The sequence below is a fragment of the Monodelphis domestica genome, chromosome 2 (assembly GCF_027887165.1).
Source record: "Monodelphis domestica isolate mMonDom1 chromosome 2, mMonDom1.pri, whole genome shotgun sequence".
NCBI classification, from domain to species: Eukaryota; Metazoa; Chordata; class Mammalia; order Didelphimorphia; family Didelphidae; genus Monodelphis; species Monodelphis domestica.
The window spans coordinates 385,280,480-385,568,837 of record NC_077228.1 but is presented as its reverse complement, the minus strand read 5'-3'; the positions used below and the strand labels follow the sequence as shown (position 1 = coordinate 385,568,837).

Sequence of the window (288,358 nt, the reverse complement as noted above, 5' to 3'; positions counted from 1 at the left end):
TATGCATTCATTTGCAATAACATTGTTTCTTTCTGTTCAGTTATTGTGGTTGGCTGCCAGAGACTTTGTATAAAAATTATATAGAGGCTTTTTTCTTATAGCTGCTAGTCTTTCAAATGTATATTTCTCTTTTTGTCTGTGTTACTGGCTGTATTCCTTTGTGAAACTGTATTTGCCTCAGGGATGCTATCCTTTTATCATTACAACATATGCAAGGCTCTCTCTTCTGTATTCTAGTGGCAAGTACTCTCCTGTGCTTTCCTGTGTTTTCAGTAGGGACTGTTATTGCTTATCGATTATTTTCCTAGGGCTACTCAGTATTATGGATATGATGCAATTCATGGATCTCTATGATCAACCTTTATAGACATTGGGGTTGTCATTACGACTGTAGTTGGTCTGATCTATCTTGGTTCTGTAGGAGATTCTCTATTAAAATTCTTGACATATACCTCATCACCTGGTTTTATCTTATGCAACAAAAAATCTAGTGGTATTCTTTGCACAAACAAACCCAGTTTCCTTAGTTCTTCAATCCTATGTTGTATCTGTTTCAAATATTCATGAAGAACACATTCCCCTCTTAACATGGACCAGTAAGGTGGCTTTACTGTCCTACCATGCCAAAGAGTCTGGCCATATAGCATTTCAAATGGTGATATATGCAAGTCAGTCCTAGGCCTGGTTCTAATGTTGAACAAAGCAAGAGGCAAAACATCTGTCCATTTTAAGTGTGTTTCTGAACAGAGTTTACCTATTTGTGTTTTCAATTCTTTATTCATACGCTCGACCTGCCTGGAACTTTGGGGTCAATAAACTGAATGATAATTGCACTTAATCCCCAAGTTCTTGTAGATTTCTTGTAGAACCTGGGAAGTGAAGTGGGACCCTTTATCCAAATCTATGGTTTCAGGAATGCCATGTCTTGGTATAATCTCCTTTAATAAAAATCTCACTGCCGTTGCAGTATCACTTTTCTTGGACGGACATGCTTCAACTCATCTAGTCAGTCTATCCACAATCACCAATGCTTATTTGTATCCCTTGTCTTTAGGCATGTTGATACAATCAATTTGAATACATTGGAAAGGCATATAGCTAAGTGGTCTGCCTCCCAATGCTACACTCTTAAAATGTCCTTGATTATGTCTCCTGCATGTTTCACATGCCTGACAAGTTCTAATGGCATTTGTTGTAATTCCTGGTGCTGTCCAATACCTCTGTATGGTATCCAGAATCCCTTGCACTCCATAATGTACTTTTCCATGAATTACGGTGCATAGATGCTGATATAACTTTTTAGGGAGAATAGGTTTACTCCCTCGAGCAATCCAGATGTCTTTGATCAGTTTAGCGTCTAGCTGCTCTTTCCATGACTGTATTTCTTCTCTGTCGTAAGCTTTAGTGAGATTATGCCTTTCGATCAGAGAAAAATTCAGCACACAGTGGGGACCTAACCTTTATGTCTGCTCTGTCATTCCCTAGGGATATTCTGTCCTTTCCATGAGTGTTTGCCTTACAATGGATTATGGCCACCTCTTTAGGAAAGTCTATAGCACTTATGATACGATCTATCAGATTGCCATATGCAATTGGTTTCCCAGCTGAAGTTTTATATCCTCTGTTTTCTGTATGTATGATGACCAATGTACAGTGGAGAAAGCGTATTGTGAATCCAGAAAAAAATATTAGCTCTTTTCCCTCTAGCTAATTCTAGGGCTATGAGCAGAGCCTTGAGCTCAGCTCCCTAGGCACTGACATGACTTTGCAATGATGAATGCCAAAGCATTCTGTCATTGTCAAATACCACTGCCCCTGTGAATTTTCTCCCATCATGAACATAGAAGGACCCATCTGGGTATAACTCTATTTCTGGATTTATAAGAGGTGTATCTTTAAGGCATTCATATGGCCTATGCATGAGTTCCACTATCTGATCACAATCATGCAATACTTCTCCATCCCATGGCAAATCAGGAATCAGAGTTGCTGGGTTCAAGGGTACACATCTATGAATTGTGATGTTATCATTGCCTAACAAAATGACTTCATACTGGGATATTCTTACATCAGTGAATGAATGCAAATTCTGCAACTGTAACAGTTTTTCAATTTGGTGTGCAGAATACACATGCAATTTACATCCCAGTACTAGATCATAGGACTTCTTGACCATTAGAGCTGTAGTTACTATGCTCCTGAGGCAATGCACCATTCCTTATGCAACTGTGTCAAGGATAGAACTGTAAAATGCAATAGCCCTCAGATTCAACCCAAAATACTGTGCGATTCCTTTTGCTTCATGGATGTACAAGTGGAATTCTTTCTTATAATCAGGTATTCCCAAAGCTGGAGCTGATAGAATAGCTCCTTTCAACTGTGACAAAGCATGTAAATGATCTTTTCTCAATTGTAATGGTTCTTTAATGTCTTTCTTTGTTAAATCAGTTAAGCACTTGGAAATATGAGAATATCTCACTATGTACTGCCTCAAGAAACCAGCAACCCCCAGAAAAGCTTTAAGTTCTCTCTTAGTTCCAGGGATGCCTAGCTTCTGTATGTCTGCTATCCTTTTATTAGAGATTTTCCTGGTGCCCCTCTCCAGGACAAATCTTAAATATTCCACTGTTGGAAGGACCCATTGAATATTCTCTTTAGAAACTTTATGTCCCCTCTTGATAAAGTTCTGTCAATAATTTCTTTGAATCTTCCAAACATGTTTTAGGGTCCAGAGACGCTAGCAGCAAATCATCCATGTAGTGTATCAATCTGTTACGTTTGAAACTTATGGTAGCTAGATCTTTTTGCAACATGACAAAATATTGAAGCATATTTGCAACATCCTTGCACTAATCTAGTATAGCACAGCTGAGTTTGTCCCCATTGGAAAACAAAAATATTTTGAGAATCAGGGTGCAACGGTATAGTAAAGTAAGCATTGCTCAGGTCTAACACTGTGTACTACCTAGCTTCTGCAGGTATCTGAGTTATAATATCATTTGGAGATGGTGTTGCAGTGTGTCTTTTTCTTATAAAATTATTCACAGCCCTCAAATCTATCACAAATCTCCAGGCAGGAGTGCCATCTTCATTTAGCTTATTCTTTTTAATAGCTAAAATTAGGCTATTGTATTCAGATACCATAGGTCTCAATATACCTTGTTCAAGCAAACTATTTATGATAGGTGTTATCCCTTCTCTTGCTTCTCTACTCAATTTGTATTGCGGTATCTTAGTTGGTATTCCTTCCCTGACCTCAATCCTAACAGGAGTAATCCATTTAATCCGACCCACATCATTTTGATGTTTTGCAAACACCCCCTGTGGTATATCTGTTGGTATGTCATACATAGAAGTTACAACTCGAATCTTTTCAGGTTCATCTTCTAGTTGCTCTAAGTACAACAATGGATAGTGCTTCAGTGAATTCTTGGGTAGATGCAAATAAATTTCCCCAGATTTTTCCACATTTTAGTTTTGCCTGAATCTTGCACAAAAAATCATGTCCTAAAAGGTTGTCTGGGAATGATGGAATCAACAAGAAGGTATGATCTATGGTAAGAGGACCCAATTTAACCATAGTGCTTTTGAGCTCAGGGACCTGTTGAATTTTTCCCATTGTTCCAGCTACAGAAACCATACCCCCTATGTTGGTATCCCCTGGACATGTCTTTAGGACAGATTTTGAAGCACCAGTAGCTAAGAGAGCCTTGTAGTTTTTCTTTCCCACCTTAATCCATACATATGGTTCTGGCCTGTGTGTAGCTAAAGAGTTTATTGCCACCGAATTACTACTCATGTCTGTGCTACCCTCTGCCAGCTGTATATATAACCCAGTTAATTCTTCTTGATTTGATTCATTTCCTATGCTGTTTACACTTGAGATTGTATTCCCTACTAGATAGGAACATGAACCCAAATCACAGCTGTTGCTTTGGCCAGATACCCCTTTGTCCCTTAGAATGTTGGCTTCAAACCTGTCTTTTGAATTGTAAAAAATAGACTCGAATACAGGACTACAATCCCCACAAGCCTTTGCTCCACTTCCCCAAAATGCTTTGTAATCTCACGGGAATTCTGAGGTGGGCTGAGATCGAGGAAGGATTTAAGCTGGTGGCAAAGGTTTTTGGGTCTCTTTTCTCTTTTTTGGACTTCCGTTTTGGAGCAGAGGCGTCTCTTCCATGATGTGAGGTTATTTTGTCTAGGCCTCTAGCCTAGGCACATGTTTCTTACTTGTATATTCTTTAATCCTTAATCTTTGATAAACCTCTAAAAAATATAATACTCCTTGCAGAGAGAAACTAATTTCTACCTGCCTCAGTCTCCCCATATTCCTAAATTTTAACTGATACAGAATCCATAGTAGTTTTTCCAGTTGGTAAGAATTCCATTCCATACCCCTCTTCAAATAAATCTCTTTATTATCCTTCCTTCCTTCCTTCCTTCCTTCCTCCCTTCCTCCCTCTCTTCCTCCCTCCCTCCCTTCCTCTCCTTCCTTCCTCCCTCCCTTCCTTCCTTCCTTCCTTCCTTCCTTCCTTCCTTCCTTCCTTCCTTCCTTCCTTCCTTCCTTCCTCCCTCTCTTTCCTTCCTTCCTTCCTCCCTCCCTTTCCTTCCTTCCTTCCTTCCTTCCTTCCTTCCTTCCTTCCTTCCTTCCTTCCTTCCCTCCCTCCCTTTCCCACCTCCCTCCCTCCCTCCCTCCCTTCCTTCCTTCCTTCCTTCCTTCCTTCCTTCCTTCCTTCCTTCCTTCCTTCCTTCCTTCCTTCCCTCCCTCCCTTTCCCACCTCCCTCCCTCCCTCCCTCCCTTCCTTCCTTCCTTCCTTCCTTCCTTCCTTCCTTCCTTCCTTCCTTCCTTCCTTCCTTCCTTCATCCCTTCTTGCCTTCTTGCCTTCCTTCCTTCTTCCCCTCCTTCATTTTGTTCTTCCTTTTCCTCTGCCTCTTTCCCCTCCCTCCTTGTCCTTTTTCTCTTTTTTCTTCTTCCAGAGTTGATGCAAATATTGCTAAATACATAATCTGAGGACCTTGGTTCAAATCCTACCTCAGTTGTGGGCTGTGGCCTACTAACTATCTCTGTAGGCTTTAGTTTCTTTATCCATAAATTGAGAGAGCTAGACTAAAAGAACTCTAAGGTCCCTTCCTGCTTTAAGTTATGATTCTATACCAATTAAATGGTTTCTTTATTTGCTTTTTAGGGGCAAAGAACAGACTTAAAAATAATGGAAAGAGCACTGTACTTGAAATAAAGACATTCCTAACTCTGATACTTACTAGCTGGTTCCTTAAGAAATTGACTACATTTGCCTGATAAGTGGTCAATGGATTTGAATAAGCAATTTTCAAATGAAGAAAAACAACTTAATAACAGCCATATTAAAAATGCTTCATATCATTAATAATTATAGCACTGTAAATTGAAGCAGCTATGAATTTTTGCTTTATACCTGTCAGATTGGCTAAGATGATTAAAGAAAAAAAGTAAAATAGTCACTGTTAGAGGGGTAATGGGAGGACTGGAAAACCAATTCACTGTTCATAGATGTATGAATTGTTTCAACTATTTTGTAAAACAATTCAGAGGAATACACAAAAAATCACTAAACTGTAAAAACTTTTTGACTCAATAATAGTACTATTAGGCATATATGTTAAAAAGACCAAGGACAGAGGGAAAGGATTCATATGTACAAGAATATTTATAGCAGCAATTTTTTGTAGTCATGTTGAAATAGAAACCAAATAGATGCCCATCAATTGGGGAATGTCTGAAATTCTGTAGTATATGAATGTAATAGAACATTAGGGTACCATACAAAGAGATTAATAGGACAGGTTCAGACAACATGGGAAGATTTATAAGAACTACAGCAGAAAGAAATGAACAGAATCAGTAGAACAATTTATAGGATGGTAATAACCACAATATAAAGAAAAACAATGTTGAAAGACTTCAGGGTTCTAATCAAAGTATCAAACAATAGTGATTTCAAAAGACTAATGATGAAACATTCCTTCTGCTTCATGACAGAGAGGTAATAGATTATGCAGTCTCTGAGTTGGCCAATATGTTGATTTATTTTGCTAGATTACACACCCACACACATGCACACATGCACACACACACACAAACATAATTTGTTTCTACATTATGTTTCTGATAGAGGTAGTTGTAGGAGGTAGTGCAAAGGTATGCAATAGATATGCTAAAAAGAATATCATTAAAAATGTTTAATTCATAGAAGACAAGAAAAAAGCAAAGAAGGGTATACAAATAGGACATTTTTGGTACTATATTGCTAAAGTTTTACATACCCATTCATATATATAGATATTTATAAACATGTATATATGTGCAAAAATGAAAATGTAACATGATAATTTCTTTATCTCTAAAATGAGAATAACTATACTTTTATTACCTATATTCTATAATTCTGTGAAGAAAATGCTTTGGAAACCTTAACTTGCTATATACATGGGTATGTGTGTATATACATGTTTTATACATGTATATCTATGTACATAAGTATGTGCTATTATTTTAGATTAAGAACAGTGCACATTAAAAACAATTCAATAAATTTAACGATTATGAAAAATATATGCTTCTGTTCCCTACTAAGACTAGTTAAAGGAGAATGTTTCAGAAGATTAAAAATAGAGAAAAACAGACAGATGGATGAATCAAGAAATAGACATATAGGTATAAAGAGACAAATGGAGAGAAAGACTGAAAGAGCCGGGAACATAAAAAAATTATTCAATGAATTTAATCATTATGAAAAATAAATACTTTAGATCCCTACCAAGATGAGTTAAAGAAAGGGAGCAAAGGAGAATGGATACCGAGAGAAATAAAGAGAGATAGATGGATACAGAAATAGATACACAGGTATAAAAAGACAGGGAAAAATGAATATTTGGAAGACATTGAATCACAGAGGGGAAAAAAAAAACATAAGCTTGGAAAGAAATGTTTAAAAACCACAAAGATATATAGTCAAACACACACACACACACAGAAATAGATCCTTTACTTTCATAGTATAATATGTGTCACAGACCAGTTAGTGGTACAGCTGAGGCCAGTGCACCATAAGACAGCATTTGTCATTAATCGAATTTAAATAGGATCTTTCTGAAGACCATTTCATCTGGAGAAAGAGCCAAATGAGCATATTTAAAAAGAATCAAGGAATAAGAACATTAACCAGGGCCAAGAAACAGAGGAGTCAGTCATAACAGGAGTCAGAGTGAAGTTCTATTTCTGTCAGTTGTTTGATTTGCTTACTGGAAATTATGTGATCTCTGACCAGTTCCTAGGTTCAAGTGCTTCCCTTAGCCATTGCTTTTCCTGCTGATCCTCTATACCTATTCTAGGGGGATCTAGACAGTCCTATTTTGAGTTCTTTTATGATAGTGCCACAAAAGAACATTAAAGCCTTTTTTATGGCAGAAATCTCTTGTGTTGCTATCATTAAACAAGGCAAGTGATAAATTAGCCTTTGACATGAATCATTTAACTTTATTGCTGCAAAACTAGAACTGGGTAGTGTGGTATAATGAGAAGCACATTTGTTTTAGTTCAGGTTACCTAAGTTCAAATTTTGATTGTGTCATTTACTTCCTATGTGACCTTGAACATGACACTTAAACTCTAGTTCTCAGTTTCCTTTTGGAATTATGGGAAATGTGTTAAATGTGGAGTCTGAGAACCTGGATTAAAATCCTGATTTTGCCTTTTTCGTGCTGTATAACATGTAGGTGAATTATTTAACTTCCCTGGACCTCAGTTTCCTCATCTATAAAATGAAGAAGATAGACTAGATGATGTCTAAGTTTCCTTCTAGCCCTGAACCTTCTGATCTATCAAATGTGGAGGTTAACTACTTGATCCCTAGTATTCCTAGATCCTTTCAGAAAAACTAAATTGTGCTCTAGAAATCATAAAACTGATAAGGTCAAAGAGATGTTAGGGTGTGACTCAGGGAGAAAAGAGCCATGAATAAATGTTGGTGTCTGACCCAGGGAGAAAGAAGCCACAAATAATTTTCACAGAGATGCCTCTGTGTTCTGCTGAAGGCCACAGCAAAGCTGTTTAAGCAAACAGCAGGTGGAATATCTGGAAATAAACCTGGGATTGCTTGGGTTTGTAGAGGAGCCTGACAAATGTTTTGGGTAGTGCATTTACATAAACAATATTCTTTGGGAAAGAAATGCCTCCTAATTCTCTTCTCTATAAAAATCTTTCTCATATCTATAATAAACTGAGCTTATACAACAACCCCCCACCCCCACCTCCATCTGGCCCTACTTTTGTATTTCCCCCTCTGCACCAGCCTCCTACTTTCTCTCAGTGGCCAAACCCTGGCAAACAACATATAACTATAGGAAGTCATTAGAAAGGGGCATATCTGTAGCTATTTACAAATCCACAGGACCTGCCTTACTTTACTCTTCCTACCCAATTAGCAATTTTTGCATTTGGTGCAAGTGGTACACTCTGCCTGCCAAGGGGAAGAAATAGGATACCACTGATGAGTTGACTGTGGGGTTGGGTGGAATGAGAGTCAGGCTGAGGAAAAGCTTGCCTGAGCCATAGTTTTTGGAAGAGAGGAGGCTCCTAGAGACTTTTAGAATGAAGTATTCCTTTGTAATTGATTAACTCAATTAGTTGCCAAACAGAACTATTTTTGTGTTGCTGAAGGATTTCAGATATTGTCTGCCACTTCCAAATGCCTAGAGGACTGGGCTTGGAAACAAGAAGATTCAACTTCCTTTTTTTCCTTTTTAAAAAAATTTTATTATTATATTTGTACTTTATCTATTATTGCATCTAGCTACTGTGGAAGAGGCATGAAGGAAGAGAGAATTTCATGCATGCAAGACAAAGTAAAGGACCTCAGCTGTCAATCAAAAAAGAACATTCCAAATAGAATGTTGCCAGGAAAGACAGTTGGAGAGTCAAGCCAGGCTGAAGGGGGAAGAAGCTCTGAACTGGACTGCTGTTAGCTTCTGTCCTAGGCTGAAGGACCCTTGGGGGGGGGGGGGGAGAAACCAGGCTGAGAAGAAATTAACTTTTATTGGTGGCTTAGAGTGTGAAAAACTGATTGTATATTTGAGATTTGAGTTTGAAGGAAGAAGAAAGAAGATTAAACAGTTGTCTTCTCATCTCCCTGACAGATTTTTGTGTCACAGCTGTAACAGGACTGACATTTCCTAAAATCCTCATTATATATTAGGGAAAATCTTATCCCTCTCACCTCAATTTCCATCCTTGTCCTGTTTTTTTCCCAATAAACCTTCTTACTTGAGAAAGGAAGAGAAAGGAGTTTTTCTTCTCTAAACCTCACCATTCACCTATGAATTACTTAGAAGGGTGGCTGACTAACAGGGGGGAGGGGAAGGGAGGCAAGAGGGTGTGGGTGGAAAACTGGGAGGTGAAGGGTGGATGGTAGGAAATATCTTGATCTATTAGCCATCATTAGTGATCAATAAGCAATCCCAGAGTATCCCCTTTAGTAGAATCTCTCTATCTCTCAGAAGTATCTCTATCTCCATTACAACTAGGCACCCTCAGGTTTCCCCTAGTATCTCTCTAGTCAAGCCATAGTATCCCATTTATTATTACTAAAAAGATCTTCAGACTATCTCCTTTCTAATACACTACCCTTGAATAATGAAATACCAAGTAATTGTTTCAGTGATTGCAGAGTCAAAAAAAAAATTACTTCCCACTCCCTTTTTTTGTGACTCCATAAGTATAACTGAAGAGTCTAAGTCAGATGACTCCAGAAGCCATGCTTCCAAAAGTATGGCTATGTCATATTCGGAAGAGTACTGTCAGACCTCAACAGAAACCCCTTTACCTCTATGTTTTAGGCCTTATATGACTTCCATTATAATAGTGGGAATTCACCTTAATCTACCCAAATAGTTCTTGTTAAATATCAGAAATGAATGAGGAATGAGAAGCATCTAGAACACATTCTTTGTGTTATAGGTTTTCAGATAAATTCAGAGTAAATATTTGAAGTCAGGTCATGAGATATCACTCCATTAATGAAGGATTAATACTTATTGCCAACTATAGAGTAACACTTGAATTCTCAGAAATGAAGCAAGGTTTGTTGCACATACTCTTCCAAAAAAATCAATTAAACCCTGATATATATACATATATATATATATGCTATCCTAGGAGTCTGAACCATCCTGACAGAATGCAAGATCAAAGGCAGATTAATTTTTAAAGGAAATTTTTATAGTGACTGTTATTATCAGGTAACCTTTTTGGGAAGATGTTATCCTGGTTCCATTCATTTCAACAAATATTTATTAAGCATTGTTCTGTATTAAGAACGGTGTTAATTGCTGGGGAAATTTATTTTGATAGAGTTATGAGGGCACTTTTTCTTACCCAATGTAATCTTTGACCTTGATCTATAAACCCTCCACTGGGGTAGAAAGATACACCTAATATTCTGGGCATCTTCCTCTAGATCTCCCCTGATATTACATGGATATCAATGGAACAGAGACTGCCCATTAGTTATCTCTTGCTCTTTCTACATGTATCCTTTTTCTGGATACACTTTTTAAAATAATGTCCTTTTTGCTCTTTTTCTTTAGTATAATTCTTCATGGCTAATAGTCTGTTGCTTCCTTACATCCATAATGTACCTACCTCTCCATTAAAATTTGGGTGACTTGCAATTAAAATTCTTTAAAATTTGTGATATTCTGTGACTCACAGTCATATAGCCTATTGTAAAATAAAATAGCCTATATAAAATATTTATGTTAATACTCATGTCTTTCACTCTAATGCTAGAAGTTTACTTTGATCTTGCTCTATGGGTTCTAGCTTGCATGATACTTAAGAAACATGATGGTAATAGCTCAGATAAAGTTTTCTCAAACAAATTCTTTTTTGTGTAAGAATTTAAATTTAGGTTTTATGCTAAATATGAGAATTCTAAAGTAATATTGTGGTTGCTGATTTAAAAATATTACAGCTCAAGTCAAAATGACTTTTAGCAGCTTTATTTACAAAGAGGTGGAAAGAATGAAAGTGGAAAAATGTAGATAGAGACAGAAAGTACTGCCTAGCTACAAATACCCTAAATTTAATCCTAATGTCTTCAGACTGCAAATGCAAATCTCACCAGAATCCAAAGTCTTAATTAGGAAGCCAAAATCTAAGGAACCAGGAGACACTGAAGAATCCACGGAGAATCTACAGTGCACATGAGACTAAGACCACCAAGAATTTCACCAGAACTCACGCTGAAGGGAGTGTCCCACAGAAGGGCCAACAAGCAGAGAGGGTCTACTCACTAAAGAACCAAGGAAGGAATCACTCCACTCATCACCACAAGCCCAATAAATCAGAATCCAGGGAAAGAGTCTCCTCCTCTAGTCTGGCTCACCAAAACAGAGAGAGTGACTGAATCCTTGAACCGGCCTTTTAAAGCAGTTTTCTCAATGTTACTTCCTGTTGCTTCCCCACTTTACAGGAAACAATTACAGTCTTTCAATATGCCTAGCACTGCCCAGGGGGTCAAGGGGTGGGGGGCAATGATCTTTGGAGGTGTGAACTTACTCTAGTAAGTGACTTGTGAACTCTCTTACTTAGCGTCAATTAGGGGTACTATAAGTTCTTGATTTGCTTTGCTAAAAATAGACAAGGGGAGAGTTAATCCTATCTTCACAATTCCCCCAACCCCTGATTCTTTGGGAGACTAGTCTCCCCAATGAATTATTTAATATAGCTAGTTTATACCTCAAAAGATCTTCTAACTAAAGGTGTATACAATATTGCCCTTTCTAAAAGGAAACTACAATAGTTGGAGATAAGAGGAAAATAGAAGAGAGAGAGAGAGAACAAAACCAATGTTTGCTAGGAGTATTGACAATTTACATTCAGAACAAATGATTTGTTCAATCTCCTTCAATTCAATCTGTATCTTCTAATGTAGTGTAAGTTTCTTTATAGCACTTTCTCCAAACAGTTCACTTTCTTGATTCAAGGAGTTAGTGAACTTCTTTTCCTGAAATTTCTCTCAAAAAAATTTAAATCTTGAATTTTATGAAAATTATACATTTGTTATTCAATAGACAATTTTGAGAGATGTTTGGTTTGTTTGTTATTGTTTTTCAGTCCCACCTAACCCTTTATGACTCCCTTTGGGGTTTTCTTGGCAAAGATATTGAAGTGGTTTGCCATTTCCTTCTCTAGCTCATTTTATAGATGAAGAAACTAAGGCAAATAAGATTAAGTAACTGACCCAGGACCACACAGTTAGTGTCTGAGTCTAGATTTGAACTCAGGAGGAGGAGTCTTCTTGACTCCAGGACTGGTACTTTATTCCCTGAGCCACCTAAATGTTGTGGCTATTTTGTTATGACTTTAAGTATTATATATAGATAGATTTCAGAAAAATAAACCATGTATCAAAGTTCACAATTTTAAATTTTAAACCTCTTTCTCTTTTTTCTTGTTATATTGAAATGTTTGTGTTGTTGATTATTGTTAGAATGATAAAAAATGAAAATAATTTAACCTTATGCTTTTATTGGCTCACACATACCGGAGAGTATTTGTTAAGGAAATCCTTTTCCCTCCTTTCCCAGCTCTACAAAGTGAGCAATAGCAGTGAGGACTACACAACATACAAAACAATTCCTCTTCTTAAAATTCCCCAATATTTCAATGTTGAGACAGATGATGAAGCTCTGTAATAAAAGCAGCAACAGAATTGCCGGACTGATTATTCTTTCTGTGAAACCTGGAACAATGTTTGACTGCGGTGGTGTGAAGTATGCTATGAAGATTGGATTTAGCTATCTCCTGATTGTAACAATGAAGATATTTAGCTCTTCCTTTATTGTAAAGATAAAATTGTAATCTCCTGATTGTAACAATGAAAGTACTTAGTCCTTCCTTTATGGTGAAGCTAGAATTGTAATCCACAATCTATTTTTAGATTTTAATCTACAAAAAGGTGATTTTAAGTACATCTACTCATTTTAACCACAAAAAGGTGTTAAGTAACTAGAAAAGGCGAACTTACCAAAAAAATTGTTAAGTAACCCAAAAAGATATAATCTAACCAAAGAAGGTGAGAGAAAAAGAAGAAGAAAAAGTATCTGCTGTGATTCGTAGATGTGAAATTTAGGGGATGTGACACAAGAGGAAAAGATTCTTTAAAAAGAGGTCGAAAGGTCAGAAGAGGAGATATATTTAATTCGAGTTTCAAGTTGGATGAATGATCTCTGACTCAGAGTTGGACTTGGAGGAGAGACTGGAGACAGATACTTGAGGAGCGACCAGAAGACAGAGATCCAGACTTCTTTTCATTTAGATGGTTATCATTGGTGAGTGAAAGACTGACTTAGTGACCCCACCTTTTTGGAGGTGTGAAGGCTCCCGGAAAGGCCCATTGTCTTAAGACTCTCTTCCCCTGGTTGGGGCTTAGAAATTTCTAACTGGCTCAGAGGAAGCCAGAGTTTTTTCTCTCTCTCTTATTCCTTAATATCTTCCCTCTATTGTAAATAAACTACCATAAATTCATTTTACTTTAGTAATTCATTTGGGATTTAGAAATTTAAATCCTTGGAGACCACCTAATTAATATATTTCAGTCTCAACCACAATTAAAATTTAACAGTGCTTTCAAAACTTTCACAAATGCATAAAAAAAAGCAGAGTTTTAGATGAAAGAAGGATACTGAAGTATTTTATTATGGCATAAATTTGGATTCTACAGACTATCTGCAGCAATACTCCCAAGAAGACTGGAACTAGATTAAAATGAATTTGGGAAATATTTAACAAAATAAATATAAATAGAATATAAATCATGTTAATTTGTGTTTTTCTGACTCAGTGTGAAGCGTTTGAAGATTCTTATATATGATTTAGTGTTTCTTGTTTCTTTTTTATTTTAATCTGGAGGGCTCCACACTTCTTAGAGGCTTCTGCCTGCTTTGGGTTATACAAAGCAACTTAACTTTGAATCTCAGGTGAACTAATTCAAAATGTCATTTCATGCCAAATAAACCATTTTAGGCATGTGTCTTCACATTTCAGAATGGAAGTCATATCTAATTTCTTACCTGAAACAGTTAAGAATGGAATTAAGAGTGCTATAGCTGCCCAGTTATAACAAGATCTCATCTTTATCACAAGAATCACAGTTGTATAAACAATAGCAGTCAGGGAAGAGATGAATTGGCTTAAACAAACTTTGCTGATGCAACAAATACTCTAGAAATTTGTGTGGTGAACTAAGGAACTTAAAGGGAATTAAATCACTAACCAAAAAAAGTATCCTTTGACATATACAGAAAAGGATTATATTGTATGTACCAAACTCCTTGCATATATTATCCTTTGGTCTTTGTCCCAAAGGCCATTAAATGTAAGCAGAAAGACAAATTAAATCAGTAATTCTCAAAGTGTAATCTGAGGTTTGCCCGGCTAGCTCAGTCGGTAGAGCATGAGACTCTTAATCTCAGGGTTGTGGGTTTGTGCCCCACATTGGGCGCAATTTCTTTTGGGGTGTATGGGGTGCTCAGGGAGGAGTAATATCTTTAGTATGGAGGGCTTGTCGTGCCCTCCTAGGGCAGCTCTCCAGCCTCTGACCCTCACCTGACACCCAGCTCTCACTTGTGGCTCCCAGTAGCTGCTAGCATGCGGCAGCGGTCACACCCCAGGCAATGGCTTCAACAGGCCGGCTAAACCTTGTGAGGGTAGCCATCCGGTCGTTGTGGACCCCTGGTGAACCAGGGCTTTGCTCACCATGTGAAGACTGCTTCGGCTGAACAGATGGAAGAAACCAATAAGGTTCAGTGGCGAGGATGGCGACGCAGCAAAGCACTGTGGAGTGCTTAGGGCGTGTTGGAGCACAAAGGACGACACGGCCATCCAATGCAGCTGAGGAAGTCTCCAGGTGTAACGATTTTTCGTGCCAATGGGCCCAGGCTTCCAATGCCGAGAGAGTGGGACTGTCTCTGTGCAATGACTTTTCCACTTAAATCTTCATGCACAGGTGTCTTTGTGCACAAAAACACACAAAGACAATCGTCATCCTCGGTTACCGAGAGACGACGACGACTACTACTACTACTACTACTACTACTACTACTACTACTACTACTACTACTAGTAGTAGTAGTAGTAGTCTGAGGAATCCTTTTAGAGGTTCATGAGGCCAAAACTAATTTCATAATAGTATTAAGATGCTTTTATTTCTAATATAGTATATGTCAACAGGTATAACCCATGTAAACATCAACTTTTTTTAGCAGATTCCTGAATAATTTTTAAACATTTAAAGGAAGTCCTGAGACCAAAATGTTTGAGAACTGCTGAATTTGATTTACGAACCAAAGTTGCAACTCCTTTTGTAAAATGTAGGGATTGAGGGCAGGTAGATGGCTCAGTGGATAGAACATCAGATTTGGATACTAATTCCTAACTGTGTGATGGTGTGCAAACCACTCTTCTGCTTTGTAACAAATACCTAGTATTGATTCTAAGACAAGGTAAGGTCATTTTGGAATTGGGAACTATAATGTTTCTGGGGTTTGCTGCCATCTAATGACATACCAGTATTATAACATTGCTTAGGAAAGCAACCTGAGTTCTGTTTTCTTGTTTGATTAGCTCATTTTGTTAAAACAATATGTTAATGAAGATAAAGTCATGATTATGATCATCTATGGACCAGTTAGTTTCATTCCATTTTGTTGCCTTTCTAAGACTATAAATTGAAGAGTAGTTGCTGATCTGCATTAGGCACTCCAATAAATTCATGTTTGGATCATTAAAAATACATCTAGAAATAGACATAGATTTATAGATGAGGAAAGACAACAGAGCTAAGAAGAGGAGAGGGAAAGAAAATGTCCACAGGGCAAGATGGAAAGGTATATCTGAGATGCAAGAGCTGATTATTTCCAGTGCTAATTGTCTCCCCCTTTGGGGGAGAAGGGAAGGATGAATTGGAATAGGGAGAGAACTGAGGCAAGAAGGCCCATTAGAAGGTTTATAGCAACAGTACAATCAAAAGGTGATAATGGGGACAACTAGATGACTCAGTCGATTGAGAGGTAGGCTTAGAGATGGGAGGTCCTTGGTTCAAATCTGGCCTCAGACACTTCCAGCTGTGTGACCCTGGGCAAGTCACTTAACTCCCATCACCTAGCTCTTACTGCTCTTGTCTTAGAACCAATACACAGTACTGATTCTAAGACAGAAGGAAAAAGTTTTTTTTAAAAGAAGATAAAGGCTAGAGGGCATGGTATGGCCTAGTGAAATTTTCAGGATGAACTAGTAGATAGGGAGAAATTGAAGACTAGAGAGCAAGGATGATTAAAATAGCTATTTGTTGGAGAGGATGAAAGGGAATGAGATTAAAGATATAGTGAAAAGAACTGCCATGGGGGAAAATGGGACAGAGAATCGACAGGGAAGAGTAAAAGAATTTCCAAACTGAAGCAAGGGCCAAGGTGAGGTGAGCAAATATAAAGCTGAAGTGGACCCAGTTGTCTTGATTGCATGGCTTCCTCCAGATTGGGTTAGCAGAATGTGATAGAAGATCTCTTCTTCAAGGACCCCAACATTTGTTTAGATAGATAAAAACTTAAAGGAGGAAAGGTTGTCAAGTAAAGATGAAAGGGGGAGAGTCTAGAAATGGCAATAAGGATGCAGGGGTATACTAATATGCCCATCAGAACCAGTATGTCAGGGAGATATAAAAGTAAGTATAGCCAGTACTAGAGAGGATGGCCAGAGATACAGTGAACCCTGGGGTGTCTGTGAGTGACAAAAAACCGGAAGAAACAAGGAAAAGGAAGTGGTCTAAAGTGAGGAGAGTTTGTTGAGTTTAGAATGGGAATTCCAGAGGGCATAGTAGAAGAGGTGTAGAGAAAACAAGTGTTAAAGAAGTTCTGAAGTGAGAGTTGGAGATGGGGGAAGTATGCTCTTATTTACTGTCACTGTAATTAGAAGAGCAAGAGTTAGTAAGTCCACAGTGATGAATTCAGGCAAAGGAACAGTGGATGGTATCAGTCCTGGTAGTAATGAGAGATGAATAGGAAGTTCTCTGCCACTTCAAAGACACATTTGAAGTATTTATTAAGTGCTTACTCGGAGCACTTTGCTTAGCACTGGGAAAATACAAGCAAAAAGAAAGGCTCTGTTCTCAAGGAGCTTTGATTATAATGGGGAAAGAAAACACAGAAAATAAAGAATTGAAAAGGGAGATGGAGGGCAAAAATGTCTGTGATGGCATGATAGAAAAATAGCCTGGAAAATCAGGAGCTAAGATAGATAAATGAGCACTTCTTTAAATGAAGGTTTCTGCCCACCTCCTAACTCTCCAGGATACTTCTTTTAAACTTTTGTTTTGACAGCCTTCTCACACTAGAGATGTCTTCATTCTCATAATCTCTTCCTGTAATTAGTCAGTTCTTTGGAAATTCTGATGAAGTACCCAGCTCAAACATGCTTACTTCTTACCCAACATTCTAAACTAGTATTGCTCTATTATTTTTCTCTGCTTTGCAAGAAGATTCAGTGTTTTCTAGCATAGGTGCCTTAAAAAAAAAAAAACATAAGTTATCAATAAGCATATGAAAAAAGTGTTCTAAATCCCTCCTGATTACAGAAATGCAAATTAAAACAACTCTAAGGTACCCCCTTACACCTAGCAGACTGACCAATAGGGCAGCAAAGGAAAGTGATAAATGTTGGAGGGAATATGGCAAAATTGGAACACTAATACATTCCTGGTGGAGTTGTGAATTGGTCCAACCATTCTGGAGGGCAATTTGGAACTTTGCCCAAAGGGCTTTAAAAGAATGCCTGCCCTTTGATCCAGCCATACAACTGCTGGGTTTGTACCCCACAGAGATAATAAGGACTTGTAAAAATATTTACAGCCACGTTCTTTGTGGTGGCAAAAAAATGCAAAATGAGGAGGTGTCCATCAATTGGGGAATGGCTAAACAAATTGTGGTATATGATAGTGATGGAATATTATTGTGCTGAAAGGAATAATGAACTGGAGCAATTCCATGTGACCTGGAACAACCTCCAGGAATTGATACAGAGTGAAAGGAGCAGAACCAGGAGAACATTGTACACTGAGACTGATACATTGTGGCGCAATCAAATGTAATGGACTTCTCTACTAGCAGCAATGCAATAATCCAGGACAATTCAGAGGGATTTATGAGAAAGAACACTATCCACATCCAGAAGAAGAACTGTGAGAGTGGACACACAGAAGAAAAACATATAATCAATCACATAGTTTGATAGGGATATGATTGGGGTTTTAATGTTAAAAGATCACTCTATTGCAAATATGAATAACATGGAAATAGGTATAACCCAGTGGAACTGCTTGTCTGCTTTGGTAGGAGGGAGGAAAGGGAGAGGATCATGAATCATGTAACCATGGAAAAATATTCTAAATAAAACAAACAAAAAATTAAGTTAAATTTGTGTGGCTGTCAATGTTTTTTCCTTTATTCGATTCCTATTTTTTAGCTTGCCTTAATGAATTAGCTTGAAGATATTATAATTGCACACTCTGTCTCTGTCTCATCTCTGTCTTTCTAATTTGGTATTGATTTTGAGTTTGGGACTAACTAGTCAATAGTCTGACTACATAAGATAGTTGATTCACAAATAACTTTAATATAAATGGTCTTTTCCAATATGCTAAGATAACTTCATTTTTTTTATCATGTTATGTGTTGCTTGTTCCAATTATTCCAAGTATGCTCCAATTATTTTTTTAAGTTTATTTATTTAATTAATTAATTTAGAATATTTTTCCATGGTTACATGATTCATGTTTTTTCCCTCCCCTCCTCCCAACCTCCTCCTATAGTCAACAAGCAATTCCACTGAGTTTTACATGTGTTATTGATCAAGACCAATTTCCATATTATTAATATTTGCACTAGGGTGATTGTTTAGAGTCTACATCCCCAACCATATCCCCATCGAAACATGTGATCAAGCAGTTGTTGTTTTTCTGTGTTTCTACTCCCACAGTTCTTTCTCTGGATGTGGATAGTGTTCTTCTCATAAGTCCCTCAGGATTGTCCTGGATCATTGCATTGCTGCTAGTAGGAAAGTCCATTACATTTGATTATACCACAGTGTATCTGTCTCTGTGTACATTGTTCTCCTGGTTCTGCTTCTTTCACTCTGCATCAATTCCTGGAGGTTGTTCCAGTTCACATTCCAATGATCTTCTAAGGGAAAAAACATGAGGGCAAACTGCATGGCTCAGAAGAGAGATCATCTTTGTAGTCAGAAGACCTGGATTCAAGGTCTACCTTTAACACTTAGCACTTGTTTGATCCCATGGTCAGCCTACATAACCTCTCCAAGCCTTAGTTTTCTGATTTATAAAATGAAGAAGCTAGACAATAGTATCTTTGACCTCCGATATACATTCAAGAATTTTTGAGTTAATATGCAACTCCTTTGAATCTTTCATTTTATAATTCTGAACCATGGCTTAAATGGAACCATCGCTAAGCATGGTTAAGATAATATACATTTTATAAATCTAAATAATATTTTTCAACCACAGATTAATATAGCTCTCTATATATATATTAGCCCTTAACAATTGTTAAATTGAATTGAAATTTAGTTCCAAAGTAGTATGGCATAACAGTAAATGCATTCAATGTCTGCTGACAACAGATGGCAGCACTAGAACATAAGATTCTGCTTTTAGGATAACATCTGGAAACATATCAGACAAAAATTTTCATACAACCAGTGTACAAGTAATAAAGTACAGTTTATGTGCATATAGTAGATCTGTTTTAGCCTCTTAATCTCTGGATTTCAGCTATAAGAAGACCAAATAGGTCCTGCACAGTGCTCAGTTGAGAGACAAGATGATAGTACCCTGAACCAGTGAGCATAAAAATAGGTAAAACAAAACCAAGGAGTTGGATTATAATAAAAATGGTCTATTCTGCACCTAGTAGAATACTAGGCTCATTGAATTTGTAACTAAAAGACTTGGGTTTGACTCTTGACTCGACCTCTTAATAAATAGGTGATGTGCTCATTTGGGGCCTCAATTTCCTCTTCTATGAAGTAAAGGTAATACTTGCACTACCTCTATTCAAGGGCTACTGAGAAAAGTATAGGAAAGCATTTTTCCAACCTTAAAGAACTTTACAAATTTATTAGAACTATACTTAAAGAGATTAGTAATCTCACTGAGGTGAGTAATCTGTCCAATGAGGCAAATATCAAATGGTACATATTGTCCTATGTGACTTTTACTCATGTTCTCTCATAAATTTTTCATAGGTGATCTATCCAACATGCTAAGGATATTCCTCTAGATCTTCTGCTGAGTGGATACTAATAGATACTGTTACTAATACTAAAAGAGACTTCATCTGTTAGCCCTCAATTCTCACCATATAATTGGCCTATCTTTTTCTGTAGTCTTACAGTTCCCTTTATACATTTACCTTTTACATTCTCTTCACATGGTTCAGTAGTAACATTTGTTAAGTTTACCATAAACTTCTTCATTGTCTTTTTGATGACTAACAACCTTAGTTCTTTTTGTGAGACTTTGGCATTCTATAATTTATACTTATTCAACATAATTGGAAGAATATTGATGTTAAAAAAGGCAAATCTTTGGTTTTAGGAGTTTAGAGTTATTAAAGCTTGGAGATAGTAAAAACTGTGCAGTTTTTCAAAGATAATATAGCCTGTTCTCCTACTTTAACTGAGTCCAGTTTATTATCTATTAACAGCGAATGTCCAACATGGATTTATCAGATCAATGGGTTGTCTGTCTAATTGTGTATCAGTTTTTGGACAATAGGCATTTTCTATCCATTACCTCTCATTCACTTGTATAATGGCAAATACAAGAACTACTGCAGAATATCATCTGAAAAAGCTTTCCTGCGACTTCATATTTCTAACAAGTATGTCCTTGATAAAAACAGAGATTATTCTCATAAAGAGTTGGTAAAGATTTTTTCCTAAGCATATTTCTCTTGGATCTCTTTGAAAACCATCCCTATGTGTTTAAAAATTGCATTACCGCTAGCAGAGATCACCACTCTATATTCCTGACCTTCCATAAAGTCTTATTCCAATGGCTGTTTGTGGCCTAGAGAAACCATATAAGGTTTTAATAGAATACAAGTTCCTACTGCTTCTGCCATGATAGAGAGGTCCCATGCTTAGTCCTGAGAATAGATTATATCTGCTTTATAAGTAGGAGCCTAGCTTAAGAAGAAGGTTCTGACCACAAAGAAAATGTTACTTACCAATCTTGACATTCTTATAGAAATAATAACAGAAGAAAAAGAGAAAGCTGAAACTAAATGGAAGGGTAGTTTTTTAAAGAAGAAACTAAAGAGGGGCAGCTGGATGGCTCAGTGGATTGAGATCCAGGCCTAGAGATGGGAGGTCCTGGGTTCAAATTTGGCCTCAGACTTCCTAGCTGTGTGACCCTGTACAAGTCACTTAACTCTCATCACCTTGCAGTACTAATTCTAAGACAGAAGGTGAGGGTTTAAAAAGAGAGAAAGACAGAGGCCTAGAGAAAGACAAAGACAAAGAGACAGAAAGAAGCAAATTAAAGAAATAGAAGAGTTGACTTTAGCAATTGATCAGATGCAACAAGAAACATAATTTTGTGAGCCAATCAACAATTTTAAAAAGCTGTTATTAAGCTCCTCCTATGTTCTATGTTCAAAGAACTAGGCTAAGAGCAGGATATAAGAAGAAATGAAAAAGTTTCTTCTCAAGAAGCTTTTACATTCCACTGGAAAACTATAGCATGTACACAGAGAAATAAAGTCAAGATCATTTGAAGAGGGATGAACACTAATACCCAAGGAAGAAGAAGAAGCTTCCCATAGGAAGTAGCACTTAAGTTGAACTTGAAGGTAAAGTTTCTAAGAGGCAGAGATGAGAAAGAAGAATAGTTCAGGAAACTGAGGCAGAATACAAAGGCAAGAAGGCTGGAGACAGAGTGTTGATTTCTGAGAATAGCAAATTGGTCAGATCAAAATTTGAAGAAGAGGAGTAATGCAAATTAAATCTGGAAAAGTAAGTTGCAGTGCTCATGATAAGCATTTGCAAAAAAAAAAATGCATCATGAAACGTAATTGCAATTCATGCAACCATTATCTGTTGTCATAGAAAATGAGGTAATGAAATTAAATGAAGACATCAAGGGGGCAGCTAAGTGGCTCAGTGGATTGAGAGCCAGGCCCAGAGACAGGAAGTCCTAGGTTCAACTCTTGTCTCAGACACTTCCTAACTGTATCACCTTGGACAAATCACTTAACTCCCATTGCTTAGTCCTTACCACTCTTCTGCCTTGGAACCAATATACAGTATATATTCTAAGGTGGAAGGTAGGAGTTAAAAAAATAAATCAGTAAGTCTCTTTAAGTAAAATCATATTAAAAATGTTTAATGCTTGGGAACTTAATGAAAAATGTAGGCATATTGCTAGATAGTAAACAACCTGTTGGAAAACACAGCCTAAGAGGAAGAAATGAAAGGGACCAAATGAATAGATAATATAGATTTATATGTATATATCATGAATACTTCCTCAAGAAAAAAGTTGAGAGAAGTCAAATTTGGCAACCTAAAATAATTAAAGAATGAAATTGCAGTAAAGGGAAAATTTTGTTTACATAAATGAGTCATTTCTTATGCCTGTGTACAACCAACCATTACCTTGTTAGAACAAAGATTAAAATCACTACCAAATTAGAAGAAAAAATAATTGGAAATATATGGTTCATGAAATTGAGGCAATTCTAGCCTGCCTCATTCAAACAACAACAACAAAAAAACTATTCAGAAAAAATGAGAAATAGATAAGAGACATTGGTACAAAGTATCCCTATATCCTAAGGAAGTTTTAGCAACATAAATCAGTTGCCACAGTGAGGAGTACAAAAGAACCCAGAAAATACCTCCTTAGCTAGTAAACATCTGATTTTGTTCTGAAGAGATAAATGGCAAAAAAAAGAGCAACACTAGTTTAAAATATATATTTGTTCATAAAATGTTATGGATAGTAGCATAGAAGGTGATCATTGTTATTATTTATTCAAAAATCATTCATTAAGTGTCTACTATGTGCCAGATATTATATTTGATTCTGATGGTATAGACAAAAACAAGATAGTCTCTTTCCTCAAGGAGTTTACATTCTCTTGGTGGGAAAATATGCATACAGATAAATCAATACAAAATTTATACAAAGTGGAAATAGAGGAATTTTGTTGAGGGGCACTAACAACTAGGAAGATCATGAAAGGTTTCATACAAAGAACTATATCCATAGCTATTTGCTATTATTATTTTGGATGAAATCTGACCATTCCTCAGTCTCCTTTCCTGTATCTTCATCCAGGTCATGCCCACTAACCAAGGATATCCCATTGGACTCTGTCTTGAACTTTATTCTCTTCCTTCTCTATACCATTTCACCTGATGATCTCTAGTAATTCTCAGATCTAATTACCCAAGCCAAATGTCTCTGCTAACCTACAATTCCCCAAGTCTAACTACTTTTCATATATCTCAAACTGGATAGCCCATAAAAATCTCAAACTCAGCATGTTCATAACTAAACTCATTAACTTTCCTTCCAAACCCTCTCCCTTCCTAAACTTTCTATTACTATTGAGGGTACCACCACCCTTTTATTCCCCCAGAGTTTGTAATCATGCTTTCATCCTACACACTAGCTTTGCAGCAGCATCTGCTTGATCATTTCCCCTAGAGACAAGGTCAGTGCCACCTGTATGGGCAGAGCAATAAACTACAACTAGGGCTTCTGGCAACTGGAGAGCAGAAAGAACTTCATTAATAATTTCTGCATTAGCTATAGATTTTCCAGCTGGGGTTAAAAATCCTCTCTGGAGCCATAGTATCCCGACCGAGTGACAAATGCCAAAAGCATATCTAGAATCCATATAAATTGTTGCCCTTTTATACGTGGCAATTATACAGGCATGTTTCAGAACTATGAGTTCTTCCCCTTGAGTGCTAATATTAGAGGGAAGTGATGCTGACCACTCAGTGCCAAATTCGGTTACTACAGAAGCTCCAGTATAGCGTATGCCATCCCTCATAAAAGAGGAACCATCAGTAAATAAGATCAGATCTGAATTGTCTAAAGGAGTGTCCAAGAGATTATCTGGAAGCTTTTCTGCCATGGACACTAGTGTTTCACAACTGTGTAATGGTTCTCCTGAAGTTGGTAAATATAGAAGCAAGGTAGCAGTGTTAAGGGTTGTACAGTGTTTCAAGGTAATGTTTTCGCTATTTAACAAGGTTATTTCATACCTTGTAATTTGCTGATCAGAAAATGCCTGTGTTTTATGCCTTAGCAACAATGCTTCTACCTCATGTGGGCACATAATTGTTAATGGGCATCCTAATACTAGAGCAACAGTTTTTGTCACTAGTAAGACTGTAGCAGCTCTTCCTCTAAGACATGGTGGTGCTCCTGATGCTACTGGGTCCAGTTAGGCAGAATAATAAGCAATTGGGCACTGAGAAGGTCCCAAAGTCTGAGTTAAAACACCTGAAGCTACCCCTCTTTGCTCATGTACATAGAAAGTAAATGGCTTGTTGTAATCTGGGATACCTAGAGCAGGGGCAGACAGGATAGCCTGTTTTAGATCTTATAGGGCTGACAAGTGTTCTGGCTCTAATTTGAGGAGTTCAGGACCCAAATCCTTTGTTAGTGCTATAAGGGGTTTAGTAATTTCTCCATAGCATGGAATCCATTGTCTACAAAACCCTATTGCTCCTAAAATTGCTCTCAACTCTTTCTTAGTGGTAGGAGCACTTAAATTTTGAAAATTTTCAATTCATTTTAGAGAAATAGAACAGGAACCCATAGTCAGGATGAACCCCAAATATTCTACTTTAGGGAGACACCACTGAAACCTATCCTTCAAGATTTTATGCCCTCTTTTGTGCAATTCCAAAAGAAGGTGCTTACTATCTTCCTGACATGCTTCTGCATCTGTTGAAGCCAAGAGTAGATCATCTACGTATTTGATTAATTTGCTATTTTTAAATGTTATATTATCTGTGTCTTGGCTCAAAATTTGTGCAAATAAACTCAGGCTTCCCACATAACCTTGGGGCAGACGACTTCATGTATACTTATGAAAGTAAAGATATGCCTGGAGTTCTCATGTGTGGAAATGGAAAAGAAGGCTGAGCACAAGTCCACTACTGTAAAGTATGTAGCTGTGCTAGGAATAGAGGAAATAATAGTATTTATGCTGGAAACTATGGAGTGTCTCTTTATAATGTGATTGTTCACAGCCCTCAGATCCTGCACAAATCTATAGAGATGTTTGCCATCGGGCCCGCTTTTTGGTTTTGTAACTGGCAGGATGGGTGTGTTGTATTCAGATTTACAAGGGATTATTATTTCCTGTGCAATTACTGGGGTAATACCCTCTATTGCCTCTTTTGACAGGGGATACTGAGGAATGGAAGGAGGTGGGCTAGATTTAGTTTTAATCTGCACAGGAATAGCTGATTTAAATATGGCTACATCAGAAGAAGATGTGGCCCAAAGGAACTCTGGTATATCTGTAGGTATTACAAAGGTGGGATGCTCTTTCCCTTCCTGACTCTCTGAGAGAATTACAGGGAATAAATTTAAAGATTCCTTGGGTATTTCCAATGATAAGGAACCATCTGGGGAGCAAGTTATTGTGACTCTGAGTTTGCATAGAAGGTCCCTCCCCCAACAAATTTAAAGGGGAGTCAGGCATCAAAAGGAAGGAATGTTGTAACTTTAGGGGTCCTGCAGACACCATTGTAGGGGAAAGTTTTTTAACCCTTTGGGGTATTCCCGACACTTCCATTACATTCTCTGAGCCAACAGAATAACAATGTAAATCAGGTGTACTCTCTACAGACCTGGAAGCTCCAGTGTCTAAAAGACAATCATAATTGGTGTTACCCACCTTTAGGGAAACATGGGGTTCATTAGTATAGGGGGGAAGTGGATAGGGACAATGGGTAGTAGGACATCAGGGTCTGGAAAATCAAAGGTTGTATCCTCTGATTCCTGTGCTCCAAGCCCCCTTCCCTCCCCCCCATAGTATTTGGGAAGTTCCTTGGGCACCCCCCTGAGGGGCATTAGCGCCTCAAGTATTTTTTGGATGAGCACCACTTAAGTTATATTGTTGTGGAGTCATTTGGTTTGAGTTATCATTTTTGCAATATCTATTCCTATAGTTATCATTCCTAAAGTTGTGGTTTCCATAATCATTATTATAGTTATTTCCATAATTATCACTTCTGTAGTTTCTATTAAACTACAGATAATACCTTCTGAGTTCCTTGAGTAAAGTTCTACACTCTATAATTCTGTGGCCCTTCTTCTCACAGAATTGGCAGGTGATGGATTGATAATTAGATTCCTGGAGAGGGGCAAGTGCCATTGGTTGAGTATCATTCCCACTTTCCATTTTAGCCATCTTATCTTTTAAACATCTCAATTCTTTCTTTACTTCCTCCACGAGATCATTATTTTCTTCCTCCTTTTCTTTGTTTCCCTTTGAAATATATAGAGTTGTTTTCCAAAATTCTTCAAGATCCATCTCTAGTCATCTTGGGCAGTGTGTTCTAAAATAATCCCTAATCATTTTGCAAGAGTTATTGACAAAGTGCCTTCTAACTTGTCTTATGCAATTTTCTTTAGATAGATCAAAATCCCAAACTCAATTATTCTGTCCATGAAGCTGGAGGATGTCTCTTCCTCATTTTGCTTAATTCTTTCAAATTCTGTCCACTTATCTGTACTGTATGCACACTCTCTCATTGCTGTTAAGATGGCCTCTCTACAACAGTATAGTTGTAAATAATCCTCAGAGTTGTTATAGTCCCATTCGGGATCCTGAAATGAGCCCCCAAGTTTTGTTGACATGAGAAATTATTTTATTTTTCTCATGTTCAGTTAAAAAAGCCTGTAGCAAGTTTTCAACATCCTTGTAAGATGAATTATACTGAAAAAATATGTCTGTCATACTTTTTTGTTACTAGAAAGGGATATTGTTCATATGTGGGAATATTTTGTGTAAATTCATTTATTTCTTGGGGAGTAAACGGTATATTGTGCCTTAAAGTCACCACATCCCCGTTTCTTCCTATTTCAGGTACTTCTCTTAGAGGAAACAGGCCTCTAATTGAATTTTGTACCTGTGGGTCAGTTTGACTAAGACGAGTTTCTTTAGAAGGACAAGATTTCCTTTGGGCTAGAAGTGGCTTTTGTGAGGGAGAAGGAACATTAGAAACTGGGATTTCACGAGAAGGGTCTTGGGGATTAAGTTCAGCCAAGATTTGCAGACCATGAGAGAACCATTCTGTTAGCTGAGCTATAGGGAAGGTGTTTTCCATCTATTTCAGGGAAGGTTTCTAGCTATTTCGGGGAAGGAAATTTCCTAAGAGGTTCAGAAACAGGTCTGTCAGGATCAAACCAGAAATTTGGTGGGGTGGATATTTGCCAATTGGTCCTATAAGAAACATTTTAAATTGTCCAATTGGTGGCTTGCATGTTCTCCTGCATTTTAGCCTCAAATTTTTTATTTTCCTGTGTTTTATATTGCATGTTTTTTTATGTTTTCCTGTGTTTAATCTTCAGATTTTTGCATGATTTTCTATATTTTAGCTTCAGATTCTTGCATAATTTCTTGTATTTTAGCTTCAAATAATTTTTTTCATGTTAGCATCTCTAAACACAGTACTGAGGAGTAAAAAAAAATGACATTACCTAATAATTTAAAAAATTGGAGGTATGCTGAATTCTTCAATGTTCCTAATTCTTCAACTGCCATATAAATGTCGAAGAATGTAGTATTCATTTATATATATGTTTTGTAATTATTTTCCTAGCAGGCTTCACAAAACACATGGGGAGCAGGACAAGGCCAAAACTCTTTCTAGGTTTCCCTCACTCCTAATAGAGAGTAATCTGGGCAGTTATTCCTTGAGGGAAAGGGGATTCGCAGCTAAACCTCTTTCCCAGTTCTGCTGCTTTTGTTTTTTTGTTTTAAAGAAAAACAGCTGTTTTCTATCTAATTTAAGGAAAGAGGGGAAAAAATCCAAATTTACTTACCTCTACAGCTGATCAAAATAAGCTATTAAAAGCTGAACTTAGGGATAGTCACAGTAGAGGAAAAGTTTAGGAAAGTTAAGAAGATTGAGGGTATTTCATCACAACTGACACGATCAGCCAAAAACTATAAAGGATAATTTTAGTGTTGTGACCTAAACTTTATTATTGGTCGCCATGGGATATCCCAAATAAAATACCCAAGTCAGCTTTAAACTGTGGGAATCTGCCATTTATTGATAATTGTTATGGGACTGTGATTAATGTTTTTGTCTGATTCTAGGAAACAGGAACAAAAAGGAGCACAGACTTTACCTGAATACTGCAAAAAGAGCACACAGGTCAAAAAAAAAAGTAATAAACCAATCCAGGTAGGATTGATGCACTTCTAAGCTAATACAAAAGACTTGAACCTAGTGTGAGACTTGAGGGTGCAACGCTTGACATATGTTAAGATGTAGGCCTTCCTTGTATCCACAGTCTTTGTGAAAATATTTACAGATAAGTACCAAAGTTTAGCTATCATCCTGACTCCCTCTATCCCTGAAAATGAAGGTAAAATCAGACCAGGGAATGACACTTCCCTATCAAAATAAAATTCTAGTTCCTTTTCTTCTTATAGCATGGCAACTTCCTGTAGTTTTGGCTGCAAATGGGTAAGTGAAATATTATTGCATTCTGTCCTACAGACTTGTGGGATAGAAATTACTTTAAATTGGACCTGTACAAAGGCCTATTATGAATTTATTCTTGCTTACTCAACATTTTATATACATAGATTTTGGTATTTTTATTCCGATTTTGAATTTTTTTCTTTCTCCCAAAAGTTTAATTTTCTTCCATTTTTTCCTTATGTTTTTGGTTTTGTTTTTCTCTTCCTTTTAATATTCATAACTCAAACATTGCATCCTGAGCTGAACTGGATGTTTTTTTTTAACACCCACTTCAGGGGGGATTGTATTTTAATAAAAATCCAAGATTTTGAAATTTTTGTTCGAGAAAGATCAAGGAAGAAGCTTGCTAACTCCTAAATCCAGAGAATGAACTGTTGCAGAAAGATGCCAGAAAACCTACACTACATCAAGAAGATCAAGGATGAATTTTGAGTGTGGTTGATTGAACTGAAGTTTGATTGAACATTTATTTGAATGTATATTCCTATGCCAAAAGGGGACTGCCCCCTAATTGGTTTTTGTCAATGTGCTCAGCAAACATTGGTTTTGCTGTCTTTCTTCTATTTCCCTCATTATCTAACTATTGTAATTTCCCCTTAGAAAATGAATATTGTATACATCTTGTGAACGTTAAAAACTGTAATGCCAAAACTGTAAAGGTTTTGGCCAAAACTGTAAGGATAATTTTAGTGCCTTGACTTAAAATCTAAAATAAGTGGTCACCATGGGAAATTCCCAAATATGAAAAATTAACCAAGTCAGCTGGAATTTTATGGAGATTTTAATTAATAAAGAGAGAAGGAATTAAGGGAAGGGGAGAGAGAGAGAGAGAGAGAGAGAGAGAGAGAGAGAGAGAGAGAGAGAGAGAGAGAGAGAGAGAGAGAGAGAGAGAGAGAGAGAGAGAATTAATTTAAATTGCTCTGGCTCAAGCTGAGCCAAGCAATAGAAAAAGGCCTAGGCCAAAATGGCCTAGGCCTGAGCCTAAGGGAGAGCGAGTCAGTCTTTATCACTCACCACAAGATCGTCTCCAAGAAGCTGTCTGAGGGGGAATTCTCCAGGCTGAGTTCCAGCTCTCCACTGAACTCAATCTCCTGAACTGAGTTCAGAAATCTCACTCAATTCAACTGACCTCCTTTTAAAGAGAATTTTTCTCTTATGTCACCTCCCCTAAATTTTCACATCCACCAATCACATTAGATGCTTTTTCCCAGGACTGCCCATTCTTAGTTTTCACATTATTTGGTTTTCATCTTCTCTGGTTAGATTAAATCTCTTGAGTACTTCACAACTCTTTGTTAAGCTTGCCTTTTGTAAGTTTCCTGACCTTTTAGGTACTAATTTAACTTTACAGGTACTTAACACCTTTTTGTATTAGACATAAAAATAGACCTAGCTTAAGGTTCTAGCTTTACTATAAGGTATGAGTTGGGGACTTTCATTGTTCCATCAGGAGTTTACAACTTTATCTTCCCCTAAGGCATTGTCTGATTAGGGTGGAGTAATTTTAAAAGTTCCCAATACATTCTTAATTCTTAAGTATCTCCATTGTTACAATAGAGAATAGCTAGACCAAATCTTCTAAGGCACGGTCTGAGTTAATTTTAAGATTCACAATCTGTAGTTAGAAGTACTTTAGGACTACAAGATGATTATGTTAAATGATCAATGGGGAGACTAGTCTCCCAATGAGCATCAGGGAGGATCGTGAAGATTGGATTTAGCTATGTCCTGGTTGTAACAATGAAGATACTTAGTCTAACAAAATCAGGGATGTATTGGGAACTTTACATCGCTCCACCCTACTTTGTCTAACAAAAACAGGAATGTTTATAACCATACTTAAGGATTAAGGATTTAGGAGGATGGCCTTTGATAGAGAAAAATGACAAATCAGAAACAGCTCACAGATCCCTGGTCTGTCCTAAATCAAGCTTAAGCTACCATTGTATAGATGAGACACAGGAAAGTGATGTAAAATCGTCTATATATTTCACGTTACTTCCTCTCATTGCTCTCTTTCCCCAGAGATGTGGCTCTGGCTTACAGCGTGCTAAGCTTTCTGACATCTTGGCATGGTGGCAGCTATTTGTCTGGGTTTTGGTGGTGAGTTTGCCCTTGAGCTAATTCAGGTTCAGGCATCTTAGGTGATCCCTTCCTCCTTTACTCTCCAAACTTTATCTTCCTAGAAGCTTCTAATCTTCCTCCTGGCACAGGCCAGGCAGGAGAAATCCTATGCCTTTTCCCTCTCCCTTCTCCTTAATTTCTTTCCTCTATATTAATTAAAATTACCATAAATTTCCAGCTGACTTGGGTATATCATTTGGGATATCCCATGGCGACCAATAATTAATATAGTTTAAGTCACAACGCTAAAAGTATCCTTTTCAACACCTCATTCTCTCACTACCACCCCCATATTCAATTGTCAAGGTTCATCCATTTTACCTTCATGACATCTTTTGTTTATATCTCTTTCTCTCCTCTGACACTATTGGCATCATGGTACAGGTCCTTTTTAACCCCATGCTTAGAGTTCTGCAGAATATTCCTGGTTGGTCTCGTAATAGTCTCTCACCACTCAACTCTGCTGTCAGTTATCTACCTTTAGTGCAGGTCTGACCTTTTGCGCCCCCCCCCCCCCCAAACACTTAATATACTCCAGTGGCTCCCTGTCATTTCTAAGATCAAATAAAAATTCATGTTTGATATCCATAACCTGCCCTCCTCGCACCTTTCTGGTCTTCTTATACCTTATTACATATTTTTCTATTCATCAACACTGGGATCCTTGCTGTTCACCCAACAAGACACTCCATTATCTGATTGTTAGCACTGCCATTGGTTGTCCCCCATGCCTGGAATGCTCTCCCTATATACCTCTTTGTTCTGACTTTCTTCAAATCTCAGGTAAAATCTCACCTTCTTTGGGAAGCTCTTCTTGATGCCCCTTAATTCTATTGTCTGTTCTCTATTAATTGTAGCCTCCATGTTCATTTCACTTAAACTAGCTATAACTGCAGTTGTCTAGTTCTGATTTCTTCAGTGTAATGTTAAGGCATTGGTGGAAGGGAGGCAGTAGTCTAGAAGATGGCTGCCATGCCCACTGTCTAATTACTAATAACCATGTCCTCTAACCCTGCAGGGGCAATAGGCAGACGGTATTCTCTCACAGGAAAATGGCCTCTGCAGTCATATCGTTGCCATAGCATTCCCTCCCCTCTTTTCTCTCCTAATTGTTTTTATTTTGTTTGTCCTAGGCAAATATATTGTTAGTTATATCTCATACTCCTTAAAGTCTCCTTTATCATTTTGTAACAACTTCCCAATTTCAAAATTACTCTTTAACTTGAACTAACCTAAATAAAAATTTCCATGGGAGAAGTTTGAAGGAGAAAATTGCCACATGGTGTAATATGTCCATCATACACCTCAGCAGTCACTTCTCTACAGTTGCATCTTTAGGTTTAATAGTCAATACAATGCCAAATTAGAATAAGTCCTGTCTTAAAACTCATTGGTAAGTGGGTGGATTTGGTGGGAGGCAGAGAGCCCCAGATTTTGGTAGTTCATCTTTAGAACTCAGTAGGTCCAGTTCCCTTTAAGACTTCAAATCTTCTTTGAACTTTGAGTTCCTTCAGGGACTTCTGGATTTCAGCCTGGAGAAGGAAGATTAAATAGACCAACTCCACTTCAGGTTATTGAAGGAATAAGACTCTGGAAAGATATAAGTGGAACTGATAGTCTCCACAATTTCCTTGTCTTTAGCATGTTACAGTAGAGATTTCAGGGAATTATGCCTTGAGTGAAATTAAGGATACTCTTGGTTGAGATAAATCTCAGTGCCAATGGGAGAGCCCTTTATTTTGAACTGTTTGTTATATATTCTCCTCTATGCCTTCTTTGATTTGTTTTGCTATGATCTGGATAAGTGAATTCCTTTGCTATTTGCTAGGTATCTTCTTTGGGAAAGTGGTATTTGGTGGGAAAGGGGTCAAGACTTGAATACAGAGCTTGGAGTTATCTTTTCCTTCCAAATGACAAAGTAATCACAAGTTAGTTGAACCTAGATTAGTTGAACTCTAGATGAAGAATGTTTAAGGGGGTAGACAGGCATACTTCTAACTAGGATACCCTTTTTCTGTGCCTAGCAGAGTAGTGGTAGCCTCCACTCCTAATCTGCTTCCTCTACTGGCAGGAATTAATGTCTGGAGGAGTTATCTATTCTGCCTCCTTTGAGCCACACAACAGCTCTTTATAGATGTGGAACTCATGTTTCTGCTACAATAAATCTTTTTCTTTGATTTCTCTTCTCTGTTTCCACTCCACTCCCTAAACATACTAATATTGTTGGTTAATATTTATAAAAATTATTTTCTCCCAAAGTTAAGTGATTTCATGGGTAGGGAGAACTTCTTGGTGAGGAAATTTATTACCAATGTGGGTCAGCACTTCCTCTGCAACGTATATCCTTAGTTTCCTAGAACACTGAGAAGTTAAGGAATATGCAGTCACGTAGTCAGTACGAATCACTAGAGTGACCAAAAGATGCTTAGGATAGATACCTTGGTAGACAGCCAATATGCTAATAACCCAAAGCGAGACACGCCCACACGCTGGGGAGAGAATGGGGAGGGAAAAGACGTAATGTCGCGTCAGAAGAGCCAAAATGTGCCTACTGCGCACGTGCATGTGATACTTCATTGCTCTTGCCCCAGTAGCTCCTCCTGCCCCCGCAACTTTTGGATCTGACCGAAGGACAGATGGACGGAGGCTACTCTTCTATGCGACGTGGACACCCTTGCTCTTCCTCTGTGCCTTCCCACGTAGACAGTGACGCTACTCAATATTTCCAACTCTTCTATGAATTCTCACTCCACAACTTGCCAGTATCCAAGATGGCCACGAAGAGGATGGGTCCAGTCAGAAGCCTATCACAGACCAGGAGTTGACCTTTGCCCCTTCCCACTCCTCCCTCTCCAGCGCCGGTGGCGGATTGCCTCTGCGCGTGCGCAAAGGGGGCGGGGGTTGAGGGGGGGTACGACACGGACACACTGTATTGCTAGTTCCGTCTCCGTAGCAGCCTCTTCCTCTGCTTCATCCCTTTACCACCCTTAGAGCTGGGTCCACGTCGTTACCTGCGCGAGAGGACAGGGAGGCAGGACCGGCGGCAGCGCGTTCCCTGTGCGCTCGGTCCGGGCTGTTCCTTTCCCTCGGGCAGGTGGCTGGGGTCGGCGGGAGAGGCTAAGGGGAGGCCCTCGGCAGTGCCATGTCGGCGGGCGGCCCGTGCTCGGCGGGGCCCGGCGGGGTCTCCGGGGGTGCTTCATGCGCCTCAGGGGTGCCCCCCGGGGGGGTATCGATGTTCCGGTGGCTGGAAGTGCTGGAGAAGGAGTTTGACAAGGCCTTTGTGGACGTGGACCTGCTCTTGGGCGAAATCGACCCTGACCAAGCAGACATCACTTACGAGGGGCGCCAGAAGATGACCAGCCTGAGCTCCTGCTTCGCACAGCTCTGCCACAAAGCCCAGACTGTGTCCCAAATTAATCACAAACTCGAGGTAAGCTGGAGGGTGAAAGGGGGTGGCGGTGGGTCTACCCCGGGCTTCTTTATCAGTCCCTGGGGCTTTCAGGTGTGGAGGCGGCGACCTACCCACCTGGGGCCCTCGGGGCTTCACCTTGGCGAGGGAGAGAGGGAGGGGGAGGAGAGGGATGGGAGGCGACCTGAGGAAAGTGGTGTCCACCAAACACTCCCCCCTCCCTTCTTGTAACCATAACTACAGGTTGCCCACCTCCCCCTTTCCTCCGTGAAGAAGAAACCTTATTCGAAGAAGAGATCGCCACATCTCTTTTTTGGAGCCCAGAGACTTAGCATGTAGGTGATGTCTTAGCCCTGTTCACTGCCCCATCCCAACATTTAAAGTTCTTCTATCAGATTAATGGAAAACAGGTTTGCTTATTGTTGGAGATAGACACTTGTTTTTTTTTAGTGCTGATTATCCAAAAACACTAGTTTTTTCTTCAATACCTGAACCAATTGATGGAATTTGATCAGATCTATTAAGACAAATGAATTTGGAGACGGAATCGCTTTCTTTAATTAAAGATAGTACAATTATTTTCTTTTTAGATAGGTTTAGTTCTTAAGTCACACCTCAGTTGTTTGGAATGGCTTACGTCGCTGGGGCTTGTTTATGAACCATTGCATACCTTTCCTGATCCCCCTTAATTCTGCCTTCTAAGATTATCACCAGTTTATCCTGTATACAGGATGTCCCCACATTCCAATTGCACTTTTGAGCTTTAGTTGCTTTTCCAAGTCATAGTGCAGTTTTAAGTTACTAAACCTTTAATAGTTTAAACTTCACTAAAATTTTGGGATACCCTGTATATTTGGTTTGTTTATAGATGTTTGAATGTTGTTTCTTCCATTAAACTTTGTGAACTCCTTGAGAACAAGGCCTTTTTTTTTTGGTGCCATTTCAAGTATCTTTATCCCTTAACACAGCTCCTGGCACACAGTAGGTATGTAATAAATGGTTTGTCAACTTGGCCTAACAGGCCCTCATTCTCAAAAGCTAAATTCAGGGTAGGAAAAGAATGTTCATGCCTTCTTATGACTGTTTATCGGGGTAAAAATACAAAATAATTCAAATTAGAACATTGTTGCAGTAGCATAAAGTTAACAGATAAAATGTTAAGGGAACATTTCCTATATTGGGTTTTATAAGCAAAGAAATAGGGCTGTCTTTTTAAAGTAGTACAGTTGAGGGAAAAGAATTAATTAAAATTAGGACAAAGGGACAAGGTGAGAAAAACTGATCATAGCTTTCAGTTTTATGGTGATGTTACAGGTAAAAATAATTATGATATACTTATTAAGAAATTATTACTATTCATCCAGACATTTGTGTTCTCACTGGTTACATAATTTGGATGACTTCTTATTCTTATGTCTTAGCAATTGGTAAGTATTGAAAGAGAAATTGTAGAGTTAATCTTTGCTTGGCCTACTATTGCATACTAAAATTTTTAACTTGAAAAAAAGTTTTTCCTGACAGCTTATCCCTTCTCAAAAATTTGGTGGGAAGCTAGTGGTAAAAGTACCTCTTGCATTCTTGCAATTTGATGCTTTATTTACAATAACTCATTTTAGTATTTGCATTTGACTGTGTTATCTCATGTTGGGTGGTGCTAATGATTCTATATTATTAGAGAATGGAAATCTATCTTGAATTGAGACTTAGAGGATTTGGGGATTTTTTTACTCAGATGAAAGACATTATTGAGAATAAATAATATTTTTATATTAGAATAGTTTTAATTTCTTTTAAAAACTTGAGTAACAGAACACTGTTAAACAGCATATAAACTCAAAATGTCAAATTAAAAAGTTAATTTTATACAAGAGATCATTTTGTGAGTAGGAGGTGGTTTTCAATCATCTTCATCTTTATCCATTACAAATGAATGTTAAAAATAGTCATAAATTATGCAAAGTTGTTCTCTTTTCTCAAATTACATATTCTAGTGTCAGGTCCTGTATTTTCCAATGCAAATAAACTTGTAGCACTTTTTGCTTGAATCTTTTTTCACAATTGTTCTAGTACTACTAATATTGACAATAATTACTTTAGATGAAGTCCATAGTAAATGGAAGAAAAATAGGATTTTAACCATGGATTGGTTGGATTTATTTGAAAAAAGTTGGATTTAGTTTATTCCAACACTTCTTAAATATTACAGTTTTAGCAAATTCTGCAGTCTACATTTAATAGGAACTCTTAATTGTGCTTGCAGAGAAGAGGAAATAGCCACTACCAGCTTTACTTTTCTGAGTTTACCCCAAGGTAGCTATTAATTTCTACAGTCTCTAAATATTTAGAAAATATTAACCTCATATTTTGATGCATACTTTTTGTTCCTCACATGACATGGTTTTATGTGCATCACCATTCAGTTGGCTTCATCTGGCCATGATCCAGCTTATGAATATCTTCCTTAAAATGATATACCCAAGAATGAATACAGCATTCTAGATATGGTCTGACCTGTGCTAATTCGGTTGGGATTTATATTTATATTTGGCTATTTTATGTGGTCAACACTGTATGTCTATTCAGCAAAAGATTTCTATAGCTTTTGTGTGTGTGTGTGTGGGTGGTGGTATAGATAACCAGGTCATTCTGTTAGCAGTTATGATTAAAATTCTCTGGAGACTGTATATTAATTTATAATTGTTTATTAGTAATGGGGTGTGTATGTATGCAGAGAGAGAGAGAGAGAGAGAGAGAGAGAGAGAGAGAGAGAGAGAGAGAGAGAGAGAGAGAGAGAGAGAGAGAGAGAGATCACATGATCACCTGGCTACACCTAATTCATCTCTTCACACTGTCTTAGTCAGCCCTCGAGGCCAGCAAGAGTCTTCAGTCCCTGGGCACAGAAAGCCCCATATCTAGTGCCTCCATGCCCTTTTTTATAAAAAGCCAATTTTCACTATTTCTCCTAGAATTCTCTTGTTGGACAGACAACCTCAGTCCTGGTCTGAGCCCTGGCTTTCTGACACTCCACAATTTGCAAGGGGCCTTAAGCAAGCCCCTTGGGAGCAGTCAGGTAGCCACTAGGTGGCCAGTCAAAGGGTGGGATTGACACCAACCAAAAATGGGTTTTCAAACAGAATAAGGGGAGTACAAGTTATATTAAATTCACACGTAGCTCATATGGGACTTCTAAACAACTTAAAAGCCTTGGGTCTTTTTCATATGAATTGTTATTAACCAGGTAGGTCTTTTCCTGGGAGCAGGGGAATTGAAGGAGGGGAGGGTGGAATCTAAGTGTAGGAACTTTAAAACTTTCTTGTTTGCCATGACAATTTGATCCTCTTAATTTTAGCATATCATACAAGTCTATTGAATTCATTTTCAGTCCAGATTCTGAGTACTTCATAGCTTAGTGTCATTCATCATATCTTTTTGTCTTCATTCAAGATATTGAGAGGACTAAAGATGAGGACTAAACCCTGTGCTTTTTATACTATTAGAGATTTCTCTTCAATCTAATTCTCAAATAGATCTATGATCTCCTTGATTTGAAAGTTCTCTACAATGATGCAGATTGCAATCCTGACTATCTTGTTCACTTCTTGTCTGTACCATCCCTTTAATTTCACCATAGGGTGGTATAATGATTAGAAATGCAGAGGGGTATAATTCTAGGTAATAATTTGATATTTTATAATTATTGTATAATTAATTTATTAAGACAAATTAATTTAGATGATTCTTTTTGTAACCATAGTTCCCATGTATGGCTCCCTAAATACCATTTGGGAGTTCTCTCTGGTCTTCCCCATGACATCTAAGACATCCCTAATTGATGAATAACCAATGGGGAAGTAATCTATATGAACTCTCATCTCCTCCCCATCCCCTGGGGAATGTAGCAGTTATGTATCTGTTTTGTGCTCCCAACTACGTAGGAGAGAAATAAAATTTTGCCTGGTTAAAATCAACCTCTAGCATGATTCCCATTGAAAGGCTGAAGGGCTTGTTTGGGCTATGTGTGGGTATATCTAGTATAAACTGGTTCTCTTTACTGCATAAGACAGAATTCCTAATCTCTTCCATAATCTCACTTTCTTTTCTGTTTAGCTATAGAAGAGGTTCTTTGGATGTGTCATAAAGGAATAAGTATAGAGATTCTAATTCAAAACTCAGATGTAGAATTAATTTAGTATATATTAGAAATAAATCCTGTCAGCAGCCATACAATATGCTGAAAACCATTTCTGACATCAGTAGGATGTCTGTTGATGTTTCTCATTCTTGCTATAATACTAGTCCAGTTTCTTTGTTTTTGATCATATATTTCCCTGATAACACTGAAATTTATTATTTGCTATATGTTGCATTCTCAGAACTACCAGTCAGCCCGCAAACATTTCTTAAGTGCTTTCTACGTGTTTCAGAAAGTCCTGAGGACTGAGGTTTACAGAGAAAGGAAAAAGACATACCCTGCTCTCTAGAAGCTTACAGTCCAGTGGAGAAGAAAGCATAAAAAAGATTATATATAAAAAACTTTCTATCCAGCATAAATTGGATATAATCAGCAGCAGGTAGTTACTAGATTTGGTAATGGGGGAGGGGGTTATCATGAAAAGTGTCCTGTATAAAGTAGGATTTTAGCTGTGATTTAATGAAAGCTAGGAAAGCCAGGAAGCAGAGATGAGGAGAGAAAGCATTCCAGGCATATGAAAAAGCCCATGAAAATACCTGGAGTAGGGAGATGTATTATCTTGTTATAGGCATAGAAAGGAAGCTAGATGTCAGAAATGGTTTTCAACATCACTGGATTATGGAGTAGTTGGTAGTGGTGAAGAGAGAAGGGGTATAATGTATAAGAAGACTGGTAGGAGTAAGTAACAGCTTTGGAGGTTAAACAGACCTATTTTTTGATCCTTATTTTTTATCCTTAAGGTGAAAAGGAGCCTGAAGTTTATTAATGGGGGAAGGAGGAGAGTGACACAGACATACCTTGACATTAAGAGATATTAAATTGTTAACTGACTTTCACAACAGATTCTGAGTGAAACTCATTTTTAATTCTCCAGACTGCAGTAATTCATGACTAGCACAACATCAGTGGTAATATATTGATAGGAAAAAGATACACCTTTGTCAAGACTGGAAAAAATTTGGGATTATTAAAGTAGGTTTGCAGTTTCCCAGTGGTAATATAAACGTAGTATTATATTACATTTAAATAGTTGTTTCAGGTTGAAAAATACTTTATATAATTTGGGAATATCAGGGCCACTTTCATTTTCTATAGAGCCCTGGTTTAGACCTTAGTGCAGTAATGGCAAACCTTTTAGAACTTTTTAGGGACCCTGTACCATGCCCTGCCCCATGACTGTGCAATAACTCCCTCCCCTTCACCCCCTACAGGATGGGACTGGGCTACCAGCTGGCCAAGCCCAGGGCCTGCTCATTTCCACTGAAGAAAAAACTATTTTGAGAGAGGTCTTTGCATGCCATAGGTTCATCATCATGACCTTGGTGTATGTTAAAATTAAATCTCAATAATAAAAATATTACATTTTAAGGAATTAAATGATCATTAGAAATCAAGGAATAAGGAAGTTACAAAATAAAAACCATGTGCCCATGACTGTTTAGCCATTTCGAAATCCCCACTTACTACCATCATTGCTGATTCTACATTGGAGAGGAGAAGCCTCAACGACCACTCCCTTTATCCTCTCTCTACAGGAAGTACGTAATGACAGGAAGTCGGTGGGCTCTTGGGATATGTAGTTAGGGCAACAGATTTTCAGTTATACATTTCTCAGCTCCTGTGAGTGGAAAATGACTGATAAAGACATTTTAAAAGAGTAGAGGGATGGATGGTGTTATCTTTTAAGGAATCTTGAATAATGTTGATGTATAGATGAGAAAACACCTTGTTGGAATAAAACATTTAAGGTGTTATTTTGCTCTCCCAAATGCAATGCTTAAAAAAAATTTTTTTTAAATCAACAAATAACAGGAGTTGGATCTTGTATTTTTTACAGCTTTAAAAATATTGATTATAAGAATCTATCCAGTCTCTCATCAAAGATGACAACAATGCTTGTGTAATTCTCAAAAAAGTTATATAAAATATGGGAATTATAGATTGGTAATTATTGTTATTCTCTTTCACTTTTTAAAAAATTATTAAGGGCCAACATTTTCCCCATTCATCTTTGGTGTCATTTCCTCTTTCCAGTTTCTTGTGATTTAGTCCCATAGTACCCTCTTAATTGTTTATTTTTCTTTGTGCACTTGTTATAATTTAGTTGCTTTTTCTCTCTTTGTTTTCTTGAGTGTCATTTTTGTCTTCTATATGTACAGCTATGAAATCAAAGGCCAAATATGGTGACATTTCCATCTGTGATGGTGTTAAAAAAAAGTTTGTTATAAAAAAATTGGAGCTCTTTTTCTTGTGTTCTCATTTTCATTTTAAATTAATCTTGACATGAGTGCTTATTTAGATCTCATGAAGCATTCTTTAAACTGCTTTTATTCTTCTTACTGTTGTTGTTTCACAAAGTAATAGTACTCATAATCCATAATCCTTCAAAAGTTTAAAATATAAATTTGTATTTTAAAGAAGTATTGCTCTTCATTGCCATATCTCCATGTAGCAGCAGATAATTCAGTTTTTATTTACTAATGAAGGCTCTTTTGATTTCCTTGTTATGACATTTGATTTACATTATTTGAAATTACTGTAGTCTTTGTGTTTTATTCCATCCATATTCCACTTCTTATCAATAACTTATTAAAGTAGTCAAGATGGAGTTTTATCTGTTCATTCCTTTTTTTATTTTAATTTTTTAAAAGAAATTTTGTACTGATTTTGATTTTTGTAGATTAGCCCAAATATAAATAGACAGATGACTTAGGGATGAATCCCATCACATTTAGGATTCAATTCTTTTCTAAGTAAAATGATTTTTTTTTTGGTAATGTTGTTTGGTTCTTACTATGTCTGATGCCTTCTAATTATTTTCTAATAAAAATATTTCCAAATTTATTTAGTTTTCAAATCTTCAGCCATTCTCATTCTTTATTCCTTATTCATGTTTTTCATCATAGTTCTAGCTATTTTTTCCTGTTTATCTATGTTTTTAAGTCATTAAGTATTTTTAAAATGGATTTGGGGAAATCATTCCAATTCCTGCGATTTCTACACATCGTCATTATGTGCATAGAAGTTATGTGTGTGCTGTAATTATTTTCATGGTAGTAGACAAGTATTTACTGTGAGATAGAGAACAAAGACCAAATTGCTTTTGTTGCTCTTGGTGCATGATAGAACCTACAAACTCCTTTATTTGCCTTTCTTAGAACTGGTGAGCCATCCTCCCATTTAGATACAATTTTGTTTTCATTTTGGCTTCAGTTATATTGAAAATTTCAAGATGGATGAGAGTTAATTCCTCTGGTAGTTTATCATAGGTCCATTAGGCCAGAATTTCCCATTCAGGGTATCAAAGACAAATTTAAAATATATAGACTGTCAATAGTCTGAGTTATTTTTAAAATCTTCTGCTCCATCCTGGAGTTGAAGCATGGAAAGCTGGAACCACTCTGAGAATCTTCTCAAAGCAACTTTAAAATAATGCCTCAAAATGAATACCTGAACCAGCAAGGGAGGAGAGTGAAGTAGCTTTCCTGCAGAAAACAACTTGGAAGATAGGCAGAGAGGGTCTATTTACTGGCGTTAGAGAGGAGTATAGCCAGCAGCAAAGCCTCACTAAGTAGTTCCAACACAAGCTAACAGCAAACTGCCCACTTCCCACTTGCTCTAGGTTATGAACCTGTAAGCCAACTTTGAGACCCTGCAACTCTGCCTCATCCATCAGGAGAACACCCTACACCCATATATTGAAATTCCAAGCCCTAATATAATCCTTCAGTGAGGCCTCCCCAAGCCCAAGCATAAGGAAGTCCACAGTTCCTGGCCTATTCAAGCCTAAAGGAATGTCCAGAGCCCCTTCCCAAGCCTGTGGAGCTACCCACCTACTCACCCTGCCAAGTTCCATTGCAGGGTTAGTGTAAGTCCTGAGTGAGGCTCTAAGCCCCTATCCAACTCTTCATTGAAGACCTGAACCCCAGCAAGGCAGTCCTCTGTGAGCTAGTCTTAGGGGAGGACCTGAGTCCCAAAGCCCCAGGCTAGGCAGTCTGAAGTGCTACTGACTGGTGTGGGCCCAAAGTGAGGCTTAGAGTCCCTGCCCAAGCCTTAACTGAGGTCTGCAAGCCCCAAAGCAAGGCAGTTTGCAGTGGGCCTGGCCTGTGTAAGCCCAAAGTGAGGCCCAGAGCTCTTGCCCAGACTTAAGGGGAGGATATGAGCCAGAGCACATGGTATCTCATAGCGCTTTGAGCACTGCAAGCCATCAGTAATTCTTAGAGAAGACTGAAGCCCATAGGCCATTATTCCACCTTAGAAGAACTGAAACTTACAGTGCCCTCTATTCTTTTTTTTTTCTTTTGCTTTGCACAAACTTTATTTTTATTAAATTTTAAAATATTTTTCCATGGTTACATGATTCTTTTCTCTCCCTCCCCTCTTCCCTCTTCCCTCCTGGAGCTGACAAGCAATTGATACCTATTTCCATATTATTCAATTTTATAATAGAGTAATCTTTTAAGACCTAAACCCCAAATCATATACCCATATAAACAAATGATCAATCATATGTTTTTGTTCAGCGTTTTTACTCCCACGGTTATTTCTTTTAATGTGGACAGCATTCTTTCTCATAAGTCCCTTGGGATTGTCCTGGATCATTGCATTGCTGCTAGTAGCAAAGTCAATTACATTTGATCGTTCCATAGTATTTCAGTTTCTGTGTATTGTTCTCTTGGTTCTGCTCCTTTCACTCTGCATCAGTTCACAGAAGTCTTTCTAGTTCATATAGAAATCAAGCAGTTCATCATTCCTTATAGGACATTCCATCACCATCATATACCATAATTTGTTCAGCCATTCCCCAATTGAGTGCCCTCTATTCTTAAAACACATCCACCTTTAAGACAAAAGTAAAAGTCAAAGGCTGGGGAAATGAGCAAACAGCAAAAAAACAAATCCCAAACCACCTAAACATAGAAAATTAATATGGAGACGTAGAAGAACAAGGCATAGGCTCAGAACGGGACAATGAGAGCAAAGTAGTCACACCTAAAACTTCAGAGAAAAATGAGAATTAGTCTCAGGCTGTGGAAGAACTCAAAAAGTGAATTCAAAAATCAAATAAAAGAAGCAGAAGAAAAATGGGGAAGAGAAATACAAGCAATGAAAGAAGAAAATAACTTCTTAAAAAAGCTGAATTGGCCAAATGGGAAAAAAGCTATAAAACTCCAACGAGGAAGAGTTTTTTAAAAAGTAGAATTGGCCAAATGGAAAAAGAGGTACAAAAATTCAATGAAGAAAAGAGTTATTTTAAAAATAGAACTGACCAAATAGAAAAGGAGGTTCAAAAGCTCATGGAAGAAAAACATTTCTTAAAATTAAAATTGGACCAAGTAGAAGCTAATGACTTCATGAGGCATCAAGAAACAAAACAACAAAAACAAAATGAAAAAATAGAAAAAATATTAACTATTTCATTAAATCCACTGACGTGGAAAATAGATCCAAAAGAGAAAATCTTAAGAATTACTGGACTACCTGAAAGTCATGATAAAAAAAAAAAAACAGTCTAGACACCATTTTGCAAGAAATTATTGCTGAAAACTTCCCTGATATTCTTGAAGAGGAGGATGAAATAGAAATTGAAAGAAACTACTGATTACCTTCTGAAATGAATCCCCAAGTGACAACTCCTATGAATGTTACTGCCAAATTAAGAGCTCCTAGGTGAAGGAGAAAATACTTCATGCAGCCAGAAAGAAACAATTCAGATATCAGGGAGCTACAGTCAGGATTACATAGAACTTATCACTTTTTACCTTAAAGAATTTAAAAGCTTGGAATATGGTATTCCAGAAGGCAAAGGAATTTAGTTTACATGTAAGAATCACCTACTCATCAGAACTGAGGATATTCTTTCAGGGATGGGAAATGATCATTTAATAAAAGAAATTTCTCAACATTCCTGATGAAATGACCAGACCTAAAAAGAAAATTTGATGTCCAAATATAAGACTCAAGAGAAGCATAAAAAGGTAGTTAAGAAAGGCAATTTAAGGTATTCAATAAAGTTGAGATGTTTATATCCCTACATGGATAGATTTTATTTGTAACTCAAAATTTTTCTCATCAGAGCAGTTAGAAGGAATATACATGAAGAGAGGGTACTAGAGTAAATCAGTTAAATTGACATGATATGCAAAAAACATCAAGGAATGAAAAATGTCATTGAGAGAAAGGGAAAAAAGTAATGTGGATGAATTATATCACCTAAAGGGGTATGGGGGAAAAATGTGACAACACAGGAGAGGAGTGATAAAGGGCAATGCTTTTTAACCTTACTGTCATTGTAATTGACACAGAGGGAATAACAATACTCATTTGGGTATCTCATCTAGAAAAGTAGGAGAGGGGAATAATATAAGGTAGGGATGGGGAGGGGAGAGGAGTAATAGATGAGAGGGTGCTTAAAAGCCAAACACTTGTGAGGAGGGACAGAGTAAAAGGGGAGATAAAGAGCAGAATTAAGAGAAGAAAACAAAATGGAGGGAAATACGCAAATGGTAGGCATAACTGTGAATGTGAATTGGATGAACTCATAAAATTGATGCGGATAGTAGAGTGAATTAAAAAGCAAAATCCTACAATATGTTGTTTTCAAGAAACAATTGAAACAGGGAGACATACAAAGTAAAGATAAGGGGCTGGAGCAGAATTTGTTATGTATCAACTGAAGTAAAAGCAGTATTAATCATCTCAGAAAAATCTAAAGCAAAAAAAAAAGATCTAATTAAAAGAGATAAGGAAGGAAATTACATCTTGGTAAAAGTACCATAGACAATGAAATAATATCAATACTAAACACATGCACTAAATGGTATAGCCTCCAAATTTTTAAAGGTGAAACTAAATGAGCTTCAGGAGAAAATATTAAAAATATACTAGTGGGCACCATCAAGCTTCCTCTCTCAGAACTAGGTAAGTCTAACCAAAAAATATACAAGAAGTAAAGAAAATGAATGAAATTTTAGAAAGGTTAGATTTAATAGATTTCTGGAGGAAACTGAATGGGGATAAAAAGGAATATATCATCTTTTCAGTAGGTACCTACACAAAATTGACCTGGTGTAAAAATCTCACAATCAAATGCAGAGAAGCAGAAATAATAAATGCATCTTTTTAATATAAGAATTCAATAAAAAATTATAACCAGTAAGAGTCCATTGAAAGACAAAAAATTAATTACAAAATAATCTAATACTAAAAATGGGTTAGATCAAAGAGCAAATTTCAGAAACATCAGTAATTAAAAAGAATGACATGTGGAGACATATACCAGTATTTATGGGATATAGCCAAAGCAGTGCTTAGGGGGAAATTTATATCTTTAAAAGCTTAAATCAGTAAGATAGAGAAAAAGCAGATTTATAAATTAGGAATGCAACTTAAAAAACCCAACTAGAAAAAGAACAAATTTAAAATCCCCAATTAAAGACTAAATTGGAAATTCTAAAAATCAAAAGAGAAATTAAAATTAAAAGTAACAGCACTGCTGAAACTAAGAAATAAAACTAGGAATTGGTTTTATGGAAAAACAAGTAAAATAGAGTATTTGTTGATTTGATTTTAAAAAGAAAAGAAGAAAATCAACTTTTTTCTATCAAAAATGAAAAGAGTGAATTCACCAATGAAGAGGAAATTAAAGCCATCATTAGGAGCTGTTTTGCCCAATTATATGACAATAAATCTAACAAGCTAGGTGAAATGGATGTATGTTTACAAAATATAAATTGCCCAAATTAACAAAATAGGAAATAGAATACTTACATAATACCATCTCAGAAAAAGAACTCCCTAAGAAAAAATTCCCAGGTCCAGATTTAAAGAACAATTAATTTCAGTACTATATAAACTGTTTGGCAAAATAGACCAAAAAGGATTCCTGCCAAATTCTTTCTATGACACAAATATGGTGTTGATGCCTAAGCTAGGAAGAATGAAAACAAAATTATAGACCAGTTTCCTCAATGAATATTGATTCAAAAATCTTAAATAAAATATTAACCAAGAGACTACAGCAATATATGACAAAGATTATTCACTATGACCAGGTGGAATTTAGACCAGGAATGTAAGGCTGGTTTAATAACTGGGGAAACTATCAGCATAATTGACCGTATCATTTGTCAAACAAACAAATCACATGATTATCTCACTAGATAAAGAAAAAGTACTCACACCTATTTCTGTTAAAAACACTAGAAAGCATAGGAATAAGTGACCTTTCCTTAAAGTGATAAGTATATCTATATACATAGTAGTCTCTCGGTAACTGAGGATGATGATTGTCTTTGTGAGCTTTCATCTGTGATGTAGATGAATGTGCACAGAAACACTTGTGCATGAAGGAGATTTAAGTGGAAAAGTATCATCTGCAAGTATCCCAGTGTATTGATTTAGATTAAGATAATGGATGAAGCAAGAATGCTTATCACCACTATTTAATATTGTACTAGAAATGTTAGCTTTAGCAATAAGAGAAGAAAAAGAATTTGAAGGAATTAAAGAAACTAAACTCTCATGCTTTGCAGATGATATGATGCTATACTTAGAGAATCCTAGAGAATCAGCTAAACTAATTGAAATAACTTTAGCAAAGCTATAGGAGACAAAACTTACACAAATCATCAGCATTTCTCTATATAACCAACAAAGTCTAGCCTCAAGAGATAGAGAAATTCCACTTAAAATAACTAGGCAATATAAAATACTTGGGAATCTGTTTGCCAAGACAAACACAAGAATTATATGAACACAATTACAGAACACTTCACACAAAGTTTGATCTTAACAATTGGAATAATATGAATTGCTTATGGGGAGGCAGAGCTAGTGTAATAATGACAACTGTATCTGAATTAATTGATTCCGTGCCATACCAGTCAAACTACCAAAGTTATTTTATGGAACTAGAAAAAATAATGAAAATCATCTGGAATTAGAAAAGATCAAGAATGTCAAGGGACTTTTTAAAAAAATGTGAAGGCAGTTGGGCCTAGCAGTACCAATCTCAAATTGTACCACAAAGCAGTAATCATCAGAACAATTTGATACTTGCTCATAGAATGTTTCATCTGTGGAATACATTAAGATTAAATTGACTCATTGATCTAGTATTTGATAAACTGAAAGATTCCAGCTTTTGGGATAAAAACTCACTATTTGACAAAGATTGCTAGGAAAACTGGAAGACAATATGGGAGAAACTAGGTATAGACCAATATCTTATACCCTATTATACTAAGATAAGGTAAAAATGAATATATGATGAGGCTTTTCTGGATCTTTCATTATTACATGTAATTGTTAAAATATCTTAAAAAAATAGAAGCAAAAGAGGGCCACATGGGCCTGAGGTCATTTTGTTTTTAGCTTTCAAGGGTCGTCTGTGTAACAAAACATATCCTATATTTTAGGATCACTAGAAGGAAATTCTAATGAGAACTCTATTTCTTTTCTTTGGAGAGTGGCATTAGAACTAGGTTCAGATCATTTGTTTCCTTTTTTAATTCTTGACTATTAACTCTTGATTTCTGAACTTTCACCCATAAGGAATACTGGCTGAAAAATACTTCCCAAAACATACAATTCATTGATTCAAGTACTTTTCTCTATTATAGTTATCTAAATTATCCACACCTTAATAGTTGGTTTTATATGTTGCAGTGGTTAAATTCATAATGTAATAACCATTAAAAAAAATTCTGACCTTAACCAATAGCAAATATGAGCATTTCTACAAAGGGAAAAGAAGCTGTATGTGTATGAAGCTGTATATCCTTTTCTTTTGTATGTGTATGAAGCTGTATATCCTTTTCTTTTAAATTATATAAAATATGTAAGCATGTTATTTTTAATTGTAACTGATCTACTTGTCTATTCATCCTGACCATTTTCTTATATGAATTTTTTTAAAAAAATGTTTCATTGACCCTCTTTTCTTTTTACCATTTTAAGTAATCATATCACCAACCCTCCTCTTTTCCTCAAAATCTCTATTTCCTCACCCAAAAGATAATTAGAACTGTGAATCTTAAAACTACTCAGACTCTACTTCAGAAGATTTGATTAAGTTATTCCCCATTTTTAACAATGGAGGTACTTGATCAGGAATGTATTGAGAACTTTTAAAATTATTCCACCCTACTTAGACAGTGCCTTAGGGGAAGATAAAGTTATAAACTCTTGATTGAACAATGAAAAGTCCCTAACTTATACTTTTAGTAGAGCTAGAACCTTAAGCTAAGTCTATTTTTAGATCTCATACAAAAAGGTGCTAAGTACCTATAAAGGTTAAATTAATCACTAAAAGGTCAAGCAACTTACAAAAGGCAAGCATAACAAAAGAGGTGTGAAGTACTCAGAGGATTTTATATAACCAGAGAAGGTGAGAACACAAGAAGATGAGAACTAAGAATGGGCAGTCCTGGAAAAAAGTGTCTACTGTGATTGGTAGATGTGAAAATTTAGGGGAGGTGACATAAGAGAAAATTTCTTTAAAAGGAGAAGTCAGTTCGGGCAATTGAATTCAGTTTGGAGTTATAGTTGGAGTTCGGAGTTGAAGTAAGGACATTTTGAATGGAGTTTGCAATTGAACCCAGCTTGGAGACGATCTTGTGGTGAGTGATAAAGACTTACTCGTTCTCCCTTAAGCTCGGGCCTAGGTCATTTTGGCCTAGGCCCTTTTCTGCTACTTGGCTATTCTCTCTCTCCTTCCCTTAATTCCTTCATTTATATTAATTAAAATCTCCATAAAACCCAGCTGATTTGGGTATTTTCATATTTGGGAATTCTCCCATGGTGACCACTTATTTTTAGATTTTAAAGCAAGACATTAAAAACTATCCTTTACAGTTTGGCCAAAACCTTTACAGTAGTGTTTGGCATTTATAATTTTTAACATTCACAGTTTTGGCAACCACATTTTCATGGTTACAGAACCCTTGTATTATCAGATATGCCTACTCAATCAAGCAGAACAGATTTGCACATAGACCATATCTAAAAGTGTATGGCTCATTCACCACCTTGAATTCATCACCTTTTCTATCAGAAGGTTAGTTTTGGTTTGATCACCAATCTTAGTTTTCTCTGTTGGTCATTGCATGAACTTAAGAGTTCTTAATTCTAAGTTGTCTCTTTTCAATGTCATTTTATTATATAAATAATTCTCTGGATTCTCCTCACTTTATTCTCTACCAATTCATCAAGCTTTTCCAAACTCATAATTTTAATAATTTCCTATGGCACAATTATATTCCATTACTTTCACATACTCCAATTTGTTCACCTATTCATCAAAGATGGCTTGTGTTGTTAGTTTCCATTTCTTTGCCATTAAAAGAGCTACTGTAAATATTTTTGTAACTAGGGCTTTTATCCTTCTTTTATCTCTTCAGGGTATAGGTCTATTGCTACATCAAAAAGTAGGCATGTGACTTTTGGTGATTTCATTTAGCTGTCATCATTCTCAAGTTTAACTTTCAGAACTTCAAACATTCCTATGACTTTATTAGTAACTTCATTTTTCACTTTCTCCTTGGCATTCACAGCTGTATTTATTGCTATATAATTAGGCAAAATAGTTTTTAATGATTGTCTTAATTTCCTCTTCATGAGAGGTGAGGTCTCAATTTTCATCTTTGATACTGTTAATTTAGTTTTCTTCTTTACTTTTTGTATTAAATTAACCAGTACTTTATTTATTTTATTTGTTTTTTTCAAAATACCAGCTTCTAGATTTATTTACTTATTCAACAGTTCTTTCACTTTCAATTTTATTAATTTCTCTTTTAATTTTTAGGATTTCTAATTTAGTTTTTATCTGAGGATTTTTAATTTGTTCTCTTTCTAGTTTTTTGATTTGCATGTCCAATTTGTTGACTTCTGCCCTCCCTAATTTGTTAATATATGCACTCAAGGATATGAATTTCCCTCTGAGTACTGCTTTGGCTGCATCCCATAGATTTTGATATGATGTCTCATCATTGTCATTCTCTTCAATGAAATTATTGTTTCTGTGATTTGTTCTTTAACCAATTTTTTGAGAATCATATTATTTAATTGCCAATTAATTTTTGGTTTTCCTCTTTGGGTACCCTTGTTAATTATTATTTTTATTGCATTATGATCTGAAAAGGTTGCATTTATTATTTCTGCTTTTTTGCACTTGTTTGCCATGTTTTTATGTGCTGGTACATGGTCAATCTCTGTTAATTGTATAATTGAAAATGTTACCCTAAAAAAGAAACATATTTCCTAAGAGCCCACTGACTTCCTGTCCTTACATACTTCCTGTAGACAGGATATATTAGGCGGGGATGTTAAGGGTCCCGCTCTTTACTTAATGTCCCAAACTTGGTGGTGGTAAGGTGGGCCTTTGAAATGACTAATCAGCCATGGACACACGGTCTTCACTTTGTTTCTTCTTTATTCCTTGATTTCTAATGATCATTAATCTACTAAAATATGTTTTTATTATTGACATTAATTTAAATTTTACAGAATGTACTATGTGTTGCTGAGTTGTATTCCGATTTTCCCCTACTTATTTTTTCTCCATATGTCAACTCCCAATTTTTTTAAGATTTAATTCACATCTCTTATCTTTCTCTTATTTATTTTTTGGTTTGATTTATCTAGATCTGATAGAGGCAGGCTCAGGTCTCCCACTAGTATAGTTTTACTATTTATTTCCTCCTTAAGCTCTAATAATTTCTCCTTTAAAATTTTGGGTGCTATACCATTTGGTGTATACATGTTGAGTACTGATATTTCCTCATTGTTTATACTAGCTTTTATCAGGATGTAATTACCTTCCCTATCTCTTTTAATCAGATCTATATTTTACCTTGGCTTTGTCTGATATCAGGATTGCAACTCCTGCCTTCTTTTTCTCAGTTGATGTCCAACCAATAGATTTTACTCTAGCCTTTTACCATTACACTGTGTGTTTCTTATAGACAACATATGGTGGGATTTTGGTTTCTAATCCACTGCTATTTGCTTGTGTTTTATGGGTGAGTTCATCCCATTCACATTCAGAGTTATGATTACCTCCTGTGTATTCCTCATCAATTTGATTTCCTCTCTTAGTCCTGCCCTTCCTTCTTTTACTGTTTCCTTTTATACCAGTGTTTTGCTTCTTATCAGTCTCCCCAAGTATTACCTATTACCCCTCTTTTCCTCTCCTTTTTAAAATCCTATTCTTCCCCTCCCCCTCCCATGAACCTCTTTATGTGGTATAGATTATCCTATTTTTCTTATTCCTTGGAAGTTTCTCTTGGTGCCATCTTCTATACCCCCTCTTTTTTTGCATATCTTCTTAAACCACTTAATACCGCAAACTCTACCTGTGAATAATTCTTCTAACTACTATAATAGTGAATACAATTTTTGACAGTTACAAAGAACATTTTTTCATATAGGAATATAAACGACTTGACCCTATTGAAGCTCCTTAAAAAAAGGGAAAAAAAAACATTTCACCTTTTCATGTTTTTCTTAATTTTTGTATTTGAACATCAATTTTTCCATTTAGTTCTGGTCTTTTCTTTACAAATACTTGGAAATCTTCTATTTTGTTAAATGTCTATACTTTCCCCTGGAAGTAGATAGTCAATTTTGATGGTTAGGTGATCCTTGGCTGTAGACCCATTTCAGTTGCCTTTCTGAATATCATATTCCAAACCTTGTGGTCTTTTAGTGTGGAGGCTGTCAGATCTTGTGTAATCCTGATATACAGGAATCCTTGATATCTGAATTGTCTCTGATTTCTTGTAATATTTTCTCTATCTTGGAAGCTCTTGAATTTGGCAATTACATTCCTGGACATTGTCTTTTGAGTGTTTAATGTAGAGGGTGGTCTTTGGATTCTTTCATTGTCTATTTTGCCCTCTTAGTTTTTCTTGGATAATTTCTTATAGAATGATATCAAGGTTTCTGTTTGTTTCTAGGTTTTCAGGAAGACCTATGATTTGCAAGTTGTCTCTTCTATAGACCGATTTTCCCTGTCAATTATCTGTCTTCTCAGTGAGATATTTCATATTTCCTTCTATTTTGTCATTCTTTTGACTTTAATTTATTCATTCTTGCTCTTTTGTGAAATCATTAGCTTCTATTTGCCCAAATCTGGTCTTTAAGGACTGGTTTTCAGCTATGATCTTTTGATTTTCCTTTTCAGTTTAGTCTGTCCTTCTTTTCATGGCTTCCAGCTGTTTTATTCTGCTCTCCAATTTGCTTATCATTTAATTTTATTTCTGGGCTTCTTTTTCCAAGTGGAGGTTTCTGTCTTTTAAACTGTTATTTTCTTTTTAAACTATATCCCACTTTTGTTGCCAAGTTTCTTCTTTCTAATTTGGTTCATCATCTCAAATCTGAGCTCCTCAAGAGCTTGTGATGAATTTCTGTTTGCGGGGGAAAATTTGGATTTGTTTACTTGTTTGTTGCCTTCTGCTGTCTCCTGTAGTCTGGAGTATTTCTGCATAAAAATTATCTAGGGTCAAGGTTTTTTTCTTTTTCTTTTCTTTTTTTTTGGCAGTTGTGGATTGTAGTTCTTGGATTTTGGTGGTCATTGCTTTGTTCCTTCCCAGTAAGAAGTCTCGAGTGAGGAAGGTGGGCAATCTTTGTATTGAGCTCCAGAGGAATTTTTGACCTGAGGCTATTTTTCCAGTCTTTATGGCAGCATCTGCTGTGTGCAGCTCTGCCCTATCTCTGAGCCCAAGCTCCTTGTTCCTGAACCTCCTGGGATCTCAAGTCTCATTGCTCTTAAGGGTAAGTCTGTGATGGCCTCATCCAGCTCCTGAGAACATAGAGATTGCCTCACAGAAGTCTGAGTAAGGAGGGTAGGCAAGTCTTTTTATTGGGATCCAGAGAGGTTTTTGCCCTGAGGCTATTTTTTGAGTCTCCATGGTGGCATCCACTGTATTTCAGCCTTGCTCTATCTCTGTGCCCAAGCTCTGCATTCCTCAGTCTCTTCTGGTCCCAAGTCTTGCTGCCCTTAGGGATAAGTCTTTGGTGTCCTTAGCCAGTCCCCTGAAAACCTAGAGATTGCCCTGTGCTCGCTCCTACTCTGATGTAGGTGGAGTGGAGGAGAGGTGATGAGGTCGCACTTTGGTGGAAGTGTGGAAATGCCCAGACTCTGCCTGCCTTAAATGCTGTGCCCTACAGTGGAGCCCCTTCACTCATATGATTTTGGTTTTGTCCTTTTGAGGCACTTTATATCGGTCAGTAGAGAGGTGAAGGAAGAGCCTTGTTTGTACTCTTGGGCCATCTTAACCTGGAAGTCTCAAGACAGATAACTTAATAATGAATTTGTTATTAAAAACTTCATTGTAAATCAAGGTTTTCAGGACATTATCTTAGTCTGATTAATCTAATAGAAAATAAAACTTACTATTTAAAACCTACTATAATTGATATTTGACAATTTTTTTCAGAGACATGGTATAAAATTCCTCAGAGAATTTTCTTACCATTAGTCAGTCAGTCAGAAACTATTCACTAATCTTCTACCAAGTCTCCTATTGAGCAATGGAAATACAAAGAAAGGCAAAAGACAAGACTGCCCACAAGGAGCTCAAAAGGGAGAGGCATTATATGGATAATCATGTTCAAACAAGCTATATATAGAATAAGTAGGAAATAATTAACAGAGAGAAGGCCTTAGAATTAAAAGGGATATGGAAAGGCTTCTGGGAGAAGGGAGCACTTTAGTTTTGATATGAAGGAAAGCTAGAACTGGGAAATGAGGCATAGGAGACAGCCAGAGAAGTACTTGGAGCAAAGAAGTGGGGTGACTTATTAGAGGAACAGCCAAGATTCCAATGTTACTAACTTAAAGGTGATGTGGAGAAGCATCCAGTATAAGATGATTAGAAATGTAGAGGCGTGAGGGCTAGGATTTGAAGGGCTTTGAATACCAAACAGAGGATTTTGTCTTTGATATTGGAGATTATAGGGAGTCACTGGAATTTATTGAGTATGGGATGATTTGGTCAGATATTTATTTGAACAAAATCCCTTGACATTGTGCCCAGCACTTGGTGTGAGGGAGGGGCATGGCATGTGGTTTCAGGGGTGCATGACTTGACACTCTATATCTAAAGGGTTCGCCATCACTGATCTATAGTAAAGTTGAGTGTTCTTATGATATTTTTTCAGTCTTTTGCATTCGTGCTTGCCTTGGGTGAGTTCTCCCTAAAATAATTTTTTAGATAAATTTACATTTGGCATTTAGACAACATGGATAGCCCATTGGGGTGGTACTCCGCAGTAGAGATAATAGATTGGGTTTTCAGGGAGTTATTATTCTCATATAAAGACAAAACCTGTTAGCTAGGAGCTTCCTTGAAAGAAATACATTTGGTATTGTTTATTTCATTGGTAGTGATGGACCTCCCCCCTTTTTTGACATGGCTAATATGGGAATTTTTTTTTTTGGCTTCATTATGCATATTTGTTACAAAGATTTTCTTTTTCCTTTTCCAGGGGAAATTGGAGAGAAGAAATGAATTCTTATGAATTTAAAAAATATTTTTAAAATCACATGCATATTAAAAATTATTTTGTCAGCCCTCCTTTTTTAAATAAATGAGTTTTTCTATATAAAATGAAAGGCTTTCTATCTTGAAACTTTATAGGCCAACTCAGTTCAACATTTGTTTAGTCCACATTGTTTATGGCACTCTATTAAGTACTGTTGTACTTAAAGGTGATGGTGCCTTTAAACTTTTATAGTGGAATCTGAAATTTTTGGCTTGTAAAGGAGATGATTTCATTTGATTCAGGGCAGATTACATGTTTATAGGTTTAGAAGATTTTTTCCTTTCTGGTCCCCATACATACCTTAGATTTAACTTTTTCTGAGCATGAAATTAGAGTTTTGATAGCCTTAAGTTTACTCATGAGTAAAATTAGTTAGGTTTATGGCAAAATTCTCTTTTAATTAAATCATTGCTGTTTCATGACCTTTCTTCCTAGATCAGTTATGTCTTAATTCATTCATAAAGAGTTGCCAGTAAGTTAAATTCTACTCTTCAAGCTTAGATTAAATTTAATCTTTTGGGAAGATATGAGTTTGCCAGCTTTTTTTCATGATTATGAAATATATTCATACAATTTCAAAACAACACATTTTATGAGAGAAACATTAAAAACCTCCAAGTAGAGGAACATTTTTGAGGGCTTAATAGAAACATAACACCTGAATATCTTTGAATTTATTTCACTTCCATATTTTAATTGTATGTATAAAGAGTTAGACTCCCTTCAGGAACTGTAGTATGATAAAGACATAGAAACCAAAGACTGTAAAAGTGGAGCATCCACTAATAAGAAATCAATGTGAAGGGCTTTATAAAGAAATAAGGAAATGAAAGCTTTACTGGAGTAAAATTTAAGTTTATAATTCTGAAAAGGTAGCAGAAAAAAGAAATCTTAGGAAGTTACCATTAACTTTTTTTATGATACTTTTTATATTACTTTCAAAATAGATGCTAACTCATATGTGGTGTTTTATTTTGTTTTGTTTTTTCCCAGAACAAATCGTATTCCTAGGTGGTGCAGTAAATAGTGCTGGATTTGGAGTTAGGACCTGATTTCAAATTCAGCCTCAGATATTTACTTAGCTTTGTGAACCTGGACAAATCACTTGACTTGTCTGCCAGTTTAAATTGGGATGATATAATAGCACCTATCTCCCTAATGTTATTTTAAGGGTAGAGTGAAATATTTGTGAAGCACTTCTGTTAGGTTATCACTGGGATATCCTGAACCAGTACTTGGTTATTGAGAGGCAGCAATACTAAAAAATAGTTTGGTATTCACTAAGGTCATGAGTATATATAAGACATGTTTCATCCAGCTTGTTAGAAAGTCTCATTTGTTTTTAAAAGTCAAATTTTGACTAATAAAGGACTGGATTTTTCAGTTTTTTGCTTTATATGGATCTATTTCTTCTCTTTACCTGTTTAAAGTAACATTTCCTTGCTTGTTTCCTTTTCTTCTACCTTCTGGAGTTGTGAAATCGGTCTACTTTCTAATCATGTTCTATTCTAGGATTTTTGGAAGAGCTCTGATTTTCAATCATCCAAGGCTTTTTTGTCCCAGTAAGCATAGATTATTGAGACGTGATTAAATAATATTATTTAATCTTCATAATTTGATGGATATTTTCACCCTAGCAACAGCTGTTTTTAAATTAGGTAGTATATAAACTACATTTCTAGATATTTATATTGACCCTACAGAGAACAGAAGTAGTATAAAATTTTATTATATGGCAAATTGGCTTCCAGGAATATATAACTTTTATTTGTCATGAGTGTTTAACAAGGGAGGACTTTGTAAGCCACTGTTTTTGAATATTTCCCGTGGGTAAGTTTTTCTTATGTGGTTTCCAGTTTTAATCTATTTCTGTGTTTGCTCAGTGCCTTACTGGATATCTATAACCTGCTTAATTGTATAATTATTTAACATATGCCTATAAAGTTTATTATATAGAAACTTTTTATTTGAGAACTGTGGCTTTTAGAGCAATTTAGCACTAGTTCTGTTTAGTGGCAATATAACTATATATTTTTAGGGACTGTTTAGTGGCAGTGTAGATAGAATGCTGGGGCTAGAGTATCTTCCTGAATTCAAATTCAGCTTCAGTCACTAGCTGTGTGACCAAGGGTAAGTCACTTAATCATGTTTGCTTTAGTTTTCTCATCTTGTAAAATGAGCTACAAAAGGAAATAGCAAACCTGTAAGGATTAAAATTGGGGTTTTAACTCAATAAGTTATAAAACTGTTCATCATTTATAAAATATTAGCCCCTAAGTCAAAATGACTGTTAGCAGCTTTTATTTATAACAAGGTAGAAAAAGTGGAAGTGGGAAATGTAGAAAAGAGACAGCCTTAACAAGACTATCAGCCCTTCTCCAGTGAAGTCGAGCTCACCCCCCAGCAGGGGCTTCCCTAAGTCCCAGTCTCCACATAGATTTTGCAGTAATCCTCAGCCAGAAATCCCTTCAGCCAGAGTTTCACCAATGAAGAATGACTGCAAAGAAAAGAAAGTAGCTCCACTCACCCACACAGAATCCAGGAAAAGAGTCTCCTCTAAAGCCAAGGCAGGAATCTCCGGAAACAATCTCCCCCCAATGCCAGGAAAGGAATGGTAGAAGGTAATGCTCATCTCTTCTTTTATGCTCCTTTTCCACATAATTTCCTGTCTCTCTTCCTTCACGGAAACCAATTGTAGTCTTTCTTTTTTTTTTCCCATTTGAATAAGTTTATTTAGTCAATTTAGAACATTATTCCTTCGTTACAATAATTACATTATTTCCATCCCTCCCCTCCACCCACTCTTCCCCCACAGCCAGCGCGCAATTTCATTGGGTATTACTTGTGTCCTTGATCAGTACCTATTTCCATGTTGTTGTTTACACTAGGATATTCATTTAGTCTACATCCCCAACCATATCCCTTCGACCCATGTATTCAAGCAGTTGTTTTTCTTCAGTGTTTTTAACTCCCTCAGTGTTTCCTCTGGATGCGGATAGTGGTTTTTCTCATAGGTTTCTCATAAGCTCCTCCAAGTTATTCAGGGTCATTGCATTGCCACTAATGGAGAAGTCATTACATTTGATTATACCACGGTGTATCAGTCTCTGAGTACCATGTTTTCCTGGTTCTGCTCCTCTCACTCTGCATCAATTCCTGGAGGTTGTTCCAGTCCCCATGCAATTCCACACTTTACTAGTCCTTTGAGCACAATAGTATTCCATTACCAACATATACCACAATTTGTTCAGCCATTCCCCAATTGAAGGGCATCCCCTCATTTTCCAATTTTTTGCCACCACAAAGAGCGCAGCTATGAATATTTTTGTACATGTCTTTTTCCTTATTATCTCTTTGGGGTACAAACCCAGCAATGCTATGGCTGGGTCAAAGGGCAGACAGTCTTTTATCACCCTTTGGGCATAGTTCCAAATTGCCCTCCAGAATGGTTGGATCAATTCACAACTCCACCAGCAAGGCATTAATGTCCCAACTTTGCCACATCCCCTTCAGCATTCATTACTTTCCTTTGCTGTCATGTTAGCCAATCTGCTAGGTGTGAGGTGATACTCAGAGTTGTTTTGATTTGCATTTCTCTGATTATAAGAGATTTAGAACACATTTTCATGTGCTTATTAATACTTTTGATTTTTTTAACTGAAAATTGCCTATTCATGTCCCTTGCCCATTTTTCAATTGGAGAATGGCTTGATTTTTTGTACAACTGGTTTAGCTCCTTATAAATTTGAGTAATATGACCTTTGTAAGAGGTTTTTGTAATGAAGATTGTTTCCCAATCTGTTGCTTCCCTTCTAATTTTGGATGCATTAGTTTTGTTTGTACAAAAACTTTTTAATTTGATGTCGAAATTATTGATTTTACATTTTGTGGTTTTTTTCTAGCTTTTGCTTGGTTTTCAAGTCTTTCCTTTCCCAAAGATCTGACAAGTATACTATTCTCCAATTGTAGTCTTTCAATTTGCTTAGTCCTACCCAGGGCTGGGCAGTCCTTTTTGGAGGTGAGAGTTTTTGACTTGTGAACTCTCTTACTTAAGTGTTGAGTAGGGGTGCTTTGAGTTCTTGATTGAATTAAAGGTTGTTGATTGCTTTCATTAAAATAGACTAAGAGAGATAATTCTATTTTTACAATACCCCCTATAATTCTTTGGAAGACTAGTCTCCTCAATGAATCATTTAACATAACTCGCTTATACCTCTAAAGATCTTCTAGCTAAAGGTGCAAACAATATTGTACTTTCTAAAAGGTAACTACAATAGTTGGAGATAAGAGGAAAATAGAAGAGAGAAAACAAAACCAATGTTTGCTAGGTGCATTGACAAAAAGCCAATTGGGGGCAGTCTTCTTTGGCATAAGAATTTGGCATAAGAATTCAGAATAAATGTGTTCAACCCCCTTTAGTTCAATTAGTTATAGCCAAAGTTCATTCTGGATCTTTGATGCAGTGTGTGGTTTCTAAAGGCTTCCTTATGGCACTTTCTCCAAACAGTTCACTTTTTGTGATTCGAGGAGTTAGCGAGCTTCTTTTCCTGATATTTTCTTCAAAAAAATTTTAAACCTTGAATTTTATGAAAATTATACATCCCCCCTTGAGAAGGATATTGACCAACACCTGGATCAACCCAGGATATATGTCTGAGTTATGGTATATATGAATCAGTTGTCAAAAGAAAAACAAAAAAACAAACAAATAAAAGAAAAAAATTAAATGGGGGGGGGGTATTTCAAAATCTATGTACATAGGATTCTGAGTAAGCAAGAATAAGCCCTAATAGGTTCTTAAATTTAAGTGATTTATGTCCTACAAACCTGTAGAACAAATGCAGCAATTTAGTACTTACCCACTTGGCAGCTGGGACTACAGAAAATTGCAATACTATAAAGGGAGAAAAGAGACTATATTTTGAAGTAAAAGGGAAGTTTGATTCCCTGGCCTGATTTTACTTCACTCTCAGGGATAGGGGAATCAAAATGGCAGTCAAACTAAGGTACTTGTCAGAATGTGGCTCGGGGAAGACCTGCATCTGACGTATGTCAAACAGCTGCTACCTCGAACCTCAAACAAGTCCTCTGTATTAGCACAGATCTTATCAATTCCACAAGGATTATTAGTCTCCTTGACCTTGTGCCATTTGGCATTGTACAATGGCTCTTTTATGATCCCATCTTATGGAATCAGACACAATTATTAATCAAAGCCCCACAATATTTAACAATCAATAGCAGGTTTCCATAGACTAAATCAGGGGTCCCTAAACTTTTTACACAGGGGGTCAGTTCACTGTCCCTCAGACCATTGGAGGGCCGGACTATAAAAAAGACAACAACTATGAACAAATCCCTATGCACACTTCACGTATCTTATTTTAAAGTAAAAAAACAAAACGGGAACAAATACAATATTTAAAATAAAGAACAAGTAAATTTAAATCAACAAACTAACCAGTGTTTCAATAGGAACTCCGGGCCTGCTTTTGGCTAATGAAATGGTCACTGTCTGGTTCCATATTTGTCACTGCTAGCCGTAACAAGTGATGCAAGTGTGCATCAGTTAGTCTAGGTCTGGTTGGAGATTTCAGATGTTTAATTATGGAAAAAGTCTGTTCACAGACATAAGTGCTGCCAAAGATGGTTGCCATTTTGAGTGCATGATTCCTGAGATTAGGATATATGTCAGAGGGGAGAGATGCATAGAAGTTAGGTAAGCTGCTTGACTTGAATGCGTCTTTCAGAGTCACAATTCTGCAGTTCAGCCAGTTCCATTTGGTAAATTGTATCCACATTTTCGATGTCAATAGATAATGGGTTACAGAAAAGCTTTATGTCCTGTTCATGGAGATGGAGCTCTTTAAATCTGAATTGGAACTCCTTTTGCAACTTTTCCTGTGAATCCACACATGTTTCTTTTGGGAATGCAATTTACTACATAGCAACGCTTGTTAATGGATGAGGCAGTTTATGGCTATTGGATGAGAATGGTTACGTTTGTCCATCTCTTGGTTAATGTGAGCAATTACTCCTTTTTTAGACCCCACCATGCTAGAAGCACCATCAGTTGTCACACTGGCTAGTTTAGCCCAGTCCAGCTCCAAATCCTTGAGTTTGAGAAACCTTTTCATAGATATCCTCTCCTGTAGTTGATCCTTTGATGCTTTGCAGTGCAGCAAGTTCTTCCGTGACTTTGAAATTGTCATTCATTCCATGAATAAAAATTAGAAGTTGTGAAGAATCACGAATATCATTGCTCTTGTCGAGTGCCAAGGTAAAATAGGAAAGTTTTCTTGCAGAGTTCTGCAAATGGTAATGCAAATTGTCTCCAATTTCTTCAATCTTTTGTGTAATTGTAGATCCTGAAAGACTAACTGTACTGAATAAGTCTGCCTTTTCGAGATACATCTCTTTGGCAACAGAAAGAAAACGAACAAATTCTCCCTCCTCAGATGGTCTGCCAATGCATGCTATTAGCTTGGTAACTTGAAAACTTGCTCGCAGTGATGAAATATTTAGCTGCTTCTGCTTCACAAAAGTATTTTGCTGAGTTGTCAATGTATTTTTCAGTTTTATTATTTTATCTTTTCTCACATCTCTGACCAAACAATCATATTTATTTTTATGTTGAGTTTGGTAGTGTTGGCACATTGTATTCTTTGAACGCAGACACTATATTCTGGCATATCAAACACACAGCTCTTTCCTTGTACTACGTGAAAAAGTAATCATAATTCCACTGTACTTTGAATATCCTACACTCGGAGTCAAATTTTCGCTTTCTTGATGTCATTGTTTCCTAGGGATTACAAATTGCTATTAGTAAAATACCAGCCCTACAACAATAATATACCAACAATACTTTTGCTCACACAGTGGCATACAGATTGCACTGCCCATCAGTGCAGTCTGATCTGTATCCATCAATGCAGCCTTCTCAGTCCACATCATTTCAGCCTCACCAGTGGCCATATTGGTGGAACTCCACTTTTACCTCAGGCTCAAATTAGGGAGAAGGGGTTTTCCTTCAGATGAGACTCACACTCCATTGATCTGTTTTGCTTTGAACCTTTGTTTCCATTTTTCCATTTCCTGTTCATTATAAGAAAGGGATAAATTTGAACCATTACTATTTGCCAAAGTTAAAATTAATTCAGGCCTTTCAAAGGCAATGAGTTTTGCTGCAATATCTGCCCAGTTTTTCCCACTAGAGATAGGGTCTGTCCTATGTATATGGGCAGAGCAATGAACTATAGCTAGGGCTTGTGACAAGGAAATCACTTTAAAAGACTGATATATATTAATTTAAAGTCGCCAAGGAATTCAGCTATGTAATTCCTAAATGAAAACTCAAGTCAGCAGTCAACCTTTTATGGAGTTTAATTACAAACAGGAGGAAGAAAGGTATTAGATATAGAGAGGAGAGAGAGAGAGAGAAAGAAAGGGGAGAGAAGGGAATAGGGCTTAAATACCCCTTCTGTTTAGGCTGGGCCAAAAGGCCCAAGCCCTTAGATAGCTGAGGCAAAGAAAAGAGATCAGTCCCTATCACTCACGTGACCAAAATGGAGAAACAGTCTCAGGGGCCTCCACCTCCAGCTTCCTTCAGAGCAAACTTCTCAAAGCACCACCTCTCAGAGCAAAAACCTCTCCAACCAACCACCCCTCAGTCCTCAGACCCCTCTCTCTTTAAGGAAACCATCCAAGTTCCCTCCCCTCAGTTCTCACATCTACCAATCACTGTCCATGTCTTCCCTGTGCCAATGGTGGCTCTAGCTTAACCCAGGACCGCCCAGAGGTCTGTGGCTTTGCACATGGCTGTTGAAGGTCATATTCTCAAATAATTAAATCTTGATCCTTTGCTGCAGCCCTTCCTAAATCCTGTTAGGACTGAGTGGGGTGGAAATTGTATTTTCCAAGACCTGGTTCTGTCATTCCAAGTATCTCTATTGTATCAATTCTAAAATCAATCATGACTCAAAGAAATTCCTGTTCTATGCTTAAGCATAGGTCAAAGCCCTTTCCATTGTTCAGCAAAAGGTTTCTGTCCTAAAGTAATCTTAAGAAGGGAGGAGGAGGAACCTCCCATGCCAATGGGGTTCACATTCCAATAGAGTTCCCACTATCAATAGGAAATTTTTCAAGTATGAAATTTCCCAATAGTGAAATTTCCAACATTTATAAGTCTAAGAAATTTTAAGGTTTACAGGCTTCAGGTGGAGAGCAGATAGGATTTTATTAATGATTTCTGCATTTGCTATACATTTTCCAGCTGAAGTTAAAAAATTCCTTTGGATCCGTAGCATACCCACTGCATGACATATTCCAAATGCATATCTAGAATCTGTATAAATTGTTGCCCTCTGATCTTTGGCAATTATATGGGCATGTTTTAGAGCTATCAGTTCTTCACCTTGAGCACTTATTTTTGAGGGCAGTGAAGCTGATCACACAGTGGCAAATTCTGTGACTACAGCAGCTCCAGTGTAGTGTACACCATCCCTTATGAAAGAAGAGCCATCAGTGAATAAGACTAAGTCTGGGTAGTCCCAAGAAGTGTCCAGGAGATTATCTTGAAGCTTTTCAGCTATGAACACTAAAAATTCACAACTGTGTAATGGTTCTCCTGAGACTGGTAAATCAGGAAGCAAGGTTGCAGGATTAAGCACTGTGCAGAGTTTTAAGGTAATATTTTCATTACCTAACAAGGTTACTTCGTATCTTGTGAGTCTTTGATCAGAAAATGCCTGTGTTCTATGTCTTAGCAACAATGCTTCAACTTCATGTGGGCACATTATGATTAATGGTCATCCCAATATTAGATCAGTAGATTTAGTTACTAATAAAGGTTTGGCAGCTATAACTCTAAGACATGGTGGTGCTCCTGAAGCTGCTGGGTCCAGCTGGACCAAATACTAAGCAACTGGATGTTGAACAGGTCCTAAAGTTTGAATTAAAACACCTGAAGCTCCCCTTCTCTGTTCATGTACATATAAAGAAATAGGCTTTTTGCAGTCAGATGCCTAGAGCCGAGGCAGACAGGATAGTCTGTTTTAATTTTGAAAGAGCTGACAGGTATTCTGCCTCTATCAGTTCAGGGACTGATTTTTTTGTCAGAGCTCTAAAGGGTTTAGTGATTTCCCTACAGCAAGGGATCCACTGTCTACAAAATCCTATTGCTCCTAAAATTGCCCTCAACTGTTTCTTAGTGAGTGGGCACTCGATTTTTTTAATATCTTCAATGTGCTTAGGGGAAATGGAGCAGGTACCACAGTTAAAATGAACCTTAAATATTCCACTTTGGGGAGACACCACTGAATCTTTGTCTTTGAGACCTAGTAGCCTTATGTAGTTCTAAAAGATGTTTGCTATCTTCTTGGCATATTGTGGCATTTGGTGAGTTCAAGACAAATCATCCACAGATTGTGTCAAATTGCTATTTTGAAATTTAATATTTGCTAAATCCTGTTTTAAAATTTGTGAGAATAATGTAGAACTGTCCATGAACTTTTGTGGTAACTGGGACTATGTCTACTGAGGACCTTTCTGGGTGAAGGCAAATGTATTCCTGGAATTTTCATGAATTGGCATTGAGAATGCTGAGCAGAGTTCTACTACAGTAAAATATGTGGTTGCACTAGGAATAGAGGAGATAATTGTTGCTGGGCTTGGAACCACAGGATGTCTCTTAATGACATGATTATTTGTAGCCCTTAAATCCTGTACAAATCAATAGACAGGTTTTCCATCTGGGCCTAATTTTGGCTTTTTTACAGGTACAATGGGCGTATTATATTCAGATTTGCATGGAATTATTCCTTGATCAATTAGTGAATTTATTACTGGGGTAATTCTCTCAATTGCTTTTTTTAAAAACATTATTGTATTTGGTCATTTCCAAACATTATTCATTGGAGACAAAGATCATCAATTGCTTCTTTCAGTAGGGGATACTGAGGAATGGAAGGAGGTGGGCCACCTTTTGTTTTAATTTGTACAGAAACAGCTAATTTAAGTAAGTCTACAAACCGTTCCAGTATCTTTGCCAAGAAAATCCCAAATGTAGTTATGAAGAGTCAGATGTGACTGCACAAGAATTACATGTACTTAATGTAGGCTGTACTTAAGAACTTCATTCTTATAGCATTCTGTTTCTTTTGAAATCAGTTGTTATTTCTGATATACTGAGGCCTCTATGTATTAGAGGCTCCTTTACTAGTATAGTTAAGGTAAAGAGAAGGGCTGGAACAGTCACACTGGGAAATAAGGTTATAGGAGAGATTGAAATTCTCACTCCTCCTCCTCCCACTCACTTCCTGCTTCCTTCAGTTAATTTCAACAGTTATTCAGAGTTGGTAAGTTAATAGCAGCTTCCAGTAGACTAATTTCACTCTATAATACTGCAAATAAGAAAGAAAGATAGGGAATTAAGATAGGGTAGAGGGAATTTAGGATTTCCCTAATCTACTATAAAATTCAATATAAAGAAGTAAGGTTGAATTGGCTTTAAGGGGATATTGTTAATAGCTTGAAAAGATCTTCAGAACTGTGCCCAAATCTTTCAAGGTGAAACCAATAACCAGAAATTCAGAGTAAGTCTCTGCCAGCTCCTTCCTCAGAGTTCACCAAGGAAGAAGTGAGAAATCAGTTTCCCACTGCTAGTTTATTCAAATTGCCTTCTTCCTGGCCTCATTCTTCTTTGGAATCTTCTTGATGAACAGATCTTTAAGCTTCCATTCCTTGCATCTGCTTGCAAGTCTTTCTGTAGGAGTAATAAATTTCTTCACATCTAACATCAATTCATTCTTATTTCAGTTAAAGCAAGTATGGTAGTATTTAAAATTAAAAATACTCTTGCATCATTAATTTATCTGATTTTTATAATTGTGAAAAGAATTTCTATTTTGGCTAAAGTTATATGGAGTCCAAAGCAAATAAAAGAAAACTGGAAAACTTTTTGTTTGGCTAGTGAGGTTTTAAAATTTTTTTAGATAGTTGCATTTTGGTTTAATTCTTCACCTTGAATAATGGAATGAGCTTTGTAATAAAATATAAAATATCTAATAATTAATTTTTAATGCTTTGAAAATAGAAATAGCCTATATTGATTCAGAAAATGTAAACTTTTTTTTTCTCCTAGGAATTAGAATTGAATTAGAATCATATTATAGATGAAAAGGAATTTAGAGATCATCATCCAGTGTGATACAATGGAAAGAGCAGTGGCCTAGGAATTGGGATACATGGATTCAGTCCAAATTCTGCAACTAACTAGCTAGCTAGTGATTTGCTATTGGGTAAATCATTTAACTTTTATGGGCCTCAATTTTCTCATCTGTAAAAAAAAAAATGATTTTGTCCTGGGTTGGGGGAAAGAGTGCTTGAGATAGACTAATGGCAAAAAGAAAATCCATCTATCAAGGAATGTTCTTCACCCTGGTCCATGCACAGCAAGAGATCTTTACTCCCTACTCCTAGCTCCCTATATCAGAAAGGCCAAGGTCAAGATCAAGGACAAGGGGTGAGTCCTCAGGCTTCTGTTCCCTTTTCTTCCTTAGGGTCAGGTTGAAAACCTAAGGAAGGGCCCATTCACCATGATTTGTTTCCCATTATCCAGCAGAACCTGTATTCTCACTCTCCCTTTCATGACCCTAACTTCTCTCTACCTGTCAGATAGCCCAGTTCCAAACACTTATTTTTGACCAAAAGAGTATCCCAACCACTTGGCAGCCCTTCTGGACATTACTACCTTCTTTGATTCCTACTTTTAAACTAGAGATCTGGAGAAGGTGAACAGATACCTCTGTCTTTGCCCTCCAGCTCCAAGTGATAGGAAATAAGGGAGCTCAGGGTTGCTTCCCAGGGATAGGTGTGCTGAACCTATGAAACACCATAACTTGATGGAAGAAACACAAGGTGAGAGCAGTAGAGTTAGGAACCAAGTTTCCTTCAACTAGCCTAAGATTTAGGACCCAGAAAAAACTCTCAGTGATAGAAAAGCAGATCCATCCTGAGCCAAAGGAGATATCTACTACTAAGCTCAGCCTCCTTCAGCCCTTTAGGACCAGAAAGCCAATTGCCCAGGGGCCAAGATCAGGATATAAGCTTCCAGGCTTATATTGCCTTCCCCTAGGGACAGATGGTGAGCCCAGAGTGAAAGGGCCTTTAGAGGCCAAGTTCTATTGCCTTCAGAACCAAAAAAGACAAGAGGACCAAGGTTTAAGTTTAGGTATAGGCCCATAGTTTTTATTCCCTTTCTCTGGGGCATGTGAAGAACTTGGGGAGAGGCCCATGACCAGGCAGAACCCCCTACCTCCCCATCCTTTTGTTCCTTCCTCCAGAGGCAGGTGAATAGCCCTGAGAGATGTTGAAAGGCTCAGGCTTCCTTAGCTGCCTAAATGCTAGAGGGCTAGGACATAGGACTTGGGACCAGACCAAATTGTCAGTCTCTTGCATTGAGAAAGGAAATGGGATTGGAAAAATGGGGGATAAATGAGAGGTTTGTATGAGGTATGGAGGAGTTAAGGGGAGAGAGAGTATATTGCTTGGTGAGGCAAGGGAGGGAGATGCCCCCTGCTGAGAGGAAGCAGCAGGAGTCCGATAAGGCCTCTTTGTCTTGGACTGACTGAACTGAAGTTCAGCCCTCTATGACCAGAAAAGATAGTCCACTTATCTGACTGCAAATTCAAATAATATAAAGTTTAATAACTAGTCGGGATTGGAGTTTTTTCTCAGCTTCAGACCTGAGGCCAAGCCCCAGAGGCTGGTGGAGAGTTTGTCCCACTCCCATCTACTCTTGTTGTTCTAATTCAGAATCTTAGCAGTACACAGAAAGCAACAAGGTCTGACCTTCAGAGATGAATGGGCCTGAATCTTCGGGCTGAACCAAGAAGAGCATGCCACTCCAGACAGGCTGAACAAGCTCCTCTTTCCTCCAACACCAGCAGCAAGATCCACTCGGCAGGAAGGAAGTGCTAGTCACAAGACCCAACTGCCACTCCCAATTGGCCCCTTCCCCCACAAACTGTCAGTCTTGTTTCCTTTCCACAGGCAGAACCCCCTACCTCTCCATCCTTTTGTTCCTTCCTCCAGAGGCAGGTGAATAGCCCTGAGAGATGTTGAAAGGCTCAGGCTTCCTTAGCTGCCTAAATGCTAGAGGGCTAGGACATAGGACTTGGGACCAGACCAAATTGTCAGTCTCTTGCTCCCTTTCCCCAGGCAATTCAGGGTCAAAATGGTACGTCCTGAGCCAAAATCAAAGTCAGCTTTGAGGCCAAGGGTGATTCCCAAGTTCCTACTCCTTTCTCCTAGAGCTCTGATGGCAAACCTATGGCACACGTGTCAAAGATGGAACACAGAAATCTCTGTGGGCATGCACACCGTCACCCACTAAAGTTATTTACTAGAAAGGCAGGGACACTGGTGGAGCTGTTTGTTCCCTTCCTCCTCTCTTCCAATGACCCCTTTTTCCCCCCAGTGGAGTGCATAGGAAACTCCTTCCCTTTCTCCCACTCCTGCTTGGGGTGGGGGTGGGGGCACATTCAATCTCTTGGGGGGAGAGGGGCAGGGCATGGCAAGGCACAGTGTCTAAAAAGGTTCTGAAAGGTTCTCCATCACTATCCTAGGAAATGTGTGAACACCTCTAGGCACAGTCACTGAAAATACTGAGGAGCTAAGAGTAGGAATCTTCTCTGTTTTTCTTATTTCCCTCAGGAGAATATAACCTCAGTATTAAGCACATTCTAATTTTTGTATTTGTGTATGCAGACATTATTGGCACAAAGTATATATGTGCTGTTTTATTGATTACATAACATTAAAAAATATTGTTAGTCATAGCTCCTTTGCCACCAAAAAATAACAACAAAAATAAAATATTAATAACTGACAGTGGGTTATAGACAGTATTGTCTTTTAATGATTGGAAGAATGTTTGAACTAAGATAGATGTCAAATTTTCTCCCAATAGATTCTTAATTGTCTTCTATTGTCTTAAGTATATCTTTGAAATACAGGTGGCATTCTCATGTGATTGTTTAGAAGAGTGACTATTATGTTCTGTGTCAGTATAATATAGTTTGGATGGTACACAAATGATTTTTGTACAGTGTCACAATGAAGAGTACCATTCAGGTGCTCAGAAATGTACTTTATTAGAATGGTGAATGTCCTGTTATATTTTAAAGGCGCAGTTGGTGGATCTGAAATCTGAATTGACAGAGACCCAGGCTGAAAAAGTGGTATTAGAAAAAGAAGTTCACGATCAACTTTTACAACTGCATTCTGTTCAGCTTCAGCTGCATGCCAAAACTGGCCAGAGTGTCGACTCTGGTACCATTAAGGCAAAACTGGTAAGTAGCTGAAAGAAGGGTATTTATTTTAGAATAAGGTAGAAGACCATTTTTCTTGAAATCTACACATCAGTTTTTATGTAACACAATGGGATTATTCTTGTGAGTTTTATTATTGATGTTTACTCAAACTCCAACCCATACTTTTCTGAATTTATTGATAACTAAGGGTAAGAAGTTTGATAAAGATTTTAAAGAAAAAGAATGGTAAAGCCTCTGCTTTTTAACCTTTGAATACCTACCCATGTTTTAGTAGGGAATTTCTTCTGACCTGTTCTCTTTTGATCCTTATTTTCTCCTCTTAATAAGAATTTATTGGAAAGGCAACTAGATGGATAAGTGGATTGAGAGCCAAGCATGGAGATGGAGGTCCTGGATTCAAAGCTGGATTCCAATACTTCCTACCTCTGAGGCCCTGGGCAGGTCATTTAATGCCCATTGCCTAGCCTGTACTGTTCTTCTGCCTCAGAACCAGTACTTAATACAGATTCTAAGACAGTGGGTAAAGGTTTTTTTAAAAAAGAATTTATCTAGTGTATTGGTATAATTAAAGACTTTTAGAACCTTTCAGTTACCTTTAGAATACTTTGTAGTGTTTTATTAACTACAGTTCTGTGAGAAGCACAAGTATCATTACCCACATTTTACAGATGAGGAAACTGATGCCCAGGAAAAAAAATCACTTTAAATTTTACAAAGCACTTTACGTATTTGTAGACATTTGATCCCTGTAACATAGCTGGTAAAGTGTTTGAGATGGTACTTGAACCCAGATTCTGAGTCCAGGCCCATTATTTCTTCCATAATACCACCTGCCTTTCTACCCCTTATCTTATTGATAAGGAAGTTGAACTTGTCTGTAGTCAAATCATAATTAGCAGCAGAGCTAAAACTATAATTTAGATTTCTGTCATATTCTTTTTTCTGCTTTACCAATGAAGTGTAAAGCACACTCTACTGTCTCAGGACTCTTGACCAGTAAAATCACTAGCCTTGAGAGCATTATGACACTTCTGTGGCTTTCCCAAAAAACTGCCTATCAAAATGTCATCAAATAGTTTAAAAAGAGAACTAATTAGTTCCTATTCAAGAGGGAGGAAACAATTTCAGTTTCTTTGGCATGGATATTTTACTGATAGCCTTGAAGTTTCATTAACTTCATTCATTCAACATATATTTACTGATTACTTACTATGTGCAATTTTTTTTGTTAACATATATAAACCTTTACTTCTGCTTATATTATTATTATAGTTGAATAACAGTAGTAAGATGGCATTTTGATATAATTTGTTTTATCCTATGACAACAAAGTGCTTCAGACATTAACTTAACTAATTTTTGTAACAGATTTCTGAATATGAGAAAAATCCTTCAGATTAATATAAAAATTACAGATTTTTAATATAAAAACATTTACTGAAGGTTAAATTGTATGACAACTAGAATCATAGATTTATAGAGCTAGGATGGAACATAGAGATTATATTGCCTGCCTTCTTCATTTCACAAAATTCAAATGTAAAGTTCTGATAATTTGGGGTACTTGCTGGAAGTAATTAGGCAAATAACGTAAGAATTCATAACTGAATAAATCTAAGTTGAATATGCTGCTTTATTTTCTGTATTACTACACTCCTATCTGGGGAAAATCTAATATATTCATTATACTGGAATTTAATTGGAACAAGCATAGTGTGGCAGAATGAAGTCTAGTTTGTGCCAGGTAGCCAAGTGAAGGTTCAGTTCCTTATTCTACCATCTAATATCTCTGACCTCGGGCTATTTCCTCATCTTTAAAATGCTAGGGCTTGGATTATGCAATTTTTATTCTGACATTCTGTGAATCTAAAGAACTTGACTAAAATAATTTCCTTTCATGATGAGGAAGAACAAGCAGGGAAACCTTTACTCATAACAGAGATTCAGTGAATATTGTTGACCATAAGCAGGTCCAGGATAGAAAATATTTGAAAATAATGTTTGATTATTTACTTTGTTAGCCATGTCTGAGTTAGGAAGTTTCTCCTTAGATTGCATATTCTAATAATTTTTGTTTACTCCATCCTCATGTTAGAGTGTAAACACACTTGATCATGGAGTATTTGATTTTTTTCCCCCAGTAATGGGAGAATGGGAAGTTGAGGAAGGGAAGAAAAATTCAGAAAAAGCTATTGTAAATAGCCAAATTTATATTGCAGACTTATTTTTAGAGTTCTGTTTGTTGTAGAGGAGTTTGCCTAACAATCGTGATTTTTACCACTAAATTCATCTGTTTATTCACTTGTGTTTCTAATTATAAAACTTTCTTCTTATATCTTAAGTCTGTCCCCTCTGTGGAAGAACTGGTAAGTATAGCATCTTCCCCCTCTTATTTACTAGTATGTGTTCTATAGTGTGTGTATGTGTTTATACTAAATTAATGTACTTAGTGTTTTAAAATTTTACTGATGGTTATGTGTGAAAATTTTTGAAAGGTCAATGGGTGACTCTATAGTCTTTTATACAACACTTCTTCCTGGCTATTTTCTGACCCTTAGTAGAATCTGTCACTGTTTGTGATTTAGCCCCTGAGAGGTACCTAAACTTTGCTTTCTTCCAAAAGAACTACCTATTTTCCCATCTTGTGGGAGATGCTTTGTCAGGTTTCTCAAGGAGGCAAAGACAAATAAGTCCAGGTTTTTGCCCCTCATGGAGATTTGTTTGATAGGGTAGGGAAGTCTTGGATACAAATAATTATAATGCAATTTAAAATGTGATAAGTGCTTTAAATAATATAAAGTTCTCTTTGAGACTCTGGGTGAGAGGTTACTTAAAACTGAGGCCATTTCTAGCCAACTTTCTTTCCTTCAGTGTAACATTACTGAAATTTCTCTAAATCTAATCTTGAGCTCAAGAATACGCATGATTTTGCTTATATCATTGCATGTAAGTTGTAGCAACTTTTCAGAAGTCTTTGAAAAGGTTATTCTTTTAGAATGATGTTTTGAAACTTTCTTTTGCAAAAATGCAGGGGAAAGTAAGAACACAGAAATTGTTTTTTCAGTTGTCTTCTAGTCTTGTTGCTTTCTACTCCCTTATCACCTTTATCTGGCCAAATTCCTGAAATTTTCTTGGTTTAAAAAAATATTATACTACACTTAATTAGAATTTGCATGTAGATAATACCTTTGCATTATTATCTAATAATAGTATAACTTAGGTTGTATGACTTGTTCCTTATATAGAAAATATTTCTCTTAAGTGATATTCTTTCATGGGTTGATTTGTAGCATAAGATGTTTAAAAAATAAGTTTTCATTAATCTCTTTGCTTTTTATATTGCTTAAATTTCTATGTCTTTTTCTGCTTGATTTCTAGCCTCTCAGGGAGCCATCTTTTGTAATACTTTTTTTTTTTGAAAAAAGGAAAAATTGTCAGAACTGATAAATACCTCAAAAAATTTTGACTCTAAATGCAGTGTTCCACTCTCATGTCCTTTCTCCCTATTACTCCTTTGCAGAAGAATAGGGGTAGGCATAGAAATACAAGTTTTTTTTTTTTTTCAGATTGCTTAGTGTACTACATTCATTTCAACACTTGTAAAGATGTTAAAGTTCCTGCCTACAAGAGACATGCAGCCTGATGGTGGGGGTATAGGATATATATACAGGGGCAGCCAGATGGAGCAGTAAATAAAGCACCAGATCTGCAATTAGGAGGTTCTGGGTTCAGATCTGTCCACAGACACTTCCTAGCTATGTGACTTTGGACAAGTCACTTGCCCCAAGACTTTGCCCTTCTGTCTTAGAGTTGTTACTAAGATGGAAAGTAAAGATTAAAAAAGAGAGAGAGGTATACAAGTAAGTATGATAATACACTAAATTGTGATAAGAGCAAAGAAAAGCTAGACAAAATCTATAAAAAAAGTTGAAAAGGAAGATAATACTTTACCTTGAGAATTAAAAAGGATCAGGAAGGTTTGTTTTATGGGAGGATTCGTACCAGTGGGTCTTGAAGGAAGGATTAGATTTCAGCAGACAGGTTAAGGAATGGCTATTTTCAAGTGCTTAATAAGTTTATATGGGCTCTGACCTTAGCAGGTAAAATTAAAAAAAAAAACAATCAGGTTTTATCTCAGAATGTCAACATCAGGAATCATTATCATGGACTGTTCATTTAAGGAGCAACTAGGTGGCTTAGTAGATTGAGAGCTAACCCTAGAGATGGAAGGTCCTGGGTTCAAATTTGACCTCAGACACTTCCTAGCTGTATGATCCTGGGCAAGTCCCTTAACTTCTGTCTACCAACTGTAAAAAGAGGATAATAATAGCATCTACCTCTCAGGGTTGTTGTGAGAATCAAATGAGATAAGGTTTGTAAAGCAGTTATCGCTGTGTTGAGCACATAGTAGGTACATAAGAAATACTTGCTTGTTTCATTTTTTCCCCTGTGTCTGGGGTCCCCACCTCAACTCTAATCCCAGGTTATTCCTCCTTCCTTTCAATTTCCATTCTTTTAAAATTGTCAAGATATAACACAACCACTCCTCATTCTGTTCTGTCAGGCCAGAGGTCTTCTGTCTAATTAGATTCTCTCTGTGATTCCTGATGGTTAGTAGTGAGTAGAGCAGTAGAGTAGACACATGTATTATGTCTCCCAATAGAAAGTTACCAGTTTATCTTTTTATTAATCCTTTGTGGTTGTTCAGTTATGTTACCTTTTTATGTTTCTCTTAATGCCTGTACTTTAACTTTAAAATTTCTACACAGTTCTGGTCTTTTCATCAGGGATACTTGAAAAGCCCTTTTTCATTAACATTCCCCTCACAACCCATTTTGCTGAGTAAGTTATTCTTGGCTGTAAGTTTATACCTTTTGCCTTCTATAATATCTTATTCAGAACTCTGTACTCCTAATAGCTATTATGATCATTCCCATTTTACAGTTCAGGAAATATACTCAGAGTTTATGAATTACCCAGCTGTATTAAACATCTCAGGTGAGATTTGAATGTAGCTTTTACCTGACTGCAAATGCAATTTTCTGGCCACTATATGATGTTGCCTCTCTTCATGTCTTTGATTTTAACTAACACAAACTGAGTTTTATTGATATTGGATATTGGATAGATTCAACTTTTACATTAAACTATTTTCACTTTTTCTGTTTGTACTGCTAGTGATTTCATTTTTTTTACTAGATTTGCTAAAAGATAGGCAAAATTCAAGTCATCATGCTTTGTTATTTGCCGTTTTGGATATAGGCCTAGTGGTGATGGCAGATTATTTTTATGGGCTTAATCTATCTTTATAGTTACTGATCTTTATTAGATAATTATTTGTGAGATGACTAATGTACTAACCTTTTAGCCCCTAACTCTTTTCCTTTGAAGTTTATCTAAATTTAGTGTTGAAACAGATTCTACTATTTCATTTTTTCTTGTGTGGAATTTATTAATAACATGGTTATAATATAAAATTAAGCTTACTTGTTTCTACTGAGATAGTATTTTGCCATTTTTTTTTCTGAAAAATTTCCTAGTATTAGGAAAGCAGTTTCTTAAAAGTAGAGTCTTTCCCATGTTTTCACAGATCAAATGATTGTTAAAAGAAATGCTCAGTGAATAGAATTTTTGTATATTATTTTTTTTGTAAAAGGAATTACAACAGACCAACTGAACAAAAAGCAAGGCATACATAGCATTTTATTAGGCTGATGACATCAGGATCTAAGCATGTTCAAATCCTTAGGTTTTCTGTTTGAATTAATAACTTCTTTTGTCTTAAGAGAAGATGATTTGGTGATTTAGGGAGATGTAGTTAAATATGAAAGTTTGATCTATTTTGAAAAAAAATACTCATAGCATTGTAATTCATTTATTTTTACATATACTATGTATTAACTGTCCAATTTGTAATGACTAGAGAGCCAGCCTGAGTTAGGGAGACTTGAGTTCAGGCCCCTTTTCTCACACAGAGATTTTGTGATTCTGCTCTAGATAACACTATTAGACTCTAAGCTGCATAATAGATGTTGATCTTCATCAGTGAAGGGAATTTTCTTGCTTGGAATTCCCTGTACAGATAAAGTTACATTTAATAATTGCTTTAGATTGCTTTAGATGTTTTTGTCTTTGCTAAAGGTGGGATGCTATTCCTACGGATTCTTGCTAATATTGTCAGTAAATTATATTTTTAAAATTATGTTAGGAGAGAGAGCTTGAAGCAAATAAAAAAGAAAAAATGAAAGAAGCTCAACTTGAAGCAGAGGTGAAGCTATTAAGAAAGGAGAATGAAGCTCTTCGTAGACACATAGCAGTTCTCCAGGCAGAAGTTTATGGAGCGAGACTGGCGGCCAAGTACTTGGATAAAGAATTGGCAGGAAGGTGGGTAAAAGTGGATTTCTATACATTTTTAAGAGTGGATAGAGTTTTTATGTTTAAGAATATGACTGGATATTCAATGATATCTGTTCACATATTTGTTCCTTAGATCATTTCCTGTGATAAATGAGATTACAACAATAACCTTTACTCTGGAAACATTTTTGCAGTTGAGTAGAACTTACTTTCAAGAAATTAATATTGGTGACATATGTTCCATATATTAGAAAGGACTTAAAATTAATGTAGTTAGTCATTTTAGATAGACGATGCAATGAAATTGAGAGCTGGCCTTTAGAATCAGAAAGTCCTGGGTAAAGTCCTGTCTGACATATTGCTGGTTCTGTGATCCTGAGCAAGATGCTACTTGTAGTGCTCTAGGTATCTAAGACTATAAGTTATACAATAATTAGTGATCAGCATTGGTAGAGAGAATTTCTTCATCAGGAACTCCTTATTCTAAGGAAAGTTTATAAGGAGTACATAAATAGCAGTTTTTTCACTTGTTTAGACTCCTGAAGTAATCCTATAATTGGTCTCTTATTTTATATCACACTACCACCATCCCTGTGCCTACAGATCTTATTAATACTCACTCTGTTTGCCTATAATTTAAAGTTCAAATTCTTCTTCATCATGCAATTCAAGGTTATCTAAAGTTTCATTCCATTTTATGGAGCCAGCCTTTTCACCACCATTCTACAAGAAGTTCCTCCTGATATTGCCAATTATGCTTTCTTGCTTATCTACTGCATATAGTTCCTTTCATATTTGTGTTTTGTTCAGATTATTTCCCTTTCCTGGAGCTGTCACCAACTTCTGCCATCTAAATCTTACCCAGTCTTCAAAGCCTGTCTTAAGCTTCACTTCTTCCGTGACCTTGACAAATCCTGCCCATTTGGATTTCTTCTCTTAATACCACATCCTTATTTTTTTAACTAGGCACTTGCACTTGATTTTGTTGAAATTATTACTTAATTTATTAAATATTAAGTATTGTGTTATTCTCTCATTGTTTCAAATGAGTATTTGTCTTCCCAACAAGATTATAAGATGCATTAAGGCAAGGGTTGTGTTATATTTCTCTCGTGTTTCTTATAGCACTGTAGTATGGTGCTAGCCATATAGATAAACTGAATGATTTTTTTTTTCTTTTAAATAAAGAGTCCAACAGATCCAGTTACTAGGTCGAGATATGAAGGGACCTGCTCATGATAAACTTTGGAACCAACTAGAAGCTGAGATCCACCTGCATCGTCATAAAACAGTTATTAGAGCCTGCAGAGGACGTAATGACTTGAAACGATCAATGCAAGCACCGCCAGGACATGTATGTTTTTTAATCCTCCTACAACTAACCCGTTTTCTGTTGAAATCTATTGTTTAATGGGTCTATGTTAATTTCAGTCTCTTCAGGAAGAGCTCTTCATTAAATCCACAATAAAAGACTGCTGTATATTCATTTTATATGCAAAATCATTTTTAAATATCTTAATAGCTCCTAAAGGTTTCACCAGCCCTTGGAATACCTGCCACTTATAGTGGTACTTTAGAAAGTGGTGATCAATAGTAGCCTTAAGAATTATGGTACAAATACTGTGGGTCATATTTCAAAATTTTCCTTAAATCCCTAATTAGGTCTAACATAATCAAGAGAGTTGGTCTAATGGGTATATTTGTTACCACAATTTCTTATCCCTAAAGTCAGTCCATCTATATAATAAGTAAAATTAACTAAATAATGTTGTTTATATAAATTATCAGTTTCTGTGTACAGTATATAGACAAATATGGTTTGATTAACATGTTAAGATTAATTTGATTACCAAATTTAAAACACAGATTTGGGGATATTGACACTCTCTGATCTTGAATTAATGAAGATAGAGTCTGAGATGTACATAGAATAATATGCTTTCACCACTACAACTGTATTCCTTGGTTTTACTTCTCATTCAGCTAAATCCAAATCAAATCTGATTGCAACAGCTGCCCTTAAAGAAAAAAATCTTACTCTAATGAAATTACTACCATTTTGGCTCATGTGAGTATTTTGGCCCTAGGCCTGGTGTTCTAGCCATTGTGCCACCTAGATGCCCCTATGTGAGTATTTTGTATTTGCAAGAGGAATAGTTCCAAGACAATGAAATGATGTTTATATCTCCATAAAATCTATTTTTACCAAGAATTGATGAATACCTAGTATATTGCTGGTTACACCTATTGCTTCTGCGTCTTCCATTCTCAATAAGCCCTTCCCCCTGAACTCCTTCACACTTTTGGCATTAGAAGTGTATGTTTTTGGCATGTTTGGGAGGTAGTGGTGGGTTTGTATGTATAAGTAATAAGGGATGGTCTGCAAGGATAAAATTATACAATAGTTTTTTTATTAGTTCCATTAATCTTTTCCAAACTATAGGTGGCAAACCTGTACTGGGAAGTAAGATTCTTCAATTCATGTTGCAGGATGGCATGCAGGATAATCACCTTTCTTTGTATAGTCTATATTTTTTTCTCTTACTATTAAAATTGAGTGATGATAGAAAAGGTAGGGCAAGAAAGACAGTAGGAGTACATATATATTCCTGAGGGCACAGGAGTGTGAATATCCAGAGTGGAAAGCCTTGTGTTTCTTCTTTAGTTACTTAGCCTAGGTTGAAAATAATTTATGAGTCATTGAGCTGACAGTTAAAATTTAAAATGGATAGTTCAAAAAGTATATGAATCTTTACCATACTTCTAAGTAAAGTTATCCAATTTTATCTTCTAAGATTTTTTATTTACCCCATAGTTCATGACAACTATTATTTGACAACCTGTTGCCTTCCCCGAAATAAGGATTTCTAAATGAAGGTTATATGGTGGCCTTTAATGAGTTAACGTCTTTTAGTATAATTTTATTCAAAAGGCTTAATTTAATTTTAAAAGTTTTGTTTTAACTAGGATCAAGATTCCTTAAAGAAAAGTCAAGGTGTTGGTCCAATCAGAAAGGTTCTTCTTCTCAAAGAAGATCATGAAGGACTTGGCATTTCAATTACAGTAAGAAGTCATTCTCTTTCTAGTGCTTTTTCTAATTGCATTTAATATGTGTGAAGGGAACCCCCCTCCCAATATCACGTACTGGGCTCCTACCTATATATACTGTGTGTGCTATGTCATGTCAGAGTGTTCCAGCATGGGTCATGGGATAGTGACCTAGGCACATTGACCTGGAAAGGATCAGGTTATGGATCCAGGGTAAAGGGAAGAAATAAAAGAGGGAGTTCCAGGAATTGGCCTTTCTCTATTCACTTGGGCTCATGGTGAAAGAAAGGTGGCTTAGAGAGCCATGTGGAGAAGCCCTAATGTGGCTAGTTAGAAATAGGCTTTTCACTATATTTGTCTGCTTTCTCTTACTCAAGTAAATATTAATAAACTATGGAAATTAAGACCCAGAGTTTAATTTAGTTTTAACAAATGCAAGTAATTCTCCTTCAAAAAATAAAGTGATGAATTAGCCTTTTTTTTTTTTGCATTTTACAAAACCAAAATGATTAATTTTATTTACAGTCTTCTCCATATCCTTAGCAGAGTTATGGATCTGTTTTAAAATAAATACTAAAACATTTCAATTATCCTGAGGCACTGAAATGACTCATAATTATAGATCTATAGATATTAATCCTGAAAATTCATATTCCAGGGCAACCAGGTGGTGGTACAGTAGATAAAGAACTGGACCTAGACACAGGAAGATCTGAATTCAAATCCAGACTTAAGACATTTACCAGCTGTGTGACTCTGGGCAAGTCACTTAACTCAGTTTGCCTACGTTTCCTTATCTGTAAAATGATCTGGAAAAGGAGATAAGCCACTTCAGTGGCTTTGGCAAGAAAATTGCAAATGGCATCAAAAAGTGTCAGACATAATTAATTATTATACAATCATTTGGGCCTTGAAGTTTTTCCTCTTGGGTGTGAGTTCAAGACCAACAAAAACACAAAGGTAGAGAAGAAAAAAGTCCCTTTTGTAAAAGAAATGTTTCCTGTATGAGTTTCTGACAAAAGCCTTAAACACAAAGTCTGGGAAAGAGAGTATTTTAAAATTTCCATTCAAAATCCAATCCAGGCAGCCTATAAAGAAATTATCTTTAAGTTGCAAAACTCAGACACATTTATTAAGGAATTGTTGTGATGGAGAGGTTTCATTAAATTTATCAGATAACTTAAATAAAATACCATTTTGTTTTTCTGGAGTCATAGTTAATCTCTGAGCTGTACCATAGTTCTCATGAGTAAATGTACTTACCAAATTGAACAAGTTTACACATTTTCGTCAAATGATTAATTGACAACAACACAATTTAATGTTACTTAGATTTATAGTCCAAGCTATTATGTTGTAAAACAGTGAATTAGCCTTTTGAAGGTAACTTAAGTTTATCTTCTTTAAATGCCAAAAGTGATTTTTAAACATTTTAAACTATTTTTTGATGAAGGTTTAGGATTATCATAATTTTATTTATGATTGTAAATAAAAATGATACCAAGAAATGGAGGCGAAGCTCTTCATTGTTATACTAAATGGGCCTATTATTTTTGTGGGTTTTTTCTTTTTGTTTTTGTTTTAAGGTCCTTTTGTTATCTGTCATTGCTCTCTGCTTGTCTGATCAGCTTCTATTCTTTTACTTAATTTATATATGTCCTAGTTGAGAGGCCTGGGAATTGTCCCATCTCCTTTATAAGGACATGGACTTTGTGATAGCTTTGATGCTTAGAGGCTCTGAGACCTTAGTTCTGGATGGATAATTAAGATTACTATTCTTTAAATTTCATTTATGTTTGATGAAGAAACTATACATATTCATTTACCTCTGGGTTCTATATTTAGTTTAATAATGACATTGTAAATGTATACATTGATTTGGCTATTTTAGATATTAACTTGTCATCAATTCTTTTATAAAATTAGTAGAGAAGAGTTAGTGTCCTATACATTTGTAGTATAGATTTTTCAAGAGTAGAAATTTGCTTTTAAAATTGTAAAAGGTCTGTTGAGGAAAAACAAGACCAGTAACTTCAATAGAATAGAAAGGTTTTTTTTTAGTCTTTTTTTCCTGAGCAACTTGTAGGTAGTTGGTATAATAAATATTACAGTTTCTTGATAAAAGAATTTTATTTTTGATCTTTGATATTATATAGATTATTTTAATTTAGACTTTGTATATACATAATCATCCTTTACTAGAAAAGAACTTTTAAAGTTCCTTAGTTTTCATGAAAATCTTTTTGTGATTTTATTTGAATGTTAAGTGAACTTGATCATTTTGACTATGACTATAATTTGTTAATAAAATTATCCTGCTGGTAGGGTGGAAAGGAACATGGTGTTCCAATTCTTATCTCTGAAATCCATCCTGGACAACCTGCTGATCGTTGTGGAGGACTGCATGTTGGAGATGCTATTCTGGCAGTCAATGGAGTTAACCTGAGAGATGCTAAGCATAAAGAAGCTGTAACTATTCTTTCCCAGCAGGCAAGTTCACTTGTGTTTATATAGTTGTGACTATCAGTTAGATCTTTTATTATGTGAAAACTTGTAAGCCTGCAACCTTTTTACTTTACTTTAAGTCCTCTGAGGTATCAAGATATTGAGATTATTTCACTGTTGAAGTTGTGAGACTTTTTGAACTCTAGTCAGACACACATTAAAGAAAACTTTATGAAATAATGCAGTGGAATTATAATAATCAAGCATGTCTCCAAAGAAGTAATATGAGAATGAACCTACCTCTTTTCTTTGGAAAGGTGGGGGAAATAGAAATATGGAACACTGCACATAATAATGTACTTGATTTGCTATCTTGATTAGTTTTCCTGATGTATTTTTTTTTCTTATAAGTGGTGGTGCTCTCAGAGGGAGGGGAGAAGATACTAGGAAGTGTAAGTGATATAAAAACAAAAAGTGTCAATAAATTTTTTTAAAGGAAAATCTTTTCTTCTCAGACTTGTCTAGCAAGAGATCTAGATTAGGTTAGAAATTGATTCTGAAATATCTGAAGTATATTTTAAACATGAATAAAAACCACATAGAAATGTAAAACAATAAAGAAAACACAACTAAAAATAGATTTTTTTTTATTTCTAAAGACTTAACATTTGGTAGAGAGGCTTATTTTTGGATGCTGGTTGTCAGGTAATGATTTGGGTGGGAAAAGGGGAAAGCCAACAACTCAAAAAACTCATAAGCAGAAGGCATAGCCATAAATATAATCCATTAAGGTAAAATTACATATTAATATAGTTTGTAATCTCCTTAAGTCCAAGCACTTGTTTTACTTTTGTATTTGTATCCTCAATGCCTATCAGATTCATAGTAGTTATTTTAAAAATGACTTATTGAGTGACTTAAGGGATTTGGGAATGGGATTGGATGTTATTTATTATTTAGGCCAGTATCAGAAGAGTAACCTGGTTTTGGGAAGGCCACCCAGACCCAGTTCAGGCAGAGCCAAACCCTGAGATAAGACACACACAGAGCCCTATGTTATAAAATAACAGTTGTTTAATACAATAAGGACAGGTTAGAAGGGATTTGGTTATAACTTACTCTTATAACTATCTACACCTCCCCAGATCTACAAATCTCTTCACAGAGATTGCTTCAGAGTGTTTCCCTATTCTACTCTGATACTCTTATATAACTCCAAATTACTATACTCAGCTAGGTTAACACTAAGCCCCCCTTTTGATGATCTAAGAAAAGGGTCTGTGTGTAAGTCTGACAGGGCCCAATGATGGTCTCACGATCAGCTGTCAGTTGTCACAAGAGCAACACAGGAACTCGGCAGATGTCAAATAGCCAACAGAGTAACAGGATAATCCAAACAGCAGGTAGGATGTGAAGATCAGGCAGTCAAATGCCACAGGAAAAAAGCTAATCTCAGGTTCACCCAAAGAGAGAAAAGCCACAGTGTCCCCACGATCAATTGTCTCTCTCCAACAGCAGTTGCTCTACCCCAGAATTCCAAAACTCTGCATTCTGCTGCCCATTGCAAACACACACCTTACTTAACTTTTCCTATAACAAGGGTAAGAATATATATACTAGAAAGTATAAAGTGTCAGTACTAACACCTGAAATGCTTGTTGGGATCTGGATTTTTGGCTTGCTAAAATCTAGTTTGTCCATTTTTACCATCTGCAGGTGGCTAGTTTATATTTGCTTAGGGTCTGTTGCTGAAGGGCCTGATGTGGCAGGGGAATCGCTTCTAAAGTCATAAAAGCTCATAGCTATACTTCTAACTAGAGTGGGTCAACTTGTGAATGAATGCAGTCACAAGGGCACTTAGGCCTTAGTATGGACGAGGGGAATGCTTCAGCAACACTGAAGTACAAATTCAAGTAATGTGGCATAGCTGTGGACTGGGAATCATTATTACATGATTGATCAACTTAGTTTTTTCTAATCATTATCTCTTTGACCTCTTCTAAGTAAAAATGTGCTACTTCCAAGAGACTCTAATGCAGAGTCCACCCAAAGATTACAGAGGGGTTCTCTTCTATAAACGGCATGGCAAAATTTTCAGCTTTTCTCTGAAACTGTTGAGAATATGAAGGAGAAGAAGGATAAAGATGATAGTCATTTGTTTTTTGGTTTTTTATTCCTTTCTTATAACATTGAGAAGACCTGGGTATGTTTATAGACAGATAGGAATGGTCCAAAGGACAGGGAAAGATTAAAAAATAAATGACAGGAAGCCATTGACAATTGGCTTAGAGATAAGAGAGAATGGAATCAAGAACAAAGGTAGAAAGACTAGCTTTAGTCAAAGGTAGGAAAAAGCCCTGAGAAATAGAACTAGGGAAGAACTTATGGTTGGTACCAGATAAAACAATTATTTCTTCTAAATATAGAACAAATTAAGATTTACATGCTGATATAAAAAGAACAGAACACATTATACATTTCTTTTAAAAGGTCATCTAGTAAGACGACTTCTTTAATCATTAGGTCCTAGGCAGATTCTACCAGATTTATTGGAAGCTGCTTGTAGCCACATAGCTAAGGAAGAACTTGGCATTTTCTAAAATAACATACCATTAGTAAAAATTTTTTTTAAAAGTAGACAGACTCACAAGTATAAGTTATAATTATGATTAGAATAATCCTCAAATATAATATTGTCCATAAGTCATTGGAAGTTCTAAATCTAGTAAAATACTTCTTAAATTTTTGAAAGCTAGTAAATAGACAAAAAAGTTTATACTGATATTTAAAAGCTTATTCTAGTTATTCAGAGGAAGATCTATATCTTCAGATTCAATAGTACAAGTTTAAAATGAATACAAAATTATTTATTATAGTTTTTATGGTGAATTTCTGCCTGAGGTAAAATAAGTACCATGTTATTAAGTGTATTAATGGAAATTATAACTTGTCATAGATTAACTTTATTAGTACATTGATATAATTCTTTCCATCAGTTGAATTAAAATTAATTTTTTAAAAAAGTTTGAAATTTGTCTTTTTTCAAATGCAATGATCCTTTAGAATTTAGAAGTGCTTAACCGAGAGAAATATAACTTTCTTCTTTTCTTCCTCACCCTACCAATTTAGAGAGGAGAGATTGAGTTTGAAGTAGTTTATGTTGCTCCTGAGGTAGATTCTGATGATGAAAATGTGGAGTATGAGGATGAGAGTGGACACCGTTATCGTTTGTATCTTGATGAATTAGAGGGAAGTGGAAATCCTGTTGCTCATCGGAAAGGTGCAAGCGGGGACATAAAACTATTACAAGGTAAAGTAATGTGTTTAGATTCCTAAAGTAGATATTTGACTTTGTTTTTTAAAACCCTACTAATTAGTAGTTGTTTGATGACAAATATCTTTAGCAAACTACTGGAGAAGTCAAAGGAGTAGTGTTTCTTTACTTATTATTTTATCTTGAGAGGCAATGCTAAGTAACTGGATATTATTTTAATCCTTTCAGATTGAGTTATTTGTATAAGTTGTAATATTCCATGAGACATTATCTAAATTATGTGAAAGGGATGTTTATTCTAGTGCAATGATATGTCCATAGATCGCCATATTACATATCCATTCTTCAAAAGCTTACAAATAATAGGGTTACATTATGTTTGTTTGTGTAGAGATTATCCATATTGTAGTTAATCCAACCTCAAATTTTTATATTAGCTTAGTTCTCGTTGCTTTCTTCTAAAATTTCTATCAATTAAAATCACTTATTGCAATTGCAATGATGCAATTGCAAAGTAATTTTAATAGCAGTGGTAATCATTTAGCTAAAGTGACAGTAGAATGCATTCCAAAGTACAATAGAAATTAATTTTATTACCTGCTATTTTTTGAGTCATCTGTACTACTTGATTTCATTAATGCAAATATCCAGAAATTGCTGATAATCAAAATTTACACATTATGAGTAAACCTAGTGATAAATGACATCTTGTGCAAAATTAGAGTAGCCTCTTGTTAAGACTAACAAGCCCTATTAATAGTTTAGGGCATGTTTTCTCACCTAACTAATAATTATTATAGTAGGTTTTCCCTTAGAGAATGAAGTAAAGGTATTAAAATTATTCTTTATCCTATTAATATACATGTTTGTTTTATTATACCTCTCTTTTTTCAGGTTTTAATAAGAAACCAGTAATTGATGGACATGAAAATGGAGACCTGGGAACCTCGAGTGAAACTCCCCTCAATGACAGTGCATCCAAGTTAGCTGAGTCAGCAGAATCTTTGTCATAAATAGTTTATTAAATTGACTTTTCTGCAGGCAATATTGTTGCTCAGACTGTTATGGATTTTATATTCTAGGGGAGATTGTGAAAAGGACTATCTAAAAATAAAGGGAGGCTGTTGTTTATTGCCCAAATGAAAGGCAGTTACCTCAGGGCTTCATTGTGAGCAATTCTAAATGTTTAAAACTCTCCGTTTTCTGTGATAAACCATGATTAGCAATTGCATGTAAAGCAATTTTTATTTTCTTAAAATTGTAAGCACCAAAGCATGTTTTTCCCAAAGGGATATTACTAAGCTTTTAAGGTACAAAATGAAGCATAATTGTTTCATTTGGTTCCTTTTTTTCACTTAACAGAAGGACAGTGTTAACAGGAATCTAATAGGAAATAGCTTTTAATTACAAAAGAGTAAACTAAATTGTTTTAAGTGTATTCCAGAATGCTATATTGTGGTGTTTTAAATTGGAAAATTTTATTTTGTTAAGAGCAGAAAAGTGGGCTTAACTTCAAAACAAAAAAGTTCCACATTTGAATATTTCAAATTGAGGGAATGATTTAGTTTTCTATTTATTACAGATTTTGATTCCTGAATCATTTCTTAGTGATCATTTAGGTGTAATGAGTATGCCTTTCAGCTTTGCTTAATGCAGTTAAAAAGTAGTTTTAAGTAATCCTTTGTCAATCAATGCTGCACTAGAAATAATTTCTGAAGAGTTCTTGCACATTATACTTTTTTAAAAAATTCAAATAAGTGTAAAATATCTGTTCACAATTATGTTGATGCATGTGCATGGCATTGTTCATTCCCAAGCTTCCTTCCTGGTTTCCTGTGAGATTAGTTTTATACATTTTGAGTTGTTCATGCAGTTTGTCATGCCATGATAGTCCTGGTACTTAAAAGTTCAATATTGTTGTTAACATGAAAAACAATTGCCTTTGAAGATTAGTTTTAAAGTAACTGATAATTGATGTCTCAAGGCTCAGGGCACACATGAAGTATTAGGAAACTTGATACACTGATGTTTGGTTAGTTTTTTCTTTCTGTCCTTAAAGTATTTTTATGCAAATTTTATAAATGTGCTAGCTTCTCTCATCTCAGAGCAAAACCTGTTTTTACTGCTCTCATTTGCTATTGTGTAAACCACTTTACCCTAGTGGGAAGCATCAAAGCATTGTACTTAACAAGATGAGTTTTGCCAACATCATGGTTTTAAAGACCCTATGTAGATGGAGAAAAACCTAAACGGCCTTTAGGATATCAGTTTATTCAATGCCTAATGTTGAAATGGTTACATGTTGCAGGAAAAGGTTCCTAGCCTCTCCTAGGTGCATTATATATTTGTTTATAGAGAAATCTTTAAAATGTATATACTTTATTCATTGATTTTGCTATTTATAAATCTTGTTTATAACTATTGCTCAATGACAGTTTTTTTGGTTATTATTGTTTTATTTTGGGAGCAGTATCATTCACATCGCTTTGCTATTATATCTCCATGTTACATTTTTAACAGTAGTGCACTTCATATTGTATGCTGTTATTGATATTAAAATACCTTATAGCATAACATTGCCTTTAAGCAAAAGCTAGTATTTAATAGTAGAACCAAGTAAGCAAGCAAGGTGCATATCATTGTTTACTCTAACATCATTTTTGGTGGGAGGGTGGGGGAGCATTTGCTTTTTCACGCATGATATGAAATCTGCAGTTGGATTTCAGTGTATATTCATTTTTGTAATGCTTCACAGTGAGGTTTTCATTGTGGCAAATCTAAAAACTATTCCACTAGGGCATGGAGTCTATTTTTTCCCCTATTTTCCAAAAAGCCTGAGCGATGATGGTGACTATCACATTTTTCAGAGAATATCCTCCTTTTTATCTGTGTCTAAAACTTTATGGAACCTGTTGGGTCAGAAAGAACTAATTTTTAGATTTGTGAAGAGTTATTATAATCCCAAACCTGAGATATCTATGAAGATGATGTGATTTGGAGGATGTTGTGAAGGATTTTTGCAGTGGAAATTCTTTCTCCACAAGGTTGAATCTCATAAAATAAGCAAAGTTATTGAAAACACTACTCTTTACTTCTTTGTTGATATTCCATAGCCTGCTGCTGTGCTCTTTCAAGGACTTTTGAAGAAAGAATTATAGAAACAGGTAGATGCCTTTATGACTTGTCTCCCCTTCATCTCTATTCTACCTTGGTTTTGAAGCCCCAGATTAGAGCACTGTTGCTAAGATGTTACTGTGAACAAATCTGTGTCTCCTACCACAATGGGTGGCCTTACAGGTGCTTTGGTAAGTGTTGCAGTTCAAAATTCACCTGGGAGGTGTAGCACTTTGAGACTGAACTAGGAACTACAAATATGTTTTTCCAGTTTCTGTCTGTTTTTCTAATGATTATACCTCTTAGACACTGGTCCAAAGAGGAGTTAGATTTGAGACATTTCCAACATAAAGCAGTATTGATGTTTTCATTTTTATAGGAAAGAAACTACCATATGTCATTTAGACCATTTTATACATTTACTTCTAAGACAAAACCAGACTGGCACATGTGTGTATATGTGTGTGTGCGTGTGCATGTATGCACACTCACTGTGTGCATGTGTGTACATATATGTGTTGTGAAAAGGTCTAGATGAAGACCAAAGCATATATATACACATCTTATATCAGGACCATTTTCTGAAGATTCCTCATCTGCATTGACTTCAGAATTTAACAAAATAATTGACTTCAACTACACAGGATCATATTAAGGTGGATTTAAGAAAGATGAAAATTCCTTAGTAGTAGAAGTAACTGAACAGTTTTCTAAAAGACATGATTGAATTTCCTTGGTGGTGGTGCTTTTATCACAGTGGGGATTTTTGTGTCTGACTTCAGAAACTTAAAGATGTTTCCTATACATATGTATGTTAAACATTATTTCACAACATTATTTATTATGTAATTCGGTATCCTTCTATTCAGGGTTGGGCTCATCTGTAAAAGATGTAATATTTGCAACAACTGTATTATATCTAGTTAAGTTGAGTTGAATATTTTTTTATTAGCCTGTAAATAAAGATGGCATCTTTACATTAAAATGTCTTGCCTTATTTAACAAAAATAAATTTTTCATGCTTCTTTGTTTCATATTAAATATATTTACTTTTTCTGATCACTTCATTATTTGTTCTAATGTAGCACATCTATCATGAAGTTCCTATCAAGTTTGAATCATTTAATAGTTACATTTTATAGTCAGCATATCTTATCATGGCGGATGATATTAGGAATAAAGCATAGTTGAGAGCAAATCAAAGGAAATTCAAGTGAAATCAGGTTTCTATTCTAATAGGTGAAGAGTTCTTGGATAAATAGGCCTGTTTTATTTATTATTGGTATTATAAAACTGTCTGGTAGCTATTAGCAATGATCACTACTAGCTGAAGAGCATCCTAGGCTAACTAAAGAGAATGCATTTGGTTTTTTCCACCTAGTGATTCAGCTACTATTTCCCCAACATCTTCATAATGGAAAATATTTCCAGGTCTTTTAATTGTAAGCCTGTCTCATGTATACATGCAAAATGTATCATTTCATTTACTCTTTCTCTTTGTACTTTGATAGAAATGCTAATAAGTACTTGTATGTGAAATACACACATATATAGTGAGTATTCCTTTCAGTGATACAGATCACAGTTCATCTCTACTTGTCTGGCTTATTGAAATTGGAGAAAACTATGCAAAATGTTCCTTTTGAAGAAAGGACAAAAAGATTTAAATCTTTTTTCTCCTTTTTTAGATTATATGCTGAGAATGGTGTAGCTTTAGCAAATCCACAGAACTGGATTCTTATTTGCCCAGGTGCTATATAAAAGAGCAAAGTAAATCTGAACTCCCATGAGAAGTCAATTTAGGACTTTATTCCACACAATCAGCTAAGCATTCTAAAAGACTAGTTTTTTCTTGTCTAATAATAGTGGCACTCAGTTTCAAGAGTTTAGTTATAGTACAAAAAAGTCAAAGCAATGTAAAAAGTTGAACATAAGATGTTGAGAATATTCGTGTCTACAGTGTTGCCTACTGGTTTATACCACAAAAGCATTCCTTCATCGGGAGGGAGGTGCCCTATGGGTTTTGGCATTGCTGACAAAAAATACAAGCTCTGCCATGACATTCTAGAATTTGTAATTTGGTAAAATACCAGGAGGGGGCAGCATATTTCTTTAAAAATGTGTCAAGGGACTTGCCACTATCAGAATAAACAAAAGAATGATTATCAAAACTATTTGCTACTGAGTTTTTAAAATAGAGTAGTAGGTCAGTGAGCTATTCTAGTTTGGCTTGTAAAAAAAGTCCCCAAAACTACTAATGGAAGGAAACTTGGTTCAACAAGTAGTAGGAAAACCAGAAAGCAATTTGGCAGAAAATAGGTATAAACCAATATTTTATACCATATACCATAATAATGGCCAAATGGATAAGCAAATGAAAAATCCACATCGTTCACAATGGTTAGGGTTAGATCTATATGATATGGAATAGAAAATGTTCCAGAAGGAAATTATTTTAATTACATAAGATGCAGATATTTTTTATATAATTAGAATTCATTTAGGATAAGGAAAAAAGGACCAACAAAAAATCTGCATGAAAAAGCTCTGATAAGTTTGGCACCCAAAATCTACATGGAATTATGAACATGCATCACAATTGGTACGTGGTCAAAGAGTATGAACTAAATTTCTTAAGTGAAGAAATAGGCACACTAAGTTATATGAAAACATACTTAAATATGAATATTAATAATAAAATAATAAAAATAAATTAATAATTTAAAATACTTAAAATGAAAATTGGAAATACTAAAGTATAAACACCCCATCAAATTGATAGAGGGTAAAGGATGGAAATAGACAATGTTGAAGGAAGTGTGGAGAGAGAGTGTGCTAAATAACTGAATGGAACTTTGAACAGGTCAGACAGGTCTGGGAAACAATTTGGAATTGTGTGAAAAGTCACTAAACTGATCATTTCCTTTGGTCCTACAATTCTACTCATTCTATACCCTTTTCACTCTCCCTCTCCCCCATTCTCACCCTAAGGAAGTCCATGATAGGAAGTTCCTTTAATATTAGACCAAGTGGTACCTTCATTTCATCATTAATTTGTCCCACAGGGCAGATTGAGTACCCAATGAATTTTTCCTCTGAGGAAAAATGTAAGTTGAACCAATCCATTCCAGACATCCAGATTTTATATGGCACATGGAGTTGTGTTTTACTAAATAAACAATAATAGACATGAGTAAAAACAATAGATTAAATAGTCATTTAACTTTGTCTTTCTTGAGAGGAGTTCATGGCCTAAGGGAATGGTGGGGAGGAGAACTATGGTCTGGAAGAGTCTCTTCCATAATATCTGAGGGCAATTGCCTTTCTGGAGTTCTTTCTCTTTTCTGTTTCCTATCACCACTGAACCCTGCTTGAGATTCACCAAGTGTAAGCTTCATAAGAAACCTTATCCAATGAAGTTTGTTTTTGTCTTTCAAAATTCTTCTAACGTGGGAAATAGTCTGATCATTTAACATGTTTTCAATTCTGCCTGTTAAGGCTTTATTAAGGAGACATTTTTTGACAAAATTATGCACTTCCACCCATTTTGCACACATTTCCTTGATTAATGAAGTGGGAACATCCTCCTTTGCCTCCTCCTCAGCTGAAGAAATCTTCCCTGCCACTAGCTGTTGCTGCTTCTTTTGAAGTTCAGTCTTCTTCATGCTCCTGAACTAACATGTGATCCTTTGTTTCAGCTTAAAGTAAGCAAAGGTTTCCTGATATCATGATGCCAACAAGTTTAGCAAGCTGGGCCAGTGCCAAGCAAATGTCAAATACCATGACAATGTTTCTAATTAAAATGTATTGGATACCAAATCCAGTGAGTTCTGAAACAATTGAATACCAAAGTTTGACTGTATTTATAGCAACCTAAGGAGGAAGGACCTAAATTTAAGATGCTTCTGGAAACAAATGTGTCCATTTTTAGGGAATACTTTAAAAACTGGTGTACAGTGGTAATGGCATAATATTGCACTAACAGGAATGACAAATACCAAATATTTAGATAAACATGGAAGACTCAGGAGTTTGTTCTGAGTGAAGAATACTGAATCAAAAGGACAATATACATTATGACTGATGATGTAAACAAATACAACGAAACTGAAGTCAAAGGCAATGACCTTGGTGGTTCTAGGTAACACCTGTTAAAATACACTTTTTTTCTGTTAGGAAATGGTTGCGTAAAAGAATAGCAAGTTACAAGTGCTGCAGCAACACATTTAAGCTATTTAGTTTTGATTTATTTTTTTAATAGTGTGGGTTATTATTTATTGGAAAATGTTTTGTCATGATATATGTATGAATAAGAAAAATATGTTACTATTACCTGAAAGTTTTAAGGAAGAAACAATCTAATGTTGAGAGATGGGAGAGATTTTGTCCATTGGAGGATCTTTGTCCATTAAAATAAAAACAACTAGAAAGATGGTAAATTTCACAGCTGAGATTGCCCGGGATATGTGCCAGCAGAAACATTTGTATACTTTCTAGCGACTTAGGAAACAAGTAAAAATAATTTAAATTTTGAACTGTTGGAATGCTCTATCTTAGTTTATTTCAATAATGTGAGATAAGGTAGTCGTTTCTCAGCCAAACTCTTTGAAAACGTAACAGCTAGGTGGCTCAGTGGATAGCAAGCCAGACCCAGAGATGGAAGTCCTGGGCTCAAATTTGACCTCAGCCACTTCCTAGCTATGTGACTTTGGGTAGATCATTTAACCCCCATTGCCAAGTCCTTACCACTCTTCTGTCTTAGAACCAATGCACACTACTTATTCTAAGTTGGAAGGTAGATTTATATTTAAAGCTTCTATACTTGAGTGCCTTTTCCCCTTTCTTCTAAATCCTCTCCAGTCTGGCTTCTAGAGTTATCTCTAGTTACTGAATTCGCTCTTTCCAAAGTTACAATGATCTTTGAATTGTCAGTCCTTAATACACTCTTATCAGTTCTCATCATGGCTTTTCATATTGTTGACCCTCCTCTTCCTGGGTTTTTTCTCCTACTTTAATCTTCTATGTTGGACCATCATCTATGTAACACATTAAATCTCAAAGCTCTGTCTTGGACCCTCTTTTCACCTTACATTCACTTGGTGACATCAATTCTAATGGATTCAATCAGTTACCATCTCTGCTCATATTTGATGCTCTACAGATCCCGCTCCAATCTCCCATCACCCACTAGCTGCCTAATATTAAGGAGATATCCACTGGTTAAGTGATGGAGGGATACTAGATCCTAAAAAGAAAAAAGCCTCACTTCTAAAATGTACATACAACAGGTACATACAGGCCACCTTTCTTCCTGTGAGATGGACTATTTATTAACATTGCTGAAGGGCTTTAAAATATTTTTCTTCCTTCTGGGTAGGCTGCATAGTGCATAGAGTTTTGAAATAGGCTTAAACTGTAACCTGTTCTGCAATGCAATCCTTTGGGTAATGCCTCCCCCTTCCCCCCCCTCCTTATTTCACTGGTTGGAGTGCTTTTGCCTCTGCTCTGTAGCTTTATTTTTTCCTTTTAATTTTTTTTCTTTGTAGCAAGTTACTCTGAGTTTTATAAATCCATGAACATCAGTGTCAGCACGATGTTACTTTTGATTTTTGGTCAATTTGTTTTAAGCTGCTTGCCATCAATAAAATATTAATTAAAACACTTGCATTCATAATAAGAAAATAATATTGGAATCGAGGCTCACAACAATAGTATTCTAAGAGAGAGAAATAGCCAGCTGTTCTCTTGGGATATGACCTGCCAAAGGGAGTACACATGTGAGTTGAGAATACATCTCAATTCTCATTGCAATATGGTACAGATTTCAGACTGGAAAAGACTTTGAAGGTCATATAGTCTGACCATCATTTTTTTAGTCAAGGGATCTGAAGTTCAAAGAGTGTAAGTGTTCCAAAGAATTAAGTGACTTAACCAAGTTCCTACAAGAAGTGATTGGCAGCACCTGACTTGAACCTAAATCCTTTGTCTCCAAAGCCACAACTCCCACCTCTTCCCTTCTCCTACTCCCTAAAAATAAGTTCTTTGAGGACACAGGCAATTGCTTCTGTGTTTGTTCCCCAAGCACCAGACAATGACTATAATAATCTAAAGATGATATAAGTGGGAGATTGGGGTTTTTTACTCGACCCATTCAGGCAAGATGGTCTTCTCAGGGCCAGAGAGTGAAAACGGCTGTTCTCTCTCTGACTCAGGCCAGGAGGCAATCCCTGGACTCCACTTCTCAAGGTAACAGGTTTATTGTAGGTGCTGTTGAGAATGGGGAATGGTGTGTGGGTTGAGGATTTTTCCTAACCACTAATAAAGTTATTAATATCCCACCCTCTGACTCTTCACAGAGTCTCTTCGTCCCTCAGTAGAGCTGAGGCTATGCTTTCTTTCCCCTCTACCTTAATTCTCCCCTTCTATCTGATCTAATTTGGGCTAAGCCCACAATGGAAATGGTCTATAGAGTAGAAACAGATCTTGATGGAGTTGAGTATTAGGTGTGATCTTGATCTACCCAGGTGAGCCACTCCCCAAAGTAAACTTAAGCAGTTCAGATCAATCTTGTTAGAGATTCCTTCTTCAGCTTAGTAGCAGTTTGAATGAGTAAAAGCATCTTCAGGATCAACTGGGTTATTCACAGGAATAAGTAGAAAGGTTCACAGGAGTCAGAGCTGGAACTCCGAGATGTTTCTTCTTCCAGGGTCTTCTCCCTGATGGCAGTTATGTTCACAGGATTCTATCCCAGGATTCTCATGCATTTATTTGCTGGATCAAAGCTGTGCATACACTTTCATTACTTCTTCCAAAATCTCCCTTAACAATAGCTGCTTGAAAAAAATCACATTGGTCTTCGGAGAACAGTCTTTTGGCAGCTTGGTGCTTCAAGGCTTTCCAGCTGGGGATCCCATATTATTATTATCTGCACTAGGGTGATCATTTAGAGTCTACATCCCCAATCATATCCCCTCAACCCCTGTGATCAAGCAGTTGTTTTTCTTCTGTGTTTCTATTCCCACAGTTTTTCCTCTGATTGTGGATAGTGGTTTTTCTCATCGATCCCTCCAGGTTGTTCATGATCACTGCATTGACACTAATAAAGAAGTCTATTACCTTTGATTGTACCACAGTGTATCAGTCTCTGTGTACAATGTTCTCCTGGTTCTGCTCCTTTCGCTCTGCATTAATTTCTGGAGGTCGTTCCAGTCCCCATGGAATTCCTCCACTTTATTATTCCTCTGAGCACAATAGTATTCCATCACCAACATATACCACAATTTGCTCAGCTATTCCCCAATTGAGGGGCATCCCTCATTTTCCAGTTTTTTGCCACCACAAAAATGCATGAGCTGTGCATTATAAGCTACTTGAAGCAGCTTACGCTGGCTTAAACCAGTCTTCTTGTCAACCTTTGCTACCAAACAATATGAAACATTTTACTTCTGTGTTCTACCTGTCCCTGGAAGAGATTGCCCATTCTCTACCCTCAACTTCTATCCAAACCACTCTTTGTGGTTTTCAAGCATAAATTATCTTAATCCCTCTTGGGTTGTGGGGTCTCCAGTCTGGATATCCTCTGACCAGTGTGCCTATACTTTCCATTTTTAATAAATAATCTTTTTTACTAAAAAATAAAAAATTTATACATAAATAAAACTGGCTAGCAAAAGAGAAGGCAGACATTTGGCATGACTGTTTTTTCCACTTGTGTATCCACACCACAAAAAGAAACTTTCTCCTGCTGTTATAGTTTAAAATTGTTTGTAGTTTGTTAGATTTTTCTACTTACCTCTCCAGTGATCTTCACAATATTGTATTTTGAGTTGATATAATGAAGAAAACCCCGGATCTGTTGCTTCCACCATTAGCATAATGTTTATAAAAAAGAAAAAGTAAAATATGAACCCCATAATTCAGTAGTAGCAATTTTGTAAAGCCCATCTTTGCAAAACCTAACTCTAAGATATCCTAGCATAATAAATAGCCATGGGGGCATCTGGTGGCTCAGTGGATTAAGAGCCAGGCCTAGAAACAGGAGGTCCCAGGTTCAAATCTGACCTAAGACACTTCCTAACTGTGAGACCCTCGGTAAGTCACTTAACACCATTGTTTAGCCCTTACCGATCTTCTGCCTTTGAACCAATATGCAGTAGTGATTCTAAGATGGAAGGTAAGGGTTTAAGAACAACAAAAAATAATAATAAATGGCCAAACCATGAGATACCTAAAGAGAGAGTCATCATAATATAATAGATACAGAGTGTCAGTCTTTTAAGTTGGGAAGACTTGGGTTCAAATGTGACCTCTGAAGCACACTGGCAGCAACATTGGACAAGCCATTTAATCTCTCTATGGTCCCAGACAACTCTTAAAACTCATATGAGCTGGCCCTTCCCATGTGGAGGAAGTCCTCACTAGAGCTCTGCCAATAAGATTATAGGCCAGTCCTGCCCCCCCATAAATAAACAAAATAAAATACTACCCTCTATCAGATTTAAAGACAAATAATTTCACATCATCATTCTAAGAGTTGGAGAGGTTATTAGATATATAATCTAATCTCCTTTCTTCTAATCTATATGCCAGCTATTCACAAACATTTTAGCCTCAGCCCCCCTGGACCCTCTTAAAAATTATTATTTTTTTGGGAAAATTTTATTAGTGAATTTAGAACATTTTTCCTTGGTTACAAGAATCATATTCTTTCCCTCCCCTCCCCCCCACCCTTTCCCGTAGCTGATACGCAATTCCACTGGGTTTTATGCTAGGAGCTGTCAGGCCATGATGTTGTGACAAGGTCACTTGTGGAAGCCAGAAGGTCACAAAGTGACGCCCTAGCAGGATGGAATTGCCCACTCAGTCCCATCCGTATGACTTCTCTCATCAACATCCCTTAGTAATGGAATTGACATGATTGTTGCCTCTCCCTAGTCTCAAAAAAAGTAACATAAGAGCAAAATGCTTGTACACTATTTCCCCAAAATATCACCAAAAGATCAGACTCACAAATCTAAACCCAAAAGACCATCACAGGTTATATATAATTCCCAGCTTAGGTATATAATTCCCAGCAAAAGCTGTGCCCACAAGCTGTACCCAGAAAATCCCCTACTCCCCTGTACAGAAACTTATTCTCCTAAATCAGTACATAAATCATTCATAGGAAAGAACTGTACAAAATGCTTTGGTACACCATGCTTCATCAAGCCTCAGTGACTTGATTTTACCAACCAAAACCCTCCTTGAAAAACTCCCTAACAAACCCTGAAAAATGATCAGCTTAATGTTAAATCTGAATGGTGTTTTCAGTACCCCTTTGATCTCTCAATTTCACTGCTATGATTGTTAACCGTCTTTAGGATCTCTGATTGATTATCTATTTTTATTAAAGGTAATAAATGATTTTCTTTGATTGTAAGCTCAAAGCTCCTCACAGGTTAATGAAAAAATTAAGCCACCTGTGATGAAATCATTTATCTTGTGTAGAACCTTTGTGTATCCTGTCAGAATCAATAGTTAATACAAATGTAGAGAATGATCTCAGAATGTTAATCAATTTGTTAAAAGTTAATGTATCACTTATCCAATTATCTTTACTTGAACATGTAGGTTGAATAATATAACTGCGTGACAAGAAAATGGGTATAAAAATAAAGGCTAAACCTGGGCATGGTGAAGCAGCCATTCCATGCAGAGCCTAGCACCAAGCAGATACACACATACAGCTGCCCCCGTCTCTCATTTCCACCAAGTTGCTCCATCTGCCAAAGACCCCCTGGTGCCGTGGGTTCGGCTGGATCTGAGACTGTGGCAGATTTACATGTGTCCTTGATCAAAACCTATTTCCATGTTGTTGATGTTTGCACTAGCATGATCATTTAGAATCTACATCCTCAATCATATCCCCATTGACCTATGAGATCAAACAGTTGTTTTCTTCTGTATTTGTGCTCCTGCAGTTCTTCCTCTGAATGTGGATAGTGTTTTATCTCATAAATCCCTCAGAATTATTCTGGATAATTGCATTGCTACTAGTAGAGAAGTCCATTATGTTAATTGTACCACATTGTATCAGTGTCTGTATACAATGTTCTCCTGGTTCTGATCCTTTCACTCTGCATCAATTCCTGGAGGTTGTTCCAGATCACATGGAATTCCTCCAGTTCATTATTCCTTTGGGCACAATAGTATTCCATTACCAACATATACCACCATTTGTTCAGCCATTCCCCAATTGGAGGGCATTCCCTCATTTTCCAATTTTTTGCCACCATAAAGAGCACAGCTATAAATATTCTTGTGTAAGTCTTTTTCCTTATTATCTCTTTAGGGCACAAACCCAGCAGTTGTATGGCTGGATGAAAGGGGAAACAGTCTTTTAGCACCTTTTTGGCATAGTTCCAAATTGCCCTCAAGAATATTTGGATCAATTCAAAACTCCACCAGCAATGAATTAATGTCCCAATTTTGCCACATCTCCTCCAACATTCATTACTTTCCTTTGCTGTCATGTTATCCAATCTGCTAGATGTGAGGTGGTATCTCAGAGTTGTTTTGATTTGCAATTCTCTGATTATAAGAGATTTAGAACACTTTTTTATGTGCTTATTAATAGTTTTGATTTCTTTATCTGAAAATTACCTATTCATGTCCCTTGTCCATTTATCAATTGGGGACTGGCTTGATTTTTTTGTACAACCGATTTAGCTCTACAAATTTGAGTAATATGACCTTTGTAAGAGGTTTTTGCTATGGAGATTTTTTCCAATTTGTTACTACTCTTCTAATTGTGGTTGCATTGGTTTTGTTTGTACAAAGCCTTTTTAATTTAATGTAATCAAAACTATTTATTTTGCATTTTGTAATTTTTTCTAACTCTTGCTTGGTTTGGAAGAGAGAAATGCTGAAGTAAATGTAAGGACTGGATTTTCAAAGTTATTTCATGAAAAAAAGGAGATAGAATTCTGGCTGCCAATGGGGGATAGGAATGGATCATCCAGCTAAGAAAAGGAGTGGCACAGTTAGAGATTGCTGGCTTTTCCCTTTTTTAATTGAAGAGGGAAGGAGCAAAATCCTCACTGAGGCCACTTTGCCACAACTCCCTTGTTGAGCAGAAAAAGATCCAGACTAATCAACACTAAATCCAGTGTTGGATAGAGACTTTTTTCCCTTTGGGGAATGCAATAGCCTATCCTTCAGAAGACTCTTTGAAAGCTATATCTCTGTGCCAAGAAATACCATCATCTTGAACCTACTAAGTTTGTCTGGGATACTAATATTATAATATTATATATATATAATATATAATAATATATATTATAATAAAAATACTAAGATTGTCTGGGACTTAGTCCCTAGACTTGAGCCTGAAACCCCTGAAGAAATCTATAGAAGGAAGATAGGTCAGGGTCTTCCCGTTTCCTCTTTCCTAAATTATCATACCCAACCCCTTATCTAATAAATGGATATTTTCAACTTACTGAGAACTCAGGCATCTTAAATGTACTAAAGGGGGGGATCATAGATACAATCAACTAAAGAAGAAAGAGATTGAAGGAGATTATCTCTTACTCTTCAGCTCAGATCTAACTCCATTTTAAGACAACTCTATCTGGGGGTGGAGGGAGAAGTGGTATTCCTCTTTATCTGTTCTCTCTCAATTACCTGTCAAAACTTTGGTTCCTGATTCCTTCCAGTACATTGGTCTTAATATCTTTCCCAAAGATCTGACACATATTCTATTCTGTGTTCACCCAATTTATTTATAGTTTCCTTCTTTATATTCAATTCATTCACCCATTCTGAGTGCATCTTGGTGCAGGGTGTGAGATGTTGATCCAAACCCAATCTCTCCCATACTGTCCTCCAATCTTCCCAGCAGTTTTTATCAAATAGAGGATTTTTGTCCCCCCAGTTGGGATCTTTGGGTTTATCATACATAGACTGTCTTGCTGAGGTCACTTACCCCAAGTCTATTCCACTGATCCTCCTTTCTGTCCCTTAGTCAGTACCATAGTTTTTTTTTTTTTAAACCATTACCAGTACTGTGTGTTAGTTCCAAGGCAGAAGAGTAGTAAGGGCTAGGCAACGGGGGTTAAGTGACTTGCCCAGGGTCACATAGCTGGGAAGTGTCTGAGGCCAGATTTGAACCTAGGACCTCCCATCTCTAGGCCTGGCTCTCAATCCACTGAGCTACCCAGCTGCCCCCTCATATTGTTTTGATGACCACTGCTTTATAGTATAATTTGGGATCTGGTATTGCTAGGCCATCTTCCTTTACATTTTTTTTTCATGATTTCCCTGAATATCCTTGACCTTTTGTTCTTCCAAATGAACTTTGTTATGGTTTTTTCTAACTCAGTAAAAAAGTTTCTTGGTTTTCGATGGGTATAGCAATATATAAGTAAATAAGTTTGGGTAGCATTGCCATTTTTATTATGTTAGCTCATCCTATCCATGAGCAATTATTTTTTTCAGTTATTTAGATCTAGTTTTAATTGTGTGGAAAGTGTTTTATAGTTGTGTTCATATAGTTCCTGTGTTTGTCTTGGCAAATAGATTCCTAAGTATTTTACATTGCCTAAGGTGATTTTAAATGAAATTTCTCTTTCTAATTCTTGCTGTTGAGATGTGTTGGAAATATATAGAAATGCTGATGACTTATGTGGGTTTATTTTGTATCCTGAAACTTTGCTAAAGTTGTTGATTATTTCCACTAGCTTTTTAGTTGGTTCTCTAGGATTCTTTAAGTGGACCATCATATCATCTGCAAAGAGTGACAGCTATATCTCCTCATTGCCTATTTTAATACCTTCAATTTCTTTTTCTTCTCTAATCGCTACAGCTAGTGTTTCTAGTACAATGTTAAATAATAGACATGATAATGGGCATCCTTGTTTCACTCCTGATCTTATTGGGAAGGCTTCTAGTTTATCTCCATTGCAGATGATGCTTGCTGAAGGTTTTAAAAATATATTGTTTATTATTTTGAGGAAAGGTCCATTCCCATACCTTCTAGTGTTTTCAATAGGAATGAGTGTTGTATTTTGTCAAAGGCTTTTTCTGCATCTATTGAGATAATCATGTGATTTTTTGTTGGTTTGCTTGTTGATATGGTCAATTATGTGGATCATTTTCCTTATATTGAACCATCCTTGCATTCCTGGTATAAATCCCACCTGATCATAATGAATAACTCTTGTGAACACTTACTGGAGTCTTTTTGCTAGTATTCTATTTAAGAATTTTTTGCATCCATGTTCAATGGTTGCAAGGGGGTTGCAGTGAGAAACCATGCTGAAGGAGAGATTAGCTAAAGAGCAGCAGAGGAGGGGCAGAGAGAGAAGCCTGGAGTTCTAAAGGGGTTAGAACTCTGAAGCTCCAACTGTCAAGGGTCTTCTAGCCGGGGAGGTGAAGGAGGAAGGTGGTTTTCTTGGAAATTGAGAAACAGCCCATCCATTTGGGACCTATTCCTTCTGTGACCTAAAAATACCTCCACTAAGACTTCAAGGACAGCTACTTGAATTCTCAAGGGGGTTTTGGATTTGGACTCACTCTGGCTAGAGCCATCCAGATCTTTCCTTGAGATTTCTCTCTCTCCCTGACCTGTTCCTGGACTCCTGAATTAAGAGCTAGTTAGTAGAGGAATAGGGATCCACCAGCAGCTGGCTGGAAGAGGGTTCAAGGCACTCAGTCTTGAACCCCAAGAATTTGTGGGGGGAAGTCTGCCAGAGGGGACAAATTTTAGGGTTTCCTGCTCCCCCCACTTTCCTTGCTTGACACCATTACCTTTCCTTCCCTATGTGAACCCAAATAAATTGTTTATTACTTTTGAATTAGGTCTGGCTGGTTTCTGACCCTAGGAAAGGAGACAGAAGATTTAGGGAGAATCACCTCTCTCCACAAAGGGGAAAGTTAGCTCAGGATCCCAGTGATCCAAACTGCCTAACCCAAGGAACAACATCTCTCCTTGATAGTGGGGTGACCCCAAGTTTCTGAAGGGTAGTGATAGTGAGTATCCTTAAGGAGACCAGAGGCATAAGAATCCATCTTGCCTCTCAACAATAGCTGTGATGAAAGGGGAGGCAGTGGGTCATCTTACCAAAGCTAATCCCCTCTTATTTTTCTTTAGGGTCTTTTTAATCTATGCCCCGCCCCCCCATGCTCTCCCTCCCTTGTATTGCTTCCCTTCCCACCAGTCCATTTGTTACCCTTCTACTTCTCTATAGGGCACAAATCAATTATCTGACCCAATGGATCTGATTGTTCTTTCCTCTGAGTCAATTTCAATGCACATAAGAATTAAGTATTTCCTGTCTCCAACCTCTTTACCCTTCCAGTATATTGGTGTCCCCCTCCCATTCCTGCCATGCACTTCTTTATGACATGTAAGTTTACCCCATTTTGTTTCTTTTCTTGTTTCTCTTATTAACCTCTTTTTTACCTCTAGTTTTATATATGTATATATATTTGTGCATATATATGTATACACACACACACACACACATATATATCTTGGCATTTCATCCTATACAGTTTGTCACTGTTCTCTTTAAGTATAATTCTTCTAGTGACCCAGGTGATAATAACAATTTTTAAGAGTTACCAATATGCTCTTTTCTTAAGGGATCCAAATCATTTCAACTTATTGGGTCCCCTAAAAAAAGGCTTTACCCCTCTTTCTTAATTGCCTTTTGGTGATTCCCTTGAGTTCTGGGTTTGGGCATTAAATTTTCTGTTCAAGTCCAGTCTTTTCTTTATGAATGCTTGGAAGTCTTCTATTTTATTAAATGACCATATTTTCCCCTGCAAGAATATAGTCAGTTTTGCTGGGTAGTTGATTCTTGGTTGTAGCCCCTTGCTTTCCAGAATATCATATTCCATGCCTTTCAGTCCTTCAGTGTAGACATAGCCAGATGCCATTTTATCCTAACTGTGGTTCAATAGTATCTGAATGACTTCTTCTTAGCAGCTTATAATATTTTTTCCTTGGTCTGGTAGTTCTTGAATTTGGCTATAACATTCCTGGGTGTTGTCAGTTGGGGATTAAGTACAGAAGGTGATCTGTGGATTCTCTCAATCTTCACTTTTCTCTCTTGCTCTAGAATGTTGGTGTCGTTTTCTTGGATATTTTCCTGTAGAATGATGTCCAGGCTTTTTCTTTTGTCATGATCTTCCAGTAGTCCAATGATTCTTAAGTAGTCTCTCCTGGACCTGTTTTCTAGATCTTCCATTTTGTGGATGAGGCATTTCATATTTTCCTCAATTTTTTTTCATTCTTTTGATTTTTATAGTTTCCTGCTGCCTTGTGAAGCTGATTGCTTTTACTTGTTGGATTCTAGTTTATAAAGACTGAAATTCATCACTGGCTTTTTTGGTCATCCTTTTCCTTCTGGTCTGAATTTATTTGGAGATCATTTTTCGTCTCCTTTGCCTCATTTTCAAGTTGATTAATTTTGGCTTTCAAGACACTATTTTCTGTTTCCAGATGATTTATTTTGCTTTTTTAAGTTCTTTTCCCAGTTGTCTTCAGCCTCTCTTACTTGTTTTTTTTTTATTGTATTTTGAGTTCTTCCAAAGCCTGGTACAATTCGCTGGAGTTTCTGTGTTTTTGCTTAGTGTTCCTTGATCCTCCTTTGTTCCATTTGCTTTCTGTTCATCGACTGGATAGAAGCTGTTGATTGTAATTTCTTTTTTCTTTTTCTGTTGTTTGCTCATATTTTTCCCTTCTTTCCCCCCTGTAGTTGCCTGTAGTCCTGTTCCTCTCATTATGTGTTGGTTCTGTGGGTTTGGGCTGTTCTGTCCTGAAGGGGCTTCTCCACTCTTTTGCTGATTGATCAGGTTAGTCAGATCTTCCCCAGCTGAGAGCAGAAGCTGAAAAGGAGCTGGGCTTGCTGCCCTGTTGTCAAGGTTGTTGACTGTAGTTTGTTGCAGTCTTTGCCCTTGGGGCTTAGTCAGCAAGGCTCTCAGATCAGTCTGTGGGGGAGGGGTGTTGGAGCTTGATTTTCCCTTCCCTCTGAAGGCTTTTTATCTGTCCTATTGATGATATTGAGCCTAGGCAGCGTTGATCTGAGAAGCTGGCTGTGCCCTAAGGCCAAAACCTCCAGAAGGGGTGGGGGAAGATGGAGCATCTTGGCTGCAACTTGGTTGCCTGCTCTGTGCTTCTCCTCAAGCTGCCTCTACGCTGCCTGTTCAATGCCCTGAGCCTGCACAGCTGTGCCGGCAAGGTACTGCCTCTGGACTAGCTCCCTTACCCACTCAGAGATTCCACACACTGCTGGAGGCTCAGCACTTTGGTGGGGGAGGGGTCCTGGGACCTTCCTTCTTCCTTCCCCTTAAACCTGCATGTTCTAGAGTTCAGGCTTTTTTTGGGGGGTGTACCTTTTAAGTTGAATCCAGCAAGAGAGTTCCCTAGCTCTATTCCATTGTTAGATTTGTTTTTCAGTCACCTTGAAGCATTGTTTTTGATTTGGTGAGGAAGGGTTTGCTGAAGTCTGAACTGTTGCTATCTCTAAGCTGCCATCTTGACACTGCCCTACTTAAAAATTATTGAGGACCCCAAATCACTTTTGTTTAAGTGAGTTATCTCTATTGATATTTATAGTATTAGAAATTAAAACTAACTTTTAAAAATATTTATTAATTCATTAAAAACCAACAGTAAATTCATCACATGCTAACATAACATTTGTATGAAAAATAATTTTTTCAAAACAAAAATGTTAGTGAGAAGAGTGCCATTATTTCCACATATTTTTCAAATGGAATGTGTGGCTTAATAGAAAACAGCTGGCTTGTCATATCTGCTTCTTTATTGAAGATATTGCAATATGTTGTTTTGTGGCATTTGAAGAAAATCCAGCCTACCCCTCACAAACCCCCTCTGAATGGGTTTAACAACCCTCTTGCCCCTCACTGGCAGTCAGTGTACCACACTTTGGGAACTGCTAACTTATGCTATGACGCTTTATGAATTATCTCCTTACTAAATAGTTTATCTGAGAATGGGCAAAGGTATTTAGATTGAGGAAATGTTATATAACATATCTAGATTTCAGTAAAACATTTGACAATTTCTCATGAAATTCCTTTGGAAAAGATGGATGGATAAATTGGATGAGCTAATGTTTAGGTGAATTTGGAATAGTCTTGTGAAGTAGGTAGTCAAAGTACTACTCTCACTCTAAATGAACATCCTAGTGTAAACAACAAAATGGAAATAGGTTCTGATCAAGGACACAAGTAATACCCAATGAAATTACGCATTGGCTGCGGGGGGGGGGGGGGGGGGGGGGGAAGGGTGAGTGGAGGGGAGGGAGGGAAATAATGTGATTATTGTAACCAAGAAATAATGTTCTAAATTGACTAAATAAATTAATTCAAATGGAAAAACAAAACAAACAAAAAAAAAGTACTACTATCCTCATTTTATAGATGTGGTAACTGAAGTTTATAGGGATTAAGTGAGCTAAGGGTCACGTAGCTTCCAGGTATCAAAAAGTAAGATTTAAGTACAGGTCTAATGTTATTGGCACTATCTGCTATACTATATATTTTTTCTTTTTGGTAGCGATGGGGGAGCAAGAGAGGGAAGGGGAAGAGATGATCTCCTTATTGAAGTGGAAGAGAAAATGGATTTATTCTGCTTGGACCCAAAAAATAGATCTAAGACCCATAGGTATAAACCATAATGAGGTAGATTAGAGGGAAGACAACTCAATGTGAATCTGTCCAAAACCAGAAAGGGTTGTCTAGATGCCCGACACTCAAGGGTTCAGGAAAGGACTAGATGACCATATGCTAGGGAAGCTATAGAAGTTTATACTTTTAAGAAGGAAAAGGATTAGATGAGTATGGTATGGTATAAAAACAGCACTGAATTTAACTGGAGGATCTCCATTGGAATTTTGGTATAAGATAGTCTACAATCACATCAACAAAGATTTATTAAACTTCTGTGTTAGGAATTATGATCCATCCATAGACAGATATATAAAGAATGAAATTATCTCTTCTTACAAGGAATTTACATTCCAACAAGGGAAAACTTTTGGTATATCTATAAATCTATGTTGTTTTTATTGTTGTTTAGTTGTATCTAACTCTTCACAATTCCACTTGGATTTTCTTGAAAGGGTACTTGAGTGGATTGCCATTTTCTTTTCCCATGAATTGTTTTTGGGGGGGCGAGGTGGGGGGAAGAGAATCAGGCAATTAGAAGTTAAGTGACTTGCCCAAGGTTCCACAAATAGGAAGTGTCTGAGGCCAGATTTGAACTCAGGTCTTCCTGACTCCAGTCCTAGCACTCTTTGTTGTCTCCTAAAATAACTATATACATATATGAATAATAAATGAATAAATATAAGTGAATAAAATATAAATAACCAATGAATGAATAAAATATCACAAATGAATAAAATATAAGTAATAGTATTCAAATACCAAATAGTTTAGGACAGGGGGCAGCTTGGCGTCACAATGGATAAAGTGCTGGATTCATCTTCCTGAGTTCAATTCTGGCTATGGACACTTCCTGGGTGTATGACTCTGGATGAGGTACTTAACCCTCCTGTTGGCTCAATTTTTTCATGTATAAAATGCACTGGAAAAGGAAATGGCAAACCACTCTAGTAATTTCCCAAGAAAACCTCAAATGAGACCACAAAAAGTTGGGCATGACTGAGAGGACTGAATAAGTTTGGGAAAGAGGGTGCTAGATGTTGGGGGATCAAGGCTTCTCACAGAAGGTAGTGGGAGAGATTCTGTGAAGCAGAGGTGGGGAAAGAGTACAATCTACCCACAAGGGATGGTCAAAGACAGGCAGAGACAGGACATGGAAGTGGCTGGTATGGCTGGATCACAAAGGGTGGTAAGAGGGGGAGAAATATTAATGGCGGCTAGAAATATGGATTAGGGCCAGGAACGTGAGGTGCTTTAAAAGCTAAACATAGAAGTTTATGTTTTGTCCTAGAGGCAACAAGGAGCCATTGAAATCTATTGATGGGAAGTGATGTGGTCAGGAGTGTGATTAAGGAAAATGAAGTAATGAGGATGGACTGGAGTGGAAAGAAATTGGAGGTAAGGAGACCAATTAGGAGGATGCTGCTACAATAATCTAGGTGAGAAGTGATGAGGTCCTAAATTAAGTTGGTGGCTACATGAACAGAAATAAGTGGTACACTTGAAGGCCCAATGAACTTTGGTTTGGAGGTTTAATATTAAAATTAGTATACAGTACTACCACGTAAACAATAAAAAGGTCAACAACTTATCCCCATTGTATTGAGAAAATAAGCTGCCATGACATTTCAGCACCCCTCAGTGTTTTCTATACATTTCACAGAAATTATGAAAAACTGTACACAATTACAGTTACATCCAGAATTTAGGGACAGGGTTTTTTGGTCCACACTTTAAGCTAATATACCCAGGAAGGTCACAGATGGAGAAAGATCTACTTCCTCTCTTGCTTACAGTGTTCAAAAATAACTACATTGCACAGTGCTATTTCATAAAGCCTGCTTAGATAAAAACCACTTCAAATAACTTAAATGCTCAAGCCTGGCCTAATCTAGAATTAGGAACATGTGCCAGACAGAAAATGTGTTTTTTCAAAAAATGCCTCTTTTCCAACCATCTTAGTACAAATAACTATTGGACAGTGTCTGTTACTTTTTGCAGTGGAATAATTTGAAATCAAAACAAACTAAAATCTATTTTTTTTCAGAGTCCCATTAACATTGGTTCTGAGAGCTAGATGTGGTTATCTGACCCCAGAGCCAATGTTAAGCAGAGATCCAAAATCATACCAGTAATATAACCTGGAACTGTGTTACCTTCATCTTCTCTTGGTATGAAGAGTAGGATATTTTGTGTTTCATTTATATTAATTCACATTTCAGCCTCAAAGACATTTTGAAAAGAGTAGACACATCTGTGAAAGTTCTGTGGTATCTCCCAAAGTTCAAGTGAGGAGTAAGTGAGAAGTGATGAAATGATCAGCAGAAAGGAAACTGTTCTCTTAGGACCTGGATCAGTATGAAGTCTTCTGAAGTTCACCAAAATTGAAGCTACTCTTTTGAAATGACTAGGTAGTTCCCATCCTCATTGAAAATGGAAGCCAGGCAGTTGAAGGTTGCAAGAGAACAGGCCATACTTTTGACTTCTTTAAAAACCACAATAACACAAAATTGCTAAAAAAACAAAACCATCACCCTTGTTGGTGTGCTTTTAACACTTCAAGTAATCAAATATCTTTGAGGAGGAGAAAAATAGAATAAAAAATGCTTTTACTTTTCACTATCAAAAGAAAGGAAAGGAGCCAACAATAATAAGATTAAGTTTACACAGGCCTGCTGCTAAGACACTATCAGATAAAATATACCTTAAACATCCACAGAACTACCATAGAAGGATTTTTTAAAAACAATAGCTGCACGTTGCCACTTCACCTCTATGCAGATTGAAAATGTGATCAAGGAAATTTAAGTTATTTTAATTCATGTTAAATAAAATTCTATACAGATTGCACATATTACACCAAATAGTTTTAAGATCACAGTTACAGAAAGGGAAAATACCAGCTACTCATCTGACAACTTCTGCCAGTTCACAAAAACACCACACACCTCTAAGGTCAAGACCAATGTCAACTGCAATATCATGTAAACAGTGTAAAAAGGTTGTCTTTGAACTTCGCCAGCAAAATCCTATTAGGATCCATGCACACACACACCATGTATGTCTCTCCATTTTAAAATATAAATACATATATATGTACACACATGTGTAGTGTCTGTACATGTATAGACACATGCACACAGTGGGCATACGTGCACACATGTACAAATGTATTAATTAGAATCTTGAACTCTTGTATTATTAATGTATTAATTAGAATCTTGAACCCTTGGACTACATTTCCCATAATTCCCTTTTCCCACAGGAAAATTCCCAGGAGAATTCCCACAGGAAAAGGAATTGTGGGAAATGTAGTCCAAGGGTTCAAGATTCTAATTACTACACTAATAAGATAGGATCTATAACTACCTATATCAATATACCAATAGCTATCTCTAGGTATATGAGGATACATGGAGGGATGGCTATATCGATAAAGCTAAGGATGTAAAATGTCCGCAGCGATTGACACAGCCAAATCTTTATCCATATTGGCCATGATATCCTTCTTTATACATATAAATAGTTAAAGATATATCTCTAGCGATAGATATAGGTAAAAATAGATTTATACACACACATACACACATATCAAAACCTTTAGGAAGATCCTAACTTTTTCCAGTGACCGGATGCCAACAGAATGCTTAGTACCACAGCAAATTTCTTTCCCGTTGGGCTTATAAAAGGGCAGTCATTGCAGTCTGGTTTATCGGTTTGAGACAGTCTCTGGGGGCGGAATAGCCATCCTTCATGAAGGGATTCATCTGAGGCTTCTGGTAGTCGCTATCATGGTCTTCTGTGGCTAAGGAGCTTTGGCCTTTGGGTTTATCGTAGTCCCCCTCCCCCAGCGGAAGACCTTGAGGCGCCAGGTAGTCTTGGACATCCGCTCCAGCTGCGTTAGAGAAGCCTCCGCCTGAGGAAAGTGAATGTTTGTGTGCTGGGGCCGCTGCGGGCACGTGGTAGCCCCCTTCTGGGAAGGCTTTCTCTCTCATTAAGTGCCGTTCGATGATAGGAGTGGCATATTCAGGCTCCTGATTGGTCAAAGGCAGAGCGTATTCGTGGCGGCTGGTTGGGTGGGGACAGGCGTAGTGGTTTTCTGGCTCAGAGTTCTTCCCCGTCTCAGCCTCCGTGTCCATTGGTCGGAAAGTGGAACCTTTCCTCATGGCCGTCCCGGTTCCAATCATGAGAGGTTGATGATAATCTAAAAAATGAAATAGATGGTAAAACCCTATCAGACCAAGTTATTATCTACTCTATTTGTCTATAGAAGGTAACAACTCTGGTTTCTGGAGAGGTGTGGTTAGAGTTAATGAACACTTCTTTCTGTACCAATACCACCTCACCCTTCCATCTTTCCCCATCCCTTTCCTCCCCCCAAAACCTTCAACAATGAGGAAGCCTTTCAAATTCAGGTAAATACAGTGATACATGGGTGTCTTGGTTTCCGATTCTTCAACAAGTTCTCTTTATCTGGAATATTTGTCTTCAGACATAGAAGATCAACAAAAAATTAAATAATTATTAAATAACCAAAATACCTATGGGAAGTCCTTTTTCAAGTGGACACAGCAACTAACTTAGTTTAAGTCAAGTACTGTGCTAGGTATTGACGTAAGATAGTAATGGTGCCTCTTCTTAAGGAGATATGCATGGGAAAATACGAAAGTATAAGACAATATGGGAAATGAACCCATGAACCATTATATTGCTTTACCCTTTTCTTCCCCGTATATGACTATTTTTTACATTAGTCAGGCTCCAGATCTCCATTCTCCTATCTCTCCCTCACTTGACAGCTCCACTTGTACACGTCTTCACTGAACATATCCATGGATCTTAGCTTCGCCACTTGGCTTTAGAGATATAGTCATTCCCAACTACTAGAAGCTCCCAATAATCATCATGACCAATACTGGCAATCTTACCTCTTACTTTTACCCCTCCCCTAATTTCATCAATCAAGATTCTTACTTCTCTCAATGATTTACTCCTTAAGAAGTTATTCTTGACTGGTATAAATCAAGATAGAGTCCTCAGTGCCACCATTGCCATTGTAGCCAACTTTACCTCTGGCCACAAAGAACATTCAATAATTCTCCCTTCAGAGAATGAAATGAATCAAGAAAAGACATGAGGTGAAGGAGGAAAAGAGGCAACATCCACATGTGATAAAGAACTGCAAAAGCCTACCAGCTAATTAAAATTATGGTTGTTTTTTTTTTTTTACATAAAAATGCTAATACTTTGAAGATCTTAAGAAATGTAATTTTTACTACATGACTATTCCATATCCTTTTTAAGGTCACACATCTCCTTAAGGATAACCTTTACTCCATTTCTCCTGCATGATTCCTCATTTGTAATACAGTATAGCCTCTAACACCCTTTGGGTGATGTGTAATTCTAATTTCACATTTTAATTTTTAATAATTCTTTAGAGACTAGCATTCTTCTTTTGCAATGCAACCACATAGCATCATTGGAAGTATATTAACATTAAAATATGAATATTTTAAAATAAAAGCCTTTGTTCAATGCTTGTAATGACTTCACTGTTTTCCCTAAAATAATTTCTCAAATGCAATCCAGCTCACTCTCCTTCCACTATCCAATTCTGGGTCTATTTTATTATCTATCTTCAGTGTCTGTTCAACAAACAAAAGGCAGCATCTCTTGGTGGAAAAACACTGGATTTGGGGTCAGAGACCCTGGCTTCAAATTGGAGGTTTGCTACTTATGTAACTCTGGGGAACTAACATCCCCTGTGTAGACTTCAGTTTTATGTACATTGATTATACCATTTGAATATAAGCTCACTGAAAGCAAGGACTATTTTGCATTTTTTCCTCTGTTCTTAGATAGTGTCGTGCATAGCGGGGGATTAATAAATATTGACTGATTCATCCCCTTGGATCTTCCTGGATAGCTAGACTGGATTATTAGCATAAAAATAGATTTCTGCAGCAGTGAGCATCCAGGAATCATTGAAAACACTGTATAATTATGCAAGCGATTTCATCCTAAGTGGTTCAGGGCCCAGATTACTCCCTATATGCTTCACTTGTCCAGGATACAAACACAAACATATTTTTCTATGCATGGGTATTTATATAGTAGTTGTCTCTCAGTAACTGAGGATGACTATTGTCTTTGTGCGTTTTTGTGCACAAAGACACTTGTGCATGAAGATTTAAGTGGAAAAGTCGATGCACAGAGACAGTCCCACTCTCTCGGCGTTGGAAGCCTGGGTCCAGTGGCACGAAAAGTCATTACATCTGGAGACTTCCTCAGCTGCATTGGATGGCCGTGTTGTCCTTTGTGCTCCAACATGCCCTAAGCACTCCACAGTGCCTTGCTGTGTCGCCATCTCAGCCGTTGAACCTTCTTATTGGTTTCTTCCACCTGTTCCGCTGAATCAGTCTTCACATGCTGGGTGAGCAAAGCCCTGGTTCACCAGGGGTCAATGACCCGATGGCTACCCTCACAAGGCCTGTCGAAGCCGTTGCCTGGGGTGTGGCTGCTGCCACATGCTAGCAGCTACTGGGAGCCACAAGTGAGAACTGGGTGTCAGGTGAGGGTCAGAGGCTGGAGAGCTGCCCTAGAAGGGCACGACAAGCCCTCCATACCAGAGATACTACCCCTCCCTGAACACCCCATACACCCCGGGAATTTTTTTATATATATATATATATATATATATATTTATTTATATATATACACATAAATAAATGTATATTAGTATATTTGTGTATATACACACTATTTTGTATAATCAGTGATGGGCTCACTGCATGTCCAATATTTATCTTGACCAGTGAATTCTCATTTCAACACCTGATTTGACCATTCCTCCTGGGCTGTGGAGCACCATTGGTGAAAAAAAAAGTCACAAAACTGAGCTGCTTCAACCTACTACAAATTCATGGTACATAAACTCAGCCAGACCTTTTCTCTTGCTTGATAAGCCTTATAATCTACCTTTATCAATTCCTTATCTTTTTTCCTAACAGCAACTTCAGCAAACATTTTCTTCTTTCTTCTCATTTCCAGATCTACTCCCTACCATTTATGCAGACAACTGAGTCTCTTACTTCCCTGAGAACATTGAGGATGACCTAAATTTTCTTAGTTCCAATCAACCTTCTCCATGCCTTAAATTTTCTCACCATTGCTCTATGACTTTCTTTCTTCCCTGTGTTCAGAGAAAAAGAAAAACCTCTATTACTTCTGAAGACTGATTCAGGATCAAAGAATCTCAGCACTGTAGAAATATTACAGAAAAAGAGAATCAATAGTGAAAGTTTCTAGACGTTATTATCTCTGCCTTATCCATCACTCTACAAATCTCACTGTGGAGTCAGACAGGGCTTGCACAGGACTAAGAGATTTATTTTATTTTTATCCGTTTTAAAGGTTTCTCTGGATCAAAGTATTCATCAACGATCAGTGATGGGTTTCTTTGTTCTTAAAGTTCTAAGACAAAAGATGTAGGCTGGCACTAGGGGGAAGGGAATAAGCATTTATTAAGCACCAAATCTGTTCCAGCCACTCTATGGAGTACTTTAACAATAACTTATTTGACACCATCCCCATTTTTCAGTTGAGGAAACTGAGACAGAGATCAAGAGATTTACCCCTGGATATACACAGCTGCTAAGTTTTCCAAGGCTGGATTGATGAGGGTCTTCCTGACTCCAGGTCTAGAGTTTTATCTGTTTCCACCTAGGATGGCACTTGAAGTTCTTTCCTGAGTTTGATGAAACCAACTCCATTCTGATCTCTATTAATGTCTCAGGGAATCCAGGCTCACTTCTAAAGCATCATGAAGTGGAGGGCTACATCAAATATTATTTTAATGGGTGCCAATCCAATAATCTATAATATACACATGACTAAACCACTAGATTTAGAAAAGGGACATCCTCACAATATTAGATATATTTCACTTTTCTTCTTTCCAAATAGGAAAAAATAATGTTCCTTCCTCCTTGGCTTCATTACTCATAAATGCAACACTTTCAGTAAATCTCTAGAATGGGATACTCTAGTTGACTATTTTAAGAGTCTGCACAAAGTAGATACCTATTGATTTGGAGAATGGCTAAAAAAGAAGCTGGGATACACAAATATAGGCAAACATGGTAAGACATCAGAACTGATTCAGAGTGAAATGAGCAAATCAATTAATGGATATAAAGTATTTTGTAAACCTTAAAATGTTACAAACGACTAGCAATTATTATTATTTTTATTATTAAAGAGGAAAATATAGATTTTAAAATACTTTTAAATATTTTATTATATTTAAAATTTTTAAATATAATTTTCATTTTAAAATGAAATTTCAAATATTTTTAAATTAAAATATTTTCAAAATATTTTTCTATGGTTAAGTGATTCATGTTTTCTTCCTCTCTCCTCCCACCCTGTCCTAGAGCTGACAAACAATTCCACTGGGTTATACATATATTATCACTGAATACCTATTCATTTTTGTAATAGAGTAATCTTTTAAAATCAAAACCCCAAATCATATACCCATATAAACAAGTAATAAATCATATTTTCTTCTGAATTTCTTCTCCAACCAATCTTCTCTGGATGTGGATAGTGTTTTTTTCTCATAAGTCTTTGGGGATTGTCCTGGATCATTGGATTGCTTTTAGTAGCAAAGTATCACATTTGATCATCCCACAATGATTCAGTTACTGTGTATAATGTTCCTCTGGTTCTATTCATTTCACTCTGCATCAGTTCATGGAGATCTTTCTAGGTATTATGGAAATCAAACAGTTCATCATTCCTTATAGCACAAAAGTATTCCATCACCATCATACACCACAATTTGTTCAGCCATTCCCTAATCAACAACTCCTCATTTTCTAATTTTTTGCAACCACAAAAAGCACAGCTATAAATATTTTTGTACAACCAGTCCATCCCCATTTTTTCTCTTTGGGGACAAACCTAGTAGTGGTATTACTGAATCAAAGGGCATTGATTCTTTTAAAGCCCTTTGGCCATAAATCCAAATTGCCTTCCAGAATGGCTGGACCATTTCACAACTCCACCAGCAATGCATTAGTGCCCCAATTTTGCCACATCCCCTCCCAAATTTAGTATTTTTTCTTTACTGCCATATTGGCCAATCTTTTAGGCATGAGGTGGTACCTCAGAATTGTTTTGATTTGCATTTCTCTAATCAGGAGGGATTTAGAACACTTTTTCATATGATTGTTAATAGTTTTGATTTCTTCATCTGAAAACTGCCTATTCATATTCCTTGGTCATTTGTCAATTGGGGAATGGCTTGATTTCTTGTAAATTTGACTTAGTTCCTTATATATTTGAGAAATTAGACCTTTATCAGAGAATTTTGTTATAAAAATTTTTTACCAGTTTGTTGTTTCCTTTTTAATTTTGGTTGCATTGGTTTTGTTTGTACAAATCCTTTTAAATATAATAAAAATTATTCATTTTACATCTTATAATGTTCTCTATCTCTTGCTTGTTGTTAAATTCTTCCCTTCCCCATAGATCTGACAGATATACTATTCTATATTCGCCTAACTTATAATATCACTCTTTATATTTAAGTGATATACCCATTTTGAATTTATCTTAATATAAGGTGTGTGCTATTGAGCTAAACCTAATTTTTGCCACACTACTTTCCAATTTTCCCAATTTTGTCAAAAGCAATTATTATTATTAGTAAACAAAATCAGGAAAATAGTATATACAATGATGATAATATAAACGAATAAAACAATTAAAAAGTAACTGTAACCAAATGCTGTGAAATCATCATGATCTAGTTTGGACTCAAAGTAAAAATATGAAAAGGTACTGCCCCCAGCTTGTTTGCGAAGTGGGGAACACTGCTGATAATGTTAAATTTTTTGGATGTGTCATGAGTTTTGATGAACTACTCTTTATTCCCTTGTTTTTTATCCTTTGTAATAAGGGAAGGAGGACTATATTGGGAAACGTAGGTGGTGTGAAAAACAACAGACAGCAATGAAAGTTGATCTTTCAAAATGTGATTGTACATACCATGTCAAGACGACCAATTTTAAAGAGAAAAGAATACCCTCAAAAACTATCAACTATAGCAATTATACCATGACACTACTATGGAGAACATGATTACCTTTCCTTGATAATTCAGAATTACTGTGAAATCTGACAGTGGCTCCAGGTCAACATCATGCCTATTGGTTATTAGAACTGTTAGCAACTGGGTAGAATCAGTGCTGATCACATGGCACACACCACAGATTCTCAGTTCTTTAAATATCTTTCTGATAGGGGCTTGTTTACAGATTCTCTCAAACAGAGTGCAGAAAAAAAATCCTAGTAATGAGATTTCTAGTTCTTGTATTTGAAATAAATGGGAGCTCACTAAAGTCATGTTTTCCCAAGAGTCCTATTATTACCGGAACACATAAGACCTTTCAGGTCAAAGGAGATCATTTTCCTCAGAGAAATTGGACATTACCTGCCATGTCACTTGTGACAAGATCTAATTTCTGTGTCATCTTTTCATTTTCGTAACTGATAGTAAACTCTGATGACTGACGTCTGACAAAAGGCTGTTTAAGCAGCTTCCAACATCCTGGAATAAAGGTGTAGTGATTAAAGGGTAAAAAAAAAAGAAAAGGAAAAAACCCAGCAACAGTCCATATATACACAGCAAAACACTGCTAGAGGCGTTTTCAAAAGAAAAAAAATCCTAGCAAGGTTCAGAAAAGCTAGAAACTTGGTGGGCGAGAAAGAAATGCAACAAACATACATAAACATACACACAAACACAAATATACATACTAAAATGTATACACACATATATATCCTTGATATAAGGTTCTTGTTTTATTAGATGTAGAATAACCTTATTTTAGAAAAGTAATTTCAATTCTAGGGATTTTCAGGATGCTAAAGAACAGTAGCATATCAATAGTTGCTAGCAATATTTATGCAGGCTGCCCCATACGTGGCATGTACTCCCTCCTCACCTCTACCTTTTAGAAATCTTAGTTTTCTTCAAAGTTCAGTTCAAGCACCATCCTCTATATGACTGATGCTTTTCTTGATTTCCTGAGCTCTTAGTGCTTGCCCTGCAAAATTACCTTGCAATTTATTTACTTAATTTTAAAATGTAATTTTTAATTTTTTCCATGGTTACATGATTCTTATTGTCTCTCTTCCCTCTTCTTTCCCCTCTCCCAGAGATGACAAGCAATTTCACTGGATTATACATATATTATCATTCAAAACTGATTTCCATAGTATTCATTTTTGTAATAAAGTAATCTTTGAAACCAGAACTCCAAATCCTATGCCCATATAAACAAGTGATAAATCATATTTTTTCTTCTGGATTTCTACTCCTACAATTCTTTCTTTAGATGTGGATAGCATTCTTTCTCAAAAGTTGCTCAGAATTGTCCTGAATCACTGCATTGCTTTTAGTAGCAAAGTTGATTACATTTGATTGTCCCACAGTGTTTCAGTTACTGTGTATAATGTTCTCCTGGTTCTGCTTATTTCACTCTGCATCAGTTCATGGAGGTCTTTCCAGCTCTTAGAGAAATCTATCGATTCATCATTCCTTAGATATAGCACAATAGTATTCCATCACCATCACATACCACAATTTGTTCAGCCATTTCCCAATCGAGGGACATCCCCTCATTTTCCAATTTTTTTTTTGCCACAACAAAAAATGTAGCTATAAATATTTTTGTACAAACAGATCCTTTCTCATTTTTTATATCTCTTTGGGATACAAACCTAGTAGTGATGTTGATGGATCAACAGACCCTTGCATTTATTTTTTAAATATTCTCTTCTATTGCTTTTGGTTTTTAAATTATTTCTTATTTCTTAAATATTCTTATCTACTGAATATAAGCTCTTTGAGGGAAGGAATGATTTCATTTTTGTATCTTCAGTACCCAGTGCATATCTGTCTCACAGTAAGCACTTAGTAAATGCTTGCTGATTGTGATTAATATGGAAAAAGACTCTTATCTGTCTTCACTGATTCCCATATTAGTTCTGTTTCATGACATTCCTGTGGACCAAATCCTATCCAGTCTTCCGGTTAAGAAGCTCATTAGGCTGATTATGTGCACTTCTATGTTATTTCAAGGACTTTAGCTTTCAAGCTCCTTGGTAGGGGTAGTGGGGGAAGCTATGGGACCCCAAAGCTTCTTGGTGGGATATTGGGACAACTGGGTTAATTTTGTTTCATAGGTGGCCACTTTAAAATCTCTACTCAAGAATAGTAGCATATAAGTGACGGCCAAATACTGAAGGGGATAGTGATGGATTTAAAGTGGACCATGGAAATTTTGGTTAATCTGAACAGTGGACATAGAACACCTTCCTGTGATCCTATTGCCACCTTAAAGAAATTAAAAGGCCCTACATTAGAATTTGCTGTCTTAAGAAAACTTGGACAATTTCTTTTCAACTGGGAGGTACTGTCACTTCACAGAAAGTCAATAAAAATGATGATATTTTTAATCAACCTGTTTTCTGTGCTTCAGCTGACCCGTAAGGATTTCCTTTCATCTTCTTTCTAGAAAGATTAAAAAACAAGAAATAGAACTGAATATCCATGAAAGCATGTTTTTATCCCTATATTTAAACTACAATTGTTTCTAACTAGAAGAAAGTAATTTTACTTTTTATTTTGGAAACTGGCATCTGTAACTATTTTTCATCATCATTTATTTTATTGCATTACTTAGAAAAACTTGGCCCTAGAAATGCTTGGAGAAAAAAAGATGAGGCTAAAATGCAATTTTAAAAAGATTAAAATGTAAAATGACATCTCAAATTCAACTCTGTAGAGTAAAGGCTTTCATTATCGTCTATTATACACCAGTCTCAAATAATAGGCTCTCTAAAAGCATTAAACTAAATACATTGAAGCCAACACAATAGTTTTAAGCAAATAATAACAGTCTGGAGCTCTAAACTCCAGACATTTACAACCCATATCAACTTTAAATCAGAAAGTTACTCATCATTTTGTTTGCACTAACATGCAGAGAACATTCCCCCCATACCAGAAGCTAAAGCTTTTTAAACCATGGCAAGAAACTATAATAAGACATATATTAATTAATAAGAAATGTTTTTATTCTTAGTCCTGATCCAACTCATTATAACTCAGGAATGGAATCAGATGTTTTCAGCTGGAAGGGACTGTGCATAACATTTTTTTCTATGATAGGCAAAAAAACTATAATAGGCAAAAAAACATAAGTGGCTGAACTCAAATTTCCAGACCATTAGTCCATGTATATTTATTCTAACACACTGCTTCCAGGAAATGTCTATTGACCCAAAGACTTTAAAAAACCCCAACAACAACACCTGAAATCATCAAAGAGAAAGATTTAACACATTTCAAGATCTCTATATCAAAGGCACCAAACCCATATCTGACAAAAGATTACTCAGCAATCCCCCCCCCCAACTTGTATTCACAAATAGTGTAATTCTCAATACTGTTTTCTATTCAGTAGTGAAGCACCCTTTTGAGTTCTTGAATTTCTTGAATTTAATAGTTATTAATTAAATTATTAATTAAAATTAGTCACATACTTTTTCACAGCAGCAAAAATAACCATTCCAACCACGAGCAAGGACATAAAGAGCACCAACGGAATGATTATTGTCCTCTGTTTTATACCTAATAAAAAAATAAAGTATATTCTGATTCAGATGAACTGTGAACAGATTTCATTTATTTTGAAACTGAATGTGAAATGAATTTTGGTCCAATAAAAGTATAGAGAAAATTAGAATATAAGATATTGCAGACACTGACGCCTAGCTACTAATATCTGTAGGCTTCGTGTACTGAGGAGATGGATTCTTTGGTGTGGAAAGGAAAACACCAGAAACTCAGGATGAAACTTAGGAAAACAACCTCTAAAGTAAACATTAATGAAAATGAGCCTAGTTCCTGTGCTTCTCAGGAGTTAAAATCTCCTCTGAAAGGGTTGCTTGGTCCAAATTTAGTCCCCTGTATAGGTGGATCAGAATATAAGGAGGTGTTTGAAGTGGGTCCACCCACTCAGGATTTCTTTTAGCTACATAGACCAGTAGTCAGATGACCAAAGTTCACATTGGAATCTACAAAATAGGGCAGCTCCACTGGAAGTTCTAGGCATTCCCACTAAGGGACCCCAAGGTTGTACTGCCCTTTATTTTTATTTGTTCATTTGTTACTGATTTATTTGTTTGTTGGTTACATTAAAATTCTCAAATATTACCCATCCTGCCCTCCCTGCACCAGAGAAGGTATCATTTGACAAAAATAAGATATATGTACATATAAATTATGTCTCATGTTTCTATTTATCAATTCTTTCTCTGGAGGTAGACATTCATAAGTGGTTTTTCAAACATTATTTCTGTAGCTGTATAAAAGGTTATCTTGATTCTACTTATTTTGCCTTTCATTTTTTTATATTTTAAAAAATAATCTGCTCATCATTTCTTATGGTACAGTTGTATTTCATCCTAACTATGTGCCACAACTTGCTCAGCCATTCCCTACATGACTCATCCCCTCAGTTTCTAGTTCTTTACTAATCACAAAGAGAGCTGCTATCAGTATTTTAGAACAACACATAAGTTTGTTTTCCTTCTTCTATGATCACCTTGAGAAATAGACCCAGCAGTGGCATTCCTGGGCCTAAGAGGATATACAGTTTTATTACTCTCTGGACATAATTCCAAATTGCTCTCCAAATAGTTGGATCAGGTCATAGTTCCACCAAGAGTGTTTTTGTGTTCCCATTTTACCACCTCCAAGATCTGTCATTTTGTCCTTTTATCCTTTTAGCCAATCTGATAGATATGAGATGATAGCTCGGAATTGTTTTGATTTGCATTTCTCTAATCAGTAATAATTTAGAGAATTTTTTCATATGACTATTTTTGGCTTTGATTTCTTCATACAAAACCCGTCTTCTGACCATTATTTATCAACTGGAGAATAGCTCATACATACTGTTCTTTAGAATTTAGAGTATGCAAGGTTGGCAAGGGAGGAAGAAGTAGGAATACAAATTTCCTTACTTACTCCCTGCAAATGGAATGTGAGTTCCTGGAGAGTTTGAACTGTCATCTCTTTGCTTTTTTTTTTTTTTAATATCTTAGCAGCCAGAATAGTATCTCTTTGGCACATAATAAACAATAAATGAACCCTGCAGGCTGATAATACCAAATAATATGTGCCTTGATCTTTAGGGAATCTTTTGAACCACAATGAAAATATTATAATAGTGCTACAAGACATATCCACAAGGGAGCAAAAAGAATGGGCCCGCCATGGTTTTGGTACAGCACTTTTTGCTTGGTGGAACCAGAGTAGGTGATTTTAAGGAGCTGTGGATTCAAGACCCAAATTATTTTGCCCTTTCTAGAACCTAAGAAAACAAAGTAAGGGAGACTGTTCTTTACTCCTTACCCTCCTTGACTTTTAATCCTAGAGGGGAATCCTGAAAGGTACAACTAAAAGAAATTCTAGGAAAGTTACCTTGTATAAATTAGGTACTCAATAAATGTGCCTTTGTTAAATGAACAAAGAAAAGAAAAGAGGGATGGCTAGGGATGATGAAAGAATTTGCATTGAAGAAAGAACACGAAGGCTGTCCATTGGATTCACTCATATATATTAAAAAAAAGAGGGAGGGGGAAGATAATAAGAAATGAAAATCATCATCTTAACTCAGAGAAACACCTGTATTTAGAACATTCACATGACTAATAATTACTATTCCTTTTCATCTCTCCAATCAGTGGAGAAAAAATCTGTGTCCATTTTCAGAATGCACCAAAGCCCCCTGGAATGTTTTATTAGGAACTTGGAAGAGTGGGATTCACCATTAGCTACTGGAAGCCTTAAAAAAAGCCTTAATGGCACCTTATAAAGGAGACCATTTCAAAAGCAAGTTCCCTTTGGAATGCCAGGAAGGAAGTTATGCTGAATGCCCCAGGCCAATCCTTGGAAAGCTGTGTGCTGAGGTTCACTGTTGTATTTTGAATCCAAATCTCTTGTCTGAGTTAACATATATATTATATGTTTAAACAATTCCCAGAGTGGAGGAGGAAAATTCTGCAAGTATAGTTTCATTTTCAAAGGTCTCTTCCTTTTCATCAGGCAAAGTGAATGGGGAAGAGATTCCCTAAGCCTTTTGTAAATAGACTCAGAGCTACAGAAGAATTTTCAATAACGGACAGATTGTTATTAAATAAATATTGTAATCATCTGACTAGGACCACAGGGATTCCTGCGACCCTTAAAAGACCCCTACTTGGAATCAGTGTTCCAGAGTACAGATGGAGCCATACTATTTTGGGGGGATGACCGATGTAGAATGGGGAATTTGCTTTAAGCTCCATTATACAGGCTTGTAACAGTTTTTTTTTCTTCCCCCCTTTCTCAGTGGGGTTGGGGGAGGTAGAAAGGTGAAAGGCAGATTTTTTTTGAAAAACAAAATAAAACAAACTCTTTAATTTCATTTACTTACTTAAACTCTTACCTTCCATCTTAGAATCAATACTATGTATTAGTTCTAAGGCAGAGGAGCAGTAAGGGCTAGGTGATGGGAGATAAGGAATTTGTCCAGGGTCACACAGCTAGTAAGAGGCCATATTTGAACCCAGGACTCCCCATCTCTAGGTCTGACTCTTAATTCACTGATCTACCTAGCTGCCCCCTAATTTTAAATATTATATATATAATATATATAATATTGTAATGGGAAAAGGATAGAGATAAGGATAAGATTTAAGAGATGTGGAAGGCTGGATTTAGCCATTTTGAGAATATATATTATATGTATATATAATATATAAATATTTATTTTAGTATATAATGTCAACGTGGAATCTAGAAACCCCCAAACTTGTAGCCTAAAAAGATTTAAAAATAATGCTTGGAAATGATCAAATAAAATATTATAAAATTTAAAAAAAAAAAGATTTAAACTTGGGCTTTCACTTTGTTTCATGAGAGTTCCTCCCAGAGGGATCACCAGTCTCAGACTAACAATAGACCTTGAGTTAGTTCTGAGTGGAGATGGCTAATCCCATCAGATACCTCTTTTTGCCTTAGAAGCTTCTCCCATTGTATCACATCCCCCTTTTGAGGATCAAACTTGGGATCTTCAGTTTATGAGACTGACAGGTTACCTACTGCCCTATAACTCAAGGTCTATTGTTAGTCTGAGATCAGTGAAGTAGGACTTTTCCTCAGAGAGGAACTCTCATGTGACCAAGGTCAAACCTGGGGTTTCTACCTCTAAGCTAAATAAACTGGGGATCACTAAATCTTTCTAGGCCACAAGTTTGGGGACTTCTAGATTCCACGTTGACAATACTAAGTATTAAAAATTAAACAAAATTAAAAATCTTAATAAAATATATATAAAATATATTATAAATGTATAAAAAATACAAAGTAACTAATTTTTAAAAATTGTTGTTTTAAAAACTTTGATCGGTTAGATCATAATACTCAGCTTTTCTCTGTGGAATTATGGTAGATTAGAGAAATGAGTCTGCTCAGAAGATGTCAGTTTCTTGATTTAAACAAACAGCTGGAGAGACAATGTGGCTTAATGGAAAGCACAATGATCTTGGATTCAGAAGCCCTGAGTTTGAATCCTGGCTCTGGTAATTTTTTGAGCTCTTGAGGGTTCTAGATTAACCTAGAGGAACCATAGATCCTCTTTATCTAAAAATGAATTTAGTAGCAATTCAAGGACCTATTTCATAGGGTGACTGAAGAAAGTTCTTAAAAATTTTTTTAATGTTATATAAATACAATTTATTAATATCATCATTTTTCTCAGTTACCTCATCTGTAAAAAGGGGATGATAGTAGAGAATGACTATTTCACAGTGATGTTGTGAAAATCAAATGAGATAATAAATATAGAGCAATTGCAAACTAACACAATGCTAGCTTCTTATGAAAAGCAGCTGACACATTAAATGACTAGTACCTCTTTCTTCTTCGGACGAGGGGATGGGTTTTGTGAGAGTTTTATCTTCTTTCCCAACTGAGACACCCGTACTTGTACTTGGTTTGTGCCACACAAATGAATTATTACCTGCCAAAGAAGAATGGAGAATGTGGAAGGGAGAAGGTTTAAAAAAAAAGACAATCTACATCTAAAGTACAACAGACAGTGGTGCTCAAAGGAAACATCAGAAATCTGCACATTCATGAATTTCCGTGAGTCCTACCTTGTGTAATCTGACAACCAATCAGTTCCACTTTCAGAGCAATTCTCTGGTGCCAGGTCTTTGGAATAATCCTTATGTATCTGGCCACGATGGGAGGGATGAAATTGTTCCGTACAGGGTCTCTAAAGTTAGAGTTGCCTTGAAATATCTGGAAGAACAAATTTCTCTTTTTTAATCTGAGTGAATATATTGGTAAGTTAAGAGATAAAAAGCACCAACCTAGCTGGGGAATTTGTCCACATAAAAGTAAGATAACTGATGTTAATTAGAAACTCTTGTGATTGTTGACAAAGCCAGACATTTTCTAAGCCCAACCTAGATAAAAAAGGAAACAAACTTGAATTTCTGACTGGTACCTGTTTGGGCTAATAAACAGTCAAACACAGCTGAACAACAACAAATATCCTCACTGGTCTAACAAAGTAGCTCACAAAAGAAGTATTCCATAAATGGTTGCTGAATAAATGGGACTTTTGAAAGGCAGAAAATAGAGGTGGCATGATATAGACAGGAAGAACAGGTTCAATTCTTTCCTTTGGCACATACTAGCTCTGTGATCCTGTGTAAGTCATTTAACCTCTCAGTGACCCAAATAACTCCCTAAGATGGAAAATTACAAACTGCTGATCTGAGTTAGGAGAAGGAATTTCTACAATAGGAGTTCCCTATATGTAAGGATAAAAAAATTCATCTTAAAATTCAAACATTTCAGGCTCTGGAGAAGTTCTTAACTTGAGGTCTATGAAATAAAAAAAATATTTTCATAATTTTATTTCAATATAGTTTCCTTTGTAATCTTATTATTTTATTTTATTCACTTAAAAACACCATTCTGGAAAGGAGTCCATAAGCTTTATCATATTTCCAAAGCGATCCATGACACAAAAAAGGTTATATATCTCTGGTCTCTAGTGACTTTTATAGCTACTTTTCTCATTTATGTATGATCAACAAAGTATCTAATTTATTTTTCAATGTTGAAAAGCATCTTCTAAAATAAAAGGCTCATTCTATTTGAAAACTAGCTCTGGCTCAGAGATTTTGCTGCTAGGCAGATTCCCACAGATGCTAATAACAGGAGGAAAGGCTTCATATGCACAAAACTACTGCCAGGAGCAATTATTATAGTAGAAAAAACAGGAAATGAAGTAAATCCTTATTCATGGGGAATGGCTAGACAAATTGTGGCAAATGAATATAATGGAGCATTACTGTACTATAAGAAGTAATTAATGTGAGGAATACAGAGAATCACGAAAGAACTTATATGAACTCGTACAAAGTGAACTAAGCAGAACCAAGAAAACAAATACACAAAGACTACAAGGTAAACAAAAACCTAAACAAAATAACTGAGATGATATCGTGAAACCATAATGATCAAAGTTATTAAACTGTGAGTGCTTATTGATCCAAACAGTCTGTAGGTCTCTCCCTCTACGAGATTAAAGAAAAAGGAAAGAAAGGATCCATATATACAAAAACATATGCAGCAGCTCTCTTTATGGTGGCAAACAATTGGAAACTGAGAGGATGTCCCTCATTTGGAAATCTATAAATGTGATGGAATACTTTGTACTATAAGAATTAATGAAGAAGATGGTTTTTGGCAAAACATAGGAAGATTTGTACGAACTTATGAGTAAGTATAACCAAAAGAACAATTTATATAAGGATAGGAATATTGTAAAGACAAACAACTCTAAAAAACTTGAGAACTCTGATTAACACAATTACCAACTACAATTCCAGAGGACTCAGGATGAAACATGCTACCCATAGAGGTAATGGACTCAGGGAACAGATTGGCACATGACTTTGTTTTGTTTTGTTTTAGTCATGGCCAATGTGAGGATTTATTTTCTTTGACTATATGCGTTGGTAACAAGGTTTTATTTTTCTTGTTTATTGGGAATGAAGGGCAGGAGGGAGATAATACCAATTTGGAAATACAATAAAATTTAATTTAAAAAGTCATAATGAAAACACACAGCCCCAGGGAACAGATATGACAAAATACCTCTCCTGTTTTTGTTTTTTTTTTCCAGAGATAGTAGACTATGAGTGTGCCTAATTGCAAATAATGTCAGATTTTTTTGATGTGTTGCTAAAATGTGTTTGTGTGTATGTGTGTGGGGGCTTTTGGGCAGTCTTTTTTTTTTTTAATTCTGAGTTATAAGCAATGGTTCTCTGAGAGGAAAGGGGGGAGGGACCTGCAATGAAAAATACTAGCAATTTGAAAAATAAAAGATGGCAAGAAAAATGTATTATGAAAATGAGGAAGAGTTTCCCCAAGTCAGATTCTTCCCTTCAATTATTCTTCTTACCTTTTCTTCATTGTTCACAATTCCTTTGTAGGTCTTCCACTTGGAGTTGAGATTTTTGAAATTCATCACAAAAGACTTAACGTAAAAGTTGAAATTTGTTTGGGTAGATCCTGCAGTCCTAATCCCTTTTAACAAAATAGTTTCTTGTGGTTAAGTTTTGTTTTTAAACATTTTCTCCATATTTAGGTTTATATACCACCTTTTTTCCATAATAAATCATAGACTTCTAAATACAGGTTAACATGTTTTTGCCTAATTAACTTCATTTTACTGATCAGGGAAAAAAGTGGTTCCATAGCTAATGGAATTGTTTATTTAGAACTGTAGCCAATACTCTAATTCTTGGAAACACTTAATTACACTGTATTTTTATACAAAGTTTCACACAACAAAAAGCCCCACAACATTCTAATAGCCTAAAATGTATATTTTGAGGTATTGAAGAACTGCTGGTTATGGAAGCAACCCAATATATCTCCCTCATTCTCTCACACATTGAAATTTAGAAGAGTCATTTCATTTTAAAAATCTGTATAGTGCTTTGTCAGTCAGTAGTCTGCCAACAATCATTTGTTAAGTACCTACTATGTGCTAAGCACTGTGCTAAATGCTAGGAATTCAAAGAAAAGCAAAAGACAGTCCCTGCTTTTAAGAAGCTTACAGTGTAATGGGGGAAACAATATGCAAACAACTATATACAAACAAGACTCATACATATTATATTGGAGCTAATCAAGAGACAGAAGACACCAGCAGTAAGGAGGATTAGGAATTTTGTACTTCTTAGAGAAGGATATTATGTAAAGGAAAAGTATATTCTCAATGTAGGCTGTTATGAAATGGATTCATAAGTGTAGTACCTCTCTATAGCTACAAAATTAAGTGCTTAGATACCTGTTATTTTCTTTTTCTCTCCTAAATCTATTTCCAGCCACTCCTCAGATTTGTGGTTGGTGCCAGTATCTCCTGAAGCCCATGATGGCCCTTGGTCCTGGAGCCATGCCTGCCCAGGAGACCAATGAATTACTTCTCCATTTTCATTGACCCATTGCCAAGAGGAAGAAGCGGTGATTTGCTTGGAAGATTTCAAACTCAGGGATTTACTGCAACCTATAATAAAGGAATAATACAATTCAGGTACAGGTCTTGTCATGGACGGAGAAAAATAGCAAGGTGAGAATAAAATTCCCTATTGACCAAGAATGACTCAGTTGATTTTCTGGTTACTGAGGTGGCAAATGAATCAAGTGATTTACGGGAATAGAGAAGAATTAGGAATTCGTTTGCATGATCCAAATTTGTATTTAACACATGGATATAGGAGGGGTTTGAAGATCTTATACATTTTTATGTTTTTCAGCTTCCAAATACCCACTTGGAAATCTGTTCACTATAATCATTTTCAACTCAAGTTACATCTTCTTTCACACCTGTAGATTTCTTTTGTGTCCTCTTAACTTGACCCTGATCTCTAAATACAAGTCCTGGCTGTTAGCTAAGTAACCAAGACAGGGTCAAGATTCAGCAATTTTTTTAAAAATTGGGAATCATGCTCCTAGGAGCTGAAGAGCCTCAGACTGCCATGGCTAATGCCTTTAGGACTAGTAAATCATGCCAAGTCATGCAATTTGCCCAAGGTCACACAGCCAAGTATCTGAAGCAGAATTTAAACCTAGATCATGATTCCATGTCCAGCACTCTGTCCACAGTGCCATCTAGTTGCTTATAAAAATAAAATGGCAAAGTTGAGACCCTTTATCTATTTTTCCCCAGCTAAAGCCTGGTGGGATAAAAATTCCAGACCTTAGGATAGTTATCATTCTCATTTCACTCTTTACAGGGGGAAAAGGAGGGGGATAAGGAACAAAAACAGCTTTGGTGTGTAAACTCCATCCACTATATCACAGTGCTTCTCATGGGTTATTAATAAACCTTTTATCTTTTGTATTTGCTTCCCCCATTTTCTCTTCTAAGCATTGTAAATTAGTAAGTTATATAACCCCGTTCAACAGCTAACATTTCACAAAATACTTGATTTAAAAAGGTGGAGAAGGCATAGTATAGTAACTAAATGAGGAATGTATAGCCATTCAAAATCTCCAATTATTTCAAAATTCCAAAAGAGATTATTTAAATTTTTCTTACCATCAAAAGGAAATAGAAATCGCTTATCTGACAAAGAACCACTGGGGAGAAAAAAAAAGAAAGAGTTAGTATTAGATAGTTTTTCTGAGGAAACAATAAGCAGGTATACTTTGAATAATGTAGGCTACTCCCACTGCACACAGTTGTCAAAGGATATCTATACATCATGAAAAGTCATATACACAAGACACACCACACCCCAAGCTCTGAGAACTTTCACTGGTTATTTTCTATGCCTTGAATTCTCTTCCTTCTTATGTCTGTCTTCTGCCCACCAATGCTTCTTTCAAGTCTCAGTTAAAATCCTATCTCTTGCAAGAAGCCTGTCCAGATCTACCTCCATAATTTATCCTGTACTTAGTTTGTACCTAGTTATTTGCATGTTGTCTCTCTTATTAGAATGGGAATTTCTGAAGCAGGGACTGGTTTATTTTTGCCTTTCTATATATCCTTGGTGCTTAAACAGTACCTGGCACATAGTAGAAGCCGAATAAATGCTTGTTGCCTGACCAATGTGTTTTTAGAAAGCATCACTATTACTGAAAGTGAATTTTTTTCCCCTTTGATAGTGACCTCTAGGACTTCCATTCACTCTTAACTTTAAAATCTCATTAACAGAACAACAACAACAAAAAATCTCACTAGCCTTTACCAGCTCTAATGAATTTCCTTTGTTGTATAATCTTCCCCCCCCCCCCCCAGACTTAAAGGGTACTTTTAGCTCTAAGCCAAGGAAGTTTACTCTATAGAGTCATCCTATGTGCCACTGAATGTGGAGCCTTGGATCAGCCCTAACATCTAATTTCCCTTCCCTTGCTAGCTCCAGGGCTTAACTTGACTCTTGGTTCAACTTGCTCCTGGACTTCTTTCCCTCCTAACAGCCATTTTATTCTCTCAAAGGCTACTCTAAATTTTCTCCTTAAGGCAACAGTCTAAGTACTTAAAAACAAGCAAATCAAACCCAAACTTCCACAACTGTATTTCAATATAATTGAAACTTAAAATGAAACAAAACACTTTGATAATTTATATTTCAATACAAATTATCTTCTTTCATAATGCTAGGTATTTTATTTTATGCCTATAAAAAACTTATTTGGTGTTGTATGAAAGGAGAGAAGGTTAGCACTTCCCTTGATAATAATGGAAGAGGTCCTAGTAGCCTTTACAACACACATACAATTAAGGCAGTGCAACCTACTTTGTGGCATCTAACCTTGGGTTTGTTTGTTTTTTACTCACAAAACTGAACAATATGGACATATGTCTGCATGATAATACAAATATAACCCAGACCAAATCACCTACCAGCACCAGGAGAGGGAAGGAGAAGGAAGGGAGGAAGATAAGTTCAATCACTTAACTTAGGAAAACTTGTGTGGAAATTTGTTATTACATGCAATTGGTAGAAACAAATTAATTAATTAAAAAAAACATTATTTGGAGAAAGAGGCTATGAGTTTGACCGGACTATCAAAGGGGTCAATGACAAAAATGTTTAATAAACTCTGCTTTAAGGCATGATTTTTCTTCCTACTCTCAAATAGAATATAGTTTGCCTCCTGTTTGATCCTATTTCCTGTCTGTATGCCTTTGACATAGACTGTCCCCATGCCTTAGCTTACTTAACATGAATTTATCATCTTTTCCTACTCTAGTTTGTGTTTGTATTGTAGTTCTTAGCAGCTAGGTGGTACAGTAGAAAGAGTGCCAGATCTGGAATGAGAAAGTCTCATCATTTTGTTCCAATCTAGTCATAGACACTTACTAGCTGAGTCACCCTTGGGCAAGTCACTTAATCCTGTTTGCCTTAATTTCCTCATATGTAAAGGAACAGGAGAAAAAAATGCAAACTGCTCCAGTATCTCTGCCAAGAAAATCCCAATGGGGTCAGAGAGAATTGGACACAACTGAAACAACTGAACAACAATAATAACAAGTCTTTATATACATACTGTCTTCCCAAATGGACTGAATGATAAATATCATATATACATACATATATATTTACTTCTTTTTGATTCCTCCCCTAAATTTCCATTGCCTTGCCCACTGGGTCAATCAATATACAATCAATATACAAATATCTACTAACCACTTTCTTTATGCCAGGCCCCTGTGCTAAGTGGTAAAAACTCAAATATTTGTATTAATGAATGTTAGTGAGGAGAAATGTTATTTTACTGAACACTCAGAAGTTTTTTAAATTTATTATAGTTGAATAAGTGCTGTGTAGAATATTGTATTTTAAGTAGGTAATTTTTTAAAAGAGTAGATGACATTGCCTCTTCTTCCAAGGAAATAATCTAAGTTTCAGTTATTTATTTTAGAAAAGAGTTTCCTCAGGAAAAGCATGATAGTTGGCTTTAAGTATTATAAGTATTGATTTATAGAAGAGGAGTTTGGCTTGTTCTTTTTAGAGGAGAGAACTAAGATCAATAAAGTAGGAGCTACTAGAAGACAGATTTTCACTTAAGATAAAAAATAATCAAACAAACATTTTCTAACACTTTGAATAATCCAAGTCCAAAAGAATTGGCTATCCACGAGGCTGTAAATTTCCCATCAACTGATGACTACTTGTTAGTAATACTGTAGAAAAGATTCTTGATTCAGGTAGGTGGATGATCTCTAAGGTCCCTTCCACCTCAGATTCTAGTATTCTAAAGACAACAATTAATTTGACTGTGTTTCACTCTCGACTATTCATGACAATAGAGGATAAAGATGGGAAAGAACTCAAATCTCCAGATAATCTAAATAAATTTCATTTTGGTCAATAGTGTCAGCATGTCTCCTTAAATCTTTTAAAGCAGTCATCCTTATAGGTGTAAATTTCATCTTTTTTTTCCCAGTCAATCTCTGGAACAGGTTTTAAAAATTGTGAGAGGGCCAACTAGAAGAGGATATGAAGCAAGGCTTAAAAAATCCACACATTTCATAATTATCTCTTGAATGATGTGTTGCCTAATAAGAGGCATTTTCTTTACTGTGCCTTTGTTTGTTCTTGAAAGATTCATTTTATTAACCAATTATAACCAGTACAAACTGTCAACACTAACTCAGCCACCCTCAAACCTCAATTTGTAATACTAGAATCAATTATTCAAACAAGTATTCTTTAAGCATCTATATGATGGGCACTGTTACACATTAGGTATACAAATATAAAGAATTAAATAATGTCTACTCTCAATGAGCCCACATTCTAATGGAGCAGAAAGCAAGTACATATAAAAATATGTACACTACAAATACAAAGTGAAAAAATACATGGGTATCTGTCTGTATCTATCTATCTGTATATATGCATATGTATACATATATACATATACAAAAATAAATACATACACATATTTAGAAGAGAGAGGGAGACAAAGAGGCAGAGAAAGACTTGTGAGCTGTGCCTCTATATTCCCTGATTTGGTATTTGCTAATTCAGTTACCTGTAATTAAGCATGGAAAAAAAATTGGAAAATTTGGAAAATTCCAGAAAGTAAACAATTCACAAGTTTCAAACTTCCTGCCAAAAAAATACAGACTATATCATGGTGAAGCCCACCAGTGCAGTGCACAGCTTATGCCCCTTTGTCTCCATATCCACATCCCCAAGTGAAACTTTCCTCTAGGCTGCCTCTAGTGTTCTTGATGATTATCACAGTGACTCTGTTTAAGAAAGCCCTTATTTACAGTCATAATAGCCCCAAAGGGTAAGAGTGAAGAAGCCAGGTTGGGTAATACTTTAAAAACAAATAAAGGCATTTATATTTTATTTTAGAGGCAATTCTCTTCTGACTAGCTCTGGTCTAGGTTACAATAAAGAAGATGAGACTTGGCATCAAGCTGCACGGAATCTCTTTCCAACTATAATCTTGGGCAAGTCATTTCAATCTGTCTGTGCCTTCTTTTCCCACTCCAAAAGTGAGAAAGCCCTTTATTCTACTTTCGTCACAGACACATTCTGGGAGCTTCCGGAAATAATGACTAATAGTATTAGTACATGCAGCATTTCTGGGATTTGGGGTGAGATGTGAGAGGATCTGGGGAGAGAGCTGCCGTGGAAAAACCCCAACGAAACTCAGATTTGGGTACTTGTTATAGTTCTGCAACATAATTAGCTATTTGATCCTGGGCCAATCTCATTCCGCTCCTGGGTCTCTGCACCTAGCTGTAAAGTGGAGATAATAATTCTTGCACTATGCACCTCTCAGAGGGTGGCTATAAAGAGCAAATGAAATTTCTTATGGAAACTTTAAAAAACCACTTAGCACTATATGGGAGAGGCAGTGTGTCATAATGGATCAATGACTAGTCTTGGGGTTAGGGAGACCTGAATTCAAGTCTTGACTATTCGAGACATAGGCTTATAGATCTAGAGTTGGAAGGGACCTGACTTTGCAGATGAGGAAACTGAGGACAAGGATGGTTAAGTGAATTGTGTAAGGTCACACATATAGGTACATGGCAGAAGCAGAATCTGAATCCAGGTCCTGCTATTCCACATTCCACATGCTTTCTATTCTAGTATCCTGCTTCTCACACACTATCAGGATGCCAGTTAAAACATTCAAATAAGAATGGCTGCTTCTTTATAATGAAGAAAATGTGAGGGGGTTTCTGCAAAAGGCTGACATTTGGAATTGGTTCTATTACTAGGGTTTAAAAGAATTTACTTTTGTGTGGATTGTGATTACTGAGAGAAACCATAAGATAATGATGGCAATTTTGGGAAATCTATCAGAATAACATCAGATAAAACTTGTAGGTCTGCTGACTAGAAAAAATGAGTTTTCTCATATTTATCAGTTAGTGTTGATTGTTTATTAATAATAATAGCTAATGTTTCTATAGTGCTATCAAGTTTGAAAAGTGCTATAGAAGTTATATCATCTCCTATGATCCACATGACAACCCTGATATTTAAGTGCACTTGAAGGTATTCCTTCCATATCCTGACTTTCCCCACTGGGGTTTTGGATTGCATGAATTGCATAAGAAATTAAATGGGAATCTTTAGAGAGTTTTGTGGAAGCTGCAGATGACACATGAAGGATAGCAGATGACCAAAAAAATTTTAGAAATTCAGAAATGCATAAAATATATGTTCAGTATTATATACAATGATCCCATACCTATTGTGGGAGTTATGTTCCAGAGACCCCTGCAAAAGGTGAAAATCTACAAAGTAGTGGTGTTATATTTGTTATTTATATATACTTTAAGGCCTTATAAACCCTTCTCACACTCTTAATAATCTAGAGTCACTGAGCCAATCAGTGCCCAGGACACAGAACACAGAGCTGTGGTTGGTCGCCTTTCAATAAGTCAGCCAATAGTGTGATGAGATCAATGTAACTCCACGATATATAAGCACATATCTATTTTTTTAAAACCCACAGTACAGTGAAGCTGGGATAAGTGAACACTGATATGGCAAGAGATGACTGTAATATCAACATATTTATCTTTAATCCCATAAATATACACAGTATCTTTTACTGATTAAACACCCCAAAACAAGAAAAAAATTCTGTCTTCTTCTCTGGTACAAAGAGAGCCCAAAAAAATTTTATGCAGAGTTTCCAGATCTCAGGGGGGCCATGCCCCTAACCCCCACAATGTATTATTTCCATTTTACAGGAGAAGATACTAAAGATAAGGGAAGTTAAGTGATTTACCCAGAATTACACAACTAGTAAGAACCTGAGGTAGAATTCGAATTTGTGTTTTCCTGATTCCAAGTCCCAGGCTTTATGCTCTGTGCCACCCAGATGTCAACTAGTCATACTAAAAGTTATTTATAGTTATTCAGATTTGTCAAAATAGATTGTATTTCAAGAACGACCCAATGGTATGAAAATCTATTGGCAGGCATTCTCTTCTGGCACATGCTTGGTCTTCTAGGGCTGATAACATTCAAAAGAGAGCAATTTAAATAGAGTGTTAGTTTCTTTTATTCCCTCCTGACTTTGGTTAGATTACATATTTGGTTTTCCTTTTCAAAACAGTCAAGGGCATCATCTAAGTACATTTCCTGGGGAATTACTATGTTTTTAACTTGCAAGAATTTTATTTTATTTTAAATTTATTTATTTAATTAATTAATTTAGAATGTTTTTCCATGGTTACATATTTCATGTTCTTTTCCTCCCCTCTTCCCTCAGCCAACAAGCAATTCCACTGGGTTATACATGTATGATTGTTCAAAACCTATTTCCATATTATTACTATTTGCAAAAGTGTGATCTTTTAGTCAACATCCCTAATCATATCCCCATCGAACCATGTAATCAAGCGAATGTTTTCCTTCTGGGTTTCTACTCCCATAGTTCTTCCTCTGGATGTTGTGAATTTTAGTTTTACTCCACCCTACTTAGTCGTTAGAATTCTAGCAACCAGGAATGTATATACTCCTACTTAAGGAAGGTCTGTGACTTGTGTGTGCTAGCAAGTGATAAATCAGTAACAACTGACTGACCCCTGGGTTGTCCAATGCCAAGTTTAAGCCACCATTGGTACATGTAAGACACAGGAAGTGATGTAAAGAACTGCCTTTATATTTCGTGTCACTTCCTGTGAGAGGGACTTGGTCATGGAACCCGACCCTGGAGGAGCTCATGTGGGATACCTTAGACTGCTTTCCTTTTAGACAATCACATGGTGAGTTATAAGGTTGACTCCCATTTTCCTTGGCTTTTTCTGGAGGCAACAGTCTCTGAAAAGGCCCATCTCTTGGGACTCCCTTTTTTCCTTGGTTTTTCTGGAGAGACCCCTTGGCTGAGGCCTCTGAACTCCTGCCTGGTTCCAACCAGGCCAGAGAGATCTTTTCCCTTCCTCCCCCACCTCTCATTCTTAATTTCTTCCTTCTATTGTAAATAAACAACCATAAAGTTCCATTCTGACTTAAGTATTTCATTGGGATTTAGAATTTAAAATCTCTGGCAACCAACTGAAAAAAATATATACATATATAAATATAAATATATAAATACACACACACACACACACACACACACATACATATGTATTCAGTCTCAATCCTAAATTTACCCCTTACAATGTGGACAGCATTCTTGAGAATCACTCTTACAGTGTCCTCAGGTCCTTGCTCTTTTCTGTTTTCTCTAATAGTTCCCACAAATAACTAGTCCCTGTTACTTATCCTTATGAACTTCCTTCCTGTTCTGTATTCTGCCTTCTTCCTCCTATTTCAAGGGAATAGTACAACAAACTGTTCCTCAAACATATTATAAGACTTCAAGTACTCTTCAGTGTAAATGTTCTCTCTGTGTAGAACTGGGCCAAGAGGTCCTTTTATTAATCAGCAATGTCTGGGGCAAGAGATTTCATGGCAAAAAGAAATCAGGCAGTTAAACAAAGGCCAGTGTCAAGATTAATTGTGTAAGTTCTTCCTCTGAATTTTGGTTGAAGAGGTACTATAGGCTTACAATTCCACTGAGAATACTAAGAGTTTAGAAAATAATTGCCCACTGCTTCCTTCTGCAATGGTAGAAGGAAGGATTGGGGAACTGATTAAAAGCAATGATTTATAGCAGAGGGATAATAAAAAATCCTGGAAGGTTACATTTGTTTAATGTATCTGTAAACCTTCTTAAAATCCAAATAATTACACAGTGGGAGACTTACACTGTAGTTAATACATTGCACTGGTAGTATATTTTTTAAAAGTACAGAATATAGATGTCCACACACACACATTTTTTTAGACTTAGAGCCAGAAAGTCTATGCTCAAATTCCATCATCCTATCACCTAGCCACTAGATAATAATAAACAAATAATAGCTTGTATTTGTATGTCACATCATGATAGCAAAATATTTTAAGTGATAGCTCCATGTTTTACAGATGACAAAAGGAAATACTGGATTCAAAAAAACCTGATTAACTTGTCCAATGCCATACAGTGAATAAATAAAAAGGTCATAAATTGGCTTTAGTCCTTAGATCTCTTCTTAGGCCATTTCTTTTTTTCATTATGCTTCTTGGCTGAAGTAGTAGAAGAGGAAAGAAGCTGTGAAAAGTAGGAATGATTTAGAGAGGGCTGAGCCTAGAAAGCCAACTACCAGAAGCCAAGGCTTACTTGTATTTGTGTCTATCTCTAACCCATCCTGGGTCCCAACTTTTTCTCCCATGTTATCTATATTTTTTCACTTCTTTTTATCACAGTGTCTGAAATTCTTCCACTACAAGTTACTGAGTATGCATTGTATCGTGGAGTCATTTCAATAGTATCTGAGTCTTTGTTTCCCTATTTGGGATTTTTTGGCAAATATTCTGGGGTAGTTTTCATTTCCTTTTTCAGCTCATTTTATAAATAAACTGAGTCAAACAGGGTTAGGTGACTTGCCCAGGGTCACATAGCTAGTAAATGTCTGAGGTTGGATTTGAACTCATGAAGATGAGTCTTCTTGATTCCAAGCTCATTGCTCTATCCACTGTGCTACCTAACTACCTTCCAAATGAGTATGAATACTTTTTCTTAACCCCTATCTATTGTCTTAGTATTAATTATAAGGCAAAGAGCAGCAAGGGCTAGACAACTGGGATTAAGTAATTTGCCCAGGGTCTAGGAAGTGTTTGGGGCCAAATTTAAACCCAAACCTGGCACTCTGTCTACTGTGTTACCTACTTGCCCCTGAATGCTCTTTTTTAAAGTGTAAATACTTCTGAAAAAGTTATAGGATTGCTATTCACAAATATGAATCAGTTCAATCAACTGAAAAAGATTGGCTAGCCTAACACAAAGCCTCCAGGAATAATACAAATAACCTAATGTAAGAAAACAAGGTTTTCCTCTCTACTGGGCTGATGCACCATCTCTTGGATTCTCCTCTTCCTGAGTCTATTTTTATCTTTTTAAATCAAGGAAGTGAACTAACCAAGAATGAACTTGCTCCCAGCTGAACATGGGGTATCTACTGGAGGGACTTATTTCCCCTCATTTGCAGAGTTTCCATCCATGTTTTTTCCTGCATGAAGAATTCATGTCTGGGAATTTAAGTTCAATGACAGCATGTATAGCTATTCATCATCAGCACAGATAAAACAACTATTCCAGTAGATTTAGGAATGCAAGTTAAAAGAAAGAAAGTGAGGCTCTGGTTGTTGGCACCTATTTTTCTATTCCTATTTCTATTTGAATATTTGAATATTTCTATTCAAAATAAGGAAACATAAAATTAAAGGGCTGGAAAGAGCCTTTGCATAACTCTAGACTTTCTATTTTCTCCAGTGGCTTTCCTCACCAAGTCAAAAACCATACTAAATAATCTTAGAGAATCTCATAAAGCAATCACAGATCAGTCATCTGGAATAACAGGCAGCCTTCTCAAACTGTCTTTGTTTAGAAGCTGCTGTGGTACAGTGGAAAGAATGTTTGATTTGCAAGTTGGTGGTCCTGGCTTCGAATCCTGTCTCTACCACTCACTATTTGTGTGGCTTTGAGTAAGTCATTTAACTTTTCTAGTGCACTTCAGTTTCCTCATCTGTAAAATGAGGGGGTTGGATTTGATGACTAAAGTTCCCTTTTAATTCTAAACTTATAGGAATCTATAAGAAATAGAATCTCACACTGTTTAAAGGGTCCTTTATGCAAGCTTAGTCTAGGTGTGAAATTGACTTGCAGTAAAAAAATTTTCTCTCTTGTCATAAAATAATAACAACAATAATTATTATTATTATACCTAGCATTTATACAGCATTGAGGCTTATAAAGCTCTTTACACAGGTATTATCCCATTTTCTCAGAAAGGTTTTTTTTTTTCATGGAGAAAATATCTAAAAGATGTAAGTTATGCATTTCCATTATCTTTCCTTAAATCCAACAAAATAATGGATTTGTTTTGTTAGATGATATTTGTCACAAGAGAAAGCTTTTGTCAGGGGAAGGAAGGATATATGGGAGGGAGGAATAGCGGGAGAAATGATAGTAGTGGGAAAAAAAGAACAGCTTCCATGAAAGAGTAAGATGAATACATAGAAGAGAGCAGAAGGAAATATAGAAGGGGACAGAGAGAAATAGGACATTGTTGGAATTACTGAATTAAAATATAGTTTTTGTTTTTTTTTTAAATCAAGCCATCAGGGGCAGCTGGGTGGCTCAGTGGATTGAGAGCCGGGCCTAGAGATGGGAAGTCCTGGCTTCAAATCTGACCTCAGCTGTGTGACCCTGGGTAAGTCACTGCCCCCCCCCCCCCCATTGCCTTGCCCTTACTGCTCCTCTGCCTTGGAACACAGTATTAATTCTAAGACAGAAGGTAAGGGCTTAAAAAAAAATCAAGCCATAAGTAGAAAAATCAATAAGGTCATATACAACCTTTTTTTTTCTCTTCTTCATGTTTTTTCAGTTCAAAAGGATAAAAAAGAAAAAAAATTCTTAAGGAGACAGCATCTTTTCATATATAAAGAATATTCATATGCACAAATATAAAACAGGTAGCTTCCAAGTAAGCTGGATTTAATTGTTTTGTTTTTCAAGCAATGTTCTTTCTTTTGTTCATACTGGCATTAGCAGCCTCTGACAAATGTACACCATCACTCAGTCCAACTCGTGGGAATGAGAGACGCACGTGCATTGGTCTGTGTGGAGATCGTGATGACCGCCGCCTGGCCCTCGGGAACCACAGAGAGCCAAACAGACCCAGGAAGGTCGAGGGCACAGCTGACATTTAAAGGCTCGCTGCCCACCAGGAATAGCATTTGATGAGGATAATTTTACTACAAATCATAAAATGACACAAAGCCTTAATGTACCAAATCACCATAAACTGGTTCATGATCACATCTACATAGCTATCTCTCTAGGAAATGTTTCATTTCAGGGAAGATTGTCATGTTTAAGCACATCATTTAAGATCCGAAGAAATGGGAGGATATTAGGTTAATGTGCCCTCAATAGAGTTAATGTGAAAAGTCCATAATCATTTAGAAGCACCGAAGTTAACAAAAATCCTAGAAGCCAAATGAAAAGAAAGTTAAGATTTGAAAAGATGGGGGAAAGGGACAGCTTGATAGCTCAGTGGGTAGAAAGCCAAGCCTGGAATCACTGCTTTCAAGAAAGGTCTTGTTGGGCAGCTAGATGGCTCAGTGGACTGAGAGCCAGAGATGAGAGGTCCTAGGTTCAAATTCTAGCTGTGTGACCCAGGGCAAGTGACTTAAATTCTATCTGCCTTATTTTCCTCAACTGTAAAATGGGGATAATAAGAGTATTTTCCTCCCAAGGTTGTTGTGGTGACAAGTGAATTAATATTTGTGAAGTGCTTAGCAAATTCCTGGCATTTAAAAGAGTTTTGATAAATGCTTGTTCCCTTCCTCATATTCATAAAAAACCTAAAAGATTGTGTATGTACATCCAGTAGTTTTTAGCAGAGCTTAAAATTAAAAGGTGTATTTTAACAGACTTCCTGTCTCAATACCTTCTGCCTATTCTGGAATAATTAGTAATTTGCTGAATATGTAAAACCAGAAACAGAAGGAGGCTTCTCTCTCTCTCTCTCTCTCTCTCTCTCTCTCTCTCTCTCTCTCTCTCTCTCTCTCTCTCTCTGTCTGTCTCTATTTCTCTGTCTGTCTGTCTGTCTGTCTGTCTCTCACTAAAGTTCCTGAGCTTAGGAGGCTTCCTGAGCCCTGGGAAAGAAGGGGTGGCGCGATCACCTGTGCCACCTTCATTTAAGTGTCAGCACTCCCAATGAGCTATTTTACCAGCTACATTTCTCTTCTATAGAGAGATCATCAGAAGTCATTACAAGCACTTGCATATTTCCCCCCGAAATGATAAACAATAAGCATCCTGTTCCTTCTCGCTCGAAGGTGAGCTGGCTAATTATGTCTTCAAGGTCAACTTCTATTCTGAACAAAAGGCAGAGCTCTGCCACTTACTCCTTGGAGAAGACGCCATTGGCCAGGATTCCTTCATATCGGCTTATCCCTTTGGACTGAAACACACTGATCTGGCCCCCCAGTTCATCGGCGATCACTCCTGCATGAACTGCCGCTTTGCACAATAGGGAGGTCTGAAAAACAAGAGAAATACAACTAGGATTCACAGCAAAACATTCAGGAAGGAGGTTCAAAAGAAAGTACCAACTGGCTCACAAATGGAACTTTTATTTATTTGTTTATTTTTGGTTTGTTTATTTTACTTTTAGATTCTGACTCTAGATCTATTAGCATAAGTGGCTGGAGTCAATTCAAAGGTTGCTTACTGCTCCTCACCACCTAGAGTTTGACTTTTTTAATAAATGGGAGCTTTTATCAGCACAATAGACAGAGACCAAAAAAATTGAAGCTCACAGACAACCTGAATTCCAAGAAAGTCCTGTAGTAGAATGGAAAAAATCCGAGTGATCCTGGGGGTCATGAGAACTGGATTCAAGATCAAGTTTTGCAACTAATATAATGAATGGAGAATCTCTTTATTTCTGTGGGTCCTAGTTTATTATCTATAAGTGGAAGAGGCTAGATTAGTTTAACACTAAGGTTCCTCTCTGCTCTGATGTTCTATAATGTTAAAAGTGACATATCATTGTTTTTAATGGGGTACACATTCCACCTGTCTGAACAACAGAATGAAAGTACAGATGTTGATGCACCTGTGAATTATACAGCCATTCTGGGAGCAATTTGTAACTATTATAATAGTAATAATAATAGAATAGATATATAGATAATAGAATAATAATAAAATAGCAATAATAATAGAATAAAGGAATGAATGAATAAATAAAAGATAGAATTTATTAAGTGCTTACTATATGCAAAGAACTGAGGATACATATAGAAGACCAATTCTTGCTCTCAAGGAACTCACATTCTAGGGGAGTCTGGGGGAGACAACCCATATGGAAGCTTACAGTGGCAAATCAGATGGAAGCATTCTATTTTTCTTATGGTACAGTAGGAGAGCAGATGGGAATGCTTCTACTTAATGTTATTTCCATTGATAAAATGAACGATTTGAGAGCACCCAGGATTTTTGTGGCACGACTTTTCTTTTCTGGGTCTTTAGTGCCATGGTTGTAGCACCGACAGGTAGAATGTATACCCATTAAAAAGGAGCAGTTGCTATTGTAGCACCTACAGGAGCAGTTACTAGTTCTCATTTCCACAGATGGTTTCCAGGATGATCTGACTTGTCTGTCTCATATTGCCCCTGTCTCTGCCTCAGGATCCCTTGCTGCTTCAGCTAGGCTAGTTTGCCTGTCCTGTGTGTGGTAGTAGGTTGGCAGTTGGCTATATCTTCTGGTCATACAATATCATCTGATGAATTGCTATTACAAATTCTTTGACTCAATAATGCCACTACTTGGCCAATACCCCAGAGATCAAAGAATGATGAAAAGCACGTTTACATACAAACATATTTATAGCAACTCTTTATGTGTTGGCAAAGAACTAGAACCAAAGGGAATGCCTATCAATTGGAGAATGTATTATATAAATAATATGAATGTAATGGAATACTACTGTGTCATAAGAAAGAAATAGAGATTGAAAGGAAGCCAATCTATTGGGGAATGGCTAAACAAGTTGTAGCATATGATTGTGATGGAATACTACTGTGTCATAAGAAATGACAAATAGGTTAATTTTGAAAAAATATGGAAAGATTTTCATGAAATTATGACAAGTGAAATGAGTAAAACCAAGGGAACATATATGCATCAACAGAAATACTGTTTGAAGAATGTCTTGCATATTTCCACCTCCAGAGAAAGTACTGATAAATAGAAATAAGACAAAATTTTATATATACATATATCATTTTGTCAAATGATGCCTTTTCTAATGGGGGAAGGGAAGGAGGAAGTTAACTGAATGTTTCAATGTAACAAATAAATAAATACAATGTGAAAAAAGAAATAACAAAAGGGTCAGTTTTAGTGAAACCTGGGAAAACTTGTATGAACTGTGGTAGAGGCTGGAGAGAGAACCCAAAAACCTTTTAGATCCTGCTTCTTCTCCTCAGTGTGGCCAGAAACCCCCAACTGCCATTCCAGGGAACATTCCGCTGGAACCTTCTGTTGATTGACAGCTAGGTCTCCAGCCTTGGTTTACAAGTTCTCTCTCTCTCCAGCCTCTACCACAGAACTAATGCAAAGACAATACAATAGGGAGAACAATTTATACAACATCAGCAATGTAAAAAGAAATAACTTTGAAAGTCTTATAAGCTCTGAGCAGCACAATGTGCATCTCTGGGCAGAGTACAGAATGAGATACATTTTTTCAAAATGGCCAATGTGGAAATTCAATTTTGCTCAACTATGCATATTTGTTATAAGGGTTTTATTTTTCTTTTCTTGTTCTTCAATATGAGGGGATGGGTGAGAGAGGAAGAAAACTGGTTTTTTCTTAATGGAAAAAAATCAAATTTAACAACAAAAACAAGAAAGAATGAAATATTGGATCATATAGTCCAATGCTTCGTTTTATCAGGCTATCCCTTGAAACCAGCCCAGCTTCCCAAGATTGACTATGGGATTGACCTATACTGAACCCTGTACACAGTTCAGGCTTGAAGATAGCCTTTCATAGATGTGGTAATATTCTTGGCTACAGGATTTCTAGCTCAGAGCACTACTAATCTCAGTAGGAACTGGATATTAAGAAGCCTTTATTTAGCATTAGGGGATGAGACATGTTGCATTCTACTAATGCACAGTCCATGTTCTGGGCACCTATTTTCTAGAGATTGCTGAAACATCTAGCAGTAACTAATAAGAGACCCACCATCTTCCGGCTCAACTCAAATATTAGTATAAAGGACTGTGTTGTAGGAGTTTTGACTAGTAAGGTAATGTAATGAATTGCTAGCCCATTTCCTATTCTGCCCTTCCAGAAAACTTCTATCAACCCTCCAAAAACACTTTTCACCAAAAAAAAACAAAAAAAGGTACATTTTTTGATTCTCCACTGAGAGAGCATTTCAACCAAAAATGACATCATTTCAAAAACTTTTGGGGGGAGAAAAATACATTCCCACACACAACTTCTTCAGATTCTTTTGTAAGAGCAGTAGGTCATTATGGTCTTTTTCTAAGGTTGTTTTATTGGTTTGGAGTATTTTTACTTCTAATGAGTTAATAATACCATGAAATGAATACACAGACCATGCTCTTGAAGTCACTGTCCTATACCAGTAATTAGTGGATTTAATTCTAATTTAATCATTTTAGAGATCAAGCAATGCACTTGGTGCTTCTCAGGAGTGCCAGAGAATGTCTGAGTCAATTTCAAGTGGAACTAATGACATTATCTACAATAAACAAGTCTGAAACATAACAGCTACCTACAGAATACTGCCAAATGTCACAGATTAGTCATAAGACTTACAGGCACATAAAAAGGAAATAATTATCCATTTCCCAAGAACTGAAGAATCCCTTTAAAAAAACTACACTAAACCAAAAATCCTCTTGGGAAAAAAAAAAGCTTGTACTGCAATGTCATGACAAGATTGACATTACTATAAGATACTATAAATGAATGTATATAAAATACTTAGTATTTTATACTAGAACTAGTATGCACTAGAACACTAGAAAACACTAGAAAAATGTATTAGATAGTGTATAGACTTGGAGTCAGGAATATCTAAGCTTGAATTCTGCCTTACTAGTTATGTGACCTTGGGTTAATTTCAGGGCCTTTTCTAATAATTACAAATTCCTATAAACTATAAACTTATGGTTTTATTAATAGAACCTGAACACATTTAAAAAAGTTCTTGATTTCATCCCACTATTTCTATAGGCTATGTTGAGCCTATATGTTGACTATGGAAAAAAAAAGGTTCCAGGGTTATAAAATTGTAAATTGGGATGAGAAATGGTGGCATACCCATAAAGCTTTTATTAATGTACATTGTATTCCAAATGTTTTAGAAGAGGAATTCTTTGATGTGCTTTTATTTCTGGGAAAAATTCATAACAAGAGAGTTACTAAGGGATAAGAATTAGGGCAAAAGGGTGGGAAAGCAATGTATGAATGAAAAGGAAATGACTAGTTATTGGACAGAATAGTTATGCTCCATGAAGAAAATTTTATGACTATGTTCTGGGCTCTATGTGTCTGTGTGTGAATGAGTGTAGGCATAATATAAAATCTGGAACATAAATCACTTTAAGCTATGGGTTAAATAATCTATTACCTAGAATATAAAAGGGAAAATTAGTTACTATCTTGCTACTTTGTGTCAGAAAAGGTTCTCTTTGTCATTTCACTACTGGTATATCTGTAAGTTTTATAAACAAGAAAGAAATTGAGAAATCAAAAGCATCTTGTTTATGCTTGTGATCTCATTTGTATAGAAAGGAGAATTTTCATATTGGTATAAAGATGAATCAGCTCCAAATATAGGCAATACCTCTATAGCTAGATCTCTTTGAAAAGAAAAAAACACATAGGCAAACAATGAAAATAATTACTAATTTTAGGTTGCCCAGGTTTTTAATAAAACATATTTGGGGAAAAGAGTCTTAAAAATCAGATAGTCAGACATCAAAGGTTTACATGTGGTTTGAGTCTCTCTTGTGTTGAAATAAGATCAATCAATCATTTTTTCTTTCTAAATACCTTCTGACTATTGCCTTGATACTTACATCTCTGTATCCATCTACCACATTCCCAGAGATATCACCTACTATGTCTCTGCAGCCAGCTGGACAGAATTTGCTATATCAAAAGGAAAAAGAGCTGGTTAAGGTGAAGAGATTCAAATGTAGCTTGCTTTAACCAAACTTGATTTATGAAAACCTGAATTTACAAAAAAGAAAAATTAGGATGTGATTCTTTGAGAAAATATTCTCAGTTTCCTATACATATTAATCCTTGTCTTATTTAGCTGTTTTTTGTTGTGTTCAACTCTTCATAATAATGGTCTAGGAATTAGGAAATGTGAATTATAGTTCCAGTGTCTTGACAAGAGTTGTTTTTAGGCCTATCATTTCAAAGTGCTGGGTCTCCTTTTGCCTTCCATCTATAAAATGAAGACTTTTGACAAGATGAACTTCAATATCCTTTCCACCTTTAAAATTCTAAATTTTTTTGATACAAAATGAGGAACTGTTGTGTACCTTATATAACAGAAACTCTTGAAAAACAAAACACTGAAAGGAAATTTTGAGTTTTAAGAAACCATTTTATTTTTGCTAGTTTTTAAAGCCACAATTATTTGTGTTTACACAAATTTTTTTTTATGCAAAGTGTTTACAAAGAGTTAGGGTGGTTTTAAGTTTAAGCAGCCTAAAACTGCATTTTAACCCACACATAACCTAAAACAAATTGCTTGCCTTCTCAATGGGAGAGGAGATAAAGGAGGGAGAGAAGGAGAGAAAATTTGGAATTTAAAAAATGTTATAAAATTTTTACACGTAATTAGAAAACATAAAATATGATTTTTTAAAATAACCCTGCATTTTTTGACAATACATTGGATGGTGTATTGACAGACTTTGTAGTTTTCATATTCAGTGCATGGATTTCCCTTCAAAAGAAAAAAATTAGAAACAAACTCTAAAGAACTTGCAATATCAATCTGCTCTTTTCTATTCAGAACAAAGCTGACAACTTAAAGCTTTATGATAAGTGGGCTTTAATATAAACAAATGCTGAAATTAAATTTAAGATTTAACAGGTTAAAAATGCACTGAGTGCTGGTATTTACTTACTAGGTATGTTAAAACAATAGGCACCAGTCCAAAGAGATAACCAAAATAGTAGTTCCTCTGCTTGTTTCCTTTAGGCTTTCTCTGTGTTATCTATAGAATGATACTGGCCAAATAAACAAACTCCATCATCCTCCAACATTAACTCAATACTGTCCAAGTGTCAACTCAGGAATCAAAGATCAAGAAACAAACTTAACCTATGTGAATCAATTTATTAATCTTTCATACTGTCCTTAGTAAGGAAGAGCCATTTCATGTTCTCTTGTGGGTCTATGCCCACTTATGTTTTGGGAAAGTTCTTCTCTAGGAAAAAATATAAAAGGTTCCTGGAAGAAGTAAATTATGTCTGAAAATTAGGTTCAGATCAACATTCTGGCAGTACTTTGACCCCACTTACCTGCCTACCCTGACTTTCATAAGTTTCATTAGACACATTACACTTTTGCTAAAGCTTGGATCAGTTATCAAGTTATCAATTATTAGTACAATGTTCCGACTGGACTGTTCTCCCAAAAATAAATAATAAATAAATAAATAATAATAAAAATAAAATAATAAATAAATAAAATGAATGCTTACTGATGATCAGAGAATTTATTACCACCAGGTTTCTTTAAAAAAACACATCTAAACTGAATCATCAGGGTTATAAGAGTATTTATAAGCTTTGTATTAGTAACAATATATGCATGCTTACACAGGCTATTCTGCATAATGGGGAATCAGAAAGAAATATTGCTGTTCAATCATTTCAGTGACAACCCATTTGGACCCATTGGAGTCTTCTTGGCAAATATATTAGAATGGTTTACCATTTCCTTCTCTGGCTCATTTTACAGATGAGGAACTGAGGCAAAGAGGCTTAAGTGACTTTGCCAGGGTCATACAACTACTGAGTGCCCAAGGCTGAATTTGAAAATCAGAAGGATGAGTCTTCTTGATTCCTAGCTCATGGAGCCACCAAACTACCACAGAGAAATAGAAATAATAAAGTAGCTTTGTAAAAATCATCTTAAATCTTCTTCAGGTCAATAATAACTTCTAGACCAAAGGTTGTAGATCCTCAGTACTAGAGAGAGAGATTCTTTCCCCCTGCCCCAATTTGTGGGTGTTTTTTTTTTTTTGCCATGCAATTGCTATTCTAGAAAGACCATTACAACAGCCACCCAGAGTATGGCATCAAGAATAACCAGTTGACTCCCTGAGACACAACTGTGGCACATCTGAGACACCTATATTTACCTGTACTCAGTCTTTGAAAAATGGTTAGCACGATCCAGGCATGTTATTAAATCTGTCATAAGAAAAGAGGATTCGATTAGCCATCTGAACTGTGTGATTAGGACGTGCATGTCTTTATGTTTACAGTCTATAGAAAAGGACATTTCTTAAAATTTTCACATGCAAGCTACTACTCTGAATTTTTCTCCTTTAAAACAAAACATAGGTACCCCTCCCCAAAGAAGTATGCATCCACTTTTCCTTCCTCTCCCTTTGTCCTACTCTTTGTTAATAGCTTTCCAGCTTTGATCCCTGGGGAATATACAGGATCTAGATTAAAAAAAAAACAACAAAAAACAAAAACCTGACACGCACCGCATGTCTACAAGAGTCAGCTCTGTCTGAGCAATAGGGAAACCATTTAAGAAGCCAGCTGTGGTTCACGAAGGTTACCATAAATATCCCTTATTGGGGAATATAATGCTCTAGATTCAATATGACAGTATGTGGTAGCCATGAGTATTCTGTTTAGGACAACAATAAGATGTTAAATATAAATGAGGCACAAGAAAGAACTCAAAGAGAGGAGTTTCTATACTTTCCATTTCTGCATCTTAGTTTCCTTATCTAAAAAATAAGGGTATAGTTCAGAAGTTCTTAACCTGGGATTCATGATGAATTTTTTTAAAAAATTGATAACTGCATTTCATTATAATTGGCTTCATCTCAATCACTCTAGTGCAAATATTAATAATATGGAAATAGGTCTTGATCTATTTTACACATGTAAAACCCAGTGGAACTGTTTGTGGGCTATGAGAGAGGGGTGGGAGGAAGGGAGGGAAAGAACATGTAACTATGGAAAAATATTCTAAATCAATTAATTAAATAAAAATCTTCAAATAAAAAAATTTACTTCATCTGTTAATCTTACATATTCTATTTTATGCAAGGGGTCTATGGGTTTCATCAGAATGTCAAAGAGATTTATAACACAAAAGGTTAAGATTCCCTGGAAGAAATGGTCTCTAAGGTATCTTTCAGCTCTATACCGAACACCCTTTCTCATTTGTATTACTAGCCTCAGCAAATCAATGGCAATATTTTCAATACATGTAGAAACAATTCTGATCACTTTTCAGAATACGCCATTTTCCAGATCTATTCCACTATCAAGTTTCCAAGTATTTCTTTATCTCTGTGCCTTGAAATCATTGAGTGGGTCTGTAACTCTTTCTTTTCTAATTTAAGAACAATAACAAGGAAGCTTTCTTCTTTTTTTTCTTTCTCATGTACTAATTAATATCTTGGATTAAGTTCCCAGGTACAGTGATGTGTGATCAGATGAATGTTTAGAAAAACAGTGATGAGGGAGAAGCTTTACACTAACCAGTTAATCTTCCATACCTGGATGATCACTACTGGCATAAGACAACAAAAATCCACGCCCAGAAATGTGGGATGCACTCTCAAAGCGAACGGTCACTTCATTTGTGTCCAGGTAGAATTCTGTGGGAACAGTCATACTTCCACAATATGGACCTGAAAATAGAACAAATTTTTTGAGATCTCAAAATTTTCATGGATGTAAATAATGGGTAGGAAGTGAATTCTTCTTAAAAGGTCAAATATGTACAAAAATACCCTTATTAAAAATTCCAGTCTTCATCATAATGAAATCCTGTTTAACAATGGGACTGATGATTGCTGGTTGCCTATTTATTCAAATAAGTATTCATTGAGTGCCTGCCTTGAGAAAGGCTTGGATGCCCCTAAGGGAAAAAAATGATTTCTAGAATACATAAATGGGCTTATTGATTATATATTAGAACTAGAAAGGTCTTTTATCTGGCCCAATCCCTCATTTTGCAAGTGAAGAAATTAAAACTAGAATACAGAGGTGGCTAGGTAGTGCAGTTTACCTAGAGTCCCTAATACTGGAACTAGATTTAGGAAGATTTGAGTTCAAATTGAGTCTCAGACAAAGACTAGCTATGTGACTCTGAACCATCACTTCCTCTTCTTCAATTTTAAAATAAGGGTACATGCACTTGCCTCCAGGAGTTGTTGTGAGGATCAAACGAAAGAATATTTGTGAAATTATGTACCTGACACTTGGTAGGTACTTCATTTCCTTCCTTTTTTCTCTCCTACCCTCTCTTTCTTCTTCTCTCCCTCCCTTTCTTTCCCCATTATGGACCTAGGTGGAGAACAATTAGTATTTATTTCAGCTACATTAACTCAGTTTCTTAAATAATTCCATCTCAGAAAAAGAAATTGAACAAGCCATCAATAAACTCCTTAAAAAAATTCCCCAGGGTCAGATAGACTCACAAGTGAATTCTATCAAACATTTAAAGAACAATTGATCCCAATACTACATAAACTGTTTGGCAAAATAGGCAAAGAAGGAATCCTACCAAATTCTTTTTATTACACAAATATGGTGCTGATACCTAAGTCAGAAATTCCAAAAACAGAGAAAGAAAATTGTAGCCTAATTTCTTTAATAAATATCGATGCAAAAATTTTAAATAAAATACTAGCAAGGAGATTATAGCATTATATCACAAGGGTCATTCACTCTGACCAGATGGGATTAATACCAGGAATACAAGGCTATTTGGAAAGTTATCAGCATAATTGACCACATCAATAACCAACTAACAGAAATTACATGATTATCTCAATAGATACAGAGAAAGTGTTTGACAAAATACAACACCCATTACTAATTTAAAAAACAACAACAACTAGAAAGCATGGGAATAAATGGGCCTTTCCTTAAAATGATAACTAGTTATCTAAAACCATCAGCAAGTGTCATCTGCAATGGGGATAACTTAGAACTCTTCCCAATAAGATAGGTGTGAAACAAGGATGCCCACTATCACTTCTATTATTTAATACTGTACTAGAAACATTAGCAGTAGCAATTAGAGAAGAAAAAGAAGTTGAAGGCAACGAGGAAACTAAACTATCACTCTTTACAGATGATATGATGGTATACTTGGAAAATCCTAGAGAATAGACTAAAAAATTAGTTGAAGCAATTAATACCTTTATCAAAAGTTGCAGGTTACAAAATAAATTCACATAAATTATTAGATTTCTATATATTACTAACAAAGTCTAACAGCAAGAGATAGAAAGGGAAATTCCATTTAAAATAACTCTAGATAATAGAAAATACTTTGGAATCTACTTGCCAATATAAAAGAATCATTTTATTATTATTATTCAGTGCCATACCAATCAGCTACAAAAAATTATTTTATAAAATTAGAAAAAAATAATAGACCCTCTGGAAGAACAAAAGATCAAGAATACCAAGGGAATTAGTGAGAAAAAATTGTGAAGGAAAGTGGCCCAGTAATACCAGATCTCAGACTGTACTATAAAGTAATAATCATCAAACCAATCTGGTACCAGTTAAGAAATAGAATGGTAGATAAATGGAATAGATTAGATACACAATATACAGTAGTAAAAAACCTAAGCAATCTAGTGTCTGATAAACCCAAAGAGCCAAGATTTTGGAATAAGAACTCGCTATTTGACAAAAACTGCTAGGAAAACTATAAAACAGCATGGCATAAACTAGGTATAGCCCAATGTCTCACACCCTATACCTATGGCACCATAGGTTGGCAAAACTATGGCACATGTGCCGGAGCATGCCGGAGAAGACTACTCCCTTCCCCCTCTCATGCATTGTTACAGACATTTCTCTCATCACCTGCCCCTCTGCCCAGTAGCCCAATGGGAGCACTTCCTCCCTCCTCTGTCTAGGTAAGGCAGGGGGCTCACATGTGGTATGAGGGCTGCAATTTGGGCACTCAGTCTCTAAAAGATTCACCATCACTGCCCTATACCAAGTGTTATAAGTAAGAGAGCAGATGCGGTGGGTCTGCAGGGAGATGCAGATGCAGAGAAAATATTTAGACTGTGGGGGGAAAAGTGTGAGAAGTTAACTGGGGTTGGAGATGGGTCTTTCTCTGGTTTGACCAGGTGGGATAGACTGATTTCCCTTGGTGGCTGTTTCTACCTTGTCTTTCCCATCCTACCTGCTTACCTGTTGGCTTGTTGTCATCTATTGAGATTCCTGGTATGATCCTGAACCAATCTGGGCCATCTGTCTGTAAGATTTGGTCTGAGGTCCTTCTGGATCCAGGACCTCTCCCTGGGCCCTGTCCTGCCTAACTGCTAAACTCTACTATCTCTATTACTATCTAAAGGGTTGTTTATTGTTGTTGTTTTTGTTTTTTGTCTTTTTGGTTAGTGTAGGTTTATTTATATTAGGGTCTAGGCTCTTAGACAGATACGTAAAGATCAGTGTAGTTCAAATCTGTGGAGACTCCTGGTGACAGGACATTTAGATCTGGGGGGTGGGGTTTAGGTAGCTGACATTAGCTTTGTGAATTTTAAATTACTCCACCCTACTTAGTCTAACAAAATCAGGAATGTCTACACCCATACTTAAGGATTAAGTAACTAGGAGGATGGCCTTTGATAGACATGTGCTAGCAAATGACAAATCAGAAACAACTGACAAACCCCTAGGCTGTCCTAAGTCAAGCTTAAGCTACCATTGGTACATGTGAGTTGCAGGAAAGTGATGTAAAACCCTCTATATATTTCGTGTCACTTCCTCTCTCTGGACTTTTCCCCCAGAGAGGTGGCTCTGGCTGGCAGCGTGCTAAGCATTTTGGCATCTTGGTGTGGCTGAAGTTATTGTCCAGTTTGGCAGTGAGTTTTTCCTTGATACTATGCTGGGAGAAGCTGAGTAGCTAGTTCAGGTTCAGGCATCTTAGCTGAGCTCTCTTGGAGTGTAGGCTGATACTTTATCCTTTACTTTCCAAAACTATCCTCTTAGAGAAAGCCTCTAATCTTCCCCCTGGCACAGGCTAGGCAGGAGAAATCCTACACCTTTTCCCTCTCCCTTCTCCTTACTTTCTTTCCTCTATATTAATTAAAATCACCATAAATTTCCAGCTGACTTGGGTATTTTATTTGGGATATCCCCTGGCGACCAAAATTAACTTAGTTTAGGTCACAACCCTAAAATTATCCTTTACAGTCTAGAATTATCCAAATCCTCTTTTTATTTCCCTTGTTTAATAAATCCAACATCTATCCCTGTTATATAGTGGTCTGTGTTTGTTATCTTAGGACAGGCTCTGCCTGAACAGGGCCTGTTAGCCTGTCAAACCACAGTTGGCATTCCCAAAACAGTTATCCTTCTGATACTGACCTCTAATTAAACCTCTAATCCCATCCCCCAGACCACCTTCCATTACACAAGTTAAGGTTAAGGTGGGTAGATGATTCATAAAGGGTGATGTCATAAGTAAATTAGGGGAAGATAGAGTAGTTTACCTGTCAGATCTTTGGAGAAGGGAAGAATTTATGAATAACAAAAGATAGAGAACATTACAAGATGTAAAATGAATAATTTGGGTTATATTAAATTAAAAATGTTTTGTACAAATAAAAACAATGTAATCAAGATTATAAAAGGAAAAAATAAACTGAGAAAAAATATTTTACAAAAAAAATTTTTTTCTGATAAATGTCTCATTTCTCAAATATGTATACAGTCAACTTTATAAAAATACAAATCATTTCCCAATTGACAAATGGTTCAAAAGATATGAACAAGTAATTTGAAGATGAAGAAATCAAAGCTATCAATAGTCATATGAAAAAATATTTTAAATCACTCTTGATTAGAGAAATTTAAATTAAAACAACTCTAAGATACTCTCAGATTGGCCAATATGGCGGTAAAGGAAAGTGATAAATGTTAGAGAGGATGTGGGAAAATTGGAACATTAATTCATTCTTGGTAGAGTTGTGATCTGATCCAAACATTCTGGAGGGCAATCTGGAACTGTGCCCAAAGGGCCATAAAACTGTGCATAACCTTTGATCCTGTAATACTACTAGAACAGTATTCAAAGGATGGAAAAAGCTGTGTGTGGGGAGGCCCTACCTGTATAAAAATATTCATCGTAGCTCTTTCTGTGGTGTCTAAGAATTAGAAATTGAGGGGATGTCCCTCAATTGGGGAATGGCTAAACAAACTGTGGCATATAATGGTAACAGGATACTATTGTGCTATGACAAATGATGAATGAGTGAAATAAGAAGCAACAGGAGAACACTGTACACAGTAACAGCAATATTGGGGGGTGATCTACTGTGAAAGATTTAGCTCTTCCCCACAATACAATGATCTGGTACAATTCTGAAAGACATGACAAAGAATGCTCTCCACTTCTAGAAAAAGAACTGTTAGAAAAGGAATGTGGATCAAAGCATACTATTTTTCACTTTGGTTTATTTGTATTTTTATTTTAGGGTTGTGGTTTTATATGAGTATCCTCTTAACAATGACCAATATGGAAGTACATTTTACATGATAATACAAGGATAACCCAGATCAAATTGCTTACCATCTCTGTAAGTGGGGAGGGAAGGGAGTGAGGGAGACATTTCGAACTTATAATTTTGGAAAATATATGCTGAAAATAGTTACCATATTTAATTGGCAAAACAAAATATCTTTCAAAGACATTAATTTTATTTCATTAACTTCAACAAAGATGCCTTCTATGGCAAAGCATCGTGCTAGGTGGTGGGGAATTAAAAATGAAAAAAAAATTAAGTTCTATGTTCTCATTGAGTAAACATTCTACTAAATAAGCTGGATTTAGGTCACTGGTAAATAACTATAAGGGGATGTCCTATAAGCGTTTCAAGTCCGAGGCTTGGAAGGAAGGTAACACCTGCAAGTTTTATATTTCTGGAAGCCTTCTATATTGAAGAGTAGCCTTGAATTTGAAGAATCAGAATGACAGAGATTTTGAAGGACTTTCCAAAGATAATAGAAAAGACTTGGGCTAAACTATTATGCAGGCATTTAGAGGAGTTGTTATTTTGAATTTCCAGTGGCCTTGAAGAAGGATTTGTCACCCAAGTTTGCGGGTCTTGGTCAGAGAAAGTGGCAAGACAAGAATGAAATGTTTGAAGGAGATATTAGATAAGGGTAAAGATGTACCAGAGCCCAGACCAAGCCAAATGAGCAATTATGCCAATAAGAACAAAGTCTGTTCAACAGCTCCTTTTTTCCCCCCATATATCTCAAAGAGTACTTGGGAATATCTGGAAGTCTAAATCTTCACCCTTTTCTTCAGAAATTCTCAAACTGGCACTGAATAGAAACAGGTGATGGACTGCAAGACCCACCCCAGATTTGGTTTGATTGTTTTATCTGCATTTCTATGTTATAAGACACCACTAGAAAGTTCCATGGCCATTAGCACTGTCTTTGTCTGAGACCTTGTGTATGAGGCTGAAAGGAGACACGGTCCCATGAGAACAGAGTTCCTTATTTTATTCTAGAATGAGGGCCAAGACAACAGCCTACAATTTTGGTAATTGTTGAGATTATTACAAGGCATCCCTGCTAGACAGCCTTTGAACCTGGAAAGAAAGAATGAATGAGGAGATAAACAAGTGCTGGAGAGGGGTAGATTCGGGGGTTGGTTGGAGCATCCTCAGTGGTACATGAAAGACACTGACTCATACTCACATTCCCATAAAAGCTGCAGAGGTATAAGATGAAGCTTGGGGAGTGAGTCAAATTGCTGAGACAGTGAGGAGAGAGAAGAGAAGATGGAGCCTCCTCGCTTAAGAAAGCAATAAAGAATGTCAACAATGTCTCTTTTCAATCAATTTCTCAGGTAACAAAATGAGAGATGGAGCTTTTAAGACGTCCTCTTACCAACAATGCTGTATCCACAGCAATGTCAGTAAGTTGTCACCTTCTTTTCCATTCCACAAACATACTTACTTTTTTTAATGTCCTGGGCTCCATAGAATGTGGTGCGGGGGTATAAAAAGGGATGGCTAAGACACAGGGGACTGCTTTCATAGAGTTTAAAACTTAGCAGGAGGGGATGAGACAAATAAGCCAATCACCAGGTGGGGTGGTAGTTTGAGCAAATGTTTAAAAAGAGTCTTTCTGAACACTATCCACATTCAGAGGAAAAACGGTGGGAATAGAAACACAGAAGAAAAACAACTGCTTCATCACAGGGGTTGATGGGATATGATTGGGCATATAGACTCTAAACGATCACCTACTGCAAATATGGGAATAGGTCTTGATCAATGATACATGTAAAAGTCAGTGGAATTGCGTGTCAGCTATGGGGGGTGGAGGGGAGGGAAAGAACATGAATCTTGTAACCAAGGAAAAATATTCTAAATTAATTAAATAAAATTTTCTAAAACTTGGGAAAAAACAAAAACAAAAAGAGTCCTTCTGGGTGGGAGAAAAATGTATGTACAACATACTTTTTAATTCTAAGACAGAAGTTAAGTGTTCAAACACACACATGCACACACACACATACACAAGAATCACTTTGAGGACATAGCTAACTAAAACATGTCGTCAAGTTAAAACAAATCTAATCAACAATTAGATATGAAGCAGGAACAGAATGGATCTTAATTACATTTCCTTTGTACCTATTAACTTCACATACTGATGTAGAATTTGTTTAGTTTCAAGCTCACCTATCCAAATGTTCTCTTCCTGTCAGTTATGATTATTTTGCTGAAAGCAGATAAAATTAAAATGCTTTCTTGCTTTTCAGATTCATCTTTTAAGGACTGAATCTTTCCATATCTGTGTAATAAGACGTTTTAGTTTTTCCATTGTTTTAAGGTGTTGTGAAGGAAAGTGGATGGAAAAGACAGGAGGAAAAAAGAGAATGATCACATTCTGAGTACAGAGAATTTGTACTCTTCAAGATTGTTGCCTAAGACTTATCATGAGCATGGTAGGAAAATGGTGAGTATTAGCCCTATTTTCACACTAATGAATAGAAATAACATTGGGTCTTGGGTCTAAATACCACCTTTGATACTGTTTTAGATCACTGGCAAGTCATTAAAACCTCCTAGACCCAAGTTTCCTCCTTGGATAAGTGGGCATTGGTGTATCTATTACCTGGATTTAGCCTATATTCCGTGAAGTCCCTTCTATCATTAAATCTAAGATCTTAAATATTACAACAAGGAAGCTAGTCCTTGTTACATGAGTGAGCCAGTCAAGTCTTAAGCAGAAATCATAACTCGGGTGACTGGGTCTATTATTAATCCTAACTGAATTCTACAGAAACAGAAATGAAGGGCCAACCCATTTTTCTGCAAGCACAAAAATGTCACATGATCTTTCATTTAAATGTGACAATACAAGTATAATATTGCTTTTAAAAAAAGGAACATTTTTCTTCCTTCACTAATCTTTGTCAGGCTAAAACAGTTTCCATCTACAATATTATCTGAACAACCACCATTTATCTCAACATTGTAGCTCTTTTACAATGTTCACAGCTGAGAAACCACGTTTAGCAATGGCTTAATTTGGTTTTCAGTGAGAATGCATCTGGGCAATTGGCTGGATTGTGTGAAATAAAGTAAACAAAATATTATGACACCTTATAGAGTTTCCTTGAACAGAAAACAGTGCTAATCATCTTGCTAAATTAAGAGGTATGTGTGTTGTGTGTATGTAAATTGTTTGTATCATCTCCAAAAAACAGGGTTCCACAAGGGACACAATCTTTTTTTTTTTTTAATAAAACTTGAAAATACATTTGACCCTTACCCTGCAGGAATCCAGCTCTCTCTCTCTCTCTCTCTCTCTCTCTCTCTCTCTCTCTCTCTCATTACAAAAGTGTCACAACAACAATGAATGTAGAAGAAAGATCCTCTCCACCCACCCTTCTCTTAATTTCTCTCTGTCTGTCTGTCTGATAGGCACATATAGATGAGGCATATTTATTTGAAAAAGTTAATCACAGTCATAGGGATAGCAGACTGGAGATAGGGTGGGTCTCTGCTACATTGCCCCAGGGAAAATAGCTAAATCAGTGGCTGTCAACAGACCTGACATTTTCAAAGAGCCTCTAACTTGTAATAAGAAATATTTAATGATTATGCACTGAGTTAGAAGGGAAGTATGTAGGAGGAAACTGACAGGTCAAAAGAAGTAAAAACAAATTAAATGCACAGTCACAGAAAGACACTATTTGGGAGTTTTGAAGTTTATTATTATAATTTGGTTTTATTTTTTTCATACTCTGCACCTCCCATCCTTGAGCATTTTCGACTATGATTAAGCTCCTTATTATAATAAGTATTTATTTTTTCAGAAGAAATGCTTCCAAATAGTTTGCTGACTAGGTAAATGGCATATCTCCATATATATATCACATATATCATATATATCACATCTATATCTATAGATACTCCATAGGAACCACAGTTTTCTTCAAAACTCAGCTCAAGTCCCACCTTCTGCCAGAGCCCTTTCCTGGACCACCATCTGCCAATGCCTTTCCTACTGATATTTTCCTTCACCCACTCTGTCAGTCTTGTATGAACCTAGTTTACAATTTTTTTTTCCTAAATGAAACTAGGTGGTATAATCTATAAAGCTCTGGGTCTGGAGTGAAAAAGATTTGAAACTCAAATCCAACTTAGATACTTACTAGCTGTGTGAAGCCAAGCAAGTCACTTAATTGCTGTCTGCCTCAGTTTCCTTAATTGTAAAATGGAGATGATTATGGCATCCCCCAATGTTGCTTTGAGGATCAAATGAAATAATATTTGTAAAGTGTTTCCACTTAGTAGGGGGTACTTGGCAGGGACTGAATAAATATTTCTTCTTCTTCTTCTTCTTCTTCCCTTCCACTAGAATGTGAACTCTTAGAGGGAAGCCTTTTGGGCTTCTCTTTGCATTCTCAACAATCAATACTGTGCTTAGAAGATAGTAAGTGCTTAATAATACTTGTTAATATGACCTATTTCTGCATATTAACAGGTTCAAGGGGAATCTAGTGAAGTTAGATTTTATTTATATATATATATATACACATATGTACTCATACACATAAATATATGTAATGCTATTATTATTTGATTCTCTAGGATTCTCTAAGTATACCATCATGTCATCCACAGATCGATAGTTTAGTTTCCTCATTGCCTACTTTAACTCCTTCAATTTCTTTTTCTTCTCTTATTGCTAAAGCTAGCATTTATAATACAATATTAAATAATAGTGGTGATAATGGGCATCCTTGATTCACCCCTGATCTTATTGGGAAGGTTTCTAACTTACCCCATTGCAGATCATACTTGCTGATAGATATCACTTATTATTTTAAAGAAAGACCTTTTCACTCCTATGCTATCTTAAACATGTGTTAAAATTATTTATTTTATTTTAATTTAATATATTTCAATCTTATGTATCATTTAATTATTAATAAAAATGAACACATCCCCATGTTTTAATAGGAATAGGTGCTTTCATTCTATTATTAAATTATACATATTATATATAATAATTTACTATAATTATCAATAAAAATGAAAACATCCCCATGTTTTAATAGGAATGGATGCTTTCATACTATATACATTATATTCTATATTAATTTAATTATCAATAAAAATGAAAACATCTGTTTTAATAGGAAGATACTTTCATACTATTATTAAATTATACATAATGTAGAATACTTTTATATAATTATTAATAAAATGAAAACATTTCTTTGTTTTCATAGGAATAGGTGCTTTCATACTTTATTAAATTATACATTATATATAAAATCTATCTATATAAAATAACTGTAACTTGCAGTCACTTATTTTAAAAGGTTTTTTTTTTTCAGATAAGGGTTCAATGCAGATGGTCTCTGAGCCACCTTCTAGATCTGAGAATCTTTAAGTCTGTGAGCCATATGCTGGTATGAGCCATCTGCTGATCCCAGAGACATCAGAGGGAAATGCCCATGTGTACAGAACTGATGCCAAACAGGAAACTTCAGGATTAGACCATGAAGACTCTGGGCATGTCTGTACATTTCACAAGGCTAGACTTGTTGAATTTCTCCACTTACCACTTCAAGCCAGAATGACAGCTAGTCTAAGTCTTTTTTTCACAGGAGTGCATTCTTTTCAACTTAGTCAACAACCGCTTCACTCCTGTGGCTAATCGACAGTCAGAGAAGAGCACCCAGCACTCTGATTGCAGGCAGGTGAGGAGCTCTGGGTCACTGGAAGAGGCAGCAGAGAACTCCATTTGGGATATATTTCTAAGGGTCATTGCAACCTCAAGGGTAGGGTCTAGAAACACAGTGGCGTGAGGCAGTGAATGCTTGTACATGAGGGGGATAATAGGGTTCAAAACCCACCCTTTGTGTTTATTAGTCATTTGATCATGGGCAAGTCATACTTTATTTGTGCCTCGGTTTCTAATCTATCAAACTGGAACAAAAGCACTGATACAACCTATTTCACAGGGTTGCTCTAAGGATCAAATGAGGTGATATGGAAATAGACAAATAAATGTGTATATATATACATATATATATATATGTATGTATTTATGTCTGTATGTGTATATATAAATAGAGAGAGAGAAAGAGAGAGAGACAGAGAGAAGAGAATGACAGAGAGAGAGAAGAGAGAGAAAGAGAAAGAGAGACAGAAGAGAGAGGAGAATGAGAGAGAGACAGCGAAAGAGTGCTATTTGCAAAGCATAATAAATATGTGTAAGGGTGTGCATATAGGTATGTAGTGCTTTGCAAACAAGGGGTTACATAAATAATTTATAAATTATGGCCAAGTTTTCCATGAAGAAAGTAAAGGAAATTTCTGATCCTACTCAAGGAACTGCAGGAATGACTACAATCTAGTGGGCATCTAGGTGGCACAGTGGATAGAGTATCAGGTCTAGAATCACAAACTCCTTTTCCTGAATTTAAATCTGGCCTCAGATACTAGCTGTGTGACTTCAGAGAAGTCACTTAACCCCTTTTGCCTCAGTTTCCTCATCTGTAAAATGAGCTGTAGAAGGAAATGGCCAAGAACATCCTAAATGGAGTAACAAAGAATCGGACATCATTAAAAAACGATTGAACAAAACTGCAATCTAGAGGAAGTGAGCAAGCCTGTTTCCTGACCGTATGTCAGAAGACAAACCCACTTTATATCACACAAGTTCAAAATCCTTAAATTATATTGCATCTAAAAAAAGAGTCTGAGGTCAAAAGGCAACATGAGGGATGCCCTAGATCCAGCAGCAGCTGGGATATGGGGAGTGGGGAACAGCTTCCATGATTAGATAAAAGTTAGGTGGAAGATGATGTCTAGGAATTTCTGAGTGTCTTCCTCATGTCCTTCTGAGAGCATGCAATGCAGGGAACAAGACCCAGTGCTTAGCTTAATTCTATTCAAGGCAGTTTTCCATGTCTTTTCAGAGCTCATGGCCCCAACTTGGTAGGATAAAAGCTTTTCCAAGTCTTCATTAAACAGTGGTTATAGAAGCAGGTAGGTGGCTCAACGGTTAGACAACCAGGTCTGGAGTTGGGAAGATCTGAATTCAAAAATCTGACATCTGTCATGTTCCAGCTGTGTGACCCTGGGCAAGACACTGAACCCTAATTGCCTGCTCCTTGCCACTCTTTTGCCTTGGAGCCAATACTGTGGATCAATTCTAAGAGAGAAGTGCTTAGCATAGTGTCTGGCACACAGGAGGCATTTAATAAATGCTTGTTGGGTTAAAACCCTGTATCTGGGGGGCAGCTGGGTAGCTTAGTGGATTGAGAGCCAGGACTAGAGATAGGAGGTCCTGGGTTCAAATCTGGCCTCAGACACTTCCCAGCTGTGTGACCCTGGGCAAGTCACTTGACCCCCATTGCCTAGCCCTTACCACTCTTCTGCCTTGGAACCAATACACAGTATTGATTCCAAGACAAAAGGTAAGGGTTTAAAAAAACAAAACAAAAAAAAAACCTATATCTGAGGTTGAATCCACAGCCCCTGTTGCATAAGGAATGCCTCTCCTATCTTAGGGTCACAGAATCAGAACTGGACCGGACCGAAAAACTTGGTTCCTCCTAACTCCTTACTTTACAGATAAGGACTAAAGAAGCAGAGGGAGGATTCAAACTCAGGCTAACTCGTGGCTTGGAAGATGTCTTCCACCAAAAAACTCTCCCAATCTATTGTAGAAAGAACACAGGGGTCTCTAGCCAGAGGATCTGAGTTCCAATGCTGCCTCTGTCACCTACGACCAGTGTAACCTCAGGCAGATCAATCCACTCCTTGGGTATTGGGCTTTTCACGTGTAAAATCCAAGCTGGGTGGCCTGGGAGGACCCTTCTAGCTCGGACTCTGGGACCCTGATGATGCGGAGGGAGTTCATGGAGTCGAACAAAAAGCGTCGTGCTCTAGAAGGGAGCAGGACGTCCCTTCCCCACCTTATTTTCCTGACATCCATCATCCCCACTGTCAAGATCAGGAGCCTGTGAGTCACTATATGAGCCCGTGGAGCATGGGCTGGAGCTTCCCTTGTGGGCCGAGAAGGCGGCTCTGGAGAAGAAGGGGCCTGGAGCACTCCGTTGAGGAGAGAGCCAGCGCAGGCAGAACATGCGCCTTGTTCTCCTGAAAGCCCCCATCTCCAAAATGTCAGAGCTGGACACGGAGCTTCAGCCAGTCAGGCACCTGGTGTTTAAGGGGACTCTGTGCCAAGAGGATGAGGAAAAGATAAAAAGGCAAATGGCTCGCAGTCTAGAACTCCTTCGGAAGAGATGGGGATGTTTCACAAAAATCATTCATTTTTAGAAGCCTTTCTAGAAGTAGATGTTTCATTTATTTTGGATGCATGACCTGCTCAAGGGCTTCAAGAATATTGTGGGGGAAAGTTGGGGGGCTCAGTGGATGGAGAGCCAGACCTAGAGACAGGGGAGGTCCTGGGTTCAAATTTGGCCTCAGATACTTCCCAGATGAGTGACCCTGGGCAAGTCACTTAACCCCCATCGCCTAGCCCTTACCATGCTCTTCTGCTTTGGAACCAATATACTATATTGATTCTAAGAAAGAAGGTAAGGATTAAAAAAAAAAGAATACTGTGAACAGGGATTGGAAATACAACTTGGATTCCCACTCTTATACTCAATTCTCTATAGGAAAAAGAAGTAGAATTACTTAGCAAAAATCTGTGCATGTAAAAAACAATGGAATAAATAAAATTATGTGCATACATACACATATACATACATACTAACATAGATATATACTAATAATGATGACTATGTATTAGGTGTTGTACTAAGAACTTTTATAATAATAATAATAATAACAATAATAATAATTAGCATTTATATAGCATTTACTTTGTGCAAATATTTGGCTAAGCACTTTAACAATAATAATAGTAGTAGTAGTAGAAGTAGTAGTAGTTAACTATATAATGCTTATAATGTGCCAAATACTTGGTTAAGCACTTTAATAATAACACTAATTATAAGAGCTTACTTATATAGCACTTGCTATGTGCCAGGTACTATGCTAAGCACTTTAATAATAATAATAATAAATAACATTTATGATGTAGCACCCCAGTAGTAAGAGTATGCTCCAATTAAATCAGAGCCATCAGCTAGCTAGAGCCAGACTGGGAAGACCCAAGTCACCAAAGCCCATGACTTGGAGACAAGCCAACAGAACAGTTCACATGGCAGAACAATCCCTGGAGGTGGCAAGTCTCCTTAAGACTGATCAATCTTAACTATTAACCCCAACCCAATGATTACTATTGCTGTGGTTCAGCTGCCTTGAAAAATGTAACTTATAATGATGTGCAGCCTTGCATCCTGATATTAGATATAATTATTTCTGTATCAAATGTAAGTTGTCAAATGTTTTTGCCTTCTCTTCATACCAGGGAAGTCAGATTTTTTTTCTTTTTCTCTAATGAGGTGTTTACAGTATTGTATTGAAAAATTTGGTGTAAGTATTTGGTAATAGGCTATATGTAGGTCAATGTTTAGTAAAAATGAGTTTCTAAACTTTTTCTGTATTGTCAGCTAGCCTTTTTTGTCCTCTGTAGCATCTGCAAAACTCTCCCAAAATTTCCATTTAATTTCTTGTGCTGATCCTTGGTATATTGAAAATATAATGGGGAAAATTACAATGGGAAAGGGATACCTTTATTTCCTGCTTTTCCCATTCCTATTATTTAATTTGCAAAGTAAATCTCAAGAATTCCTCCACTTGGAATCTACGAGAAAAACCACTATCCACATCCAGAGGAAACACTGTGGGAATAAAAACACGGAAGAAAAACAACTGCTTGAATACATGGGTCGAAGGGATATGGTTGGGGATGTAGACTCTAAATGAACATCCTAGTGTAAACAACAACATGGAAATGGGTTCTGACCAAGGACACAAGTAATACCCAATGAAATTGCTCCTTGGCTGCTGGAAGGGTGGGTGGAGGGGAGGGAGGGAAATGATGTGATTACTGTAATCAAGGAATAATGTTCTAAATTGTCTAAATAAACTAATTCAAATGGGGGGAAAAAAAGAATTTCTCCACTCTCAAGCCACAGTCTGTGGTTAAATGAAACAATGTAGGTGGGGGGGGGGGGAGTACAGGAAATGCATGCAAAATGTTATTGTTTTGGTTTCAAAAATGTATGTAAATATGTATGTAAATAATTTAACAGAACATGAATTGATTTGTAGCAGTACAATTAGGATCCCACCACAAATTATTTTCTTTCTATCATTGTCCACCTTTCCTACTTGTTAACTTATAACAAAATGTTTAAAACTTTAAAGCAAACTTCTATCTTTAATTTATAACGGTCTCAAAACTCTTCTGGCCAAGATAGCCACCTGAAAGGAAGACAGGTCATCCAGCTTCTATGCATGTGCTACTTCAATTCCTGAAGTTTGCATCAGATCAAATAATGACCAACAAATTTAATGAGAAATTGGATTGTGATTTCCACTTCTGGACTGTTAAGGCATCAGCCAGCAGTCCATTGGCAAGAGAAAATAGTATTATTCTCTACCCTCCTCCCCACTCCCTACACCTTCCAGCAAAGCCAGCCAGCCTCAGTTCTGGGTAGCTTTTCAGTACAACCAGAGACCAGAAATGGAGAAAAAAGTGGAGCATGTGTAGCCTACAAGGCTTTGTGTCTAGAGGAAGTAAGAGCAGTAGACTCCACTGAGAAAGCCCTAAGATAGGGACCTAGGAAGCAGCAGCAGGTATCAACCAGCCTGGTACAATGCTTGGGCCAGATATCTGAGGCCAGAGGCTCTAACATCCTCAATACTCTATCCTGAGGCACTAGAGAGGACTCTTAAGATATGGTACTCTGCACCTTTATTTTTTTTTTAAACCCTTACCTTCCGTCTTGGAGTCAATGCTGTGTATTGGCTCCAAGACAGAAGAATGGTAAGGGCTAGGCAATGGGGGTCAAGTGACTTATCCAGGGTCACACAGCTGGGAAGTATCTGAGGCCAGATTTGAACCCAGGACCTCCCATCTCTAGGCCTGGCTCTCAATCCACTGAGCCACCCAGCTGGCCCCTTACTCTGAACCTTGAAGATCCAGGAGGCCCCAACTCTGGCAAGTGGAGGTCTGGGCAAGAAGCCAGGGCAAAACCAAAAGGAGCCACCAACCCCACCCAAGAGTATAACAGGGAGCAAAGCCTGGCTCTGGACCCAAGCCCAAATTCTGGAGCCAGAGCTGAAGAGATGAGGAAATCAAAGAAAATACCACCCAGAATTGCAGATCTAATTCCATAACAGCTGTGAGCAGAGACTCAAAGGAAAACAATAGATTCTCCACAAAGGTTATATAAACACCCACACCCACACATACCTATGTCTATGTATAGGTATTGTGTATGTATACCTTAGAACTATAAGGAACCTTAGAATAATCTCATCATTTTAGAAATCAGTTAACACTCCCAATGGTTAGAAGGGGCATATAGATACTTTTCTCTATACAACCAATATGTTCCTTAAAAGCAGCAGATAAGTAAAAATAGTTTTAAAATGCACCAGGGGAGTTTTTCTGTTTAAAGGGAATCTGGTTTTGATTCTGAAAATTTCAACTCCATTTTTAAAAAGACGAATATTTATTTGTAGTATAAATTTAGATTTTTCTGATTTGGCTGAAGTCAAAGATTTAAAATTTTAATTTAAATCATGTTTTATTGATGTACTTTCAAAAATCACCATCTCTTTTCAAAGACCCCACACCCCAATAGAACCCCCCGTTGTCACAAACCAGCACAGCCAAGAAAAAAAAAAATTGACATGTCTGATAAAGTATGTATCATTCTGCACCTACAGTCTATTGCTTCAAAGGCAGGAAGCACTTCACCATCATCCATCCCTTAAAGTAATAATGGTGCTGCTCAGTTCTGAAGTTTTTCAATATTGTTTTCTTTTATATCATTATGGTTTTTATGTAAACTGTTCTCTTGGTTCTGCTTATTATGGTCTCAGTTTATACAAGACTATACTTACTATGTATCAGTTCATACAAGTCTTCCTAAGGTTTTTTTAATTATCATACTTATATTCCATTATATTCCTGTACTATAGTTTGTTCAACCATTCCCCAGTCATCAGGAACCCCCTTTCAAATTTTTTGCTACTCCAGAAAGACCAGTTAGAAGCATGTTTTGTTTTTTAAACAGATGGGACTATTCCTTCCATCTTTGATTAAGGTCAACTTTTACATGATAATGACATTTATTTCACAAGGATAATGGGTATATTTTAGATGCTATACAGAGAAATTAAGATACCTGGGCTAGTTTTAGTTGTGTTGACAATAAACAGCGTAGAGACTATACTTTCCTTTTAACTTCTTAACTTCACTTGCTAAATGGGTTTATTAACAATGTAGCTCACAAGTGGTGGCAATTTTTTTGGAGGGTGGGAGTGGTTAGTGTCTTCAAAAACATCAGGACTTTCTTATGAGAACGATTTTGACAATCTCTAGTACATTGATTGATGTTTCTGGTGGACAGGGTTTAGAAATGTTCTATCACAACCTACATCATTTAAACCCACTTTGGAGAACTTTGTGCTTGGCCCAACACACACAGTTGAGTGACTGGGGATGTCCTTTGTCTTTGACTCTTTTAATAAGACAGAAATAGACATTTTGAAGCCAAAGTATGAAGTAGCCATTTATGAAATCTTGGGCTGTGTAGTATACATGTTCCTAGAAGCAGGAAAAGACCATTTAAATGCCCTGGGTTAAGTCTGAAAGTTGTACCTGCTTGCACGTTACAATCAATTAGAGGTTTTGAGTTGTCACTGCAAACCAGGCAATTCGAGTCAGAGTTAAACATTTACGAAAAACTTACTAAGGATACGTCAGACACGGTGCAAAACACTAGGGATACAATGAAAGGCATAAGGCATTTCTTGCCCACAAGGAGCTAATGTTCAAATGAGGAAGACAACATATAAAAGGGAGCTAAAAAGGGGATATTGTGAAATCTTGCAGACAGGATGGGAAATGATCAGAGGTGTGAGTAAGAATTGAATTCATCTTGCAGAATGGAGGTGACATTCAGGAGATCAGTCAGGTGAGAAATGATGAGGAGATGCCTTCCCTAAATAGAGATCTAGGACAAACTCCTCAATATCTAACACTCTCCAATCAGAGGGAGGGAGGGGTCTCATGGACAAGGGTTGTGAAAGAGGAGTGATGTTTAAAGTTGCTTTCATCTTGCTGAAAAATGAGTTTGTAGAGATCATCAAATCAAGATCAGCCAGGAGAAAAATGAAGAAATTGTACTCTTCACAAAATAAATACCTCTGGTGCCAGAACTACTCTAGCCAAAATTTTTTGGTGCCAGAATTTCCTGACATTCAAAATATAAGCATTTAAAAAAGTAATTTTCAAAAAAATACCTCATTGTTTTTCTTTATGTTGCTTTTAAGAGATAGTGAGGTGGATTACATAGCCACATTTTGTTCTTACTCTCTTGATTTGGAAAAGCATCATGAAGGAAGTAGTTTTGTAAATATTTTTTTTCAACTAGTAAAAGTATTTGGTTGAAAGAGATGAAAGACAGGAAAAAGACCAAATGTACAAGAATATTTATATCAGGTCTTTTTGTGGTGGCAAAGAGGTGGAAATGTTCATCAACTGATGAATGACTGAACAAATTGTAGTATGTGATTATGATGGAACACTATTGTGCTATAAGAAATGACAAGCAGGATAATTTTAGAAATACCTGGGAAAACTTAAATGAGAAGAACCAGAAAAACATTGTACATAGCAATGTTGTCTGATGATAAATTATGAATGACTTAGTTATTCTCAGCAATACAATGATTGAAGACAATTCCAAAAGCCTCATGATGAAAAATGCTATCCACCTCCAGGGAAAGAACTGAGGGGATAGGAACACAGATTGAAATATATATTTAAAACTTTTAAAATATTACTATTTTTTTGTTTGGTGTTTTCTTTTGCAATTTGGTTAATAGGAAAATGTTTTGCATGACCACTTTTTTTTTTTCAAATTTTAACTTCAAATTGCTTGTCTTCCTTTTTTCTTTTTACATGTTGCTAGAATTTTTAATAATAATTTTCTGATATTTTTGAGATCTATGTTCTCTCTTTTTCTCTCTTTCTTCTCCCCTCCCCAAGACAGTAGGTAATATGATATCAGTTAAATCTATGCTATCATGTAATACATATTTCTGTATTCATCATGTTGTGAGAGAAGATAGTAGGAAGTATCTGAGGTCATGCTTGAACCCAGGACCCCTGTCTTCAGTCTCATTCTCTATTCACTGAGCCATCTAACTACCCCTATATGAGTATTTCCAAGGTTTTTTTTATGATTACTTTATTCCTCATTTCTTTTGGCACAATAATATTCTATTACAATCACATACCACAGCTTGTTCAAAATTGCTTGTCTGCTGAGGGCAGTAGCAACAGTTCACAGAAGCTGGGAAAAGACATAGTTGCCTGAGGACAGTCCCTGGGAAGAAGAAAACTCCAATCACACTGCTAAAATCCTGAAGCAAATCTATCAGAATTTTAGTGGGTATTTCTGGGCTTTGGATGCCCTGGGAGCACTAGATAACTATCTGTTTGAACAGGCCACCATAGAGGCAATCAGGCTGTCCTTCTATAACCACAGGAGAGTGGTCACCGACAGAGAAATGCTTGAGGCACTGAAGCAGGTGCTTCCTGAAGGATGGACACAAATTTCTACTCTGAGAGCTAGCTGAAATTGGTATCACATCACTGTGGGTAGAGTTATTAATAAAGCATCTTTTTCAATGGGAAATAAAACATTTTTATTGAATATCTGTGTAATAGGTCGAGTCATTGGTAACAACAATCAGAAACCTACTGTGGGATTCACTACAGAAAGAGAAACAAAATTTTAACTATCTTGAAGGTAAACTACAGCTAAAGTTGTTGGCTCACTGGCCACATGCCATTATGGCAGCATAGAATACCCCAACATTTCTACAAGATACAGAAAAAACTCAAATATAGGAACACTCAAGCAGGCAGTAAAATATACACAAAAGGCAACAAGAGGAAGGAGTTGAGAGAGGGAAGAACTGAGGGAGAGAAATTAGAACTTGAATTTCAAAAAAATTTTCAAAATTTTGGTTTACATATAATTGAGAAAAAAATTGTAATATTTGGTGGAATTGGATCCGATGGTTATATCAGGCAGCATCTAAAATTGTATTATAAAACCATTTAGACAAATAATAAACCCAATGCTGTATTCACCATATATATAAGGACAGGAGGGTTTCAGATCTAGGATGCCTCTATTAAATATAAGTTTCTTAAGAGGAGATACTATTCTTCTTTTTGCTTATATTTTATATCCCCAGTGCTTATCCCTGTGCCTTTTCTATAATAGGCACTTAATAAATCCTTGCTGACCATCTAGCTACCTGTCTGATCTGATGATAGAAATTAACCTTTGGGTTTATCTGAACTAAATCTCATGCTCCCTTTTGGTTAGCAATCAATCAATCAAAAAATGTATCAAGCACTTTGTGTGCTAGGTAGCCCCTAAAAATATGAACTAGCAAACAAAAAAAAATTCCTTTTCTCAAAAGCTTTCAGTGGAAAAGAGAGCTTACCATAGTGAGTACAGAATAAAGGAAAGAAAAGCAGCATGGGAAAGAAGACAGATTAGGGAGTTCCAGACGATTTAAGGGAGAATCAGAAAACTGAGGGTGAGCTAATGGAGTGCTAATGGAAAAGATTATGAAGAGCAGTGAAGGGTTTTAAGGAGAGGGTGATAGATATGGAGTATAAAGCAAAAAAAAAAAAAGATAATTTAGCTAACAGCACTTTGGCTAACTGCAAAAGAAGAAAAATGAGGGCAACCTGAAGCAGGGATAAGAAAATGAGTGAGAATAAGGGTCAATTATGTTAAAGGAGTTAGAAAGTAAAACCTAAAGAGAATATTCTAGAGAGGCAGAGACTGCTGATAATTAGTTGCTGTAACGAGCTTTGAGTTAAAATTGAATGTAGACAAGGAGAAATTTGCTCAGCTGCATATATGTATCTCTCATTAGAAAATGGATATTTTGACAAGCATATGTCTCTATGCATATGGGCCATATGTCTTCAGTGTGTTCTTTTCAGCATGCTAAAATTATTACCATGTCTTTGAAAATATGCACTATAGAGCAAGGAAGTTGAATCTTTGCTCACTGCCTCATCAATGCCAACAAGGATTATAGGGAACTACAGGATGATATTTACTGTAGCAAACCTGTGGAATTCTCCTGATTTTCCTGATAATTGCAGTCAAGTATTTATACTCATTCTTTATTTGAAAAATCAAGAAGAAATGATGAGCAATTCCTTCCTCAAGGTGGACTACTATTTAGTTCTGTTCAAAATGTATTTATGTTTCTAATAGGGCCCTCATTCATCAAATACATAGAGAAATGAGTCAAATGTATAAGAATACAAGTCATTTCCCAATTGATAAGTGGTCAAAGGATATGGACTACTAATTAGTTCTCATTGGCTTCACGTGAGCATTGTGATTATTTTTAAACAATTTTTTATTGCCTTAGATATGACTAAACTTTTAAAAAACTATTATATTATTCACATAGGTTAGAGCCATAGGTAAAGGTCAGAAGTCAAAACACCAAAGAGCTTATATTATTACAAGAAGTGGTGGTACCATTCGTCAATACTCATTTAAGTACTTTACACCTTCAATATAAAAACACAGGAATGTACACAAAGAGAAATGAACTGGGAATCAATACTGACCAAGTCAGTAAACATCATGGTAGGAATGGGTTTCAAGTTGAAATATGCATCCTTGGTTTTATGATACTCTTTGAAATCCTGGTGAATTTGGTCAAAGTTAATTAAGAGCTTTGAAAGGCTACATCATATTACAAGGCTAAACGTTTTTTATTCCTCCAATGTTAACTTATTCATAAAGCTCTTCATCCATACTAGTCTTCACATATATCATTTGGATATAGAGTCCAAGGCAAAATTTGTTAAAATCATTTATAATAAATGGGCCTGACTCATCTACTTAAAATTCTGCTGCCCTATATTTCTTTCATCTTGATTTTTTTTTAAATCACATATAGAATAGGTTTCTATACCTTCAAATCCTTTTAAAGCTAATTTTAGATTTTTTTTAATGGGCTTATTTTACTTCAGTACTTCCTTCAAAAGGAATCCAGCATATAGCTAATAAATTCAATTTGAGAAGTTTCTTCATTGTCCTTTTGAATAAAATGATTCTATCACATTTGGAGCACATTGGTTTTTTATTGCCAGCTGCAAAAATTATCACATCTAAAAAAATCAAAATTAATTATAGCCATACCTCAGAAAGGTAACAAGGCAACACACAACTAGAGTATTTCTCCAGATATACATACATACATACATATATGTATGTATATATATATATATAAACCAATCATTTACTTTATGTAAGAATAAATATCATTGTTTTCATTTGGTTAAAATTTAGCTCTCCTCAAAAAATAGTCAACAGGGTTCAGTGACTTGCCTGGGGTCACACAGCTAGACATGTCTGAAGCCAAATTTGACCTCAGGAAGAAGAGTTTTCATGACTCCAGGTCTAGAACTCTATCTACTGCACCACTTAGTTGCTACCTCTCAAGTTTAATTCATTGGTAATTTGTTAGAAATACTCAAACCTACTTCAGCACTTAGCAAAGTGCTTGGCACATAGTAAGCACTTAATAAATGTTTGTTGGTTGATGTGTCTCTCTTTAACCATTTGGGAAATCTATACATTTAATTCTTTATGGACCATGGTATTACGTAACCCCTAGCCACTAATACCATTGGAAGAATACAGATGTAAAAAAAAATGGAATGTTGTGTTTTAGGGAGAAACTCAGGATCATTAATTTAGTACTGTACAATTTCCAAAAAGCAATTTAGCTCACTTTCCTCCTCCTACTTAATCCTAGGCTTGGGTCATTGCCTATCTAAGACATATACACTGATGAATGGGCTCTATGGATTATGTACCCATATATCCATCTGCATATCAGGGTCTGGACAACAGTCTTTAACTACTTGGTTTCCCAAGCAGACATTTAGACGTGATTATGGATTCTCCACAAAAGGCTGTACGATATTCAGAGACTTGAAGCAATGAGCACAATGACATCTGAAAACAGGAGCAGCTGAAGGACAATGCCTTCTATAGGAAATTCTTTTTCAATTCAATGTTTGAGCAGGACTTCCTCCATGATGGCGGCAAATAACTTCTGTAAGCATTTGATATTAATAAATCAGAGGGTAATTGAACAATATGCCTTCTGTTCTTAAATCTTTCAAGATATTTTAATATATGAATGGGAATTATTGGATGAGGGGCTTTACTGTAAAGAGCACTGGCTCTAGAGTCAAAGACCTTGGTGTTGCTCTGCTTGTCTGAACTTGGAGCAGCCACTGGTCATTTTTTCTCCATCCTTTTCCCCTTTCTCTACCCTCATATGTGTCTCTTTGTGTGGTCTCTTTATACTTCCCCAAGGAATTAATGTTTAAAAATTGCTGACTTGAAATGAAAAGAAAGTGATCTTTTAAAAAAAATTGGTTCAAATCCCTCCTCTTAATATTTACCAAAAATGTGACCTTCAACAAATTACTTATTCTTTCTGAGGTTGTCTCTTCATCTGCAAAATGAGGGGATTAGACTAACTGGCCTTTAAAGACCCTTCCAGCTCTATATCCTTTATATCTATATCCTTTCATTATTGTGCTCTTTCAAATGAAATACATTTTCATTGACAACAAACAGTAAATACAATGGGATCTTATATGTTCTCTACTTTTAATTCAATTACATAACTAGAAAGATGGGATCCATTGTAGAAAATTAATTACTGGGGCAGCTAGGTAGCACATTGGATTGAGTGCCAGGTTTGGAGACAGGAAGTCCTAGATTCAAATCTGTCCTTGAACACTTTTTTTAGATGTGTGATCCTAGGCAAGTCACTTAACCCCAGTGGCCTAACCTTACCTCTCTTCTACCAAAGAAATGATTCTAAGACAGAATGTAAGGGTTAAAAAATTATTTGCTAAAGTCTGGCTATTACCTCATTTCATAAAGCTTCATCCCCTAGACAGATGCAAGTATTATTCTCTAAGATTTTAGATTTTGGAGAGAAGGGAAAGAAAGCTTAAAAAGGTTATTGCTATTTCCTTAGTACCCTTTTCTGATTTGTTCCAAGTATTTTGTATGCTCTCCTCTTTCAAATATTAAAGATGATCCATCTGGCAATATTGTAAGAAATAGCAAATAATAAAATGGCAATAATCCATAGTGTCAGCATCATACTCTTCTCTGTTCTCAATAACATGAGAGAGCAAATTATAAGTTTTGACTGACTGCTGTGATGCCTGTGTGGGTGGTCAAATTTGTTGATAGTGCATTCTGTTGTTAAGAATGTGAATTACAAAAGTGCTTTCAGTGTGTGAGCCAAGAGTTATTTAAAAAAAAAACACACACACAATGCTGACATGGGGGTAAATGATATGGTGAAAAGTGTCTCTTTTCACTGATGAATCCTCTGCAGAGGTTAGTTGATAAAAGTTTATCACACACACACACACACACACACACACACAGAACTTGAGCAAACCCTACATGTCCAGTTCAGTTGATTTTTTAAAAAAATGTTAATGGTTTTAGAATATCAAAGTTATTTCAAGTAAAGAGTTGGGGACTGGTTTACAAAAATCAAACTGAATAGAGTGGTACTTCTAATTAATGAAAAAGGAATGTTGCAGCACTACTATGTGCTATCACAAATGGCATTACCCAAATAGAAATTCTGTGAAATGTGGCAATAGATATCTAAAAGATAAACTCTTTCTCTCCTCCCTTCAGATGAAATATGTTGCTCTTACAGGCTCAATTAGCTCTGAAACCTCCCTCAAGGCAATTCTCTACCCAGTAACACAGAACTGTACACTATTATAGCCTGGAGGGTGCTGACTCTGTTGCCAGGTGACAGTAAAGCAGCTAGGTAGCATAGTGTATAGAGCACTGGAGTCAGGAAGACCTGAGTTCAAATACAGTCTTAGGGGGCAGCTAAGGGGCAAGTTATTTAATCCCAATAGCCTAGCCCTTAATGCTCTTTTGCCTTGGAGCTGATCCTTAAGTACTGATTCTAAGATAGAAGGTAAGGGTTTAATAAAAAAAAAATCTATTCTCCGACATTCACTAGTTCTTTGACCTTGAAGAAATCATTGAACCTGTTTGCCTCAGTTTCTCCAAATGTAAAATAGAGATAAAAATAGCTCTTCCCTCCCAGGGTTGATGTGAAAATAAAATGAAATCATATTTGTAAAGTTCTTAGCACAGTGGCTAGCACACATAGATTTATAAAAATGCTATTATTGTTTATTGTTATTATTACTGTTTATAAGGCAACAGAGCCACATGAGCTCCAGGAATAAGGAGCCAGATTAAAGACCAGGACCCCCAAGAGCCATCTATACTTGCGACACAGTTGCTATTGTTTCCTCATGAGACACACCATATCTGAGAATTCAGTACTGATAAATCTAGAAGATCTCTCAACCCACTCATCACTTCCAGGATGACTGTCAAAAGCTTTGTCTCCAAAGGATTTGTGGATCAAGGTTTATTGCTATATAACACAGTCCAACAAGAGATAACTTGCCAAACAATTTAAATATTGGTGAAATTAATCTTTGATACAAAGATTTGCCTTTGGAGTAGACAAAAAAAAAAAAGAGTTCTGAAAAATGCTAGACATTTTCTTCTCTAAAGTACGAAAAAAAAAAGCTTATCTGGCTCTCAGCTCAAGCAAAAACCTACTTGAGAGAGGATTGATCATTTCCCCCATCTTTACTAATGACAAAGCTTTTGAAATGGAGAAAGATTAATAAATAATTTACTAGCTTTTATTGCTATAAGTGAATGATAGTTCTATTACATATTTACTAGAAGCATCCTAGTCTCCGAACCTCAGGAATTCAGAAATAATATCAGCCTCACCATAAGATGAATGTTTCTTTTGAAATCTAGCATATATGACACCTAATTACTCTGTTCCTTTCTCTTATTTACACACACTAGAATATTTTCCACCATCTCCACACAATTCAAAGCTCCCAGAGTTTCCTCAGAAACCTGTCTAGCAGTGAGTGACCTGACCATTCTCCTTACTCTCACCCCACCCACACTGCCTTGGGCAATATGATGGCAGCCAAGGAAGAGTAGACCTGCCACTTTGTCAGCAAGTGAAAATTAATTAATTACTCATGGCTGGAAAAGATAGGAGAGAGGCTTTCCCAAAGGAGACATGATCTGCCCCTGAAGCACCCTACCTTACATTTTCTGCTTCCATTTAAGCTCTGACATGCAAACAGTTCCCTAGAATAGGAGCCATTTTCCTAGCTAATGTTCTTCAAGCACTCCTTAGTAAGCTCATAAACATTTGATGGTGAGAGGTACTAAATAGCAAATTGGCCCAAGAAGCCTCAAGCATTCCCAGATTTCTGAGTTTTCCACTTAACACAAATGGGTGATTTGGTCCAAAAGAAAATAGCATCATCCTTATAAGTTTCCAACTACTTGAAGCTCTTTGTAGGAGTAATTAAGCAGCCTGTCATTAACAGAGACAGAAAATACCCTGGGATAAAAATCTCAAGGGATTTTTTTTCCCATGGTGTCTGTCTGGGAAAGTTTCAGTAAATGAATTTGCTCATCACTGGTCTGGACCTGTAGAGTGTGGGAGAACTCAACATGGGAGAATCAGCTTTCTTGGCTAAGAATGAGAAGAAGGCCAGTCAAGCTTTATTAGTAAACTTATAGCCCCCACATCTGAGAAAAAGATTGCTAACAGCTTCTCCATTAGAGTCAACAACAGTTTTATAGAGTTGAGCAAATTTTATTATATTATTTTATTATATATTTATATATAAATATTATTTATTATATTATATTATGTTTTAATGTAAAAAGGCATACATTTCGCTCAGTTTTATAAATGTAATGCAAAGTGCAATTTTACATTGACTATGTAGGTTAATGTAAAAAAAAAAGAGTCCCTTAGATATTTAAATTCAGTAAACATTTTAAGTGCTTTAGTACACCTCAGGACTCCTAGAAACCTGCCTACAGGATACAGACTAGGGTTTCAAACTTGATTCTAGTATTTCTCACAAATTTCTCAAGAAGCCTTTATTAGCATCCACAAGCCAGAGACTAGCAATATAAAGGCAAGAATAAAATAAGAAGATTTCTGAAGGTCCCCCCCATCAAGCATCTTTTATTATACTTAAAGGAAGGTAAGGAGTGGTGGGAGATAGAAAACATAGAAAAAATAAATACAAAATAGGTGCAAAGGCATTTCTAGGGGGAGGGTGTGTAAGCCTAATAAGAAGAGTAATTTATAATCAATAGAACAGGGACTTCAGAAGGCATAATAAAAGGGGATGTTGGAATGGGGTAGGGACACAGGAGGGATGGGTTGATGAGGATGGATATGAGGAATCGGGGAGTGGGAAGATTATAACTTGGGATCACAGGGATGCTGAATAGAAACAGAGGGTCATACTCTTCACAGTAAAAGTTGGAAGAGGGAAGAGAGGTAGGGACATGTAACTTTTGGGGTGATGTTCAAGGCAAGAGTCTGTGGAGTTCAGGGGCCTGGCTAATTATAGAGGGAGGAGGTTGATTTCTCTGTTTTATCATCCAAGAGTCATGTGTTACATAATGTCTGGTTCTCTTTAGCATCGCTTTCAGAATTTATCCACAAAGGTCAAGGGAATAAATTCTGACTAAATCTGAGGTTTATAAAAATGCAAATTTGGGAAGTTTCTATATTCACAGATATTTCAACAAAATTCTCTTATCCACAAGTAAATAAACATAAAACAAAGTAATTGAGAAACACATTAGGGTATTGCTTTATTGGATTTACCCTTCACCCTATGAGTTATGTTTCTAGCCTATATATTCATATAGCTTACTCAAAGGGCTCTTAATCTGGGGTTTGCAGAAGAATTTCAGAGGCTCCATGAACTTGGATGGAAAAAATATTTTAAATAATCTTTGATTTCCTTTATAATTTTATGTGTTCTATTTTATGCAACTAAAATCATTAAACTCCTTATAGGCAGGCAGGCCTTTTTTTTTTGTCTTTATGAATGAAAAATAGGTACTACGATCATTTAACCACATCTTGATGGACTACCAATATAGAAATTCTCCAACCTCCTGGTGGCCTAATAGTGGAAAGTAAAGAGAAATAAAATGTAGAGTAGGTAGGCAGCTTCATAGAGTAGGTAGCCTCATCCTCTATTGTAAGAAAAATATTTACAGGCATCCCTTCCACATTGTGACTTTCCCACCCTGCTTTTGATATATCATGGGTCAGCAAAAGAAACTAAATGGGAATTTCTGGGGGAGTTCTGCAGAAGCCACAGATGACATGTGAAGGCCAGCAGACAAATCAGAAAAAGTTTAGAAAGTCAAAAATGCTTAAAAAGACTTTACAGTGTTACATTAACTTTATATACATTAGTATTACATATGTTATATATGCATTGATATAGTATTACATTAACTAGAGCCTATGGTTGAATATTTAATCCAGATTTTACAATAAGGTACTGTAAGCACACCATAAAAGAAAAAAGAAAAAATGGAAACTTCTTTAGTATGAAGGAAGGGTCAAAAATGTTTATGCAGATTTTCCAGATGATAGGGGTGGAGAGCACCATGCCTTTAACCTCTCCCCAAAAGTGGAAGGGATACTTGTATTGTTTTTGGATAAGAGACATCTGTAATATTGTCTAAATGGTTTATCTCAACCCTGTAGTTTATCTAAAAGGACTTCCTTCGTAACTGAGAAAGTATTTGGTCACCTCCCCTTGACTCCTGCCCTTGAACTAAGAATGCCTTCTCATTCACATAACATACCTTGCCAGCTGTGTGGGAAACATTCCCAAAGAATCCCCCTTCTTTTTTGCTTGAATGATTTCCCCTTTCTCTACCCTCCCTTCTCCTGTGAAAGATGATACTTATCTCTCCTAAGTTGCTGCAAAATACTGCTGACTGGCTGTGTGGTCTAAGTGAGCCTGCAAAGTTATAAAACCTAAATGTGTACTCTAGGATGTGGAAGCTACTATCAACACTTTCCTTGACATGCTAACACATTTTTTAGCTTTTAATTTGCCCTCCTTTGTTTGATCCACTGTCAATGGACCTCTGCTGACAGGTATAACTCTCCCATGAGCTACCATTTCAGAACTAGTTGACATTTGTATCCCCACCATCAAAGATGGCGCCTGGCATTAAGTAGATGGGGAAGAAATACTTGTTGAATTGAATTGAATTACACTCTTGATAATATTCTCCCCTTGTTCTTTACCCACAACAGGGCAATACAGATTTAATATACATACCATGTTGAGCTGAGGAACTGACAAAGAGCAAGTAGTTGGATTCACAGGTCTGAGATTCAATATCCACATCTGCAAGTCTTAAAATCAGTCTTTTCCCCTGAGGAACTGTAATGGTCCTTTCACATATGGTATGATTGGGATAAGTCCCTGGATAATTCTTAGATGCCAATGTGCCACTGTCTTGGTAAGTCACCATGTGCCCACATCCATCACCTGTAAGAAAAGAAAGGGATTAGAAGAGTGGGGAAATTGAACAAATTTCTTGAAGTACAAAATGCTCTCTTATGAACTCCTCTGTTAAGAATTGATATGCTAAGCTACCATTTCTATTTATTTCTATTATTTATTTATTTGTTTATTCTTAAAAAAAAAAAAACAATCAAACAAACCCTTACCTTCCATTTTAGAATGAATTCTAAGTATTGGTTCCAAGTCAGAAGACCAGTAAGGACTAAACAATGGCGGTCAGATGGCTGCCCCAGGTCACACTGCTAGGAAGTGTCTGAGGCCAGATTTGAACCTAATACCTCCCATCTCTATGTCTGGATTTCGATCCACTGAGTCACCAAGCTGAACCTTTATTTATCCTTTATATTTGTTATGTGATTTCATTACATATATAATAGAATGGGCATTTCTATTTTCCTCATTGAAAAGATAAGCAGGATCATAAATGTTTAGCTTGCTTTTCTTTTTAAGTTTATAATAAGTATGACTGTAATTTTCAAAGCTGTTCAACTTGTCTGTGTTTCTTCCTGGCTTTTCTCTTGTTCTCTGCATTTTTTTTTAAAGATGCCTCGACAATTTTTTCTATTTTTTTAATAGCATTCTCTCCAAGTGGCATAGGTCACTTTAATTCGAGATAGAAGGTAACTGAAGTAAATACTTAGTTGGATCTCTGTTTCCTCAATTCAATGCTCTGTCCAAAACAGAGGAGGGTGGTATGATAGAGAACTGGCCTCATTGACTAAAAGAAGAGTTCAAGACTAGTTTCTGACATATTCTGGCTCTGAGATCCAAAGCAAGTTACTAAGTTTCTCAGGCCTTCAGGAAATTCTCATAATTTCAAATCAATCATCAATCTGCTTTGGTAGAAAGAACTTATAATGAGTTCCTGACATACAGTGAGTCAACACCAAGTCCTCTAACAGCAACTGATCATAATGGCTTTGCATTTGATTATGGAAATCCCTTGGTAAATGTAACATTTAATTACATTACTTTATTAGAAAGATAATGACTTGTAGAAGAGTTTGCTTTGATAGGTAGAAGGGCCATTTCTTGCTGTGAGCCAGGGGTAAAGAAGGAGACAGTAGGGAAAGGTATAATATCAGATGACGAAGAGGAAAAAAGAGGGACTCTCAGAGAATGGACTCAGTTTTTTGCAATGATATATGAAGTAAGGTTTTCAGCTGAGAAGACTGCGGAAAGGAGAATCGTGGGAACTCTGGGGCCCTGAAAACATTCAGAAAAGTTGCTGTGGTGAGCAGGCTAGTCATTCAGTTAAGGCAGCTTTATGAAAGGCTCACTTTGCTGCAGTGAGACCCCAGGTAAGATTATGCAGCATAAATTTGTAGTGGCTCCAGTAAACATGCTTTCCTATTTTTCTTCAGCTTGATTTAGTAGCATGTGAAAAGAAGTAAAAACAATGGATGTTTGGAGAAATCAAAGCCATAGAAGGACAAGGGAATTAAGAAGAGTATGAAGTTGAACTGGCTTACAAGTTCAGGGGTCAAGATAGAGAAGTGGCAATGAGAAGTGATGACCTAGGAAAGAATTGAGTAGAGGAGGGATTAGAGGTTAAGGAGATCATGAAAAATAAGGTTAGGAATTGCAATTCAGAGGGAAAGATGGAATGACCAAAGATTATGATTAGATAAAAGATTCTCAGAGTTGTTTGTTTGGGGATTTTTTCTAAAGCAAGATAATGATAATGACATGCTCAGAGGGCTTTAATACTGTTCTGTTGACCCAGCTTTACCACTACTAGGTCTCTTATTTTTTAAAAGGGGAAAGGACCTATTGGAATAAAAATATTGATAGTTGCTCTTCTTGTGGTGGCAAAGAATTGGAAATTGAGGAGATTTCCATCAACTGGGGAATGGCTGAGCAAGTCAGTATATGATGGTGATGGAATACTACTATGCTATAAGAAATGATGAAAAGCATGATTTCAGAAAAACCTGGAAAAATCTATATGAAACTAATGCAGTGAAGTGACCAGAACCAGGAAAACATTGTACACGGTAACGACAATATTATATGATCAACATTAATGAATGAGAACTATTCTTAGCAATGCAGTGATCCAAAAAAATCCTCAAGGACTCATGATGAAAAATACTCTCCATCTCCAAAGAAAGAATTGATGGATTCTGAATGTAGACTAATGAGACATATTATATTTCACTTTTTTTTTGCTTGTTAAAAGTTCTCTTTCACAAAATGACTAATATAGAAAACTATTTTACACAATTACACATGTAAAATCTATATCAGATTGCATGCCATCAGGGGGGAGAGTGAGAATTTGGTTCAAACTTTTAAAAAATAAATGATAAAAATTGCTTTTTGTTTATAATTGAGAAGGAAAAGTTGAGTTTTTTTTTTAAAGAAAGACAACAACAAAAGAAGGTGAAATGATCTTTAAAGGAATACAAGTTTACTTAAATTATACAAAGGCTTGGTAATAATATAAATCTCAAAGATTAGCTAAATGGTTTTCTTCTATTTTAATCCTCTTCTGCCTAACAAACAATATTTCTCTAAAATATAAAATATATTAGTCTTTCCTAAGAGGGAATATGGTACAGTGAAGAAAGACCAAATATTAGTTGTATAACCACAGGCAAATCACTAAACCTCCAAGGATTACATTTTCTTTATCTATAGAATGGGGATAATCTAGGATCATCTGCCTAACACTGAGTTATGAGAAAAGCATCGTATTATTATTTCCTGGACAAATCAATTAATACGTTATTATTGAGCTATGTGTTCAGGGCTGTGCTAGATTCTATGACAGATGCAAAAGTATTATAAGATATTTATTCCTTTTATAATCCAGTTAATTAGATAAGAGCATCATATGTGCAAGAGAAAAACAAAAACAGGTTCCCATTAATTTTTTCTAAAGAGATGTAAGTAGATGATCATGCTATATATAGGGTGTTCCCAAAGTCACACTGCAATTTTAAGCTATTAGACTTTAAACTAAGACTTTAGGGACATCCTATATAAGCCAAAAATTACAAAGATTGGGCCATAGAGGTATAAAATTATATTGTAATCAAATAAGACTCACATCAAAATTAATTGGACAGTGATTTAATGATGGGTAAGAAATGATTATACTTTCACACGGCCAAATCAAACATGAATGGAGTCATCTCCAGGAAGGAAGGGAAGAATAAAGAATATAACAGGAAGCTACTCTGAGGCTCTTCTCTTTGAAGACCTGAGGATCTCAAGAAACTGGACTTCCCAGTTTTACAGGTAAAGTATCTATCATCTATGTGCCCTGGGAACCTGGGACTGTAAACTGTAAACACTCCCTCTTCAATTGCATAGTTTCTGCTATGACAGTCTCCTCTTTCATCGTGAGATGCCTGAGCCAATGAGATTGATCTTTTTGGCTTTATACTTATACCCTCTGATTGGAGTTAGCTTCATGTCTGAATCTAAAGCTTAATTATAAAAAACTTTTTTTCCCCTCCAAAACACACACACACACACACACACACACACACACACACACACACACGCATGCACACACACTTTTCCTCTCTGGGTCTTCAGGTAGCAAAGGGGAAAATCTAATAACTAAATGGAATTATCACATTTCTCCCTTCTTCCCATTCCATGATTACTGCTCCACTCTTTCCCTGTTTAACAGAAAGATGAAGGAAATCTTACCCTGTCAGGCTTCTCAATAACCTGACAAATTTTCAAGTATCAAGCCAGTACATGCTATTTCCAAGGCAGAGCTAAAGGGGTTATCCAGCCTCCATTCAAGTCACAGGACTCCATTACTCACCAGTGTTGTCCTGGTTGCTAATACCTGGGGACTCCCAGAATACTGTTTGTGCGTACCCACTGCCAGAGAGTCAGGGAGGACCAGCTACCTGTGTGCCTCAGAAACCTCAGAGCACTTCCTCACTGCTGGCAGATGGGGCGGGGGACACACAAATAGTCCTTCTCAACACCTCCTCCCAGGGGGAAATCTGACATAATGACAGCACAGGCAGTTACAATCTAAGAGGAACTCCTGCCCCCAGAATCTCTCACAGAAAGTGAAATTCTACCAATTATAAATTCTTTTGCCCAGTAAGGAAGGAATCCTTTGGGGTAGGGGGATGAATGGGGATAGGTCTTAGTCTTTATTATTTATCTACACTAATTTAATTTGAAGCTTTCTGAAGGAAGAGGTACAGAGGCCAGACAGAGAAAAGGGAAAGCACACTCTGGAGTACTTCAGGGCAATTCAGGGAAGGGTATTCTTGGATGGGAGACTGATGTTAGGAATTTGGGAGGATAAAGGGAGATAGGAAGGGAGAGGAGAGAGCAGCAAAGACAAACTTCAGTTTTCCCTAAGCCTCTACATAAGAAGCCAAGAACAGATGCCTAAAATTCAACAGGTCTCTACTGTATCTAAGCCCCCTTGGTCCTGCCAGAGAGTCAAACCCAGGGTTTTAGCTTTCTGATGATGTGTACAGAAATTAGAGGCTTGTTTTCTTGGGAGAGGCTCTACTCTAAACTAGTTGTCCACAACAAAGAGAAGACATTCTGGGATAATTCTATGCTGTGAGTAGAGTATTGGAAAGCATATATGAGAATATATAATTAAGCATTGAACTGTGTGCTACAGGACCACAAGTGAAGTTGAGAGGGGAGTAATCACAGCAATCTTCATGGAAGTCAATGAGATGGGCTAGTCTTTGAAATAATAATAACAGCTGACATTTACATAATTGCTTTAGATGGGTAGAACTTAGAGAAGAAGGTTGTCTGGGTCAGGCAATTAATTAAACAACCAACCACTTGGCACCTAGTGCTCGTTGAGTTATGTCTGACTCTTCCTAACCCCATTTTCTTGGCAAAGATACTGGCATGGTTTGCCATTTCCTACTCCAGCTATTTTATAGATGAGGAAACTGAGGCAGAGTTAAGTGATTTTCCCAGGGTTATGCAGCTAGAAAGTGTCTGAAACCAGATTTGAATTCAGGAAGATGAGTCTTCCTGACTCCAGACTCTGTGCTCTATCACCAAGCCACCTAGCTGCCTCATGCTAAGTACTGAGTAATTTATATTCAATAGGAAGAGACAATACAAGAGGCAGATTATGTGTATGTTTTGTAGACAAAATAATGGGGGAGGAGAGGTACCAGCAGCTGAGCAGAAGGAATTAGTAAAGGCTTTGTATAGGAAGCCTCCTTCAGGTGAGCTCTGAAAGAAGCTAGTTTGCTAAATGGTGAAGCTGAGGAAAGGCATACATTCTAGTCAGGGAGATGAAGTGTTCTGTGTTGAGAAAAAGTAAGAAGGCCAGTTTGGCTGGCTGATAGTCATATATAATATGACTGTTAAGGTAGTTGGGAGCAAATTCCATCCTCGAGGTAATTGGGAGCCAGTGGAGTTTTCTGGGCAGGAGAGTAGAATGGGAAAATTTGTGTATCCATTTAGGAAAGTCACTTTAGCAAACTATGTGCCCAGGCAAGGATGCCAATTATGTAGCCCAGGTGAGAGGAGATGAGAGTCTAATCCAGCTGGGCTAGTAGCCCCAAGGGAGGGGGAGGGGGAGAGAGAGACAGAGACAGAGAGACAGACAGAGAGACAGAGAGAGACAGACAGCTAGAGAGAGACAGAGACAGAGACAGAGAGACAGAGAGAGACAGAGAGAGAAAGAGAGACAGAGAGACGGAGAGAGACAGACAGAGAGAGAAAGAAGGAAAGAGAATGAAATGAGCATCATACTGTGGTTGAAAACTGGGGAAATGGTGGTGCCCTGTACAGAAATATAGAATTTAGTGGTTGGTGGAGAATATATTAAGTTCAACTTTGAATATGTTAAGTCTGAGATGTCTATCTTTGGAAATGTACATTAGGAAGTTGGTAATATGGTAAGAGACCTCAGAAGAAAAACCTGATTTATGAATTTGGGAATCTTTAGAATAGACCCAAAGTAGCAGAGTTCAACAAATGAAAGAGGGAGTAAGGAAAGAAAGCCTTGGACAGAGCTTTGGAATAATAAACATGCATATTATGTGCACATCTTTCCTTAGAATACACCCACAGTTTAAGTGTAAAGATGATAAGAACACTATACATAGAATGACCGCTATATGTCTGTAAGATAGTGAAGGAGAGGATTGTGGGATTTTTCCTTTTTTTTGTCCAGATGTATGATTTTACTTGTATGTGGATCTGTAACTGGTCAGCAATTTATTGTTTTAGAGTCTCTTGTAGGGCTAGCTATGAGGTTAAGTGATTTATGTCTAGTCACACAGCTAGTATGTGTCAAAATTAAAACTTGAGGATAGGTTTTCCCAGTTTTAAAGCTGGTCCTCTCTCAGGAAACTGTCTTATGGCAGCATAAAAAAATGCATTGGGGGAAAGAGATGTTTTAAAAAAAGAAGAAAAAGATCCACATGCAAAAATTATTTATAGCAGCCATTTGTGGAGGCAAAGAACAACCCCCAATTAGTGAATGACTGAATAAATTTTGGGATACTGAAATACTACTGTTCCATAAAAAATGATTAGGGGACAGTTTCAGAGAAACTAGAAAGACTTATATGAATTGATATAAAGTGGGCTGAACTGGGAAAACAATTATATATATATACATATGTAATTATATATATGTGCACAACATATTATATAATGTTGTTATATGATAACAAAACATTCTGAAAGAAAGAAACTCTGATCGATGCATTGATTAACTACAGTTTCAAAGGACTCATGATAAAACTTGCTAGCCTCTCCCTGATTGAAAAGTGATGGAGTCAGAGTAAAGAGCGGGGCATATTTTTTGGGACATGGCGAATGTAGGAATTTGTTTTACTACACTATGCATATTTAGTTTTTTTTTCCTTTTGTTTTGCTTTTTTTCTATGGGGAGGAGAGGGTAAAGAAAGAGATGGGAAGAAGAGAAAATAGATTTCTGTTAAATTTTTTAAATTAAAAGTAAAACAAAGTGCATTGGGAAAGAATGAGACAAAAACTGTATGAGTAGGGGAGGGGAAGGTGATAGAAGACCTTGAAGAATAAGTGGAAGAATCTAGGTTTGATAAGAAAGAAAAAGTAACAAGTTTAGACTTAAAGTCCTGCATGAAATCCTGGTTCTTCTGTATTTCTGGGAACCTTAGGAAAGGAATGCAACCTTTCTAGGCTTTAGGTTCCTCATATGAAAAATAGGGGGGTTGGATGGATGACCTCTAATGTGCTTTTCAGGTCTCAAACTATGATGCCATGAACCTAAGGGGGGTCATCTGAGCATCAGGGACTAGTAGTAATATCTACAGGAAATAATATGGACTGCTGTATCAGCTTCTGTGAGAGCTGATCAAAGCAGAAAAACCCCAAAACATCTGGCCTGATCCCTTGTACTGCTGCCGCCTCATTCCTGGACTACTGAGATACTGAAACAGCTTTTTTTTTTTTAACCCTTAAGGACCTTCTGTCTTAGAATGGATACTATTGGTTCTAAAGTAGAAGAGTGGTATGGGTTAGGCATTTAGGTTTAAGTGACCTGCTCAGGGTCACACAGCTAGGAAGTGTCAGAGGCCAAATTTGAACCCAGGACCTACTATCTCCAGGCCTGGCTCTCCATTCTTTAAGCCCTTAGCTGTCCCTTGTTCCTCTCCTTTTAAAGTACTTCACAACCTGGTTCCAGACTTAGTCCTCTTCACGTATTTGGTGGTCCCACAAATTGGTCTTCCTGCATGATATCCCATTTCTCATCTTTATAACCTCCCCCATGCTTGGAATTCACTGCCTCTTAGAATACCTGGCTTCTTTCAACACTGAGCTCATGAGCCATCGCCTACATGGGACCGTTCCCCTTATCTATGGCACCTACTATTCCCTCTCTGAATTAATTTCCTTTAGAAGTTATTACATGTACATGTTTACACTGGCAGAATGTATGCACCATGAGGTCAGGGATTGTTTATTTTTTGTAATAATAACTAGTCTTTACAAAATGCATTAAGGTGTGAAAAGCCCTTGTAGAGGCATTATTTCATTTGTTCCTCACAACAATCTTGTAAGGTTGTGACCTCATCCCCATTTTATGGATGAAAAAGTGAGATGTGGAGAAAAGTGATTTAGGCAGGATCACATGGGTAATTTTCAAGATTTGATCTTAGATATGCTCCTTATACCAAGCTGCTGCTGCCTAGCCCATAAAAGGCTCCTTTGCTGATTAATAAAGCTGGTTTGTTGTTATTTTTTTAATAAGGAAGAAGAAAAGGTGAGCCAGGTGAACTGTCTGTGGTCATGTGGTTCTGGGTGTCTTCTTTTTTTTTTAAATGTGGTTTTCTCTGTGCCCCTCTGTGTTTTGTTGTGGTCTCTAGGAAATCATGTGTGCCCGGATTGTGATCTACCTGGTCTTAGGCAGAGAACACTAAAAAGCTTGGGTAGTAATGAATCTGGATCATAGGTGCAACCCCCTGATAATAGCTTTTGAACCTCTATTACTCTCTGGCTTGCTCGTCAGAGGACACAGGACTCCCAACAATTATTTTGTCAGTCCTATACAATATGAATTGCAACAGGGACCTTCTGGAATTGAGGAGATTAGCCAGAAGGCAGATAGAGGAGTGAAAGCCTTGAGCCTGGTCAAAATGAGAAAGGAAAGGAAAAATAGACTTTAAAGGAAAATCTCAACAAGGGGAAACTGAATTGGAAAGTCAAAAATAAAAGAGGCTTAGTAACTGCTAGATGTGGGAGAAGTAGACAAGAATGACACCAGATTCTCAAGCCTGAATGAGAACATGAACAATACAATAGAACAGTAACAGAAATAGGGAAGTCTGGAGGAGGAGCTGATTGGGGGAGGGGGCAAGATAATGAGTTCAATTTTAGACAAGTTGAATTTGAAGTGACAGCTAACCTTTATTTCCAGTCTCTCTTGCACCAGAAGTGAAATTATTCATTCTAGAAAGAAGGTCTCTCAGCACAAAAATAAACCCTTCACATGCTATGGGGCAGCATCGAGTAACCAAAAAGCTACTACTATTATTCACATTTATATAATGCTTTCTATAGAATTTTCACATAATCATCTAATTTATAAACCTTAACATTCCCATTTTACAGATAAGGAAGCTGACATGGATTAAATGTTCTTTTCACTATGCAATAATGCCACTTCTAAAAAATATTTTATTGATATACTTATTTTTTTTTAACATCACAACCATTTCTCAAACCCATCTCATTTGAATTCTCCTTTTAATCAAGAAAGTCAAGTAAAACTCGGCCCACAAAGCAATTAGGTCTGAAAGTCTATGCCACATTCCACACAGTTTTCCACTGAGATCTCCCAGTTTTCCACTGAGAGGGGTTAAGTGTTTGTGATCATGGGTCATTGCATCTGATCTAAAGCATTTACATTTATGTGGTAATTATGCAGCATGTTTTTCTGTTGGTTTGATTTCCTCATTCCGAAATCACTTCATCTAACTTTTTTCATATTATCACTGATACAATAATATTCAATTATGTCCATATACCACAATTTGTTTAACCATTCCCCAATCTAGGGGTACCAAATTATTTCCATGTTTTCACTACCAAAGAGCATATTGACTGCCTTCTTTTTACAGATAGAGAAACTGAGGCTCAGTGATTTTTTTTGCCCCCCCTACCACTACATATAACAAAAGCATATATAAATACAGTGTTCTCAACTATTAGGAAATTCACAGGAGTTTCAGTAATCAAAAGCTTCTTCTAAACTTCCTCACAAAGCCTCTCCAGTTCTGGAATCATGATTAAATCAATCCCATCATTGTTCCTGAATGATGTAAGTCATTGGCCCCATTCAACATCCAGGTAACTGCCCTTCTCCCAAATGCCCTTCCCAAGTCACTACTCCACTCTGAGTGTAGTCTCACCCATTAGAATATAAACTCATTGAGGAGTGAAACTGTATTTTGTTTGAGGTTATATTACAAATTACTGTGTTTAACCACACTTTTTGTTGTTTTGGCTTAGTTATTCAGTCTGCTCCCATTCTTTATGGCTCTTTTGGGGGGGGGGGGTTATTGGCAAAGGTACTGGAGTGGTTTGTCATTTCCTTCTCTAGCTCAATTACAGGTGGGGAAACTGAGGCAAATGGTTATGAGACAGCTATAGCAAATGTGAGCTTGGATTTGAACTTGAGAACATGAGTCTTCCTTATTCCAGTCCTGGCCTTCTAGTCATCTAGCTGCCTGCCTTGCTGCTACATAATAGGCACTTAATGTTTCTTTTGAACTTAATGTTTCTTTTTTCACTTTTTTCATTCATCCTTGTGCTTAGATGTATTTATAGGCAATATTTTGACCCACGCCCTTTCAAAATCCTTTCACATAATTTCATAACATTTATCTCTCTGCAATAAAGGGCAGTTGTTCTAAGTTCAAGCTCTCTCTAGTCTCTCTAGAAAGATGGGTATGAAGGGAGAACAACAGGAGTGTTGGACTATTATATTGTTTTAATGAGAATAAATTGCTCACTTTTCCAGCATCAAAGAACAAAAGGGGGAAAAAAGGCACCATGAGTATTTGTCTATTCTTTTCTACATGGTATTTTCTCAGTGAGTTTGGGTGGTTCATTTGCCAAGGCAGCAGACAGTTACAGTTTGTTTTATTTCTTCCAAACATTATAGCAGAGTGTCTTTCCCATTCCAGAACATACGACTTGGCCACCTACAGTGTCACATTTCTAGGTTAGGTTTGATTCCCCACCACCTTCATCTTTGGGCTTCCAAGTCTTGGTTTCATGTTAGTCTGATCTCAGCAGACTAGCTATTTTGCTAATTATTTCCTGAAAACAATTCAAAGAGATAAGGCTGAATTTTTGAGATTTTCCTTAGAAGACTTCAAAATCCTCACCAGAACATAAAAATTGTCCCAGTATTCCTTGTGATAGTAAAAAAAAAAATTTCTAGTATGAACCTTACAAAAGAGACTAAAAAAATAGTCAGAGCATTCCAGCATAATATTTCTTTCCTCATTTCATCCATCTACTACTAAAAACCTCCAAAAAGATCTGAGTTTGTGGGCCACTTAATACTGGTATAATCTTGGGCAAATTATTTTAGCACCCTGGGTCTCCAGGGGCTGAATTAGATAGTTTCTAAGCTTCCTTTTAGGTCCAAATCAGTCATCCTTGGAAGGTTATTCTTCTTTTCCTCTGGATTTAAAAGGATTAAAACCAAAGGATTAGAGTTTACCTTTCAACCTTTAATAACCTTTAGTCTCAGAGTGCTAAATTGACATTTATGGCTAGGCAATATTAATAAAATCCAAGATTAAATTCTCAATGATATTCAAGCCTCTATCTAATCTATTCTAATTCTGTCTACTAAGAAAGGAAAACATTAACTTCCTTAAAACACTATTTCCCTTTGATAAGAAATCATATTCCATTAACAGGAAGAGGGAGTGGAGCAAAATGAAGCCATACCTGACAGAAACACAAGTTTTGCAAGACTAGAGAGCATAATTCCTAAGTCAGCTGTACTAAAGAGAGCATTTCTAAGGGAAATGTTTTAACTTAGGGGTGTATTGGTGGAACGACTAATTTGTGGGAGGTGGTTGGGTTTTTTTTCTCTTACTGAATTAACTCTTAAATGGATTAGAGAGAAATGGTATTATGAAGATAAAATCATTCCCAGTAACATGATTTCAATGTTGATGTAATATTCAAGTTGGAACAAGTTTCCAAGATATTCATGCCATGGACCTGTGGGTGGAAGAAAACTTTTTCTCATGCCTGAGACCATGATGATCTTTTTAGCTCCAAAAGGGGAGATTGTGCTTTATTACAGGGCTCTTTGACTAGGAAAGAAGCCTGTGAAGTCTTGGGTGACATATTGTGACATAGATTATCTCAAGTTGGAGGACTTTGGTCTGAATCTCTGCTGCTTGGAAAGCAGGTGGGTGATATAATGGATGGAGCACTGGAACTAGAATCAGGAAGACCTAAATTCAAATCCAGCCTCAGACCTTTTTCAGCCTCAGGCTCCTCATCTGCAAAAAAAGGGGAAAATAGCTGAACTTACCTCCCAGGGTTGTTGTGAAGATAAAATGAGATAATATTTGTAAACCTTAAAGAATCATATAAATGGCAAATGTCAATTAACTTCCTGGGCAGTGAGGTAGTACAACAGACGGAGTACCCAGTTTGGAGTCAAGAAGACTCATCTTCCTAAGTTCAGATCAGGAATCAGACACTAGTTGAACAAATCATTTAACTTTATTTGCTTTAGTTTCCTCATCTGTAAAATAAGCTGGGGAAGGAAATGGCAAACCACTTCAGTATCTTTGCCAAGAAGACCCAAGTGAGATCACAGAGACTCAGGCATGCCTGAAAATGACTGAACAAGAACAATAAATTAACTTCCCTGGACCCAGTTCACCTCCTCTGAAAAAAAAAAGGGGGAGTTAAACTTGACCTCTGACATCCTTTCCAGGTCTGTGGTCCAGGATTCTATGATCAGTGAATTCTCAGTTCCCTTCCAGCTCTAAATCTATGATCCTATAACTCTGTCAAGATAAAAGCTCAATTCGATATAGACTTGAAACCAGGTATCAAGTACAGCAGATGTTTCTGAGAATTTGTTTAAGCCACATTCCTTATAGCTATGGTTGTTCTCAATAACATCAGTAATTTTACTAAGCTGTTATATATGAAGGGTATGGTACTTTAGCCTCAACAGGTGAAAAAGAGTATGAAATTAAATTCAAATCAAAAGATCATCAGTAGTATATTTGTAAGGTAAGATTAAGAATCCCTATACTAGATGGTCTGGAAAAATTCAGTGTCAGTGACTTTTATATGGCAATATTTACCTAGGACCCACAAAGATCTGGGTCAATCTAAAAACCATATACAAGGGGCATCTAGGTGGTATCACCAGATCTAGTGTCAAGAGGACCTAAGTTCAAATCTGGCCTCAGTCACTTCCTATGTGACCCCCTGGGCAATCACTCAATCCCAATTGCCTAGCCCATACTTCTCCTTAGAACCAATCCCTAGTATCAATTCTAAGACAAAAAGTAAAGGTTAAAAAAAAAAAGAACCATATACAAGAGAATCCCTGAAACATACTCTTGGGACCAAAGGTCTGATGAGAGGAGTTCTAAAAATAACATTGAAATGGTAGCCACTCTTATTAAACTAGTCCTAGGAAGGAAACCCCCCTCTTCCCCCTTTCCTACTATTGCACCATGCCCATGTTTTCATTGTTAATATCCTAAGATGAATTAATTAGCTTTAGTTGCATGAGAGATTTAAGAGTAATTTTGCAGACGAAAGATAGAACGGAAAAAACAAGAGCACAAAGTGATCAGCCCAAGACAATTGTTTGTCTCTGCTTAATAGATGCTCAGGATGAGGAAGTCAGAAGAGTGGTGGCTGACCTTTATCCATAATAATGTCAGGATGTTATTGCAATATTCAAGCTGCTCTTGCTAACAAGATGTGAATGCATATGGGAATCTTTTCTTGTCATTATAAAGTCATATTTTCTAAATTTATTTTCAGTATTTAAACACATATATTTTCAACTTTTGGATGAAATAAACTGTAACTAAAAAGGGTCACTTCTCTCCCTTAAGCCCAGAAAGTCACAGATATTACTATAAAGCCAAATAAAGAGAATTCAGCCATTCTTAATTAAGGACTCAAACATCCCCTCCTTTCTGATACTCTCTTGGCCTCTGGCTTCAGTGACACTGTGCTCCCATGAGACTCCTCCAGTCTCTCCAACTTGGGCTCCTCACTTGGCTCATTTTTCTCTTGCAACTTAAATGTTGCTGACCCCCAACATTCTGCCCTTGGCTTTCCTCTCTCCATGCTTTCTTCCTAATGTTAAGGGTATGGGAAGATCGCTGATGTGAAGGAAGGGATCAAGATGAGAATGCAGGATGAGATCAGGGAACTTCTCTGGCCAGAATATGGTGTGCAAGAGGAGGGGTGTACTACAAATAGGCTGAAAAGACAAGTTGGAACTAGATGGTGGGTGTGTTTATATGCAAGCTTAAAGAGTTTTAATTTTAAACAACCAGCAAAGAAGGAATCATTGAAGGTTTTTGAGCTGGGAAGTAACATCAGAAACATCTCCTTTCAAATTCCAATTTTCATATTCTTAGGAGGATAGGCAACATGGTAGATAGTCAGGAAGACCCAAGTTCAATTCCTGCATTAGATACTTACTAGCTTTGTGATCCTGAGCAAATTAATTAACCTCTCTTGACCTCAGTGTTCTCATCTGTTAATTGGGGATAATAGTAGTGCCTGAGTCATATAAAGTACTTTGCAAACCTTAAAATGAAAAACAAATCCTAGCTATTATTATCATTATTTTTCAATTATCTTCTGAATTCCTTTCCATCTCAACAATTTTTAAACTAAATTGCTTCTTCAGGATCACACATCCCTTTGAAAGGACCTCAGAAACCATCTAGTTCAACCCTGATTTAAAAAAGACTCCCTTTTACATTATGCCTAATATATGGTCATCTAAGCTTTTGCTTCAAGATCTCAAGTGAGGAAGTACCTTTTAACTTGATGAAAAACCCTATTCCATTTCAGGAGGGTTCTAATCATTAAGAAAATTTCCCTCATATCAGCCTCAATTTGCCTCTGAAATTTTCACCCGTTGCTATTAGTTCTGCCTTCTGAAGTCAAGCAGATTAAGTCTAATGCTTATTCCTTGTGACAGGCTTTTCCCTATGACACATTCTTCCCCCCCACACCCCCAGTTTTCTCTTCTCTAGAATATCCCCTGTTCCTTACCTATCTTCATAAAGTCTAAGCTTGAGGTCTTTTACCTTCCCAGTTTTCAACCTCTGGATGAAACCCTATACTCTCCCTCTGTTGTACTTGGAAAGTTCATTTAAAAAAACAAAACAAAACAAAAAACTCCAGTGTAAGCCCATACATTTATCCATGATCAAATGAGATACTTGTAAAGTAATTAGTACAGTTCCTGACAAAAAGTAAGTGCTTAATAATTTTCTTTCCTCCCATCCCTATTAAATATCATTTTTTAAAAATTTGGCTTAATATTCTAGGCTGTTAACTTTTAAAATCTAATCTCATATTTATTTGTAAACTATCCTTCTCAGCTTTTTTGCCATAAGCAAATCTGATAGGCATACCATCTATGTACTCTTTTTTTACTCTTTTGACTTCCACCTCTTTGATTGATACCTATTCATTTAGTTCATTTTTCCTCATGTGGTCTCCCTGACCTCCAGTAACCAAGTTTAACCTCACAATAAGCTACTTAAATGTTTCACAAGCCACTACCCTCCCCTCCCTTGTCTGTCCCTCCCATCTACCATTTACTGACCTATAAATTTTCATTCCTAGGTAACTCCCATTATCTGATTTCCCCAGGGCAGTTCAGTCACTGGAAAAAATCAAGGCATGATACTGATTTTAGGCCACTAAAATTTATGGCTCATAATATCATGGAAGCCTTAGCTTCAATGTAATATTTCACTGAGAGTAGTGAGGTTATCTGGCTTGAACTCCCTTAATCCTCCTCCATTTCTCAAACTTCTCAGTGATGCTCTCATCTTTTCTAGTCATAGGAGGGGTGGGTAAATCCCTCTATTATACCCTTGACACCATTCTCTCCTGCCTCCTGTAGGACTCTAGTCCAAGAATCATCTCCTCTCCCCTCAAGCATCTTTAGGTTAATCTTTCCCTGTCCAATGGCCATTTGGTCTACCCAAACAGAAAAGGCTTTTTCTTGACCCTTCTATCCCCAATCTTCTCTATTCTCCACTTTGATAATGAAAAAAGTGTTATAATTTTAAAAAATTCTCAATGCCTTTGCTTCCTGTGAACTCTTATCAATCTTTTGTACTTGGACTTATACACCAAACTACTTAACTGGAATTTTTTTTTTTATCAAAGCTCACCAGTGATCTCCTAATCTGTAAATCTGATGACCTCTTTTTAGATGACCATCTTCATTGATTTCTCTGAATATTTCTGACATTGTTAACCATACCCACTCCTTCTAGATCAAATAATCACTCAAATCAGCACTTACTTATTAAGCACATGCCAGGGGCTAAAAATACAAAATGTCCTGAAGGAGCTCACATTCTATTAAGAGAAACAACATTTATATTTGTATATCGTGTGTGTGTGTATGTATGAACATCATGTGTATATACAGATGTGTGTATATATCATGTGTGTGTGTATATATAGATGTATATATATATTTGTGTGTGTATACAATATATAGACAAGATAAATACAAGCAATGGTGCAGTTAGGTGGGGAGTAATGTGGGAATTAAGGAAAGACCTCCGTGGGAGACATAGTGTTCAAGGGGGAAAGAAAGAAAGAGATTTCTCCCTGGATTACAGAGATAATAAATTCCTGGTTATCTTCCTGTCTCTCCAAATAAACCCTTTGGAGCTCTTCAACCTGTTCTAAACCCCTAAATGTGACTGTGCCTCCCACAAAGGGTCTGTTCGTGACCTGGTACACTCTCTAAATTCCCTCTTTCCTAGGCAATCTCACTCACTTTTACAATTTCTTCTACTCTTTCTAAGGAGAGGGCTCCCAAATCCATATATCCAGTAATGACCCCTCTTTCCTGGGCTTTAGGATTCCTATATTTCCAACTGAATGTCTCACTATCACTTCAATTTCAGCATGTCCAAAACTGAACTCAATCTTTCCCTAAAAACTTGTTCTGCAGATGAAGTATGATTTATCACTTATTTATATGGGTTTAGGATTTGGGGTTTTGGTTTTAAAAGATTACTCTATTACAAAAATGAATAATATGGAAATAGGTAGCAAGTGATAATACATGTATAACCCAGTGCAATTGCTTGTCAGCTCCAGGAGTGGGGAGAGAAGAGGGGAGGAAGAGAAAATGAATCATGTAACCATAGAAAAATATTTAAAATTTAAAAAAATAAAAATAAAACGTGTTCTTCCTTATGACTTAATTATAACTTTTGTTGATCACATCACCAATCTTTCCCCCATGTATTTAATTTGGGGTTTAACTCTTTCTTCTCCTTCACCTCTTCATCAAATCAATTACAAGACCTGGTTTAACCTCTTCAAACTTTCTCACACTTGTCCCCTCCTCTCTTTCCCCAATTTTATCTCTCTTGTATAGGTCCTCATAACCACTTAGTGCAATAGTCTCTCTCTCCCTCTCCCCCCCCCCTCTCTCTCTCTCCCTCTCTCTCTCACTTTGTTTCTCTTTCTCTCTCTATAATAGTTTCTCTCTTTGGAAAAATCTTTACCTACCATCCTAGAATCGATACTGTGTATTGGTTCCAAGGCAGAAGAATGGTAAAGTCTTGGCAATAGGGGTTAAGTGACTTGCCCAGGGACATACAGGTAGGGAGTATCTGAGGTCAAATTTAAACCTATAACTTCCCATTTCTAGTGGTGACACTCAATCCACTGAGATACCTAGCTCTCCCCTTTATAATAGTCTCTTAATATTGCTTCCCAACTCCATTCTCTATCTCTGTCTATACAACTTTTATACCACTTCCTGAATAATATTTCTTATGCACATATCTGGTCATCTAACTCCTTGGCTCAAAAACTTTAGTATCTTTCTATTATCTACCAGATGATGAAGTCCAAACTATGTAGGAAGCAACAATCAAGGCCCTCCACAATTTAGCTTATTCCTTACTTACTCATACCACCCACTTTATGCCTACTATAATCCAGCTAAACTGGGCTATTCTCGTGTTTTTTCAATGTTAATACAGCACCTTGAATGTATCTAACCCTAAATTAAACATTATGTGTGTTTGGTATTACACACCGATAATAAGTAACAAAAGCATTTAATTCTGAACAGTCTGAAATTTTATGAGGACAGAAAAACTTCAAATAAAGAACAACAATTGTTTTAGACATGCTGAATTTGTGATCTGTCAGTTAGAGAATGTCTAAACAAATTGAGGCATGTGAATGTAATGAAAATAGGGAATATGAGAAATTCAGAGAAACATGTTAACAAAATAGAGCTAATACAGGCAAGCTCAAAAGAGCTTGCCAGATGAGAAGCTGAGAGGATGGAGATAAAATTCTTCTCCAGAGTGGACCAGAAACTAGTCCTCACTAAAACTACCACATGACATGTCCAAAACAACTCACTACTTTTCCCCACTAATTCAATCATCTTCTGAACCACATTATTATTGCTCAAGTTACCCAGTTTGATAACCTTGACATCCTTTTTAAATTCTCACTTTCAGTCACTTTATATACTAGTTGTCAAATCTTGTTTCTTCACTTGTAATCTCTCTCTTTTATGTCCCTTTCTTTCCATTCACACTTAGTTCAGATCTTATTCATCTCTCATCTGAAGAACTACAATAGTCAAGTCAAGTCAACAAGTATTTATTTATTAAAAAAAAGAAACACCTTACCAACTCTTAGGATAGATGCTAAGTATGGGTTCTATGGCAGAAGAAAAGTATGGGCTAGACGATTGGGGTTAAGCCTAGGGTCACGTAGGTAGGAAGTTTCTGAGGTTACATTTGAACCCAAAACCTCTTTTCTCCAGAACTATCAATAAGTATTAATTAAGCACTTATTGGACTCCACGATGCAAATCTCTCCCTTCTCAAATCCATGGTCCACATAGCTGCTAAAGTACTTTTCCTAAGCAGTCATGTCATCACCCTGATTAATAACCTGACTCATTGTGTTTCCTTAATCAAGAAATAAAATTGTCCATTTGACATTTAAGACTTTTTTATAATCTGGAGCCTTCTTATCTTTCAAGCCTTCTAATAGATACTCTCCTTCCCCTCTGTGCTACCATTGTCCTATTTGCTCTTCCTTCTACCTGATACTCTGTCTCCAGTCTCAGATCTGGACATCTTTTAGCAGGTGGTTCCCCATGTCTAGAATGCTCTATCTCCAACTCTTTACTTCCCTAGCTTTTTTCAAGACTCAGTTCAGATGGCATATTCTGCAGGAGGCATTTCCTGCCCTGCCTTCCCCAGTCACTCAAGACTTCCCATCTATGGTTCCCTCCCTTCTTGTATGTAACTACTGACACATGAACTCCTCCATTAGTATGTAAGCCCCTCAAGGACTGGGACTATTTTTGGTTTTGCCTTGCTTTGATTTCAATAGTTTCTGGCACATTGAAAGGTTATGTTATTGGTTGCCTGGTGCTCCATGGACCACCACCATGATGTATACCATATAAACATTTATTGGTATAAGCCATGGCAAAAACCAAACTTTATTTTATTTAATAGTAATAATAACAATAACAACAATAACAATAATAAATAACAGTGCAACTTTGCTAATAAACACAAAAGAACCAATATGGCTTGGCACATTTTCCCCAGAGACTGCCTTCTGCCCCTCAAACCTCTGAAGAAACATAGGCAGGTTATGGTAGGAGATGAGCCATCCACTTTATCTGATGACTGCAAGTAGTTAAAACCGTCGTAGGTCTACTCATTACCCATCTCCTCCATGGGATTATCTTCTAAACCAGTGTCTGTCCCTCCTCCAGGTAAAAGAATTTTTATTTAAGGATCTATGTAGGAGGGTGTGTATTAGCTAATGCAGAATTAGGAAGGCAGAACAAGGAGCAAAAAAAAAAAAAGACACGTAAACAGTTGTAAATGAAAATAGAACCAAAAGAGCAACTTTATATGAAATGCATTGACCAATACTGATTTCAGAAGATAAGTGAAATTCTTGAGGTTGTATATGTGCAGCTAAAGGAGGTAGGAGAAGGGAGAAAAGACTAGATTATGGAAACTGTATATGGTTGTTGCTATTTTAAATATTGTTGCTATTTTGGACAATTTAGATTTTTTTTTCTGATACTAGGAATAATTGAGGAAAGGCAGGGAATGTAAGTCAGTCAATAAACATTTATTAAGTATTTACTCTGTGCCAAACATAGTTTAAAGAAAAGTAAAACACAATCCCTACCCTTTAGAAGCTCACATTCTAATGGGGGAGGGAATATTCAAATAACTATGTAAGGGCAAAGTAGATAAAAGATTAAATCAGAAAAAAGGTGCTAGAAGTGGGGGACACTGGGAAAGGCCTCTTTCAAGAAGGTGAGAATTGAGCTGAGTCTTGAAAGAATTTAGGATGGAGAAGTGAGGAGAGAAAGCATTTCAGATATTGGAGAAAACACTGAAAAAGTCTGGTGCCAGAAGAGGGAAGGAGGATGAGGAACAAGAAGGCAGGTACTGTTAGATCATAAAAGTACATGTAGGGATGTAAAGTGTAAGAAGCCTGGAAATATAGGAAGGGGTAAGGTTGTAAAGGGCTTTAAATGTCCACAAAAGTATTTTTATATTGGAGATAACAGGGAGCAGCATATGCAGAGGTGACAAAGACCAAACTTTATCTTATTTAACAATATTTTATTTTTCTCCTAATATATATAAAAATAATTTTTAACATTCTTTTTTGTAAATTCTGAGTTCCAAATTTTTTCCATTCTTCTGACCCTCTTTCCCTGGGATAGTAAACAATCTGATATTGATTTTACATGTGCAATCATGTAAAAGTTTTTCTATGTTAGTCATTTTCTGGAAGAGATCTCAAATGAAAGAAAAAGAAGAAAAAAGAAAATGAAATATAGTATGTGTTAGTCTACCTTCAGATTCCATCAGCTTGGAAGGCATATGGCATTTTTTGTCATGAGTTTCTGGGACTGTCTTGGATCTTTGCATTATTGAGAATAATGAGCTGACCTGTACTTCAGGAAAATAATTCTTGGCAGGTGAGAGGAGAAGAGAATAAAGTAGAGAGAAAGTTGGGACAGGGAAACCAATAAGAAAACCATTTATTGTAGAAGTTGGGGCATGAGACAATAAGAGACAATACCAGGGTGTGGTGGCTTTATGAGTGCAGAAAAAGGGATGCATAGGAGAGATATTATAAAGATAGAAATGATTTGGCACAGAGAGCATATGTGAAGTATGACAGGAGTTGAGAATCAAATCAAAGTTATGAACCTGAATTGAATGGGAAGATAGTGGTGCTTTCAACTACAAGAGGGATGTATATAGAAGGGTGAAGCATTTGAGGGAAAAGATATTAATTCAGTTTTGGACGCGGTAGTTTGGAATACTCCAGAGCATCATTTGAGATGTCTAAGAAGCAACATATGACAAGAGACTGGCACTCAAGATAGACCATTAAGCCTACAGAGAGATAATAAATTAACCCCCGGGAGCCAGTAAGATTACCAAGTGAGACAGTTTAGAGAGAAAAGAGAAGGCGACCCAGGGCAGAGTTTTGGGGACAGTCATGGTTTGTAGACAAGATCTGGATGAACAGGAGATTCAGAAGGTGTCAGTTAGGTAAAATAACTAGGAGAGATCAATGTGTCAGAAAGACTTAGAAACGAGAGAGTATTCAGGAGAAGAGTGTGTCAAGGGCTACAGAGAACAAGAAAGGTTAGGGTTGAGAAAAGGGCATTGAATTTGACAATAAAGAAATTATTGGTGACTTTGGAGATAGCATTTTCTGAGATGGAGTAGATCAGGAGAAGCCATTAGAGTGATATGAAAGGAGGAAGAAGTAAGAGGAAGCTCTTGGGGAATGGTCTCCATTTTTTCAGAGATAATAAGTTGAGGCACAGGAGGAGTAGATGTCCTGGGACACTTGACAAAGGGATGAAAAGGTTTGAATTGGAGGACAAGTCAAAGTGGGAGATGTAAAAGGATTGTTTTGCGATCATTAGGGTCCACTTAAGAGTATATAATAATATTAATTTGTGATGGACACAGTCACTATAGCAGCTAGATGACACAATGGATAGAATGTTAGACCTGAAGTCATGAAAATCTGATTTCCAATCCAGCCTTAGTTACTTACTGCTAAATCGTATGACCACAAGCAAGGCATTAAACCTCTCCCTTACCTAAGTTTCTTGGTCTGTAAAAAGGGGGTAATAAGAGCATCTACATCCTCAGTTTGTGGGAGGATAAAATGAGATACATATTTGTAGGGTTTTGTGAACTTCAAAGGACAATCCAAAGGCTAATAATGATTGCGATCTTTACTATGATTATTACTCTTCAGTTTCATTCAGTGAAACAAAAGCAATGACTGGTGGTGATAGGACAAGAGGGAAAGTCAATCAGAAATAGAAGGTAGTTTTCAGCTGCATTGATTGACAAAAGGATTGAGATAGAAAAAGTAGTAGAGAGTGGTCACTTCAGGGGTGACAGCCTAGAAAAGAAATGAAAAATGGAAGGATAGGAAGTCACACTGACAAAGAACAAGGTATAAGGTTATAAGACAGAGGGAAAGAATAATAAAAGGTCATGAATAGATAAAGGGACTTCAGAGTTCTTGAACATAAAAATGGAAGATCTGTAGGTGTCTGCAAGATCTGGTGTATGGCAATCAGTGTGTGGCTGAGATGGTGAGAACTAGGTCATGGGAATTGGGAAGAATGAGGAACTTTGAAATTTAGATCTTTGAAGGAATAACAATATGTATATTGAAATCTCCTGACACAAGGGCAGGAGTTGGACAAGTGAGAAAGACTATTGAGCCAAACACTTCATTCATTAAGGGAGGAAGGAGAATATCCTGAGGAACATATAGATAGATAACAACCATCAGAATGTGGACTGGGGGATAAATTTGAATAGTGTTAAACTTAACTGAGGAGAGGTTGCTGAGCAATGATGGTAAAAGGGGAATCTAGAGAAGGAGCAATGGGGAACAAGAAGGTGGAATAATTGTTCTGTCATTTTTCAGTTTGGTCTAACTTTTTGTGACTCCCTAACCCCCATTCACAGTTTTCTTGGCAAAGATATTGGAGTGGTTTGCCATTTCCTTCTTCAGTTCCTTTTATAGATGACAAAACTGGGGTTAAGTGACTTGCCCAGGGTCACACAGCTAGTGTCTGAGGCTAGATTTGAATTCAGGAAGATGAGTTTTATGTTTCTTTTTCTTTTTTTTAAGATGATTTCTTTACTCTAGGTCCAATACTCTTTCCAGAGCTGTAAAGTTTGCAAAGAACTTTATATACTTGATCTTCACAACAATCCTGGGAGGTTGGTGCAATTATTATTCCCATTTTACAAATAAGGAAACCGAGGCACAGAAAGGCATATTCTGTCTCCATCCACCATCACTGATTGAGTCAAGGAACTAACTAAAAGTATTGAGTAAAACTAACAAGTACTGAAATGGTGGCTAAGGATTTGGTGTTATTAGAATAAGCCAGGTCTTGGTGAATACAAGCAAGGATGGAAAAAAAGTTTAAGATAAAAGCAAGTTTGTTGATAATAGAACAAGCATTCCAGAGAGTATCACAGAAAGGGTGAGTAGATCTAGAAGTAAGGAGTATATCAAAAAACAAAGTGAAGTTGAAAAAAAAAAGACCAATAAATCTTTTAATTTAAAGGAAAAGAAATTTAGTTTTTTTATAAGTAGTAACAATAGTTGGAAAAAACTGTTCATATTTGAATTTCTGATAAAGGCAATTCTCATCTATATAGCACTAAACATTTTTCATCACAAACACACTAAGAAATAATATTATCATTGTTATTTTATAGAAACTGAGGATCGCTTCTAAATGTTGGTGCCAGAACTCAAGCCTAGGTCTTCTGACTCCAAGATCAATATACCAAGATGCCTCTTAGGATAGCAACAGACTTCCAAAGCTACATATTAAAAATGCCATGTTCTCTTCACTTATCCCTAGATTTCCTTTCTAGAAATAAAAATAACTATGTATATGTCACTACTGAGATTACTATGCCTCAAAATTTACAGGTAATGGATTGAAACTTACTAGAGTGATAAATGCAAGTATCGTGTTTTCTATTATAAGTGTAATATAAATAATTTTTCTAAAATTATGTCAGAAGTAAAGAGACTCACATTAAAAAGAACTCTGTGATTTACCACCTCGGGGAGTTGTGGGGAGAGGAAAAGAGAGAGGAAGGGAAAGAATCTGAACTTCAAAACATCAGATAACATTTGTCAAAAATTACATCTCCATGTAATTGAAAAAAATAAAAAAGTTAAAAATAAAAAGAACCCTGTTTTGTAGGTATGACCTTTTTTATAAGGTTTCTTTGTTTTTTTTTTTAAGCAAACACCTGTATTTGCAACCTGCAGTTATACCACTTTCTGAGAAGGGTATAATGGATATGAAAAATCTAATATCTAACCCCAAATCATGTTGGGTTAACTTCACTCTAAGAGAACAAAGATTTAAAAAAGGACAAGCGTGGAACATGTGTTCATGCACTCATAAGAGAAAAAGGGAAAAGCAATCAGTGTTTACTGACCAGAAAATAGAAAGCCTGGGTAGGGAAAAAAAATGACATCTTGTCAAGCATCTAATGAGGCAAAAATGTTAGTGAGGTAGGAGACCAAAAATTAAATGCTATCAAACTAAATACTTGTCATACTATCCCTTTCTTCAGGGAGAAAGGAAAGTCAGAATATACTTTTCCCAAAAGATGTGTACTGCTTTCAGGTACTATACATCATCTATCAAAACAATGAAAGCAAGTTTCTAGTTGTTAACTACCATTTTAAAGGAAAATGTTAAAATTTCTTCGGCAGAGAATAGAGCTGTATGAATGACAAGGGAAAAGGATCATTACAAGTTGTGAAGAATTACAGCAATTATGCTCAGCAATAAGATGATCCAAGACAATTCCAAAAGGCACAAGATGAAAAATGCTATCTACCTCCAGAGAAAGAACTGATGGAGTCTGAATGCAGATCAAAGCATACTATTTTTCACTTTGTTTTCTTTGTGAGCTTTTTTTCTTTTTCTTTGATATGTGTCTCCTTCTACAACATGACTAATATGGAAATCTGTTTTGCAGGATCACACATGTATGGACTATATCAAATTGCTTACTGTCTCAGGGAATGAGGAGGGGAAGGGAGGGAGGAAGAGAATTTGGAACTCAAAATTTTAAAAAAGAATGTTAAAAATTGTTTTACACAAAAAATTATTGATCAAGAAAATGAATTACAACAATTTATTAAACCTCAATAGAAGCTGCATAATAATAAAATGGATCCAAAGCCAGAGCATGTGAGTATGACTTAGGCAAGTCATTTCACCTTCTAGGCGTCAACTAAGGTCTAAAATCCCTTCTATCTTTAGATTCAGTGAACTACATAAGCACTTTGCTCTTCACCAACACCAGCATGCATTCCGGAGGGCATGAAGATTGGCAGTAGGATACAGATGTTTGGCAGTCATCCAAAATTCTGAGATTCAGCATTAGGGAACTGACTACAACTGTATCTCCACCCCCAAAACACACACCTAACACATCCACATTACCTCCTTCCCTTCCTCACCTAAAAAGTCTCCAAGAATTTTCAGACTCTTCTGAGTTAGTGATAACTGAAGAAGTAGGGATATTTTTCTCCTCTCCTCCTTTAGGGTATAGAGATAGGTGGTTCTTTTCCACAGATGAATTTTTTGGGGGGACTAAGCAAAAAAAAAAAGCTTTCTAGAGAAAAAGAACCATTTTTAGTCATTCTGATCCTGGAAACAAGAAATTGCTCCCCATTCAAAAACAAATAAACAAAAAACAACAGTGTGGTGATAGAAAAAATAGAAGATTCTAATATTCCAGGGGTACTAGGATCTATTTATTCTTCCTTTAAGGCTGAAACTACACAAATCTAAAGCAGATTCCTTTTTGTGGGGAAGAAAGGAGAGCTCTGAGTTAAAATCACTCAACCACTTTAAAATAATGTGACTAAGACACAAGATAAGAGTTTCTGCGCTGATTTTCCTTGTGTGCACCAGTAGCTTTATGCTAACTGGACTTTATAAAATAGCCTTTTGGCTTGTTATTTGTAAGAAAAAGTCCATTTATTTATGAAAAAAGATTATGCTACCAAATAATAAAGGCAGCAATGATATAGTGGCTATCTAGGCTAATCAAGGTCAGAATGCCCTAGGTTTAAATCTCACCTCTGCTCCATACTGTGTATGTAACCGTGAACAAGTCGCTTAACTTCTCTAGGCTAAAGTAACTCTTGAAGTCAGGAATCCTTATTCCTTTGTGTGTCACGAACTCCTGTGGCAGTTTGAAGCCTATGGATCTCTTCTCAGAAAAAAAAAATTTTTTCTAATGCATAAAATAAAACACAGTGCATAGAATGACAAAAGAGGTCAAGTATCCCGACATACAGCTATCAAAATATTGTTTACAAAAAGTTCAAAGACTCCAGGTTAAGAACCCCTGCTCTATGTCTATAAATTACAGACCTTTATTGGTTAAAGCAGTGGTTTTCCAATTGTGGAGCTCTGGGGGATCCCAAAGCCCTTTCAAGATTGGATAGGAGGCTCTTTCAGTAAGTCAGGTTATAAATGATGAAGGTCTGGGACAACAGTGACAAAGCAGAGAAAATACTGGCTGTGGAGCCAGGAGACCCATTTTATATCACAAACTCAGAGCTACAAGACCTTGGGCATATCCCAACATCTATATGACTCAGGCCACTCCTTTGAATTCAGTATGTATTAGGTACAGATAGAAGAGGGAATTTCCACATCTGGTATTTTCCACGTGGATGAAATAAATCTTAGATCCTTCATGAATCATCCTTTTAAATCACAAAAGTTTATGACAGTCTTAAGTTATCTTCCCTTCACCTGTAAACCCTCTACCCTAGTTCAAGCCTCATCCTCTCTTACCTGGATTTCTGTCATAACCTACTTTAATAACCTCCACTCTGTTCTCTCCCCTTTCCAAGCCATACTTGGCAGAACTGACAAATTAATGTTATAGCTCTAACCATGCCTTCCATCATTAAAAGTCTTTAATACTTCTAGGATAAAATCCCAAACCTCCTCAACCTGAGTGGAGATTTGAGAGATATTGTAGAGACTGAGGAGAGATCTGAGAGATGCTTTGGAGGCTGAATTGCCCAGACTTAGTCACTGATTGCATAGAGAAGTTGAAGCAATAGTCAGGATCGAGTCCAACAACTTTGTGTTGTATCTCCACCTCCACCTTCCTCCCTATATCAATGAATGCCCATTTACGAAGTCCCTTATATACAAGGCACTATATATAATACTAAGTCCTGGGGATAACAAAAATGGAAACCCCAACTGTCCGTGCCCTCAAGAAGCTTACAGTATAATACAGGTAGGTGCCATTTACAGACATAAAGGTAACATAAGATAGAATGTGAAAGGGACAAAGGAGGGTATCATAAAAAGGAACATTGAAAACCTTTAGGATGGAGGGATCACTTTGGGTGAACCACTTTGAGGGGTGGTGAAGGAGTAGGGTTGAATTAGAGAAATTTCCAAGGAAGAGGTGATACCTGAGTAAGGTCTTAAAATGAGAAGAAAATTAAAAATTGCTTTGGGGGTCAGGGGAAAGGGAGGGTTAGAAGCAATCCTGTAGTCTGTCTTTCCAGAAAGAGGATACTTGTCTGGGGAAAAATTCCCAACTCAGTGAGAAACAAGTGAGAGAATTCAGAAGCAAAAGTAGGAAATAAAATCTTTCCTTATTACAAAATTTCCAAGTGATTCCTGGCAGCCTTTCTAATAAATCATTAAATTATCTTGCAGTATGCACTTATGACAGGATTCTATAAACAGCAAAAACCTGGAATTTCTGCTAACGTTTATTACAAACTTCAAAACAGCACCCAAACCAAAGGACGAAGGAGAAAGGAAACAAGCCTGTATGTGTTAATAGAGCACTGATCTAGAAGACTTTCAAGACGTGACAAAGTAACATGCTATGTGCAGTAAACATATAAAAAAATCTCATAATAATAGTTGACATTGGCATATAGCTGGAAAAGAGTTTTCTATTTATATTAGTTTTCTGATTTGTAGTTGTTTTCAGTTGTGCCCAACTCTTCCTGACCCCTTTTGGGGTTTTCTTGGCAAAGATACTGGAGTGATTTGACATTTCTTTCTCCAGCTCATTTTACAAATGAGGAAAGGGAGGCAAACAGTCTTAAGTGACTTGCCAAGGTCACATGTCCAGGATGTATTTGAAGGAAAATTTGAACTCGGGTCCCTCTCTGATTTCAGGTAGGACACTAGCCACTGTACCATCTAGCTCCCCCTATTGTTATCCCCATTTTACAGATAAGAGAACTGAGGGGTTAGTGTTGCCAAAGTTTACAGGACTAGTAAGTTTCAGAAGTGATTCTCCAAAGGAGTCTATTCTAATAGAATAATTTCATCCACTTAGCATTTGCCTAAGTCCGAGTCCCTTGATTTCTCAACTAAAATTGTCACGGACAATTGATTTAAAAGAGCCTTCGTAGTACTGCCAGTAAATGATTCTCAGAGCTTCCTAAGATCTTTTGTTCAAGTAAGATTGATGTAGTCCTGAAACAGATGGCAATAATCACATTTCAATATGTGTTTTCAAATCTAAATAATATATCATTTTTCTCCACCCGATTCTTTCAAACTACAAAACAGCGCTCTTCCAAAATATTCAGGTTAAGCAAATCCTAGACTTCCTCCTCCTTTTCCTCTTTCTTTCTTTCTTTTTTTTTAAACCAAAAAGGAACCCTTTTGCAGGATTGACTCTGGACAACTGCCCTAGAGGCCAAAAAGTTGACCATATTTCTACATAAGGGACTGTGGCCACAAATAAACATGCGACTTCTTCATTGACAAGCAACAACCCTCCACCCCCAAACAAACAACTATTTTTAACCACAACTAAGGCCTGAACATCTGGAAGATTACATCAACATGACTTTTCAACTTCAAAAAGGCAAATTGCTCCCACAGACTAAAATTCTTTAAAGGGGAGGGGAAAAAAGAAGATAGAAATCCATGTTCTTTTCTCTTCACTTAAATGCCCTAAATCTGACTAGCCAGAATTAAATCTTTTCTTTTAAAATGTTAATTTCTCTTTAAAAATTTTCCTTACAATTTTTTTCATTTTCCTAAAAACCAAAAGGCATTTTTAGCAGTCGTCTTTTATACACCATTTCTTTACTTTGCCTGGGAATGATTTCATGTATATGTCTTAATGTCTCAGATAAACAACAATGTCTCCAAGGCTGTATGGTACAGTGCAAAGAGAACTGAACCTCAGTTCAAAAACCCAGTTTTGCTCTATACTTCCTGTAAGCTTTGAGTAAATCACTTAACCTATCTAAGATTCGGTTTTCTCATGTGTAAAAATGGGGATTAGCCTTAAGGATTGCAGCTTTAGATATATGATCCTAAGGGCAGGAGGTTATTTCTTGACTCTTTTTATATTCTACTCTCCAGTGCTTACTCAGTAAACTAATAAATGGTGAAAGGAATGAGGCTTTTTAATGCAATTGGTGATTGATATTCCCACAGCTAATTTCAGAATACTGAGAACAATAAATTTCATATTATTTGGCTATTCTTCATAAACTTCATAAACTCTTAGAATTATTTGAAAAAATAAATTGTATTATCTCCACATAAATGAAACCCTCCCAAAATATCATAGTTTAATTTCTCTCCAAACAACTTAAAAAAAAACAGCAACTTTAATTTATTTAAGATTATAGATTTTCCTTTTCATCCCCAAGACTATTTATAGCATCCTGAGGTTAGCAGGTTATCAAGTATCTAAAGTAAGGAGATAAAAAAAAAAATCCTGTTTTGATAAGATCAAAGTTAAAGTCTTTTTTTTTTAACAAATATTCTTTGAACCATTTTTAGTTGTTTTGGGGTAACTCATTTCCTTCCTGAAATATTTAGTGTAAATATTATGTGTAGGAATAGAACAAATCATCTACATAGGGGGCACAGGTGACATCATGCCAGCTGTTCCATTGGCATGCACTTTTCTGACCACTGGGCTTCTATTTCAAAGACCCATAGAAAACAAATCTCATTCATGACCCATAGGTATTCATCATAGTGCTCTATACAGTCTACTATCCAGGCAATAAGATTGGGAATAAATTATAGTCATTGTATCTATATCAGAAAGTCAAAAGAAAGACTAGTCTGCCTTATGAAACTAAATTTTATTCTCTAAGTGACAAAAATTATGTTAGAACAGCTTGTGCCAATACTTGCTTTCAGTTAAGCAGATATGAGGGACCAACACTGAAACATGGTGTTGCCAAACTGCAATCCATGCATGATTTAAAATAATCCCACAGATCAGCCTTATGAGTATGTACACTAAATCCTATTATAACATTGCTCATTGTTACACAGCTTTGGATACAGGACAGATCAAATTATGTCCCTGAAATATGTCAACTATGTAAAATAAAAGTCTGTTTCTGCATCCCTATATCAGCTTTAAAAAGAAGTTTCGGAGTTCCAAAAATGGTCCTCACACTTATGTATTACTGAATATTCTCTTGGAAGAACAAAGCAAAGAAAATGAAATAAACATTCTTGTTTTTTTCTCGTGTAGAACAAACTGTTATTCATCCAAAACAGCTAGATGAATGCCTTTTTTCAAGGTTACTGCTGATTATCTCCTAAAAATGGAACATGAAGACATAACAAAAACAACTAGATCCACCACCTAACTTCCTAAGAAAGTAACACATTTCCAGGACTCAAAATTGGATAATTTGTTTAAGTTAGGTCTTTGAGAAGAAAACACTAAAATATTTCATTCTAACAATTAAGGAAGATGTATATGTGGGTACCATTCATAATCAAATGCTCTATTTTCTCCCTCAAAGCCTTATTTTTGTTCAATTTTGCAATAAAATTCAATTCACATGAAGTAGTATTATTGAGAAGCAGTCCAGGACAGTGTGTGTGTGTGTGTGTGTGTGTGTGTGTGTATGTGTGTGTGACCCCCAATCACTGGATTATCAAAGATATGGATTCAATTTCTAGGTCTTACTACTACTAGCTTTGTGCAAGCCAACAAATCAAAACGTGAATTGTTATTTAATTCATTATTATTATTATTATTGTAATCTTATTCATGCTCTCAAATCTATGATTTTTGATTTTAAGTGTCCTCATCCTTTATTAATGCCCATTACATTCTAAACTTACATATTACTTTATAGAAACTGAAATAGTAGCTATGAGAAATGTATCACATTCCATCAGTCATCTGTAATGACATATTCAATTTAAAGCCAAATTATAGGTATTTACATAGTCACACTGCTAACTTCCTCCCAGAAAGCTGTTGTTCAAAGAAAATGTCTAGTTAATGAACTGGATGGACATAGATCTTCAGATTCATTTAGAAGCATGGGTAAGAGCCTTAAATGCACTAGCATAGTAAGTACCTCGAGTTTTGGTTCACCCATCTATTGTACTTAAAAAGTGGTCCTTAAGGTATGCTTCATGACTTGAAAAGAAAAGGAAAAAACTGGTTTAAATAATTGGTATTTGAGTAACTACTATATATGTGTATTATGGTGCTCAAAGTTCAACATTTAAAAAGGCAATTCATTCTTGGTTTTTTGTTTTGTTTTGTTCTGTTTTTTTTTTTGGGGGGGGGTGATTTCAATGAAGTAGGAAAGTCCAATAAGGAGAACCTTCAAGCCAATACAGACCAGTGATTTAATTAGCACTTACCAAGCATTTACTTAGTGGCAGCACTGTGATAAACTATGAGTTTACAAAGAAAGGTAAAGCAACAAGAAACAGAGCCCAGTCTGGGTCCTCAGAAAGCTTATATTCAAATTCGAGGACTAACACATAACCTACAAGTTATATAAAGACAGGAATGAAAATAATCACCTAAAAGGGGGAATCAATATATTAATGGGTGAGGGGGGTGGGACTAAAAAGGCCTCCTACATAAGGTGGGATCTGGACTAAACCTTGGAGGGAGCCAAGGAAACTAAAAGAAGGAGATAAGATCTTGGGCAGAGTGTTATAGACATGGGTGATGGCGAGCATTAAGGCACTGAAGTGGGAGTTGGAGAATTATGTGTGAGGAACAGCAAGTAGGTCCATGTGGCTGTTAGAAGATAGAAGGCAGTAATTTGAAAGGAAGGATGTAGTCGAGTTATTAACAGCTTTAAATGCCAGAGAATATTATATTTGATCCTGGAGATGAGAGGGAGCCACTGAAACTTCCTAGGAAGGTAATGGGGATGAGAGGAAAAAGGAGGGGTGACATGGTCATACCTACACTTCAGAAAATACCTTACTGAAAAATCACTACAGATCATTTAATGTTCAATACAGTATACAATATTATCCTATAATATTATATACGGTCTTAGAGAGTTGCCAGAGAGTACTCAGAGAGGCTAGGTAACTTGTTCAGGAGCATTTGTTGCCAGAGGTGAGACTTCTACCTAGGTCTTCCTGACTGAATTCAATTCTTAGTCCATTGAGCCATGATGCCTCTCAAGCTAAAATATTCATTTTCACAATGAATTGCTAATAATTCCTAATTAGTACCATGAATTAATGCTTATAATCTTGCCAACAACTGTCACAAGGCACTGTGAAAACTGCCATATTTTGGTTTATTTTTAGTTTTCTTTCTGTTTTATATAAGATGGTACAGAAGGGCTCACTGATCAGGGTTTTTTTCTTTTTTTTTCCCCAAAAGAGTCATTACTATTAGATAATAGCAACATTATTTGTCAAGTGGAGGATATGGAAGAAGGAAAGAAAACCGAGGCAGAAGAGGACAGTGGGCACAAAAAGCATCCCTTGGGGTCAGACTGCCTCAATGCATTCTTTCTCTCCTTTTCTTCATTCAGATTAGAGCTAATTAAGAAAGATTAACAAATCAGTTACACATGTCTCATAGGATTGTTTACTACTTTAATCTGGTGGAGTCTCAGCCTCAAGGATAAACTAGGTATGGATTAACTAGGTCAAACCACACATGGCACTGGCCAGATCAGGCAAAAAGAACAGACTAAAAGAGGAGGATGGGCTGAGGGCAATTATTGAATCAATCACTCAAATGCTCAAGATAAAGTAAGTCGACAGGATTGGGAACCAAAGGGGTAGATAAGAACAATAGTGTTTATCACTCGAATTCAGTGATTCCTAACCTTGTTTTTATCATGGGCTCCTCTAGTAGTCTAGTGGGGAAAAAAAAACCCCAACATTCGGGCAATAAGCACTTATTAAATGCCTACTGTGTTCCAAGCATTGTGCTAAGTGCTAGTGAAGTCTATGGACCCCTTCTTAGAATATTTCTAACGAACTGAAGGAAATGCTTAATTTCCCTTAGAGTTTAGTGAAAATCAAGACAATTTTTTCCCTGACCCTCTGATATCTATCTTGCGGACCATGGAGAGTAAGGAGTAGGAGTGGGGTCCCTGGACTCCAGGTTAAGAACCTCTGCTAACTTATCAAAAAGAGGTCTTGTCTGGGGGAAGCTGGGTAGCTCAGTGGATTTAGAGCCAGGTCTTGAGACGGGAGGTCCTGGGTTCAAATGTGCCCTCAGACACTTCCCAGCTGTGGGACCCTGGGCAAGTCACTTAACCCTCATTTTCTAGCCCTTACCACTCTTCTGCCTTGGAGTCAATCCAAGACGAAAGGTAAGGGTTTAAAAAAAAAAAAAAGAGGTCCATTCTATCCACTACCACCTTTACGTTTCTTTTCCCAAAAAACAAGTCACTTTTAATGCTGTTGTTGCTCAGCTAACCTACTATCGTAAAAAAAGCCCCCAATGGAGTTGGTAATCCATTGATACCTGCTCTAATGGGGACTTTTTTTTTTATACTATTTATACCTTCTCTCACCTCTATACCCTTCCTACACAGAGAGCCACCCACACACAAACATGCACACACACAAACACGGAAATGTAAGAGCTTGGTGCTGTGACATTTCTCAGGAGGCCAACAGCCAGGGAATCAGAATTAAACTGGGAGCACACTAGGGATAACATAAGAACAGGCTTTTGGTTTTGTTCTTTTGGATAGTTTATTCGTGGGACTGGCGGACGGCTCATCCCCCAAGAGCTCATTTCGCCTGAGGCTGGGACCCCAGGATTAAGGTCCAAATGCGGGTTGCCTGGCACAGGATTTGGAGAGGTGGTGGCGGCTAATCCAACTTCCTTCCTCCCCCGAGCTTTTCGATCCCCTCAGGCCCCCAGCCTCAGGAGTATCTCTAGCACCAGCAGGCGGCAGGGGCAGGCACCCGGATAAGCTCGCCTAGAAAAGTTGGGGTGGGGGTGGGTGGTGCTCCGGGCCGGCGGCCACAACACTCACCTAGTTTCTCCGCGCGCCCGGCCAGCGGCGCCGATGCTGGGAGTAGCAGCAGCAGCAGCAGCAGCAAAAGCAGAGATCGCAGAGTGGGCAGCAGCCGAGGGGCCAGCAGGGGTGGACCCGCTACGCTCCAAGGCGCGAGGTCAAGGTTGCTTCCCCAGATCATGGCTCCACCGGCGGAGGACGCCAACTTTCTGGGCGCTTCTTCTTTTCCAGGCAGACCACACTTTCCTCCTTGACCAGCAGCTTGGGCCAGTAGCTCTGGCCTCCAGCTGAGCCTCCCCCGACCCCCCCACCTTCTCTTTGGGCGGGAGTTGGGGGCTGGCCGGCAGGATAGATTGAGTCCGAGCCCGCGCCACTTCAGCCGTTTATCCACTCCAGAGCAAACTCCCCTAAGAGGGCCGGCTACCTCGCCTCTCTCTACTAGCTTCTCATTGCCCCGAAGGAGGTGGGGGGCGGGCAAACCTCGACGTTCCCATTGGAGCCTACCCTCTGCCCAGCCCGCGCCAGGGGTGCCTCCCTCCCCTTGACCACGCCTTCTGCAGGGCAGGCTCATAAAAAGGAGGAAGTCGCTCTCCTAGGTCCAGAGAGGATGGAGTCTGTCTGTCTGTCTCTCCAACCACCACCCCCGTTCTTTCCTTTTTCCTTTATTTCTCTATTTCTTTCTCTCCGTTCCTCGTCCTCTTTTTCTCCCCCCTTTAGACTCCCTCTTTCCCTTTGCTCGCTTCTTTCTCTTCCCGATGCTTTTCTTCATGTCTCCTTGTTTCCCCCTTTCCTGTTTTTCATATCCTTTCCCAGAAACAGTGCAACATTGGAGAGTGAGCGTGGAAGCAAAGAACCTATGTCAGATATGGGCTATAATGCATTTAACAAACTGCTTGTGTGACCTTGGTCAAATTCAATAATCTCTCTGGTTTCTTCATCTATAAAACAAGGAAATGATTTCTAAGATGATTTCTATCTCCATATCTATGATCCTCACCCTCTTTTCCTCTTCTCTCTCTCTCCTCCACCACTCAACCCTTTCTTACCCTTTCCCCACCTTCATCTTCTGTCTTCTCCCTTGCTGTTTCTCATATGTACAATACTCTGAACTAGGCAATAAACAATTGTTGCATATTAGACTATCTGGCCATAACACCCCAAGAGGAAACGAAGCTACTTTTGTTCCTAGGGTAAAGAAAGTGTTCAAGTGTTCAATAACCGGTGTTTCAGAGGGTGCCCAGCACAGCAGTCCTCTCAATGCGTTCTGCAGCGTCATACTCCCCACCTCTGTCCTCTGAACCCCTCCATGTATACCAAAATCCTTAATTATTTGAAAAGATAATAATTAGAACCTAGTGAAAGTTCTACTTCCTTTGAAGCCTTACTTGGTCACTGCAGCAATGGCCTTTCTTCTGAACAGCTAATGCATTTATCCTCTGTCCCACACAATTTGGCACTTAATTACACGCTGCTTTGTGTCGTTCTTTAAATACTACTTGTGTTTTAGTGTTGTCCCTTCAATTAGACTTTAAACTTTCTTAAGTATGGGAACAACAGAATCACAATACACATTTTAAAGTTTCTTATGTGGAATATTATTTGTGAAATCTTAGAACTAGACCTTAGACTTTAAAATTCTTTTTCAGCTCTGATATTGTCAGTCTCTACCAGACCCTAGTATATTACCTCATAAAACAACCTATTCCTTAGCACCATAATAGCATGGACACCAAGAAATTAAACAAATTAGACTTATAAGTAAAAGAGAAGTCAATATTTACTTGGCTTATAGAACCAAGAATTAGATGCTAACAGAATCAAGCCTAATAAGAGTAGCTCTCTTAAGCTGTGATAGGTGATGCTTGTCATAAAGGCAGAAGTACCTTGAGTCTCAACGAAAGCCATAACAAGCCTAACAATGCAACTAAGGCTATGTAAAAGGCTCAGGGAAAATGCCTTGTCAGGGAGGCAGTCTTGGTAACCCTAGGATTAGACCACCTGATTTGAAGCCAAGAAAGAGCACAGAGCAAAAGTCATCTTAGCTCCTACACTAAAGCCGTGGAGAAATGTCTGCCTATGACAAAACACAGAACATAGACTGATCACACAGACAATATAGACAGTAGAGACACTCTTTCAATCTTTGACAACATAGAACATATAACTCTCTACTCACATTTTCCCTCCTCTGATATAGTCTAAATGAGCTTCTAGACTTCTCTCTAATCATGTAATAATACATTGTTTGTCCTTTCTTTGAAAGATGATCAATAGCATCACCATGACTTGCCCCTGAATTGAATTTAAGTAGGTAGCGTTGCAAAAGTCATCAGCCTCACTCTAATACTAATACTAATAACTAACTTGAGAAAGCACCTTAAAGTTTACAAAGGTCTTTAATACATTGCCTAATTTGGTACAAAAACCTAATCAGTGGTTTCCCCATGTGGAAGAGGCATGCATGCAAGACAGAAAGCTGAGGACAGAAGAGCTGTCAATCAAAAGGAACATTCCATGTTCCCAGGAAAGACAGTTGGAGCCAAGCCAGGCTGAACTGGGCTGAGAAGCTTCTGAACTGGACCCTTTTTGACTTCTGACATAGTGGGGGAGAAGAAGCTAAATTTTTGGCTGCTTGTGGCTGATGGTGAAGACCCTGAAGTTTTTGCTGACTGACTGAGGTTACCTGGCTGGTTAGAAGAAAAGAAGACATACAGACATACATACCTCTCTGACCAACTCTGTGTCACAGTTGTGACAACTGCCATTTCCCCAGTACCCTCCAAACCAAGGCTCTTTGTAGACAATAGGGAAACCTATCCCTCTTACCTTATCCGCCATCCTTTCCTGTCTTCCCCAATAAACCCTTATTTGAGTTAAAGAAGAGAAAAGAGGATTTTCTCTAAAACATCATAGTTCACACTGAGTGAAACTGAAGGGAAAGGGGGAGGGGAAGCTGAGGGCTTCTGAAGAGGGGAGGAAGGGAGATTTGAAGAAGGAGGAAACTGGAGGCATTGAAGAAGGAGGGTAGGTAAAATCTTGATCCATTAGTCATCTAGAGAATCACTAGACACCCTCAGGAATATCTATCTATTACACCCATTTTATGTAAAGTGATTCACATTTTACAGAAGAAAAGAGAGCTTAAGTGACTTGCCCATGGTCATAGAGCTGGTAAGCAAGATTTGTCTTTGTATTGCTCACAGTAAATGAGCTTAATGAATGTTCATTAAATCCAAATGAGTTGATTTTAGGTCTATCTGAAGTCCAAGTTCTCATTTTACAGCATCTCAATAATAATAATAATGAATGTCTCTCTTCTGAGTGCAGAGTCTTCAAATGCTAGTTATTTAGGCATTAGCCTAATTAACAAAACCAACTTTCCCTGAACTCCATATAAATGCATCTAACTGTTAACTTCTAATCTCTTCTCTTACTGCTCCCATCTTTAGGCTTTTATCTAAATATAGATTAAAACACTGTTAGGTTCATTTCTTTTGAGTAATTATGGATCTCATTGAGGAGGCCATGGAATTGTTAGGGGCTAGATGGAATCAGCACAATATCCTCTGCCACTAGGAGCATCCAGAAGATTTAAGCATCCACAGGGAATCCTTCTTTCATCTGGAAGAACACTATTGTGTTCTTAAACACAGTCTCCCTATTTTATGCCTTACTCAAGGTTAATAATCTGATGGTCACTGAACAGAATTGTCTCTGTTTGCATTTATCAAAGAATCATACAATCTTAAAATAGGTTTAGAACTGGATGGAACCTTACATGTCATGTAGTCTAATCCCTTCACTTTACATATTAGGAAGCTGAGGCCCAGAAAAGTGACTTATCTAAGCTCACATAGGGAACAAATGACAGAGCCAAGATTTGAATTGATGCCTTGTGACTTCAAATTCAGTCCTCTTTCCAATGTATGATGCTGCCTCTTATTTTATTAAGCCTGTGAGATTTCTTGTAGAAGCAACTCTTTTAAAGTTACATTTTGCTCTACTGGGGCAAATATTTTGTAATGAATGAACAATAAATGTCCAGGGATCTCATATTTTCTATAATTTTCAGTTAAATGTGTGTCTATAAAGTTGTTGTCTACCATAGAAAATAATTTGTCTGCCATAGAAAATAACTTGCAGAAGCTTTTCTGTGCCTTCTCATTTCCCCAACAAGTAAATTATTGATACATGTATAGCTTGTTCTCATAGAGATGTTTAAAATTAAATTTATCTATTTGTTACATTAAAATACCCAATTAACTCCCTGCCTTCCCTCCCCTATTAGAGAAGGCATCATAACAATTTTTTAAAGACAGGAAAGCAGGCATGTAGGTGGAATTTATTAATGTTTTTTTTTAATTCACTCTTTGGATTATTTTCACTTTTTGTTTGTCCACCCAGAGGCATTTTGAAAAGTGATCTCTCAAGGTTTCTGAAGTGACCTAAAGAGAAATAGAAAGATATACAAGGGGTATAAGTCATTTTTTTCCAATGATGACCTCTCCACAAGTGGAAGAAAGGTTATGAAAGAAATATAGAGTACTTTGTGGTGCAGAATCAGGCATGGAAGGAGTTGCAATCACTACTGATGTAAGAGGATGGAGCCAAATCTATTGGACATCAACTGATAAAAAGAAGGCAGGAGTTGCAATCATGATATCAGACAAAACCAAAGTAACAATAGATCTAGTCAAAAGAAATAGGGAAGTTAATTACATCCTGATAAAAGGTAGTAAAGACAATGAGGAAATATCAGTACTCAACATGTATGCACCAAATGGCATAGCACCCAAATTTCTAAAGTAGAAACTAGGGAAGCTCAAGAATTAAATAGATAGAAAAACTATACTAGTGGGAGACCTGAACCTTCCTCTATCAGAACTGGATAAATCAAATTAAAAAATAAATAAGAAAGAGGTAAGAGAAGTGAATGAAATCTTAGAAAAATTAGATATGTGGAGAAAAATAAATAGGGACAAAAAGAAATGCACCTACTTTTCAGTAGCACAAGGTACATTCACAAAGATTGACTATGTACTGGGGCATAAAAACATTGCAAACAAGTGCAAAAGAGCAGAAATAATAAATGCAACCTTCTCAGACCACAATGCAATGAAAATGATAATTAGTAAGGGTACACAGAGAGGCAAATAAAAAATTAATTGGAAATTAAACAATATGATTCTCCAAAATCAGTTAGTTGAAGAACAAATCATAAAAACAATAATTTCATTGAAGAAAATGACAACGATGAGACATCCCTTCAAAATCTATGGGATTCAGCCAAAGCAGTACTCAGGGAGAAATTTATATCCTTGAGTTCATATATTAACAAATTAGGGAGGGCAGAGGTCAATGAATTGGGTATACAAATTAAAAAACTAGAAAGTGATCAAAACTACCTTAACAACCCCATATCAGAAGAAGAAATTGAACAAGCCATCAAAGAACTCCCTAAGAAAAAATCCCCAGGACCGGATGGATTCACAAATGAATTCTATCAAACATTCAAAGAACAACTAATCCCAATATTATACAAACTATTTGACAGAATAAGCAAAGAAGGATTTCTCCCAAATTCATTTTACAACATAAATATGATACTGATTCCAAAGCCAGACAGGTCAAAAATAGAAAAAGAAAACTACAAACCAACCTCCTTAATGACTATAAATGCAAAAATCTTAAATAGGATACAAGCAAAAAGACTCCAGCAAGTCATCACAAGGGTTATTCACTATGACCAGGTAGGATTCATACCAGGAATGCAAGAATGGTTCAATATTAGGAAAACCATCCACATAATTGACCATATTAACAAGCAAACCAACAAAAATCACATGATTATCTCAATAGATGCAAAAAAAGCCTTTGACAAAATACAACAGCCATTCCTATTGAAAACACTAGAAAGCATAGGAATAGAAGGGCCTTTCCTAAAAATAATAAACAGTATATATCTAAAACCATCAGCCAACATCATCTGCAATGGGGATAAACTAGAAGCCTTCCCAATAAGATCAGAAATGAAACAAAGATGCCCATTGTCACCTTTATTATTTAACATTGTACTAGAGACACTATCTGTAGCGATTAGAGAAGAAAAAGAAATTGAAGGTATTAAAATAGGCAATGAGGAGACCAGGCTATCACTCTTTGCAGATGATATAATGGTCTACTTAAAGAATCCTAGAGAATCAACTAAAAAGCTAGTGGAAATAATCAACAACTTTAGCAAAGTGGCAGGATTCAAAATAAACTCACATAAGTCATCAGCATTTCTATATACTTCCAATGCATCTCCATAGCAAGAATTAGAAAGAGAAATTCAATTTAAAATCACCCTAGATAATATAAAATACTTAGGAATCTATCTGCTGAGACAAACACAGGCACTATATGAACACAGCTACAAAACACTTTCCACACAATTAAAACTAGATCTAAACAATTGGAAAAACATCAATTGTTCTTGGGTAGGATGAGCTAACATAATAAAAATGACAATCCTACTCAAATTAATTCACTTATTTAGTGCCATACCCATTGAACTACCAAAAAACTTTTTTACTGAATTAGGAAAAAAAAACCATAACAAAGATCATTTGGAAGAACAAAAGATCAAGGATATCCAGGGAAATCATGAAAAAAAAATGCGAAGGAAGGTGGCCTTGCATTCCCAGATCTCAAACTATACTATAAAGCAGTGGTCATTAAAACAGTTTGGTACTGGCTAAGAGACAGAAAGGAGGATCAGTGGAATAGACTTGGGGTAAGTGATCTCAGCCTGACAGTCTATGATGAGCCCAAAGATCCCAGCTTTTGGGACCAAAACCCACTATTTGATAAAAACTTATGGGAAAATCGGAAGGCAGTGTGGGAGAGATTAGGTTTGAATCAACATCTCACATTCTACACAAAGATAAACTCAGAATGGATGAATGACTTGAATATAAAGAAGGAAACTATAAGTATATTGGGTGAACACAGAATAGTACATGTCAGAGGTTTGGGAAAGGAAATATTTTAAAACCAAGCAAGAGTTATAAAAAATCACAAAATGTAAAAATAAATAATTTTGATTACATCAAAATTAAAAAAAGATTTTGTACAAACAAAACTAATGCAACCAAAATTAGAAGGGAAGCAACAAATTGGGAAACAATCTTTATAACAAAAACCTCTAACAAAGGTCTAATTACTCAAATTTATAAAGAGCTAAATCAATTGTACAAAAAATAAAGCCATTCTCCAATTGATAAATGTGTAAGGGACATGAATAGGCAATTTTCAGATGAAGAAATCAAAACTATTAATAAGCACATGAAAAAGTGTTCTAAATCTCTTATAATCAGAGAAATGCAAATCAAAACAACTCTGAGGTATCACTTCACACCTAGCAGATTGGCCAATATGACAGCAATGGAAATTAATGAATGCTGGAGGGGATGTGGCAAAGTTGGGACATTAATGCATTGCTGGTGGAGTTGTGAATTGATCCAACCATTCTGGAGGGCAATTTGGAACTATGGCCAAAGGGTGCTAAAAGACTGTCTGCCCTTTGATCCAGCCATAGCACTGCTGGGTTTGTACCCCAAAGAGATAATAAGGAAAAAGACTTCTACAAGAATATTCATAGCTGTGCTCTTTGTGGTGGCAAAAAATTGGAAAATGAGGGGATGCCCTTCAATTGGGAAATGGCTGAACAAATTGTGGTATATGTTGGTGATGGAATACTATTGTGCTCAAAGGAATAATAAACTGGAGGAATTCCATGTGAATTTGAATGACCTCCAGGAATTGATGCAGAGTGAAAGGAGCAGAACCAGGAGAACATTGTATCAAAGACTGATACACTGTGGTACAATCAAAGGTAATGGACTTCTCCATTAGTTGCAATGCAGTGACCCTGAACAATTCGGAGGGATCTACAAGAAAAACCACTATCCACATTCAAAGGAAAAACTGTGGGAGTAGAAATACCAAAGAACAACAATTGCTTAACCACATGGGTCGAGGAGGATATGATTGGGCATATAGACTCTAAATGAACATCCTAGTGCAAACATCAACAACATGGAAATAGGTTCTGATCAAGGACACATATAATAACCAGTGGAATTGCAAGTTGGTTAGAAGAAGGGTGGGGTGAGGGGAGGGAGGAATAGAATATAAGTCTTATAACCAAGGAATAATATACTAAATTGACTAAATAAAATTTAAAAAAAATTTTAAGTGTATTGAGGTAAAAAAAAAAAGAAGAGAAAATCTCTTTATATGGTCAGAGTTTATAAGCCCATGTTCAGGTTTCCTCAAATGAGATAACTAAGTCTACAAGTTTCATGATGGAACTCAATATTATTATTAGGTAGGGAACAACTTTTATTTTATCAACCTAAAAATTCATATATTATATAAAGGATTTAAGAACATGAGAAAAGATAAAAAACATAAAAAGGACATAAATGACCAATTCCTCCTAAGCTTAAGTTTTAAAGGCATTTCAAGCGGCTTTCTGAGTAATAAATTCATAGTACTAAGTGGAGAGGGTTAAGTCAAGATCTTTTACATTCTACCATTACCGTGACTTCAGTCCTTCAGATGCAGCATGGAACAAGGTACTTTAAGTAATCTTATTTTTTACAATTTATTTTATAAGAAATGTACTATCTGAATTCTTGTTCATACTCTCCCATTTACCCTGATGTCTTTTTTTTTGTTGTTGTTCTTTTGTTTTGTTTTGGATGGGAAAGAGGTCAAAACACTCTTTTCATTGAAATTCACATGAAATTGGGTTTTGTTTGGATAAATTCTTTGAAATTAGTTTTTTTTAATCCTTACTATCTATCTTGAATCATTTTTTTAAACCCTTACCTTCTGCTTTAGAATCAATACTATTCTAAGGCAGAAGAGCAGTAAGGGCTAGGTAATGGGGATTAAGTGACTTGCTCAGGGTCACACAATGTAATATTTAAAGGGATTGCAGAGGAATTGAAGAGAGGACAGGGGGTAAGTAAGGTTTGTGACAGGGAATGGAGGAGTTGAAGGGGAGAGAGGGAATATGGCTGCCAGTGAGGTAAAAGGAGAGAGATACCCTGCTGAGCTCTATCTTTGAAAATTGGGGTTCTTGAGAAATGGGCTACCTATGATAGCCTGAGGGGATGTCTTCTCTATTGATAGATGTTGAAGATACCCCCAGAGCAGGTAAGCATGGACTCCCCTGAGGGACAAGCCTCTTCCAGACCAAGGTTGCCCAGCAGGGGTCCAATCAGCACTGTTTATGGTTGAATGGCTGTCCTTAGGTTCTGCTCCTTCTATGTCCCCTGAAATGACAGTCCTCTTATCTGACTGTTGTTTATTTAACTCAGGATGAATTTAATAACAAGTTTGAATTGGGGAGGTATCAGGGAAGAGGGAATCGGGATTTCCCTAGATTGGGTTTGAGTCTCTCTCAGCTTTTGGGATGAAGCCAGTCCTCACAGGCTGGTGGAGGGTTTCTTTTATTCCTGTCTATGCTAATCTGTGCTAGTTTTCTTAAGTTCATTAAGTCTTTTACAGTTGACAGCAAGAGGAAGAAAAGCTTCCGACTTTCAGAGCTGGTTGGGCCTGTCTCTTTAGGCTGGCTCCCTAAAGACCTGCCTTACAGTTCAAACCACTCCCCTTCAATACTTTTGTTTGATGACACAATCACAGGAATCCAGGTAGAGCACACAGTTGGGAAAATCAGGAATAGAGAGACTTCTATCCAGAGACAGGGAGAGAGGCTCCTACCAGTGTGAGGGCCAGGAAGAGAGAGCCCAGGAGGCCAACTGTCACTCATAGAAGCCCCCCTCCCCCCCAACTGTCATTCTTGTTAATATCTTCTCTCTAATATTCCAACTGCTGTTTGTTCCACCTGAGTGCCAGAAAGTCCAGAACTTGCTTCATTTTTCCTTTCCACAATAGCTAGGAAGTGTCTAAGTTTAGATTTGAACCCAGGACCTCCCATCTCTAGGCCTGGCTCTCTCTATTAAGTGATCTGCTCCTCAAATTAGGTTTTTATAAACACAAAGAATTGCTGCTGAGAAGCAGGATGCATACAGGCTAAAGTTTTGGATCTAAAATTAAGATGTGTTAAAATCCCATTCACTCATTGTGAGACCCTGTAAAAGTCAATGAAGTTCTTTGAGTCTCAGCTTCTTCATCTTTAAAGTGGGGACTCCAATAGAACCTACTTCACAGTGTTTGGGTTTTTGTTTTGTGAGGATCATATGAGTTAATATATGTAATTTTTCTCCACACATCTCAAGTGTGCCATATAAATGCCAGCTATTATCATTTTTTTTTAAGTAGTCGCACTGGAGACATAGCTCAAGAACCTATATAGATGATCATATATGGCTCCATTGAATTTGAATTCCATCCTAATTCCCATTGTCCCTTTTCCTAATTTCTCTTTATCCTTTCTAAATGAATAGTTCATCTTTCTCCTCAATCTTTGACAGAAGCTCACACATTCAACTCCACTTGTTATGAATGAAGCAAAGACAATGAGAGCATTGTCTACTAGGTAGCAATTCATGTGGTTTGAGATAGGCAGAGAGTCTCTAGGGTAACCATGCACATATCAGGTAATACCTTAGTGGGAAGGATGTAAACTAACATAATAGAATCCTGTGCTGAGTGTCTGAATGAGTTGATTAAAGATGGAGGAGTAGGAGAAAAGGGGTGGCCAGCTCAAACTAGAGTTTTCAGCCAATTTTTTTTCCCTTTCAAAAATTCCCATTTTAGAAGGGAGCCATGATAGAATATCTGGAATTTCTGGAAAATAAAATTTTCACAATTATATTTTTGTTGCCCCAAAACAATAAGTCTCATCTAATTTAAACAATTAAATTTAATATTCAGAGTTTTTAGTGGTAGATTTTGTGTGTATATATTGCTCTTGGATGAGGAGGTTTTGAGAAATGTCAAAATGACACAAAATTAGAATAGATCTAAGATATCATTTTATCCAACTTTCTCTTTTCATAGATGAGGAAACTGAGGCTCAGAAAAGTTTAAATGACTTTCCTAAAGTTCCTTATGTAGTAAAGCCAAGATTTGATTCCAGGTTCCTTGATTCTAACTTTTATACTCTTGTAACTATAACTTAATCTATATTTTATCTATATATATATAAATCTATAATTTAATCTAATCATAAAATTCCAGAGTTTAAAGAGTTCAAAAAGCTATTTTGTCTAGGGTGGTAGAACTAGTCTAAAATACTTAAAATAAATCATTGTTCATCTTTTCTAACATCTCAGAGATGAAGCTTCTATAATTTAACTGTGGCTTTACTAGGTTTAACTCTCCATTCTACTTCTTTTCCCTTAGAAAATTCCATCTTATTTTTAACTTAAATTTCTTGTGTGTTGTTAACTCATTTTTCCTAGTTCATTTTTCAGTGAATATAGAAAACGGCTGGTCACTTGGTTAGTCTTGCTGGAAAGAAAAAAACAAAACAAAGCAAAAAGTATATCATGCTTAGATAATTTTGAATTAGAAAAGAACTGTCATACCAGTGAGAATCCAAGGCAGTTAGGAAGATTCATATGCTTTTATGGTTCAATAGGAAGAAAGAATATATCATTTCAAGCCGAGGATCAAATTCATTTTGCCTTGCATTTTGTAACTACCTCTCCATATGAATATGGTAATAAATGAAGACCTCAGAAAATTAGTGGTCATTGCAAGTCTCTCCTTTGTTGTTCCCATCTCTGATGGTCATTACCAGTGTGACCTTGCCACTTAGCCTCTCAGTTTCTCATCTGTAAAGTGATGGGGTTGGGCTGGAAAAGTTATGTTTATACTGTATTGAAATCTATTAATTATGAAATAGTATTATGTCTAAAAATGTATATATCTTAGTCTAAAAATATGTTATTGCTAAAAATGCTAACAATCACCTAAGCCTTGCTAGTGGTGGAGTGTCTTGCCTTGATGTTGATGGCAGCTGACTGATCCAGGGTGTTGTTGGTCATTGAAGTATGGGGTATTTATGGAATTTCTTAAAATAACTCAGCAATGAAGTTTGCCCCATGGATTGATTTTCCTTTTATTTGAACCCTTAGAGACCTTTGTGGGGTCATTAATTGGCCTAATTGCAATATTGTTGTATCTTAGGGTCTAGAGAGGCCTAAGGAGAGGGAGAGAGATGGGGAATGACTGGTTGGTGGAACATTTAAAAAACACACAGTTAATAACCCAATGGAATTGCTTATTGGATCTGGGAGGGATGAGGGATAGGGGGAGGGAAAGAACACAAATTGTGTAATAATGGAAAAATACTAACAAATAAATTTTTTTTAAAGAACACATTTTTAATTGAAAAATTTTATTTAATTAATTTAGAACATTTTCCCATGGTTACATGATTCCTGTTCTTCCCCCTCCCCCATAGCCAATGTGCAATTCCACTGGGTTTTACATGTATCATTGATCAAGATCTATTTCCATATTATTGATATTTGGACTCCATTCCCAATCATATCTCCATCAACCCATGTGATCAAGCAGTTATTTTTCTTCTGGAAAATACACATTTATTGATTAAGTTTGTCATCTTACAAAGACATGGTTCATGGCACCCCAAAATAATTATAATAGCAGCATCAAAGGTTACTGAACATATGACAGTAATGAAAAAGTTTGAATTTTTTTGAGATTTACCAAAATATGGCACAGAACACAGAATGCTGTTGGAAAAATGGCACCAATAGACTTGCTCAAGGCAAAGTTGCCTTGAACGTTCAATTTGTAAAAAATGCAAAGAACAATAAAAACAAGGTATAACCATAATTGGAAATGTGCACATGAAAAAGAGATAAGTAAAAAGGTAGAACATGAAATGGAATATTGATACTGATTACAATTCAGTCAGAACATGTTCTAGGAAGAGAATATAAGTCAATTGAAATACAGTTAAATATTCATTTCTCTCCTGAAAATTCACTTAAGTTTATAATAATTCTTTAAAAAACACTAGTGGTAATTGCAGATGAATATACTCCATTCCTCATCCAACTTTATCCATTTCCACTTTCTAAAGCATATTTCTAATTTCACCATTATTGTTTCAAAGAAGGCCTGTATTCAGCCAAACATGCCAGTAAGCATTTTATCTTGTTTGGGAACAAACTGACTCTGCTTTTACATAAAAAGGCTTTCCTAGTCCTTTTCAGGTTTTAACAATTGTATTTTATGACTTTAAAAAATTATGACCTGAAAAATGATAGAGAAGAGTTTGAGTCACAAAACACAAAGAATGAGCAAATCTTGAAACTGAGAAGATTGGGAATCCTCTTTTGATAGACAAGCTATTTTCAAGTGAAGAGCCCTCAAAAGTGCTTAATTCTGAAGTTCTTATTCAAACAGCAGTCAATAGGACTTTTCTTTGAAAAAAATTAGAAGAATCAGGCCCTTGAAATACACACTTTTCAAATACCCTTTTTTCAGCTGTGAGTTTCTTTGGTGTTTTTTTTTAATTTCTGTCTAGATTTGTTATTTAATAGATATGTGAAATTATCTCTACCTCTGTATATTAGCAACTGGTCTGCTATTTATTCTTTTTGTGAATTGCCTAGATCCCTGAGAAGTTGGGACTTGCCCAGGATAAGACAACCAGTAGATGTCAGCAATGTGATTTGAACCCAGGTCTCCCTGATGGAGGCCTCATTGATTATTCACTACTATATTATCACTCATTCCCTCATTTTAATTGTTATACTTACCTAATTCATTAGGAAGTCCTTTGGGGCTAGATAACTATATGTAAGCTCTGTCAAGGAAGGTGAACTTTATATTACTCCACCCTACTTAGTCTAACAATAAAGAGGAATGTCTACACCCCTACTTAAGGATTAAGTATTTAGGAGGATAGCCTATGACAGATATGTGCTAGCAAATGACAAATCAGAAACAACTGACAGATCCCTGGGCTGTCCTAAATCAAGCTTAAGCTACCATTGGTACATGTGAGACACAGGAAAGTGATGTAAAAACCATCTATATATTTGGTGTCACTTCCTCTCTCTGGCCTCTTTCTGTAGCAGCTTGTGTTTTGGCATCTTGGTGTGGTGGCAGCTATTGTCCAGGTCTGGCAATGAGTTTTCCTTGATGCTATTCTGGGAGAAGCTTAGTAGCCTAGTTCAGGTGAGGCATCTTTAATGAGCTCTCTTGGAATTTAGGCTGATTCTTTTCTCCTTTACCTTCCAAACACTATCCTCTTAGGAAAGCCTCTAATCTTCTTCAAGGACCTCGTGGTGGAGGTCTTTGAACTCCCCATGGCACAGGCCAGGCAGGAGAAATACTATACCCTCTTTCTTTCTCTTCTCCTAAATTCCTTCCCTCTATATTAATTAAAATCACCATAAATTTCCAAACTGATTTGGGTATTTTATTTGAGATTTTCTCTGGCAACCAAATTAATTTAGATTAGGTCACAACCCTGAAATTATCCTTATAGGCAGGAGTTATATGTTATCTAAAATTTATATTTGTCAATATATGTATTATGTATATTTTCTAAATTTATATATACAATTTACACTTATATACATTTTATAAATTAAATAATATAATAGGTATTAAATAAATATTTGCTGATGTCATCCACCAAATGCTCCAATCATTTCAAGTTGTATGTTTCATATTTCTCATTATTCTCTCTGAAATAGCCCTCTTACTCTCTACATGGAGAGCCACTACCTGCTCCATAGTACCATCCTCATGAAGAGATGTCATATAATGAGTCTGGTGCATGTATATGTTCTAGGCCCCCATTATTCTTATACACAGGAGTGTGCTGGTGAATTTTTAACATTTAATTCTCCAGAAATGGTAAAGAGAAGCAGAACATACGGTTAACTTTATTCTTGAATTATTCTCTTCACTTTTTTAATGTTAGACTTTCAACAAAACATTCAATCAAGCCCTGATTTGTAACATTTGCTTATTTCTGAAATGTCAGTGCTCACAATGGAAATTTCAACAATTGGCTTTTGAATTTGCTGGCTCTAGAACAGCCTTGCAAACACAAAGTAAGTGTTAAGTAAATCTTTCTTTAATTCATGTGATCATAGATTTAAAGTTGGAAGGGACCTTAAAGCCACTTAGCCCTCTCATTTTACAAATAAGGAGCTGAGGGGAGGAGAGGTTAAATAATTTGCCAAGGTCACAATGTACCAAGTAGCAGAAGTTGTATTTGACCTTAGGTTCTCTGACTCCAAATCCAATATATATATATATATATATATATATATATATATATATATATATATATATATATATATATATATATATATATATATATATATATATGTGATACTGTACCACATTGCTTTGCCAAATACACAACAGCTTTAAAATTAACCTGAGAAAGCAGTCTCTAAGGCAAATTATGCAGTGGATCAAGGTTATTATCAGTACTTTCTCTTCAGTGCTAAGCAGCCCTTCTCCCTATAAAGCATTCCATTGTTTCAAGTCTTTGCTCTCATCAGGCTGATTCTGTTAAGAAATTGTCTAATAACTAAGGTATTGCCTAAGGTAATTCTCTCCTCTCCTCCCTTGGCTTTTCATTGCTCTCTTGCATCACCTACCATTCTCTGTCTCTCTGTCTCTCTCTCAATCTCTTTGTCTCTGTCTCTGTCTCTCTCTTCGCCCCCCCACCCCCACTCTCTTGTGCCTACCTTATGTCAGTTCCAAAGCAAGCAGAAGAGAAGAGAGGTAAGGGGTAGGCAATAAGGGTTAAGTGACTTGTCCAGATCACACAGCTAGGAAGTGTCTGAGGTCACATATGAATCAATGACCTCCCATCTCTAGCCTTGATTCTCCATCCACTGAGCCACCTAGCTTCTCACTCCTATTATTCTCTTTTGCTGAATTCTCAACCTCATCTTTCTCCTATATCTTAAATGTGAGTGTTTCTCAAGGTCTTTTCATAAATCCTTCTACTCACCTCTCTTTTCTTTTCTCCATAATTCATCTCTTAATAATTTCATCCATTATTATGACTTAAGCTATTATTTTTTGACTCCCAGATCTTTTTTTTTTTTAACCCTTACCTTCTGTCTAAAAATCAATACTGTGTATTGGCTCCAAGGCAGAAGAGTGGTAAGGGCTAGGCAATGGGGGTCAAGTGACTTGCCTAGGGTCACACAGCTGGGAAGTGTCTGAGGCCAGATTTGAACCTAGGACCTCCCATCTCTAGGGCTGGCTTTCAATCTACTGAGCTACCCAGCTGCCCCCGACTCCCAGATCTTTTTATCTCCAATCCCAGACGCTAGCTTAGAATTCTTTACTCCTGCATTTTCAGTTGAAAGTCTACTCTTGAATGTCCTCCTAGTATTTCAACCACATTATATCCAAATTTCTTTTCCCCTCTAAATCTCACCTCTACTCTACCCCAAACATCTCTTTTTCTATTAAGGTCCTCACCATTTGTGCAGGAGCTTTCACTCATCACCTTGGACTCTGATTTACTCCAGTTCTCAACCCACACTTCTGAATAATTACCATAACCTGTCATTTTTACCTCCACAATAGGTTTCATTCGCTCTTCTGTATTCTAAAACACAGTTTGGGACTTCATTTTTTTTTTCTTTTTAACTACTCTAATAGCCTATTAAATGGGCATCTTGCCTGAAACCTGTCTTCAAAACCATTTTCCATAGAACTGTCAAAATAATCTTCCAGTGGATCCTTCCTAAAAATCATTAGATGACACATGTAAAACCCAGTGGAATTGTTCCTTGGCTATAGGAGGGGGAGAGAAGAGGAGAGAAAGAACATGAATCATGTAACCATGAAAAAATATTCTAAATTAATTAATTAAATAAAAATTTTCAAATCATCACAAACAAATAAAAAAAGAATTTTTCTGTCAGTTTAAATAAATAAATAAATAAAAATCATTAAAGGTACTACTGATTCTAGTAAACTAAATTTAGGTATGAGAATATTATACAATGGAATAAAGAATTTCTTCTTGAAGCCTCTTCTTCTTCTTCTTCTTTTACTTTCTGTTTTGATAACAACTTGATCAAATGCCTTTTTTTTTTAGTCTAGTTACTCCTAGAAATGAGGAATCAACCATCAGTACTGGAAATTGCCAAGAAATGTTAGCCTTTGATTTAATCTAGTACCCTCTTTTTCTCCATTGTTCTCAAAATTAAATGGTGGGTTCAGCATGAAAATTAATGAAAACTCTCAGGCTATCTGTTTCAGTCTTAGCTTCCACAGATGGCATTGCCAGCAGCCATCATCTAAGGAGATGGTCAATGCCACTACTGGGAAGAAAGCCAAGCCAGCTTTGCTGAAAAAACTATCTTAACAACTGCAGATGGATATCTTTCTATTCCACTGGTCATGCAATTGCATCAGAAAACTGGTCCAATCCACTCAAATTTTAGTAGTCTACTGGTATTCAATCTCTGGACCATTGCCACAATTCTACAATAATTTATTCCTGGAACTCAAGTTTTTTAAACATTCTACCTCCCTATGCTATTCATTTAAAAAATGAGAAGGCAGAGAACTTGACTTCTATTGAAGAATAAGTCTCAGAGCTGGAATGGATCACAGGAATAGTGATAAATAGAATGGAATGGTTATCTAATTAAACATATTCCTGAACAGGAAACATTATAATATTGCTGATGTTATTCAACTATGTCCTTTGGAATGTCTGTTTCGTAAACATAAACTTGTTTTCATCTTAAATCTTTCCCATTCACATTCCTTCCATCTTCTGGCTCCCACTGAGTTCTGACTCCCTGACTGCCCTTTCCAACACTGACTGTACTTTTATTTATACATCCAACTTATAGGTCAAGGTGCAGGAGTTAGAACTTGATCCTCACTGACATTTTCTGGTTTTCCCCTATTATAATCTCTTAGTATCTTCTCCTTCTTTGAGGTTCATGTAATTGCCACCAACCATCCATTCAAAAACCTGATAGCTATTGTTTACCAGACCTCTAGGACATTCTCCATTTTTTTCCTTAATGAGTTCAGTACCTGACTCAGTTTTTCTCTACTATACAACTCCCGCCCTCATACTAAGAGACTTTAACATACAAATTTATATTTGCTCTAACACCTCAGTCCCTTAACTTATTCATTTCCAACGACTTCCATACCACTTCAACCACAAACAAAAGTGGTCATGCTTGTGATCTTGCCATCATCCACAAATGCCCCACTTCTATGTTCATGAACTCTGAAAATTCTTTATTTTCTCATAATCTATTGGTCCTCCATCTCTCCCTCTAACTTTCAAACTTTTTTGTCCATACTGTAAACTTTTCTTCTTTGTCCATACTGTAAACTCAGATCTCTCTGCTCTTCAATCATCTCATAGGTCATCATCCCTGCACTAGTTACACTTCTCTCCTTTTCCTATTTTGACTCCTTGATGAACTAGTTCCTTTATACTTTTCATTATATCATCATTCATAGCCTGCCAAGCCTCAACTTTGGATTGCTCCCACTATCCACTGCCTTCACTCATGCATATAAATGAAGATAGAGAGAATCCCACAACCATCCTAACTGGGTACACCAAAATTTATGTTAAATATCCTCAGCTATGTCTTAACTACTATTACAATCCTTTTACACCTCCCTAATGAACTCACTATCCCATTCACTATAGTGGTTCTTCCAAACCTTTATATACTTCCTCAAACCTCCTATGGCTCCCCCTCAACCCACCCTTTTGGCTGAGAACCTTGCTTCGTATTTTACTGAAATAATTGAGACTATTCACCTTGAGTACCCTCTTCTGCCTTCTTCCCTATCTTCTTTTACTGAGATAACTTTTACCACTATACTCTCTTGCACCCCTATCTCACATGAAGAGGTAGCCCATCTCCTTGCTAACATCAATCCTTCTACATCTACAAATAATTACATTCCATCCTCCCTCCTACAATAGATTGCTCCCTTTATCATTTCCACTATTTTACTTATCTTCATTCTTTCCCTTTTTGCTGTCATTTTCTCTACTGTTTACAGACATGCCCATTTTCTCCTTCATATCTGCCCTTCACCTATACTAAATAGATTTTTGGATCATATATGCTTTCCAATTGACATTAAAATGAATATTTTGAAAGTGAATGTCATTCTAGAGGAGCCGGATCTAAAGATCAACAGGTCTCCTAAGTCATATTCTTGCTTAGTTCATGGTGCTTAATGCTTTATGACCTAGACTAGGGGTTCTTAGGCTGGTGTTTTAATTTTTTTAGATTTTTGGAAAATTTTATTTATTTCATTAATTTAGAATATCTTTCATGGTAACAAGATTCATATTCTTTCTCTTTCTTCCCCCAACCCCTCCCATAGTTTTTACAAGCAATTCTATCAAGACCTATTTCCATGTTGTTGATGTTTCCACTAGGGTGATCATTTAGACTGAGTCTACATCCCCAATCATATCCCCATCTACCCATGTGATCAAGCAGTTGTTTTTCTTTTGTGTTTCTATTCCCACAGTTCTTTCTCTGGATGTGGATAGTGTTCTTTCTCATGAGTCCCTCAGAATTGTCCTGGATCATTGCACTGCTGCTAGCAGAGAAGTCCATTACATTTGATTGTGCACAGTGTATCAGTCTCTGTGTACAATGTTCTCCTGGTTCTGCTCCTTTCAGTCTGCATCAATTCCTGGAGGCCATTCCAGTTCACATGGAATTCCTCCACTTTATTATTACTTTCAGCACAATAGCATTTCATCACCAACAGATACCACAATTTGTTCAGCCATTCCCCAATTGAAGGGCATCCCCTCATTTTCCAATTTTTTGCCAACACAAAGAGTGCAGCTATGAATATTCTTGTAAAAGTCTTTTTCCCCATTATCTCTTTGGGGTACAAACCCAGCAGTGCTATGGCTGGATCAAAGGGCAGACAATCTTTTAAAGCCCTTTGGGCATAGTTACATATTGCCCTCCAGAATGGTTGGATCAATTTACAACTTCACCAGCAAGTGCATTAATGTCCCAATTTTGCCACATCCTCCCCAACATTTATTACTTTCTTTAGCTGTCATGTTAGCCAATCTGCTAGGTGTGAGGTGATACCTCAGAGTTGTTTTGACTTGTATTTCTCTGATTATAAGAGAATTAGAATACTTTTTCATGTGCTTATTCATACTTTTCATTTCTTTGACTGAAAATTGCCTATTCATGTCCCTTACACATTTATCAATTGGAGAATGGCCTGCTTTTTTGTACAATTGATTTATAGGCTGGTGTTTTTAAAAACACTTTAAAATCTCTATTTCAATACAGTTCATTTCCTTTATAATTCTATGTGCTTCATTTTATGTGTTTAGAAACATTATTCTGAAAAAAAAATATCCATAGGCATGATTCAATTTATAAGAAGGTCCATGACTTGTAGGTTAAGAACTCCTCACCCAGACCAAACAGACTCTGCAGCTCTCACCTAGAACCAGGAGATTACACATCTAGAGGCAATAATTGTCCCCTCAGGAAATATTAGTTTTGTTTACAGTTCTTATATGTTTAATAGTTCCCTTAGGTTAGGTTGAAGTACAAAAAGTCCACTGGACATAGCTAATTGCCAATTCTGTTGAGCATATCCATATTTGAAAAAGATTTCAAACACAGACCAAACCCATTGTTTGACTAGCATCATAGATTATTGTTGGCATTTAAATTTCTAAAGAAATCTTGGCAGCACAAAGCCACTAAAGGTTCAAACTCCAGGTATGCCATTTAATATTTATGTGATCTTGGAAGTTACATAACTATTTCATTCTCAGTTTCCCCATGTGTAAAATGAAGGAATTGAATAAAATGGCTTGTGAGGTTCCTTGCAGCTGCATATCTGTGACCCTACTCTATGTTTATGAAGTATATCTGGAGCAGAATGAGTGACTCCTTTACTAATAAGCTTGTAAATCATCCTTTGGGCTTTATCAAGTTTGAACTTCACTGCATACATGAAAATAACAAACTTTGACCACAGTGCCATAAGGAATTTCCCCAAACTGTCATTTGAGAGATGATAGTACTATGCCCATTAGGTGTTTTTGAGTGAGCAGAAGGGGGAGTGGTATGGAAGGCATGTTTCATATGACAGTCAAATTTGAAAAAGAGCTGTATTTAGTATGCATTTTTAGGACCCTATCCCTAAAGATCTAGTTAGAAGGGATCATAGCAAAAAGGGATCAAGCCTAGTCCCTGATTTGTATATGAGGAAAATCAGACCCAGGGAAATAAAGTGATTTACTCCAAGTATCATAACTAACTAATTATCAAAAGTGAATTTTTTGACTCAAGAGCTAGTGCTTTGTCTATTGCACCACTACTCTTTCCTTTCTCATACACTGAGTAACCAATCAATCAAGAAACATTTAGTAATTACTGAAAATAGGTCAGTTACCACATAAGACACTAGAAATTATAAATACAAAGAATGACACAATCTCTACTCCTGGGGCACTAGTCCTTAGAAGGAAAGCTATGGCAAAGCTAAATAGCATACTAAAATGGGGAGATATCACCTTGCCAACAAAGGTTCATGTCAAAGCTATGGTTTTTTCAGTAGCAACATATGATTGTTAGAGCTGAATGATAAGGAAAGCTGAATGCTGTAGAATCTATGCTTTCAAACTGTGGGGCAGAGACTTTTAAAGAAAATTTAGTTTAGTTTTTGACTACCACCTCCACCAGTTTGCTCTGTTTCCTGTTAGTACTATTCCTCTCCCCCCCCTTCTCATATCCCTTTCCCCTCCTATTTTTCTGGAGGGTAAGATAGATTTCTATACCATATCAGTTGGTTATGTTCTTCCCTCATTGAGCCAATTCTGATGAGAGTAATGTTCACATGTTCCCCTCCCCACCTCCCCCATCTTCCCCTCCTCTATAAATGCTCTTTCATCCCTCTTTTATGTGGCATAATTTATCTCATTCTATTTTCCCTTTCCCTTCCTCCAATATATTCTTTTTCATGTCTTAATTTAATTTAATTTCTTATATCATCCCATCATACTCAACTCATACTCTTATTCTGTATCTATATATATTCCTTATAATTGACCTAATAATGATTAAGCTATTAGTAGTTATAAGAATCATCTCCCATGTAGGGATGTGCACAGTTTAACCTTATTGACTGTCTTTTTATTTCTCTTCCTTGCTTACCTTTCTATACTTCTCGGGTCTTGTAATTGAGAGTCAAATTTCCTATTCAGCTCTGATTTTTTCATCAGGAATTTTTGATAGTCTTCTATTTCATTGAACATCCATTTTTTCCCTGAAGGATTCTGGTCAGTTTTGCTGGGTAAAGGATTCTTGGTTGAAGTCCTAGATCCTATGCCCTATGGAATATCATATTACTGGCCCTCTGGTCCTTTAAATATAGAAGCTGCTAAATCTGATGTTATCCTGACTATGGTTCCATATTTGAATTGTTTGTATTTTTTTGGCTGCTTACAAAATTTTCTTCTTGACCCAGAAGTTTTGGAATTTGGCTATAACATTCGGGGGGGGGGGTTATTCTTTTGGTTTTTCTTTCAGAAGGTGATTGGTGGATTATTCCAATTTCTATTTCGCCTTCTGACTCTATAATATCAGGAGAGTTTTCCTTGATAATTTCTTAAAATATAGTCTCTAAGCCCTTTTTGGATCATGGCTTTCGAGGAGTCCTAGAATTATGTCATCTCTCTTCTCTCCTGGATTTATTTCCCAGGTGAGTTGCTTTTCCATTGAGAAAATTCACATTTTCTTTTATTTTTTCATTTATTTGACTTTGATTGTTTCTTGGCATCTTATGGAGTCATTAGATTCTACTTACCCAATTCTAATTTTTAAGGCATGATTTTATTTACTAGGCTTTTGTACCTCCTTTTCCTTTTGGCTAATTCTACTTTGTAAAGCATTCTTTTACTCAGTGAATTTATGTATCTCTTTTTCCATAAGACCAATTCTGCCTTTTAAGAAGTTCTTCTCTTCACTAGATTTTTGTACTTCTTTTTATTAACTGGCCAATTCTATTTTTAAAGGTAGCAATTACTTCATTATTTTTTGTGCTCTATTTACCTATTGACTCTTTTTATGTTATTTTCCTGTATCACTCATTTCTTTTCCCAATTTTTCTTCTACCAGTTTTATTTGATTTAAAAAATTCCACTTGAGTTCTCTCCATTAATTCTTTTTGGGCTTGAGAACAATTTGTATTATCCTTGGAGATTTTGGATGCAGCAGTATTGACTTTGTTGTCTTTTTCTGAGTTTGTGTTTTGGCTTTCCCTGTCACCAAAATAAGTTTCTATGTTGAGTTTCCTTACTTGTTGTTGTTTGCTCATTTTCTAGTCTTTTTCTTTCCTTTTAATTTAAAAACTGTCATAGCTGAATTCTGTAACTGTGGTGAAGGGAGCATTGTTCCAAGCTTCAGGTTCTTTATGCAGCTGTCTTCAGAGGGATCTCCAGGAATCTTTAAGTTTTTGGTTCTTCAAAGGTGGTATGATCTAGAGAGTCACGTGTTTAATACTTTCCTAGTCCGTGCTCTTGTTTGTAAGTAATCACAAACATTCTTTTATCCCTTAGAACTGTGACCAGGGTTCCCTGATCCCCTTTGGCTGCAAACACTGGTGTTGCTAGTGCTCTTTCTCGCCTTGAAACTTTGCCCCAGGACTACTTCCTGGATCTGCATATGGACAATGCAAGAGGAGCATTGCACCCAGATCCAGCAAAGGGACCCCTACATTCTTCTTCTGAGAAATTAATTGTCTGATATCCCCTTACTGTCTATGACTGAGAGCTCCAGAAGCCTTTGTGGATGCTTCAGCTGTACCCAAGGCCTGTTGCCTTGGTGGAGCCTGCCCTGGAGTACAGCTTTGTAATCCACCTCTTCCTCAGGCACTATATTTGTCATGCTGGCCTTCTAAATTCTTTTGGGCTGAAACATTACTTTAGCCCACCTTTTTGTGGATTACATTTCTCTGGAATTCATTCTGAGGCATTTTTTTGGAGGGCGATTTGGTAGAGACCAGATGGTTTCATGTACCCTCTCTTCTGTCTTGGCTCCAACCACCCCCCCCCCACCCCCCAGAAGACTTTTGAGAGTCACTTGAACAGTAAGGAGAACAAATCAGTCAACACTTAAATAAATTAATTCAGATTATTCATTGGTTCTTTCACTCCTATATTCATTTTGTAGCATTATTTTAAGATTGATTGGAGAGGATTCTCATGGTGATTTTGAGCTTCTCTTCTCTATCCCCCCATCTTGTAGTCTTTTATTCTTATATAGACTATTTATGTAGTCAGATTATTCATTGGAAGGACAAATACTGAAGTCAATGCTTAAATATTTTGGCTACAATAAGAAGACAGGACTGGACTCATTGGAAAAGACCCTGATGCTTGGAAAGATTGAAGGCAAAAGGAAAGGGGACAGAGAAAGGACAAGATGTATAGATAGTGTCATGGATGCAATAAACATGGAACCAATGAGTTTAGATAAATTTTGGGAGATAGTGGAGAATACAGAGGCCTGGAATGCTAAGGTCCATGGAGTTACAAAGAGTTAGACAGGACTGAATGAATGGCAAGGAAGTATACTTGCTTCCCCAAAATTCAGTTCATTTTTGTTTTTGTTTTAAAACCTTTACCTTCCATCTTAGAATCAATATAATGTATTGTTTCCAAGGCAAAAGAGAAATAAGGAGTAGGCAATTGGGATTAAGTGACTTGCCCAGAGTCACATAGCTAAGAAGTGTCTGAAGCTAAATTTGAACCCAGGATCTCCCTTCTCTAGTCCTGGCTCTCAATCCACTGAGCCACCTGCCTGCCACTGTCTTTTTCTTTAATATACACAAAAGTTAACAAAAACTCAGAACATGACCTGAGTAATTTAAAAGTAAATCCTTTTAAACCAAGTTGCAATACTCTTCATAAGAAGAAAGTTAGGCTACCAATTTGCATATTTTCTCAAAACCTACCTTGTAATTTTGGAAAATTCCCAGTCAAATTATTTAATGACACTTTGTATAAATAACTTTATCTGTTGCATGGCATTTATACCAAGTTTTCTCCTGTCTACTCCTAGTAATTATCTTATACCACTTACCCAAGAGTGAGAAGGATAGCAATAAAATGACTTCGTAGTATGTAATCCCAAATCATCCCTCTCAGAAACTAAATTAATCAGATCATTCATTACACATCAGACCTTCCAACTGTCAATATAAAAGAGAAAATGGAGACAATTTTCTGGGTACAAAAAATCTAAGTACATTTACATATAATTGCCTGACTAAATGCTTTGTTTTGTATTTGCTTTTTCTAGTGGAAACCTGGCTCAAATTTTCAGTTACATAAGGAGCACGTGTGAAAATGTTATTGCTTGAATATTTGGAGGTAAGTCTGAGTTGGTAAACTTTCTATGATCTCAAGCTAAGGTGAACCTTGACTATAAATTAGAACTTGACCATTTTAACTATAAAAATTGTTTTATTGAAACAGAACTAAAAGGTCACTAATTAGAGGTCATAAATGAAACCTCACTTCATAAATTAGGAAATTGAGCCCCACCCCAAAAATTAAAGGACTTGTCCAAGGTTTCATAATAGAGTAGGGATTCAAATTCTTGTCTTCTGTCTCCAAACTGAACATGCTTTCCTCTGAACCATGTCACCTACAGTTTTATTTAGTTTTCCTCTAATACTAGACAAGGGCAGCTAGGTGGTCCAGCAGATGCAGCATCACATCTGTAATCAGAAGGACCTGAGTTCAAAGCAGAGTGAAATAAGCAGAACCAGGATAAAATTGTACACAAGAATGGCAATATTGTATGATGATCACCTGCAAAAACTTGACTAGTCTCAGCAATGCAATGATGACAAGTCGCTTAACCCTATTTGCCTCAGTTTCCTCATCTGTAAAATGAGCCGGGTTAGGAAGTGAAAAACCACTCCAAAATCTTTGTTGAGAAATTTCCAAATAGGATCAGGAATTGTTGAAAAATAACTGAACAACTAGATGTGCCCTAGGAAGGTCAGGCATCTCTAATAGTTTGAGATTTGTTCTTTGTTATCATTAACAAGAAAGTTTGACATACACATGATTCCTAGTTCTGAAAGTTCACATGTGAAGACATATAATCTGTCTGGGTTTACTATTCCCATTTTTCCAATGGGATATTTATGGAAGAATGCTTTGAAGGTAGCATACAAATATATGGGATGATAGTAATCTTACTTACCTGGTAATTGAACTTTGAGTAGTTTAAAACATCTGGAAAATACCAAGTCCTGAAAAACATGAAAACAGCCTCTAGGACAATGCCACATTTGTAGGGAGAATTCATTAAGTGCTCATTGAATGGAATTGAATCTGAGTGAACAAACTGACTGTCCTAGTGTTAATGAACTTGAGTCCACAGAGAAGAGTGGAGCAGCTATTCCCAAGCCCGGAGGCTGGAGCCTATTGATTTATAATTATGCACAAAATTAAACTCACTGCCAACTTATTTTCCTCCCCTTGCCCCCAAGGCAACTCTCATTTCTTCTTCAATTCAGTCATAATGGACAGTGGGTAGAAATAGTAGGTCTTGGGAGTTTGCTCAACGCTGGCAGGCACAGTGATTTTGAGTTCAATTCAATTGATTCCAATTTAACAAATATTAATTAAGCACGTATCTAAAAGCACTGGGCTGGGGATATAAAGATGCCCCTCCCCAACTACAATCAATGTTTTTTTGCCCTCAAAGAACTAAAATTCTCCTGCAGTGATATAACATGCACAGATTTGTACAATATATGATTAGAGGTGTCAATGAGCTTACCAACTGGTGGGATCAAGGAATCCCAGAGGAGGCATCCACAAAGCTAAATCCTGAAGGAAATTGAGAATTCTGAGGAGTGATAAAGGCAAGACAGAGGTGCATTCTAGCCATGGGGAATAGCTTGTAGAAATAAATAGTGCTAAGAGATGGGAGTCTAGGGAACACGTAATAGTCCAGTTTACCTGAAACATAGACTACAGGAAGGGGAATGATATGAAATAAGGCAAGGTTAGATTGGAGTCTGATTGTAGAGGACCTCAAACATCAAAATCAACAATTTGTCTTTGGTTCTAAATGCAATAGAGTGCTATTGAAGTTCATTTTGTTATTTTGCTTTTTTATTTAATAGGGGCATGATATGTTTAGATTTGTGCATAAAGAAGATTATTTTGGCAGCTATGTAGAAGATGATTTGGAAAGGGAAGAAAATGGAATCAGGGAGATATAGTAGGAGTCTATTAAAGTAGTCTAGACAACAGGTGAAAAAGATTGAACAGGATTCTTCCCTCTTTCATTGGTCCCTAAGAGTAATATTTCATACCCTTGACCTTCAGACAAAGTGGTAGCTCTCCTGACACTAGAACACCTCTTGAGAATAACCAGCCTTCCAATTTGGAATTATGGCAAAAGGGCTTTAAATGTCTGCCTGCCCTTTGATCCAGGAATAGCACCACTGGGTTTGTACTCTAAAGACATAATAAGGAAAAATACATGTACAAAAATACAGCTGCACTCTTTGTGGTGGCAAAAAAATTGGAAAATGAGGGATGCCCTTTGATTGGGGAATGGCTGAACAAATTGTGGTATATGTTGGTGATGGAATGCTATTGTGCTCAAAGGAATAATAAAGTGGAGGAATTCCATGTGAACTGGAATGACCTCCAGGAATTGATGCAGAGTGAAAGGAGCAGAACCAAGAGAATATTATACACAGAGACTGATACACTGTGGCACAATCGAATGTAATGGAGTTCTCTACTAGCAGCAATGCAAAGATATAGGACAGCTCTAAGGGACTTATGAGAAAGAACACTATCCACATCCAGAGAAAACTGGGAGTAGAAACACAGAAGAAAAACATTTGCTTGATCACATGGTTCTATGGGAAAATGAATGGGGGGTATAGACTCTAAATGATCAATCTATTGCAAATGTTAATAATATGGAAATAAGTCTTGATCAAGAATACATGTAAAACCCAGTGGAGTTGCTCATTGGCTACTGGAGGGGGAGAGAGGAGGGGAAGGAAAGAATATGAATCATGTAACCATGGAAAAATATTTTAAATTAATTAATTAATTAAATTTTTTTTAAAAAAGAGAGCATAACCAGCCTTCAACTGTACACTCAGACCAAGGAAACTATAGGAGGAATAATTGTCTTCCTCTGATCAGTGCTATGAATCCAGAGTACTTATGTTGCCTATTGACTGAATGGGTCTCAAGTACAAAAAGAGGCATATATTTTTTGTATGTGGACTCATTTTGATGAAATATAGTTATTTATTACCTGGAGGTTTTTTTTCCTCTTGTTTTTTTCATTGGGAAGGATTACTCAGTGATGAAAAAAGAAAGCTATTTACACATTTTGAAAAAAATATAGGCAAGAACAGAACAAAATCCAGAGGTACGCAGAGAAAAAGCAAGACAATGATATTGGACAAATGAAACCTGATTGCATTATTATTATAATTAAAAGTGTTTTTATGTTGATAAAGATCCAATTATTACACTCTTTTAAATATGCATATCTTAATCTCCAAATTAAGGCAATGCACCAAACCAGATTCAATTTAAGTTAAATGAACACTTTTTGGTGCTTTGGTTTATTCACAATTTCATTGGGATGGGCAAAATATGCCCTCCAGTAATACAGATGACAAATATCTCTAAAACTTCCTCATCCTGTGCTATTTTTGCTCGTTTTCCTAATTTTTTATAGAAGAACAATTCAAAAGTATGAACTATTCCAGAGGCAGGATCCTTTGATTTCTTTAAAAACTAAAGCTAGTTAAATCTTTGTTTTAAATAAAGTTTGCATTCCCATTTAGATGGCTATATTTAATGCTATAGCACTTTGTAGGGTTATATGTATATATACATTTATATATACATTTTGTATTTTGCATCTGTAGACTTAGATTGGGAAAGTACAAAGATACATATCAATGGTGTATAGGTGTGTATATGTATATATAATGACATTTGGCAGTTACGATAAAAATAAATGACAATCTTCCCTTCCCCTTGTGACAAGGGAATCACTTTAAAAGACTGATATATATTAATTTAAGGTCACCAAGGAATTCAGCTATGTAATTCCTAAATGAAAACTCAAGTCAGCAGTCAACCTTTTATGGAGTTTAATTACAAACAGGAGGAAGAAAGGTATTAGAGATAGAGAGAGAGAGGGAGAGAGAAAGGGGAGAGAAGGAAATAGGGCTTAAATACCTCTTCTGTTTAGGCTGAGCCAAAAGGCCCAAGCCCTTAGATAGCTGAGGCAAAGAAAAGAGATCAGTCCCTATCACTCACGTGACCAAAATGGAGAAACAGTCTCAGGGGCCTCCACCTCCAGCTTCCTTCAGAGCAAGCTTCTCAGAGCACCACCTCTCAGAGCCAAACCTCTCCAACCAACCACCCTAGTCCTCAGACCCCGCTATCTTTAAGGAAACCATCCAAGTTCCCTCCCCTCAGTTCTCACATCTACCAATCACTGTCCATGTCTTCCCTGTGCCAATGGTGGCTCTACCTTAACCCAGGACCGCCCAGAGGTCTGTGGCTTTGCACATGTCTGTTGAAGGTCATATTCTCAAATAATTAAATCTTGATCCTTTGCTGCAGCCCTTCCTAAATCCTGTTACCCTGAGTAGGGTGGAGATTGGAATAATTAAATTTTGATCTATGCTGCAGTCCTTCCTAAATCCTGTTAGGACTGAGTAGGGTGGAGATTGTAATTTCCAAGACCTGGTTCTGTCATTCCAAGTATCTCTATTGTATCAATTCTAAAATCAATCATGACTCAAAGAACTTCCTGTTCTATGCTTAAGCATAGGTCAAAGCCCTTTCCATTGTTCAGCAAAAGGTTTCTGTCCTAAAGTAATCTTAAGAAGGGAGGATGAGGAACCTCCCTTGCCAATGGGGTTCACATTCCAATAGTGAAATTTCCAACATTCACAAGTCTAAGAAATTTTAAGGTTTATACCCTCTGTTAATTCCTCTACTATGGATAGCATGGAAAGCAGTTCCAGATAATTTTAATAATCCAGTTGTCACATAGTTGTGCTTAGAATTGAAGTTAGGCAATTCAAGGATTTTTGTTTAACTTCTTGTCCAATGGTAAACTGATGCCTCCATGTCCTATAGGCACCTCAAACTCAGCATGTCCAAAACATAATATATGATCTCTCCTCCCCAATCTATCCTTCTGCAAAATTCCCTATTTATATTCCTGGCACTATCATTCTTCCAGTATCCAAGGTTTGTACTTTTGACATTATCTTTGAATTCTTACTGTCCCTCACACCATATATCCAGTCAGGTGTCAACTGTTACCATTTCCATCTTCATAATATCTCTTGTATCTGATTGTTTAGGGCAGTTAGGTAGAGCAGTGGATAGAGCACTGGGTTTGAAATCAGTAAGACTCATCTTAATGAGTTAAAATCCTGCCTCAGACATTTACCTAACTGTGTGACCTTGGACAATTCACTTAACTCTGCTGGCCTCAGGTCTTCATTTGTAAAATGATCTAGAGAAGGAAGTGGTAAACTGCTCCAGTATTTATGCCAAGACAATCCCAAATGAGGTCATGAAAAGTTGGATGTGATTGAAATGGCTAAACAACAATAATAGCAACAATAGTCTGTTCACTTCTCAGTATTCATTGAGTCACCAAATTGATTCAGACCATCATTACCTATTGGATGAACTACTGCACCTGATTCCTTGACTCCAAGTCATCTTTCCACAAAGCTACCAAAAGGATTTTTCTGAATTGATCACATGTCTTCCCTACCCAATCACCTCAAGTGGCTCCCTATTGTTCCAGAATAAAATATAAAATCCTCTTGACTTTTAAAGTCTTTCACAAGCTGGTCCAATCTGTTTCCTGCTTTATAATAGTACTCTTCTTCCTGTACTTTAGACACCAGTTTTCCTTTGTTTTTTAAATATTCCATTTTCTATCATTTTGACTTTCTACTGATGATCCCCGCTCCTTGCCCAAAGTTCATTCTCTCCTCAACTCTGCCTCAAAAATTCTTTTCTTTCAAGACTGAGCTCAAGAATCACCTTCAGTGTGTGTAATGTTGCCTGCTTTCTCCAACTACTTTTGCTCTCCTTTCTTATCATGTCTACCTTGTATATATTCTATTTATACATGTCATATATGCATATATAAATACAAGTATATTTTTGTATGCATGTACATATTTTATATATATATATATATATAACATTTATTTTTGTTTATGTCATATCCCCCTTCAGAATGTACTTTCCATGAAAGCAGGAACTTTCATTCTTTGTCTTCCTGTCACTAGCTCCAAGCCCGGTGCTTTCTACATAGTAGAAACTTAATAAATGCTTGTCGGTTGTTTGTTCAGTTGATTACTAAGGAGAGAGGATATCAGAGTGAAATTCATCTCAACCCACATGGCCCTGGTGCAAAGTCTCTCTTAAAAGATGTGAGGGGAGGTGTGGTGAGTTTTTTCAGCTTTGACAAATTTTTATTAAAGAACTTGACAGCTGGCTACCATTGTGAGACTAGAAGGTGCCAGAACAATAGCATGAGGGGGAAATTCAGAGCAAGCTACTTTGACTGGGACTTTGTTAGAATTGTGTGCAAGGAGGCTGTGAATTTGGCTAAAATAGAAGAGTTTTGGAACATCCCTAATAGCCACTCTGTCTGGGAGGACTTCTGAGAGCTGAGGAGGAGAATTGACATCATCTGTTGGAGAACTGTAGGCAGATAAACACTTCTAAGGACAGGACAATGGAGGAACCAAGCAGCAGCTCTTGCCATCTACTGAGGGGTATGGAAAGGCACTGGGAGTTGAAGAGCTATTCTCTGGATATGATCAGAAGGAATATGGAGGGCACCATTTTCCTCTCAGTCAGTGCCTTTCCCTTTGAGATTATTTACTCATCCAATCTGTATGTACCTTTTATGTACTTGGTTACTTACATGATATTCCCATTAGGATGGGAGCTCTTTGAGCACAGGGATGTTGATGATGTATTTTCCTTCTTTCTATCTCTTGTGCTCAACACAGTGGCTGACATGATATAAAAACTAAAAAAAATTTTTAAACCTTTACCTTCTGTCTTAGAATCTATACTAAGTATTGGTTTTAAAACAAAAGAGCAATAAGGACTAGGCAATTGGGATCAGGTGACTTTGCCTAGAGTCACACAGGTGAGATTTGAACCCAGGACTTCCAGCCTCCAGGCCTGACTTTCTATCCCCTGAACCACCAGACAACTTCTCCAGTATCCTGGGTAATATAAGATATCTAGGTGGCATAATATAGAACACTAAGTCTGGAGTTAAAAGATCTAAGTCAAATACTAGCTATGTTTACCCTGGGCAAGTCACTTAACTTTTCTTTGCCTCAATTTCTTCATCTGTAAAATGGCCATAATAATAGAATCTATTTCTCAGGGTTGCTGTGAGGGTTAAATGACAATAATTGTAAAGCACAGTTCCTGGTACATAGTAAGCACCATATAAAAGTTAGTTATTATTAATATTCTAAATCTATAGTTTACAGAGGAGTTGATATACTATTTTATTGAAAGGAATTTGTATACTAGAAGGTTCCATACTACTAAAATCAGAAGTCTGGATGCCTCCTCCTCCCATTAAAAAAATGTAAAAAGTATTTTATTATTATCAAAGTCTAATAGATTAATTGCCATCTCAGCCAAATATAACTCTTCAAAGTCAATTTGATCAAAGCATTTAAAAATATGGTTATAGGACCTCATAGAGACAATTTTATTATGTCAGAGATGCCATTTTGTAAATTCCAGAGCCTTTATACAAGAAAAGCTGGTTAAGCCTGTTTTTCTTGGCTCCTTTAATCCTTTCCCTCTGTTACCCAAGCCTCACCCAAAGTCATCATCTCCAGTGGAAAATCTGCCAGTAGAACTTCTATATTTATTTTATACTTTTATTTGATAAGAGGCCATTTAGGAAAAATGATTTTTTAAAAATATCTTTTGCATAAAAAAGAAAGTGAGTTTTAATGGATAGTTCATTTTTAAGTAAGTTTTATTTGAAATCTCTAATGACACTAAGTAAAACATGTCTTTGGAAAGGTTAATCAGATTTCATTTTTGAAATTTCTAATGAAAAAAATACTGGTAAAATATCCTGGTAATCTGAAACCAAAGTTTGACAAACCAAGTCAGGTGGTCTGGTAGAATGGAGAATGGGTGGAATGGAGAAATAGAGTTCTTCCTTCCTTCTTTCCTTCCTTCCTTCCTTCCTTCCTTCCTTCCTTCCTTCCTTCCTTCCTTCCTTCCTTCCTTCCTTCCTTCCTTCCTTCCTTCCTTCCTTCCTTCCTTCCTTCCTTCCTTCCTTCCTTCCTTCCTTCCTTCCTTCCTTCTTCTTCTTTCTTTCTTTCTTTCTTTCTTTCTTTCTTTCTTTCTTTCTTTCTTTCTTTCTTTCTTTCTTTCTTTCTTTCTTTCTTTCTTTCTTTCTTTCTTTCTTTCTTTCTTTCTTTCTTTCTTTCTTTCTTTCTTTCTTTCTTTCTTTCTTTCTTTCTTTCTTTCTTTCTTTCTTTCTTTCTTTCTTTCTTTCTTTCTTTTTCTTTCTTTCTTTTCTTTTTTTTTTTGCCAGAGGTTAGCTTTCTAGTCTCACATCCTTAAATTGAGGGAAAAGTAAGACTTCCTTTTTAGACAAAAGTATAATAGTTATTACACTGACTACCTTGGCCTCCATGGCTTTAAAGGCCAGGGATGTTACATTTTATCACTTCTCCAGAGTATTCTCTGCTATCAATCGTCAAAGAGGTTAAGGATATCTGGACTTCCTACAAATGGCTCCTAACTCCCACCCACTGTGTTTCTCCAATTGTTGGGTTGGTCTCCTGCCTCTTAGTTACATTTGACCACTTAAAAGTCAGATTTGATCTGCTTTTACCAAGAAATATTTACTTCAAAGTAATAATCATAAATATTTATTCACTTAATGAATGGGAGACATAATCCCACCACCTCCACTCTGGAGATGGAGAGAGGATTAGGTTCAAAAATTTGCTTGGTTTTTATAGAGCAGAATTCTAAATTCTGGGTCCTGTATAAGAGGGAAAGACCAGAAGCAATGGAAAATTGAATTAGTGAGGAAATTGAGAAGGAACCAAAATTGCCAGCTACTTGGGGAATAAATATAAAGTAACACCACTTCCTTCCTCCCCTTCCCCCAAATTGGCCTGTTAACAAATGGAGTCAGTTCTGATTGGACTAAAAGGGTAAGTAAAATTTCCCCTCAGCCTTCCTTCTTTAAATGATGTTCTTTGAAGTTCCCCTCCTAACAGATTGAATCTGATTGAAATCTCTATTAAAATTAAGCTGTCTATTTATTTAGGTATAAAGGGTTGAAGAGTAATGAGGAAAGAGGGAAAAGGAAATCCCTAGCTATTTCCTATACAGATCTTGGGGGTCCTCTTTAGAATAAGTTCTGAGGTTCCCCTAAGGGAAAAAAGTCTTTATCTTAAAGGTGTCACCAGTTGAAAGATATATTCTGTGGCTCAGGCAAAAGGATCGAGAAAATGTGTATCTTCACAGCAAAGGGTAGTTCCCTCTCCTCTCAGCTCAAGGAGCAAAGAACCTTTTTGCTTCCCAACTGCAGATTTTTTGAGCTTGGCTTAAAAGTTCCATTACCCTCCCCCCACCCCCATGTCAGCTGGGGTTCCATTTCCTCTTCTCCTGAGATAGTCTTTGAAATTCAATTTTCCATTGCTTTTGGTCTTTCCCTCTTATACAATCCCAAACTGTTCTCAAATCCCAGGGTCTCTGGTTTCTCAGAGCTTCCCTGTATATCTCATTGACTGTATAATCCAAAGTCACAATTACCAGAATTTTTAGATTTGGTGATGGGACTCAATGTGATACCTAAAACTAAGGACAAACAAATAGAACAGAAACAAACAACCCTAGGCCCATTCCTCTGAGTCAGGATAAAAGAGAGAGAGAAAGAGAGAGAAGGGGAAGGAAGTCCTTCCCCTCACTGTGGGTGAACTGTGATCTTTGCCCTTTGGATACAGACAGAAAAAACATTCAGGAAAGAGAGAGACTATCTCCGTCTAGCCAGTTTAAAAACACAGCGTATTGTGGTTATATAGCCAGTCAAAGGGGGCTACCTCTATCCATGTGGGGTATAAGTAAGGATAATGACAACTCTTTGATAGCAGAACTGTTTGCATTTTAAAATTTATTTAAAATTTATTTTTTTGTTTTGCATTAAAAAAAAATTAATATCCTCAGAGGGGGCAGTTAGGTGGTTTAATGGATAGAGTGTTGGACTTGGAGTCAAGGAGACCTGAGTTCAAATGTGGTCTCATATATTTACTAGCTGTATGACTCCCTGGATAAGTTACTTAACCCCTATTTGTCTCAGTTCCTCCACTATAGAATGGGGACACACTAGAGAAAGAAATGGTAAACCATTTCCAGTATCTTTGCCAAGAAAACCCCAAGGACTAGTCCCTGGGGTCCTGAAAAGTCAGAGTCAAATATGACTGAATAACAAAAGCATCCTTAGAGCTTGGCAGAATGTCTTGCATTTACTAGATGGTTAAACCATGTATGTTTGATGAATTTGAATTCTGTCACTACACTTACTACTTTCCAACGGTCCTGAGGTGCTATAGATTCTATTTTCAGAATGTCTTTTCAGTCTTTTCCATCCTTTCTATTCCCACAGCAACTATTTAGGTTCAAATTCTTTTTTTCTTCTCTCCTAGGTCAGTGTCATGGACTCCAAGTCTGTCTGTCTATTATCTTCACAAAAGCTCTACATTATATTCTGATATCAGAGTAGTTTCCATATCAGAGGACAACAGAATTATAAGATTTTGAGCTTAGGATCCTTAAGATCATCTAGGTTCTGAGTCTGGAGTCCATGGACTTCCATGTCTGTGAAGATGAATGGGAAAAAAATTACATCTTTATTTTCATGAGGCTATAATTGAAATCTAGCATTTTCTTGAATTATTTAAATATATTATCCTGAGAAGGGGTTTATTCTCCAGATTGTTAAAGGGTCCCAAGATCCCCCAAAAAAGTTAAGATCCCCTTGGTCTAAGCCAACTTCTTCATTTTATGGGTAAAGAATTCGAAGACAAAAGTGGAGAAGTGATTTATTGTTAAAGGGTCCCAAGATCCAAAAAAAAAGTTAAGATTCTCTTGGTCTAATCCAACTTCTTCATTTTATGGGTAAAGAATTTGAGGACAAAAGTGAAGAAGTGATTTATTGTTAAAGGGTCCCAAGATCCAAAAAAAAAATTAAGATCCCCTTGATCTAATCCAACTTCTTCATTTTATGGAATAAGAATTTGAGGACAAAAGTGTAGAAATGATTTGTTCAAGTCATTCAGCTAATAAGTCAAAGTGGAATGGGGGCAAGGTATGAAGAGAGAGTTTGGAGAGCATGCTACCTGTCATCCCAGAGGGAAGGAGCATGAATAGGGGATAAGAAGACAACAGAGACCCTCTAGCCTTCTTAGAGTCTGGGACAAACTGGGAATTCAGATGGCCAACCTGGATACTTCAAGGTATACTGTCTACTCAGCATTTTAAAATTTTATTTTTATTCTAAACTCGACAAGCATGAAATAAATTAGGTATTTCTGGGTACACAGTACAAGAAAAAGAGGATTGTGTTGTCTACTTAATATTCACCTGTGTTTTCCCATTGGGAGGCTACCGGAGGGACAGGAAATGATTGTAGTATGTGAAGTCATGGAGGATTTACAAGAAGATCCTTGGCAAAAAGATTACGTAATGTCTTTCATTTATCCTCTCCATTGTATTTATGTGGCCACCACTCTAGTTCAGGCCCTACCCATTTCTCACTTGTATTACTGAAATAACATTCTTCTTCTTCTTCTTCTTTTTTTTTTTAAACTCTTACATCCCAGCTTAGAATCTATGCTTAATATTGGAATCCAAGGCTAGGGATAGGCAATTGGAGGTAAGTGACTTGACAAAGGTCGCACAGCTATAAAGTGTCTGAGGTCACATTTGAACCCAGGACCTCCCATCTCTGGGACTGGCTTTCTATCTACTTAGTCACCAAACTACCCCCTGCAATAGCCTTCTTTTTCTGCAAAAATTAATTAATTAATTAATTTAGAATATTTTCCCATGGTTACAAGATTCATGTTCTTTTCCTTCCCTCCCCCTAAGCCTCTCCCATAGTAGACATGTAATTCCACTGGGTTTTTCATGTGTTATGCAATAGCCTTCTAATAGATCTTCCTGTCTCAATTTTCTTCTTTCCATGATTCAGCCTACTCATTACCAACATGATTTGTCTAAAGTATAGGTCTGACCATATCACTTTCTGATTCAAGAAACTGCGTTGGCTCCCCATTGCCCTTAGGCTAAAAAACAACTGGCTTTTAAAGTCTTTTATAATCTGGCCTCCATATACATGATTCCTCTTCTCAACTCTACAGTCTAGCTAAACTGATCTTCTAATAAATTCTATTCCCTATTTTTGTCCCTGGTCCACCTGAGGCAATACTGTCAGTGACAGAAACTATAGCCTCTTCTGTAGGGTTGTTTACTGGTGAGGACTATAATTTTTATGAACTCTCATTTAAATTCTGTTTCCAAGTCCCTTATGCCTGGAGTCCACAGGGGACTTCTCTTATTATGCCTTCAAAGTCGCACAATAGCAGCTCCCTTCTTCATGAAATTCTTCTACTCTTCCCCTCCTAAAAATGTTATCTTGAAAAAATTTTGTCCGTACTTATTCATGTACATGTTATCTCCCCATATAGAATGAAGGGTCCTTGAGGATAGGGAATATTTCATATCTCTTTGTATTCTCAGCACCCATGTTTGGTACCTACTACATTGTAGACATGACAAATGCTTATTTATTAATTGAATGATTGGATGGTGTTCTAAAATGGAGAGTAAACCATTTTTTTTTGTCATGAGTTCCTTGAGTCATGAGTCAGAGGTCTTCTTCTCAGAAAAATGTTTTAAAAATGCCTGTAATAAAACACATGAAATTTCAGAGGAGACCAAACAAAATTAAATGTAGTTTATTCATTTTTTTTTTAAGTTCACAGACCCCAGTTTTGGAATCCCCATTCTAGGGAGGCATTTGAAACCAGGATAATGGGCTACTTTAGGACATCTTGTCCTCTAGAAGAAGATTGAATGAAGAAGGTAGGAAGGAATGAAAGAAACTTTTATTATGAACTGACCATGTGCCAGGCATTGTGCTATGGAACCCAAGAAGCTGGCTGAGGGGCAGCATAGGCAGTGAACTTTAAGGATGGTTTGTGGGACCCGGGACCCCAGGAGGGCATCTTGTGATGATGTTATAGAGATATACCGGTTGATCAGTGAGTTCTTGGGGTTTTTCTTGGGATTGTCCTGGAAACATCTGCTGTCTCCAGGAGTCAGAGCAGGGACTAGTACAAGTCTTGAGTTTGGGGAATTCCCATAAGTTCTATATAGAACACTACTGGAGTTTGCTGAGTAGGGGTGTGATAGGGTCAGGTCTGAATTTTGGGAAGATCATTTGGCAGCTAAGTGGAGGACAGACTGGAAAAGGCAGAGGACCTGGAGACCAACCAGTAGCTTTTGCAGTAGTCCAGAGATTAAGTGATGAAGACCTGCACTGAGGCAGTGGCAGTGGCAGAGGAAGGAAAGGGTGGGAAACAAGAGATGTTTTGAAAGTAAAATCAACAGGCCTTGGTGATAGATTGGATGCAGTGGATGAGAGTAGAGAATAGAGAATGACACCTAGGGTGCAAGCCAGTGGGAATGGAATTCATCTAGTGTGTCCCACACTAAGACTTTTGGAATACTTCCTATAGGACCTTAAGGTGTGAAAAGCATTTACCTTTACAATATCCCAGGAGGGTAGATGTTATTATTATAACATATATAATGATATGATAAATGATATATGATATGATATGATAAATCTGATATTTGATAAATAAATATGATAAAGTTTATAAATGATAAAACTGAGGCAGGAAGAAGTAAAGGGCCTTGGCCAGGGTCATTTCTGAGATATTATAGGATGATCTATTTAAACATAAGCCTTACTGTAGGAGCATGGAACTTGAGCAGGCACTAAAAGGAAGAAGGAAGGGGAAAGTGGGGTCACAAAGTTCTGTTTGTTTCCATAAAAAGGTCCAGGCAGACTGGGTATATAATAGGAGGAGAATAAGAGCAGCTTAAGGTCAAAGCACCACCTGTAGGAAATGAAGAAATATATACTGGTTTTCTATTCCTGTCCTCACACCTGCTTTCTACCTCCAAAGCTCATGTAAGCCAGGTGCTTCTGTAAAGAAGAAGTTAAGACCTGTATCTTGAAACCAGAATAATGACAGAGCTGAGAGGGACCTTAGGGGTCACCTAATCTACTCATTCATTTTACAGGTAAGGAAATGGAATCTCAGGAAATGTAGGTGGTTTGCTCTCATCCCATCATTTTAATTCAAAATACCCTGTATTATACTTTGAGCAAAACTTCTAATTTTTTTTCTCCCTGGCCCATGGTAATGGTGGGAAGTACATGGCTCCCTCTCCCTCCCATAGATGTCCTGAAAAATGCTTCCCCCCCCAGGGATTTTAATAACCCTGCTCAGTCGTTCTTGGAAGAATTCCAAATGAACTGAAGGCCACTTAGGGAAAGACTATGGTGTTCTTCCAAGTTTCTAGACCACTGAAAGTTCCTGATGTCAGTGTTAAGTTGAAACATTGAAAATACACTTTCAGATTGTGAAAAGTCATCCTGAGCCAGCATGGAAGTGGAGAAAGAGATAGGAGGAGAACAACTGCAAAGAGCTCCATAATAAGAGAATTTTCTGTTATATAGTCAGGGCAACTTCACAGGAATGCATCAAATGGATAATTCAACCTGGACACTTCCTCTTGGATTCCTACCTAGGATAGTATTGTAAGTGACTGAAAATCTAAATCCTTAGATTGAGTCATTAGTGAATATTATCATTTTATATGAACTCTTTAAAAATTCCATTTGTTTCTCTGAATCTATAAACTAAACTGTTCATGCTTTGAGCCATGTGAACTTGAGGGCTTATGAGGAGATTTGATAGCTACACAGTGGAGGGGTGGTGGAAGTGGTGTCAGATACTGACAATTTTATACTGTATCATCTAAGTGGGGTTAACATGTTAATTAGTCAACAAGCATTTATCAAACCTTTTCTATATACAAATTCTGTGCTCAATGCTGAGTCTAGAGAGAAATATTAAAAAATATGGTCCTTCCTCTCAAGTAACTCCCAGGGGCTGTTCAAGGAAGACTAGTACTTTTGGAGTGAGGATTTGGTTCAGTGTTCCTCCTTTGGTGTCCACCTGCCACCCAGTTTTCCCCCAGTGGCTCCGAAGAAGTTATAGCATGCCCAACAGCTACATTTCAGAAAACCACCTTGTTAGGAGGGCTAAAACAAGTTGAGGGTAACTGATGGGACTCAAACCTGTTGTTGAATTAGGGGACTGTCTACCCCAGGAATGTGAAGGCTTTACCCAGTGGAAGGGGTAGATGAGAACAGTTTGTTCCAGTGGCCATGAAGGTGGTAGAAGCAGAAACTTAGAGCTTGGTTAACCATCAAAGATGTCAAGGTCATCCACTGCATCCCAAGCCAATGCCAGTTGTCTCAACTTTTGTCTTGCCATTGGTCTTGGATGACTCTGGAAAAAAGAGTGAGGCTGATGATGACTTTGTACAATTCTGCCTCACGTAAATTCAATTAATGAGAATTAAAAAATATTACCAACGATATCATTTTGGTCCTTTTCAAACATGAAGGACAACAATCAACCAGGTCCCATTCGAATGGAGGGAGGCAACCTGTAACCAAGTACATACAAGTAGGTAATCTCACAGGAGAAGGAGCTGGGAGGATTCAGAAAGGCTGGATCTGAGTGGAAATTTGAAGGAATTCAGGGAGACTAAGGCAGAGATGAAGAGGAAAAGCATTCCAGGGAGGAGGGAAAGCCAGTCAAAATCATAAAGGAGGGAAGTGGAAGGTTGTGTAAGAGGATCAACACATAGGTCAGCATTGGATTGTAATGGAGTATATGGAGAGGAATAAAGTAAGAAGACTGGAAATTCAGGAAGGGGTCAGATTTTAAAGAGTTTTAAATGTCAAATAGAAAAGGCTTTATATTTAATCTTCTGTGTAATTGCAAACCACTGGGGTGTGTGTGTGTGTGTGTGTGTGTGTGTGTGTGTGCATATGTATGTTTGTGTATGTGTATGAGAGAGTGGCTACAGTAAACAATTTGAATGTTATTTCAGGCTATTACCTCAGGTAAGAGGTAATGAGGGACCAAACTAAGATAGTGCTTGTATGAGCAGAATGAATGATTCACTTAATAAAAGATATTAAAAATATTTATTAAAAGATAGATTGGATAGGTAGAAAGAAGATTTGCCAATGAATTGGATATGTGGGGCAAATGAGAGTCAGGAACTAGTAAAGGACACTGAGGTTGCCAGCCTGGAGAGAGAAATGATAAATCTTTAAATGGGTAGCCAGGAAATGGACTCAGGCCTTTTGTAATCAGGTCAAGAAATATAAACTCTAGTAGGAAGATTACTTACTTATCTATAAAAATCTTCTATCTTCACAGCAGACTGTAAGCTTCTTGGGGATAGGCACTGTTTTGTCTTTGTCTTTCCATTTACTAACAGTACCTTGTATACATAGTAGTTCTTAATATATATTTAATTTAATTTATTAAAGTTCTTAATAAATAAACAAATATGGATTGAATGGAATACTTTGCTCAAAAGCCTTCTGTGATACACTTTAATTCAAAGTCATCTATGATATGGTCCCACTTTACCTTTGAATCCTTTTTTTCCTCATATAATTTATGTTCCAGGCCAACTATGACACTTCAGTATTCTACTGCACAATACCGACTATGTGCAGAATATTATGCTATGTACTAGGAGAATAAATACAGGGCTTCCAAAAGTCTTTGTGTAGTTTTAAGCTATTAAAGCTGTATAGATTGGATAAAAGGTATAGGCACTGCCCTTATGGGGCTTGCAGTTTAATGGGATATAATATATCAGCAAATAATTATAAAGCAAAATACTACATAAATGCATAGGAGAAGTGCAGTGTAGAACCTCAGAGTGAAAAGGGAAGATCTTCGCTGATTAGGGAAGTAAGAGAAGACTAAAGAAGATAGAATTTGTTCTGAATTTCAGGGAATGGGAAAATTTCAAAGATTTGTTTTCCAAATTGAATTGAATTAAAAAGGTAGATGTTGGAATGGTGGAAGGCATTCTAAGCATAGGACTGCCTGAGCAAAGGAAGTATCTTTCTGAGCTACACAGAGGACAGAAAGTTGTCCAGTTTGTTAGGAGTATATCATGTATATAAGGAAGTATAGGCCAGTTAGATGGTTCAGTGGATAATGTCGGCTCTGGAGAGTTCAAATCTGACCTTGGGTAAGTTATGTAACTTAGTTTGTCTCAGTTTCCTCATCTATAAAATAGCCTGGAAAAGGAAATGTCAAACCACTCCAGTATCTGCCAAAAAACCCTCTAATCCAAACAGGGTCATGAAGAGTCGGACATGACTGAACAGCAGCAACAGTAACCACAAGGAAGTGTGAGATAATGCAAAAAAGTTAGAGACACCCCAAGGTATGAAGGACTTCAAATGCTAGGCTAAGTGGTGTGAATATTATTCAGTAGGCAACAGGGAAGTATTGAAAGGTTTGGGACAGAGAAATAATATGACTGATTATATATGAAAGTATGATTCACATGGCAGTCATGTGAAGGATAGAGTAAAGGATATAGAGGGAGTAGATAGGAAGACCTTGCCTATACTAATGTTGGTGGAAATGAAAATAAGAGAAAGAAACATTTTCAAAAGCAATTGTGAATATAGGATTGATAGGACTGCTAAGATATTGGATGTGGGTGGTTAGGGAGAAGGAAGGATCCAAAATAATACTTTCTCTCTCTCTCTCTCTCTCTCTCTCTCTCTCTCTCTCTCTCTCTCTCTCTCTCTCTCTCTCTCTCTCTCTTTCTTTCTTTTTTAAAATATGAGAGAACAAAGTGAATGAAATGGATGAGAAAGAGTTTCTGCCTTTATTATACTTATGCTCTAATAAGAGGATATGACACTTCTACAAACAATTCTTCTACTTAATACCTACATGACCTTAGACCAATCACTTCACTATACCTCACTTTCCTTAAGGAAAGTAATGGATTTTATTGATAAAAATAGATTAGATAATCTCTAAACTCCTTTTTAGCTCAGAAGAATAGATAAAAGAGGAAAGATAATGGAACATATGGAACTTCAGGGGTTGTTAAGACATAGAGGTAGAGATACACTGTAGGCAGCTTGTGATTGTGTTTTAAGAGCCTGGGAGAGAGAAGGAGTAAAATGATAGATTTGGGAGACACCTTCATCAAGAGGATCATTGAAGGCATGGAAGTGACTTGCCAAGGGAATGTGTAAAAAGAAGAAAAAAGAAGACCTGGAATAGAATTTGAGAAACAATTACATTAAGGGATTGATAAGAGGAAGAGGAAACCATAAAGGAGTTCAAAGAGAATCAGTTAAGTGTGTGGTGTTGTTCTCTTGGGCCTTTCCATGTAGGCTGGGCTTGTTTTGCTTAATGCCCTATGCCAGGAACAGTCTAGTTCCTTTCCTTAAAAGGCATAGAAACTCATCTTGGGACTTGATTAGTCACAGGAATTGGCTTAGGTTATTGATAAGGCTTTTTGATTGAATGAATAAAATAGTATTTGAGGAGTTCTAGACATCTCTCAGAGTCCCCTAATTCTCAAATGACAACTTGACCAACACTGGGAAACTGTGCTTATTTGAATCAATGTGGTGTCCTTACTAAATATCCTTCATAAATGTCTCTCCTATACTCTAGCTAAGAAAACCTTTTAAAATAATTGAATGACATATAAGTGTTTTATTTTGTGTGAATTAACATCAATTGTACCCCTTTTTTCCTTTTGGAAAGGAAAGTTTGAAATGGCCCCATTCTTTGACTGGGCTCCCATGTGTCTTAGTCAAGGATGCCAGAGGCCTCTATGCTCCTTGGTGACTCCAAAGATGCTTGCCTCTTGTCCTCTGTGACTCCTGATGTCTGGAAGACTGGTCTCTGACCCAAACTGAGGGCAAGTCTGTCCAACCAGGGAAACTCAGAAGGAGTGACATCACTGGCTTTATAAGAGGGAATTGAGGAAGCAAAGACTCTCTTGTTTTTTTGGCTCTTGGCTCTCTTGTTCTAAAGACCTGCCCAGTAGGGTAGCTGTTGGGCAGTTTTTGGCTTTTCCTGGTGTGGGCTTTCTTGATTAGTGAATGGAGACACTAGTGGCAAACTGAGATTAACTAGACCCAGCCATGGTATTGTGTGCTTTTCTTTCTCTCGAACTCCAACTTTCATTACCTAATAATTATAAATTAATATGCAGTCTCCAGAGAATTTTAATCCCAATAATTTCATTCTAATATTATACCTCAACTGTCAGGTGATTCAAGTAAGGTTCATCCTACAACATCATGGAAACCAAAGACTATCCAGAAAGAAGGTGTGGTCATCCCCAAACTATCAAAGCAACAATGTCTGATGCTTTCAAGAGGCTGAAGAGAATGAGAGTTAAAGAGATCATTAGATGTAGCAATTAGGAAATCAATAGTGAACTGAGGCAAGTGTAGGTTAAGTGATTTTTTTCAGAGTCATACAGGCACACAATTTGTCCAACACTCTATCATTTCTATCAATTGTGCCACCTCATTACCACAATCTTTCAAGAAGTTTGATAAAGATCGAAGGAACATTAATCTGAAATGATACAAGCATTAAGGGTAGGATTTTATTATTTATTTTAAGAATGTGGAGAACTGAGCATATGAGAAGAAACCAAAGCAAAGGAAGGGATTAAAGATGAATAAGAAAGGAGGAGGATGTTTTATGGAATGATGTGATAGAGGAGGCTGATAAGAGACTCCATAATGGATACAAATGGAGTGATTGGCCTTAGGAAAGAATAATATACTAGAATGATTTGCCATTTCCTTTTCTAGTGGATTAAGGCAAACAGACATCAAGTGACTTGCTCAGGATCACACAGCTAGTAAGATTTGAAGTCATATATGAACACAAGTCTTCCTAACTCCAACCCAGTCCATTGCTCTGTCCACTGAGCCATCAACCTGATCCACTTAAATTTTATTCCCTAACATATATTCTTTGATCCAGTGACACTGGTCTCCTGGATGTTCTGCAAATAAGATACCATCTTTTGGCTCTGGACATTCTCTCTGGGTATCCTTCATGTCTCTCTACTCAACTACTAACCTACTTGGCTTAAAATTCCACCTTCTACAGGAAGCCTTTCCCAAAACTTCTTAATTGCCTTCCCTCTGTTAAATATCTCTGATTTATCCTGTATTTAGCTTACTTTCTATATATTTGTTCTGATATTATTCTCCCCTCTCCTATTAGATTGTAAATTACTTAGGGTCAGGGACTCTTTTACTTCTTTTTGTATCCCCAGCACTTAGCTGAGTGCCTAGAACATAGTAGGCACTTAATAATGCTAATTGATTGAGTTTAATATCTTTTCTAGCATAAAATTGTTTTCTAGCATGGTTGGACCAATTCACATCACCAACAATGTACTGGTATACTTTCCTTCTAATATTCTTTCCAACACTGATTGCACTTTGTCATCTTCACCATTTGGTGGGTATGAAGCAAAACCTCAAAGCTGTTTTAAATTGCACTTCTCTTATTATTAGTGATTGGGAATATTTTTTTTTTCATATGGTTTCAGATCATTTGTGTTTCAACTTGAGAAAACAACTCAAATTCCTTTATCACATATATGGGGAAGTGGTTCTTAGTTCTTCTCAAAATTATTTTTTACATAATCAAAATGACCTATTTTACCTTTGTGACTTTTATCCTTTGTTTAATTATGAGATTTTCTCTAGAGCACAGATTGAAAACCTACTGTATTTTCCCTACTGGCCTTTAGCTTTTTAAAAAAATTGTCACCTTTTACATTATATTCATACCCATTTGGAACATATTGGGCTGAGTCTGATGTCTGCCAAACTGCTTTCAAATTGTCCCAGCAATTCTTGTTAAATAGAGCTTTTAGCAAGTAATTTATATTCTTGGGTTTATGGAATACTAAATTACTGTGTTGTGTGGCTTTTGCAGCCTGATTTCTTAAGTCAATTTATCTCCATATTTTATTTTAATATACTATTTTATATCAGATAATTTTATTTTATTTTGACTGAACCTCCTTATCTCACTCGGGTAGAAAGTTCAGTGGCCACTCATGGGACTGCTGAGATTGATCTCACCTCTGCTTAGCATAGAAGCTTTAACATACTTAGTCTGTGGTGGCCCCCTGATTTACCAGAAACTTGCCATTTTGGTGCAAAAATTAGTAAGGCTCCTCTGAACTCCTGACCTTGAGAGAACCACTATCCTCAGCCTCTTTAATAGTAGTAATTACATGCAAGTACCACAGAGAGCCCAGCTTTATTATTTTATTTAATCATTGCCAAATGATATTTGATGACTTTCTGATGCTTTATACTTTGAAGTTTGGTCATGTTGGATGTGCACTAGTTCAGCTACAAAGAGGGTTAGTGATCTCCATTGAGGTATGACTTCTAAGCTCTTTCTTGAGAGTGATGATAGGATATCCCATCTTTTCTTGAGAATATGTAACCGTAGAATGGGTCACCAGTTGAATATACCAATCTCCCTCTCCAGACTGGCTCATATAAGTATCTCAAGTATGATTGTCCTTCCAGGTTGATTGAGTTAGCAGTTTGATACCTCCCAAATTCTCTCTAATCTATAGAGATAGTTTCCCTTAGGGATTTTCTTTTACTTTTCTCCACTTGTCTCTCATTTGGACAGACTCTTTGTGTCCCAGGACCATCAGAAGGAAATAACAAGAATCTTTAAGCAGGTGGTTTCTTTATTCTCTTCTTTACTTCTAAAATTCAGTCTCAAGCAGGAATAGTCTTAGTGCTCAAGAATGTAATTCATTTTCTGAAGAAAGTATATAGTTCTAGCATTTTGTGGAAGAGAACAATTGTGTCAGCCAATTAAGAGCAAACGAATTCAGATCAATAAGGGAATACTATATATAGTAAGACAACATATTATTCAAAGCTATATTTCAATCTTTCCATCAAAGAGATATCCATATTGCTGGAAGCATACTTTAATGCAATATGAGAAAACACCAATAAACAATTACTGAGATCATATGTAAAATGTTAACTGCTAGTCTCATCATGATTCTTAATAGAAATTTGCTAGCGTGAGGAAACTATCTCAAAAATTCTCCATAATTGTAACTGTTCAGTGGTTTCTGCTTAGCTGGGATGTTTTACCTCAGTACCAAAGTCCCCAGGTAGAGCAGGTGGGTGAGTGGGAAGCTTGAACACTGCCTCTCTTTTGAACTCTGTCTACATATTTGACAAATGCTAAACTGAATAATCCATTAGCCAGCCATTGAAAGAAATATTTTACTTTCAATGATGATTGGAACAGATAAGAAAGCTGTTTATTTCTAGTATCATCTTGCCTAATCGAAAAGAGGGGGAAACAATGGATATCATATCCCTCTAGGCTCATTTTAGTCTGCCTCCCCCCCCAAATTGTTTTCATATCTTTCCTCAGCTTTAATAGCTGAGTTTCTAATGCTTCCTGCTGGTAAGACAGAAAAACAGAGCTGGTAAAGTAGCTGGGAACCAGCAGAGAGTCTGTGCTGTTTTTTCTCCCTGACAATGTCAGTATTCTTTTTTTATTCAACAACTGAAAGCAGTGTAAAAGGAATGGACTTCCCTTGAAATTTCTAGGTCTAGTGTGTCATATGAAAAGATTCCCTATGACCTTTGGAAAGGTGACACCAACTATTTTTCCCCCTAGCACAAGCAAGACAAACTGTGCTCTGGGAAAGACACTAAATATGCCCTCAATGGGAGCATTTATCATATGGTATCTGTTAAATTAATCAATTATGTTAATAATTCTTTTAAAAAATTTACCTTATCTCATTCTGTCTCCTCCAAAAAATTTCCTCCTTTATTATCTTATCCTTTAATCCTTTCTCACTTATTTTCAGTCTCTCTCTCTCATGACTGCCTACAAACATACCCATCCTCAAAAAGAAGCTCCCTCTCTTGGCCCATGCATCTCTCTGCTAGTTATCACTATCACATCTGTTCTCCATTTTGTGGCTCAACTACTCGAGGAGGCCACCTGCAAAAGATGCTTCTACTTTCCTTTCCCTTTATCCATTTTATATCTCACACTTCTCTATTTCTTGTTTTTTTCATAAATTCTGCTTCTATCCATAAATTTGATTGGCATTATGGTCCCTGCTCTAATTTGCTTATGATAATTCCCTTTATGTCTAGATCATATATCCATTTTCATCTTATCTTGATAAATGGTATATCCTGTAGACATCTCAAACTCAACTTGTCCAAAACTGTATTCACAATGTTTTCCCCCAAACCCTCCTCTCTTCTTAATATTCCTATTACTTTTGTGGGTACCATTGTTCTCTAATCCCCCAGGCTCTCAATTCAGATGCCATCCTTGACTTCTCACTCTCTCTTAACTCCCTTATTCAATTTGTTGCTAAGTTGATTTTTACCTTGAAAATATCTCTCACATTTGCTCCCCTCTCTTCACCGACATTTCCACAATTATGGTGGAGGCCACATCATTTCATGCCTAAACTATTGAATTCCCTGACAACAAATCTCTCCCAATTCCAGTCTATTTTTAACCCAGCTGCCTAAATGATATTCCTAAAGCACAGGTCTGACCACATGCTCCCACTCCCTCCTTACACTCAAATGTCTATCACTTCTAGGATCAAATGGAAAGTTTTCTCTTTGATATTCAAAGTCCTTTATAACACATCCTTTTTCCACGTTTCTAGTTTTCTTCCACTTTATTCTGCCTTCTACTTATTCTCTACCTCCCTTTACTCTGCAAGCCAGTAATACTGGCTTTTTTTTTTCTGCTTGCCTCAGAGGACACTCCATCTCCCAAATCTGGACATTGTCACTGACTGTCCTCCATGCCTGGAATGCTCTCCCTTCTCATCTCCTGGCTTCCCTGGTTTCCTTCAAGGATCAGTTAAAATCTAACCTTCTAGACAAAGCCTTTTCCAAAACCTTTTAATGTGAATGCCCTTTCTCTGTTAATTATCTCCCATTTAGCCTGTTTATAACTTGTCTGAATATAGTGGTTTGGATTCTTATATTGGATAAGAGGTTGGACAAGAACCTGAATAAGATCACATCCAAATCAATCAAAATCTCATGAATCTGTTAGATAGGATAGAGATTAGATCTATCATTTATTGATAAAGCATAACATTTTGAACAGAATTCAAAGCTAGTAGTTCAGATATAGGATATGAAGGAATATCTTCCTATCTCTGAGGCAAATTCTCTGTCTGACATTCCATTCTGACTCTTAGCCCATCAGAAGCCATTAAAAAATCTTTAGAGAAAGCAGAAATGCAATACAATTTAACTCTTTGATCAAGCCCAATTTTCTTGTCTTGAACAGTATGTGGGAATTGGCCATAGTAAAGCAAAATCTGTCAGCCTCCCAGGGAGATGAAAAACTCTATTTATTTCCTCATATAATTGCATAGTGTAACAGAAAGATTGGGTTTTCTTCATTTGTTTTTTTTCACTTTTAATTCCCTCTGGATTTGTGGTATGTCACAGTGCCACCGTATGGACAATAGACTGAAGTGTACAGAGAAGAATATCTCCCAGTAGGGAACTAAGTATGGTAATCTCTGGAGGGAATTGGCCAAAAAAAAAAAAAAGCCAAAGGAAGAAAAAAGGGATAACTTTCTAAAATATAGCTTTTACAACTGGCACATTTCCTTTTGGTATATGTGAAAAAATACCTACAAAAGAATCACTATGAATTTATTTTTTTTAAATTTTAAATAAAAACATATAAAACAAATAATAATTAACACATATTTCATTACATTTAACATATGGTACATAATTCATCTCAAGAATTGCAGTTCTTTATAATTTTCATATATACTAACTCCCAATTTGATATGCATATTCCTTCTCATTTCTGGGAGTTAAGACATTTTAATTTCCATATTAAAACTGTCTTTTTCACATGGTATAATGGATTAAGCATCAGAGAACCTGTGTTTGAATTCTGACTGCTATTTATTACCTGTTGACTTTGGGTAACTCATAATGTTTCTGGGCTTCAGTTTCTTCATCTATAAAGAGATTAAATGACTTCTAAGATCCCTTCTAATTAAATTTTATGCTTCTCTACGTGGCATGGTCAGAATTTTGTAATTTACACATGAATCAATCTGCCATCTTTTGTGTCCTGACTAGGGGAAACACAGTAGAAACAGGCCCTGTTTAGAAGAGTTTAATATGTTCAGCTCATTCACAGATGAATTTGGATTCCTCCAAGAAATAGAAAACTGGACATAGGATTGTGGAAGCCAGAGAAAACTCGTCAGACTTGTTCTGAAAGTGGGGCCACTTTTGTTTGTGTTTGGTTAATGCATCCTTTTGGAGTAATTTTAATTGGAAACTTACTACAATATTTTATTAGTCTATGCTTTCAAAGATGAGGGCAACCTCTCCATTGTTGCAGATCCCCAAAACTTCAAATTTAAGTAGATGGCTTAATGAGTTGCTGTGGCCAAAAAAAAAAAAAATCTCTTCTCTCCTAGCAAATCTTCAGTTTCTGAGCTTATCTGAATTTATCTCTACTGGTTTTTAGATGAAGGATCCAGTCTATCTCTAGGTTTATATTGGGAATTTCTCCAACCTAGTTAGTCCTATCAAAATTTGCATTTTGTGAGCAAAGACTTAAAAAAACCCAGTTACCTCCACATTGCCATGAGGCATGGGGACATTTAGTGGTTCCAATATACTCAGAATAAAATTATTTAATAGTATTATAGCACTTGATTGTTATGAAGCACTTTTCATACTATCTTATTTGATTCTCAAAAGAGCCCCCTCTCACTTATATTATTGTTATTTTTTTACAGATGAGAGAACTGAGACTTAGAGTGATTAGAATTAAGAACAGAACTAAAAGGTAATTTACTCCAAATACTTCATTTTATGAATGAGAAAACTGAGATGTAGAAAGGATAAGTAACTTACCAAAGGTCAAATAGCTAGAAAGTGGCCGAGCTGGAATTCAAACTCAGGTCTTCTCACTTCAAATTCAGCAGAATTTTTGTCTGTATTGCATGGCATCCTTTTTAAGTGACTTGTTCAAGGTCATGCAGTTGTTAGAACCCAGTCTTAAATATCTAGTTCTTTTAGGCCCAAGTCTGGTGTTCTTCCAAAATATTCTTTCAGCCACTGAGCAAGATTTTAGAAATTGTTGATTTTGACTTTACTTCTTCCATTCTCAGAAATCTTTTTAATAACATTAATTTGAGAAAAGGGTAAAGGCAAAGGTGTTGACACAATGATATATTATTATGACAGTAGCTGCTAATTTGGGCTTTAGGAATAATATAGTCCTAATTCTAGAACTTTTGAGAAAGATATTTGTTGGTGTTTCCTCTGACTGATTGTAGCACCAGACATTGGTGGGAAGTTCTTGCAGAATATCAAGGATGAATCTTTAAGCCCATAACTAGCCATATGATATTTTGGCTCTGAGGTATAATTAATGTTGCTCATTGATATGTGTTACTATTATAGATATAGAGAGCAGCTAGATGGCTCAGCAGATTGAGAACCAGATCTAGAGATGGAATGGTCTAGGTTCAAATCTGACCTCTGATACTTCCAAGCTATGTGACCCTGGACAAGTCACAACCCCCCATTGCCTTATCTCTTAATAACTCTGCTGTCCCTGAAGGTAAGGGTTTAAAAAAAAAGACATATACCTATACTTGGACTCCTTACTATTCAATATTTGCCTTTTAATATTTCATTAAGATTTTAACTAGAAAATAGAAAAATTTAATATCCATAGAGATCTCACTAATAATGGGTGGTATCCTCATCACCATCAACTACAATGAGCACTTATTATATGCAAAGCACTGTGGGCTTCATTTTTGGAGATGGGAGATGTGGCTTTATTCTCTTTTTGTTGGCATTTTAAGAAATAAGATTTTTTCCTCCCCTAGGACTCTTAGATCATTAAAATCCCTGGGAAATTTATTAAATGCAACCCAATCTTCCTCTTATTCAGTTTTTGATCCAATTTGCTGTCTATCTATAATATTGCAATGATGGTTCTGATAGACCAACTCTATTGGCATCCCATCAAACTGCATTTAATAGTCTGACAAGACACCTTCTTTTTCTGTTTGATTTTTTCCTGTGTGAACAATTGTGCTACTCATTTGAATGATTTTGCATCTCATTTAGGAATTTCTCCAATGTTTTAGGGTTTTATGCAATCAATATAATGTCCTATGACTCTGTGCTAGACTGTAGCAAACACCTCAGATGAGCATGTTTCCCTGATTTATTTTCTCTTAGTTAAATTTTTAAATTTATCTATCTGTTCTTTCATCTTTTTAAATTTTCAGTTCCAAATTCTCTCCCTTCCTCCAGCCCCTCTCCACCCCATTGAGAAGATAAACAATATGATGGACACTAAACATGGGAAGTCATGCAAAATATAGTACCATATTGGAAATGTTACCAAAAAAAAGAAAAAAGAGAAAATATGCTTTTTAGGTTGATAACATTTTTTAAAAATCATAAGTCCTTTGGAAGTTATGCATATCATTGTTAAATCAGAGTCTCTATGTCCTTGATAGGTGATTATTGTTATAGTTATTGTTACTGTGTATAATGTTCTTCTGGTTCTGCTCAGCTCACTTTGCATCTCCATTTGATATTAATAATCAGAGTATAGTTGAATAAATTCTTCATTGCTACAACTTTTAAGGAATATTATGTAATCTTAGCATATATGTCAAGGTGTCTTCTTGTTCTTGATGCCTTTAGGGCTGAGTTTTGTTCTTTATAGTCAAATGCTTAAAAATAAATGAACACTGCACATGTATAACCTCTGTGTCAAATTTCTTGCCTTTGCATTGAGGGAGGAAGAGAGGAAGGGATAGAGAGAATTTGGAATTCAAATTTTATAAAAACTTAATATTAAAAATTGTTTTTATGTACACTTTGGAAAATATTGTTAAAATTTAGTCAAAAATATAATCAACAAACAGTAAGCATATTGGACTCTTGTATTCTCTGGACTTTTGGGTAAATTGTGTGACTACTAATATGCTGCCTACTGCTTGAGATATAGGAAGCAGAGACTGACCTCTCTAAAAACAAAGTAAGAAAAATGGCCTCTATAATTCCCAAATAAATATAATAGTTGCTGCAGTGGAACACTGCTTTGTGTCATGAGGTTAGAAACACCTTTCATTTAGGGACAATGTATTTTGTGAAATACAATCCTACCAAATATTCTTTATCATCCTAATTTTAAAAAATAACAATAAAATCTCAGATGGATGACACACTGAAAAAATCAGCAGAAAGTTGGAAAACAAAAAGTGGGGTAACATATGACTCATAATAGTAAACAATGTAAAGCTCGAACTGACTAGGTAAAACTAGACGAAAGTCAAAACAAAGAAAGTACAACACATTGTCATGTCATGGAACTCTAATTGCTGATTTTTTATGTTCACTGCCAAAATAAAGAAACGTGATTGGTGGGGACTAAAAGGAAGAGAGGTAGCTGGGGAGACATTTTGTAACAAAGTTAAAAACAAAAAGATAATTGTCTGAATTTGTGAAAATGTATTTCTTCTTATTTTTATGCTTGGTGTTTGCTTCATGGTTGAGATGCACAATACTTCAGTAAATATGTAACATTTTACTAGTTTGTCAGTATATATCAATTGTTTGTTGATAGGAGTACCAGTCCATAGTGGATGAAAAAAAAAGCCTGATAAATAAAAGTAAAATGATGATGACAATGGTTGTATTTACTTAAAACAGAGCTATTGACTTGAGCTTTAGATGATTAAAATTTAAGCTCCTTGAATTCAAGGATTGCTTCTCTTCTGCTTTTGCGTCTATACATTTGTGGTATCCCAATTTAATTCTGATGGTGGGATACATCATATTTTTCTTTTTAAAGGATTAGCTGCCTATTTAAATCAAATGTAGTAAATCGAAAAGGTGAATGAAGTTCATGCTGGCCTGCTTACAGTAATCAAATTTTAAAAAGAATGATAGTTTCAAGGAAACACAATTTGTATATATCATCCTGATGATATTATTACAATACTTCAAGGATTTATTATTTTGTTGGTCTGGGTACTTCCTTTATTGTTGCAGGTTGCAACCCCTCTATAACATAATAGATGTCTTTGAGAGTTAACTGTAGGCAAAGAATTCATCAGCCCGTGGCTAGCCGTAATTTAACTGGGCTGTTCTTCCAACAGTAGCTCTATAGTCTATTATTGGGTTGATACTTGAAACCTTTCCAGCTTGGCAGAGTTTGTGTTTTGGGAGCACATCCTTGGAGAACTCAAGGTCACTTCCATCAGAGTAGGATTTTATTTAGTAGAGGAAAAGAATGAAGAAAAATAATTTCTCCAATGTGAATTTTTTTTAATAGAAAAATTAAGCACTAGATATAGATGAACACAAATCCAAGTATTGTGTCTGCAAAAATGCAGTTAAACCTCTTTTCTCTTTAATGATTTATCTTTTCTAATGGGATCCAAGATTTAATTTAATTCCCCCAAACCAATTTATTTTACTCTCATATTGCCTTAGACTCTGCATGCATGCCTGCTTTCTTGATGTTATCTGCTGCCTTGAACAGAGCTTTGTTTGGCCTAACGGGGATCTCTCATAGTGGTGCTAAGATGCCTGTGGTTAGGAGTGACCTGCTTTTCTGAGTACCTAGTCTTTACAGCAGCAGGATAAATCCTCTCTTGGTCCATTTTGGAGTGATTTCTGATAATTAAAATTTTCTTTCTTTTTATTGGGGACAAATGGGACTTTTTACTTTCTCCTACCCCCACAAGTGATATCTTTAAAGACTTCTAAACGTAGCTTTCCTAGGTTTCTGTCTTTCATGGAAAAAGAACCAAGAAATATAGAATAGTTTGCAATATTTACAGATGATAAACAAGGTATTTGATTAGTTAGGCCCCTTCTTTGTTTATGCCTGACATCATGATTTCCCTTTTTTAATTTTAAAAATTTATTTTTTAATATTCTTTTCTTTTTAAAATTTCAGTTCCAAATTTTCTCCCTGCCTTCTATTCCTTCTCCCACTCACTAATAAGGAAAGTAATATGGTATCAATTATACATGTGATATCATGCAAAAATTTTCCATATTAGCCATGTTTTTTAAAAAGCAAGAAAAATAAAGTTAGAAAATTATACTTCAATTTGCACTCAAAATTCATCATTTCTCTGTCTGAAGATGGATAGCATTTTTTCATTATGAATTAAATTGGATCATTGTATTGATCAGAGTATCCAAGTCTTTCACAGTTATCATTACAATATTGCTATTACTGTGCACAATGGTAAGGGTTTAAAAAAAAGAAAATCAAGGATAAAGAACAACAATATACATATCATTTCTTTTCCCACAGTGCCTAGAAGAATGCTTTGTATCATTATATAATAATAGTAATTTAGTAAACAGTCTAAATCAATAACTTTTAATTAGTGTAACTTTTATATGAATAGAATAACCTCTTTTTATCCATATTTTTAGTTTGTATCTATGATTATCTTGAATGTTGACATCTTTTCATTATGCCATCACTTCTTCTCTTCTATCATCCTTCCCTCCACCTCCATTATCCCTATGTATTCCTTCCTCCCTCTTTTTCCTGCAAAATCATCACCACAGAGTTATACAATCTTCCAACCTCAACAGACACATCAAAAATCTGTAATCTTATTCTCCAGTTATCTGAGGGGCCCTTGTTCCTAGGAGTTGAGGTGAAGTGAGAAGAGAACCAAACCTAGAATCAAGAGACATCTAGATTAGAGTCTTGCCTCCGATACTTCACAAATAAATAATCTAATTTAAGATGATTAAACTCTCAGGGACTCCCCAGTTGCTCCTAGGATTGTTATTATGTCCAGGTGACAAAATGTATATGAAATACTTTGTTGATAAAACACCTTGTTGATGCCGGCTGTTATTCTGTCTGTGTCCAAGGGCTAAGGTTTTCTGTGTTCTGCCTCACTTAGCACCTCATTCACTGCACCCCCATCCAAAGTCCTATTCTTTAGTCTTTACTGATCTTTACTTCTCCACTTGAGGGAGTCCTTAACTAGTTTCTCCTTGTCCCACTCTAGGTGCCTGGATGGGTAAAGCAGCCTAAATTCTGAGCTCTGAAGCTGTGAATTGAGGGCACATGACAACATCATCACCATCGTGGGGTGCTGGTGGAAGGGGGAACAACCTAGTTTTGGTGGCATAGAAGATTGGTGAGAGTATGGGGAGAATGTTCTTTGGAATCCAATATAAAATGAAATAATAATAATAAAGTGCTTGGCATAGTTCCTGGAACATAGTTAGCACTATATAAATGGTAGCTATTATTATACAAGAATCTTGAGGAGGCTGACTGAGGAGGAGAGAGCCCAGGATACTAGCCTGGGCACCCTCTTATTCCTTCTAACAAACCTCTCCTAGGGACCCTAAAACAATGAAATGACACATTTTTTTTAAGCTACCTTAAAACATTGTACAATTTTCAGTCAAAAGAAGGTTTCTTCTATTCTTCCTTGTCTCAAAACCAGAACAAAACAAAACAGAATCTTTGCCATATGCTGGCTATTGTCTGAAGTCCTTTTTTTCTTAAGGAGATAAAGCTTATCATGTTGGTAATGTGATAGAAAAGAGTTAAAAATTCAAATACCCAGGATAAGTTAATAGGTTTTGTGAACGAGTTTCAGAAAAATATAAAGAATATCAGTCTTTCCTTTTTGGATTGACTTTACAGAGGATTTTAATGTTTTGTGTATCATAGATCAAACTTCATGGAAGTCTGGTGAAAACCTTCTCAGGAAATGTTTTTAAACACATAAAATATAATAGCTAGAATTACAAACAAAATAAATCTTATTTAAAAATGTAATTTTCCCCACCCAAGGTCATAGACTTCATGAAATTGATCTGCAGACCCCAGGCTAAGAACTACTGTGGTAGGGATCTAAAAACTCTGAAGAATGAATAAGAACAAGAGTAAGAATGGAGACAAGAGGTGCCAAAGACATTTACTCAAGCCAGTCTTCTGGAATCCTTATGCCTCGAGATTTAGAAGTAGCATGAAGGAAAAAAAAAATTCTTTAGCAGTAAAGAAAAGAGTTTCAAGCACTTAGAGATAAACAACAAAATTTCATCTGGGAAGAATCAAAGATTCCAGAACTATTATCCATGTTCTATGATTTGTCAATTCATAGGAAGGAAGCAACAAGGATTAGCTATGACAATGACAGCAATTAGAGCTGTGACATGGAAAGCAGATCTGCCACTAAACAAAAAGATGAGGGCTAGTGTTCAAGTGATCAAACAATACTGTATGAGGGGAGGAGAGAAGAGCCTGCCATATAGCATAAGAAGGTTCTATGTGTGGCTTATAAAGGAATGTGTATACATAAGGTATGTATATACATGAGCAACAAGCCTGACGTATCATAGAAGAGAGAAGTGTGTTGGTAAATGTTTAACAACCCATATCTCTGAAAATAAATAAATAAAAATGTTCACAGAGCACACAAGTTCTCTATCACTTTAGATAATCAACAATTTTTTTTTAAACCCTTACCTTCCATCTTGGAATCAATACAGTGTATTGGCTCCAAGGCAGAAGAGTGGTAAGGGCTAGGCAATGGGGGTCAAGTGACCTGCCCAGGGACACACAGCTAGGAAGTGTTTGAGGTCAGATTTGAACTTAGGACCTCCCATCTCTAGGCCTGGCTCTCAATCCACTGAGTTACCCAGCTGCCCCTAGTCAACAAAAATTTAAAAAAATTGAGCTCTGATTTGTAGTATTTGTTCATTTCCAAGGTATAAATGCCCACACTGAAAATTTAATAATCAGTTCTGAGGTGGTAAAAGTTAATCTAGGACACTGCTGACAGCAGCTATTCTGCACCCTGAATGTAAGTATTTCTAGCTATATTTGTGGGAAGCTGATTTCAGTATTCCAAGGTCATATCAGGGATTAATGTGACACAGCAAATTCAGGCAAAAGGCAGAGTTTTGTCAACAGGTAGAGGCTCAAAGCTAGATTGCTTTGGAAAATCCATAGTAACAACAGTACTAAGAATGCTGAGACCCTCAGAGGACCACAAAGAGCCCAGAATTTCTCTAACCCTCCTCCTTAGTGAGATGGGGATCATACAAACATGGGTGAACAGACTCAGAACCTAATTATTTTTGTTGAATGGGAAAAGGATTTTGGGTAGCAAAACCACTTGGAGATGAAGGATAACTGGCCTTCGATTCTTATTACATTTTTAGAGATGCAATTTTAGTGTCAATATTGCCAGTAATTCTGTCTTTAAAAAATTCAAAATCCAATTTAAGAAGAGCATAGGATCTGGTCTTAGACATGTCTTCTTCGTGTGACTCTGGGCTAGTCACTTACTCCAATTGCCTAGCGCTTACCACTCTTCTGCTTTGGATCCAATATTTAGTAATGATTCTAAGATGGAAGATAAGGATTTAGAAAAAAAGAAGAGCATGGAGAAAATGACTTTGTATTAAGTGTTATAAGGGTCAAGAACTCACGAGCTCCAGGGTAAACCTTCCACTGAAAACCTAAATACAAATTCTTGGAATGATAAGGGAATCTTCATTCCTCATAAACAAGCTCATTGCAAATAAAATCAAAAGGCAGACACAAACTTTCTGTGAATTCTTGCATTTTTGATTAGGAAATCCCAGATATTCTTGCTTTTGACAAATTAAAAGGGAATTGGTAGTAATAGGAATAATGGTTTTCTGAAGAGTTGGGAAACCATTTGGGAAAATGTTACTTTAGCCTTTAATTCAGTGTTGCATAGTAGAAAGATTCCTGGAGTAGGAGTTCAAAACTCTAGATTATAGTCTCTACTCCACCACTAATTTAGTATGACCTCAAATTGACTAAGTCAACCTTCTTTGGGGCTCAGTTTTCTCAAAAGTAAAATGAAAGGATTGTTATAAATAGTAGTAAAGGCAATTTCCTTCTCTAAAATCTTCTGGAAGAAAATCCGGTCATCTAAAAGGTTAAACTTCAGCAGTTATGCACTTATCCAGAATTATGGATTCATTATAGATCTCAGATAACTGAGGTCTTACTTTGCTTTCCAGACTTCACAATTTTGCTTGGAAACTTAGTTTATCTCCATCTTTGTGCTGGACCACTGGAAACCTATAATCAGAATCACTTGGCATCTTGCCTGTCTCCCCGTTCATATCTCTTCATGGACTGTGGTGGCAAGCTTTACAGATTTGTAACTCAATAGACAGTGAAGAGAGGTAAGTAATTGGAGTCCCTATTTTATGATATGTATAAAAAGAGGTTCTGCTTGGTCCTCCGAGAAACTTTACCTTTTCTCACCATTTTCCTTTTTCTCAACCAGTTGTTGCTTTTCCTCTTTGTTTATTTTTCTTCTTGCATGCTTATCTCTAAGAATATTTGTCTACATATTTCAATTTGATTTTTCCTATTATTTTAAAATATGAACTAAGGCTTTTATTCCTCTCTATGGCTGTAGCACTTGAGGCCCAAGACTTGTTATTGGATGCTTCCATTTTTTTCAAGAATTCTTAAAAAAAAATCCTTGCTGAGAACCAAAACATTATTGTCTCTACCAGCTTCAAAGCAAAATGACTCTGAAGATCCATTGGAGAAATCTACTGTTGGAGAATGAATGTGAACATATTCTGCATTCTCCTTTTTTTTTCACAACCATTGTTGTTCATTCCATTGTATTTACTCTTCACATCTGGTGCTTTCACAAAGTGTAAAATAACCTATAACCACAGAGTACCATTATTTGATTGGTTTGGCTTGAAAAGAAACTAAACTATGAAATGTCTCTCGTGTAATGATGGATTCATCTACATTGACACTCTGCTTTGGAATGCATTAAGAGATCTAGCAAATTCAAATCATAAAATGGAATTATTCTTTTTAAAAAATCTAAGCATGTTTTACAATATCGAACAATAATATGCTTCTTTGATTGAAATAATGGAACCCAAACCACCATTGTAGAATCGCTAAAACAAGTTGAACTCCTAATTGGACACTTGATCTTGGTGAAACTTTGTAAAAGATTTTCTGACTGATTGCTTTGCACCTCTTCAATGTTTGTGGATTTGGAAAGTATATCACTTTGTCCTAAGCAGCTGTTTGAAATCAGGGATAAGCAATTTAGTAAGTTATTGTTGTTATTGTTATGTAACACTCTATCCACTTTGCCACCTAGCTGCCCCAACAACAGATGAATGGATGTGTGCACATACAATGCATATAAATATGCTTATATGTTTATATATGCATATAGTTATTATATATATGATCTTTGTCACATATATTCTATAGATGATCATTTAAGGAGGCAGCATAATTACTAAGGGTCAGTTTATTTGTATAATTAATGTAAACACACAATAAAATACAGACACACATCTACATACCAACATAGTAAGTATTTAACACATTCTTTTAAAATTATATTTCCTATTTTTTGAGTTATTATATATATATATATATATATATAACCCAATGGAATTGCTTGTCAGCTCTGGGAGTGAGGAGGGAAGGGAGAAGGGAGACACCATGAATCATATAACTTTGGAAAATTTATGTGTAAATTTGTTATTGGAATAAAATAAAGATAAAAAATGTAAACATAATAAAAAAATAAAATCTCCCTCCCCTATTACCTTTTGTTGATGGTGTTTATACATAGTGTTAAATTTAAGTTTTTTCAATCAGTCTGGTGGGAAAGAAAAGTAGAATGGATAAGCCTGAGAGTGGTGGAATATGTAAGGAATATAAAATGAATTATAAATTACCTTGGGAAATCAGCAAGAGTTAATACCAATTTTGGCTCCAGATAAGCTCCTAATTATATGGGCTGCTGTGTTTAGCATCTGCTGAGCTTTGTAAAAAGTCCAGAAGATACGCCTCTGTAAAATATAAACAACACATTTGTTCAATCAATGACAACTCACGTTTCTCTAACATGTTCAGATTTTAAAAATACTTTCCTTAAAATACCTCTGTGAAGTAGGGCAAGTGATACTGTGTAGTCCAAACTGGGTGTCTCAGTGGCACAAGGGTACCTCACTTTATACCACTAATGCACTCCTAAAAATGTATGGAGAAATACAATTTTTTCTTATTCAAATCCTACTTTCCCTTCGAGCAATGTTAATTTCAGCAAAGTGTTACTTAAATTGGCAGTGGCTTTTAATACTATAGCTTTAAGATTTTCCCTGAAAGCTTTTTAGTCAAGTAGTTTAAAAGTAAGTTTGTTAAATTAATATTATTTAAAGGAGCCCAGGTAGTGAATTCTATTGTGATGTGAAGAAATCTTCCTTAATTCAAGCAACCAATTCATTATTTGTTTTTAAGCTAAAACTTTCCTTTGTTTTTGTCTATTTTTAATGATAGATATTATTTTGTTTTAAGGCAGATGGGTGGCACAGTAGATAGAGCACTGGGCTTGGAATCAGAATTACTTGATTCAAATCTGGCTTCAGATACTTAGCTGTGTGATCCTGAACAAATTTCCTATTGCCTCAGTTTCCTCATCTTTAAGATGGGGATAATGATAGCACATGCCTCTCAAGATTATTGTGAGAATTACTTGTAAAGTGCTTAGCCCAGTGCATGGCATATTGTTGTTCACTCATTTCAGTCATGTACAACAATTTGTGACACCATTTGGGGTTTTCTTGGCAAAGATACTGGAAAAGTTTGCCATTTTCTTCTCCAGCTCATGTGACAGATTAAGAAACTAGGGACTTGCTCAGAGTCACACAGCCAGTAAGTATCTGAGATTAGATTTGAACTCTGGTCTTCATGATTCCAGGCCTATGCTCTATTTACTGCCTGGCACATAGTAGGAGTTTAATAAATGCTTATTTCCTTCCTGCCTGCCTTTTCATATGTCCTACATCAGTGTAACCCTGCCACTGACCCTCCAAGAGAGTAAATCCTTATAACAAAAAATTTTTTTAAATGGAAAAAAATATTCAACAAACTTATTGAAAAAGTCAGATACTATAGGTTGTGTTTCATACCCCTACTACCACATTTTTAATAAATCAAAGTTCTGAATTGGCTTCTAAAAAATAAGATGAGGCACATTATGCGCTGACTTAAAAAATAAAACTCGCATTATTTACTTCTATTGATTTAAGGTAACATTTAAGTACCTTTGATTTGTAAGACACTAATAACACAAAGATAAATATGGCATTGACCTTGTTCTAATTGGGGGAAAACATTTGTATGCAAATTACTATAGGAGAGGGGGAGAAACAGACAGATGGACACAAAGAGAGACAGAGAGACAGAGAGAGACACAGACGGAGAGAACTAAGGCTAAGGAAAGCTCCTTGCAATGTGCTATGAAAAACTGGAGAAAGGATAGACTACTTTCAGTTGGACAGAGGATGGGATCCGAGAAGGAAGACTTCCTGGAGAAAGTGGCACTTGAGTTTTGTGATAAAGGAGAAGTAGGACTTCAAAAGAGAAACAAAGGAATGAGTTCATAGTAGTCAGTGGGCTTAAGAAAAGACACTTGAAGAGGCTAGGATCAGAATTGGGAATGGAAAGTCATCCAATTTGGCAATAAATGTGAAAAGCAGATTATAATGAGTCACTGCTAAAAGGAAATTTTGGAGCTAGGTTATAGAGAGAAGGTCTTGTGAGGCAGGATCAGGATTCTAGGAAATGATCCCAAGCACTGGTTTCTAGTACTTTCACTCATGAGACCCCACCAGTGAAGTTCCAATGGATATTCAGACAGATTACCTTTTAGAAAATGGATTTGCCCAGAAAGTATAATAAGAACAGTATAAGACATTCACTGCAAATGAGAGGAACACCTCTGATTCCACACAAAAGACCTCTGTGGTGATGGACTGAAGTTGAAAATATAACTGTAGTAAGACTCATTTACCTAGTACACTTGACAAAGTACTACCAACATATCCCTGGCCTTGGAAGTAATGTTCTCCCTTATGGAGTCTTCATGAAATTCATTGTGTGGCATGGTGGTAGTGATAGATGAGTCAGCTCAGAAGAGTTGTAGTCTCTCAAGGTGAAGCATTCCTATTGGACCACTCACTTTGCTGAAAGGCTGGGCTAATCTGCTGATCAGTTAGGCTGTTTTACTGGCTGCTGCACCAAGTCACTGCCCTACTGGACTGGGCTACTTTTCCACCAGTGCTGATTCTTGAGGAGGTGCAGGAATGCTACCAGTTGTCAACCTGAAATATCTCCAGACCATGAAATACTTACAGGGTTACTAATATGTCCTTTTGAAGGTTACTGCTCGATTATCTCTGAACTCCAGCAACTACTGCTATTAGCTCCAGTATACTCTGCTATAGACTTTGGTCGTGATTGGCCTTTTCATGGGACTCATGATCTCCCACTCAAACAGTTGCTGGGAAAGAGGGAAGGATAATGGGATAAAGCACAAACTCTTTCCTTTCCCCTAAGCAGTTCTCATCTAGGGATTTTGCTGGAGTTCCTTTATCACTAGATTTTTCTCACTTTAAAGTGGCTTTTTGTTCTTTACCTAGGCTCAGAGGTGTGACTCAATCTCAACCAATCCAAAGATGTCTCTTGTGGCATCTACCTTTCATTCCCAAAGGCCCCAAATCCCATAGTCTTTACAAATTGGGTAAGGGGCCTATAGTCCTTATAAATAGATTAAGCTCTTATCTTCACATTATGACGAGGCTGTAAAAAATTCTTTAATCTTTAGTTTACTCTGTTTATTGACTGGTTTAAGTTAAAGGACCTGTGATAGCCTCAGGTAGAATGGCATGTCACATTTAGTGTGGTGGGGGTAGACATTTCCATCCTTATTCATATTTCTTTCTTTTTTCCCAGACATTTGGAATATTTCCCTAATTTTGAGGCTTAAAAAGGGCAGATTTCAAAGCATCCATATTTGGATAAATAGAGGAAATAGTCTAGAAATGTACTCATTGCCTGGCATGGGGATTGATGTATGAGTAGTGTAAGCTTTGATTTCTACATTAATTAATGGGTTAATTATTTATTTAGTCTCTTGCTTTTGTATCTACATGATTTATAGAAAACCATGTGGGGTGGAAAACCAGCCAAGCAGAGTAAAAGTTGTATTGTGCACTTTGCCATACAGAAAACAAAAGAATCAATTTTTCTACTATTTTCCAGTACAAATTTTTAGTTTGGGTCCTAGCACTGAGATTGAAGCTAACCAAAACAAAGGAGTCAGGCTCTTCTGATGGAGGTTGGGGGTTTTGCTAGGAGATTTCTTTTATAAATTGATTGGACACAGCACATGGCAACCTTTCACTCCTCAGAACTCCCTCCTACCCTTTTGCCAAAAAGCTGTATCACCCATCTCTTACTCCTGTTAGTCAGCTGCCTTGTCAGAAGGTAAGTTATTTAAGGTCTAAATAATGTAGCACACAGCCCACTTTTGGGGGGAATGGTAGGGATGAAAGTTTGAATTATGTGTCCACAGTGGACATTGGGTTTTTGATTCTGTTTCCTAAGCAAGTGAAGCAAAATACCCTCAGATTACTTTTGCCAATTCCAGTGTTCTAAATGTAATGATACCTCTATTACTATTTGTGAGGTAACTTCAGAATCACTTGTAAAATAGCTGTAACCATTTCTAGAGATTTAATAAAACGCTAACAAAATAATCTTTTAAACAATGTCTGGACGAGAACTCTAATCTCCATGCAGCCCATTGCTATTCTTTGAACTTGGCTTTCTATTTCCCTCATATATTCTTTAAAAAACTCAAACTCTTACTTTCTGTCTTAGAATCAATTCTAGTTCCAAGGCAGAAGAGAGGTAAGAGCTAGGCAATGGGAGTTAGATAACTTATCCAGGGTCATACAAGTAGGAAGTCTCTGAGGTCAGATATGAATCCAGGACCTTTCATCTCTAGGCCTGGATCTCAAACCACTGAACCACTTAGCTATCCCCTCCCTCCTATATTATTTTGTATAAGCTATCCCTATGCCTGAAATACAATCCCTCTTTACTCTTCAACATCAGCTCTTGGGATCTTTACCTTCTTTCAAGAAATCCTTAGTTTTCTTTACAACTCACTTTATATGTCACTTCCTGCAGGAAATATTTTTTAATTCCCTCTAATTATTATCTGTAATCTTCTTTCTCCAATTGCAACCTATTTACTTATTGATAGCAATATAAGCCCTCTTCCTTTTAGAATCTGACTTTTCAAGGTCAGGAATCTCTTTTGCTTTGTCTAGTATCTCTAGCACCAAGGACAGTGTTTTGAACATGGTAGTTGATTAATGAATGTTTGATGAATTAGGTTGAATGTGGGCTACCTCCCATCTGTGAGGCCATGTGTCTGTGATTGGCTATCTAAATCATTTGACTCATATCCTTTGCCCTACACACACACACACACACACACACACACACACACACACACACACACACCTCTTGCCAAATTTGGTATGAAGTCACTCTCCAATGCAGTATTAATTGAAGTCTGAAACTTCCTTATCTCTGTTGAGTATATCAGTCTGTCTGTCTGTCTATCTATCTATCTATCTATCTATCTATCTATCTATCTATCTATCTATCTACCTAGTTTTAAAGTTTGTTTTGTTTTTTTCTGTACCCAAACACTTATGTTAGTATTTCCCCAAGATCACTACTTGTCTGATGCACTGGTTAGATATCAACCCTAAAACCTTATAGACACCTCAAATTCAAAATAATCCATTTTCCGTTTAAAGAAAAACTGATCCTACCTCTGCCACTTTGCTACCAATATAACTTTAGATGAATAATACAGCCTCTCTAGACCTCAATTTCTTTATCTTTAAAATGAAGGAATTAGATTAGAAAGCTTCTTTTTAAAAATAAATTTCTTATAGTTTTTGTTGTTGTTCAGTCATTGTTGACTTTTTTGTGACCCTGTGGACCATACTTTCCATGGGGTATTCTTGACAAAGATACTAGAGTGATTTGCTATTTTCTTCTCCAATAGATTAAACCAAATAGAGATTAAGTGACTTGTCCGGGATCATATAGATAATGTCTGAGGCCAGATTTGAACTCAGGAAGGTGATTCTTCCTAACTGAAGGCCTGGCACTATGTCACTTAGCTGCTCCAATCTAGCTGCTTCTATATAGCCCTCTTCTCCCTTCCTTCAAAGGCATCCCATATAACATTGTTGTTGTTGTTTTTAAGAAAAAAATAGAACAGAAAAAAATCAGCAAAACCAGTCATTGCATTTTTAAAAAATCTGACATATATGTGATTTTCCATACCTTTGAATTTCCCTCCTCCCCCAATCTTTGCAATGGAGTAGGGAATGGGAGGCATCTTCTCATATCTCTTCTTTGGACTATGTTTATCTTTGTAATTTTGCAATTATAAAAAATGTTTTGTGTTTATATTTTCCATTTATAATATTGTAATTAATACATATGCATATATGTTATATCTAGTATATGTATATACTACATCTAGTATATGAATATATACCTATTATATATATAAATGTAGTCTGTTTAATTCATTTTGTATCAGCATATTTTTATCTCATGATTTTTTGTATTAATTTTATTTGTTGATTCTTATAGCACATTAATATTAAACTATACTTATGCAACATAATTTGTTTAGCCATTCCTCAAATCAATAGGCATCTATTTTGTTTCCAATTCTTTATTGTCACAAAAAATTGCTGTGATAAACATTTCGGTGTACATGGAGATTTTCTCCTTCTCAATGACCTCCTTGGGGTATGGCTAGAGGTAGAATCTCTGGGTCAAAGGATATAGGCATTCTAGTTGCTTTAATTGCATAATTACTAGATGAACACTAAGGTTTCTTTCAGCTTTAAATCCATGATCTTAATTTAATTGCAGCTTTATACTTCAGTTAACAAAATCTTCCTGTGACAATTTTGCAAATGCAGTCTTACAAATTGGTTATAATGTATATTCTAAGGGCCAACTCTAAATAAAATGATGGTCAACAATATTAGTCATCAGGGTTGGGTTCCTTCCCACATCTTTTTATTCTCCTTTTATTCAGTGTTTTATTGCTATCCTCTGGTTGATAGAACTCCCTGACTGTTATTCCCTCATCATCTCTTGCCTAATTTCAACTTTACTTTATTGTTCTTCCCCAGCTAAACTCACTTATGGTCTAAGAGATCAAGCTTCTCCATTGGTGATAGTTAATAATTGTGAGAAAAAAATTCAACATCTCAAGTTTAAAACCATAGATTAAATGTGCTTACCATACCACTTCTCACCAATATTTATTTATTTGTATTTAGACTTAGACTTATATTTAAAATTATAGACTCAAAGAGGAGTGAGAAGAGATCTTGGGGAATTCTAATTCATAGCTTTTGTTTCCATCTGGATTGACACTGAGATTATTCAGCCCCTCCCTTGAGCAACCCAAGACATTGTTAATTGATGATAACTAATAAAGAGGTGGTCCATCAAACTATCTACCTCTTACATCATGGGGAACAAGTACACAGGAAAAGAATCTTTGCTCCTTCATTTATTAGCTAAATTCTGTTAATTCTGGGAATTCTTAAGGACAAAGAAAATGCAAAAAAACCCAACAACAACACCTTTGATGGTATCTCTGACCCAGATCCCAAATTCAGGAACACACAGTAATTCTCCCTAATTTACAGGAATTAATGCAGTATGAGAAAAATAAATTTTTACAGTGTAAAACATATGACACATGACCCTCCTGAATGTGGTCATCATAGTTCAGTCATTTCATTCATGTCTGACTCTTTGTGATCCTATTTAGGATTTTCTTGGCAAAGATACTGGAATGATTTGCTACTTCCTTCTACAACTAGCTAGCTGCCCTGAGTGTGGTCAGAACTAGATAAAAATGTATTAGGGAAATATTTAACAAAATTAACAAGATTACAACATAGACAACATAACTATGTGAATTTCTAAGTCTATATGCAACCTATAGTCATCCTTATGAATGATTTAATGGCTCTTGCTTCTATTTGAGTTTGACAGCACTGGACAAGATGACCTCTAAGTTCTCCCTGCAGTTTGGATCCCATCTGTACCTCCTCATCCCAGGGTTTAACAATTCTCCTGGGCTGGAATCTCATTTCCATTCTTCTCTTTTCCCCTTCCTTTATACTCTCTTCTCCCCCCTTGAACTACAATCCATCTACTGCTGAATGAAAGATTTGCTGGGTCTTTATGAACACATGCCTATTACCTGCAGTTAATGAATGCAGAAAATAGATTTTCTTAAAACCTGCAGAGGCTGTGTAAATTCCACCAAACCAATAGGTTAAATAGCTCTAGGTGGAGCTCAGATATTTAAATTAATCTGTAACTAAGTAAAAAGGCACTTATCAAAGATAGGTTTCCTGTTTTGTGCCAAGAACAAACATCAGTTAGTATTTGTCATCCATCGCCTCTCCTAAGCAGGATGCCCCATGCACAAATGGCGTTATCATTGTTACCATAAAGACAAGTGCTCATTTTTCTAACTAGAGTAATTACCAAAGAGGACAGCTGAATGAGGACAGAAAGAATTGTTATTTTTTAAATTCAGGATGTGTCTTTTCTCTAAGGGGACCAGGTGGCCTACAATTATGGCTTTTGATTGGCTAATGCTAATAATGCACCTGCTCCAGGAAGTATGTGTTGTAGACCTATAGAGGATTACCAAGATAAATTTCCCCTTACAATGGTAAGTTGTTTGCTAGTGAAATTAAAATTAATCATTGCCAGGTTGGATTGTTATCCAACCAAAGAGAAGTTAACCATTGAAAGTTAATCTTGTTTCCTCTAGATTAAAAAAAAAGCTTAAACTTGCAGTCATCTCAATTTTTTCCAGAGGTTATATAGGTAAATGAAATTCAAAGATAACTCAAAATTTTAGTCATGATTTATATCCTCTTTTGCCAGACTTTTTGCAAAAATTGGCAAAGAAGTGACTTTTGGAAATACTCATATTTATATCCATGTGTAATGTCTGCAGAGTGCTTTGCAAATCTTTAAGCATTATATACATGTTAGCTATTATTACTATTATTATTTTTTTCTTCCAGATCTGTGATTTTATTGGTATAGAGAATGCTCTGAGAAAAAACTCTATCTCTATCTCTGTCTCTCTGTTGTCTGTCTGTGTCTGTGTCTCTGTCTGTCTTTCTCTGTCTGTCTTCCTCAGTGCATATCTTCAGTTATTTTCATTTATATTCTTAAGAGAGTCACCTGGGCACTGAAAAGTTAAACGATTTGCTCACTGTTACACAGTAGGTGTCAGAAATGGGATGTGAACCCAGGTATTCCAGTTTCAATGTCAGCTCTTTCTCCATTATGCCTTACCTCTCATTATTAAAATCATCATTATTTCCTCCTCTCCCTATACTCAGAACCCTCTTGTGGTTGTATTCATGACTGTTGTGAATTGGCTATAGAAGGTAAGAAAGGATGAATGAGAGATGCACCATTTAGGAATTGGTCCTTTCTGCCTGATTTAATTTCTTTAGAATGTTTGCCTCAATTGGGAGCCCATGATAAAAACACACTATTTCAAATGAATGCATTGTTAAGCTGCATATAATTTTTTTAAACCCTTACCTTCTGTCTTAGAATCATTACTATGTATTGGTTCCAAGGCTGAAGAATGGTAAGGGCTAGGCAATGGGGGTCAAGTGACTTGCCCAGAGTCACACAGCTGGGCAGTGTCTGAGGCAATCCACTGAGCCATCTAGTCCTCCACCCACCCCAGTAGCATATTTTTAAGTGGAAGGAGACAAAAAAGAGCCCAGAGGCTAAGGCCAAAGCAAGAATGAGAGATATAATGGTTGTTATGGAGCATCAGTCTTGCATATATGGTTAAAAATGCACTTGTTTAAAAATACCTGAGGGGGGCAGCTGGGTAGCTCAGTAGATTAAGAGCCAGGCCTAGAGATGGGAGGTTCTGGGTTCAAATCTTGCCTCAGACACTGCCCAGTGTTACCATACACAGTATTGATTCCAAGATGGAAGGTAAGGGTTTAAAAAAAAATACCTGAGGTGACATTCAATATCAGACGAACAACAGTGGGGCTTGCCTATGAAATCTTTATACCACTAGAGGTAAATGAGAAGACAGAAAAAATGGTACAATTTCCTTGAGAGAATCATAGAAGGGATCTCAAAGACTACCTAGTCCAACCATGCCTGAACAAGAATCTCCTCTCTTATATACTGAATAAGTAGCCATTTGATATTTTCTTTTCTTTATTTTTTTTAAACTGTTACCTTCTGTCTTGAGCAGTAAGGACTAGGCAATTAGGGGTAAGTGACTTGCTCAGGGCCACAGGTCTAGGGAGTGCTACCTCACTGCCCCTCATCCAGCATTTTCTTAAAGGCTTCTTAGTGAAGCTCATTCGGTCAGCCATGGAACTCAGACTAAAGATGGAAGTAGATTTTGCCTACAAGCAAAACCAGATTTTTAAAAATGTGTTTTGTTTGTTTGGTTGTTTCCTGGACCTGTGATTTTGCCATGCAGGGAGTTCCTAGGTGAGGAATTATTTCTATTCATGTAGGTTGCACTTGGTCTGTAACTTATAGTGTAATCACAGAGATGTTGAAGAGTTCAGGATCATAGAGTCAGCATGCTTCCAAGGTGGGACTTGAACCCAGTTTTGAGACCAGCTTGCTATCCCATTATTCCTTTCACCTAGATAAGGTTTTAAAATCATATCCCTTCTGTGCTCCTGTTCATCTGAAGCTTTTTACTTTCACTGTGTCTTAGGACTTGATTCATCATAAAGTAAATGCCAATGTGCCAAGGAGAGTAGCATTTCCTGGCATTAGAAAATGGGCATTTATAAAAAAAAGTATAAAAAAGTATTCCTCATAGCTCTCTTCTTCCTTTTTATATATAGGTAGTTTCCTGACTTGTTTAACTTTAGGTCCAGAACAATAACTTGTCAGCTGTTTTTCTTGAAATAAGCAATATACGCTTAGAATTATGAAAAGAATTTATTTTGAAGATTACCAATGGTTCTGTGAGTTTTCAGATGTAGAAGTGCTTTATTTTATGCATTTGGTGGTTATATATGAGGAAGAGAATCCACTATGTGCAAAAAACAACCTTTTCTAGGAAAAAAATCACAAAATATATAGAATATATGCTGGTTGAATAAGAGGATTAAAATATTTTTAAATGTTTCTATAATTCATTTTCTTCCCCTCCCCCCTCCCAGAGGGGGGGGATTTTGCTGACAGGCAATTCCACTGGGTTGTACAAATGATATCAGTTGATACTTATTTTCATATGTGCAGGTGGAAAACTTGCCACACCTGAGCTACATTCCCAGCATCCTTTTAAGTTATGTCCTCATTTTATGTAAGGATGCTTGGGAGATAAATTTGGCTGAGATCCAAGCTGTGGGGCTCTCTTTTTTTTCAGAGCTTGTGCTTTTGGTAAAGTGTTGCAAGTGTAAGTCTCTGGCTCTCTTTGCTCTGCTCACTTGACTGAAAAAAACCTTTTTCTTTTCCCTCTCTTTTGATTTATTATTTAAAATCCTATATATTTTTTAAATACTAGGAGTATTTATTCATTTTTACTCCTACACATATTCATTTTTGCTATAGAGAGATTTTTTTAAAAGCCTAAACCCCAAATCACGCATTCACATACACATGTAATAAGTGATGTCATATGGTCTTCTTTTGCATTTATACTCCCATAGTTCTTTCTTTCAATGTGGTTAGCATTCTTTCCCATAAGTCCTTCAGGAGTGTCCTGGCTTGTTGCATTGCTACTAGTACCAAAGTCCATTACATTGGATAGTTCCACAATGTTTTAATTTCTATGTACAATGTTCTTTGTTCTGTGTACAATGTTCTTCTGGTTCTGCTCCTTTCACTCTGCATCAGTTCATTGAGGTTCTTCCAGTTCATATAGAAATATTCCTTACAGCACAATAGCATTTTATCACCATCATATATATTAGTTCAGCCATTTCCCAATGAAAGGGAATCCCCTCATTTTCCAATTTTTTTGCCACCACAAAGAGCATGGCTATAAATATTTTTGTACGTGTATTTTTCCTTTTTATCTCTTTGGGGTACAAACCCAGCAGTGGTATTGCTGGATCAAAGGGTAGACATTCTTTTAAAGCCCTTTGTACATAATTCCAAATTGCCTTCCAGAATGGTTGGATTAATTCACATCTCCATCAGCAATGCATTAGTGAACCAATTTTGCCATAACCCCTCCAACATTTATTATTTTCCTTTACTGTCATATTGACTAATTTACTAGTTGTGAGGTGGTACCTCAACATTTTTTTTCATTTGCATTTCTTTAATCAGGAGAGATTTAGAATACTTTTCATGTGCTTATTGATAGTTTTGATTTTTTTAATCTAAAAACTGCCTATTCATGTCCCTTGACCATTTGTCAGTTGGGGAATGGCTCGATCTTTTGTACAATTGATTTAGCTTCTCATAAATTTGAGAGATTAGACCTTTGTCAGAGGTTTTTGTTATAAACTTTTCCCCCAATTTGTGGGCAGGAAGATTTTTTATAGTGTAAAGGAGAAGAAAAAGAGAAATACATTTTTCTTGAAATATGAAGAGGGAGATGCCTGAAGACTCTAAGGAAAGAAAGAAAGAAAGAAAGAAAGAAAGAAAGAAAGAAAGAAAGAAAGAAAGAAAGAAAGAAAGAAAGAAAGAAAGAAAGAAAGAAAGAAAGAAAGAAAGAAAGAAAGAAAGAAAGAAAACATTATGATGATAAATATATGAAACAATCTACCAACAACGGTAAGAATCAACAGTAAAGACAACTATTTTGAACTTTTCTCTAGGCTAATATCCCCTGGGAACATGGTATTTGAGAGGCATAAGCTAGGAGTAATTAGGCCAGTCCAGGAATCTCCAGGGGTTTGGAGTCTCCTTTGGATGGCTGTGGTTAACATTTTCACTGCCACCTATATTGCCGAGTACTATATTCAGTGTAACAGTTTTTCATTTAGAACATTGTTCCATCGAGAGAGATGAAGCTCTATGAAATCAAGATTCTGGGAGTATGAAAATGAAGTAAAAAGCATTAATAGTTTGCTTTCATCCCATGGGTACATATTAGTGAGAAACAGACAAGTTAACTATATTCTTTTTATTAAATAGATTAACAGTTTCTCTCCTGCTCAAGAATGTACAATTGAATAGAGCTGCACACAAAATTAAAAAAAAAAAAACTTCATTGATAAGATGAGCAGTGTTAGAAAATTTAATGTGATCTTCCAAAAGGGTCTAAGTCACATAAACAGGTGAATAATGTTATTACCTTGCTTATTTTTTATGTAGGTATACATGCTTTCATTCATTCATTCATTTTAAAAAATAACTTTATTGGGGTTAGCTGGGTAGCTCAGTGGATTGAGAACCAGACCCAGAGATGGGAGAACCTGGATTCAAATTTGACCTCAGACACTTCCTATCTGTATGACTCTGGACAAGTCACTTAACCCCCATTGCCTAGCCCTTACCACCCTTCTGCCTTAGAACCAATACACAGTATTGATTCTAAGATGGAAAGTAAGAGTTTTTAAAAATTAACGTTATTGATTTTTTAACTATAAAATCATCTCCAGATTTATCATTCTATCTCTTCTCTCTTTTCCTCCCCTTCCAAACTACCTAAATCAAAAACAAAATCATCATATTACTTAGAAAGTGATTACCACTCAGCACAATTCCTGCTTAAATTAGTGATATACTCTTGGAGCCATGACCCTTTTTGTAATGCCACGGTAATTTTTTTAAAACAATAAGCTAAGTTATAATGAGAGAATAGTTGGCTCAGTTGTTTAAAGGACTGGTGCTGATAATACTAAGTGTGTATGGAACATAGGAGATCAATTCTAAGCTATTAAAAAAATCTGTCAGTGAATTGAAGACCTTCGAACTGGTTGCTTGGAATTGATGCAAATGGACTACTTAACCAAAATGGCTCTTTTCAAGTTTGTTGCTATGATAATATAGTTAGACTCTGTTGAGGAGATTAAACATTAAAACAAAGAAATAAACCAACAGATTTTCTCCTTTCTGCCTTTTGGGTCAAGGTATCTCCTAAACCACATAAACCCATCAACAATACCCTTTACATCTTTCATTCTGAAATCATATTGTTACCCTTCAATGGAAACTAGTCAACTTCTCTGCCTTGAGATAGATTGATCAATGGAAATCATCTCAGTTCCCTGGATGCCGAAGTGACACTGAGGTGTGAGAAGTTTTCTCTGTCTAATGTAACAAGACAACTTCAACTATCGGCAATGCCTAATTGCCTAAATGCCTAATCTGATTAGAAATTCTGAGCAACACTACTCTGATGCTACAGTTGAATCCTTTGTTCTACGAAACAAATATACTACATAACTCATTTCCTATTGCTTTAATGCACCTTGAATCTCAGTTTAAAAACCTGGGATTCTATTATCTATGATCTTGTCATTTAAATAGTTACAGCTCCCATTAGGAATAAAGGGAAAGAAGAAATTCTTTTCAGACATGTTTGGCTTCCTCTAGAATTTTCTTTTGCTTTACCTGTAGCTGTTCTGTTCTCAGATATTATGTCAAAGTTCAGGGGAATGGTTTCCTTAAAAACCAATGACATTTACATAGAAAAAATTATACCACAGGTAATTATTTTAATTATTCAAATCCCTACACTCTGCTATCAAGAAAAAGATGAGATTGAGGTAGGAACAATCTAATTCAACATATCAATTATTTTTTGAGCATCTTAGAAGAATCCTGGTCTTGAAACTAATAGAAAGACCAGTGGGATTAGTTAATTTGCTTCCATCCCAATGAGATCCTATTATGGGCACCATCCTAGGCTATGGGGATGCAAAGACAAACTGGAGATACATCTTGCCCTGAAGGTTCTTACATTCCATTTATTAGTCATTTGACCTGATCTTATTATAGATGCAACTCTACTATTCATCCTCATTCTGTTTCACATTTTTAGCCCTTCCAGGCCCCTGGGAGAAACCCTTTCTAGTCTCTTGTCCACTTATATCATATTGAGCTTTACATTCCACTCAAGCTAACTTATCTTTGATTTGTTTGGTGAACTGGACATACCTGCTACATTTTTGTTAATTTTTTATTTAAAATATTCGAGCATAAGAAGTGAGAAGAAAGTAAAAGAAAACAAAATGATCCTTTGGAAAGAATATAGATAAAAATGGCTATATGGTATAGTTGAGGGAAAAGAGTGAGAAGAGAAAGGAGGGGAAAGATTGTAAGGTATTCTTTAAGCTTTTCAAGCACTCTTTTCAAGAATATTGTTTTCTGCTAAATTTGTACAGCTGTAAGACTTTTTGATTTGATGTTACATGAAGCTTTATTCCACATGTGACTTAGAAAAAACAGGCCTTGAAAATTATTACTCTCATTTATACTATCACTTTTTACAGTTTCTGAAACTGCTACTATTATCAGAGGTATTCAGAGCTAAAGTTCAGATACTGTGGAGATTGGGGGACAGGATGTCTTCACAATTCCCAGGTGGACCCACTTCTGTTTATAACTTGACTGGCCAGTGAAAATCAGAAACTAGATTTAGGAACACAGAGAAGTAGTTTCCAGTTCTATTCCACTACACCAAATAACT

At 36.5% G+C, this 288,358-nt stretch overlaps 2 protein-coding genes, 1 long non-coding RNA gene and 2 other non-coding genes across 8 annotated transcripts; 4 read left to right on the top strand and 1 right to left on the bottom strand.

The window, feature by feature from the left end:
* Nucleotides 1–14,473: 14,473 nt before the first annotated feature.
* On the top strand, nt 14,474–14,546 carry TRNAK-CUU (transfer RNA lysine (anticodon CUU)). Its single transcript has one exon. It is a non-coding gene; the product is annotated as a tRNA-Lys (tRNA).
* Nucleotides 14,547–33,554: 19,008 nt separating this feature from the next.
* GOPC (golgi associated PDZ and coiled-coil motif containing) lies at nt 33,555–88,729 on the top strand. 2 transcript variants are annotated; one of them, XM_001379641.4, is made up of 9 exons: nt 33,555–34,424; nt 69,333–69,497; nt 71,822–71,845; nt 75,688–75,863; nt 77,025–77,190; nt 78,804–78,899; nt 81,210–81,374; nt 84,459–84,639; nt 85,498–88,729. In XM_001379641.4, the coding sequence occupies exons 1-9, from the start codon at nt 34,137–34,139 to the stop codon at nt 85,614–85,616; spliced, it is 1,380 nt and encodes a 459-aa protein (XP_001379678.1). In that variant the 5' UTR covers nt 33,555–34,136; the 3' UTR covers nt 85,617–88,729. The 2 variants fall into 2 exon arrangements, with proteins under 2 accessions (XP_001379678.1, XP_007484541.1); XM_007484479.3 differs by lacking the exon at nt 71,822–71,845 and having other exon boundaries at nt 33,584–34,424.
* An 18,183-nt stretch (nt 88,730–106,912) lies between these two features.
* On the bottom strand, nt 106,913–212,826 carry DCBLD1 (discoidin, CUB and LCCL domain containing 1). 3 transcript variants are annotated; one of them, XM_007484477.2, is made up of 15 exons: nt 212,335–212,826; nt 177,955–178,167; nt 148,473–148,607; nt 147,087–147,138; nt 144,777–144,849; nt 140,053–140,186; nt 128,157–128,197; nt 126,906–127,121; nt 126,012–126,136; nt 123,685–123,832; nt 123,441–123,548; nt 119,023–119,110; nt 117,939–117,988; nt 115,904–116,020; nt 106,913–109,603 (listed from the first exon to the last, which is right to left on the bottom strand). In XM_007484477.2, exons 1-15 carry the CDS (start codon nt 212,495–212,497, stop codon nt 109,080–109,082), a joined length of 2,187 nt encoding a protein of 728 aa, XP_007484539.1. In that variant the 5' UTR covers nt 212,498–212,826; the 3' UTR covers nt 106,913–109,079. The 3 variants fall into 3 exon arrangements, with proteins under 3 accessions (XP_007484539.1, XP_056674659.1, XP_007484540.1); XM_056818681.1 differs by lacking the exon at nt 106,913–109,603 and adding an exon at nt 113,673–114,167; XM_007484478.2 differs by lacking the exon at nt 106,913–109,603 and adding an exon at nt 113,675–114,171.
* LOC130457814 (U6atac minor spliceosomal RNA) lies at nt 129,256–129,383 on the top strand. The gene has a single exon (XR_008917088.1). It is a non-coding gene; the product is annotated as a U6atac minor spliceosomal RNA (small nuclear RNA).
* Nucleotides 212,827–258,861: 46,035 nt separating the features above from the next.
* Nucleotides 258,862–273,380, top strand: LOC103096397 (uncharacterized). Its single transcript, XR_001627111.2, has 4 exons — nt 258,862–263,547; nt 268,784–268,915; nt 271,791–271,958; nt 272,198–273,380. It is a non-coding gene; the product is annotated as an uncharacterized LOC103096397 (long non-coding RNA).
* Nucleotides 273,381–288,358: the final 14,978 nt, after the last annotated feature.

Excerpts from the sequence above, each read along its gene's own strand:
- GOPC (XM_001379641.4), top strand. The coding sequence starts at position 34,137 with ATGTCGGCGGGCGGCCCGTGCTCGGCGGGGCCCGGCGGGGTCTCCGGG. Across the intron at positions 75,864-77,024 it reads GATAAAGAATTGGCAGGAAG|AGTCCAACAGATCCAGTTAC; the intron begins GTGGGTAAAAGT and ends TTTTAAATAAAG. Across the intron at positions 81,375-84,458 it reads TAACTATTCTTTCCCAGCAG|AGAGGAGAGATTGAGTTTGA; the intron begins GCAAGTTCACTT and ends CTACCAATTTAG.
- DCBLD1 (XM_007484477.2), bottom strand. The coding sequence starts at position 212,497 with ATGATCTGGGGAAGCAACCTTGACCTCGCGCCTTGGAGCGTAGCGGGT. Across the intron at positions 128,198-140,052 it reads AATGGCGTCTTCTCCAAGGA|TGGTTCTTTGTCAGATAAGC; the intron begins GTAAGTGGCAGA and ends TTTTCTCCCCAG. Across the intron at positions 123,549-123,684 it reads TGGTTGTCAGATTACACAAG|GTAATAATTCATTTGTGTGG; the intron begins GTAGGACTCACG and ends CTTCTTTGGCAG.